Below are 288,358 nucleotides of genomic sequence, written 5' to 3'. Positions count from 1 at the left end.
CTTGGAAGTTATCAGAGGTAATCAGAAGCACAGGCTCACAAGCACTGTTAGTGAAGTCTCTCCGTGGCTAGATACAATTTTACTTTAGACCTGAAGATCAAAGCACATCTAAAATGTGTGTTTTACTTATATCTTTAACAAGTGTTGAACAGCAGCACATGATATGGTGTATGCACTGAACTAAGAAATGGCAGTTGCACAGGACACAGATCTTAAGAGAAAAGGAGGAGATCACACAGGCTATGCCCAGCTGTGTCTGTAGAGTTGTTCCAAGTTATGTGCCACACAGGGAAGCATATGACATATTTAGACAATTAGCTGAAGATTGGACACCTGGATGAATCTGGGCAGTATTTTCTTTGTAAATGTGAACACAAAGATACTATTTTGTTTTAAAAGCTGGCCTTATAGATGAGCTTTCCTTTACTTCTTCCCTTTTGGAGTGTGTAGGTAAACCTGTTCCCTTATTGGGGAATAAATCCTTTTTCCTGACTTCATGAGAAAGAGTAATCGTAACGGTGATTTTTCATTAGTGGGTGACAACAACTCAAAAACTAGTATAAGCTTAATAAGCCCTCGACTTTCTGAAAATCTCCACATTTTTTCCAAGAGTATTGTTTTAACCAATCCTGGATCTCAGGATCATGGGAGAGATAGAAAGCATGTGTGCAAACATGAATTTCTCAACAGCATTGGAATCCATCAGCTTGTACTCAATGCCTTACATATTCAAAGCCACTTCTATGCCAATTATGCAAATTACTGCTTAGAAGGCTGAGAGCTTCATAATTGTTGCTTAGTTTTTAAAAGAAATTGCCAGGTTTTTCATTTTGTGTTTTTCTTTTGAAAAAGAAACAAAAAGGAAGAAAATATTATTTCTACCCTGATTTCTTTATTTCAGTTAATGATTCAAAGATACACGATTGCAAATTACTAACCAGAATTGAGGTAAGATTGATATCTGTTAATTGGCAAAAGTTAACCCTCCAAACACAAATGTCTAGTTTATATAAATAGCAAGTTAAAAGGATTCTTTTAATGAGAAATATTTGGCAGTGTGAAGCATAAGAGTACGACATAACTAATAGAGCTGGTAACAATTCAGGGCTGTTTTCACAATATTTTGTCAAAAGTTACCATTTTATTTTTCAGCACATACTAATTTAATCTGAATTTATTGTTGGCATGTCAGTGGACATAAGTTGCAGGTTTTAGGTCTGAGTGATGTAGTGACATATGTGAGGAGACCATGAACTACACTGTGATGTTCACAGCTTCTTCCAGCTGACTCTGAAAGAAGTGTTGTCAACAGTGGTAAAACCCATCCATGATCAAAACTTTAGTTTAACTCAGAAGCCCTCAGGTGCTGCCTGAAATATTTTAAGAAATATTTTAGAAGGACAACAGCAGCTCGTGGGGACCAGAGATGCACTCTTGGATCAGGAGATATTCCGTGCTGAAGGGGGTATGGACACTGTGGATCCTGTGAGCAGCTCAGACTGGTGCAGGTACCTGTGAGGGACTGTGGCTCATCATCTCACTGGATGGACTTAATATAATCCAGAGCATAAGGAAGGAAAATACAGACTAGGAACACATTGGGTTGGAGGTTTTAGGAAGGATTTTTTTTTGTGTGTGTTGTTCTTTTTTTCAACACCAGATTTGGTAAGCAGTGATTTGGATTAATTGGCACTCCAGCAACAGTCACCAAATTTGTACTTTGCCCATAACCATGTAGGTTGAAATAGACTGGTAGAGTTGATAGGCCTGAGGTCCCAATTTTGCAAGCAAAATTCTTTTTTCTGTGTGTATTTATTTTGCAATATTTCTGAAAACTATTTGTCAAATTTGTTGAGTTCTCGTGGGAAAAGCTGAAGGCAGCCTACAAAGAAAACTTAGCACCCATCAGATGAAAAGTGATTCATAAACCTCTGGCTTGTGGAGTTGTGTCAGCCTGAGAGAGTTCTCAGGACTGGTCCTGATGTGCATGGTCTCTTATCTAGGATCAAAGAAACAGAAATATATATCCAAAAGTTTGAAGCAGCAGAAAAAAGGCATGTTGAGCTAACATATGATGCTATAGAGAATAGTGGCAGACTGTTTTAGTCATATTTCAAATGAGCACAGCTGCAGTTTTAATTTTAAAAATCTCCATACCATCAGATGCTTGACATGACAAATTGTACCAAGCTGAGGGAACTGCTGACAACACTCAGATCAGAGAAGTAAAGAAAAGGTCCTAAACAGATTAAGACTTAAGACAAGACAAAATTTTTTTTCCCACCCTGGAAAAAACTAAAAAGCTACCTTCATAAGGAGGTAGTAAAGGAAATTAACTGTGTTGGTTTTGTTGGCAGCTTAACATTTATTTTGGTTCTTTGCTTCCTTGAAATGTTATCTGAGGTTGTGTGAAAGTATTTCCAGGTCATTTATTGTCTAAAAGGATGCATTTGGCAAGAGCGTTGCAGAAACCAGTGAGCTCAAATCTTTGATTAGAATTGCAAAAACAGCATTTAGAAAGTAAATAATGAATCTACTTTTAATAAGGAACTTAGTGTTTCCCTTTGTCTATCTCAAAATTATAGTTATATTTATATATAACTATATATATATATATATAGTTATATATATTAGTTATATTTTTTTGCAGAGTTTAATGGCAACCTAGAACAGAAACAGATGCTTCATTTCACAAAAATTGGAGTTTTTAAATGCTTCCGTGTTTCAGGATCTCTGATGATACCTTTCTGCCTCTTTGGTAAGATTCAATTCAAATCCATTTAAGTATAAATCTGTTTTTAAGGGTGTCTTGGCTGAACATGCTGTTCTTGAGGCACATGCCTTAGCAGAGCCAGTGCAAACCATGGCTCCCACAGTCTGCAGCACAGAAGACATGAGGTGATGCTGCAGGTCTGCTGGCTCAGCAAGGAGGAATTAGTGTAACTTGTCACAGCTGTGTGGTATTGCAGTGTTAATCCTCCTCTCAAGAATCCCTCACTCAGGTGAGTGTTGAGTCCACAGTGTTCTGCAAGGAAATGTGTTTGCACAGAGCTGGATTTCTACCCACGGGTCTGTGCTGGAAAGCAGTCAGATAGAGATGTGTTGGAAGAGGGAAATGTATGAGGGAAAGTGGCTTTCCCATCAAGAAGATTTTCATGTTTGCCTTTCTTCCTCAGATCTGTGGGTCAGATTTTGGAAGAAAAAAAAATAGCCTAAAGACTCATGTATCTGTGTCCCAAGCACTCTTCTCTAGCACTCTTCTTGCTCACTAGACATCTGTGTCTTGAACACTTTGACTAGATGAGATTATTCTGATAAAAAATAGTGATAAGAGAGGAATTTCTCTTCTTGATGTCAAGAAATAGTGACATCACTTAACTAATGGTGTAGCCATTCTGCTACTTTCTGCTATTTTTTTTCTGGGAGCCCTCTGGAGATCCTGAGCCTTTGAGGGAGAGACACATGTTCAGCTCCAGCTGGAGAATTGTCAGAGAGTGCCATATCAACATAACACTTTTTTGTCATGAACTTAAAAAGATAAAGGAATTTTTCCCCAAGGCAAAAAAACTTAAAGGGTTAATGGCAGAAATACCTTCATGAAAAAAAGTCAAAAGCTCTAGTCATGCTGCTTCTGCCCAGACACCAATAAATGGGAGTTCATCCATCCATGTCTGTGAGGAGGATGTGGGTGGTCACTGAAGTGTCACAGACAGTATACTTTCCATAACTGAACCTCTAAGGCTCTCATCCAGAAGATCTGGAGATCTGGGAAGATCAAGACTTACCAAGGCAACTAGGCCAGTGTAAGCAGCTGCAGTTTGAGCATCACTGCTGTGCACGCTGTGAAGGAGGAGTTTGGCCACCCTGAAAGTGCTCTGTTCTCTTCACTTTTGCACAACACACAAAACTGTGCCCTTCTGGTTATCAGCTGTCTGCTGCAATTTAGAAAAGCTGTGATCTTTACTTAAGATTAATGCTACATATTTAAGTAGCTGTGAAATTTGAAGAATTTAACATTTTCAAAATCTTCATTTTCTGCATGAAATCTTCAGTCATGGCTCATCGTGCTTGCTCTCCTGCATTTTCCCTGACTTGCTATCTATTATAAAGTTCTCCTACCCCTGTCCTTTAATTCAGGCTCTCTGCACAAAATTAGTGGAAATATTCAGACATTGCACAACAAAAATGTTTATAATAGTGGAAGATACCAAGACTTTAACTAAAACAATAGGAAAGATGTATTAGCTCAAAGATGCATTAATAAATATAATATTAAATAAAGCTGAACCTTCAAGAGGTAAATATTTAAATCAAGTCAGCGATGGCTCAAATTGTATAAAGCTTTGAGGAAGTATGGAGTGTTTTGTTGAACAGAGTTCTGCAATGTGAATGGTAAAATTTGCATTAAACTTTACGCAGATTTCTCCGTATCATAAAACTGAATAGAAATAAAATAAGAGATGTTTTGCTTTGTTGTGTAAACTGGAAGACAACACAGCATTCATAGGGCTTGACTGACTCTTGTTTGCCCTCCATGCCTGTAACAAGTGCTGCCAAGAGAATAGCAGCACTTCATTTCTTTCTAGTCTGTCCAGACCCTTCTGGATAAGACACTTGTGAAAAAAAGCCACCCAGAGGAGAGAGAGGACAGCAACATTCCAAAACTCTGAGCAGAAACATTCTCATCCCTGTTAACATGAAAACTATGCCCAGCACGTTCTTCAGCTTATTATCACCATTTCCCTTAGAAACTACAGAACTACAGTCCATGTGAAAAGGAAAGCTCTTATCCAGAGAAGGCCTGGCAGGTCCTCAAAGAAAACTGAGAAGGGAACACAGGCTTCAACTCCATCCCTGCAGAAGGCCACGGGCTGTTTAGGTACTTCTGTGGAGCATATTATTGGAGAGGGGCATGATGCAGATAGAGCAGCAGCAAAGAGCTGTGTTGGAGCCCCTTCTGTTGCAGATGTCAAATATTGCCTTCAAAAAGTGTGGAAATTATTCCTTTTGAATAAATGTCTTTTCCACAACATCCTCTCTTATTGCCTTCAAGAGATGGAGATAGGGAATATTTCGAGGATATCACCTCCTAGGACTTCCTGAATACCCCTTTGTCTGACCATGCCTCTGTTCTCCTGATTTTAATTTCTATGATTTGTTTAATTGTCACTCTTTTGTTTCAAGAGTAATATGCCAGTTTTCTATTAATGCAATAGAATTCTATTTCTGAAAGAGTTGTTTGAAAAGATCAATATTTTACTATTATTTTTCAGTTTGAACAAGTAGATTCCCATTCAGCCATTTTTGTTCAGGTAGGAATAAAAATCCTTAGAATTTGTTTGGTTGTCTGGGATTTCTTCTTCCTTAGTCTCAAGTCTTATGACAAAATACTGCTGCATTAATCTATCACACAAGGCTCTTAATTAGAAATGTATTAAATTTTAGTAATGTTATAATCTACACAATAATGAAGATACAATGGTTAACTCTCTTCTGCACACTGTGGGAGGGAGCTTGGTGAGGGACATAACTTACCAAACTTTCTTATTCTGGCATATCATCAAGGTTGCCTAAAGTTTCTGGTCTGTGGTTTGTGAAGCCTTTGGACTCTAAATAGCTCTGATTTGCTCTTGAGATGCCCCACTATTAGATATAGCCCTGACCAGTTAATTTTCTGTTACCAGACATGTTTTTCTAAATACTTCATCATACACTTTTCTGGATCAGCTGCCGTCCAGCTTCACTACACTAATTTGCTGTAATTTTCCACAGGAAGACATCAGGACTCCCAGCACTCTGGAGGAAGATTACTGCTATTCTTTCATGGTCACTCAAAAGGAGTCTTCATCTTCATCCCCACTGTAGTCTCTAAACAGCCTGTCACTGTTCAGTGGGGCATAATAAAATATTATTATCTAACAGGAACTATGTTCAGGTATGACTTCTTGCTAATGGCTGAATAGTTTTGCATTAGAAGTTTAACAGATCAATTTTCACTAACAACCTACACCACACAAACCTTCAAAAGATCTCCTTAAAGGAACAAGATCAAAATAAACACTTTCCAAATAAGGCAGTTGATCAAAATTGACCACTGCTTCTTTTGAGAGTAATCAAATAAAAATTTGTAGGTAAAAGGCATCCTCTGGAGGCAGCAAGATTGTTTGATATTATAAGTGAAAAATCTATCTATTAATAAAGAATTCAAAGTACTTTTTTCTGCTTAAATTCGTGTTAAAAAAAGCCCTTCCTTTGCAAGTAATAATGAGGAAAGAAGACTTTTCCCTTGTTCATCACTTTATAAAAATATGGTAAAGACATCAGTTCACATGCCAAAGGTGGTTTGGACTTCAGAATTTTTGTGAATTCAGATTCAGTTAATGCACAAAATAAAACACATTTTCTATTTCCCTCATGTTAAACATTACCTGGAAAATTAAGTATTATTTGATTGAAGAAAAATTGTCTACATCTTAAATAGAGATGAGTGGTTTTGCTGTCACAGATTTTAGTAAAAAAAACAGTGTCTCGTTTACAAAACCACTCCGACACAGAAGAAAGAGTCAGATGGGTTAAATCCAGAAAAATTCTCAAAGAAATCTTACCAGATTTGGGGTTTTTGCATGAATAGACTACATACATACAAACATATATACATTTACAAACATAAAATGTAAAAAACAAACAAACAAAAAAACCTAGGAAAGTTTATCCAAGGAATTCTTTCCAAGAAACTCAAATGCATAATAATGTGCTAATTTCTGCCCCCTCATCCCCACCCCTGCGGATTAGAGTAAGAGCATTTTTAATAAAAAGAAGAGTGACCCTTCAAATTTATCTCTGAACAAAATCATAACAGTAATATTTGTGTGTGCATGCAAGTTTATTTTAATATTCTTATGCAGAATTAGAAATTCTGATTTACTGTGGGAAGCCGTTCTCTTGGCACTTCCATCTCTGCCAGAGCCAAGCACAAGAGTTACCGCATAGATATTGCGCAGTTCTTTTGTTTTCCATTAGTTTTCCGGGGATAGTTCTAAGAAACACGCAGATTTGAAAACAGGATTACTTTCTGATGGGAAATGGCCCTGCAGGGTGGGAATGACAGAGACGCAAATCCCGGGAGCGCCCGGCGGCGGAGCGCGAGCGCCGCCCCGAGGCCACGGGAGAGCCCCGAGCCTGCGGCTGCTGCTGCTCCTGGGCATGGTGCTGCTCCTGTGCCTGCTGCTGCTCCTGTGCATGCTGCTGCTCCTGTGCATGCTGCTGCTCCTGTGCATGCTGCTGAGTGTGCTCCTGCTGCTGTGCCTGCTGCTCCTGAGCCTGCTGCTGAGCCTGAGCCTGCTGCTGCTCCTGTGCATGGTGCTGCTGCACCTGCTCTTGACTCTAAAGCTGCTCCTGCTGCTGTTCCTGCTGCAGGTCCTGGTCCTGCCACCGCAGGCGCATTCCCGCAGCACGCCGAGCTATCCTATTGTGCACATTTCCCAAGAGAAGCACAGGTTTATGGAAGCCTTTCCACCTCTTAGGACCCTTGTGTTTGCATTATGTGAGTGATGCAAAAAGGTTGTGGCTTTTAAACTTTACACATCTCTCCATCCTATCAGGCACAGAGGAAAACAGTCCTGCAATTTTGTGCTTCTGCAGGGTGGGGAAAAAGGGCCTTTACAGTGGTTTAAGGCAATGTACATAACATACACAGGTACATAATCTTTTATGAAATACGAAATACTTCACATCAGAAGAAAAAGATATATCCTCCAAAAACTGGCTCCCTGATTTTCAAACTCTTGCTTCCAAATTTAGCAGCACAACAGAAACATGAAAGTGACAAAACATCTGCTGTAGGTTCCTCACAATCCACATTTACAAGTGTATCTGTGCGCCTCACCTAAGTTAATCAAAATTTAATATGTTAGATATTGAAACTTATTTCTAAATTATATTTCATTTCATAGTTGAATAATGTAAAATCTGTGTGCAAATACTTCTACAAAACTGATGATAAATAGCTGACAATACACAGCTATAAGAAAATATAAATCATAAAACTATTTAAGCTGGAGAATGCCTTTAATATTATTGAGTTTAACCATATACCTGACACTGCAAAGTCCACCATTAAATCATGTCCCTAAATGCCTCATCTGCACTCTAAGCCAGGTCCCTAAAAGTTGCATCTACATGTGGTTATTTACAAAGGAAGAATGTAATCCTGAAAGGATGTTATATTTCACATGAGGAAATTTTTCATACTCTGTGTGATTCATATTTTTATATCCCTGCAGAAAAACCTAGGAAATCTTCATTGAGCAATATTTCTCCAATGAAACTATTGAAACATTTTTTTGTTTTCTATGTCTGAATGGAGGCATATATTCTCCTACATTATAATACCTATTTTGTGGAGACTGTGGATTCTTTTAATTGAAAAAGTAATCAGATCAGTATATAGATTTAATTATTTTAAAAAAATAGACATTTAGACTTGAAGATTCTTATAGGTTTCTCCCAGCTAAAATATTCTATTCTATTCTATTCTATTCTATTCTATTCTATTCTATTCTATTCTATTCTATTCTATTCTATTCTATTCCATTCCATTCCATTCCATTCCATTCCATTCCATTCCATTCCATTCTAATTGAACTGAGCTGAATATTCTTTGCAACATAATCTGGTTTAATGTTAAGGAATATGATACTTAATATGCTATTCTTAAATTTCAGTTAAGATTAGATTTAAGAAGATCCTGAACCAATTCTAACTTGGATTTTTTTTTTCACCACTTAATATTTTATTGCCTGGTCTACGTTGTGGGAAAGAAAGCCCTACACCTAAAAGCAATATGTTTGCAAAAGTCAAATATAAATTAAATATAGCATAATTTCCTTTCTTTAACTGCCTTTAGTTCAGCTATGAGGGTTTAGCATAAGTTGCCATCATGTGTTCCTAAATAAATATTGCTTATACTTCTTCCAGGGTACCCAGGATCTCACATTTGCCAGATATGTATTTAAAGAAGAGAAGCATAATATCCCAGTTAGAAATGTTGGTGAGAACATTTACTTTACAGTTCTACCTTTTTTCTCACTAGTTACTCTCAGCTGACCATGAATTTTAATTTTGTGAGAGTATTAGAAATCTTTTACATTTCCAAGATTAAAATGGACTGAAAGATTTAAAATTTTCCTTTGCAAAAGCAGGGACATAGACTTATAAACAGAACCACAGAACCAAGGAATAGTTGAGGTTGGAAGAGATCTCTGGAGATCCTCCAATACAGCCACCAGCTTAAAACATGATCAGTTAGACCAGAGTGCCCAAAACTGTGTCCAGTCAGGTTTTGATTATTTCCAAACATTAAGAATCTACAATATCTCTATTGGAACAGGTTCTTAAAAATGTTCAAACACATTTGCAATTAAAAAAACCAAACCAAACCAAACCAAACCAAACCAAACCAAACCAAACCAAACCAAACCAAACCAAACCAACTCTACGCTTTTTCTAAGACTAAATTGAATTTCTTTATTTCTGTTTGTTCCCACTGCTGCTTGTCCTTTCACTACACACCACTCAAGATTCTGACTGTGTCATTTTTATTCTCTCTCATTGGATATTTACTTATATTTACAAGACCCTTCTGAGCCTTCTCTTCTACAGGTTAAACAGCACAAGCTCTCTCAGCCTATCCTTGGGCAACAGATGTTTTGGTCCCTTAGTCATAGAATCATAGAATATCTTGAGCTGGAAGAGACACAAAAAGATATCAAGACCAACCCCTGGCCTACACAGACAACCCCCAAAATCACACATTTATATTCCTATAAGTGTCCTTTCACTGGACTCACACCTATGTGTTCATTTTCTCCTTTGCATGCCTCATGAGTGCTGGGTAGAGCGGCACAGTCACCTCTGGCAATCTGTTGTTGGTTCTTTTCCTGAGGTACAACATGATGCTGTTGACATCCTTGGGTACAAAGGCATGTTACTGACTCATGTTCAACAAGTTTACCACTCTAATAAAGTCAAGACAAACAACATCCATTACTATCCTCTTGCCCATAGAACCACTTGTTGTGGAAAGGTGTCAGGTTGGTCAAGAATGATTTTCACTTCATAAACCCATGTTAACTTCTTCCCTTTATGTCCTTAAAATGTTTGGGAGGAGTTATAGGGTTTATTTTCTCCATCACCTTCACAGTAATTGAGGTAAGTCTGAATAAGTCCCCAGATATATTCTCACTGTTAAGAGAGGTCTTTCTTCTGGTCCTCAGGATCCTCTCCCAGTTTTATCTATTGGTGCATCCCATCACATCCTATGGACTTGCATATGCCATTTGATCAAATGTTGCTTAACCTGATCCTTCTCCGTGGGTAAGTTTTGCTTGCTCCAGGCTTTCCCATGTACCTCAAGGGTCTGGATTCCTGAAGGCTGGGCTTACCAGTGTAGTCCAAGGCAAATAAGGTATTAGGCAACTTGATCCCATACCCTTTGTCACCAGGACCCCTATTCCATTCAGAAGTATGTCTATCCTAATCATATCTTCATTTTGCTAACGATTGGTAGAAGCCTTTCTCCCTGCTCTTTACATAGCTCACCAGATTTAACTCTAGAAGTGCTTGTCTTGCCCATCTCTGCATGCTCAGACTGTTTTTATATTCCTCTTGTTTCACCTGTTCTTGCTTCTAACCTCCTCTAAGATTGCCTTTATACTTGTTTTTTGTCAGGATGTTCTTGTTCACCCATGAAGGACTTCTGCAAACTGCCTTTGCTTTATTTCCTACAGGATGATCTATCCTTGAGCTTGGAAGAGGTGATTCTCAAAAATCAACCAGCTCTCCTGGACTGCTCTTCTCTCTGGGACAATGTCACATGATATTTCTCCAAGCAGATCCCTGAAGAGGCCAAAGTCTGCTCTCCTGAAGTCAAGGGTTGTGATCATACTATATTACATTGTGTAACCCTGCTCTCTACCTTGATCTTTCTCCTATGAAAACAAAAATACTTGGAACAGAGTGGAGATGTATCTCATGCTGGTTACTGCCTATATATATGGCAACAAAATAATAATATTTCCTATTTTTTGGTCAGATTCTTCTGTTTGAAAACCTTTGATTCATCTACAATCCAACTACCTTAGTACTAGCTAATACTTAGTTAGTATTAATTAGTACTACTAATAAGACTTCTATACTCCTTTATTTAGGAAAAAATTACATCCATGGTAAATCATGGATGAAGGAAAAACCTTTTATATCATTTTAAATCCCTCTTACTTAAATCTCAATTCCATTTCAAAACTCAAAACCTAAACACATATATAAATCAAGAAAGATTGCCTTTCTCCTTAAAGTGATGAATGTATTTTTGGCAGCCTGACACTGAGAACTGTCTACAGAAAGCTGAAGCTGATATTTTTCCTTGCTTTCTGTCCTCTTAGCTTTTGCCACAATTTTGTTCATTCTGGTAACAGAGGGTGAGTGCACAGGTTACATATATGTATGTCAGAAAAAGTTGTCTTCTGAGTTTAGACCAGATTGGACTAAGGGACACTGACTGTTCTTAGTTAACAATAATTGTGCCATTAAAGATACCCCGGTCGGTAAAAGGAAAAATGAAATTTTCGTGTAGAAATATTCTTGAAGAAATAGAAAAGAGCCAGAGGAAAGTTAAATACCTTTCTTTCCTCTCCCCTTTTCAATGTCAAGGACATATGAAAGTCAACAGGGAGAAAAAGGTTTAGCATCAAACAATGAAAAAAAGCTTTGTTTAAGGATGCTTCTTTCGTATTTTCTCTTTCAAAAATGCTAGACAAAACTGAGGAGAAAATGTCATTCCTTCCATCTCATGCCAGAAATAATCAAAAGCCAGAACCCAGGGAGATCAGGAGTCTCAGAGCAGCTTGCCAAGGAAATTGTAAAGATAGTCACAGACAATCAAGAAGTTTTCCAGAGCTATAGAAATTTCCTACAGAGGTGTGAAACAGCAAAAGAGATGGGAAGCAGCAGGCCAGTAACAATGAGAGAAGAAACAGAAAATCTGGTTCTAAGCAAGAGAAAAGCCTTGGCAGAGAAGGGAAGCAAACTTAAATGTCATGACTTAAGGACAAATCAAATATTCAAAATGCCCTGTTTACTTCAGGGACAAGCTTAGATGTGACCTAGTGAGAGGATACTGCTCAAATTCGGAAATCCTTACAGCTATACAGTTCATGGATAGCAATGTTTCCAGAGAGAAACAATTGGTAGATGGATAGCACCAAGATGTAAAATCAAAGGACGTTTGTTATCCCTCTTTTCATCACAAGAGAAAGCACTCTGAAAGGTGGAAGGTCTGTTTTCTGCATATTTTGCCCACATCTCATGTCAAACCAAAATCTGTAGATATCCTGGCCAGCATCATCTCAAGGAACGGAACTAAGTCAGAACAGAGCCTTTAACCCATCTCTCCATTAGAAAGTACAGCTATTACTGTTTCTTCACCCTTTTTATAATTCCCTTTAGATTGAGAGGAGATATGCTTCCTAGCTCAGCTGGAAGTGTGGCTGGCAGATGAGGGGTAAGTTAAACTCTAAAGTAATAGCTTTCCATTAGTTAGTGGCAGGTGAGAGTCAGAGCACTGAGCCTGCAGGAAGACATGCATTGCAGGAATCAGACAGGGTCTTTTTTTCCCATGACACTGTTGGGAATACAAGGGACAAACTTCATGGTAGCCAGGGGAAATGCAATCTGACTGTAACTGGTGGAGAAAAAGTAAGTGTCCTGCAGACTCTTTGTACAAAAGGCTAAACTTTAGTCCCAGATCGTCAGAGAAGGGAATCAAAAATCCGAAGCTCCTATTACACACCAGAATTATTGTATGACCCAAGTGAGCCAACTCTCTCTTGCAAACTGGTCATAAAAACATTGACAGGTTTGTAGACCACTGGGGATTGTGTTTCACCCTCCCTTGCACAGACAGTTCTCTGAATGCAGTTCCAGGAATCACTGCAGGGATGTCCCAGGAGAGGCAGGTGCCTGGGACAAGGAAACCTTTCCCTGCTGCAGGGAGCATCCCTGCTGCATTCCTTCATTCCTCTGCCAGAGCTCCCCACGGCACTGTGTGCTGTCCCACTTGGACAAACACGTGCTGGGGACGAAAGAACACACTGCTGGAAGGCACCAGGAGAAAGACAAGTCGTATGATGAAACTAGGATTATTTAAGGTCCTTGCAACAGGAACATGAGCAAACTGCAGAGCACAGATGGCTAGAGAGCCTTCACAAAACCAGGGAAGGAAGGCACTGCTGCAGGCACAGCCTGGGTGACAGCTTGAAGACAAGTGCTTTGAAAAAATTACCTCATTGCTAGAATACAGCTACTGCTGATGTGTACTCTGCTGGTATTAGCAATTATACTGGCAAATATTTTCTCAATGAGGCAGCTACATGCAGAGGTGACAGCATCCCAGCCAAAGGCAGCTGAAGCAACCTCCACTTGTTTCGTTTAATTTTGTCTTCAATGATTTCAATCAGCTTTGCATTTTATTGCTTTCATGTTAAAAGTGCATCTGGTCTCACAAAACATTATCAAGCTGAGCTTTTCTTTTTTAATAGAAAAATCAAGATAAGAAATAAAATCTCAGAATAATTTGTAAGAATAGTAGAATTGTATTTTAAACACAAAGTAATGAAAATTGCGTTGTGCTTAATAATAATAATGATGAAATAGAGTTAAAATGTTTTAGTTTGAGTTTTATTACTGCAATCACATCAGCTGTAAAGACAGAGATAATTAAAGACACCTGTAGGTTTGAGGTAGATAATTAGTATCTGCCAGAAATAACTATATGAGAAATGAAACACTATATACTACATCTTAGCTGTGGTTGCATTAAATTGGTTTGTACATTTGCAATAAATCTTCCACAAAGTCTTCAAGGAATAACTTGTTGCTTCTTTCTTTCTTTAAAAAATAATCTGGTTTCATTTGTAACATAAAAGTGATATGAATACTTTTAATTTCAACTAATCTGGCAGCTGGCTCTAATTTTTGTGTTTATAGGAGTAAATGAGAAAAAACACAAAATATGCTCTTCAATAGCCCTTCATCATATTAAGTGGTACTCTACTTACATCCTGAGATTAGCTCAGTTGTTTAGAGCATGGTGCCAGTAATATCAAGGCTGTGGGTTGGTTCTCTGCATGAGCCATTCATTTAAGAGCTGGATTTGATGATTCTTGTGGGTCTCTTCCAACTCAGACTGTTCTGTGAATCTACATCAGAATACTTGTTAGAGAAACTAATTCTTACATAAACAATATTGTACTTACAATATAACTGGAGAATTGGTGATATTAGAGTGAACACCAAATGAACGAAAGCATAAAGTGACACTTTTAGTGTTCCAGCCTCAGTGTAAAGGCTGTTGATTTAATATAGCTCTTGCATGGCTGGTGTAAGATCCGCTTCCAGCAGTGTGCTCTGACTGCTCCACATGAGGATATTTGTGAGTCCTTGTTGGTGTGTTGACTTTCAGAACTCATATCTCTTGCTGGTCTACTGGGGTCTGGCTCTGGATTTGAGATTTTCTTCAGCTCTGGTAATTTTTTTTAATCTTTTGCTCATTTGTAAAAGCCAGCAGAACTTTTTAAGAACATCTCATTTTAATGAGATATTACTCATAGGAAATCTTTTTTTCCTTGGTAATTTGTTCAAGAGTGGAAAAAGCTGGAAATATCACCATGTTAAGTGGAAAGCATTTGACTTTCTACACATTGGTTAAAGGAAGAGTTACACAATTGTTCCTCCTACTTATTCTTGTTAGTTTTAGGAGAAAATATAAAAAAGATGCTATTATTTTGCTACAAAGGGTTTCTTTGCTGAGTTCTGTGAAAGACTTAATACCCAAATGGGAAAAGGCACATGGTTCAGACTCCACAAACATTGGCAGTTATAGCATTTGAAACATGAATTTGATGTGAAAATGTAATGATCTTCCCCATTACATTAAAAAATTATTTTTTAAGAAGCAAAACCATTGTTCTTCTCGAGCATAATACGGAACACTAGAAAGGAGTCCCCAGTTCCAAAACTTGTTATCCTACAATTCAAACTCATTGTCAGAATTTCATACCAGACAACAAAGAAAATTAAATAAAGCTGTTGTCATTTCTCAACTTGCCATGGAGTTAGAGCTTAAGTAGATTTTTGATGTTTCTATATAGAGATTTCTGTTGGAAAAAGAATCTATCTATTCATCCATCCACTCGTTCATCTATCTTTTCATCCATCCCAGGATGAGATTTAACAATTTGGAGGAGGAAGTCCACTGGTGAATGCTGGCTGAAATTTCTGTTAATTCCCTTTTTCCCTCAATCTGATACTAAGAGAAAAAATGCTGAAGATTCTGTTATGCTCTGGTCTCTCCTTCTCATGCAGGTCCCTCTATCTTCCCCTTTCCTACTGGGTCTTTGGAAATAGGGTGGTGATGCAGATGTTCAGATTTAGGAAACAGCAAAAATTTTTCCAGATTGGACCATGTTTTGAAGCTACAGTTGTTGGAGTTGTTTTGGAAGTTTCCTTGCTCCCTAAGCAACAGCTAATTCTTGTTGTTCCAAGCGCAGATTTACTATTGAAGTGAATAGAAATTTTTAATTAGGAAATGAAACTTTCTCCTTTTCTTACATTACAGTTTTAAAATTCCTAGGGAAAATATAAAAACAAATTGTTATGCAAATGAAGAATTAAAGGGATTAGAATATTCGTCACCTTTTAAAACTTCTTTAATCATAGATAGCTGATTACCAGCTGTATGTCTTACAAAATCCTTTAACCACTATTAATCTTACAAAAAGTACAAAGAGTTGGGAAACAAGGGGGAATATAACACTTATATGCAACACTGACAACTGTGAATAGCAAGAATTGTTAAACCTCAAGTAACCAGATCATGCAGTCAACTCCAGCATCCCTAGGCTCTTTTAATTCCTTTCATGAAGCAAACATATGCATTCTTTTTAATGCAATGCTGTGTGAACAAGGCTATCATTTCTCCACATGGTCTCATAAAAAATGACTGATTAAAGAGATCCCAGATGTACAGAATAAACTGGAGCATGCAAATATTCATTTAAAACCCTTACAGAATTTTTAGTAAAGTGTATTTTAAAGGTAACTAGTCCCCAGAAGAAAAAGAATACAGTGTAGAATATATTTTACATTGACACAGGGGAAAAATCTCTATTAGTGGTGCTTTTTCAACCATATATATTCTTTAAATATCCTTCATGTAATAATAGTAAAAATAAATATAGAATTAAAGAAACAAAACACAGCAAAAATGGTATGATTATTAATAAAATCACTGAAATGGTGTCATTGCTTAAGCATGTCAGTTTTCAGAGTATCATCTGTCAGCAGTTGGCTCGGGAACCCCAGTGTAGGTACTTTATAGTAGGTACTTGAAAGAGTGAGGTCAACCCTTTTGGGCCTGTATTGGTGCACCCTTAAAACTTACTTGGATGCTGAACAATGTAGCATCTAAGCACATTCAGGGTCTTCTTATGTTCCCCCATAATGTCAATAAACTTTCACAGAGAGGCAGACACACATGAATGCATCCACCCTTTTGGGTTCTTAGACATGTTTTCCAGATTAGTGTATTCTGAATTTGTAACAGTGCATGAGCAAGAAATGCGCTTGGAGGCATTTCCCCTCTCTTACAACTTTCCAACTTTTGAATAATTAAGTTTCATAGGGGCCTGCCTAAATAGATTAGATTTGTACAGCTATATGAATATTTCTGCAAATAAAGATGTTCAGGATTTTCTGTATTCCTGGTCATTGAATCAGCCACTCACAGGTGTTAAAGATTTTGTTAATTAACATTGTGACCTCAGCTGACTTACCAGTAGGTCGTTCAAAGTGTTGTTCTCTTTCTTCTGTTTGAAGAACAGCAGAAAAAGATTTTGATTTACCATCACTTTTCAGTGATGATCACTTTTCAGGACCCAGGACTTTTGCTGACAAAAGGAGTGCAAATGCAAAATACTTTGGCAATTTTTCAGCCTAACTTGCTGTTCTACTCTCACAGGGGCTTGTTCAATAGGAGAGTCAGTGATCTCGTCAGACACTTCAGGAAAAGTATTGTAAAGAGGACTCACAAATGAAAAAGAAAACTATCAAGTAATGCTGTCAAGATATGCCTGTTTTATGTTACTGATGAAAATAAATATTTGCTCTTTTACAAATTAAGGGAACTGGGGGTGGAAAAGCCACTAGGTTTACCACAGTTTTACTAATTAGTTTTACTAATACTGGTAATTAGTGTAATTGATATATATAATTCATTGTATCTGTTTGATTCCTTGTTGGCTAGAACTCTGCGAATAAATGTCATGTTCATGTTTGGGGGCAATATATGACAATTTTGAGACGCACTAAGTTCAACTGTAAATGGATGTAAAAGTTTAATTTGAAGACTCAGTACTTTGGGAAAAAAAATCATGGGGTTTTTCAACAGTTAAAGCCATTTTGGACAGTAAAAAAAAAAAAAAAAGAGGAAAACCAAGGCATTTATTAAAAAATGAATTAATTTTTGAAGCACTTTCCCTTCAGTTTCTGTATGAGACAAATAATTCTTCTTGTTGGCAGGAAATCTATGAAATAAAAACTCATCTAGTTCTACTGCTAATGGCTATTCCATATTGGTGTTCACCAGCAGGGGAAATGATCAAGAGGAAGGCATTTGTTTCAGGAACTATAAACATGTCCAGAGTGGATGGTGCAGCAAGATACCAGCGTCTGGTTCAGAAACCTTCTCCCACTGCCTCTAGACTCAGACATGCCAGGAGGACTGGCTCCCCAAACTTAAGAGACCACTGGAAGTTGGTTAATGGCTCAGGAAATGACTGTGGCCAACACAGGACGAGGTGGTGATGAATTCACAGTGTATTGTACCTGTATCACATTCAGTTTGATATGTCCAGCATAATCACATTGCAATATTTAATATAAGTTTTGTGTAAACTAGGTGTAATATCCTTACTTTCAATGAAGTAATAGAATCCCAGTCACCAGGCTTTGGAACAGAAAGCAAGTGTGAAATCACCTACAGTTTTTTTCTGATGTGCATCATGCCAACATATTCTTTGTGATTTACAAGTCCAAAGAGAGTTTTCTTTATTTATGGGTTTTTTTTCAGTTTGTTCTGACATAAGAGAGGAGTTAGGCTGTCACATTACAGGAACAGAAAAAAGCCCCACATGATTTACAAAACAATCCAAATAAAACAGTATGCCCATTAATCACAGCTCTTAAATATGTTGTTCTGTACTTCAAAGACTGTTGAAAAAATAAATTAACTTAATAAAATATTTTAAATTTTTGTGACAAATTGTTGGGGAACATCTGTTTTAACATCTTCTAAGAGTAATACTTTGCATATTTTCCAGTAGTTACTCCAAAGATTTCAACATGTTTTGCAAATAGCTGCTTAAGTAGTTAATGAGTGTATATTGCTTAGATTTTCTTTCTGTCTTAGTAATTTTTTACAAGTTTCATGATATTTAAAAAAAATCAGCTTCCTTTTGCTCAGCATGGAATGATTTCAGGGCCCAAACTTTCATTTGTTAAAAACCGAGAAGGTTTAGGGATTTTGCTGTTAAGTAGAGCACATGAGATTTAAATCTATAAATTTTATTGATTTCATTATTTTTGTCTCAATACCTATGAACAAACTTTTCAGATGGCATTTTTCCAGGTCAATTTAACATGTGTGTCCTTCTCAGTCTCACAACTTGTTTCTGATCAGGAAATAAAACATTTCTGATGCTTATTTTCCATGTATTTCTTATTACATTAATACAAAATTCCAAAATAAATTTATTGACTCTCAACAGAAATAGCAACTCTGTTCAGTTAGTAGCAATAAAAGAGAGATTCCCTTCACATGAACTTCATCTTGCCAATTACCCTTAAATACCAGATTTTTCTCCTGCTTATTACAGGAGTGGATGCTGTAATGGCTCTTTCAGCTAAATGGACTTTATTATGAAGGGGAGAAAATAATAAATAAAATCATAAATAAAACTCGAAACTTAGTCTTGGATTTACATCCTCTGTACAAAAGGCCTTTAAAGTATAGGCTCTTGTGTATAGTATTCAACATAGGCTGAGTTTGTGCATGTCTCTGGGTTTAAATTTAGTGATCAGAGATGAAATCTAGACAAGCTTTCAGATGGTTCATAAGATAAGTAGATAGACAAACTGCATTGGAATATTGTGTCTTTTTTTCTGTGTATCTATCTGAAGTCTTTCTTATATTCCTCCATAGTATGTGAATGAGATGAAAAATAGGAAATGGAAAGTAACATTAAAGACCTGACATACTATAAAATTTCATAGAATTGGTGAGCAGAATATTGGAAGTCTTTCTTATTTGATCCATCCCCAGTCTCATCAGTGAAGGACTAGAATATTCTTCAAGATGACGAGATACCTTTTTTTGGTAGTTCAGTATTCAAATATGCTAGAAGAAAGATGCTGGTTGAATATTCCCTTTTTGATTGCCTTTTTACCCTTTATATCTGTAGTTTTAATATCAAAACCTTTAGTGAATGTTTGTAAATAGATGCTGCTTGGAGACAGAGCTGAATGGAAATTGTAAAATAAGTCATACTTTGTGGAACTACAACAGAAAAACAGAACTAATGTAAATTTAAAAATTTCTTAAGAGTTTTTAGCATTAAAGCCTACCTCAATGAGAAATTAGTTTAATTTAGAGTTTAAGAATAATCTGAATTTAAAGCAAAACTAATTATTTTCACAGTAAAATGATAGTGCTAAAGTTGTCTTTTAATATCCCATTTCAATAAATCAGTGCATTGCCTGTAAGAACTAGGTCTTCATTAAATAAGTCCATGTACTTCCTGGTAGTTTTAGTTTAGAGGATTCTTTAATAATTATAATTCCTTATAATTTCTTATGTACTTTTAAATGCTTAGAACTTTTCATTCTGAAATTGAACTGTTCATTCAAAACAGTTATTTTTTTATCTGCAAAATGAAAGCCAAAGTTCTTGTTGACAAGAACTCTTTCCTATTGCCATTAAAACATTAATTTTTCTAGTCTCTGTGTCCAAATGTTCCATAGCAGGCCCTGGTTTGGAGGGCCAGATGGAATGCTGAGGCCATCCAGCAGTTTATAAATGAACATTTAGTGTATAATGGTACTTACTTTTATCTTGAATTCCTGGAATTTTCTATTACTTCAATTCAAACACTTCAGTACCCTAGTGAACTTAACTAATGCAGTTTGTAAATAAAGAAAGATTGTCACCAGCTATATACAGTGAGGAAGACGATGTTGAGTGTTAAGTCATGTTGAAAATAAACTTGTTCAATGGGAACTACTTAAACTATTTGTAGCATTCCCCTCTTTCAGAGGGAAGGAGCTGATAAAATATACAGCAGTAACGTGCTTGGGGATTCTCAGCTGTTCCTCAATATAGACAATTTTATTATCAGCTCTAAAACAGAAAAAGCCTTTAATTATCCTCCTAAAACAAACAGCTTTTGTATGTCTCTGTACATCATTTCATTACAGCAGTGATTGTTCTGTCTGTAATAAGTTTGTGGTCTGAATGATTCTCTCCTTCTGCAAGAACAGCATCCACACTCCTCAGATGAAATGCACAGCCTGTGTCGGTTAATCTTTCGGCACTCATCTTATTTTCGTGTAGATGCCATGAACTTGTCATCATGAGTGAAATAAATACACATTCTTTGGCTCTTAACTAAAGTTTTGTTGAGGAATTTCATCTCCTGTGCCTTTGACAACTTCCCTAGCTAGCTGCGTGGTTTCGGTATTATCAGTCTTTTCTGTATTCCTGCATTTTATTTCTTGACTTCCATGTATATGTTTAGCTCGTTTATACTTTCCACTTTTTTTTTAAAATTAATTCAGTGTGTCTGGCAATGTCAGTATGAACCTTTCTGTTGGCTGCAGTGGGCACTGCACTGGCACCTTTCTGATGTTCATATGGTGTAACTAGTTTGCCATGGCACTTTCTGTTGGTGTAGTATCCTCAGAATTTTTGACTAGGTTTTTCTAAGTCCTAAGGACAGTCATGGATAAAGTATAAATAGAGCTTAAAAGACAGTCAATCAGGTTTTCCTCCTTTTTGTATGGGTAAATAGTTTGCATGATGACAAAGTATATCCATGAAAGAAACCAAGAGTCTAAGAGTCAATTCAAAAGGACATTAGTGAATATGTCATGCCACAATTTATATCCAAGTAGCTAAATGTTTCTTTTCCTATATGTTATACTCTTCTAAAACTGTTCTCAGATGTTGCCTGAGAGAGTGCTTTTTTACATGAAAACAACTGCCAGGAGAATTTCCACTAAATAAACAATGTGAGGAGTTGTATGTTTGGTCCATAATGACAGCTCTCAAACAAAGAAGGTAAATTCATTCATAGAATATCCTGAGTTGGAAGGGACACAGAATCCTTCAGATTTTTCCAATAGCCTGAATAAAACCCAGAGATACCACCACTTCCAATAAACAAGAACTTCTCTATATTCCAAGACCTGTCTGTATTTCATGTTTTTGTAAGTGACAAGTGCAATTCAGACAAGATTTAACCACATTGAAATTTTATTGTATTAGACTACAAGTGTATAAATGAAAAAACATTCATTTTTGCACTGTGAGTTGCTTAAGCAATTGTTGTGTATAGCTGTAGCTATTTGCTCCTTTGAGTTTGCCATAATACAGAACTGGGCTGTGTGTTGAAGAGTCCTGGATCCCAGTGTTACACATGTCAGACTTTTTGCCTTTGCTTTCTAAATAAATCACACAATGAAATAAGAAGAGTTTCCATGTGCCCTTCCTGTTCAGTCTGTCATCAAATAAGGATGGGTGAACTCATTTCAGAAAGGCAGCTTTTGAAGATGTTTAGAAAAGAAAGAGGGAGGTTAAGATCAAAGGACCCCAGAACCTGTTCTGTGTAGTCAGTAAGTATTGTTCTTGCACATCTGGGTCAGTTCAGAATATTTTTTTAGAGGCAATGAGAGCTTTTTACATACTACATTCTCTTGAATTTATGATGTGAATTCAATGTTATATTGAAGTTAATTGGTAGTGACCTTAAACATACACAGTCTTAGACAAAAACTATGCTAAGCTCAAGTAAAGGTCACAAGATGTAGCTATAATTTGAAGTAATAAAGATATCCAAAGGGCATGCAGAGCAAATACAAGAAAAAGAGCTGTGTAAGAAACCTAAATGAGTCTGATGAAGAAAATGCACAAGAGAAACATTCAAACCTTCTCCTGGCCCCTGTTTTTTGTAGTGATGCCATGTGGCAATAATTTGATTTTTTCATAGCAGCCCAAATATAATTAAACTCTTTTAAAGAAACATGTTTCCTTTAGTTATTTCATCCAGCAGACCTGAATCACCCCAAATCATCCCGTTTTTTCCCCACTGGTGCGTTATTGCCAATGAACACTAAGCCTTTTCTTGTTCCTTTCTTGCTGAATGAAAAACAACCTTTGACAGGTTTATGTTTTCACGGATGAAAGAAACAAACAATATAATCAGCAAGTCAGCATGTCCAGATAAAACACTCAAAAAATCCAGCATTGCATTCTCCTGTGAGCATTACTGAATACAAAACCTCCTCCATTTGGGACCTTCTTCTGCCCAGAAGGAAGACACTGAAGCATGTTCTGAATGTCCACAGTCACTGTGCTGGGCCAGCAAATGCATCTGTCCCACATCTGGCAGCCTCTGAAAACCAATGGACCTCCATACCTTCCTGTTCTAGTTAAGCAGAGCCCATCCAGCCTCTCTTCTTCATTCTCGACCAAATAAATTTGATTTTGCCTTGGTCGCAATATTAAAGATCAGTTGATTCTTTGGACAAGTATAAAACCTCTCAGAATAAATCGCTGACTTTTGATGAGGCTCAAGAAGCACCTGGGTTTACTTGAGTTCAATTATTTAGGTAGCACAGCCCTTGGATTTTACAAATTTATACATATTGGACCAAATTATAGTACACCTATAAAGTAGACGTAAAAGAAGTGAAGTCAGTGTTTCTTGCTACATTCTCAGGTCAAATGCTTCAAGCTAGGAATTTCATCTGAGTGGTCAAACTGTTAAGAATTAGATTTGTAGCATTGACTTTTATGGGAAATTGTTTTACAACTGCAGGATTTGTTCCTATAGCTGATGATTCTCCAGGAAAAGAAAAAAAATTGCAATCACAGAAATAAAGTTACATTTATTAACTTTCTACATTTTCTACTTCATGAACCCTTCAGAGAGTATCTATTCCTTTTAAAATGGATGGACTTTATATAAAGGTACAAATTCTTTGTGCAAGTTTAATTTTTTCCTGAAATAGTCCCAGATCTACCTCCCTCCACCAAACTGCTTTTTACGGCTCTGTAAAACTTGCCTTGTCTTTTTAACCTTAAACAGCAGAGGGCAACCTGAGAATGACTATTCCAACTGTTCCTACAGCTTAAGATGCAGAAAATACGGTGGTCTAAAAGTTGTTACCGCTTAATAGTATGTTAAATACATGTCAAATAACTACAGTATTCAGTATTGATTGTGAATATGCCTAATTTGTACATTTTTTAGAGCAAACTGACATTTCATTCTACATCAACTGACTATGTAGCCTCAATAAGTCATGCCCATTCTCAGCATAGTCCGTCATTTGCAGAATAAATTTTTCAAGTAGATGGAAGAACTGTGCAAAAGAGATGGGGAAATGCTACCATGGAAAGCACAAAACCTTACTGAAATATTCTTAAGTTAAATAAAGAATAAACCAGTGTAATTTATAGAGCTATTATAGATTTTAGTAAACATTTAATGACTTCTAATACTATGTTTAGTTCTACAGACCTGAGTAAAAATTCTGTATTTCTTTCTAATTAAAGTTCTTGAAATACCATCCTTGGTTTAAGGGACTTGCACAACCTTTGTCTAAACTTACTTGAAAGTATTATTTCGCTAGATTAAATTAAGTGGAGGAAGTAAGAACATAATTTAGAGACAGTGAGACACCAGAAGACATGAAAAAAGAGCCCAGGAGAAAAGAACCTATGTAATATTAAATATCATGAGTGCTTGACAGCAGTGGTTGCCTTGCTGCTCACAGCCTGATCAAAATGCTCCAGCAAATTTACTTCAGAGCTATCCTTTAGATCTTGGATATTATCTTCTTACCACTGTATTATAGCTTATTTATAGTCAGCTGTGTTTCATTGCATTTTCTTAAGGAAGGCAATGAGTTTTCAAATATGTTACAACAATATGTGCAAAGAGCATTTGCTGCTCCTGTTTCTCTTGGGACCCTGCATGCCTTCCTGCCAGGCTCCCTCACAGGGCTCATCCCTTAATCCTACGTCTATTTTCCCCTCCTGTGGATCTTCTTAGTGAAAGAACTCCAGCTAGGAGATTATGCCAATGACTCACAGGTTTAGTCCTTCACTCAAAGGACTGAGTGTAAATTTAATTTGAATTAAATTCAAATTCTTTTCCAGCATTCTCAGTACTACTCGGTACCAGAGCAAGTTCAGAATACCCAAAACAATTCTTAACCTCCTTCAGTTTTCTTTGTTACATTTGCATGATGTCATCACTGTCCTTCCTGGGCTTGATGCCTGCAAGATGGAGGTTGTATTAATCTCAACCTTCTTTTTAGAGCTTCAGGTTCCATTTCTGTGAATAATCTTCTGTTTTCATCCATGTGAAAACAAATCTCCAGTTTTAACTCTCATAGCTTTGAAACATTTGATTTATACCCATTTAAGATGCTGTTGATGTGCAGAACTTGTTCCCTAATACATTCCACGCCTTCATATTTTAGAGCTTCTTTTTTCTGCCTGTCTTCCATTGCAGGGAATGTTTTGCAGCCCTTACTATCTCTTCAATAATGCTGAGCTTCTGAACTCATGTCTTTTCTGCAAGTGTCTCCCTTCATCAATTCATTGCTACATATTTTTAAGCCAATAATTTTTTATGCCATTTGCTCAAAATATTAGAAGTTAACTCTCCACTTAGAATCATTTGTGGCTGTTAGTGCTCATAAAAGTCTTGTAGAAGGTATTAAACCTCAAACTTCACATTTTAACCCTGTTTTTTCTTTTCATCAGAATTGGCTCCATCATAAAAATCAATTCATTATACCCAGGTACTCTGTCCTGAGCGAGGAGTTGGTAGAACATGGGCAAGAGCTGGATGAAGCCCTTCCATTTCTTTGCCTTGGTTTTGAGGCTGAGCCTTTGCAGTTTCAAGGGGTCTGCATCTCCCAAGCTCTGCCATTCAGCTCGGCTTGCAGACCAAGCCCCTGTTTTTTTTCATGGAGAAATTGAAATTCTGGGATTCACTCTGAATCAGAATTGCCCTACATTTTAGCTCTTTGCTGACTCTCATTGCCTCTCCCAGCATATTTCTGAGAACATCATAAGTGTTTATGTGTAAGAGTCTTTCTGTGGAAAAAACACTTAAGAACATACCAGTTCTAAGTTAGTACACAGTCATGCAACCAACAAGAGAGTAAAGGGAAAGAAAAAGTGATGAACTCACTAAATATGTTTTCTCGTAGATATGAATTCTCATAGAATTCAGTGTCATCACCCTTTTTTTCCCCTTCCTTTACTTTTTTTTTCTGTATGTTCATGTCTCTTTACCTGCCTTGTAGACTGCTAGGGCTTCATGATAAGGACATCATGAAGAGATTATGTGAGCATAATTGGGTGACTGAGAACAAATAATGATGTTTTGTATTCATTATTTCACAGGACAAAAAGTGAGCCTCTTTGTCATATGAAATCTGAATGTACTCCAGAGGTATATTTCTTGGTTTGTTTTCTTTTTTTATCCAGTGATATGAGATACTGGACAGACATCACTTTTCATAAAAGTCTACTAAATGTTTGCATTTTTTAGATGTCCTTCTTAATATAATATTGGCAAAACCTATCAACATTTTGTGAAAATATTGGCAAGGTTTCCATTGGCACAAGTGTTAAAACAATATTACTTAGAAAAAAAGCAAAACTTACTGAGAGATTAACATGAGAGATTAAAATAACTTTTTGCTTTCATTTGTTGAAGGTGCAGTCATTATGACCACCAAGAATTTTTCCATCCACTTTAAAAGAGTATTTAAAATGAGCTATTCCAGAGCTTTTTGGCATAGAGCTACAGAGCATCATGGATTTTGAGTTGGTGTAAACCAGCGAAGCTGGTCTGACCACAGCTAATCTGTTGTTGGGCCACTTTGTTTATTCTAGCTGTGGCTCTGGCACTCTTGTCTATATTGTGTATTATTGTCACCAATTTTTTGATGGGAAATCACTGGCTTCTGTGTCTGGCTGACTTTAGCACAACTTATTTAAGTTCAGCCTGCCTTGTTTGCTGTCAGCTGTGGATGCAGGTCTTGTTTCTACACATGCTTCTACACCTTTTTTGCTCAATTTCTGAGCCATATATCTTAGCGGTGACTGCTTTGACTTGCGATTCCACTGTGATGTAAAAAGGCATCATGTTCAGTAATAACTTTTTATACAATCAGTTTCTGCTCCTTACTCCTAACCCAACCCCCAGTGTTAACAGGGATCTGACAGACTGTCCTTTCCCCCAGCTGCTCCCTCTATCTTGCCTTGAATGTCCATGAGGGCTACTCTGGCTGTAGCCCTGAGAACCATGGCTGGTGGTGACAGAGTTTAGCTAGTCTGCAATCTAAGCTGGAGCCTGGGGCTTCTCATGCTGTACAGTTCTGGTTTCACCAAAATTATGCCCTTACCTATAAAAATTTCTGTTTCAGGCTTACTATTTGTAACCCTATTATTATTAAAAAGCGACTTTGAAATTAAGTTTCACTATTCTTTAAGATGTGTTTTGAAGGAAATAATGTATTTTCAGTACGTTTTCAGTACAAGCATTTAAAAGTTTCAAAATTTTCAAAAAGCAATGACTGCAGCATTATGTCAGAGACACAAAGAGTACTGTTAAAGACAGACTTGGATGGATGATACATTGCATTCTTATTCAGAATGATCACATTATGCCCAGTTGAAGAAAAGCTTATTTATTTTTATAGGAAAGGAAAAACACAAAAAAATTAATGAAAATCTGTGTGTAGTCTTAATTCACTGGCACCTTCTTGTAAATATTTAGTTTTCTAGGAATATTACAATATAAAAATTTAATAAAATACAATAATAGAAACAGACTAATGCCAAAAACTAGGGTTGAATAAGTTCTTTCTGAAATTCTAGTAGTTTAGGATATATTAAAAATACTGTTTCCTTCTATGTTTATATATTCATATACTAAAATGCTTGAATATTTTTTTACTTTGTATTCATGTATGTTCAAGGCCCAGATACAATGTGGGTGGGCATAATGTGATCACTAACTTATTGCTTGCTACTTGAAAATGTGCCTTGCATGCAGTTTGGGAGGCTGGACTACTATCGACTCAATTCAGGTTTTATGCTTAATTTGTCCTGTATCTTTTATTAACTACAACTGCTTCTCACATCGTATTGTGCATCCACTTTTTCAACAAAAGCTGACCTAACAGCATTGGTTCATGGCCTTAGATCAAACCAGACTGCAGACAGAGGGGTGAGTGGTCAGTATGGAGAAATCCATATTAACCAGCCAGATGATTACAAGACAACAAGAGCGGAAGTGAACCAAAAAGTAATCCCTTGTACCATCAGCTTACAATGTCAGAAAAGCTGGCATGTTGTAGCATGCATTACAGTGATCACATTTAAGTACATTTGTCTGTGCTTACTATGCCTTCTGTTTTGTAGCTTTTCCAGATTTAAAGATTTCAGTTTGTGTATTGGCTCTGGACTATGGGTTGATAAAGTTTTATGTTGCCTGATGTTTCACAACACTTTCTTGTACAGTTAAAAAGTGAAAAGGTCCTGCAGATGAGAGAGGCAGTCATATATCTCTGAATCTAAGCCTCAGGACATCAGAACATTAATTTACCAAGCTTGATGTACCCAGATGTGTGCTGTACACCTTGTCTGCCCCATACACCCTTGTTTCTGCAACAGAAAGCTCAAGCTGATTATTGGAAAGAAGATGCATTTTTCTCTGTCCAGATCCTTGGTACAGATGTTTAGAAATCCACAACCCTTGTGTGCCTGTTGCCTAATCTAGGCATGCCTTTTGTAACTTTCTCTAGTCACAGTCCACAGCCTACATTTGCTACCTACTGGAGCATCAGCAGTGTTCCTCTCACCACAGTATTCGTAAAAAATTTCAAAGAGTCCTTCACCAAGAGCTCATATTCATGGTATAGGAGTCCATCAGCAGAAAATAGTCCAATGCAGAATGTCTATTCTGCATGCATGACTGTTTATATGATAACCCCAGAATCTTTGGTTATATTTCATGGGATGTGTTTAGAACTGAAAATTTATTAGATCAGTGCATTGCTTAACTTTTCTTTTTCCAGGTCCTAGGGTTTCTGTGGGCTTCATTACTTCTGAGGGATTTGCTGTGGACAAATTCACAGTAGGATGATTCTCTAGTTAAGTCTACATATCTCTACTGAACATTTTTCACATAGTGTCCCAAATAAAATTAAAAAAAGACTAAATGCCATTGGACTAGATAAAAATGCGTGTTCTGCACTCTTCTCTTACTGCAACATAACAAAGTAACATCAACGTGTTGCTGTGTATTGTCAAAATTGTGACAAAGTTGGAGAAGTGCCTGACTTGTGCACGTGCATCATCTGGATCCATGCATGTTGTTGTCATTCCTCCAGCTGAAGAAACTGACTGTCTGAATCATCTCTTCTCTGGAGAACAAAACACTGCAGGTCTAACTTGCCTACCATGATCACACTGGTGAAGTCTTCACATTGGCATCAATGAACACGCTTGCAGGAAAATGTGGATGTTGAATAAGAGAAGACCTTAACCACATCAATGGAAAGATCTTCCACTTGGCCACTAGCCTAAAACCATGAGGAGCCTTTCTGATAATTTCAAAGGGTGTGGAAACACACCTGCTGTGTGTATAGTCTTCAATTTAGTAAAACAGGTTTAACTAGAAGTCAGTTCTGAGGTGTCTCTGCATGAAACAGAGTTTGGTCAAATTCTATTAGAAATTATATATTGATTTCATTGTCTGTGAATAAAATCTCTTTTCCTAGTCTATGTAACTTGAAATCTTGTGGAAAAAAAAATATTTTAATTAGCATTGTTCTTACTAATCATCTGGATCAAGTCCAGATGCTGATGATAATGATTACTAATACTATCACTACTACTACTACTACCACCACTATTAGTTATTTTTAACTAGCTGAATTTCTTGCACTGTGCTTTGAGATAAAAGCTGTAAACTTCCCACTGTACATAATAAGGACATAATTTCAGGTTGAAGTGGCACAGTGGGCTCTGCACTGGTCTTTGATGTCTGGAGAATGGAACTCACATTCTGCCTTTGATCTCAAGTGAAAATAACTTTAGTGAGTCTCATTTTAGCCTCTTCTCTACAGTATAAGTGCTCCCACAGTTCAGTACAATTGGCATTCTCTGTGTAAGAGAGGTCCTAGAAATGGGGTGTTGTGGGGTCAGTGCTGATATTTGCTGGAGAAGCTGAATGGAGGTGCTTGCATAACAGTTTGTGTGGTGCCTGGTTTATATTTAGCATTGCAGTACAAAATACATTCATGTTGTTAATATAAAATAATACCGTTCCAAAGTAGCTTGCAGATGGACATCTTAGTTCATCCATATAAAATATTTTATTATATTATCTTATTTAAAAGACTTCTTTCTTTGCTCTTGACATGCAGGTTTTTAAAATCTCTCCATCATATGCTCACTCTAACAGTAACCCTTTGGTAAACCCCTCGAAGCTTGCCAAGACCACACACACTCCATAGATCTACCTAAAGACAAATGCTGTGAAACATGATTAATTCTGAATATTCAGTCATTATTTTAGCTTTTCTTTTACCTCATTCTTTTCAATCAATTCTTCAGAAGTCCTACTCTGCCGCAGTCCAGCCTCTGAACCTAGTTATTCTTCAGCAGGTCACTCAAGATCTCATACGTATCCAAGCAATCCCCAGATTTAGGAATTGGGATAAACGAGATTTATTGCTTATCTGTATAAAAGCATCTGGTATAATTTGAAACTGTTTTTAGGAGCTATGGTGGTATATATAGAAAAAAAAAAAGACAAAAAAAAAGACAAATACCTACGTTCAATATAGCACAGTTAAAATGTAGCAATGCCTTGAGACTCTCATTGGAGAGCTTACTTGGCAATGCAGAAACTTTAATATGGGGAGGAGTTTTGTGTGTGCATATTTCACAGTTCATTTTGCTATTTGCTGTGATTCAAAGGAATTAACCAAAAAATAAAGGAAAGAAGCAATAATGAAGACCTTATTTATTGTTTAACATGCCAAAATCCATTTTAACTCCAATTTGTGTATGACTTCCCTCTCATGAAATAAAATCTGTGTGTCGCTGTTGCCTTTGTAATCCTTTGTATTGTTCAAAAAAATGTTGAATACTTCAGAATGTGTTATGAATAAAGACATTAACCACAACTTCAAACTGTGCTTCCTGTAATATACTGCTGAGTTTCTTGTCATGCTATTTTATCTTTTTTTTAATAAACTGATAAAGTAGATAAAATTGAGGAACTTCCAGAAAATACCCTTGAAGTTAATCTTCCCCATTTTCTTATTTTAAATAGGTGCCTATTAATAGTTGCTTATATGGATTAAGGAATAGGGGCTAAAGGGTAAGGTGAATACGTTCAGACAACCAGCAGCTGGAGACTTCTTGAGCTAGAGGACATGTCTCCCATGTTGGCCATGTTGGCCATGTTGGCCATGTCAGCCATGTGGGCCATGTGGGCCATGTGGGCCATGTTGATGGCTGCTTAAAGACCCTTCTTGAAGTCTGCCTGAATTCTTGGCTCACAGCATCATGGTGTTGACTCAGCCACTTTGGAGGAGAAAATACTGTGAGCTTTTTATAACTTCGATGATATTTTTTTCTGTTGTGGACGCAGCAGGATTCCAAGAACAGGGAATTGGTGTTTTGCTAACCTCACAAGATCAGGAAGCAGATCCCAGCAAGCTTTCTCAGAACCATGATATCATTACATTTGTGTCTGATACCTTTTTCTCCCATTCTCACTGAGGGCTCCTTGCCTTACTTTTATAGACATACAGGTCTTCACAAAAGAACATCCAATGATTCTTCTAAACTCACTCATCCCTCGTATTACTTGGGCTTTGTGCCATGAGGTTTTCTTCTAGTGGGGCGCCCAATTTTTTCATCTAGTTCTAGATTGCACCACAGCTGTTCCTCCCATGGCCAGATGAAATGCAAATGAAAGTCAGCAATTTTATTAATTATAATCAATTTTAACCTGAACCTGTAGTATTTGGAACAGTCTATTTCTCACTTGTGCTTAAAATATTATTTGTTTGCACAGAGTAAAGCAGCAGGAAAATAAACAGCCATGCCTCATCCCTTCATATTAACACACAAGCAGCATGTCAAATGAAGATAAAAATCTGAGAGTTTAAGTCTGTCAATAACAGTTTCTGTAAAATTCTTTCCAGGCAGGAACTTTTCCATTCATTATAAACATCTGCTGAGGAAACCACATTAATTTCCTAAGGAAAAAGATGTGCAAGCATTCACCTTTTACACTTGCTAATGTTTACATAACTTTCAACCAAAGGGCTATTTATATTAATAAAAGATTTTTTTAAATTTATCATAAAACTAAATATCATGCTAATTTCATAACACATGTTTAGAGCAATGTAAATGTTTAAGTAATTTAATTAAACCTTTCCAAATCATGTAGTTACCTATTAGCAGTAAATTATAAACCACTCTATGCTTTATAATGTCATTAAAACAAATTTCAAGGAGTTATTCTTGTAGAACGGGGAAGGCACTTATTGAAGTTTAAAGGTTAATCAGCTGTTTGACATATTTTAGAAATAAAATCTCTGTCTCTGAATGTCTTGGACAGGAAAAGTACGAACAAATACTCACCAAACCAATACCTGGACTCCACAAAGTGCTTCTTCTTCAAATAGGTTCAAACCTTTCTCACCTTTGCTGTGTAGATATGCCTGAAGTCTGTACAATTTGTCATTGACACGGAGTCTGGATTTTGGCAATTATTTCTTCCTGAGAAACTAAAGCTTCTCTTGTCCACATAAAGGAGTGTGAGACAGTTTAATAGATCCTTTGCCTCTCTCGTGACCTACTGGCTTTGTGAACCCCAGTGTGAGCACCAGGAAGAATGGCTGAGCCTTCTCTTCCCCTGAATTTTTGGGATTTGTTGGACCTGAACCCTCATATCCCTTCAGCTCTGCAGGACATCAGGCAGTTAAACTGCCACAAAGGGAAGACTAGCCCATGGACAGACATGTTATTGGTGGGTATGGGTAAATGCAGGAAAACTTATCTGTCATGCCAAATCATGCACAAACAAGCTGTTTCAGGTTGTGTGAAGCTATGCCAACATCACACCATCTTGGAGCCATCAGAAGGTGTACATATTTGTCTGTTGAACTATCAGAGCTGTTCAGTTTCTATACCAGACCTGTCTCATCTGATGGACCATTTGTATCAATCTTGGATCAGGATGAGAACTGAGGGCTATGGTTAATCCTCAATTCCCTGCTCTTTCCTCAGAGCAGATAACAGGCTGGCAATAGTATGAGTGTGAGGTTTGGGAATAATCGATGTATTTATCAGTTGTATCTCTGAACAAGGGGTTTTTTTTGGTTGTTTTTTTTTTTTTGTTTTATTTTTTTTAGTTTTTTTTTTGTTTGTTTGTTTTGTTTTGTTTTGTTTTGTTTTTTTAAATTTTCCCCACTTTGAAATTTACCTGAATGGCTCTTGTCTCAGGGTTTTTAGCTGTGGAGTTGACATCCCAATATGCTCATGAGTGTTGATCCTTACAGACTGTCTGAATTCAGCAAGGAATGGTGCCAGGGAAGAAAAGACTAGGAAACAAAGGAGAACCTGTCAGCCTGCTGGAAGGAGACTCTACTAATCCTCTTTGGGGATATTCATGCTGTTTTTCAGATAACTTGTTTGTGGTAAGAGTGATTTTGTTAAAGATAATATATAAAGCTTTTTCTCATAAGCAGTGGGTCCACTGAGACATGGAGACATAGGAACTAGCCAAATAAATATTAAAGAAGGAGCATTAGCTAGACAAAGCTGAGAGATAATGTAGAGGACAGATGACCTGGTAGCTTTAGTGTTGATATAAATTTGCAAAAGTCACTTCCCTGCTCTGTCAAAAATTTCCTGTGTGACCACATGCAAACCGCTAAAGCCAGGTATTACAAGGAGATTATGGTTTACAGCTTAACCTTAGGAAAACACTGTCTGTCTGCAAATTTCACTAGAAATTAGGTACCTAATTAAGAGCAGTTGTCTAAATACCTTTGTGAACATTGCCTCCAGCATATTTGTGCTCTACTGCTGAATGCACTTCTATTTTTCTCAGAAACATTACAGGAATGAAGACCTTAGAGTAGGCTGACAGGGAAGCATGTTTTGAGCACACCTGTCTCAAGATGAAAGGATGTACTAGATGTGCTTATTTTTCTCCGTGGACTATAATGACAGACTGTAGATGTCACACAACCACGTGTATTAAACACATGCCAATGTTATGGCACATAAATACTGCTTTTCGTGGTTCAAAAGCTCCTAGAGGTTAGTATTATGACATTACTTTCAGAAAAATGGTAGTGAATAAAGCCTAGTGGCATATACCCACTGAAGTAATCTCTGTGGAGTCCAAAGATGTAGCTCACAGAAGTCACAAAGAACTTTGTAGAACATCCTTATTTTAACAGTATTTCACTCTCCCTTTTTGTTGCTTGAGCATTAACCCTAAGTGCATATGATTATTTAAGGAGAATCCTACCTGCCTTTTTCTGTCATCATAAGTTGGATTTTTTTATTACCTGTTGTTACAAGCAGTGGGTGGCAAAATGTGCAGGCTGCAGTTCAATCCAAGTGTTGATGAGACTGAGCTGGTGCTTTACTCCATTTTTTTTAGCTTCTTGTGTAGAATTCGTCTTGTTTTCTATATGCTATACACTGTCCTGACATAAAATGCACACGGTTCACTTCATGATGAGCCTGATAAGTTAAATTAAGATGGGAGTGTGTGGCTGTGCCAAGGCTGTTATTAGAATATTTATGTTGCCAGAGTGCAGTCTCATTCAAATTTAATACCCAGCAGACCTATCTCTGACAGACCTAATTTTAGTGGTGTTTTAGATTGGTTTGTACAGTTGTCCTCATCATCAGGCCAGGTCATAGTTCATTAACATAAATATACACTAAACTTTGAGAAAAAAACACTCATTATCTATGAAAGGAATGTGAAGAGCCAGAGCAATAGAATGAACAATATTTAAAATATAACAATAATAAAAAGTACTTTTTCTGGGTTTACATGTTTTTAAGTTGCCTAGTGGGCATGCACTCATTCATTAGACATGGATGGTTGCACTCTGACAGGCACATACATAGATTGTGTGTGTATATCTATATGAAAGATGGTAGATTAAATTTGCAAACTCACTGTTTCCCATTTCAATGGCCACATACAACTTTCTTAGGGGAACAGTCAACCTTTAGTTAGCTGACTGACAGGCTTGTAAATTCAGCCCTGGCTTTGGTAATGAAAGTAATCCCTGCTTAGTCCACATTACCAGGTTCTAGGTTTCAGATTGCCAACATTTCCTTAGAGTTGCATCAAATACAGAAGATCTGCTTACAGGTTTGGCACTGCAATGACCTACAGCTCCAGGGCTTATAGACCAAAGTCTGCTAAAAACAAGCATACAGAAAGGCCTAATTGAGAAAGGGAAAAGATATGGTAAACAACTAGATGCTGATTAAGTCCAAATCACAATGGCACTTCTAAATGAACAGTTCATTCTGAAATTTGGGCTAAAAATCCTAGAGCCTCAAGGTGTTTTGACAACCCAAGAATGTTTTATCTTTCTATATTTTGTTCTGTACCTTACAGTATTAAAAATATTTAGATTTGGAGCCCAAAGCCATCACTAAGGTTTCCTTGTGGTAACTGTTAAAGTATATCAATATGGCCTCATATGTATAATTTAAAATGTGTCTTGGGACAGTCAGCTGACCATTCTCTGCTTATTCTAAGGAGTGAGCAGATACTAAAACATCTTGAACTCTTTTCATTTTCACACGTAAAACTGAGCAGAGTCAGTCACCTGCTAAAAAATTTGGTTAGTAGTAAAATTGAAGATGAAAAAGGTCTGGGAAGGCAAGGATAAATACTGAAATAGCTTAAGTGAAAGATATAAAGAAATGTACATCAGAAAAGCAATGTAAAAAGCAAAGTTATCAATCAGTTTTTCAACATTTTGGAACCACAGTGCACCCTAAATTTCAGATAAGCATTAAAGCAACATTAAGGTACTTGACTAATCAACTTGGTCACTACATAAGGGGAAAAGTAATACATCTGAGTACTAACAATTCCTACTTATTTTTAGCCAAGTTTCTGGGTTTTTTTTGTGAAGTAAATCCTGCTTCTAGACACACACGCACACAAAGTATACCTTATACTAATAATCAGGACATATTGGCAAAAAATTCAGGTCTATGAAAGCAGTTATGAGAGAATTCATTATACTTTCTTTTCCCTTGTAAACCTTTGTGGTCAGAGAGGATCTTTGTAGAAACCAGAGGAATTTTACAAAAAACAGACACTTCTATTTCCCTAGTGTCTCACTCTTCAACATGCCAAGAGGTTTTAAAAACATGTATATATTCTTTGCTTAAAATAACAGTGTTTATTTCACCCTGACAAATATGTGCCAACTGTTTTATCCTCTAAAAAGACTAGTGAAATCTTTAAGTTTGAACCAGTAGAGGTGTGTAGAAACTCACTTGAATTAAATACTGAGGGGTTCTTTTACTTTCTTCTCCCCACTTTTTCTCTCCTGCTGTCTTTCAGAAAGGTGATTCTGCACACAAACGTTACTAAGAAAAGTCTATATTAGCAGAAGTGAGAGGCAGTTACTGTGGCATGTTCTTCTACTGATTGTACTAGTGATATATTTGCTGTCAGTGTATTTTGGCTAATGATCTGCCATAGCTGGAATCATTCAGATCCTGAACACTTGACACATTGCAGTAACAAAATATACACATATGTACAACATACACAGTGTACACGCACTCACATATGAATATTCATGCATATATACTCATATGTATGCACACTGTAATGTGTTTAGGACCAGGGCTCCTAAATTCTGTAAGATCTTTGTACAGATCGTAAATCAACTTATTATGAGCTTTTCTGCTTCAATGTTATGAAATGGAGCCAAAAGCTTTTGACATAATATGATGTGACTTATGCCAAACATGAAAAAGCATAAAAGAATGTTCAGCTGGGAGAGAATTCATGAGGACCAAACAAGAAGTGCTTTCACAAATCTGCTTGAATATGTTAAGATGAATACAACAAATTAAAGGTCTGTTCAAGTGTAAGAAGGCAATGTTTTGCACATGTAAACATGACATAACTTCATTGTTTAATGATGATATTAAGGAGAAGAAGTAAACAGTGCAAATAATAAAGGTCCCAGAGGTGGTGAATGCAATCACAGCAGACTAGAAACAAGCACGGAATAATGCACAGTCTGCTGGACTCTATCATGAAGTGTGCAGTGCTTGCTTCTGTTAGCTGGAGGAAGCTGCAAAAGGAAGGGTTTGTGAAGGCTCTGCCGTGAGCAGAGGCAGATAAAGAGCAGCAGCAGAGAGGTGCCAAGTGTGAGCAAAACAAGCCACCCTTTCCTGCATTACCAAAAGCATTTGCCTCAAAGCAGGGGATTTTGATAGATAAGTACTTTAAATCTTCAATGAAAAAAAAAAGTGGAAGTTTAAAGAACTGATTTCTTCAAGTCTGACAATAAATCAAGTGGAAGAACCTGGAACTCCTTACTGCTAAACTTACATTTACACTTCTCAAAGATAATACAGAAAACATCTGGATGCTTACATTCAAAGTGACTCAAAACTCAGGTTATTCAATGTCAAATTTCTTGCATACTATGTCTGAATTTGGACATGCAAGGATAGCTCACAGCTAAGCTCATGGCTTATTCTTTCCTTTTTTGCATTTGTTCAACTTTAAACAGGTATTTTCTTCAACTTTAAGAGAAAATTTTCTAGTAAGTGAAAGGCATATTAAAGTACATTTTCAGTGAAGCAATAGATATAGAAGAGAAAATACTGTGTGAAATTCTGAAAATTTTGTAACAAATAATCTGAGAAAGTCAGGATCAAATAGCTCTAGAACATTTTCCAGAAATGCTTTCTCATGGTGTGAAAATGCAAAAAGTTGCTGAAATATATTTATTTTATTGAAGCGTTTATTACTTGGAGGAAAATGTTAACAGTAGTGAAAAATAGTAAGTTTGTTTAGAGACAAGAGTGAGTGGAAGATTATGGTACTTAAGGAGGAAAGACTGTCTTTAGATCAGTGCCTTCTCTTACCTTTTGGATATCAAAGTTCACTCTTGAACTCTCCACAAGATGCAGAAGGATCTCTCTGCATCTTTACGTCTTGTGGTAAGTGCAGCCAGCTCTGTCACAGTGCAGAGGGAAAAGGAAAAGCAGCTGATGTGGGGTACATACCTGTGTGCTGAAATATGGTACAGACACCACTGCTTAAGGTCATCCTGGATAACAGGCTGCTACTTCAAGATATTATGGAGAATTTTGGAAAAGCTCAAAGGGGCAGATGTTTTACTGACAAAATAATGATAATGAAGAATAGTGTTTGGGCAAAGGGGCACTGACTTTAAACTAAAAGGGGGTAGATTTAGTGTAGATATTAGAAGAAATTCTTTACTGTGATGGTGGTGAGGCACAGGAACAGGTTGCCCAGAGAAGTTGTGGATGCCCCATCCCTGGAAGTGATCAAGGACAGATTGGATGGAACATGGAGAAACCTGGTTTAATGCAAGATGTCACTGCCCACGGCAGGGGATTTGGAGCAAAGTGATCTTTAAGATCCTTTCCAACCCAAACTATTCTATGATTCTTAAGAACAGAGAAAGCAACTTACATGAAACTTTTAGGAGTGCATTGAAAGATTAAGTTCAAAAATGGGTTCTTGTAACAACTAGAAGTTTGAGAATGTTTGACTGATTTTCGTTGTGTAGATTATATTTTTTTATTAGACTTTTAATGTTCACTTGAGGCTAAAAAATGTTAAACGGATTATCATTATTTACTGGTTGAGAGTCTACGGATTCCAATAAATTAAATCCACTGGTTTTAGGAAAAACATACACAGCATGCCTCATTTATGGGCAGAAGGCTAAGACACAACATTTTAAAATGGCTTAACTCACACTTAAGGAGTAGGCACAGAATTATTTCTAAGAACCTGGTTTAGAAGGCAGAGAGTCTCCTTTTCGTGTGCTCATGTCAAAGTCCTCTCAGCTTATTTTGTCAGTTCTCAAGGTAGATCTTCTACAGAGAAAATGAAAAGATAGCTCTGTAAAAAACGAAAAGATTATTCATGAGCTTTTATGTTTCAAACTATCTGTAATGGATGGTGACAGCTTTTCTTGTGGTTCTGTGCAATAGGAACAGGATTCACTTAAAAAAATTAAAAGACTTTGTAGTGGATTCAGTCAACATGTTTTCCTGTTGAGGTCTTTCAGGTGTTCTGGGTTTAATTGTGATATAACATAGATTTTTTAAAAAATCATATTTGCCACAGCAAACTAGAGGAGAGTACAAATAACCTGAAAAATGCTCCTCCTGTCTTTAGAATTTAGAAATGAGTAAAAATATACTCCCTGTCTCCTATGCTTCCGTGTTCAACAGTCCTATCTACATTCTCACACATGTTATCAATCACTCCACATCCATCTTAATAGAGTCAAACTTCACTCTCTTGCCTTTCAGCACTGTGCATACTCCACATATTCCTCTAGGTCATCAACTTTCCTAACTATCTTACAACTTAAACCTTCAGCTGAAATCCACTTAATTGAACAATGGCCCTAACAACCAAAACCAGGCACAATATGTTAATGTGTTTCTCTTTTCAGTAGAAAACAATAAATGATATCATGGTTGGACATACTTTTTGAAATGACCAGTAGATATTATACTTTCCAGGGTCCAGAGGAGCTTTATAACAGTAGTTTTCTTGCTCATTTCTTCATTATGTCTGACCAGATTTAAATGTAACGTTGTGCCTGAAATATTTCAGAAACTTAAGGCCTCTTGTGTAAAATGCTGTTCTTTTTATTTCATTGTTCATATCACATTACAAGTAACAGTGGCAGATGCCATGCTTGAAAGGAAAATCTTTTTAAAAAGAGATTTGAGAGAGACCAAACAACTGAAAATATCCTTTTTGTTGTTTGTTTTTAACTGTGAGTTGCCATCAGAATATCCCCAAGACCCTACCAATGCTCTGCTGCTTATGCTACAAGAAGTGCATCTTCTAGTGCATCCTTTTTGGTACTATTGCTTGGATGAACTATTCCAGACAGACTTGGTTTCAAATTACTGAACTTCCCTTTAAAGAAATAGTATCAGATATGTGATGTGCAGGCACACACACAAGCTTGATGCCAAGATGTGACTTGCTGTAATTCCAAGATTATACTTGCCTTAAAAATTAAAACCTTAGATCCAGAACAAACTCTTTGCTTTATAACTGCACCAGCTGTCTGTTCACACCTTTCATGGGCTGCTTGGGCCACCCAGATGAAACAGTCACAAATCAAAATGGAACTCCCATCATGTTGTTAAACACTCCCCAAAGATAAGAGCAACAGGCCTGTAACATCGATTATCTCACCCACAAGACAGAGCAGGGGGGTTTCAGAGTATCTTATTCTTCTGACAGTTCATGTTAAAATAAAACAGATTGAGGGAAAAAGAAGTTCAGATGTAAAAAATTAGTCAAATCTGTGGCTGTTGTACATGAAACCAGAGTTGTACATGTGACATAGCAAACTCTAACAGAACTGTTTTTATGACTGGTTAATGACATGGCAAATGCATTTAGCATTGGTGACGGGCCTCTTCTTCAATAGTAAGGGAAACCACTGAATTGTTTTGGGGAGATTTGGGCTACATATGAGTTTGTCTTATATTCCCATGACTGGCTTTGGAAAAAGGAGAACACCTCTACTCTTTTGCTGTGAGTTAAAAGTACCTCTCCCAGTCCTATTCTTTGGAATTTTGTAAGTTAAATCAATCAATTTAATTTACTTGAGAGCCAAGCAGGAATGTCAGAAAGTGACATTGGTCAAGGATGTGATTCTACCTACTTCTCTTGCTATGCATCATGACTAGTATTCCAAAACTCCAAATGAGTCTCAGCTGGAGATTTAAATTACAGTCATCTTAACCTGTGTTTCCCAGAACAAAAGGCTGGACATTGGCAAAAGTTTCATAAGGCTGCTGTGAACAATCTACTCTACCTTTCAGGTTTACTTAAAAACATTTAATGACAGAAAGTACTAAGTGAGGGAATACTCAATGGGTCTGTCTTTTCTGGCTTTTTTCCATCACTTGTACTGTCTACATCAGCTTAGGTGATGAGAACTGACGTATTCACTGTGCTGGTGGTAATAGATCATATTGCCATTGTAGGGCACAATGAGCAAATTTCAGATCATTTGGCAGCTCTATTCCTAAACTCACTGCTTTACACATGCATTTTTACATACAGTGGTGCCAATGATATTTTTTTATTTACTGTGCATATTGCTACTTTTAAACTATGTTTTATAATCTTTATTGCAGTAGAAACATTGTTATCCAGTAGTAACAGAAGTAACCTGTAGCGTAAAGTAGTAGTAATAGCTAATACTGGGTATGAAAGAAGTAATAAATACACCAGTGTTGCAAGAAAAATTATTAAGAGGCTACTTGTTTCCTTTCTGCTTTTTCCAGATGAGCATAAACCCATGATGAAGAAAAGTTAGAAAATCAGTATTGCGTGTTCTATTTTAGCTTTTCTTTAACAAAACCCAAATGACAAATGAAGCAGAAGTAATTTCTAGTTTTTATCACTAGTACTTTTGTTATGCCTAAGGCTCAGAGAACAGAAAGAAAATTAAAAAATAAAAAAACCCAAAAACCCTAGACATTTTAATTAGAGGAAAGATTTCCAATTTGGAATTTTTTGAATTCTCAACATTTCCAGTGATTCTTCAGAATAGTAATTAACACCAAAACACTAGTTTTAACTGCAATTTGAAGAATTTATTGTACATGACCTAATGCCTTAATTGCAAGGTTCTGTGATACCTGGAAGAGTTTACTTTTTCTTTAGCAGGGTAAAAAATCCTTTGCATGATAATTTCATACAATGTGTTAGCTTAATCTATTAATATGAGAATAATAAATATGTCAAAACAAATGTAACATTTCTTGCAAAAACTGTTAATTCTTCATTTTTTCCTCATTAACATTTGAAAGATTTTAATCTCAAATAATTACAACGTTTTGTAGCTTGTTCTGTCTGTGGCTGAAAGTGACAACTTTGACTGGTTTTTGCTGTCATTCAGCCTTTTCTAACTGGTGTGCTTTCCCTTTCCACTCTTATGTAGCAGTAGTAACATTTCTTTTAAAAGAAGACAACTTGACACTGCAGATCTGGCTAGAAGCCTGCTGCACAGACCCTCTCTGCATTTGTTCTCACTTGTCAGGGTGACTTTTACCATCCACATTCAAAGCCTTTGCAATCTACATGGCCTCCCATGTCACAGGCTGGTGTTCCCAGGCATGGTTATAAGAATCATACATAAAGAACCATAACAACCTTCCTTAGTTTTATTGAATAATATGATAGCAGCAGAATCCTGTTTCTTTTTTTTTTTTCCTCTGGGGAGGATTTAATAAACTTCCTATCAGTGTTTCTAAGTCTGTATAACACTAGACAGCCGTGTGGCTCTCCACTTTCAATGTGATTTTGAAGGCAGGCTCTGGAAAGTTGATAACATGTTTCATGACCTTCGTGTCTGGAAGCAGTTTCCCTTGATTGAAGTCATATAAGTTCAGCTAAGTTGGAGTGTGTTGTAAATATTTATCTGGCAGTCTGACATATAAAGTTGTTCTGAAATTACAAAGTACATTCCTGTCTTTCATGTATTATTGCCACTTTTTTCAATACACTTGTGAGTGATAGTATTTAGAGAACTTTCTATAAGTGACTTATCATTGCTTGTTAAAGTTCTCACACTGTTGTACGGTCATTTCTTAGGATGGTAGCTCTTGAGTTGTATTACTTCCCTATCTTCTAAAACATAGATGTGTGATTATTCCAGAAGTGCAACAAGAATTTGTGCAATGAGGTAAGCATGGTTTGGACATTTGATTTTGAAATCTGGTTTTGTGGCACTTATTTCCATGTAGGGATACAGATGTTTCCTATCGCTGGCAAATGGATGGCGATGACAAGTTTCTAATCATTAGGTCATTTGTCATTACCTATCAAATAATTATATGTAAAATAATGCTTCTGGGTAGAAATTCTTTCCCAGAAACAGAATCAATTCAACTCCAACTTCTGTGTTTTCTTAGGGTTTTTTCACTTATATTTGAAAATGAATTTTGTAATCTACAATATGCTGTGTCTGAATAGTACAGATTTTCCTTACAGAGGTATACAGAGGTATAAGACAGGATCAATAATGTTAGGATAAGTGCCATTAGGATGAACAGTGCAGTGCTGCTAAGCTCTTCTTTGGAGTCCTTTGAAGTCCAAACATAGTTTTGTCGTGAAGCATATTTTGCAATTTCTTAGTGGGCTTAAATGTGAACTTTTTCTGAGTTTGTGAACAGCTTTTATGGAAAGAAGGAGGAAGGGAATTGAGGAGACAAATCAGCTAATTCAACAAACATTTATAACATTTTTACCCATTTCAGTTGAAATTGATAGGTTGAAATAGCTGCAGAAAGCTTCCCTAAAACCTTGTTTTCCCAGGCCAGAAACCATTACTGCCCCTCAAACTTGTCATTCCCAAAGCCTTCTCACTGAGAGCTATTAGGATGGAGTTGCTGACTGGGATGTGAAGCTCCCCTGAATTTTAGAACTGGGGATAGTTTATCCTTGTAATAATTAATGTCAGGAGCACTCAGGTTACATACATAGGAAAAGTTTTGACTTATAATACTGGGTTAAGATTTGTTCTAGTTTTGGTGTTTCAGGACTTTTTAAACTTTTTTTTTTTTAAATTAAAATATTTAAATGACATAAAAGCCAGTAATTATTCTTAGAGGCCTACCTCAGGATGAATTTAAAGCATTTCTGCTTCTTTGTCTTCTTCAATCCTGACTGGCAGCAAAATAAAAAATAATCTGGAAATGTTAGGAGAGAATATTAACAACTAAATACCCCTCACTTCAAAGCATTAAATTTAGTCATTAAGGCAGATGTACCTTCAAGAAACCTAATGCACAAGGAAAACTTTTGTTATTAATTTGCAAAAATTAATCGCAATCTGACAATAATTCTGTGCAAATAGAGTACAAGTTCTCACATGACACTTTAAAAAAAACCCATTAAAATATGGTTAAATAGATCTTACCATTTAAGACCCATGTTCCTCATGAAAACAAGCTAGTTGTAGCATGGTAACTCTGTGTGCAGAAAAATGATGACTTTCCTTTGTTCCTTTAGTATTTGGCTAAGAGGCAGCTGAATAGATGCAGAAATAAACTAGTTTGATAACAATTATTTGGACCAGCCAAAGAAAAAATAGTTTTCTGCAGCTTGTGATAGCTGGTCAGACAATTGACTGATCCCTCAACCTAGAGAAACTATGAAAACAGTAGTAGGGACAAAAAGAAGTTAAATTCTTTTCTTGTTCTATTTAACAGCAGCAAAATAGGCACTTCTGAGACAATATAATGGTGTTCATTATTCTGTGATGTGTAATAATGTCATTTGATGTTTTACACTCTGTGTCACAGGGTGTGTGTTTCTGTTTTTGGAGCACGCAAAAAAAGCCCTTAAAGAAACCACTTGCTGATACGTATGTAAACAGATAGGTTTTGACCATTTGCAAGACATTGCTATGGAGAGAATACAAAGTTCCATAAAGGCTATGCTGTCTCCCTAGCTAACCGCAGTCTTTGTAAATATACAAGAAAATAATGTTTTCATTAAAAGATGTCTGCATTTAATTAAAAAACTTAAATTAAAATCGCTGTTTTCTCAACATTTGAACAATTTTTTATTTTGTATTTTGGGTCTGAGTACAGTAAACCACTTGAGTCTTTATAAAAACATGATTTCAGGAATGTCACTACTAAAATCCTTAAACTCTTAAAAAAAAGTGTAATTATCTGCTGCTATGGCTTTATAAAACTTGTGCACTGTCAGGTTGGTAGCTCGCTGATATCTGATTCTGCAAATAGAATCCCTATTGTGACATGTTTCTTCACGCAGGAATTTTTAAAATTCTGTGAAGCAAAGCACAGTTGATCACTTATTTGCATTGGAAGAAACCGTGTGTGTGTGAGAGTGTGTGTGTAACAGACTGCCATTTGATCCAAACCACCAGGATGACCCAGCTAAACATGTGGTCTCATATGAGTGAGAGTTGAAAACTAATCCTCCAACATATATCTGACAGCAATTCAACAAGATATGGATTCAGTATGTTATGGCAGTTTCACTTTCCGTGAAGGTATCGCTCAATGACCTGAATATAATCACATTAGCAAGACCACAAACTGCTTAAAGCAGAATGAATCATATTGACTTTATACCCAACAGAGTTGTGATATAGCTAAAGGTATGTTTAAGGAAGACTTCTCAGAAAGTAGTTATATGTTAAAACAGAAAATTTAAAGCGAGGACCTGTTTTTGGCACTGTCAGAGTGTTGATGTGAGGTGTTTGGCCAGATACTAAACCTCCCTGTGTTTTTTCTGCACCTTTCATTTTCAAGTTAGACTGATGTTTCATTTTTTCTCATTGTGTTTATGAAGTACTTTGCAACTCTTAAGAGGGAAAATGAGCATTACAAGTCTAAAGGTCATTATTGTATTTAAGTAATTCTACCAATTTATTTCAATCAATAAAGGCCTTAGAAGGTAGCAATGTATTTCTTTTAGCTGAGCTAGTAGATACAGTGTGACAGGGAGGGCTTGCATGTTACTGTGGTTCACATCCAGTTCACCAAAATTATCGGATCTTGTTTTTTGTCAAAAGCAGATTATGGAAAAGATAGAGCCATTTTAATTCAAATGGCTGATTTCTGTATTCCAAAACCTAAGATTTTCACACAAATTGGTAGCAAAGACCAATGCAATTGTTGGCTATGTTGGCAGCTGTTTTGCCACACTACTGTATTTGCAGTATTTTAGCTTGAACACTTTGCAGAGATGTAACACAGAAGGTACATCCAATAAGCCTCCAGTTTGTATTGACATTACTATGAAATTATTTTATTTATTTCAAGTAATAATTGAACTGCAAATATTTTTCTAGAGAGAGTAAGATTTATATATGTGTCTTTACACAATGAACGTTTAAAAGTAAAGCATCTTTTTTTCCGTCACTTAAGTCTCTGCACTTCGGCTGGTGCTAAGATTTCAAGCCTTCAGGATCCTCTTTGATGTGAGTTAAATACTTCTCTCCTCTAAAAATTAGATAATTCACTGGTTTATTCAGGTGTTCTACCGGTTAAAGGAAAATGTTATCATTTTTGTACTATCATTTTTGCTCCTGCTAATCTTTTAGTAGAATAATTATGCTGCTAAAGCTGAGGTTATGGATATCGCTTGAACAAAGACATTGGGTTGAGTGCTGAAGAAAGAATAAAGCCAAAGTTTTGCCTACATTTCACATGTGTTAAATACTTGAATACCTATCTCTCTGTTCCAGGAGAGTTCTTGTACACTACAGACTTCTAGAAGCAAATATTTTCTTACTGTGGGTTTTCCTATTTTGCTGTTTTCCACTCACATTTACTCTTGTTGGTATTGCTTTAGCTTGCTGTGGTTTAACACCCTTGTCATTCAGGGGTGGTGATACACTCCATTCCTGTTGCATGCAACACAAAGCTGACTTATTCCTAAATGGCAAAAGAAAAAAAAAAAAAAGGAAAAAATAGACATTCAATGATTTATTAAGTTAAAATGTAGTAAAACATCTTTTCATTAGTAAGAGGAGAGGTTTAAACATACCTCAGAGATGAGACTGGTGTTTTTAAATGTGTGATCTAGTGATTCTTTATGGCAGTAGCACTCTTGTCAACTGAAGGCTCCACTTGCCCAGAGAAAACTTATTTTATCTTGCACACAAATTTAGCAAGCAATATGTTAAATAAATACAGCAATATATTTATATTACTCAAATAAAAACCTCTTGATATAAAACATGCTTCACAGAGATTTAGTAAAACTGAATATACACCTTCACGATTTTATGTAAGTTCTGTAATATTTTGTTTGTGTCTCTGGTCCTCAACACTAGAGAGGTGCTAAGTTAAGAAGAGGGACTGTATGGTGCTCTTCATTTCCCTTAAATCTTTCAAAACATATTCCACCTTAAAATCAAGTCTTGTTACAGTTTGAAATGCCAGAGATGTGAGATTTGTGGTATTGTAGGTGAGAGACTTAATTTTAGTAGAAGAAAACATAATCTATCTTCCCTCTGTACTTTTGAGAACCTGTCCCAGCTGGATCTTGGCAGCGTTAGAGATATCCATCACTACTAACTGTGCTTGTCTGGAAGCAGCACACCAATCTGCCTGTTTTAGAAGCCCTGATTTAAACATTCCCAGTTCATCACCACACGAGTATCCATACATGAAGTCACAAATGCTCTCCCAGAGATGGATTTTGTAATCTCGTTAGTGCTGGTGGAGTGGACATGGCTGTGTGCCTCTCCCTGAGCATCTCTGGAGGGCTGGCCTGAGCAGGTTTTGCCAGACACAAAGAATGTTGCTGTGAACTTCACAACTATTAGTCCAAAAATTAAAGACTCTGTCTGTCATCCAAAGTACAGCAATTTACTTCTGATGACTAATGTTCTGGTAGCAAACTGCATATAATCTATTTTGATTTACTGTGATTGTGGTATGTCCCCTCCAATGGCTTTTTTTCTCATTTGCAATGAACTTAGAGGTGTGCTTCTCCCTAGATCCCAGAAATGCAACTCTGAGCTGGAGAGATATATGCATGTCATTAATCAGATGATGATGAGAAATCAGTACACTGCATTCATTATTTTATGGTGATTAAAATTTCCTAGTTATTAAAGATGCAAAGAATGGCTTTGAGGTGTGTAGAAAATTTAACATCTGGATAACAGTGAGCATAGCTGAGTGGGGATGAGGCTTTCCATGGGAAATTTTTAAGTCTTCCTTGCACGGAAAAAGAAAGTTGGGACTGTCATTTACAACAACAGAGGGCTGTGGGATCAGACTTCATCACAATGGGCAGTTCTGTCAGCTCAGCCAAAAATAACTTGGAGGAGTAAAAGAATTAAAATGTTAGGTTACCCAGAGAAAGAAAAATAATCTGCTATTTCTACAAACAGCCTTTCACTGTCTCTCTGCAGCTGCCTCAGCAGTACTCAGTAGGATAAGAAATAGATTTTAGTTGCTATTAAAGACCATATGAAAATATATGTGGAACCATCCTCTGAAATGTGACGTTGATTGATTTTATTTTGCTTTAAAAACATAGATGAATTATAAATTATTGCACAGCTTTTGAAGGATTCAATGGTGTTTTTCACAGATTTTTAATTATCTGACAAACACATGACATACATAAAGAATTTTTTTCTTTTGAAATGTTTAAAGCTGGAGACGAAGATTTAAATCCTAAATGTTGACATGCTGCTTATCTAATAAAATGTAATGATCTATATGTTTTAATGTTACTGTGTTGGTAATATTTGAACAAGACCAAAATATGGGTTCCTTCTCTTTTGTGAGATGCATATTACTTACTTGCAGCTTGTGTTTGTACATATGCACTTGGAGGTATGAATGAATGGGACTTGGAACCTGACACGAAGTGAGGAAGATATATGGCAAAAGTTAAACCTGCAATTAGCAGTGTTACTTCTGCTCTCCTATAATACAGATAGGCAATGTTTGGGTGAAATGTATGGACATGACTATCCAGTTTTCAGATAGAGACTGAGATTACTGGAATTTAGCAAATGTTATTTCAAATGGTTGTTGCATTTTATTTCCAAAAGTTAACTGTCTTACTGAAATAAATATATGATAGACCGTGACACTCCATCTGTGAATCTGTCTGTGTCCGGAGTGTTTCCCAGGACCTCTTTAAAAGAAGGCTTTTTTATGTCAAGGATTTCTCTCTCATTACATAGCTTTAAATTTTGAGCTATGTATTTTGAGCTATCCATTCATCAAATGGCTATGTGTCATGGCATCCCATCATTATTATCTAAGAGATGGTTTAGTGAAAATCTGGCTCATTTCTTTCCATCAAATCAAATTATGAGCAACAGCTAATGAAAACTAAGTCTTGAGAGGTCTCAAGAATATGATTTTCTAATTAGATTGATGTTTATATAAAATTATACTGAGGTGGCCAAATATTTTGATGGGGATGAGTAGGGGCTACATAGCTAATGCACCAAAGTTGGGAGCTCACTTCTCTCTCTTCCTCTTTTAGTGGAGCAGCGGAACCTCTTTAACCCACACTGGTGACAGAAAAATTTGTATGACCATATTCTTGTGATTTGGAAATTATGGCAGACTGAAAATCTTCCAAGAAGACTGCTGCAGAGAAACAGTGCTGAACTGATATGAAGGGACGAGGCCTCCAGGGCAGTAAGTGCAGGAGGAAAAAATTGAGAGCTTTGATAACAATGGTTAACAACAAGTGATGCTTTTTGTCTAGTAAGAAAATAAGGTGCAGGCGTAAAAGATGACATAGTGCAGGATGCCACCTCCACACAGCCTGGTTCTATCATGGCAGTTGATGCTCTGTTTTGCTGTAAATAATAATCTAGACTAGCATGAAAAGCTTCTACAAACACACTAAAAGAAGCCACAAAGATATTTTAATAATTCTGCACTCCCTGACCAGTGAGATGGGCTGCACTGACCTCTCTCCCTATGGATCAGGGTTTGCTGCAGTCCAATAGCTATAGTTTTAATGGCTTTTTCAAGATATTCCTCAAATCTATATTTTCTTCTCACGAAGACCTGAAATATCTGTTCAATTGTTGCACATACAAATCACCAGGATATAGTATCTATGGAATCAGCTTGTATAGCATAGTGAATCTGGAGATTAAGGAGGCACAGAACCATTTCTCCACTGTTCTTAAGCACTATTTTTAGATATCTTTAGTGTTTTAAACTCTGCGTTTGGACCCACATCATACTTGAGTTATTCCTGTTCTTTTAAAAATCCTGCAGATTGGACAATCTTGAAAGGTTTTAACCTGTTGGATGTGGCTGGCTTCCAGGAAATTATGGCAAGGTATGCTTTCGAGCATGAAAAAATATCTTCTGAGGAAGAAATAAATGCTTCAGGGGAAAGAGAGTGTCACTAGCTTGTAAAGGAGTCATCACTCTTTCCCAGACTTTGTAAGGGGCTCTGGAAAACAGGATATTGTATCTAGACCGCTGCACTCAGAATTGGCACAATTTGCAGCAGGGTTTATGGCACCAGAGAGGCATGGAAGGCTTCATTCAAACCAGGACACCAGGTTTAAATGATTCTTCTCAGGGCTTTGATGTGGTAAATAAATGACAAATGTGCATCTTTATGAGCACAAGAGAGAAAAGAGGAACCTAACAGCACTCCAACTTTATTGACCTAAAGGCAAAAAAGGTGTTGGGAAGTGGTGCAGCTCAGCAGCCTTACTTTCAAAGTCATGATAGTTACTCTAGTGACCACAGGCTTAAAATTAACAAAGTTCAGTGTTTCTGCTACAGCTGAGCATGCAGTTGTCTCTGACAATGCCTTTCTCAAAATTTCTTACACCCTAAGGTAAATTATACATCCCAGCATTTCAGTTATTTAAAAAAAAAAAAAATTACAGCAGGCTACTCAGAACCTTTACTGTATTTTAAATTTAGCTCATGGGGTCTGCAGCTGGAAAAGGGATACAGTACTTTTCCAAATATGTGTAAAAATCAAATCTTGATTAAGTGTTTCAAATGAAAGAATAATTTACTTTTTGAAAAGTCACTTTCATAATTATTGTCATAGAAGGTTTCACACTATTATTATATATTTTATAAAAATATCAGAATAGTTATCTAAATGCTAATAAACCCCAAATTCCTATAAATGTAATTTAATAATTCAAGGATTTTCTTTTAAAAATGTACAGTTCAAAATGAAATATAGATATTTTTATTCTTAAAATTAAACACAAATCAGAATTTTCTTCCTATTTTATTTCCATTTTTTTAAACAAACAAGTTGAGTAACCAAAGAAATAAATTTGGTCATAAAAAGTCTTGGACAAAAACACCATTATGTGCTTCAAATCCACGACTGCATCTCTAGCTATCTGGGTTTTAAAGATATAAAATTAAATTTTCACGTAGGCTGGAGAATGGGACTTGTACTTTTCAAATCAGGATAGGTAGAGAGCATTTCTGAGGACAGATGGGATATCAGACCTTTGCAGTTTACACTTTCTGGCTACAGTTGTACCTGTGCATCTGTACAGAAATTTCATGACAGATGCTAAGTGCTCATATGGAAAAAAAGTCCTCATAATTAAATACATGATAAGTTTTTAATTAACATGCATAATGTTCTTGTGAAGACCTTCAGTTTATAAAACATTTCAGTTATTTTACAGTTAGTTCTTGATGGTTCACTAATCTATCTAGTGTTTCAGAGTTGGTTCATTTCACTCTTATTCAATCTGCTTCTTATGTACTTCTTTCTAAAAGTACTTTGCAAATCGTAACAATAAATCCCAAAAGAATGAAGCACACAGAAGTGGAGTCTTGGTAGCAGACATACACTGTATGTTTGAAATACACTGTAGACTGAAATAGAAAGCATCTTAATTGATATCTGAAAAGACTGTCTCCTTGGTTTTGAGACTGCCAAAGAAAATACATTCTCACAGTGCAGTTAAAAAAATCTTTTGGTGCTTGCAAACAGAAATGGGATAAGGCAGAAAAATCCATTGCTAGGGGGTTTGACATTTGCTTCTATTTGAATTTGAAAGGAAATCTAAAAATTCCAGAGGTCCCTGTGGCAAAACGATTTTATTATGAATTAAATTTCAGACTAACCAAAATATTTATTTCAAAAAATTGTAAATTTTATTTGGAATCCCTGTCAAAATGCAAATTTTAATAATTAAGAAATAATTTAATACTTAAAAAACTGGTTTTATTCTTATTTTGTTATTCTTATGTACTCAATTTGTGATTTTATATTAGGCTTTATTTTAAATTAGTTTTCCGAATTACTCTCATTTTTTACTTTTTGGAATCCTATTGTAAGAAAAAATGTTCTGACATGACAAACTTTATGTTATTTTTCTCCTCAGAGTGCCTTTTCTGTAGAAGTTTCATGGAAAGCTTTAAAACTTTGAACTAGAAAATTAGATGAGTCTACATCACACTTTATATAGACATCTGTTTTGTTATGGCAGCTTGGTTGCATTTTTCTGCAGTAATGAAACAGCTGTTACTGTAACCTACTGTGAGGTAGTGAATGACCACCTTACTTTCTTGTTCCAAGCATTTTTTCTCTTATGTGATATTAAAATGGAACAGTTTAGCACATTGATTCAAGATGTCAAAATTTATTTCAACAGAGGAGATACTTCAAAGAAATTAAAATGGAACATTTAAAATGTTGTTCAGAGCTTCTGTTCAGACTTTTCAAGACACATTTTAAAATGTAAAAAATAAAATATACAAGAGCTATGACTTAGAAACCATTGAAACCCAGAGGAACTCGTTCCTGGAGCAGTGTGAAGCATATTAAGGGCTATGAACTGGAAAGCCCAACCATGTCAGGGAGCTGAGATTCCTGTGGCACTCAGCTTTCCAAGGAGGTGGCTTATGATTCCTGAATTCAAGCAGTCCAGCTGCTTCAGGAGCTGGGGCAATTGCACAGAAGGTCTATAAGCTGTCACAAAACAGGTTTTCTCTCCGAGGGGAAGATAATGGAATGGATGCATTCCTACATTTACATGTCATTCTAACAATTCAGTATTTTTTCATGGGAAAACATTGTGTTCCTAAGCAGGTCTCGCAGGGACATAGCTGTCTAATCTCTGTAACACACAGCAAACTTGTTTCTCTATTCACTGTAGTGTAAAGGTCACCTGTAACTTCTACATGCTCATGCTATGATTTAATGTGTCTCTTTACAGCTCATTAGTGTGGACCATCACTAAGACTGAAGTCCACACCACTGGCTATCCCACAACACAACAAGACTGATTCTAAAATTTATAAAAAAACCATTCCTGTTTAAAACAAGTTTTCAAATTATTTTCTCCAAAGTAAAGTCATACTGTCATTCCTCTTTAAAAATTAAAATATTGGGGACTTAGTCTAAATTTTTGGCTTGCAGAAATCATACTAGCTCTGTGGTGCTCACTAAGAAAGGATTTCTGATATGCAATGTAAAATATCTGAATTTCAACTGAAATTTAATAACAAGCTTCAATACCTTGCTCTCAAACCACAGTGAATTCAACTGTTTCCTTCCAGATGCAGATCAGTTACAGCTCTGACTTTCAGTGTTCAGTTCTTTCGGTCAGGTCTACACTATTATAAATCTGGAGATCACTTTTGGTTCTTGGTGTCAACTGACAAATCAACTGTCACATAAATATTAACCAAAAGTTCAGTTTCAATTATTTTATTGTTAGGACTTAGCATTAACTATTCCTAAATGTCACTATTGTGGCTTCTAGTGCTTATAAAAAATATGTATTTTATTAAAAGACAGTATTAATGTGTAGCCAAAAGTCTAGATTTTGTAGGCAAAAGGCACTGCTGGTTTTATCACTACATTTGCAACTAACAAACTGCCAATTACCAGCATGTCAAAAAAATTAATGAATAAATTGACCAAAAGCCTCACATTGTTGATTTCTTGGTGCCCTGATTCTTCAAAGCAAGAAAGTTCTTTAAGATGTGACTAGAATGACAGTGACCCAAAACATGATATTTCAAGGAGTGAATAAATGGCAGTCTCTGAAAATCTGGAGGAGGAGGAGGATAGAGTGACTTAATTGGAGAGAATGACTGCCTATAAAAAGAAGTTTTACTCCTAAATTACCTTTAATGAGAGGTTGAAAGAGCAATGAAGTCACAAAAGAATATCTACTCTTCATTGTGGCACTTCAGGGAAACGTATAACACACTTTCTTCCCAGCAGCCAGCCAATTCTCCAGGCAGCACTACATAATGCAACAGAACTCAGCTGTGACAAGAGGATGGTAATATGATTTCATTAGAACTTAGTGAATGAGTCAGGTTAGGACCCTATAAATAAAGATGCTCTTTAAAATATCATACATATATGTCGGCATAGACAGAACCTCTGCACATGTTATTTATAGCGTGTTGCACTAGTACTGTGAAGCTGACCTCAACTTGTGGGGGACTACCTTGTACTGGGCAGTGAACCAAAATACTGTGACGTCCTGTGCCCTATCTAAATAGTTTTCTAAACCTTGTGTGTTTGAAGATCTGCCTCTTTTCAGTCAGAGAGAGCTAACAGGCACTGCTGGTTTATTTCAGATAACTTACTGCTATCATGAACAATTTTCATGCCAACGTTGAACTAATACACTATGCTCTACGTTTAGTATTCTGCAGTGTGCTAAAAAAAAAACTAAAAAACCCTAAACTTATTAAGCTGAGGGTTATTTTTCTATGAATGAACTCAACCATTACTATGTGATCTTTTAAAATTTATCTTGTTTGACAGCTGCATTGAGGTAGCTGTTGTGGACTACAAATAGGGGATCAGATCTAGAGTCAAAGACTCACAGAATGGTTGAGATTGAGGAAGAAAACTCATCTGGTCCAACAGACCTGCTCAGGCAGGGACACTTAGACAAAGTTTTCCATAATTAAACCCAGACAGCTTTTAAATATCCCCAAGGAGGGAGATTCCATAGACCTCTGAGTGGCTTGTGCCAGTGTTTAGTCACTGTCACAGTAAAGAAGTGCTTCTTGTGTTCAGAGGGAACCTTTTATGATTCAGTGTGTGCCCATTGCCTCTGGTCCATACACAGGCACCAACGGAGAGAGCCTGCTTCTGTCCTCCATATTTTCCCTTCAGACACATGGATGAGATCCCCCTTGAGTCTTCTCTAGGCCAAACAGTCCTGGCTCTCTCAGCCTTATGTCACAGAAAATATGTTTCTGTCTCTTTATCACCTCTGTGGCCCTTCTTGGACTTCATGAGATTCTTTCAGCCCATGTCTCCTTCTAGCTGAGGTCGCTCTGGACAGCAGCAGGACCCACTGGCATATCAGCCACTCTTGCTAATTTTGTGTCATCAGCAAACTTGCTGAGAATACACTCTGCCCCAGAATGCTGACCACTAATGAAGGTGTTAAACAGGACTGGACCCAGTATTCACAGCTGGGGTACACCAATTACTAGTGTAAACTAGACTTGGTGCCCCTGATCCCAATCGTCTGAGCCTGGCTGGTTTACAGTCCACCTCTCTCTCTTTCCATCTTGTCCATTCTTCTTTATGATCCTGTAGTTTCCCAGATCCTCTTTCTTGCCCTTCTTGATGACATGAGTGGTGCTTGTTATCTGCCAGTCCTCAGGCTCTTCTAATCATGATTGTTTCCTCTAAGTTTCTTAGACCTGTGTTTCCTAAAGACTAGTCCTACTAGCAAAGACTGAAGTGAAGAAAGTGTTCAGTACCTTGGCCTTTTCTTCAGCAATACCCACATTTTTCCTAGTCTTTCTTTTGTCACCTACATACTTTTAGAAGCCCTTTTGGCTGCCTTTGACAATCCCAGCCAAATTCAATTCCATTTGGGCTTTGGCTCATCTCCTTCCTACATGCCCAGACAGAGTGTCTGCATTCCTCCCAAGTCCTACATTCCTCACAAAACCTGTATTTATGTTGCTAAATAGAAAACAGTGAGACACACAAATAAACTGTCAGCTATCTGTATTCCTTGTTGTCATGCTTCTACATACTGTCTAGTCACTAATGATAACTAATTTTCTCTGAGGCACAGTCTTGGCATGATTTGTGGACAAAGTAGGAGCCCAGGACCATCCCCAACAGGCAGCATTTTCAAGACTGCAGGAGATATTGAACTTTTACCCATATTTCCTTGCTTCTTCCCAAAGCTTTTCGATCTCAAATGCCCTCATATACTTTCATACCTTCCCCCTTGCAATGTAACACACACTTCCAATATTGTGCCGTGAAAAATACCCCACTGTAGTAGGCTTCAACACTGCATTTTGAATTTAAAAAAACCCAACACATAAAACATAACATCATTTGCTACTTGGAAACAGCACAGGATTAAGAACAGACATAGGGCCAAGTGCTGGGAGATGTCAATGTGGGAGGTCTGTGCTACTTGGCCTCAAATCTGAAAACAAACCCACAGACTGGAGGTATTTAACTATGTAAGTGTAGCTTAACAGATCTCAGGTCCCTTCATGACAAATTTTGGTCAGCAGATGAGACTGAAGTGAAATTCCTTATTCAACAATACATAAATTGCTTGACAGATCATTTTCCATTTGGTCTTCACAACTTCTTGCCTCGAGGGTCTGTAGAATCCACAGCTTTTCTTCTGTCAGAACATTTTACAAGATTGTCTCTTCTGTTTAGCTGATCAGAAAAAAAATTTTTGCTTGTGTTGGGCAGTGTACAGTATTACTCTAATGAAGACCATATGTAAAGGTAGGTTATTTTTCATTATATTTGATGTAATCTGGAATTGTGGCAGATATATTTACCGTTAATATTGCATAAAAGATCTCTGTTCTGTTTAACCAACCATTCAAGAGATGCCTAATGGAGTTGACATCTTCCAAAGACGGGAATGGAATTACTTTATATATTTTGAGATATTTTGGCATATTGTCCTAAAAAAGAGAGACTGCCAATAAGAGAATTTTATCAGGCAGAATTTTCATTATATTGATTTGATTTTTTACCATGGTTACCTTCTTTGAAGGCTGGAGTTGTAAAAATAGTGTTGTGACTTTCTCCTTTCTTTTTCTTTCTGTGTTTCATGTAAAAGATATTTCTTCTTGCCTAAAGAAAAGGTCCCAGCCCTGAACTGACAGCACTAGATCAGAGTGGATCTCAATTCCACTCATTTTATCCTATTTTAGCAGCTAATAGGTTCAAAACTCCATATCCCCCACTTGCAACATCTAAGCCATTGCTTCTGAAAGTGGCATGTGTCAAAAGCTCTGCGAAGAACAAGCACCAGATGACAATTTATATTGATGCACATAACTGAGAAGTACATAATGACATTCCTGACTGCCTGTACTAACAATCAACAGAGGGAAGGAAATTACAAGGATGGACTCTGATGGACTCTGACTTCCTTGCTTTTGAACTGTCAGAATGCCAAAAATCATTTCCCACTGGTCAAGCTGAAACTATGAAAGAGTGAAATGATACTGACCAGAAAAGGAAAAATTTTTGAATATCTGGTAAAAAGAATGGCTTCCACTTTTTACTGAAGAAATACAACTGCCATTCATAAAAATGGAGCAAAGCCTCTGAGCTCTGTTTGACTCCTCACGGGCACTGGATGAGCAGGTAATATCAGTTTCCAAAAATGTCTTTTTTGTCTCTCCAGCTGGCTGATAAAATTAATTCCCTTCTCTCTAATGAGAATTTTACTGAGGTAGTCTGAAGTTCTATCTGTGTGGTTAGAAACTGAATGTGGTTGCCATAAGCAGGTTCCAGCAGAGATGAAATATGCCATTCTACCTTCCTTCTGGCTCCAGTCACTGATGAAAAAAAAGAACTTTGTACAGAAGTCTATCATGGTAAGTGACTTCCTCTTAGAGTTTAAGGTCTTCTTTCTAATCTTGAAAATCTTGAAGACAATTACCAAAGAGAACAGGATTTGAGTCAGCAAATTCCATAACCACACAGAAAATAACAAGCTAAAGCTGGGGACAAGAGTTATTTGTCAAAGAAGACAATGCCAAAGTGAGGGTCTGAAGACTTGAAGTAGGTGTCAAGTCTGTCTGTCAACAGCTTTCCTTTTCTAGACACATTCTCCAATATTTGTAACCTCACGAAATATTTTTTTCCCAGGCTTCTTATAATGGCTTTCTCTTTTCTACTAATTCCCAAATGAAATCTTATTTCAAGAGGCTTTTTCTTTCTGAAGAAGAAAGTATTGAAGTATTTTAGAAGTTCACTAATTTCTGCATTATTGTCATTGGTTTTATAGGGAAGGTGAAGAGATGCTGAGATAAAGTAGAAAATATTTGGTAGAAAGAAATACAACTGTAGATGAGAAGGATTTTGTTAAGTCAGGCAGAGGACTGTAAAAAAATTCAGGGCTTGATAAAGTATTGGAGTAAATGAAGTCAGTGCCATTGCAGTTGGATTTAAATGCTGATAAATATATAACAATACTATAGGGAAAAACTGGAGCACTTTAGAAGAGTCTAAAATGAACAGCACCAGGAATGTTTAGAGAATCTGATGTCACTGCAAATATGTTAGTGAGGACCTTTGTTCAAGACAGTTAGACAGGAATCAGATGAAGGATAACCCAAGTCATTAGAGATTGTGAGAACTAGGAAATTTTATAAAAAAGTTACTGCCATTACACAATTCACTGCTATGTTTATTATTGCCATTATATAATTCATTTATAGGTTTATCTGGGATACTTTATGTGAAATTGGCCACCCCATCTTGAAAAAAAAAAAGAATAATGCAGAACAAAAAGCGAACCAGAAATTATCAAACATACAGCTATAAAAGCCATTTATAAAAAGAGAAAGTCAAAAGCATTTTTGCTTATCATAGAAGACAGCCTGTTATGGCAATATATAAAAGAATACAAAGAATTAAGCAGAAACTAAGTGTTTGCAGCTTCTGTTCTCGTAATTCTTAAAAATGTGAAAAATGTAAAGAAAATGAAGTCTAAGGAATCTAAAATTCGTGAAAGTTAATACTTTTCTACATAGTGCATTGCACACCTTTTTAACATAGGATGCCTTTAGCATCCTCACAGGAAAAGATGAGAGAAGAAAATAGGATATTTGGCTTGGAAGGATTAATTGGATTTGAAAAATCAGCTCCAGAGTAAGTAATATATATTGTACTTCAGTGGTTACGGTGGTTTCTACTACTAGACTCCTGTTTACTCATATGTTTTCTTTTAATATTAATGTGAATTATCAGACATAGTCATTATTAGAAATATATCTGTTATAATTTTGAAATGCCTATCTTGTATATCATCGATACCAGCGCATAATTATTGGTACAGATGGCAAAAACACTTAGAACTTGCTTTAACACTGATGATGGATCAAATCGTCTTTAATACAAATCCATCTGTTAGATACATCTTAATGATTCATATGCAGTTGATAGCTAAAAGAAAGAAGAAAAATTTGACACAATAGTTTAATTTGATTATTTGGTACAATATTCCGAATTTTACCACTTATTTTGTATTCACACATCAATTATATCTTGCCCTAAATGAGATGGCAGATGCAGTGGGATGTCTGCATACAACACCTAGAATGATAATTGGTCTTGATTGTCAAAATATAAACAAGCATAGTGAATTACTTTAGTTCTACTAAAGTAGAGCTGAGCATATCTGAATAACAATATTGACTTTGTCTCATGTTATTGTGTGTTAAAAGCAAACCTGAACTTTATGTATAAGAATACTATGATCAGATAAGGAATTTCCCTAGGTGCCTTAGCCATATCTGCAGATCCCATTGAGAGGGCAAGAAGAAAATACCTCTAAACTATTTTTCACTGTTTAATAAAACCGCGGTCCAAATCTCATGTAGGTTTCCAGGGGATACGAGGCTGCCAAATCTTTTTACTTAAGTAAATGATCTCGAAATGCTGGGTCTGTAAATAATCAAAGATGCTATATTCTTGTCTGTCACTCAGTGAAACAAATGGAGCATTTTAATTACTACTCATAACATTTTTGTAACAGCAAATTCCCTCATCTCTGCCTACTCTGAGATTTTTCCAACCAGTTCAAATGAAAAATGAGATTTCTTACATACTTTATTTTAAAGAAATAAGGGACATCAATCCAGTAAACCATTTATATTCCATTCCAGATGTGAAGCATTTAAGGCACAATGGGATTGTGTAATGCAATTAAGGGAATTTGATCAAGAGGCTAGACAAACAAAACATTCAGTGGTAATAAATTGGCCATACTCTTCTGCCTCCAAGCCCTGTGAGATTATCTACCTTAAAGAAGCCAGCTAAATAAGATGAGTATCCCAGGATAGCTATCCTAGGAATGCAGTGTCGAGAAGTTCCTGACCTTTCTTGGTCAGGAAAAAAAAAATCTCTTCTAGAATTTTTAGGGGTAGGCAGTGTTTGCTCCAGAATCAGAAAGAAAAAAATGAAGACTAAAGAACCACCTATAGTCATGAAATATTCTTCTGAAGATACCTAAGAGGCATCACTTAGTGTTAACATGTAAGAATTTGTTTCAATATTTATCCTGTTACCACAGGAAAAGAGCCTGTGTCCCAGAATACACCAGATGATGGTAGTATATACAACAGAGTTTCCTGAGATTCTGCTGCAATTTGGTTGTAAGTAAACTGACAAAATTTAATATTTACACAAAGCCATATTTCTACCTAATGGTTATAAAAATGACCAGTATGTCATTGGGGCCAAATTCCATTTGAATTGCTCTGGCCATTAACTTTTTTGAAGTCATTTGAACTAACAGTGTAGGTAAGGTAGCTGGGATTTGTTGTCTTTATTACCTCAACAATGTCGTCAATTATTACTTTGAAGAAGAAAGAGACCATAGCTGTTTTAAACTCCCATGGGCAGAAATAAAAGGCATTATTTATTGTAGGAGACACTAATGGCTTTTCATAGGCCGATTAATCTTTTTTATGGAAGGATTACACTAAAGTCAAACTACTGAGGAGACCTAAACATAATGTAATTCCTGAAGGCGATTCAAAATGTCTCTTAAGAGTTGAAGAGACAGTAAACAAAGTAAAACGCACTAAAACATGTGTGAAGTGATTGTAAAGCAAAAGCATGATACATAACAAGTTATTTCTTATGGCAGAAATTGGCCTATTGAAAGAGATGACAAACTAAACAGAAAATAAGATAAGAAGCTACAAAGAGAACTGAATAAATCTCATTCCAGGATGAGGGCTATGTCTTTAACCAGAAAGTAACGAGCAAGTTGGCTATTTTTGGAAATGTAAGGGTTCATCTGGATGGCTGTGCCCAGCTGCTTGCCATAGTACTAGGAACATAGAGATCAACATGGAGGAATTGAAAGAGAAAAAACAAGCATGAAAAGAGGTTTTAAAATAATTAACTGATAGAAAAGGTCAAAAGAATTGAGGCTTTTTTAATCCAGGAAACTAAGCATTTAGGGAAGGAATGTAAGCAATTTTCAGTAGAAAAAAGTTTGTAAAAGAACAGTGATCAATTTATTCTCCTCCATCACAGGAACTGGAAAAATAGGAACAGATATTTGATTCTAATAAAGGAAATTTCAAATGAAATACTGTGTCATATTGTACTGGAGGTTTTTCTGGATCAGTTCATGCAAACACCTACTGGGAATGGTATTTTGTGAATTTTTCCAAGTAACAGGTTTAACAGATACTTTTTAACATCTTCTCTTTTTATTTTTTTAGTTATACAATGGTACTCTGTAATAAAAAGTCCCATTGACACGATTTTAATGTAAGAACATGATGACAAGCATGAAATTGAAATTTTAAAAACTCAAGCACCTGTACATTTCTGCAGATACCACTCTCTTTAATTCAGCAAAGTATGTGGGGTCTTGTTAATGTCTATCTTAATCAAATGTTTCACTGAAAAAATTAACCACTTGCCTACTGATTTGTGTTATTTTAATGAAACTAATTTTTCTTTCAATCAGTATTTCAAAAAGGTATGGGCCTTTTGAGTTCATATTTTTCATAATTTCTTCAATTGTGTTTTTTGGATATTTGGTTTTCAACCTTACTTAGAGGAATGAAAACTATATTATTTGATAAATTTATCCAAAACTCTTTATAAGATCAATTTTCACAGTTCTATATTAAAGGTAAACCTACAACATTTTCAGTTTTCCTGAGAAGATATGCAACTGTGTCTAACACAGAAATAATTTAGAAGTGGTAAAAAAGCTGTTTGATTGAGTGTATGATCATAGAATGGTTTGGTTTGGAAGGGACAATAAAGATTATCTACTAATCTCCTGACCTCATGTTTGTTGAATTCACTTATTATAAATATTTTGTGAATACTTTTCATCATCCATAATTCTTATAGGCTGTTATGTCCCAAATATACCTAAAGGTATGTCCAGTTGTGTGAAGCTGATGGCATATTCTACATTAATCTTGTCCTTTTAGAATCTTTTTTGTATTTATATTTCTGGATGGAAGTTTAAAGGAGACGTAACATTCTGCTGAAAACAAATGTTTACTGCCTATATAGGAAGACTTGAAATACTGAGAACTGCAAGCTGGTCTATTACCTTTGGCAGAAATCTCAATTTTTTGTGTTAAATTTCTTATACTAAATTCAGTGTTACAATTTTTTATTTTAATTAATAATTTTAAAAAGAGATTTTTCATTTCACAGTAACAAATTTATTTTTTTTTTACAATTCCTTTTCATTGAGAATGCATATTTGTTTAGTGGGATTAATTTTGATTTATTATAAAATTCTGAACATATAGGCATTTGTGCTTCAGGGTATTTAAAAGATACTAATGAAAGATAATTTTGATTCTGACTCACACTTAAGTTTTCTATACTGTGATAAAACGGATTCTTCATACCTTGAAATAATCAGTCCGTTTATTATTGTGTAGCTGATAGCTGACTTTAGTAAATTTTGCATTTGCTAAAAGCTCATGCATCTTTGCTGGAGGAGAAATTCATTGCTGGAAGAGGAATAATACAGCATTGTCAGAGGAAACTGAGCTTTGCAGCTGAAAGTTCCTCCTACGGCTGGGGTGGCAATGTGGGAGAAAAAAATGTCTCATAAATCCCGGCACTCAGGTGAGGAGCACAGACACAGTGCAGACACGAGCACACAGATGTGTCCCTTCACAGCAGAATCTCTCACTAACTCACACCCAGTGAGTTTTTGGTGGCCTTACATTTTCAAAACTAAGACCCTTTTTGAAACAAGGATTGAAAATTCACAGCTCAGGAAGATGTCTGTAGTCTCCTTGTACAATTCAACCGTAAAGTGTGAGGGAGTGTATGAAAGCTGCAGAATATTTGGGCAAAGGAACAAGGCTGTGTAATGAGCTCCCAAAGGAAAACCACACTCTCATTATATGTGATGCACAACATCACAGGTAGTACTAATGAATTTCTTTCTCCCTAGCATGAAAAATCTCTTTCAGTTTCTACATTTCCTTGTAGTTCTGCACCATAGAAAGCAGAGTATCAATGAAGTTCTGTGTACAGCATCAGGAAGGAGGATCTGTTTACATCGGTCGGTGGAAGTTTACATAGTTTTAATTGTTTTGTCTTTGTTAATTTATTTTTACTTTGTCTTCACCTGCTAATTTTAAGTTAACACGACTGCTTTGAGTCAATTTCAGTATTAAAATCAAGATTTTTAAAGGGAAATTATTTGCTCAAGTAAGGGCATTTTAGTAGAACTGGAGCAGTGCTCATATCAGCTCAGGCAATTTGTAATAAAGACAAGCGTGATGCCTGGATAGACCCACACTGGGAAAAACAGTAATATATTCTTTTGTTAATACTTTTACTCCATTTCCAGTGTAAATTTAAAATTCCATCATGGATTTGAGATAGGGGTGGACTATAAATTGTCAGAGAAAATAATTTAGATAAAGTGCCAATTTTTTATATGTTTGTTGGAAGCTTGTTTGGCCTGCTTCATTTTTAGAAGTCCCAATGGTAATCTTGCAACTGCAGGTATTCTCCTGGGTCTCTTGATTAAAACAGTCTGTCTTTGTTTCTCTGGCTCTTCAGCTTCTAATCCCAAAAAGAAACGAAGGGAGGAGATTGAAAAGATACACAAGTCTTTCTCAGTTCAGTTGTGTGAGGACATTAGAGTCAGGTCTGTCCTTGCTTTGTCTTCATTTGCTGCACATCTGTTTTGACCTTTCTGAGACAAAAAGGATTTATTTTGTGGTAAGCTTATGGCGACTGAAGTGGGTAAAAGAAAACTCTTTAAAAGGCAATATACTGTTGCTATTTCAGACAGGTCCCAATCAGGATCCCTTTCTCTCCTCATTTTGACAGTGCTTGCATTGTCTGTCATATCAATAAAAGCTGGCTGAATCAATCCTAACTGTTGCCAAGGAAGGCTGTTGCAAAACAATGTGAAGTCTCCATGAAGGCAAACCTAAACAGGCTCTTGCCCAGAGTGGACTAAACTGAAATGCACAAAGGAGCTCTTGTGAGGAACAAGGTTTTGCATTTTCTTAATTCCCAGCTATTGCCTTGCAGTCTGCCTGCATGGCTTGCCCCTGCTGTTTTCACTATCAAAGATCTGAATCATCTCTATCTGGCTGCCCTGCAAAATCTTTGTGGATTTATGAAAAGATATGTTTTGATTCCAGCCAAATACACAAACATTAATGACTTCTGCCCACCATTATTAAGCTGCCCTGAGAGTTTTAAGGTGAATTGCTAAAATAATTCCTTGAGATATCATTCAAATGTACATTGAGCAATAATTAATTAGGCATATTCTTTTAATAGCTCTCATTTGTCCATTAGTTCCCAATTATTGTGATGTAAAGCTGGATTCTCATACACTTGTTCCTTTTAGATTTTCTAAAAGGAAAGACTATATTTTTATGTGACAATAAAAAACTTTTTGGCATTTCTGAATTCTTCAGGTATGAGAGAAAAATAATTTTTAGAAAGTATATTTTTTAGGGCCAGCTGGCTCTAAATCACCTTGGCAGCAAAGGACCTGAGGGACCTGTGGACAACATACTGAACATTACAGTGAAGGTTAAGGGATCCTGAGCTGCACGAGGAGAAATGTTTCTAACAGGTTGAGCAAGGTTAAACTTTCCTTCAGCACCACCAAGGCCACACCTGGAGTCCTGAATCTGGTTCTGCAATCCCCAGTACAGGAGAGACATGGAGCTGCTGGAGAGAGCCCAGTGAAGTGCCACAAACATAAGGGCCTGAAACTCCTATGAAGAAAGGCAGAGAAAGCTGGCACTGTTATGTCTGGAGAAGAGAAAGTTCAGGAAAGATCCCATAAATGTGTGCAAACCTGAGGGGAGGGTGTAAAGAGGATGGAACCAGGCTCTTTTCAGAAGTGTACAGTGACAGGGCTAGAGGCACAAACTGAGGCAGAAGTTCCCTATGAAAATCAGGAGACACTTTCCACTGTGAAGGTGACTGAGCACAGATAAAGATTGCCCAGAGACCAGTGGAGTCTCCCTCCTTGGAGATATTCAAAAGCTGTCTGGATATGATCCCAGACAAGTATATCTAGGTGTAGGCTTGGCACCAAGGGGTGTTGCAGCAGATGACCTCCAGCTTCCTTCCCACCCCAACCATTTTGTTGATCTGTTATATATATTAGAATGTCATTTACAAAGGAGTTGTGAAGGTTTACATAGGCCATGATGAAAAGCTTCATGTAGAGAAGGAGAAATTATTGTTTTGAGAATCTTGATTATTGCCAATTCAGTTTATATAAATATATATATATGAGACTAGATATTTTGTGAAATTTTATTTGAACCAATAATATTATGAAAGACTTCACTCACTTTGTTACAATTCATGTCTGAAAAAGATGAGCTAGATACCTGAAAAGAAAAAAAATATTCTGATTGTAGTTTGTAGCTTTTAATGATTGGCATGATTTGGTTAGATTTAGAAGGTTCTGTTTTACTCTGAAACTCACTCTATGGCCTGTCTATGCTTCACAGCATATGAAAACAATAACTCACCATATGGTAGAACTTTATTTTATAACTATTGTTGACCTTCCTTTCAACTCCCAGTGTTTGCTGCAGGACAAGCCCATTACTCTTCACCAAGAGAGCGAGTACTGCAAGTTGGACCTGCTTAGTGCACTGGGGATGTTTCACCTTAGTGTGCATAAACTATTTACAGTGTGTTTATATGGAGATTATGGAAGCTCTGTGATACAGACCATTCACACATTATGAGCAGATTCTGATGCATTTCAACCCCAGCAGTTCCTCAGTAGAAACTCTCACTGAAATTGATGGGGTTCCTCTCAGTGTGATTAAGTGTGACTCGACATGAGGAAAGGCATTTGGGGCTGACCTTGTGGTTTTTTTATGCTGAAGCTAATTATTATCTCTGCAGAATCTTCAGTTCTTTTCTTCTTTTTATTTGGAAATGATAGTGATCTTAGTACAACCACAACTGTAGTATATTGAACAAGTACTATAGGTACCATAGTGCAGCAAAGGTACTTTTCTTTCTGATACTGCCCTTCTACTACCCCCAGCACAAAGTGGCTTTTATTTATTTCAGTGGAAAACATTTCACTGCTTTAACAGAAACAGAAAACTCTGTGGGATCAAAATCTTAAGCATGTTCACAGATATACATGTTGAATTTTGATGAAAGTTTTTACAATTAAAAAAATCAATCAATCAATCAATGAATCACATAATTTCAATTCCCTTCTACATCAGCATCTTAGAAAATTATTTTCCTTCCTTTCAAATTAAATTCTGAGCAAAGCAATGAATGCTTTAACTACATCAGAACTACTTGATGTCGTGTCTTTCCTTCTGAATATTTATTTCATTTATATTTTTGCTGGAAAGTGATTACTATTGATACCTATCACTACAGCATGTCTATGATGTGCTCCCAGCCTTCAAGGGGATTTGAGGAGCATATAACCTGGAGGGCTTCCCACTTAAAGTGTGCTCATTTATCATTCTGCTGTCTCATGGAGACAGAGATTTTGCACATTATCCAATTTAAACATCCATTTAGAAGCAATCTAATTTTTATTCCATGCTGACATCAGCACAGAGACCGTGATGAACTCCAGTAAGATGGCTGAAACTAAGAAGGGATATTCAACAGAAGAGAGACAAAAATGTAACTGGATACCATGGCAGCAATGATTGTAGCAAATTTTAAACACAAATTTACTTCTTTTTGTTGCCTTGACACAAAATTTTATTGTAATGAGTTAAGGATATCAATATTGCATTTTAATGCAGTTTTGGCAATTTAAAAAATTGCAAGGCTATGCACTAGTTTGTCATTTTAATTTGCCAATAGGAATAAAATTTAGTAAACAAATATAATATGAAAAGTAGTCATATTAGAACAAAATTGTATTTCTAACCAATGTTGTTTTGCCATAAAATTAGAAAAAATGCTGCCCTTCAATGTCAAAATAACATTTTGTCACTTGGTGTAACTAAGCTTTGATGTCAAACTAATATGTTGTTCTCATAGAGGAAAAATGAAATATTGTCATGGTCATACTTAGATTGTTGTAGGAATAGAGCTAGAACGACAATTAAATATGTTGAGTTTTTAAAACATGTAACACTCTCTTGAAAGGATGTGCTTTATTCTGAAGTAACTTTATGGTAACTACTCTAGAGACATTAAATACAAAAGTGGCTTTTGTATCAGTTTAGGACTTCTTGTTTCAGGTTTTTTAGGGAAATAGTGAGGTTTGGACTTTAGTGGTTAATTTCTTGCCATTTAATGTGCTGAATAAATTATCAGGAAAGTAATTCGAAAAAGGACGAAAGACACTGTCAGGAGTCATTTAGGAATCTTGGCATTTTTCAACAGGTCTAGAAAACCCAATTTTAGATTTAATTCCATAAATTGAATTCTCAATGTACCCAAATGTCAGACTTCATAGAAGATCTTGGAATTATTTTTTTAATGCAAAGGCATTTGTGAGAGCTTTTTCAATTAATCCTTTTTATTAAATTCTACCTTTTAAAATTAACATTCTCTGCATTCCCACAGTTACCAGAAAAGCCCTTCAGATTTATTTTTTTCCTCAGTTTAGTCTGTCTTCAGTTTCTGAAGTTCTCCCTAGAGAAACCTGAAACTTTCAGAAGGTTTCTGTTTCATTGAGACAAGCCTGCAATAACTTACATTCATGTTCAAACACGCACACTGTGAGGCAGTGCATTTATTAATCACATTGATTTTGAAGGCACTAATCCTAACACACAAAGCCCAAAACAAGTACAAGTCTCTGCAGGACTGTGGCCATAGCAGTCTTCCATAATGATTTTCTATTCATCAGAGCTCAGTATTTTCCTTTTGAGAAATACACCACTCTTGACAACACTTCTGGAGATGAAGAAGTTGAGCCTTCCCAGAGACATCTCTAAAAGAAGCTTTTATTTGTTTATGAGAAATTTATACCGATGTTGATTATTGAGAAAATGTAAACTGTTATTTGCCATCCAATCTTCCACAAGTATTTCTGGTCAAAGGCAAAGAAATAGAAGAGAGAAATAAATGTGTCCACACGACACAGAATAGTGCCATGAATGGGAATTCAAGATATTCATGGAGCAGCTCTGAATTCCTCTTGCTCTTTTCTGGAATATCTGTAGAAGAGACCTGCAGAATGATCATTTCAGCTCTCTGCTGGAAAGATAGACACAATTTTTAAATATCAAACAATAGACTGTGTTGTGAAGGTCTTTTACTTGGTGATTAGTGTTGAACAAGATGATAGAAATTGGGTAGTGAAAATGAAGCAAGTTAGGCCCTTCATGAGGATTTTATGTTCCTAATTTCAGGCAGTCAGATGTAAGAATATCTCAAATGGGTGCCTCATTTACCCAGCCTGTGTAGACACAGATGGCTTTACATGAAAAGTGATCAAAAATTTGTTTCAAACATGAAAAGTACTGCTAAGTATGACATAGTTGGTAAATCCATTTATTAGTCTCTAATATATTGAAATAATAAAACACATAAAAATTCATGTAAGTATATACCGTTTTCTTTTAAAATTTATGTTTTTAAATAACACATTGTTAACAAAAATAGAAGAACTTGGCAAATTCTGGCATTTTACAGAACGTGTACTTTATAAAGTTCAGGAATTTTAACACACTGAAGGTAGGTTTTGTGAGGGGTTTTCTGGTTTGTTTGGATTTTTTTAATATGCAATCATAAATGGGAGGACAAATTGACATACATACAAAGAGCAAGATTAGAGCAGCTTCACCTTAAGGGGATACTAGAGTTTCCTCAGTTGCGTGAATTGTATGTGTTAATGGCATTTTTTAGACAGGGTTATACATTAAGTAATAGTGAACTGTATCTTTTTAGAGTTAAGTGGAATTTAATCACTCAACCTTTGGATTTTTGTGGGAGTTAAGCACTTAAATTCTATGCAGCTCTGAAAATCTAGGGTTAAAAGGGTCTGGCAGACATAAAAATAAGGAAATTCATAATGATGGGTGACCCCAAAAGACTTGGAATTTGGGTAAGCCATGGACAAGTGTCTGAAAGTTCAGATGTTTATCTGATCCTCTGGAGCTTACAGAGTTGGGCTGCAAAGGCTTGCAGGAAGATGATTACTTTTAAGATTTCTAACACTTCTGCTTCTGGTCATAGCTGAGTACAGACCCTAAATAGGCTTTGTTTCTTAGAACATTCTTTTTATTTGCTTAAGGAAAAGCAATTTGGAGTGAAAGTATTTTACAGTAGTGGACATCTTTTCTAATTTAATCAGATTTACTTAGGTGAGACTGCAGTAAATAGACCTTAAGATATAATTTAAAGTCATTATTAAATCCAAGGAAAGTGAGAAATAATATAATATTAATACCTTGCCTTCTGTCTTCCCAAAAAACAAACTTCAGGATATTGGGCTGAACAGGGACTTTGGTTGAGCTCTTAAAGGACTAACTTGAGATTAATAATTTTAAATATTTCATTTACTTACCTGAACACAATGGGTAGAAGTTTAGTAGTGAAAATTATTCATATCACAGAACTGGCATTACTGGTATGATGAAGAATGAAAGAAGAAAATTTCACTGTGATGTAAAATAATAGATTGAGATGGAAGATATATCCACAAATCTAGTGTGCTATTTGACTAAAGGACAAAGCAGGAACAAGTGAAAAGTAAGCATATCAATAAATATAGGAAGGAAATGAGAAAAATATCTTTAAGCATTGGAACAACAAGACTGTAACAAATCTTCTGGAAGAGCAGAGGAAAGAAATACAACTGCTTTCAAGATGGGGCCAGAATAAATATTACAGGGAATTATCAACTGTGATTACTTGTGATTGTAAACAGGAATCAATGATCCAGAAAATGGAATTACTTGCAATTTTTTTTTAAATCCTGTTAATTCATATAACACACACATGCGTCTTAGTATTTGAAAACTGTTGCTAGTATTGTAGAGATATAGTGGAGCATTCAAAGTAGACAAATAATTAAACACACTGACCCTGTCTCCCTGATGTGTATCTTAACAAAGAAAGAAAATGTAACTGATATTAACTATAATATGTCACTGTACTGAAAATTCATTAATAATTAAATAATATAAAAAATAAAAACTGCCTCAGCTTGCATGTCTTCTGTTTTTCTCATTTGATAATTGCTAAAATTCTTCAGATGTCCTGTGGGACCTGATTTGCCTCCTCAGAGCTCCAGCCCTAGGAAATGCAGAATATAACATAGACATAATCTAAGAGAGCATTTAAATTCAATTTTCAGAATATGAATTAATCCCTAGAAACCACACTGAGTCTGGAACAAAGACTGTGCATTAGGCCTATACATTACTTGGGCCTATACACTTCCCTGGCATGGGGAAATTCAGGTTGTGATCTTTTTTTTTTTATTTTTTTTTTTTTTTTCCAGATAGATATATTTTCCAGCACTTCTCAACACAGGATCTGAGGACTGGCATGAAAGACAGTCCAAAGCATTGTCAGTCTCAGGTAGGATAAATATCCTTTGTGTGAATATTTGTGTTTGTTATTTGACACTAAATTTTTTCACTTTGCTATCTGAATAAGCTATTTTTAAAGGCAGGCTATCAAACATTATGTTATTTATAGTATTGCTACCTGCTTGAAGAAAAACATACAGAGCCAACAGTTGCAAAAAGTACTAAAATTCTTCCTGTATTAATTAGTACTATCACGTAAAAAGAAGACACACTAGAGAAAACCGAATTAATTTTTTTTCAATTTTTAGTGCTTTGAATCATCAACATCCACAGAGAAAACAATGATATATGATTGAAGGTGGAACAGTCTCTTCTTTCCTGCATATCTTACTTTTCCCTTGGGATAAAAATGCACTGTCTGCTTTACAACACTCTGAATTTGATATACTAAAGCTCTTTCAAAGGCAAAAATGATTCATATTGTCTGTGGATCTTATAACTTTACAATATCAAATATTACTTAAATTCTTAAGGCAGATCCAGATAATTATACCTATCTTTATTTGTTTATGGTGTAATTTTAAGAAATTCATCACCCTTTATGTTCTTAGATGGGAAGCATAATGTGGCAGGAGTAAATTGTACCTGTAGAGATATCAAGTCCTTGAAAATAACACTTCTTTAAAAGTGGCATCTCTTTCTCTCGTTTATTTTGGACTTTGTGCAATGCCTCTAAAACATACTAAGTGGTCTCAAATGTTTAGGTCTTTTAGATTTTAACTTTACATTCCTGCATTACTACAGACAATTTTGGCTGAGAGAATGTTACTGTCTTTTAGAAAAGATGAAAGAAAGCCTGAGGCAAGAAAAATTAATCTAGAAGAATATTGATTACTTATATTTATCGTCTTGTGCTTCATGAAATTATCTTTCAAGGACCCAGAATAGTATGCACAATGGAAAAAAAGATGGAAAAAGTGATATTGAAGTAGAAATTTTATATTTTAAAAGACAAATTGGAATATTTTCCTGATTATTTGCAGAATACAGGTTTTTGGATGTAGTTCAAGCATCTGATCATTTATGTTAAAGTATAGCTGAGTATTATGTGACAGTTACATTGCTGAAACACATAATATTACTTAGATTTTTGACTGCACCCCTCTTCACAACAAGAACTGTATGTGGTTAAAGTTCAAAGCTTTAAAAAATTTTATTTTGATGAGAATTATAGTGTAATATTTATTTAACATTTTAATTAATTCACAAAAGTAAGCATTCATGTACAGATGAACACTGAAAATAGTAAATAGTCATTAGAGACAAAATAATATGCAACTTCTAATGCACAATTTCTGATAGAAAGCATATGTCATTTAATCACAAATTATATCATAAATATAATATTTTTTAAACTAATGCAACTTAGTTTAGAGCCACTAAGACCAAGAACTGGTATCTTAACTAAGAATTTCATTTATAGGCTAAATGTCAAGAAAAATATTCTATTTAGAGAAATACTTTGATTCAATTATTTTTTTAGATGATAATTTATTATTGCTATTAGTGCAATTGCTGTTAGTCCCTTTATCAGTTATTAACTCATGTGGAAGAAATACAATTATTTTCCGTCTGCATAAGGATAGGGTGAACCACCATGCAGATTTCAATATTTGTTTAAAATTAGAGCTGTTTTTATTTTTCAGCAACAAATAGTACAATCTTAATAAAATGTTCGTGAGTCGCCTTTTATTCCTTTTCTCTCTGTACATGGCCTTGTCTGTATGACTTACAGGTAGGAAGACTGAATATTGTGAGGTTGTCTGAAAAGTCTAATATTTGCTAATACTGAGCAGATATTAGAAAACTCAAAAGAAAAGTCATCGTTCCTTCATCAGTGTTTTAAGGGTCATCTTAAGGGTCAGATGAGCCTTACAAATACAAATTCTTCCTCTGGGACACTTTTTGCATTTCACTGGTGAATAATCTGTACACGAGACTATGGGATGTAGGGTTTGGTAGTTGACAGAACCCAATTGAATTGAGTTAATTTTTGAGGCTGTCAGAAAAATGTCTTCTCCATATGGGCTTTACATTCTGGAAGATGAGAACATAGAATCTCTTGGCAATCTTTTGTTGCAATTGTGCCAGACATACAATATTTACATTAAATTGATGTTTATATGTTTTTTCCTTCCTTGGTATCACAGCACTCTCTCTCAGACGGCAACCAGGGAAGGTTTAAACACATGATTAAATTAATGCATTTTTGCCTACTCACAATGAATTAATGGCAAAATGTGCTGGGTTATTGCCTCTTAACCTGGAGTCTTTACAATTTTGTGGCCTTAAGTATTTTATGCAGCTTCAGTGGTTCTATCAAAATATTTCAATTTTATAAGAAAAAAAAATAAAACCAAAATTGAACTTGGAAACCTCAAGAAAAAGAGATTTTTTTGTGAGCTAATGACTATCTTATGTATCAGAAAGTTGTATAAAATTAATCTCAAGATGATACAATATAGTGTTTGATTTAGGCTGTTCCCTTACAAACTGAAACTGATTGGATTGGAAGGCACACATTTTCTGCCCCCACTGATATTTGTATTTTTCATTTTTTCTGCATTCAACACCTTAATTAAAAAAAAAAAATCTTTCAATGGTTAGTGAAAAAATATTAATTTACTCAGAATATATGCTTATTCATCAAATGCATGATTTTTGTTATCTCTGATTCTATTTGAAAAAACAATGTACTCTGGACTTCAGACAAGATTCTATCAAATACTATCAAAAGTGATGCAATTTAACAAAATATTTCGCTTTTGGCAAAACAACATATTTTAGAAAGACACATTTTGTCATTTCGCCCACCAACTTTACTGGTGAAAAACATCTGTTTAAAAATTATTTCTGGAAATGTCATATCTTTTCAAAGGGCTCGGGATTTTTTTCAGTTTTGTGTGCACTGCCCCTCCATTTGCAGCTAAAAGGATGTAGAAATAGATAGGCTGTGTTACAAATATATCAGTTATATCAATCTTGGAGCATGAAGTGCTGGAATTATTGTGAGATAGATAATTCTCAAGATTTCCAGTTTAATTTGCAAGCCCAAAGGGGAATTTTATTTGTTTAGATACGCCGTTTAAGGTTTGCCCAAAGCCAGCCTTGGGTCACTTAAGAGTTCAGGAGAAAACTTCTGTTACATGAGCAATTATTGTTGCACTCCTGCAATCTTATCTTCCACACAGAGACTTAGCTAGAGCGCCCAAAGATTAAAAATTAAAAAATCAAATGATAACATTTTTACCATGGCTGCACACAGTCTCTACCCTAAAGTACCCATTCAAAAACCCCGTGAGCCTACAGGACAGAAAGGGGCTAAAACTTGCTGCTATATGATAAATAAACAAAATCAGTCACTACGAAAGCCTAGCTGTTAATTTGCTTTCAGAAGTATCTGTACAACGCCTGATATATCCTCCTATTTATGCAGATACTTTTTGAATGTTGCATACTTTAGGGCAGTGTGGCTGACCCTTTAAGGCAGAAAGTAGGCATCAGTGAAATACACTCTCTTTATCTTTTGGGAAATGTGGAGGGGTGATTAGGAAATACTTCTGGAATGGCTTATATTTTGATCAGGTGCATTTGCAGACACATCTCTTATCCTTCCCCAAAATTACAGAAGGATTTACAAGTCTTACTGTGAAAGTGGTGTCAAAGACATCTCTAAGTCAAGACAGACATTCTTCAGAGCTTCAATCCATATGTTGAGAGCTTTCTTGGCAGGCAGCTCTCATCACAACAAGGTGTTCAAAGAGAGGGATTTGCTCTGAACTGGCAAGCTGCAATGACGCTTCACAGGCATCCTATGAATTATATTTAAGTGTGCTGGGATTTAAAGGAAACTGCATTGCCTTTCCATGTAGCTGGCAAATTTAGGGAATATGCTGTTTTTAAAATACAACAATATAAATATCCACAAAGGAGACTTTTGTACACTACAGTGAATATAATAAGTTTTTGTATTGACTCAAACTTACTAAAGAAGAGATTATTTTAACCTACCTGTTTGCTTTGTTATTTTATCATGGTGTCATGACGTTCATGGATAGAACATATATATAACAGATTTTTTGCTTCTCTTACTGCTACTGGTACGTAATATAGAAATATGAGAACTAGAACTGGATTATTCACAGTTTATGTTCAACTCTGTCCTTTCTTGTGGTGTTGGGTATAGGAGGGGATATGTCTGTGAGATTTACACTGGGAATTGTCACAGTGATCTACATCATCATAGAATGATCCAAAATGCAGGAATCCTGCTCCTGATCAGCTTTTGAAAGTGGTGGAAAAAACCCCAGTTTTATCTGGGTAAAACAAGAGTATCTGGGTAAAACAGAGGACATTGTAGTTTCAGCAGTTGATTTAGTCCTAAACCCACACAGTCCTCCATCCTACAAGAATACTAAGATGAAAAAGTAAAAGATACTCAAAAGTCATGCTAGGCAGGAGTCAGGATGAATAATGTTTGTCCTCAAAGAGTCAGAATTATCCAGGTTTAAAATTGCCCTTGGGTTATTGCAACCCAGGACAAAATGAAGAGCACATGGCACTGCCATTCCCAGCACGGTGGTTGAGAGTATTTGCACTGTTGGCAAGGAAATGAGGTTGGCCTGCCAGCAGGAAACAGATCCAAATTTGGATGAGAGCTACAAAAACATGTCATTAATTGGAGATGAAGAGAAGTAACAGATGCCTTGAATTATTGAACCACTCCCCAGACTTTTCAAGACAAATTTGCATAATTCAGGACCACTGTATTTCACCACCCACAGCTATTGCATATGTCCAAAAGATTTTGCTTCAGCTTTTAAGATTAGTCCCTGATACATCAATTTTTTATGATATATACATGGTGAATTTTACTGATATATTTTGTCCCATTGAATTTGGGGCTGTTTCTCACTAGTCTAATATTTAGGAGAAATAATTTTGTCTTAATTTTGGTGATCTAGAGGTATAAGGAAAAAAATGATGTTGGGAGAGTGCCAGCTAACAACAATTTAATTTGCAGATCCATTTTTATCTTGATTTCTTAAGTTAGATGTATACACTGAAGTACTGAAGAGATGGTGTAGGATTAATAGATCTTTAAAATCTTAAAGATTGCATCATTTAGAAGATTTTTTGAATTCTTCTGAATTCTGAGGGAATTATTTTCTGGTAGTTTTATAAATGTTTTTGACTTTTTAACACCTAAAGCTGTATAAAACAGCTTATTGATTAACTGTAGTTTAAAGAAGTAGGTTTTTGATAAAAATGTTGAAAAGGTTATATGTAATTATTTTTAATTGTCAGTACAAATCACTTTTTAATAGAGCTTTTCAGTTATACTTACATGTTACCGTTGAATTTACTTAGGTTGTATTTAGACTAACATTTTCTAGGTGCAACAGACCAGAATTTATTCTTTACAGATGAAAATCATGGAGGCAGTCCAATTATTCAAAGGTACATTTTCATATAATTTACACAGTAAGAGTTCTTATCTTGCCCCTCTCAAAACAGCCCTTTCCCCTCTGTTGGCATGTCATGACAAAATGTTCATCAAAGTATAAATGTTTAACAGTAAAATACCATGTCTTGTTCCAATGAATGAAAAAAACAAATCCCTGTACAGAGGTGAAGCTGTCTCTCCTTACTTTAGCTCAGTTGTTGATGGAAAAGTCTTGGAAAGGATAAGGTTATCAGAAAATAGTTAGAATTTTTTTTTTTATTATTATTTAAAAAAAGCTCTGCTATTGAATCCAAAACACATTGAATAATGTATCAGTTTAAAAAAGTTTCAGCATGGGTAGATCTTTAAGTCCAACTTTTTTTTTCAGGAAACAGAAGTTTAAAAATGCTAATTTATATACTAAGGCACTGCTTACAAATGTGTCTTACAGGCTTTGTTTTCATACAAGTGCAAAGCAAAACCATATTTCAGAGCCTTGAAGTTCATCATGAAAGGCTTAACATTTTGTCCATCTGTGAAGGAAAACTTACTTAATGGGTATCTGCAAAGAGGATAGTCTCCAAATTCCTTGCCTCTTCCTAGGACATACTGGGATTCCTTACCTTTTTAGTAAATATTTTATTAGTAATGTAGAGACAAATTAAAGACTTGTATCTCTCTGTAGAGAATAATTTATCAGATGGGCAAAAATTGACATGAAGCATAAGAGTGTTGTTCAAAACCCTCAGCTGCTCTGTTGCTAAAGATCCCTGACACATTTTTCTCTACTTTTCCCATAAAAAGTGCATGGCCAACTTATATAGATACAGTTCTACAATACACACTGTAATTATGTGGTGCTAAGATATGCACTGTAATTATAGTGTTATGGCAAATCCCTTTCTTATGCATAACATGCAGGGAAGGTTTTCTATAGGCTTTTGAATTTCTATGCTGATTAACCAATTAGGATTTTTTTTTCCTTTGCAAACTGCAGTATATAAATTTTTATGACTACAGATATTCTACACTGACTGATAAATTCCAGTTAACAGTTTTTCACATCACTGAGAAAATCTTAAAAGTTATGCTGCTTTGTTATTCTGCTACTTTTCCTGTAAAATTCCTTGATGTGTTCCATTGTAGGTCATCACTGTTTTCCATAGTTCCCTGCCTTCATTCAACATTCTTTTTTAATAGTTTTAATCTCAGTTTAGGGGTTTTACATTTATTTTCGTTCCAAGTAGTCTGTTTACTTAAAGTAAGGGGAGAAGTAGAATCCTGTTTTCAGCTTTAAAAATGGAAAGAAACCTACAGGTCCAGTGGAGGTCTAAAGTCACACAAACTATTGTACAAAGGACTTTCTCCCGGTTGGGGAATCTGTTTTCTGCATTCTTAGTTTTCACCACACCTGTAAACTGACTTTTTAGTACTACTACCAGATACAGTATCTGTCTATCAATCACTGTTTGCTTTTGTTAATTAAAAGCAGATGGCAAGTGCTTAAAAAAAAAAGTAAAGTAAAAAGTATGTGGCTGTTGAGGAAGTGGAAAGGAAATCTTGAACAAGTCACATCAAATACACACAAATTCATGGGCTAGAGCTTTTTGGAAAATACTCAATTCTATTTACTAAGAGTTAATGAAATTTCTGTGTCCACAGAACATTCAACTTTGTGTAAAAAAGGCCCAAATATATATTATTTGTGGTTGAAAATTGAACGACTTCATTAAGTCAACTGAAAAAATTTTTTGATTTGGAGTAACCCTGAGCTGATCTTTGTAAGATGAATCAGCCCAGATGAACTTGACAGAGTCTATCAGTACCAGGTCAGGCCTCCTGGTCAAATAAGACCTTTCACATTCTCTGTTTGCTCTGCTGCCTGCAGAGGGCAAGTCTGGGGCTTGTGGTGCACTTGGCTGATAATCTCTGATCTTTCAGATATTAGGGAATTTTCTGCAACAAGTTTCAGATGACATTGGACATAATCAGAATAAAATACTCAGGTAGCAATAGGTGTTCCAAACTCTGGATCAAGAGAGACAATTCCTTTAACTGCAGTGGCAGTGCTTCTACAAGCAAGCATGCAGGTTCCTCATTGCATTGTGAATGTTTTCATATGTAAAGATCACTCTTTCAGCAGCCAGACTAGGAATCAAATCAGAGTCATCCCTGCTCAAAGAAGGACTCTGTATCAACATCCAAATGCAAAATGACTTTGCTCAATCTAGATTCTTAGCCATGCAGATCAAACATTATCTCAACTTTCAGATCACATTTGTCTCTTTTTCTGGTGGGCTTTGAGCTTGAAATGCCTTTGGAAGCAACTGGAAATTCTGATTTTCAGTTGGCATCAGAGCTGAGTCATCCACATTTTAAAGTATATTCTCAAGAGTTTCTCCAAGCTTTGAAATTAAAAGTATTTCAGGCTGTTTGTATGAAGGTTAATAATTACCTAAAACTTTCTCTTACTTCAGTGCAAGCTCTAAAAACATGGTAATTGCTCTTATGTAAATTTTTCTGCATGAGCGACATCAACTTAGTTTTAAATTTTTTTTTAAGAGGGGATTTTCAGATTTTTTTTGTACTGTACTCTTTTGTTATCCTGATTTAAAAGGAAAGGTCTATAACAATAATCTATTCTGTAGAAAAGAAAACTTTTCTAGGAATGTCATTGTCATATTACACCTTTTAAAAGTTTAAATATGTTAATATAAGCTGGAAAATAAAAGATTGTAAAGATTAAGGAACAAGATAGAATTTCAGGAATGAGAGGAAGGTAGGAAGAACAGTCTCTGTGCCTCATCTTATTTCATATTACTCCTGAGTGAAATTTGAAAGTGTACTGGTATCATTTAAAAAGCCTTAAAGGTATGAGAAAAAAAGTCTTAAATGAACATGGCCTTACTATAGATGAGCTTAACATTGGGGTCACATTTAACATATGACTGGTGAGCTTGGGACATTGTAACTTCTTTTATCTTCTGCCTAATGCATAAAATATACATGAAGAGATACCGAAAAAAAGTACAGAAAATGCTCTCCTTTGAGAATAGTATCTCCTACTGGAAGTGTTAGCCACTTAGAAAACTTCAGGTATTTCATTTATATAAGTTGTTGTCCCTACAGTAGTTCTTGCAGGGCAAAAAATAAAACAAGGGGGGAAAAAATCCATCGGTTTACCTTTCTCTATGCAGTTACTTTGGGCAGATAAGAAATACAAATAATCCTATGTGCTGCCTGACTTGGTAATACCAATTCAAGAGCCAAGTGTCCATTTTGTTTCTCTTGTGCACAATCACACAGGCATAGCACAGATACACACATATGCACTTTATTTTCCTGCTAGTTGTACTTTTTAGTGAAATAATTTATCCAGATTGAAAAATTTCTCTTCTTCTCTCAGTGTGGGAAAACTCAAAAAACCCTCACAAAACACTTTTGAAACACTGGCAGCCACGGATATAAGCCAGAATAGTCAGCTGGGCTTTATTTTTCTTTGTAGCACCCTTCAAAGATGTGTACAAACTACTGCATTGCCTCTTCTCATGCAGGCACTGAGTCTCACAGAGGGCTCATCAGTATCTGAATCGTCTCGTTGACCCTTACCCTCAATAATTCTGTGACTTGGTATTGATTACTCTCCAAAGAGGGAGTGGGAGTACAGCTGGATTTTGAAGCAAACTCTTTTTCCCCCATGATCTTGATGTAGAGATACCAGTGAACTTTCTGGGAAGAAGTACATTGCTTCTGACAGCAAGTGCTCAAGATGAGGTTGGAGTATTCCTCTGTGCAGGTTGGCCCTGGACCAAAATATCACAGTTTGGACCCTGTGTCTGAAGCCACCAGCCATTCACAGGCAAATGACAAGAACACTGGGATCAGTGGTTTTTGTCTCTCTGCCTGATGCTATTGCAAGTTTCTTCCCAGTAGAAAGTGAAAAGCTTTTATGAAACCTCAGTGTTTTCTGAGATGAGAAAAATATTTCCTCCCTCATTGCAGGCTGAAGGTCTTCATGTGGCTTCCTAAAGTACATCTTAAGGAACTGTGTACTTCGAGGCTTGGGTTTGGAGCCATGCACACATTGCTTCAGGCAACTAGTAGCTCAGAGACTTTTTCAGTTATTTGGCCATTGTGGAGTGTATGATAATGTAACAAAATGTTAAGTGGTAGTTTGAAAACATTTAGGTATTAACAATAAGTAGAAGGTACTTGAAGACAAACTGCTTTGATTTATTTCCCACGTGATATATATTTCCTTTGTGCATATATGATATGAGACAAATGCTCTGTTAGATGCACAAAATTCAAAGCTTGTCTCTGAGTGAAAAAGATAAAATATAGTTCTTTAAGCTGTCCTCCATCTACAAGGGAAAAAAAATCTACTTCTCTTCCAAGATGAATTTCATGCTTCATTGCAGGCCCTGCAGGAATACACACTCAATATTTCATATCCAAGTCTTCCAATTCCAAAGTGTGCAGGAGTTAAAAAGGTGTCTATAATAAAAAAGCTGACTAGATTTTGTTCATGTGAAAGACAATTAGTTAGCTAATTAAAAGCTACTATTTTCCAGTTTCTCAAAACCCATGTGTTGAGGTGCTTGTGGAATAACACTTTCTCCTTATAAAAATCCTGTAAACTTAAGCCACTCAGGGCCATCAGGGAAAAAATGTTTCTGCATATAATGTGATTTCACACCACATTAATCAGTGTATAACAGATTTTTCCTTAGGAATTGCTCTTCTGTATATCCTTGGTGGCTTCCAAGAGTTGACCAGGAAGACTCAAGTCTTCTGTAGAAGCACAAAAGGTAAGGAATTGTATTATTAATCTTAGGCTGCCATATGGCATTCTTGCAGGCCTACTGGAAATAGAATGCAAGGTTTAAAAAGAAAAAAAGTGGTATGGTCTCATTTCTAAGAAAAAGTTAAATACTTTAAGGCTGGGCTGTATAGACATGACCTGTGCTTGAAGACTCTGAGACTTATCTCCTATAGGGAAGAAAAACCACATATTGCTCTCACTTTTGTGGAAACATGAAACAGTGGAACTATGTGAAAGCCATAGACACTGGGAAAGAGTATATGAAAACATGCTTCTAAATATAGATTTATGTTAAACTGAGCACTAAATCTATTATTTTATAGGTGACATTCAGTTGTTTTCTGCTTTCAGGGAAAATTGATGTGGGTTTTATGCTGATTTTTCTAGAATTTGACTGTTCAAATATATTGTTTTCAGCAAACCAAACTTATAAAAATGAATATTTATTTCTGGAAGGTTAGGGTGTTGTTTTCTACTAAGTGTTCTTTTCACACTGTTAGATGATCACTGTTTTACTCCTCTCGACCCAAGCATCCTCTTGCAGAGGAAAACACTGTCTCTTCAGTCATTTGGTGGAAGGATGTACTTGTGTATCTTTGCTTCACTGGGGCCCGTGACTCAAAGTATCACACAACTCTGTAAGATTGACTGAAAAAGATGAACCAAGGCGCCAACTCCTGATTTCTGGCTAAGGTTAAAAGTGGATGTTTTTAGGAATAAATTGTTCATAGCAGAATTATCAGGGAATAGTCAGACCCATGCTAGGTTACTGAGAGGTGGCTCAGAGGCCGTGGATCTATTGGACACTTGGGCTCTTGAATGGGTAAGCAAACCCCTCAGCCTGTGCAGTGCTGGGTGGGCTCAGCTCAAATCCCCCTCAGGATTTCACTGCTCAGTGGGAGCTATGGCTGTGATCCTTGTCAGCAGCACAGAGGTACCTGCCAAATTCACAGCACTGTTCACTTCACCGGGCTGCAGGCAATTGTGTGCTTTTTATCGGGCTAACACACACACCCCGCTGGTGGTGACACTTAATGTCTTCAGCACTTTGGAAGTTTTGTGTAGTTTGCAATGCACATGGCTTTCTATGAGAGGAGATCCTTGATTATTTTCCATTGCCCATGAAATGAGGCATACCCACACTTCTGACTATAATTATGCCTCTGGTAAGAGCTGTTCACTCCTGGTAGGAGTAAGCACATTTTGCTGACTGTAGGCTATGCAGGATTTAATAACAAAGGTGAGTCTATGATATTTCATAGCTCACTTAATTTTAACACTTGTCAAATACTTCTAGATTTACTCTGAAATAAACATTATTCCTGTTGTAAGATATTTCCCATACTTATGGCATTTCAGAGTGATTGATCCACATTGGGGAGAGCAGGAAGCTTGGAACTGGACATTGCCAATCTGTAGCATTTTTATTAGAATTATGTAGAATTATGTAGGAAAAGCAAATTTCTGACAGTAGCCACACACATTTTATCAGAATTTTGGGAAGCCATCTTCAAGGGGATAATACTGCTGCTCAGGAGACTGCAGTGGTAAAATAAGGGCCCTTCATTTAATGTGAAATTCAAGCAGCAGATGAGCTTTTTTTTTTTTCAAAAAAGGTAACTGAAATAACAGTAACCACTTAGAGGACACAAATCATATTCAAGGTGGATGAAATCTTGTCAGTGAGTAGTGAATAAGACCTCCAGAAGGTGCAACAGAAAAGCAGAGGCTGCTCAATCAGAACACAGAATGCCTTCTGAAGGCAGGCTGTGCCTATTCAAGCTCAGCAGGAAGGAGAAAAAAATAAGCAGCAGATGAAGTGTGGCTGCAGGATACTTATTTCTTTCCCTTCTTTCCAAAATGTTGTCTTTGACAAAAAAATCAAAGAATGCAACATTATTCTTTTGTAGGCTGCACATAACTTATCTTTTTTCCTTTTAGGTTCTTTGATGCATTGTCTTTGTCATTAATGAGACAAACAAAGCTCAATCTGTTTAAAGTCTTTCTCCAATAATCTATCAGTCATTTTAATTGCTTTTTGATCTCATCTTAATCCTGACTCTGGCTCCATTTTGTGTGTATGCATGTGCATGCTTGAGCACAGGTGGGACCCTAGAAAATCAGTGCTGACTTCCCCTTTACCTGGGGTTAGAGCAAGGACCTGAGAGCATGACCTGAAAACAAGACTGCTCTAGCCCAGTGCAGGCTCTGTAGACTTTACAAGACGTGTACAGAAGAAAAACCTGAAGCATCACATTACTGCAGCTCTCAGCACTTAATTCCTCTGCACTATTTTCACTCATCTGTTCCAGTCACCTTTGCCTGAAATTCAACTCTTTCTACTATATATATCCCAGGCACTTTATTTCTAACACTTGAAATATGTATTGTTCAGGATATTAAAAATAAATATTATTATAGAAAATGTACAGATTTCCAATACCTCATTGCAAACCTCAGTCATTTTTGGCTATGCACAGTGTGGATGATTGATTATATTTGCCTACAATAAGTCAGAAATCAACAAATTTTAAGTAAGGAGTATACCTCAAATGTATTTATTTTTTAAAATTATATTTTTTATCCAAATTAATAACTTAAATATTTAAAAACAAATATTTGCTGCTTTTACATAAGATGCTGAAAGATAATCTTGGAAGTTTTTGTAAGCATGAACTTTTTATGAAAAATAGTGGCTGATGTTTGCTGTATAAGGCGGAAATAATATCATCAGTGATTGATATAAAATGATATGGTAAATGGGATATCAACATCAACTGATAGAGATAAAACCCACCAAACTGTTCAGCTTTTAAACCCCTCTTCTAACTTCAGTCCAATAAGGGGCCTTGGAGCACCTTTGCTGAAATGATGGACTTATAATTTAGTTCACTTTATTATATGAAAAACACGCAGATGAGTAAACTGGTAAATTTTACTTATAACCCATAAAAGTAAATCTGACATAAAAATGGTGAAAAGTGCAACATTAAAAACAGTCTAGGGAATGGGAGAATGATGAAGGCTGTGGCTGTGTGTGTTTGGGTCAAGGCAGACTTGGCTACATGGCTCAATCACTAGGGAGGATTTTGTCCAGACACATATGCTGCTGTGAAAATCACAGCTGTTCAAGAGTTGAGACCAGAGGGCAATAACAGTATTTTCTGGTGTAGAAATACTGATGTCCTTTCCTTAAGGATAGAGGTGCAGGGAGATGGGAAAGAAGAATCAGCTGTAAGTGGGAGATCACAGTGAGGTTTCCAGGGCTGGATTGAAGCCTTTAACCAACACAATAATGTGTAAATGTGGTTTTCAGCTAAATATGTATGTAGAGGCCTGAGTTAAAGCATGAAGTTGTAGTCTTAATGTCCCAGTCATGTTTAAAGCCTTCAATTTGGTATGTCTTTGACTCCTTTGAAGAATAACATGCCTCCCTGTGAGAAGGTTTTGAGCTTAGCCTAAATCATCCATTCTTCATTTCATCTTCTGACTCCCTAATCAGTTTCTTTTTCACTGTCCATGCCCTTACTTGACAATTGTATGTGGACTGCTATGAGGCCTCATTCCTATTTGTTCCCTTTCCAAGATAAATAAATTTAGACCTAGTATTTTAACTCCTATGCAAGCCATGTTTATTTTTCTTTTCAACACGTTTAGTTGCCATAAAGTTCCAGATGCTTTGCTGCATCCCAGATGTCTACAAAAGGCCTGTCCCATCTTTGGTACCTTTTCACAGCTACCATACAAAAAATGCTTTTTCTTTTAGTCATTTATTCAGCTTCAAAAACACTGTAAAATATTTTGTAGGATCATGTCTTTGTTGCTGTCAACATACTAATATGCTGCAATAATTTTCACTGATTTCTTATTTCTTCTATACAGTATGAAATTAATAATTTTTCCCCTGGGATTTAGAGTTTTTCAAAGAAAAAAATTCCTGCTTCTATTCCATCACTTTCCAGATAGTACTGATTCCTTTTCCAATTCAGTGCTGTCTCAGAATTTCATCCATGCTCCCTTTACTACAATTTCCAGATGGAGACATCCCATAAGGCCAATTGTCAATCATATTACATGCTGTCTCTCCCAATGTGATATTATTTCTGCATTATAATCCTTTATTTTCTTCTTCAGCCATAAATCAGTTATTCAGTTATAAATCTACATTTATATCTCTATTAATTCATATCGTTTTGGATAAATATGTCAAACCAAATTTTTAGACATAGAATATCAAATGTTTAATTAAAATTTAGTTCTAAAACACTACATATCATTCTGTGGACTTTTAATATCTGATAATCAGTTTATGGTGGAAAGGGTCCTTTTTCTTCATAGCTAATTATTTCTTATCCATTCTCCTTTATATTTTTTTCCCACTGAAGCATACATTATTTTATTCCTTTTTAATTTATTAGTTTATAAGAACTGCTTTTATTTCCTGTTGTAAATCAGTATACTTTACTTACCTTTCTCAGTATTTTTGAAACCTACGTAAGTTGCAGTATCATTTGAAAAGGAAGTCGATAGCTCAGTTTGTTTGTTTATTATTTGCTTTTTAAAATAACATAGACAATAAATCAGCAATAAATGATCTTACAAAATTATATGAGAGTTGTGCATATATTCATACTCAGCAACACTTTATTAAAAGAGGGCCCCTTGCAGATGTGAGGGAGAAGGAAAGGATATAGTGGCTGTGCCTGGTGATGCAAAGGAAACAAGATCCATGAGCTTGTGATTATCCCATTTGCTCCATCCAGACCATGCTGAGATTATCTTGAGAACACTATAGCCAAAGTTAATGATCTCTGAGATATGATGTAGTGACAGATTGAGGTATCTAAATATCTTGTGTTCTTACAGTAGACTTTGCGTCTGTGTCTCAGGGTCTTTGCAACATGATTGATTAAATGGTGTCAGCATGTCCAAAATATGCTGCTTTCATTACAGTTCTCTGCAAAGATTTAGAAAGATTTGGAAAGGCCTGAAGACAAGAAAGTGAGGAAAGAAAAGAGCATATGAAAAGTATAAAATTATTCAGAAGTGTAGTTGTTCATTTAATTTAGTCAATTAATTTTATCAATTTCTGGTTTCTACTAGAAAAAAACTAAACATAGCCCTTTAAGTTTTTAACAGATTGAGACACACTTGGTGGAACTGCCCATTTTGAAAACAGAAGATCTCATTATATTCACTCACGAAAATGTTTAATATTTCAATACAAAAAAACCCAAACAAACAAAAAATAACCCTGAAGCATAGGAAGGAAAACAGAATGGAACATATTGGAAAATCTTCTACTCTAAGTTTTTTTAAATCAGACTTGGACTAGGAACTGGCTGTGACAGATAGCCAGTTGCTGCCACTTAGAGCTGCCACAGTAAAGTGTATTAGGCTGACTGCAGGGACAATGAATGAATCCCTGCAAGCAAACACTGCCAATGCAGCCATCCCAAATCAGTTCAGCATTTCAGAGACAGTCTGTGTGAAGAACACATGCTTTCATGAGAGAAGATAATGATGGGAAACAATGGCCATTTAAGGGCCTGCAACTCTATGTGTACCTTTAAACATGTGGAGTCCTGCCTACCATATCTTTGTAGGAGTTAGTTGAAAGTTGCAATGATAACTGTTTCACATCTCCAGTCTTCTTCCAGACTGGAATCAAATTTGGATAATAAAGCAATAGTAGTTTACATTGGATAAAGGAAGTGGAACATGAATAACACCATAGTAAAAAAATAGTAGATCTATTAGTAGAGCTATATTGCATGCAAAGATATCTGGAGGACAAAGACAGTTTTCAGTGAATTTAAAAAAGTTTGATTCAATTTTGGAAAAAATACTCCAAACCTTTGGAAAATTTTTCAAAATATAATTATGGAAAAATATGTGGTTTTGAGTCAAAAGCAGAAATGGTTTTATATGAGAGAGTTCTTTTTACTTCAGTATGTATGTGTTTCTCTTGTAATCTGGGATAGATATTTTACTGTTTGAATTATAGTAAGAATTTGAAGCTCTTTCTTTGATGTCCCAACATCTGAACTAATGCAATGTGAAGATTAATCTTAATATTTCTCCTATTTGCTGCCTGGAATAGACAGAAGAGCTTGGATGTTCAAAAGTGTTGCTGAAACAGATACATTTCTGGAAGACATTTGGTTCAACAAAATTTCACTTCTTCAAAAACATTTGTTCAGCTTTTTTCTTTTCTACTACTATGGCTATCTGCCATTTACTAGAAGATGTCAGGACTTAATTGTTCAAATGCCATTACAATGTTGTGGGAACTAACCATCTAACTTTTTCAGAGTTTTGAAAATGACAGACATCCTTTCTTTATGAATTGAGTTTTTAGTGTCCTCTAACTGACAGCTTCCTGCTATTTGCCTACATGTTTACCTTGTCTGTATACATGCCATAATCATATTATTATTGAATTATTATGCACATAAATAATTAGTGGGTAGAACCTAATTTCTGCAGGCAAAACTGTGCCCAGAGAAAGAACAGCTTGACTTCAGACTGTCATGTAATTTCATCAACTCCTTGAGTTCTGTTCTTTGTTTTACATATACTTACTGCTATAACCACCTGCTGTGTGCAACAGATCAGAACAGAACTGAACAAAGCAGAGCAGAACAGCATAAAAAAGACTAGAATAGAGTAGAATATTTCAGTTAGAAGAGAACTAAAATGATAATTTAGTTCAACTGCCTGACCAATGCAGGACCAAAAGTTAAACAATATTAGTAATGGTATTGTTCAAGTGCCTTTTAAACACTGACAGGCTTGGAGCATCAACCAGCCCTCTAGGAAGCCTTATCCATTGTTTTGCCACCCTCTTGGTAAAGAAATGCTTCCAAATATCTAGTCTGAACCTCCTCTGATGCAGTTTTAAAGCATTCCCATCCATCCTCTCACTGAATCCCATGGAGAAGACATCAGCAACTCCTTCCCCACCTCCCTAAGTGGTTTATGTTGCAAAGGAAGGTGATCTTCATCACAGAGATGACAGAAAGCTGTATTTTCTGAAACAAGAGGGCTATTGACATAACAGGAAGAAAAGGAGAATGAAATATAAGAAAGAATAATCCAATGAGCATGCTTCTCCCAAAAGCAATACATATATTTGGTGCTATTTACCTTGACCCAGGTACTTTCTGAATCAAGGAAAGACAAGAGGAAAAAAGGTAATTTCTGAGATATGGGAACATTTGCTCAAAGTCTCTAAAATGTCTGCACTTTATTAGGACTGTCCATGGAAGAGTAAAGAGAAACATTTGAAAACCAGTGGTAAAGACTTTAACTTCACCCATTAAATAGTAGGAGCACAGAACGAGACTCTTATCCCAAGGGTAACAAGTCTAGACTGTCTTTGGTCTCTAGTCTGTCTAGTGGCTTTCTTAAGAATGAGTTGTATTCACCTCTTCTTGCCCAAAGAGAGGTTTGTCTTGGTTCAGGAATTTCATGGAATAAAATTTGGAAGAAAACATGTGCTTTTGTTACTTGACACAGAAATGTCCTAGGTCTTTGTAAGGCTGCTTTATAGGGAGGTTCACATGGCTTGGTTTACATACAGTTAGTCACATAATACAACATGACACGATCTTTCAAACTGTACCTGTGTTTCTGAAAGCTCCCCAATATGCTGTGCATGATGTACAGTGTGACCCTTGAACCCACAACCTTGGATAGAAATAGCTTAGAGAGAACTACGAGAAACATAATGAATCCTCATGTATAAGAGGTTGTGACCAGTATTTTTTGAAGTCCTAGTGGGAGTTATTTTTCAGATGGGAGTAGATATATGGTTTTGTCCCCACAGAGTGACAAAAAAACCCCCCTTTTCTTCCCTTTATTGATATTAGTGATATCACAAGAGTTGTCAGCATTAAGGTTAAAATTTTGTTTCCATTATAAATCTTATTTGTAGAGGTTTTCACATCTGGCTTATTTCAAATCACATCAAGCTTCAAGAAATTTGGTGTCTAAACTGTCAGCAGAGTGTGATTTTTTTAAAGCAAAAATGTTTAAATCCATTAAAATATTAGAGCTATGGAGTGGGAAAGTATAGCATGTGTTCCCATGGGATCAATGAGAGTTTTGCCTTTGACTTCAATGGAAACAGGAAGTGGGCTATAATGCATAATCAGTCTGAGAATTCCCCAGCCCCATCCCATGCCCCAAACTTTAGCTAATATTTAAAAGAGAATTCTGAGGGGCATAGGTGATATGTCTTTTCCCTTTGTCAATCTTTTAAGGATATTTTGTGGTGTTTTAACCTGAATTCATGTCTGGTCACAGAGTCAGTACACCTCTACTGAAATAACATAGTCAGAACAATGGCAAACAAGCCACACAGAAATCCCCAAAGCCTTCAATGTGAGAGACTGGTATTTTCTTTTGAGTCCCCTGAAATGTGAAGTCACAGAGTGAGAGTAACTAGAGATGAAAAGCTGAGTATTAGGTTGCATGTTACTCTCCCTTGCCAGTGTAAAATTTTTCCCTGCAGCTTGCAATCTAGTTTTAAATGACCTGAGTATTAAGGGGCAGCTCCATCTTTTCTCAGGAGTATTTGTCACTTTAATAGGCCTTGCTTTAGGAAACATATCCAGATAGCTACTAGATACTCCCTGAACTCAGTCTAAGGGTAACCTCTCTGACCACACAAAATAATCATGTTGTCTTTGACTCCTGCCCCTTTCACTTCTTGCAGACAATTAGGTCTATTACTTCCCACCTCCTTCTTTCCTTTTCCTAGCTATTAACATGGGGGTCTTTTCATATGACCTTTTACTATTGTCCTTTTATTTTTTTTATTTAACAAGGAAGTATTTTATTTTCAGCAATCATAGATAGTACAGGTATTTCAAAAGGTATGTGTGTGTGTGTGTATGCTGCAGATTGCAGTACAGCAGAAATATCCTCTTTCTGAAATACATAATATTTCACAGCCCACAAGTATTTGTCTTCTGTTTTCTATTTGCTCTTGCACAAGCATTGGCTATAAAACTTACTGTCCAAAAATATGTCTGGCAGCTGAAATAACATTCAGCTTTCCCTGTATTTGGGAATGTTGCATTATATCATTTCAGGCTACCTCATGCAGTATCTGATACATGCTACCTGAAATAATGTAGCTCAAACAACAAGAGAGCTTTGTGCTGACTTTCGTCTTTAGCATATGATATCTCAACTGATTATAAGATAAAATAATTTACCAGAAACATGTGGTTTTGAGTAAGCTTGTTGCTCATGATAATGTACTGCTTCTCTGAATAATAAATCTTAAAAATAAATGCCCATGATGTATGTCCCGGCTCATCCATTCCCAGATTTTTAAACATTCAGCTGTGTATCTGAGAGTCAGTGAAGACTGGTAGCAAACAAAATGCAGTAAAGTGAACAATCCAAATTTACATAATCCACGGGGAACTTGTTGGATACGTCCTGCAATAAAGAACAGACTATTTCACTTGGAAGTCACTTGCAGTGATCATTTAGTCCAACTGGCTGAACAATTCAGGGCTGACCAGTGTTAAAGCACCTTAGTAAGGACATTGTCCAAACACCTCTTAAATACTGAGAGGCTTGGGGCATCAACTACCTCTCTGTGAAATCTGCTCCAGTGTTTGAGCACCCTCATGGTAAATAAAGGTGTCCTGCTGTCCAGTCTGAAACCCTCCTTGTGCAGTTTTGAACCATTTCCATGCTTCTTGTCACAGGATACAAGGGAAAAAAGATCAGCAAGAGATCAATGAGCTGGGTGAAGCCAGGGACCCACCATGATCAACGAAATTTCTCCCCTGATGTCAATGAAATTAAGATTTCAATATTTCAGTACAAAATCTGTGTTTAGTTGTTACTGTGAAAGATGAAAATGGATCCGAAGTGCCTAAGCTTATTTACAATAAAGTCAACTGCAGAACAAAAAATTAGTATAAAGGAACAGTTCCAAAAAATTCCCTCAAGAGCAGTACAGAAAATAGACAATAATTTAGACTAGTTTACAGTTATTCCCATTCATACTGGACTGATTGACAGCTCACATATTACTCTGTGAGCATCTTTATTTCCACAGCTCTGGTCCAAACGTATTTGTTCTTCCAGCCCTCAGCATTCCAGGCCTGTCACCAGTAGAGAGAGTAAAGGAGTATTAAATTGAACTGGGAACTATGCATTTATCAGCTTTGCCTCTGCCGTGAAGAGGCCTGATCTGGCACCTCTGTAAGCCTCCTCTTTTTATGTTGTGAAAGCTGAAGTGGCCCATATAACACACAGCCAAATTCTCAGTCTTTTAGTTACTTTTAAACTAAGTTTTAACAGGACTGTCAAGCACCACATGCAGTATGTCAGTTAACACTGTAGAGTAAAATTGACAAAGAGCACTTTATGCACCTTCAGAGCAAGTATATCTTTACCAACACTTTTGAACTATTTTAGGTTTGTAAGCTGCAAGTATCTCCTGCTCTCAGATTTGATAACAGGAGAAACAAGACTAGAGATGAGTAGCACCTGGCAATTAATAATCTAGCTAGTCTGCAGTCTTTAATAAGCAGAATGATAAGAGTTTAAATTGTCCTGACTGTGGCAATCCCTTCTCCAAATACTAAGAAGTATTTATTTCACAATCACAGGCAGGCTTGCCCTTCTCCTTTTTTATATGTAAAGATCTCTTAGAAGCATGTTAAAAATCAGAGAAGTGTTAATCCTGAGATCAAATACATAAAAGTAACAGAATTCTTTGTGTCAGTTGCCAAAAATGAAAATTCTCCCATAATTTTGTGGAAGTAAATGACTTTCAAAGTATTTTAATTGTTCATTTCAACATCACTTTCTTCTCATCGTGTCCCAGAACAGCTAAACCTCTGAATATGCTGCAGTTAGCTTTTAAGAACCAGTCACTGAAATCAAAGTGAAATGAGAAAAGGGGCATTCTAAGAATTTTCTAGCTTGTCTTTTAGTGTTTCCATTTAATAACATCTGCTAGTCATAAATCATGAAAGAAACCCCTACCAGCTTGTAATACCAATACATGTTCGAAAGCAAGAGTCTTTCACCTTGCAGGTAGGCAAATACTGTCATCTTAAAGCAATAAAAATAGAATATTTGTCTCTTCCTGCCCGTTTGGTAATGCAGTCTGCCCTCACTGCTCCTGTCCCCGGGGTCTGTCAGGTGGCTCACCCTGACCCGTGAGTCCTCACCACGTCCAGGCTCAGCCCGCGGCACCTCCCGCACCAATGCCAGCCTGTGCTCGCCCTGCTCCCCTGGCAGCTCTGGGCCAGTGCACCGGCTGCTGGGCTGGGGCCTCTCAATTGCTTTCCACAAGACTTAAAAAAAATGTGCTCTTTTCGGAGCAGCACATGGGAAAGTTCTGCTCATCACCTTTTGTTTGTGGCTGAGCAACTTGCCTTAGCACACAGATCTGTTAGGTAGAAGATGATTTTGTTTCACTCCCCAGCCTGGTGATTCCATCAGATCTGTCTATATAGGAATAAATAAATATAAATATAAATATAAATATAAATATAAATATAAATATAAATAGAAATAGAAATAGAAATAGAAATAGAAATAGAAATAGAAATAGAAATAGAAATAGATTGTAGATAGATATAGATAGATAGAGTTAGATATAGATATATAGATATAGAGATACATATAGATATACATATACATATGGATATACATATAGATATACATATAGATATACATGAAGAATGTGAGAGTTGTGAATTTTAGAGCTTGTTATAACCTTACAGTGACCCTAATAATTTATTATATAATAGATTCAGATGTAGACAGGCAAGACTGCATATCACCTCAAAAACGATCTTAGACTTTGGGGTATCATCAGAAATAAAAGTGCATGAGAGGTCATGAAACATGAAAGGGAAGTCATGTCCATGAAAATCAAAAAAGATGAATACAGATAAAGTAGTAAGAATGACTTGATTTTTCATGGTAGCCTCCTTGAAATTTTTCCTGAAATCTTTTTTTAACCAATGCACTAAGTTTCTCAATAATTTGACTCAGTTTTGATACATAAATTCGGGAGAAGCATTATTAGAAATTCTGTGACAAACATAGCAGTAGTAGAGAAACCAGTTCCAGTGTCCCATACAGGCAAGTTACATAACAGCAGCTGCTGGCAGGGCTGGTTTCCAGCTGCCCCTCCATGATTTGCACCCCTGGGCTGCTCTGTGGGCTCACCCCATCTTGGGTCCAAAACTGTCAGGCTGCAGCATGGGGCACAGGGCAGCAAGGGCACTGGGGACTGCAGGGACAGAGTCCTGCAGCCTGGGACTGTCCCACCCCCAGCAGAAGCAGGGTAGCCTGGGGGCACGGGGACAGCCTCAGCCCTGACTATCAGGCACCTCTCTGGGGACAGGGGCAGGTGAAAGCTGGGACAGAACCCCAGCCCACATTTACAGGTCAATATGAACACTTTGTATTTGTTTGTCTTGAACTTCATGTATTTTCTCTTGGCCTCAAGTTCTTAATAGAGTGAGTTGAAGCTGTATTGATTGGCATATAATTTTGTCACCTAATTTCAATAAAACCCACAACATTGCTGAGGACGTATTTTAACTCCTCATCCCAAAGATGAAGATACTGAACAACATCAGCACAGGCATTGACTTCTGGAATACAGCACTCCTGACCAGCCACAACGTGGATGTGGAGATTGTTGTCTTCTGAGCACAGATGCAGCCAGTTTTCAACACCGCCAACAATGCATCCATCCAGCCCTTAACTATTCAACTTCCATATGAGAATGCTATGGGAGGTGGTGTCAGAGGCCATATTGAAGTAAAATTATGATACATCCATGTACGTACCATGAATAGATGCTTTCCATCTGTTTTCACATATGGTCACTTCATCACAGAAGATTATCAAGCTGATCAGACATGATTTATCCCTGATGGATTGACACTAACTGGTCCTAACCACTTTGCCATCCATGTTGACATTGAATTACTAAGGGCTTGTTCTATAATCTCTCCAGGAACAGAGGCAAAGCTGACAGACACATTCATCCCAAATTCATGCTCTGGTCTGTCCTAAGACAGGAGTAACACTACTCTTTTCCCAGTTATTAATAATTTTACCATGCATCATGAATTTCATCAATGATTCAGAACAGACTAAATATCACATCAACTAATCAACTCAGCATCTGGGTGAATCTTACTCATTTGGGGCTGACTGTATCCAAACCATATGACATTATTCTGAAAACCTTTGAGGCTCAGAGATTGGTATCACCCAGGCCAGAGCACTGCAGGTTTTCATTTTGAATGGAGGTACCTGTCCTCCCCATTTGGAGATATACTTAGACTTCACTGAGTTTTATTTAGAGGTCACTGAGGCCACTAGGCATTTTTTTTTTATTCTTGAACTAAAATTCCATTCTGACAGTAATTTTATTTCAGTATTTTCAATAAGATTTTCCTTGTTGTTTACTATTTGTCTATATATTTTTCTTCCTCTGAAATTTCATTTGTTGAAGTAGTCTCTAGAACAGTTGAGATTTTTGTAATATAAGAAATGCCTTTTTTAAAACACCAGTAGCCTTGGAAGAAGAACCTAGGTTGGTTTTCAGAAGAGCATGAAGTTCCCTTGCTAGGATCCAAAAATGCTAATTTACTCTAAGACACTAAAATTCCTAAGCAAGATGATCAAATTTCTGTTTTCATTAGAAATTTGATTGATCAAAGTCCACTTTAAAAACTGTGACTTCCCATAAGAGAAATAGTTTTTTATATCAATTACATATAAAGGGTTTAATTGAAGAGAAGCTGGTTGATTTTATTGAAATTCTAGTTTTGGTAAAGTTCTAATCTTTCAAAAGTGTTCCTTAATATTATTCTCCTGGTATTTAGAAAGACATAACTGCTGCTTCTTTCCTTCAATAGTTGTATAAGGCACAAAAGAGTGTTTAAAAAGAGTTTATTCAGCAAGAAAAGCCAAAAAGATAAAATGTTATGCTTGTTTCTCATACCACAAATAAATTTAAATCAGCCCTTTCACAATCCTATAGCCATATACTTGTGAAATGTTCTGTTGATGGAAAAAATAATTTATTTTATATCTTATGCATCTTTTTTTTCCTTTGAGACTCTGAAATCCACGTCTACCTACATTCCTATAATACAATTTTCCTCATTAGTCTGCAACTGTTAACAAACCATACACTGAGATTCTCAATTCTGCAGGAATCCATATAATAATATATTTTGCCAAGGGACACTATAATATTAATAATATTGGATGCAGAGATGGGTCCTGCAAAACTTTTGGAGACAGAGTGAATAGACTTGGTATCACTGACCATGGGGCCACAGGCTGCTGGGTGCTAGTCAGTATGAGCTGTGACCTTGGAACTTCCAATCCTATAGTCAAGACTATAATAACAGAGAATTCTAAAAGTTTTAAAGTTCCTCTTTGTAGAGGTATTCTTTCTGTGTTAGCTGCATGAGAAACTTCTCCATTAGTAAAACAAAGGTGACCAATGTCTGGGCTCAGGCAGAGGCCTGGGGCTGTTTATGCTGTTTAGTTGTTGGCAAATAGCATCTGTCTGGACTGGCCCTGGGCCTGGCAACAATCTCTCCAAAAAACCCTTGACTTTGACCTCTAAGACTGGACAGAAACTCTTCTGAGGGAAATTTGGATGCAACTATCCTGTTGTTAAGGGTGAGAGAGTTTAGCTCTAAGTATATAAAATGCTATGCTAGATGACCTTGAGGTCTTAGCTGAGTCTTTTTACTAGCATATGATCTTTCATAACGATTTTACCCAAAGTAGGTTTGTTAGAGAAATCTCCACCATGAAGACTCTTTCTAGAGCTGTCATTGATGTCCATGGTGAAGGCCACTGGCACAATACAGCACCCTCATAACATGCCAGCCCTTAACACTGAGAACACACTTGGGCACTCCACTTGTATCACAAGCCAGAGAAATATGACCAGTAAGGTCTTTTTTACTTTCCTCCTAGAGGCTACTTGTCTGCAGCCCACCACAACTAGCCATGCTCCTTTGCTGTCCAAACTGGGCAGTTCATCAATGTGTAGTAAAAGTTTGGTGTTTTTCACATTCAAGAACAACAGATTGACTGAATCATTTTTAATTACTGCCAACTTGATGGAAGTCTGCAAATAGTCTGACATGTCTTATCACATATCACAGCCATTGTAGGATCAAATTGCTGTCCATATGAGGGCAGTTAACTTCCAGATGTTAAAGGAGCAACTCAGACTTTCATGATTATATTGGAAATTTTTCCATATTAAAAGTGACCTTTTTTTGTGTGCAGATAGCAGCAAATGATCAGTTGGAGTGAATGCGTGAAGCTCCCTTTAATTTGGTGATCCTGTGCCAAATTACACTAGCAAAGATTATGGCTTCAGGAGAGACAGAATAATTTTAAAGCAATCTCTACAGTTATAATTTGTTTGTTTTGAAAAGGAAAGCATTACTTCGTATTTGGTAGGGATCATTTGACATGATTACATTTTAACAGTCATGTTTTTCACTGTGACAAGCAGAGATAATTGGAACTATCTTAAATATCCAGCTTGAAATGTCTTCTTGTTTTCCTTTTATGGGAAAAAGGAACATTTTAGAAGAGAAATAGATAAACAGCTCTTCTTCTTTATAGGGGCATAGAATGAAATAACCCTGTAAGTAAACTAGTTAGATAATCTTTTAGAGCTTAATGAGAATATGGAATCAACTACTATTCTTACAAGCCAAGTAATGTAAAACATATGACTTCCCTAATTAATAACATAGGGCAATAGAGCTATGACTAAAAAAATTAAAGGTAGAAAATTCAGTAAGAGTTTTTGTGGAAGTTTAGATGAAAAAACTATTTTAAGTCACTTGAAAATAGTGCTATATACCCTAAAATGTAGTCTATATAATATAAAAAATTATATAAGACTATTATAAATGCTTTCATTTATTATTGATAAATGCCGTATTATAAAATATAAAAGTGTGATTTTTACTTGATTTTATAGAGTTTTCAGTTTCTTGAGCACTGCTGTTTTATCCCATTTCTATCTTTTTTTTTTTTTTTTTTTGTACATGAAGTCATAACTTGTGCTTTTAAAACCAGGCATGCCACCAAAGTGGTCTTTAAGCTGGCAGATAATCTCTTTATTTGAAAAATAGCACCAAAGATAATCTCTTATCTGCTGCCGGCAGAATTGGATTTTCACTTCACTAGACCTAAAAACCGCCTAAAAATACAAAAATGGCCATACTGGGTTTCATTAAAGCTCCAAGTAGCCCAGCATTCAGCCCATAAGTGGACATCAGGGAAAAAAAAGATACAAACAAGCCTCATGTATATTTTTTCCCTCTCAGTTTTTTTCAGCCTCTTCCTACTTCCACTTCAGGGAATTTTTTTGTTTGTCTATTTTGTTGATTTCTACATGGACAATTTTACTTCACTGTGGACCAGTCAGAGCTCCACAGAGCGAAATATATTTTAAAAAGCATGTTTATTTGATCTTCTGATTATGAAGTTTTGCATGAGTTTGTCAAGACAGTATCTGTCTGTCATGCCCGTTAAATTCCTGTCATGTTGCATCAGATACAGCAAACCTGTCAATATCCCTGACTACTGTGGTCCATAAAAAAGTCACAACTGAAACTCATGTTCTTTGAGCATGGAAGTAGATAATATAATTTGCAACACAGATAAAAGTGACATTATTTCCAATTTTTTTTTAACTTATACACATATGTCAATGCACAGTAACAAAGACAGTCTCAATGATACCATATCTTCCCTTAGCATTCGTGCATTACAGTTGTGGTGAAAAAGGCAGGTCCTTCACAGTCATGATAAGAAACATCATCTCCGAGGGAGAAAAAAATTGCAGATTTCCTTGCTGTGTTTTTTGTGATTGTTCTTTTCAGGGCATTTCACAGAATAAAACTAAATAAAAACTTTGACGATCTCAGGGAGGGGAGAAAATTATGCTGATGTTAGAGCAATTGACACACTTCAGAACTAGAAGAAAGTTATATGACTTAATTTTTATAATTTTCAACTCTCTTAACCAGCTCCTCTAGTTCTTTTACACTTCATTTCCATGAGCTGAAGTATTGCCACACTCCAAGGCAGTGTGCAAGGGTGAAGGTGGGGTATGGATTGTGTGAGTCTGTAGAACTCACAACATGCCTTGGGCAATTTAAGATTCATAACATCTTCTTAGGGCACTCAGCCTGCAAAGAAAGTGAATCTTAAGGCTAGGCAACAGGAAATACAAAACAGTTCCTACACTCTGTTAAAACCTAGTTTCACTTGTGATCCAGAACTTAGAATCCTGAGCATAAATCCTTGATAGAAGAAGAAGAGAGAAGTTTTGGGGGAAGCTTGGGGATGGTGGTGACCTGAAGCCAGGGTAGAGTTTTCCTCAGTCTCCTGTCTCTCTTTGGCCCTGGTTGTGCAGATCCAAGTTGGCTGCCAGGGAGCATGTCAGGCTTGTCAGGCTCCACTCTGGCAGAGTCACTATTGCAGAACAACACCGTGGTGAAGAGTGGCCACTTGTTCAACCTCTGCAGGCTGGATTTGCACTGTAAGTTATAACTATAGATTGGGGCTCTACCCTACAGGTATCAACACTAATTCCCAAATGAAATTAAAAGTGATAAGGAGTAACAAAACTGTTGAATCCATAGACAAAAGTGGCCAGTTATTTCAAATTGATTGGACAGCAGTTCAAAGGTAGATACTTTTTTATTTATGTTAAAGCTGGCTTTAACATTTGCAAACTATTTTGCTCAGATACTGCACTGTCATTTCCACAAGCGCTTTGTAAGATGATAAATTAGAATTCAGCTCTACAATAGGGTAATTTACTGAATCCTGGGATATATCAGGCTTAAAAAGCAAATTTCAAAAACTGTTTCTCACCCAACTGCATATGTCAAGAAGCAGACCTCATCTGGGTATTAACTACAAGGAAATATGAAAGTGAAATAAATTCTGGATTTATTTTCATCTTCACTAGCTCATTAATAAAGTGGAGCTATATGGATACAATTAGATAGGACTAAAAGAAAAGTTGGTCAAAAAAAGAAGAGATCTTTGATGAGAAAATCATGACAGCAATATTTTACTCTGAATGCTGGGAAAATTGTAACTTGCATGAGATTTTTATCCTTGATTAACAAGTATTCTGGCCCAGCCCCTCTGAATTTTCCTGGATACTCACTGTATTTCTGTTTTTGCTGTCAAAACTATTCAGGATGCTAAAAGGAAGATGAAGCAGGCATTTACCTTCTTTCATTCAATTTCAGACAGAAGTATTACTAAGATGGTAAAACTATGCCTAACAATGAGCTGTAAAATTGCACATTTTTTTTGAAGATAACAATAATGAAGAATAAGAGAGGCATTCATAACATTGACCAGATATTTTCTCCTTTTCCTTCCTCCTCTCACATCTCATCCCATAATAAACTGCTCTAAAAGAAGAGCAAGTCTGATATGACCTGGTTTTCTCAGTAATATATAGTAAAGACATTTTTAAAAGATTTTTACTTTTTGTTGATATTAAAAAATTTCATCTGGATTCTTGGCACATTTCTGTACAAAAATTGTATTCAGTTCCTTCTTCAACTTCTGAAGAAATATTCCAGATTTACACTCAGCAGATGCAAGATGAGAATCTGGCTGAGTATGTCAACACATTAGGGAAAAGAAACATCTGGACTCGAAGCCGATCTATAAGATCTTTTTCACAATGCCCAAGAAAGCGAGGAAACACTAGTAGCAGACACCCCCAGCCTGCCAAGATTCTGCAAAAAATGATGGAGTATTTGTTTCTTGGTGAAAAAGATTATGCAGTGGCTGTCGTGCAAAGTACATATTTTATTATCTAAATATGCATTTTCACATTTAAGGAAGAAAAAGGAACGTGAAAACTGGCGTGCTTAATCTTGCAGAGGAACAGATTGCTGTTCTGGCTGACTGCAAATTTAGCATTACAAATCACATTAAAGGCAAATTCATTAGCAGATGATTTGTGTACATAAAAACAAGAGCAACCATACTTTGCTGCAGGCATTTTTTACAACTTTTAAACTAGATGCAACCATGGATATGGCCGCATATCTTCATTTTCTATGTTGAAATTTAGAAATTGCAACCTTTTTCCTCCTTTAAAATGAAACAGACCTCCTGCAGCTCTCTTTTTGACAAAAGACGGAAAACACCAGCAATTTGTCTGAATAAAACATTTAATAATTTTTAAAATCAGAGTTGATCGAAAACGTTCACTCAGTAATTGCTAAAAGAACATTGACTTCTTGAAGATGTTCCATGCCTGTCAAGAGAACTGAATTAGCTGCAATTTGAAGGAGTCAGACTAAAAAAGGAGGCATTTATGCAGACAATTCTGGCAGCAGAATTTTTCCTGAGTCCTGGTGAAATGCTTCATATTTTGTATGAAATTGCCAACCTTGCTTGACTAGGAGTTTTGTCTAATACCAGCATCACATCCTATTGGGCTTTATGTAACCGAATCAGGGATGATCAAATATATTCTATCAAATTTGGGTTTAGCAGAAAATTGAATTTTATAAGAAGCATTTACATACATACTGCAATTGTGTTTTCAGTGGAAAACCTGACCCTCTGCCAAAGCTACTACACCAAAACCTTTGTTAACAACCCCCATTTTTTTTTTCTCAGCTGATAGCTGTCTGAGTTTTAAGTTCTGACAAAAAGCTGACATTTTCCAGAGATATATTTTGCTTTTTCTTATGAGACTGACTATATTAAAATAATTCCATTTCATGTTTTTGTCATGTCTCCTCTTATCTACCTCTTTTCTAAGCAACTCCAGACTTTTCAGTCTCCCTTCACAGAAGCTTTTCATGGCCCCAGTCTTTCTCAGGATGGTGAGGGTATGAGCAGCACAGCACACCTCATTGGCAAGGCAAACCAGCCAACTTCTGAAAGTTGGAATAACTTTTCTTTAGTGCTCTCCAAAGTTGCCTCTTTATCAGCTGTCTGTATAAATTTTTTTCCACAGAGAGGTATCTCCTGAACACCTACATTCATCTCCTGAATTGACAGGAATTCAGTAACATGTGCTGCAAGTGATTTTCCTTCAGTGTGCATTGTTGCACCTGTCAGCACTGAATTGTTGTACATGTCAACATGCTCATTCACAAAGCGTGGTTAAGACCCAAGGAGAGTCAAGATTTTTGCTTGGTCTGAGTTTAATTATCTCCCTCACAACGTTTTAATATGTGCCTGCATGTATTCAGTGTAAATCTTCTTTAGTTTAGATGTTCTTCTCTATGCTAGGATTTCTTGCCTGTCTTTCCAGACTGTAGTCTGTATCCAGGACTATGCCTGTGTAACACTTTCAGTGCAAAAGAGCAATCATACCAAAAGCTTATTTTAAGAAATGTGGAAAGAAATACAGAAGCAGCAACAGAAACTTTGTAAAGGAAAAAAATATTATTTTAACAATAGGTAATAATTTTTGACAGATTGGATAGGGAATTTTTTTCAGGAGTCCTAAACAATGGATAGCCATTACTGGATATGTAATACTTCAGCCATTAATAATTTAGTTGTTATTTATTTATTAATTATTTCTACAACTAAAACTTACTTCAAGCTAGGAGTTGTATAGAAAGAAATATAGTTTCTGGATTAAAGAATAAACTATAAAAATAAGGTTTTGAGGGTTTTGTGGCAAGAAAAGAGTGTAAGGCTATTGGTAATTCATCAAATGGACCCAAGAATGTTTGCAGTACTGTTCCATATCAATCAAAATACTTAAAATTACAGAGAATAATTTGCAGATTATTTGTAGCATTTTAATTAATACAATGATAAAAAGAAACCTTGTCTTAGTTCCAGATATCAAAATGTAAGATATTTTGTGATATCTTTGGTGTTTTATGCATCTTGTTTCATTTACAAAAGAGTCTGTTTAATAAAATGTGAATTGACATCTATACGAAAGATATTTATAAGTTCTCCAAACATGTGTTATTAAACTCTCCAGACTACTGATCTTCTCTATATCACATCTTTTGGTATTCAGTTCTGTTGTTAGCAGCCACTATTCTTTTTTTAATACTGAGATGCAAAGTTTTACCATTCAGTTGTAGATGTTTGTATAAACAAATTATGCTGAACTGTTGTAATATGAATTTGAAATTAAAATCGTTATTTCTTTTCTTCCTGTTCCATGGATAATATTTTATCCAAAACCCCTCTGATATTCATGGCACAGAAGATATGCTAAAGTCTGCTTTTTCCTTTTTGACTTCAGAAATGGCTCTTTTGGTTCAATTGTTATAAAGGAGAAGGAAATATCAAAAAGCTTGGATTCCAGAAGGATCTGGATTATTCAATTTTGATTAACAACAGGAAGTTTACAAGATTAATTCTAGCATAATACATGTATACTTTCATATTTAAAGGTATAAAATGGGACTTGATTATCAAAGGTATTGCCAACATACATTTCAGTTCAATGGAAATTCCAGGCTTTTGGGCTAAATTCACACAACACTGCTACCTCGTGACCAGGATACATTTGTACTGCACATTGCAGTTGGGCTGCCACGAGCAATCCAGCTGCTGAAGAATTGGGCAAATTAGCCTGTATGGGACACCCCACTAATGCAGCAATCATGTGTCTGACCATCTGTAACACACAGCAGCGTGAGGTGCAATGTTTATGTTCCCTGGCACTGCAGTGTACAGGTTTTAAGCTCCTGCCATCTCTTGGGACATTACAAGGCATGAATTAGATATAGATTGTCAATGGAGCATATGGAAAGAGAGCAGTGCCAGCACTCTGCACAGATAATAAATAACCTAGGCCAGCCAACAGGAAACATTACACAAAATCCCCTGCTAAGATTTAGACATTTTGGCTTTGCAACAGTGAGAGATTTCACTTCATATATGATTCATGGACATTTCTGCTGTTGAGACCCTTTGTTTAAGGAATGAGTGGAGGATCAAGGTCAAAGGAAAAGTGCAATTATAACTGACTGTTTCCATGTAGCCTGTATTATAACATTCACTTACCATCAGGAGACTTAGCTACAGGTTCATATTCTCCCTAAATTGATTTAAACCCACATCACCTGCTTCATGGGAGAGAGTTTATCCTATTGCTAGAGGGTACACAGGACAGGTGGGGACTGTTCATGCCTTGCCAGGACTTACAAACACCAGCGATGACACTTGGCCCATGTGGTTCAGTAGCTGACAGAAGTTGAAAGCAAAAATCTAGATATGAAGTATAAAAGTTTTTAATGAAAAAGCTCCCAGTTTTCAACGTTTTTAACTGCTCAGGATATTTGTGAGCAGACAAGATATCTACTGAAGCTACTTCTCTTTCTGGGAGTAATTAAGTCCTCATCAGGATGGGGCAGAAAAAAATGCACATATCTTCAGGGCTTTCTTAACCCACATTTCCTCTTTCTCAGCAAAGTGAGATTGCAGAGTATGAAAGACTGAGCTTCTTGTGTGACTGCTAGTGTGTAAGGAATAAGTCCTTGTTCCCTGGGGGTAAATTAATTTGTTTGCTTATCTGTTGAGTAATGGTTTGTTTGATTGCAGTTTGTCAGATTTGTGGTTTGGCTGCAGTGTTGGGTTTGCAGAGTCTGTTTGGGGCTATCTGTTGAGGGAAGGAAAAACATCTTGACGCTTGAGAGGTGAAAAAGCTTTTCTGCTTTTAATCACTGCCAACAGTGTTAATATTTTGTTAGCTGCCAAAGCTCTGTGATAGGGTAAGGCTGACTAAGGTAGATGTTCTAGAAGCCAGAACTAGCAGCAATGAAGGGTGACTTGCACTGGAAGAGCATTGTCCTATGTGTATTACAGATGAGGGGAAAAGCAAAGAAGACAAGGCTGAAAAAGCAGCACAGAAACAAAAAGTGTGAATAGAGTTTATATTCTTGTAGATAGATTTTGAAAATGAAAAGCGTGTAACTATTTTTTCCCTTGTTTAAAAAATTGTCATGGTACATACGTGTGGAGTCACATAATAGAATTTCACTCCCAGAGGCTATTGTATTTTCTGAAAGCATGTGGTTTGCATGTATCACAGTATGTTTTGGAACACAGATGTGATCCAGTTGAAGGCACAGCAATGCACATATCATTTAGGGAGCTCACATAACAGTGATTTGTGTTAAGAAGAGACCAGGGTTTTACGTCTGAGAATCACAACACGTGGTGCATCCACTTGGCCATTTTATGAACCGTGGAATGTGAATCTCAGTACAATGTAGTAAGTTCATGGGCAGTTCTCTGGGGCAACTCAGCTTTTCTTTTCAAAAACAGGCACCATTTTTGGGGATGATCTTACTTGAGAGTCTTGCTGAACCAGGCTGCAGTTACCCCTCTCCTTGCATGACTAAGGTAACACCTCAGTGACCTTCCTAGGCTGCTGGCAAAGCAGTTGAAATTTTGGGCGCTGAACTCATGCCTCAGTCCTGGTCTTGCAGACTTAGATCCTTTCAGTGCACTTTCCATTGGATATGTGATGGTCATCCATCCTGTGTACACACCAATGCATTCTGGGTGGACTTTTGAGATGAACTAGCTAGGCCCTCTGTGGTTTGGCTCTGAGGAAAGATCCCTTCAGAAACTCATCCCAATAGGCAGTATGTAAGATAGGATATCAGGTTTGCTTCTTTACTTCAGCCTTATTGTTGCAGGATCTTTTCATGTATGTACATGCTCTTGTGTAGCAGCTCAGTATCATGACATGGAAACAGCCCCACAGCTCTCTGTCAATAATGAGACACAATGATACAACTTCCTTTTCACTTTTATTTTCTTTTTAGTTTGTCCCTATGGTCCCCTTTGTCCTGCAGATTCTACCAGTATAGGTCTCACTGCCACCTTTTTAAGCCCAAATGAACAGGCTTCTCCATCCCAGCCCTGATAAGACTCTGGGATGCTGACTATAGAAATAACAATAAAGTTTAGGGTTTGTTGAGGGAAACAGCAGAATAATTTTAAAACAAAGGATTTTGGAAAACAGATGCTAGAAACAATATGTAACAGGAACCATGCAAAATTTAGAGTATATTTAGTCACCAGGATCACAGACTCAGACTTGATCCCAGTAGGCATTGCCTGCAACCTGCTTTTTTCCTACTGGGTTTTGGTTTCTGGAAGCGAATGGAAGTGGACTGGAAGTGGACTGTTTGCTCAGGAAAGTGTATTAGGCATAGACTGAGGGAACTGTGTTTATGAAATAGGTAACTGAGTATTCAGTGTGTGATGTGTTTCAGTAAGAACCAGGAACCAGTCAAGATCTCCCACACAGTGTGCTAGGTCTCATAGCCTACCTCTGCTGTCTTCTATCTTTTGTCCTGTTCAGAGCTAGTATGAAAGTATATTTGAGTACAGCTGCAGCTGTTACTTGGCTGTGGCCCAGGACAATAGCAGAGCAGTACACCTCCTCTGAGCCAAACCATGTCTGCTTGAGTACTCTCTTCACAGCTCCCATACTTTTAATTTCATAAATTACCCATCCACTTGGCCAAAGAACAGGCTCATGTTCCCAGGCAGCTGACTTTGACTGCAGATGCCCAACCTGTTCAAATAGAAAATAGAAATGGTCACTGTAGATACCCCAGATAAATGAACAACCTTTGCCCTAGGCTGTTGTGGATCCCAGCTGATATATCCTCTGTCTACATCAGGCCTGGTAATGATAGGCTCTGTCAGTGTGATCTGGTGTCCCAGTGAGAATAGAGAAGGGAAGAGCTAGTAACTGCTGCATGTTCTCTCCAGACTCTTCCACAACTGGGTCCAGTACATGGAGGACAAAGAAAGGCTTCACCAGACCCATGGTGAATCGTGGGGACCATCACATGCAGATGTTACCTCTGGCAGACAATCCTCCCTGCTTCATTATGGTAATCACCCATGTGACTGCAGGGGTATGCAAATATTTTTTCAGCAACATGCAACTTTCCTATATAGCACAAAATGGTCCAAAATATGGAAAGCGTTGTGAAGGAAAAAAATGTGGCCTATGGAGAAGCCTATTATCCCAGGAAACATATGGCTATACTTACTATCTCAGGGTTAAGTATAGCTCTATAACTGCTGACACATTAGCTGGAGGAAGAATAGTAAGTGATGATGATGATATTGGGCAGAAGTGACATCAGTCCAATCTCTTTTCTCTTCTCCAGGTACTGTTGCTGAGCAGGAAAAATCATCATTCTTGCTTTCATGTATGTATGTATGTATTTACAGTTTGAATACAATATGTCTTCCTATGCAACTCCAGTAAAATAAGCCAGTGAGGGCTTTTTGTGGAAAGAAACAGGTATGGGGCTGTAATTCACATTTTCCCTGGGTGAAACAAATATAGATAGGAGTCAAAGCCTCCAAACGTGGCAGACACTAGGTTCTGGAGTAGGAAAGCTTTTTCTGAGATTGGAAGGGTTCAGGTAGCATAAGGCCAGCTCCCAGTCACTGACAGAAGAGCAGGGACAGAATTGCCAGCAACATTAGACTGTTCTATTGGCAAAATGCCTAGGAGCTGGCTATATACTTAGAAAATGATAGGAAAAAAGAAAGAGGTCTCAAAGGCCTTAAAAATGATACAGAGTTTGTCCTCAGATGCTTTCTTGTTTCCTCAAAGAGGGCAGCACACAGGAGGCTCGATATCTCAAACCTCTGCATCTGAGTACATTGCAGTTGCCAAGCTTTTGATAATTGCAGAATGTCTTCCTATCATCCATGCAGCCATTATTATCCTCAGACCATATTAGTCCTTCTTTGAACCTTTGGCTTAATCGAACACTGCTCATTGTTTAGTTCTATACCAATAAATAAAACAAAGCCAGGGCCTCTCTCGTGGCCCAGAACACAGGAGGTTCAGATGGCTAAAATTTTCCCTTCTCTACAGGAGAAAAAGGATGGCCTCAAGTGTGGTTCTGGACCAGTCCCTGGCCAACAGTATTTTCACCAGTGGAAGAAATTCAGCTGGCTCAGGCCAAATGCACGTCAAGGAGAGTGTGAACTGTTGAACAGAGGGCAGGACTCAGTGGAATGCTATGGTCCTGCAGGAGGCCAAGTAAACAATGTACAGCCACAGCACAACACACAACCCCTTTGCATGTACTGGCAAGAGCAGACCTGAGAAGAGTCTCCCTCTAGAGATCTAGCAGCTGTTTTAGATCTACCCACCTTCATTCCCGATTGGGATCAACATAATGGTGGGATTTGAGTTAGTGCACGTGAGGCACACATGGCCTTGATCTGGCTTAGATCCTGTCCCTGTCTCTGTGATGATAACCATGGTGTAGCTAACATGCAGTCATGTGGCAGTGGCAAAGTCCAAGGCAGTGAGCCAGCAGAGATCCACAATGTGTGGCAGATCTGCAGCTGGGGCTGTGACCATAGATGGAAACCAAAGACAAAGAGAAATAAAGGGCCCTGTGCCTGCATGTAAAACATGCAAGGCTGCTTCCAAGGACAATGACTGTGGGCAAGTAGGCAGAAACAAAGCAAGCAGGGGCTGTGAGAAGGCTTGCAGCCTATCTGTAGGAGGTTCACTAGCTGTGGGAGATCTGGCATGGTCAGACAGCCCTGACTTAGCAGAAAGTTTGCTGGCACAAAGTCCTCTCATCAACATTTTTGAAGTACTATAAACTTGCTTCGCTGGCTCAAGTGTAAGTTTATCAGCACTCTGCATCATGTAGGGGGAGTGTTCTTATTCCAATGGAGTCTGGATTTAATCTACAGCCAAACCATAGAAATAGCCAGTGAGAGCTGTAACAGAACGAGAAAATGGATACTTGTAGTAATGGTAAAAATTTGAGGGGAAAAGTCATTACAACATGGGGGAGCAAACTGGCAAATATAAGTGCTGAGAGGAGAAATGAAAAGTGTCCAAAATACCAAGTGATTATAGAGGCATGATGCTATACTAGGCATATACAATTCCTATGGATATCAAGTGCAGAGCATGCTGTGACAAATGTTTTGCAAATGGCCCTGAGGAAGTTGAAATATACAGTCTTCACAGTAGGAAAGACAAGTGAAAAACACAGTGAACGAGCCTGTGATATGCTCCCTGTGATCCTTAATGTTCATGTATCACACCAACAATTTCCTGCAGGCCACAGAAATTTCAGTGTTTCTAATTTTACTGGAATTCTCTCCTGCTTTCTTTCACTGTTGCTTCTTTATTACTACTGGGCCATGCAGCTAAGCAGGGGACCTACTTTGGTGCCATCAGAATCTTCTCAAAGGTATTCTGGACACTAAAGTGTATGAAAAATTGCCCCATTTCCCAGTTCATATCTTCAGTTATTTCTGTAGGTAAGAAACATTTTATTTTTATTCAGATGTCTTAGACCATGTTGAAGTCAAAACAGGCAAAGCCAAGTAGAAATTGCCAGTATTCATAGTTTCCCATTCAGACAATGCAGTTGTTAGTGTTTATATAAAGTTTTATGTGAAAGAAAAAAAAGGGAAAAAAGGAAAAGAACTATTACATTTACTCTTACTACATTTATGTCAGAAAGGTCTCTGCCTTATGCAGGTGATTCCTGGTTCTGAAAAAGTTCCAGCCTCTGGATACCTGTTACACGTCACTTGGAGAGGCAATTTCAGGAGGTTCCCTACAGAAACATCCATCACCTCAGGCCCACCCTGCAGGATTTATCGTCAGATAAATCACTGACTACACCATGTTTTTTGATGTGTGGAGGATCCTAATGCTAGCAAACTTCCTTTAAATTCCTGGAGTGACTGGGACAAGTTTTTCACTCTAATATTTGTTCTGTTCTTTTCTTAATTCTGAAGTATGTTGATTGTACCTATCTGTTAAATAGAGCATTGTTTCATATTCTTGGACTACTGGACTATTGGTAATCTGGAAAGCAAAGTGGTCTAAACTTTCATCCTGGTACATCTTGTCCTTGCTTGGTGACTCTCTTACAGGTTTCAATGTGAAATGGGCCTTACACTGGATCTTCTATATCAATTTCCCATAAACATCTAACATACCATAAACATCTAATTAATGTAAACATATCTTGGAAGATGTTGGCTTGAATGGGAAATTGTACTTATGTAATATGGAAGAAAATAAAGTAGTTACAAAGCATATCATACTATACTTTCTCAGTAAAGAAAGAACAACTAGAAATTTATAATCTCCACAATCCTTTTGTATTGGCTGACCTTTCTTCATATCTTAGACAATTCCCCTACAAGCAGCCCAGCTGTCATAAAAATTTCAGATCATCTGAAAAAAACAAACTTCATAAAATTATTTGGAAAACATTCTGGACTCAGAATATTTGTCCCAAGCTATAGTCTCAAACTAGGGCATACTGCAGACGACACAGTTGTCTGGAGAAGGTTTTCACCTTCCAGGGATTGAAAGTTCTGACTGCACAAAGTCAATGAGCATTGAGAAGCATATTGGACAGGAAGAGTAACGTGATCTCAAGGACAAGAGTACTGGAATTGTATTAACAGCTATAACACCATGTTCAAAAATCAATGACACTTTAGCAAAATGACACTTTAGCAAAGGTTGAAGACAAAGTTTCAATGAGGTGACTATCTTGAAAAAATCAGTTAAGACTTCTTAAAAAGTAAAATATGGTTCTACAGAAGACTACGCAGTACTAAATTCAGCTTTCTAGTTGTTAGATTATAACTAATTAAAGTTTTTAGATTGTTTAAATATTTTTATTGTGCTTTATTTTATTTTTTTTTCCTAGGATATAATGTTACCTGAAATAGTACCAATTTGGATATTCTAATGAAGACAGGTGTTAGTTTCATAGCTGTCATGATTTAAAAAGATAAGTAATGCAAAGTTTGGAGAGAAATGTAATACCAGCTGCCAGATCAACTAGCAGAACTGGGGGAAAAAAGTAAATCTTTGGATAGACTGCTTTTCTTCCGCCATAAGAAATGTTTGTTTACCTGAAAACCTGTGAATTTTCTGTACTATTTAAGTTTGTTTAAAGGTATATAATTGAATGACTGATAAATAAGCCAAAATAGAAGACTAAGAATAGGGTACCAGATAGATTGCTGAATATATGGAAAGAAAGAGAAAACAACTGAGATAAAAATAAAGAATCCCTGTAGAAACATGTATTTTTATGGTGCTTTATTTAAGGGAGAGTTATAAGTGAAATAAAATACTTGTCAATAAGCATTTTTAATGGCTTATTTTCATGATATTCCATGCAAAATATCTATACTAAGCCACATTGTTGTATAATGTGACTTATAAAAAATAAATAATTATTTGAAGACAAAAGAGTTTCAGTTAGGAAAGGTAGTAAGAGTTATTAAGTTCATTAGAGAAATTTGATTCAGATTTCATTATATGAAAGTAAAACACTAAAGGGGTGAAATTAGGCACCGGAAAAACAATATTTACTTTTTCCTGTCATGGAAACAGCTATGAAAATCACCTGCTGTTGCAGGACTCAGTGAGCTAATAGATGAACCTTTTCACAATTATTTTCAGTTGTGATGTCAATCCTCAAGAGTACACTGATGTTTTTCCTGATAAAATTGCCTTACAAACAATACTAAATTTAATTGAGTTATTGGCATGTTTATTTACACAAGCATTAAATGACTTTGTCTGCATGAATTATCAGCTGGTCCAAACATTCCCAACATGTCTGTTTCCCTGAGTGAAAATCAAACACAATTTATCTCGTGTCTAACCTCCACAGTGTTGGATAAAAGTGACAAGAGCCATGATGCTTACAATAATATGTAGATGGCAATGGTATGACAGCAGTGGTTTAGTTTGCTCCCAACTCCTGGCTACAAAGGCCATGGACATGGAGGCCAGCAGCTGACCTGGGTCTTCCAGCAGGACAGCAGCAGGCAGGGCACTGAGTTGCAGATGACCAGAGTTAAGACCTGGGAGACTAACAGTGCCTGCTCGCTGCTGCCAAATAATTTTAAATCTCGAGTGGATATACTGGGAGGAAAGGAGGGAAGTGCTGGTCACCACTCATGACTGTTGGAGAGGCTGAGATGTCCTCTATACATCTGTCCAGTCAACACCCCAACTGCTTCCAGACTGATAAACACATATAAAAAACCTTGTCATAACGTAAATAATTCATGTGTGTGGATTAAACTACCTGTAGAGGTATGGTGAAGTTAAAACTGGATGAAATAGACTTGAGCTGTGTGATACCTCCAGAAAAAAACAATATATTTATCAACATTGAGGTGAGAGAAAGACTGGAAAAAAACTCCAGCAATGTCCAGGGCTGAATGAGAGCCACCACTTTTTGTGCAACTTACTAAACGCCCTCATCTCTGAACGCCCTATCCTTGTCCCTCAATTTACATGGGAAAGATCTTGGGAAATGTTCCTTACAACAAAACCTGGAGGTAGACTTTGCATTATCTCTGTACGAAGCTGTTATGGAACTATGCAGGCGAGCTGCAAATCTACCTGTGATACTATTTAAAACCAGTTTCATTTACTGATTTGTGAGAAATCTATCTTCCTATGACCCTGTGATTATTATTTGATCCCCAACTTGCTTGGTGTTTATTAATGTGAAAACAACACCTATGAATACACTCTTGAAAGAAATAGAAAAATTATTACTGAAGCAGAGTGTATTATCTGAGAATAAATAAGGATGTTATTGTTATTGTTTGTTATTGTTGTTGTTATTGTGATTGTGATTGTTATTGTTATTGTGATATTTTTGTTATTATTTTGCATCCTGACTAGCCAATACATTAATTTTAGGCATACACTGACCTCAGTTTAGTTATATCCTTAAACTGAGGTCATACAGGGAAGTAGAGACCCTTTGTCTTCAGAATTCAGGTAGTATATAACTGCTAATATTAGGGCAGATATATGCACACACAGTCGTACATATCTACATTCATAATTCAAATTTGTACACAAATCCATGCTTCATTGTATATAATTTCCTTCTGTAGCTGAATTTAACTGAAATCATAAATATGTCCTCTAGCACAATCCAAACTCCATGTATCCCTTCAGGAGAGATGGGTTAGGGCTGTTTTATATATATATGTTTATATTATTTTTATTAGACAGATGTTATTTAAAGATTTGAAAATATATTTTTAACGGAAATATTGCTAGCTAGTGTATTTTCCTGATTTTGCAAAATAATGGAAAAATGTACTCATTCTAAAGGCTGCATAATAGCTACTTTTCCACCAGGAAATTAATTCTTTGTTCCCTTGACTCTCCTAGAAGAAATGAAGGCACAAGGCCATAGATAATACATAAATTTCTAAACACTTTCAATTTCTAAGCTTTAAATTACCATAAAGCCATTTGATCCATCTGTATTTCAAACACTTATAATTATAGAGATTTATATTTACATTTGGCACTATGACAGAGTTGTAACTAGCCTCTTTTGGATCCTATTGCCTAGACCCCATCACATCTGACTGCACTGGTAATGTAAAGAGAGGACTGGAGAATGCCATTAGTGACCCTACTACAGAGACAGACAGCTATAAATGGTACTTAGTATCAGAGTTTAGAAAATACTTGTGCTATGTACTTAACAGATTTCCCAGGACTATGTGGAAACAAAAGCCATACATCTGTTGAAGAAAATAGTTTTCCATTAGGAAAGGTTTACTCTGTATATGTAGTTCCTACACTGTGTGTCAGAACAGTTTGAACAGGATTGAAATATTTTTGCATTATCACAATGCAAAATATATAAAGTAATAATTTTAAATATCCCCACATGGTTTTCTGATTTTACTAGAGTTCTAAACTCATAAAATAACACTTTTAGTATTATACGTAATAGCTGCAGTCTAGAATGTTAGGAAGCAAACCTTATCAATTCTTGAGGTGCAGCTGTGTGTTTCCTGAACAGTGTTTGGGCAGGGGAAAAGAGGCTGGGGTCAGCCTTGTCAGGTTAAGAATACACCTTGCATTACAACTGATTTTTCATTCTCCCTCTACTATAGGCAAATAGAAATGGAAAAATTGTTACAGTGACTTTGAGTTCTTATCTAGAGTTACCTGTAGGGAACAGCTGTACAGCACTCAAAAGTGTACATAAGTCTCACATAGCTTACAGAAGATGGAGAGTTATCCACGTGCACCTGTAAGCAGTTGGCTCATGCTGAATTCAGGTGCAATTTGAAAAAAAAAATTCTTTTTCTTTTTCTTTTTTTTTTTTTAATAGTTGGCATTTGTTCAGAGAAGCAACCCTGGAAGATTGGCATGCTTTGTGATATAACACAAGAACACTGCTGGAAAAAATCCCCAGGATTTCTGGAATAATCTGAAGTGAAACTGCAGTGCTTTTAATGTTTTCTTGAAGTTCTTTTGAAAGACAGCAGGAAGATCCAAGGGACTGACTCAACCAGTAAAGAACTGAATTTGAAGAAAAGCCTAGGAGGGTGGAAGAATGAAATATCAAAGATTGGCTGATATGAGACAAGGTGTTATATTTTATACTTGAAATCTCTGTATGGTAATATAGTCAATTGAAATTCTGACGCTGATTGAAGTAAGTATTTTTAAGTACTTACTGAACAAGAACTGATGCTCATTGAATTATCTAAGGAAAATGAGGTCTTCATCTTACACTAAAGATTCATCCAAATGAAAGGTCCAAAAATTTACAAATGCATGATTGGAGAAAACACTGCTTTACTCTGTGGAGAGAAATATTGCAGGCATGTTAGACACAAAAGAGTTTTCTTTAAGAAATGCTTTGTTCTCATGCACTTGATTGTTTTCAGCTGCTGTAGTCAGGGAAGGGTGGCTGTAAAATTGCATTACAAAAATGCCGAAGATGTTGCACTCCACATTAATACTATTGTGAAAAAACAGAAATTTTAAAGGGTAAGATGAATGGGCTGTCAGTCTGAAAGCACAGAGAAAGCTACATTTAAAGTTTGATATAGTTGTGCAAGACAGTATTACGCCAGAAACTGTAATATTAGCACTGAAAGGAGAGCCACAGGCAGCAGAGGGTAAGGTGGTAAACTTCAGCCTTATGATAGGGAACTTATCCCCGCTAAGGGAGTTTGTGAACTAAATTCATAGGGAAAAAACCAACTGGAAAGGATTCAATTTGTAATTGGACCAGAGGAAAATGTATCCATTATAGGATTAGAGAGAGGTCGTGCTATGGCGTCGCTGTGCTGGTTCTCTCACTCTGCTCTGGGGTCCCTCTTATGATAACCTCAGAAGCTGGCGAAAGCTGCAGGACAGGGATGGGCAATTGTGCTCTTCTCTCACATAGGATAGTTGCTCTTTTCCTGTGCTTGAGGCTAAATGAAGGGGTAGATAGGATTTGTGTATGGGTGTGGGTGTGAGGAGGAATAGCAATTTCCCAAATGTCTTTGGCTGTACACATGAGAACTAATTCAGGATGGTTTCTCTCTCAGCGTGAGCAGACTCCTGAGAGTGATTTGGAATGAGATAAAGAGGCATAATGTGCACTTTGATAATCATCACACAGTAGGATTTTTGTCCTTTTTGCTACTTATTTTGCAGAAGTAAATACGTAAGCAGCAGATATTGTTTGTGATTATCTTCCCTGGTTTACCAGCATTTGAAGGGCACACTTCTCATCCTGGTAAATCCACACTTGATTTTAGATTGCTTGTGAAATTCAGAATGTGAGAAGTCTTGTCTTTATTTGTGCTGATACAGTATATCTAGTCCTTAAAACTTAATTCCTCTCTGGAACGGCCACACAGAAAAATTTCTCTATTCAGTGCAGCCCCCCAAATCCTCCTTTCTGGAGACCTGGAGCAGCACCTGGTTTAAGAAGGACAGACATTATAACTCTGTGTTCCTATGCACAAGTTAAAAAATAAACTTGTGGGTTTTTTACTTCAAAATTTTCATGTCTTTGTTTCAAGACTAAAAGCCTTTAAGCACTTAATGGCATGGAAAGAGAAATTGCATGTAGCTATTTTGTCCTGCTCAAGTTCTTGCTAAGACTTATGTCTCCTATTAGCTACACAGTTATAGTAAAGTTTGTTTCTTAAAGTATATATATATTATCTATTCTAAACTGTTCTCCTTGGTTTATTAGAGAGTTTATTGTTTTCTTCTAATAGGTAACATTGAGGAAACATGAAGAAAAACCTCCAGATTATTTACTTTCTTGAGGCCCTGGCAGAAAAGGCACAGGGTCCGTATTGCAGCTATAATCATAGAATGGCCAGAAGATCATAATAATGTGTCACAAGTAAATGTTTTCAGTGAGACATTAGGCTGAGGTCTGGTATATTTCTAAACTGTATGTCAGGCCTTGAAAGTTTTCAATTAATCGACTTTAGGTTTAGTAAAGCGAAAATCTCCGTGGTAAGGGGTTATCACAAATGTAGCCAGGCTCTGTAACCCAGAAGAGCAATACTCACACTGAGCACTTACATGTAGACCTCAAAGAGCTTTTAATCACTGGATGCTTAACCAATTTGCAGCAGATATCTTAGCTAACAATTATAGCCTCCCTCAAACTCCAAAGTATTTGAGGGCAGACTGTAACTCTCTCAAACCATTCAGTCACTCAAAATTTTACAGAAGTATCCCTTTAAGGAAGACTTTCAAACTGCTACATATCAGTCCTTAAAAATAATTCAGTTTATGCATTTATTTTAATATATATAACTAATATAGTAAGTATTTAGCACTAGTTGTGCTATTTAAAAATGTAACACACATGCACGATATATATAACGCCATTGAAAATTGTATTTATTATACACTGTAGTGTTCACTAAAATAATATACTGGTAATTGTATAGAAAAAGTTCAATTTTTAATGTAATTATCTGAGATAATGCTATAGGTCTTTGATATTATATCTTAAGATGTCGTTGTAACTGCTCCTATTAGCAATGGAAAAACAGATATGTCTCCATTGACTTTGCATACAATATATCTATAACAATTTAAGCAAATTAAAATACTAAAATAAATTGCTCTTTATGTGAAAATATATTTCTGCCCTCAGTGTATTAAATATTAGTTCTGGAATTCCAACACCAGAAATATCCTTCTTTTACCAAGAGCCTCAATAAAGATAGAAAACAAGAGAAAGCTGAACTGTTGGCTTCTAATGGAACTGTGAAAAGGAAAAAGAGCATTTGCAGATTGTTCCAAAATGAAGCAATTGCATGCTCCAGTTGGGTGCTAGCTCATTCAGGGTGCACAGCCTGCAGGTGTTACCAGGCAAACTGAGGGGCTGGGGGGCACAGGGGTTCTGTAGTTCCACTTGAGATTTGGTCTTCACTGAAGGCTGCTTTTGAAATGCATGTGAAACTGTCCCCTGCCTCCGAGAGAGGGGTTCAGGAAGGAGCTGCAGAAATCCCAAGCAACAGGCAAAGCCACAGAGATGTAAAACCAAAGCATTTAAATCTATACCTCCATTGTACTAGGTGTGTAACTATAAATATAAAACACCATTATATATCTTGCCCTATTTTATTTTGATACATATGTTTGCATACGTATCTGTATGTGTTTGAATATATTTATGTTTGCATAAATGATAGATACAGACACACATATATATATAACCAGACTGTGTACTAGTTGCTTCTCAGATCAAATGTGTTTGAAAGTATTTAATTGACAAAGAGAGTTTTGATGTTTGGTTTTGGATCTTTTAAAAAATACATATGGTACTTGCCTCCCTTCCCTCAAATAAAGACATTTCTGTGATGATCCTGGTGATCAGTTCTACCTCCCTAATAGAGAAACCAAGAAACAAAGTAACTATAGCCGCATGTAAATAATCAAAGCTTTTTCTTTAGTAATTCAATAATTCATTTTACAAAATATTCCTGACTTTAACGTAAGGGTGAAAATGAAAGCAGAATTATCACTGATTTTTTTGTTTTGTTTTGTTCACGTAGTTTCTTAGGGCTACTTTCTATATTAATAGGGATATTTCACAGAAGTCTATTTGTCTGTGGTCGTCTGCCAGTGTTGCATGCAAACACTCTAAGTGTTAGGAAAACATGAAAAGTGGAAATTTACAATTTAAATATTTAACCACTTTATATAATATTTCCTTCTTTTTTAGAAAACGCAGTTTTACAGAGAACTTAGATACTCAAAATTCTGGTTTCCTATAAATAGTTTTCAGATAGCACTATTAAAGAATCAACTTTTAAAGTATGCTAGTATGTGAAACGAGTTGTATGCTAGCATGTTAAACAATATGTAATGTAGTCTAGCCTTCATAAAAATATAAATAGTAAGATTTAATGTGTAGTGAAAGTAGTAAATATTTATATTTGCAATTTTCAAGGCTTATATTTAATGAGAAGAAGACATATATTTTTTAAACCACTATATAATTTATTTTGGTGTGACAGCTGTGTCCTACACACACAATGACCATGAGGGAATCCACTCTTGCATTGTCATATACAATAGATCTATTTGACATAACTTAAACATGGTAATATTGAGGATTCGAGACATCTTATAAAAATTAGGTGGAATTGAATAAAAATGTATAAATAATTCCTTATCTCCTTTGCACTTTTTCTTTCTCTATTTCATGCTTATGCTTTGGAGCTTTTTAATAGGTTCCATTATTTCTTGAACTTCTAAAAGTAGATTTGGTCATGTTTGTCACATATGGGGGACTGTGCTATTTTAGACTGCATGAAATAAACACACATTTAAATTATGATTATCTTCTGGTTCTGCTTTTTAAACTCTCTATATGCTGACTGTATCATTAAAGTTGAGCAAATGCCCTGGAGTGGCCTCACCTTGCATCCCGTGTGCAGTTTTGGGCACCACAATACAAGAAAGACATTAAACTATTAGGGAGCATCCAAAGGAAGGCAACAAAGATGCTGAAGGGCTTTGAGGGGAAGGTCTATGAGGAGGAGCTGAGGTCACTTGGTCTGTTCAGCCTGGAAAAGAGGAGACTGGGGGGAGAACGTCATTGCAGTTACAATTTCCTCATGGGGGAAGAGGTACCAATCTCTTTACTCTTAAGACCAGCGACAGGACTCGAGGAAATGGCAGGAAGGTCTATGATAAATGCACAGAACTAAGTCAGAAGAGCTGTAGCCTACACTGTAGAAGTAGAGCTTTATTCTTCCTTATGAGCTCCTTATGAGCAAATTGTTGTTTACTTTCTCTTCTAAAATACTATGAAAGATTTTAAATCACTTACCATGCAAGTGGACCTTGCATGTGGTTCTCCACACTATTAAGAAGCAGCTAATTTGGTATTTAGTATGCTTTGCATAGCAAATTATACTGGCATTGATGCCTGGAAAGGCTCACCTGGAACAGAGACTAGGTAGAGCAAAAGGAATAAAATAGGTATGTATTGAAAGGATATACCTTGGGCAATGCAAGAGCCTGGCCAGGGCTACACCCAAATCCATCCCAGTCACGAGTTTTTACGCTTTTGTAAGTTTTGGTTCATCTACATATTGGGGTCAATTGTCCAACCACAGCCCCAGGCTATGAAGTATCAGCCCCCTGGCTTGTCCCCTTTCCCTTGCCTTTGTTTGTACTTTTTGGGTACCAGCTGTCCTTGATTCTCTAGCTAGAAAGAGACTGTTTTGTCCAACGACCCTCTGAAGAGAACTTATTAACACCTAATACGAGGTTTCAGAATTACACACCAAGCAGCAGAGAATCTAAAAAATATAAAAGCTAAAACCCAAGCCACCGGCATGTATTGATTCATACCCGTACCCTTCAGACACACACTTTTTGTCTCACTTGTATTTGTGAAGCTTTTGGTGGTGTAAATTTACACTGGCACCCCACATCATTACTTACTCGAGCATTTCAGTTAGTATTAAAGCTACCAGGTCATAAATATATAAATATCATTTACCCTGTTACTGCTTTTGCTCTCGGTGACTAATTTAGTTTCATTTTGCACCTGATAGAAAATATAAACCATTGTAGTAAAAAAAAAAAAAAAATTGAATCTTTATGTAAGTTACAAGAATAAAGAAGCCATAGCAGAATGCTGTACAAACGTGCATGAATGCTGCCATTGTACAACTGTAAGGGTGTTAAGAGTTCTCTGGTTGTTGCTCAACTCCTTTCAGCCAGTCTGAAGCAATCTGTCCCATTGGGCCAGTTCTTGTTCACAAAGATCCTGCACCCCGTGTGCCTTCACTGGTGACCTGTGTAGGCGTGTGCTGCCTCAGAACTGGAGCTTGAGACCTTTCTTTCTTTAGGAAGGAGGGGACTGCATGTCCCACTTGTCACACACCACGCACAGCAGTATGGGCTCTGAGTTTTGAGCACTCTGAAATGCTAATGTCACTGCATAGGTTTAAGATTGCATATAGGTCAGCGTTATGTGTAAAGGGGAGAATGACATTTCTCCAAGGACAGATAATATTATTTATAACAGATTTCTTGCACTTTTCAGTGATGGTATCAATTGTTTACAGCTGACTGAAACAAGTAGAATTAGTCTGATAAGGGACTGAGGCTTGGTTCCAAGCCCAGATCCTTTTACCAAGGCTGCAGTAGAGTGTGTTGTAAGATTGTACAGTCAGAGAGTTACCGAAAATGTAGCATAAATATTTTTAGGCAAAATCCTGGTTCCATGGAAAAATTTTCATTAACTTTAATGACTTCAAGATTTCCTCCCTGCTGTGAAGCCGATTTATCATTTGTACAGGGCACTTTTAACACAAAAGCCTTTGCTAATGCCAGAAATATGACATTGCCTGGACTAAGTGAGAGGCTTGTTGTTTGCTTTTTTTTCCCCCCTTCATTTATGAAGAATATGTCTGTTAAGATAGTCTCTAATAATGAAATCACATTCTGGTATAATGATTAATTTGAACCTTCAGAAAATTTTCTCCTTTAAATATTGGAGGGAACAATATTTGAAATACTTTTGATTATGAAATATGTAGTAATGTGAAAACAACCGAAGTGGGAAACTTTATTTTACAGAATTTCACAGAATCACAGAATGTGTTAAGAAGATACCTTAAAAATCTTCTAGTTCTAACCTCTCTTCCATGGTCAATAACACCTTCCACTAGACCAGGCTACTCAAAGACCCATCCATCCTGATCTTGAACAACTTCAGTGTTGGGGCATCTACAGGTTCTCTGGGTGTAACCACTTCAATCAGTAGCATCTCTCAGTTGGCAATTACATGTAGAAAACTTCAGTGAGCTGCAAGTCAACAGTGGAAACCTGAATATAATCTCTATTCCTTTTTAAAACTTTCTTTAGAAAATGACAGAAAATTAGGGGAAAATATGCAGCAAAAGAAAGGAATAATTTCCTATGCACTCTGCAGGTCATTAAAAGGATATGTTGTTACTAGCGATCTGCTAGTGATAATTGCAGCTAGTCAGAAATTGGCGTCGGGGACCCTAGGGTACATTTGCTACATTTACTAAAGGAAGGGTTAAGCACGGGTTAAGCACCGCTGCCTCCTTGCCCCGCGCCCAGACTGGCCCGTGCCCCGGCTTCTCACTCTTCTGCCGTTGCAGTTGCACTGGGGACGTGCTTAGCCGGACTACACAGAAACTGCGGATTCTGCGGAGCATCCCAAAGCACTGTCAGTAAGCCCATTGTATTCGAACGCAGCGGCGAGGAAGATTTTGCCCTGGTTGCCGCCGCCGAGCCCGGCCCGCTCGCACGGTCCCGTCCGCTCGCTCCGGCAGTGCGGGGCGCGGCCGGCAGGGGGCGCCGGCGATCCGCGCTCAGCGCCGGCCCGGGGCTGACGGGGCCGTGCCCAGGGACAGGACTCCGGCAGCGCAGGGGCAGGGAACGGCCTCAGCCTCAGCACAGGGAATAGTCTGAGCCTCAGCACAGGGAGCAGCCTCAGCCTCAGCACAGGGAGCAGCCTCAGCCTCAACACAGGGAGCAGCCTCAGCCTCAGCACAGGGAACAGCTTCAGCACAGGGAACAGCCTCAGCCTCAGCACAGGGAATAGTCTGAGCCTCAGCACAGGGAACAGCCTCAGCCTCAGCACAGGGAACAGCCTCAGCCTCAGCACAGGGAATAGCCTCAGCCTCAACACAGGGAATAGTCTCAGCCTCAGCACAGGGAACGGCCTCAGCACAGGTAACAGCCTTAGCACAGATAACAGCCTTAGCACAAGTAACCAGTCTTATTAGCAGGTAACCTGCCTCAGCAGCAGCTAACCAGCCTGTCAGCTAACCAGCCTTAGCACAGGTTACCCGCCTCAGCAGCAGCTAACCAGCCTCAGCAGCACCTAACCAGCCTTAGCACAGGTATCCAGCCTTAGCACAGGTATCCAGCCTTAGGAGCTGCTCACACCTCAGGAGCTTCCCTCACTGTGGGAAGGAGTCGCTTTGTCACTGTCCTTCTGGCATCTCTAAATAAACAACTAACACCCCCACCTTCTTGGATCAGGGTGTAACAGGAATTTCAAACATCTATTTCAGGACTCAAGGCGAGTGGCTGAGGGAGCTGGAGATGTTTAGTCTGGAGGAAAGCAGATTCAAAAAGGATCTTATTGCTGTCTACAACTACCTGAGCAGAGCTTGTAGAGAGGTGGGGCTCAGTTTCTTCTCCCAGGTAACAAGAAATAGGATGCGAGGAAATGGTTTCATGTTGCACCAGTGGAAGTTTAGATTGAATGTTAGGTAAACTTTCTTCACTGAAACTACGGTCAATCATTGGAACAGGCTGTCCTGGGAAGTGGCTAAGTCACCGTCCCTGGATATGTACAAAAGACTTGTGGACAGGGCACTCAGGGATGTGATATAGTGGTAGACTTGACAGTGCGGGGATAATTTTATGTTCCAAGAGGTTTTTTTTTCCAACCTAACGATTCTATGTTTTAAATATACAGCAAAAACACACTAGAGACAGTGTTGTAGAGATCAAACTAACTTCTGTCAATCTAGACTTTGCTTTGCTGCAGTGACTGGGACTTCCTTTGTTTTGAAACATATTCCAAAAGTCTGTATAGATAAGTGCATGGGAACTGAAATTAATGTGTTTTGAAGTAGCCTCTCCTGCAAGGTTGGATATTTTACAGGCGATTTAGTTTCGAGTTATCTTTTTCAGGAGTAAAATCATATATATGCCTCCACTGCATCATTTAAATCTTACATGAACATGAATGATATTGTATGAGTATCTTGTTCAATTTTATATCTGCTTTAAAGCAGATTACCTACCTTTCTCTTTTTTTAACTACTTAATGGCTTTTTTCACTAGTAGTAGAATCTGTGTAAGAGGTCCCATCATGGGTGATCTTTGTCCTTTTCTTTGATTAGTAGCAGAGCAAAATCACTCTTATTAAATCAGAGCACTCTTATTAAATACAGCAGAAGCATAAAGCAGAAGAGATAAACAATGGACTGCAGATTTCTGTTGTTGGACTTTTCTTTTTGTTTGGATTCTAATGATGATTTTCCCATCATATTCAATTTAGCTCAAAACTTCTATGTTTATTGCTTAAAAAAGAGTTAAGGTAGACTCTTGTATGACAAAACACATGTTTTTTTCCTAGGCCAAACTATCCACAAGCATCATAATGTCACTTCGGTTTTCTTTTACCCTTTTGAAGAAAAAAGGTGGTAGTGATTTAACATTAATGAGAACTACTTTTCTATAAGATTGATCTGCATATAGAGATGCTGATATGCACAGGCAACATACTTCCAAATATCCTCTTCTCCTGTTACAAACTCTCACCAGTAGAAGTCTCCCACCAATGGGAGATTTGACTTGAATATCACCCCAACTTCCCAGTAGCTTCCTGACCTCCAATTTCATCTAACACTTCTATATTTCCCTCATCTGAGGAAATATTTGTGTATGAAAATACACTAGTTGATTATAACAGAACCTATCGCAAAAATCACAGCCTAGTTTTATTTTCTTTCTCTTAGTTGCTTCTTTCTCGTTTCTTAAGGCATGTTCCACATCATTAGAGTGTTGTTTGGACTGGGGAATTATAATACTTTTCTCCTGCCTTTGTGACATATAAGTAGCTTTAAAACATAATAAACAAACAAAAAATGCCCCAAACCAACAAACAAAAAATCTACATCCCAATGAAAAAAAAACTAAAGGAAAAAGAAAAAAAAAAGAAAAAGAAAAAAAAAAGAAAAGAAAAAAAGAAAAAGGCATGTATTTATCTTGCTTAAATGCTTTGTAGAGAAAAGTGCCTTGCATCTGGAATTAGAAACTTGTAAGGTACTTTCCATCTAAACACAAGCAACCGGTTTCGTTACCTGAAAAGATGGTCTTTTTCTTTTGAGCTCCCTTACACTTGAATACATTTATCACCCATGATCTTTAGTAGATCAATTTGATATCTTGGGCAATGTTCATAAAACACATAAGTTAAATGGCCCAAGATCTTGAACTTGTCATGAAATTTTGTCAGTGTGCAGAGGAAGATCCAATATTTGCAGCAGACTGTGTTGCCAAGGCATTCTAAACCATTTAGTACAGGCAGCTTCAAATTTGCTGCTCAAGCACCTTGGATCACTATGGTTTGACTGAAAAGTGGTGCAGAGCAGATCGATAGCTGTCTGGATACCACATGGTTGTCTTCCTGTAAATTATGTGGATCACAGTCTGAAACGAGTGTTTTACATGTGTCAATAAAGAAGACTGCACTTTGCAGCTGAAATCTTCCCATTAGTACTGATCTGCCTACCGAGTTCAAATATTCTTTGTTTTGTCTAATCTGTGATGCAACAGTCAAGCCACTTCTCATCTTTGCATGATATTTTCAGCTAAACGTTTCAATCATGTACTAATTGAAAATACATGATAAAAAGTATTAGAGGAAGAATTTGTCTGTTAAGAATCTATAAGCAAATATTCCTGTGCTTCTTCAGGTTTTAGATTCCCCCTTTCTTCTGACGTCCTGTACTTTTAAGAATGATATACTTCGGAGGATCTAATCTGGTAAATGCTATGGCAGAAAGATACACTGAGAAAGGCTGAGGAAAAGAAGTTTAAACTTTGAAAAGTTGGCAGAATACAGAGAGAACGGGATAATCTTGTTTCCTTCACATTTTATTAATTGAGGGATTGCCTTGCTTTAAAGTATTTAGTATCAATTCTGCTCTGAGTTATATTTGCTTATGTTCCTATTCAAATCTTCAAGACCTTTCTTATGCTGTTGAAAATAGAAAATCTCACCTGTCACAGGTAGGATGAAAACAGAAAGCACAGAACAACTTTCAAAATATAAATATCTGATAGTGCCTGATACAGAAATTTTGGAAGAATGATATGGGTTCCCTTTCTCTCATGAACAGCACAGGGTAGAAAAAGTGGTACCTTCCAATGCTTATACCTCACACATTGACAGGCCCCAGCAGAACGTAAATGGTACGTGTAATTTATTACAAAAAAGCAAGAAAAACAGTATGATGGCAACATAATAATGACATTAAAACTTCCCCAGCGTTCTTCAGTTCCTATAGACCTTTCTGTCTGCTTCTACTGTACTAGACAAAGCCTGACAGCCTCCCTGCCTCCAGAGGGGTGCACAGAGAATGCCTTCAGATCCACACCCTTGCTTTGCATATCCAACTACTTTAAAATATATTTTAAGAATGGTGAGTTTATACTTGCTTATTGCCAATGGCAGCATTCAGAGTGATGGTTCCATATTTATAAAAATAAATCACTTAAAAATACCAAATGACCAATAGAGAACTTGCAGAAGCAGATAAATTAAGGGTGGAGTAGGCAGAGCCACATCAGATGCCACTGCACTCTGCACTTCATCCCTTATTAGTGGTTCCAGCCACTTATATAGTGTCAAGTAGGGTAAGGAATGAAGGGAACCTGAGTTCATGGCACTTCAGACTTGGATGTGTGTGTAGCTACGGCAGATGAAAAGTCTGTGTACAAGATATTCTTTTTAAGCACTTGAGAATCTAAAAAGCAAGATTGTATCATGCAAAAAAAAAAAAAAAAATCCACAGAGCCTGGCTGGCTTGGATTTGGTTTACATCTTCAAAGCTGTACTTAGGAATTTGATGGTTAAATTTGTCCTCATTTAGCCACTTGTTTTAAAATAAAGATTTTCTATATAAAATATATTATTGGCCAGATGGTACTTTTTATAAAGTACAATAACAGTGTTGTACAAATTACTGAAAAGCCATGACATTATATAAACACCTGATTTTTTTATCTTTTATACAACGGATGTAAAGTACTTTACCAACAGCTATACTTGGATACAGACCTATCTTCTCTCCTGCTTACTGTGCTTCTTCTTTCCCTCCTGCTCTCTTGTTCCAGCATTACAACTCAAATTAACTCAGTGCTACAAACTTGACTCTTGCTCTGGGACCTACATGGTCATGCATGGCTGATAAATGTCCAGTGAGCATCTGCTAAACACAGTCTCCAAACAGGAGAGGGATGGTCATCCTTTTACCTGGAAAAAATGTGAATTTCCTCAAGTCATATCCTACTCAGTCTTCATCATTCCACCAAAATTATTTCTACCTGATCCAAAGGATGGGGTTTCATTATTTCACAGGAAATATGTAGAGAAAGTTGCAGTTAGAAAACTCCAGATTCTGAGTAAGAAGGTTACATCAAGGATGCTAAAAATAGAATAGTGGTTTTGACATTCTTTTTTCTTCTAAGAATTATACAACATCTCAATGGCAAAACCCTAAACTACCAAGAGTGATCCTCTTCCAGGTCATAAGCCCAACACTCCCTAAGAGCCAAGGTTAATATTTATCTATGCCCTGTGGCAGTAATTTCGAAGGTGTTGATCTTGGGGATTAATTACTGCTTTAAACAGGCAGTTAACAGTTTAAACAACATTTTTATTGGCATACAGTAGTTAAATGTCTAGTAATGTGCTGATGGGTTTATGATGACCAAAGTGAATTAAGAGTTCATCTTTGAGTTGCATCCTATTGAAGCACTGGGTCATTTGAGTACCCTGGGTTAATGTATATGAGATGTACAGTAAGTGCTGTACACAGAGAAAAAAACCCATTAATTTAAAAATATTGTACTTCAAACCATTTCATGTTCTATTCATATAATATGAGCTGCAATGAAGCTCTCAGGCTACTGGTGCTCCAGTGACCTGTGCCTAGGCACAGTGTGTCCTGAGGACACAGTCCATGCTCTGGTGCTTATTTTTCAGAGCTGGTTTTCCAAGGGATACAGCAACAGAAGAAGTATTGCTAGAGTGTCACAGGTCCTACAGTGTGCTATGTTCACAGAAGTGGCTGAAGAACTGGCTGCAAATCTCATTGTACCTATAAACATCTTTGGATTCAATACTGTTGCTACAGCATTTATATGACAATTTTCTTAGAGGAAACCAAAGATATTTGTAATTCCATTAGCTTCATTTTTATGGTTATAGTGATTGGGCATTTTGAGATCTTCTGTGTCGGGTAGAAGCTTGGAATCTATATTCTTTCCGCCTGTTATAGGTGCCAATCTCAAAGAGTGTGGCTCTGCCTGCTTTCTGCAGGGAACCACACTCCTACAGCAACCTGTGGAGTGAGTTTTACACCCAACATTGGGCACATTGGGCCACATCAGGTTGTAAAAAAAGGGCTAGAGAGAATCTGAAGGGAAGGTAGCACTCCTTCCTGTGACTGCAGTGTGACATGGGGACATCTGCACCATGGGGCTGGTTAGAGATATGCAGTACAATGCCTGTGCCTCGCTACTAGGAATATTCTAGTCCCTAGGACATGGATTCCTGTCTCTGTTTCCCAGCTCTGCTCAAAAATACTGTCTCTGACTTCTATTAATGACTTGAGTCTAGCAGGCCAATTAATCAGAGCCAATTTTTGATAAACGTTTCTCCCACATAAAATTATAACAGCTCGCTGTCTAAGTATAGGATGAGTGCATCCTATATTTCATCCAAGACGTGTGACACGTGGATGGAGTGAGACTATTTAGTGCAGTGCAGCTGGCGTGACGTGCTGGTGCAATTCCGCAGAAAGCTGCTCACAAACCATAGCTAGCCTCTTGCCTCACTGCTATTTATTTGTGTTGTCTGGCCTCTTGTTTCCTAATTAAAAATGACATGTACAGTTGGGAAGAAGCTGATTGGTCTCTTAAAATAATTTTGACCAGTTGATTGCAGTTTCTAATTAGTTAATGATGAATTTTGGTATTATGGGGATGCTGCCAGAATGTCGCACAGAAAGCCAAGTCTCTGCCTCATATACACATATGGAATGTGAAACCAGAAGCTGTTTGCAAAAATAAATAATAGGTGTGGGGAGAAAAGTACACTATAAAATATAAGAGATATTTTATTTATAAATCACCTTCTTAAATAAGAAATACTTGCAATTCCTAATTCCAGACTGTCTCTCTGTGCCTCTCCCTTTCCATGGCTGCACTGCTGTTCATTTACCTCCTATACCTCAGATTCCTGATAGTTTATTCCTGCCTTGTTCTCTGCTATATCTGTCACCCAGTACCTAACTCTTTGCTGCTGGGAATGAGTGAATAAATAGACTGTAAGGAAGCTGCCATGGTTTTAGGGACTGCAAGGACCTAGATAGGTGGAAGTCCAATATGGCAGCCTTGTTATCAAAGTATTCCATCAGTATTTGACTTAATTCCTGAAAATGCATGTAGTAATACACATATATAATCTACTGGTCCTGTAGGAGAAAGAACTCTACATTCTGACTCTCAGAGAAAACAGTAAGATTTTAAGGATTTATTTTTTGCAAAATCGGAGCTTGTCAGACCTGTGATAGGTTGATATAGTCATGGTGAGCTTATATTTCCTTATAATTTCAACTGAAATACAACTTTATGTTGTCTTTCACCAGATTTTAGAAGAATGTTGTCAGTGTGTTTGGGTTTGTTCCATTTACTGCCTTTAAAGTGTTTCCTCTCAGCTGGAAATTCTGTAGCGTCCAAGCTAGGTTGCCTATGCTATAAATCTTGCTATTGTCCGTGTCAAAAGTATCTGTATTGTTCATGTTCTGCTCTCTGCTTCCTTTCATACTATTATCCTCTCCAGAACAAGTACCAGTGAGGTGATCCTGAATGCTGGAAAACTCGGCTGCTTGCATTGGGTAATATCATTACTACTGGCCTTTCCTTCTCCTGTTAGAGTCAAACTCTGGCCAAAAAGTTACGCTAATTTGGATGAATGCTAAAAGAACACATGGAGTTGAATGTTGCCATTCATGAAAAATAAAACACGGGTGAGAATCCAAAAAGCTGCAAAACTGAGATTGCTCACTCTTGGGACTCAATTTCTCATTTAAAATGAAATATGTTTTGGAAACGTCATTGCATATGCCACATTCTTATTTTAAATAGACATCTGAAACAACTGTTTTAAAGTTGAACTCAAACAAGAATAGCAATCCAAGCTCTTAAACCTGTTTTTCCCAGTTTATAGCTAAATCAAAAGATAGGCATTTCACCAACATAATTAACTATTGGCTTTTTGAAGGATCAGTTTCATCCTTCTTTTGACTGAATGCAGAAGATGTAGTGTGATTGTTCTAGGAAAGTGATAATACCAGACTTTTCACAGAAACTTGTAAAATGAAGACTTGGTGCATTCTCTGCAGCTTTTTTCTCTTTGCCTCTTGTTGTATAGACTACATTTCTTCCAGGCCATTTTTTTCTAGTCCCTTTGATTTGCAGGCCTTTTTCAAAAAGTATGTAGAAGTTAATCAGAGCTCCACAAAATCTCAAGAGAAAAAGTTGATGTTCATAGCTTCTACCACAGCATTATGTCCAATGAAATTAATTTCATGTGGATTATTTTATCTAAGTCTATTGTAGGTAAAAATTTTAGGAAAATATGTCTTAATCAAAAAAACTTATCTATGTTTCAAGTAGTAGGTCTATAGTCCTTCTACAAGTACTTTAGCCAAATAGTTAAATTCTTGTAGAACATAAATACTGAGAACGGACCTGGATTTACATCCTTTTCTATGTGAAGGAGAATGTTTTGCATTTTCATTTTAAACATGTCATAGAACAGCAAAGACTGACTTTTGCAGTTGGTGGCTCTGGGTGTAATTAAAGTTCATAGGGAGTCAGGCTGATGTGTCTCAACCAGAAGAAGAAATCAGAATATGAACTCATGTTTTGCTATGAATATACAAACTCAAAAGGACCAAAGTCTGATTCCTACCTCTCTCCATATCAGGCAGTAGAAGGATTTATATCTGGGACTCACCTCCAAATGCTCTAACCATCTTTGTCAGTGGTGTCATTATCCTCTTTGCTGCAGTTGCTGAGTTGAAAGATCTGAGCTATGGAGAGGCCTGTGAGGAAAAGACTTCCTGATAGGACAGAAAGATTGAGCTCACAGGAGCATCCTGCTCAGGAAGGGTGGGTGGATCTCCTATTTCTTCTATGGAAAATGTAAGAGATTTTGCAAACAATATTTTGTCCTCTGTCTCTAACAATTATGTATCTAGTTCTCCTCAGAAACAAGGCTTTTTAAGCACCAAAAGCAGAATATTGGTTCTTAAGAATTTGAGTTAAGACTCCAAAGGAAAGATGTTAATTTGCTAGTTCATATAGTCTGAAGAAACCTCAGTGGTTTTCTATTTTGTTATTAAGTGTTCAACTTTTACCAATATTTGGAATAATCTTTTTCATTTACACTCGACTAGGGGACTGCAATTATTCTTTTCTTAGGCAAATCACACGATTGTGGTTCCTGCTTTGTTACCTCAAGAACAGATGCACACGTAGCAGTGCACTTGAGGCTACATGTTAAATTGAGTCAGGAACTGTAGGTAACGCACCAATGGATTGCTGTTCATTCCCTGTATTCTCCCTGGTGAGCATTAAGACATAGAGATAATTCACAGAATAAGTAAATCATTCAACCAAACAACACTGCTGATAAATAATTTCCACCAAACTGCACTTTCAATTAATTTACAACAGAAGGCACATTCACATGATAGGGCTGAAATGCCTGTAGGCATGCAAAATATCTTTCTTATAAAACCAGGCAGTTTTTTAGTTTTGTCCAGGCTTTACAGGGGAAGATCACTGCTGGTCTTTTCATCAGGCATTTTAATTAGGGTATGTATTTTTATCCTTTTGAAACAGAAACATCATACCTGCTGCCTTCCATTACTGTGTATCCTCCTCTTTGATAGTCTTGGGGGTTGGTCTTTGAAAATAACTCAGCTATCCAGAAATTTTGAAAATAAGGGACAAAACTTACCCTAAACAGATAACAAGAGGATGCTTGTAACATGCCCTCCTTCCCCAGGGAATGAGAGCAAATTCTACAGAAGTAATATGTGCTTTGTCTCCACATGCATAGGCTCAGATTGCTTATGAATATAAGAACAATTTGAATTTCCCACATCATGAAAATAAATTTTTAGGAAACATCTTACCTTTCTCATCTGCCATCATATTGGAAAGAATCCAGTAAAGCTTCTGTGTGAAACAACATTCAGACTGGTTGTACAGCATAAACAATAGATCACCATCTTCTTCTAAAAGCTGCTTTTTGCCACTCTGTTAATGCTCACAGCTGTTTACTTGTTCTCAGGTGTGAAATCAAGTGCTGGGAGAGCTGGGCTGGGCTGCATCGTGACTGAGCACCCATCACTGTGTTCCTTTGAAGGAACAAGCCAGCAGCATTATGTGGGGTCATGCCTTAAGTATGCACATGTGAGTATACAAACTTCAGTCCTGAGGAGAAATTTATCTGTGGTGATTATTTGCTTTTTCCCTGTAGAGCAAGGAAAGAAAGCATACAGGCATTGTATGCTATGAATAAGTGGGGCCATCTCCACTGAAGTAACTGGAGAAGAACTAGCACATAACCAGTCAGGGTTGTGAGACTTATGATCCCATTTTATTTGCTAGAATTTATGTATGTAGAATGAGGTTCTTTGGAATGTGCTGCACTGAGAATAAATACTCTGTACTCTACTATTGGTTTACTGAGAGAGAAAAATCTTGCTCATTATTCCTATACTCAGAAGCCATTCTGCACTGATTTCCCATATACACCAACGAAGCTGAGTTGGAGTAATTCCAGGTACTGTGTGTGACATGATGCAACCTTATTGCAACTCATCTGCAGCAATAAGACATATTGCAGCAGAAATGTAAAAAAGAGAAATAGATTTTGGTTACCCAGAATTTCTAATTGAACTCTGAGTATGCATATGTATTGGTAAAAGCCACTAAATTGCATTAATTCTAGATATGTAGGAACTAATATCATGTGAATGTAACCTTTCTCTGGATGTTGAGTTCCCATTTATTTTGCCTTGTAGGATTGATTACATAGTGAGCTACAGTATTCTGCATAGTCATTAAATAAACGATGGATTTGAGACTTTGCATAGTCTGGGAAGGAAGCCTCTGAATCCATCCCTTCCCTGTCACACAGAAGGAAAAGTTTAAGGAATATGAAACTAATCATTGTGATGGAGGAAGTGGTCTTAGGAAAATAAAGAAGCTTTTAAACACATCCCTACTTAGTTTCTGGTTGAGCAACTGTGCAATCCTGGGCAAATCATTTAGATTTTATCTGTAGGATATAATGTAAGATCCTGCAGAAATACCCACAGTGACTTTGACTGAACTGTGAGAACTATTTTTTCCTCATCTCACTGACATTTTCAGTTCTTGCAAAGCTGGGACATGTCACATAGATCACATGGTACTGGAATAATAAACTGTACATTTATCAAATCAGGTATAAGACATCAAACCACTGAAACTCTTGAGCAAGATGTTTTGCTTGGCTGGTTGGTTGGTTGGTTTGTTTTTGAAAGGAAGAAGAAAACACTTTAATAGGCTAGTGAACTTTATAAAATGAAAACTCTTATTATTTCTGAATCTGTTATACATAGATAAAATGGATTTCCTGATAAAATTGCAATGTGGAATTAAATGGAATAATCTGTAGATCTGGAAAAAAGATTTTTTCTGTATTGATTGTTATACTTCTGCCTGTGTATGCAGGGAACCATGAGTGTGTCAGGGAGGAGTGTACACTGAACCTGGCCTGGTTTTTTCAGTGTGTTTATCAACACGACTTTGCTGTGTGTTTGGGGAAACAGCTAGCTGACCTTGCTGGTCCCTGTGTTACAGGACTGAGAAGTCTGTATTTCTAGTTAGGGACCCTGGTGATTAGCTACAACTCTGGGGTCAGCCAGAGTAGCCCTAAAGCTTTTTGAGTTTCTGTGTAGCCAACAGAGCTGCTGCCATTTCAAGGAGCCCTTGAAAATATTTAAGTGCATCCCATCACAATTCATGAGTCCCTTTCTGTGCTTCCCACTAGGCTAGAAAAGCTGCAAGCTAGAAGTGACAGAATGGTTCCTGAGCTTCCACCAGACTCCTTCCTTATCTCTGCATGAGACCCCACGTGTTTGGACACACAGGATGTCTCAGAGGCACTTCTCCTACAGCTCAGATGTGGACATTGCATGAGTAGGGGAGTTGATTCTCTTCAGTAAGGAAGCCTTAGTGCAGTGTGCTGGTAGGAGATGCTCTGGCTGCTGCATGGCTCAGCCACATCTCCCTGCTGTGATACCTGACACACACATTGCACGTTGTCCCTGATCCATCTATCTGGGGCCTGGGCTAGGGGGTCTGAGAGGCAGATGCTGTGGTAGGGAAGTAAGGCAGAGACAAACCAACAAATGTCAAAGATGCCTGGTAATTCTGCACCGTTCTTGAAGGTCTTGATGGCTGCTATCCCTCTGGAAGAAGGGGACAGAAGGGGAAGGAGAAGCCACCTCAAGCCAGCAGGAAGGGCCCATGTAACAGCAACAAAGTGAACCAGCTCTTCTGTGAAATCCTCATCTGAAAAACATCAATTGTAAATTTGCAATCTCACTTTTCCATATTTGCATGTGAATAAATCTGATGCTAAATGCTCTGGAGAAAATGAATGAAGCATTTGTGTAAATGTGTGTTCATATTTGAAAATATCAACTAAAAATCTGGGAAGCCTTTGTACACCCACCTTTGCTATCCCTCTTTCAGCTGCTCTGAGGCCCTTTCATAAAGTACTCTTTTTTACTTACAAGAAAAGCATGTATTGTTGCCATGTTTGTGCTCTGGTATTTTTGCTTTGCCTCAGAGGGAATAGCTGCTTTTTTGCTAACCCTTCAGCTCAGTGTCTGATCCTACAGTTTTGTTCCCTTTTCATCTCTGATCTTAGATGTGCAAATATCTTAGAAATACATTTCACAATAATTGCAAAGACTGTAATAAACCACAGCAGCATTAGTTCTGGTGGTGGTGGTGAGTTATGGGAAGTCCTGTATGTAAGGAAAAAAATAAACTAAGAAATTGCTTTTCAGAAGCAGAAAATCAAGTGTTAAGTTGGCCTGAACAGTTCAGAGGTAGAATGATATTCTGATTTTCCTCAAAGCAACATTAGCATTGATGCTTTGCTTTTTGCTTTGCATTATTCCCTTTTCTCTCTCTCTCTCTCTCTCTCTCTCTCTATATATATATATATATACTGGATATAATAAAAATTTAGATCAACATATGAATGTCTCTTTTTTTTTCTATTTTATTGTATGGAATATTACTTATTGGTTCAAATGCAGTGGTTTCTTTCCAGATGCAAAATGTTTTGCAGTTTGAGTAGGAATAGCTTGCACATGAACAGATCAGATGCCTGGTTAAATATTCCAGGCAGTTCATTTAGAATGACATCGTAGTTGTGATACAGGTCACAATTACATGAGCACCGAAGTGGTTTGCACTCAGTATTTGTGCAAGTGGGTCTCCTTGATGATTTTTTTTTTCAGTGATGCACTATTGCTATTTAGAAGACTACTTAATTTCATGGGAAATATTGTGCAAAGTGCTCCACATTAGTTTTGGCTGATATTTATTTAACAACAACAAATAATAGTGCAGGAACTCAGATCCAAATTCCTCTGAATTTCATGAATATTACAGTCCTGTTTATAATCTGTGTACTTTTTATTTGTCTGAAGCGAATATCAAAGGCATTATTTAAGGTAGCTAATGTCCTGGGCTGATTTTATGATGCTCGTACCCCAATTGTCTGTTGTGCCAGACCAGTGAATCCACACAGTCCAAAACCCACGGTTTTTGGACAGTTTAAGCAGTTACCACAGTCTTATTCTGAGGAAGTTTCCCCAGAGGAAGTTTCCACATGTAACAAGGAGTGCCTGTATAGCCCATACAGACTTGCAAATTGGTGTTATGCCTGTGATAACTATGCAGTGGTACAGAAGATAATCTGGAATAGTTCAGTCATCATCTTTCACTGGTTTTTAATTAGTTAGCTTAGTTTAGATACCAAACACAGAAAATTATTATCCTTCTGAGCTACCTTCTGTGATTACTATTTGGCTGCTCTAATTTCAATATGTGATGTAAAACAGCTCTCTGAAAACTGTTAAAGAAACTCAACTGTCTTAGAAAATGAGATACACTTAGTTAGGGTTAAACGGAACTCTTTTTTTTCCTGTAAGTGTCATTTGCCCGACCTAGAATTCTTTAATAGATACAGAGCAGAGCAGAACTGAAAGTATTTTTAATTTCAGTGCTTTGTATATTTACAGAGGGATTACAACAAACTTCTACACTTTATCTACATTTTAATAGGTCAGTGCGAACATATGAAGTGTATTAAGGTGGACTGACTTCCTTATTAAACCTACGTGAATTCGCCCGAAGCCCCCAGCAGTTGTATGCAGCAGGGGCTGGGCAGACATGCACGATTGAGGTCATGCATCCAGCCAGTTTGTAAGATGATCCCTCTGCACTGAGCCATCAGCCATCCTTAGCATAGGGGCGCACTCATACACGCATTCCTGTCAAGTCATCTTGTGAAAGGCTGCTTGCTTCCAGCTTGGCTTGAAAGTGCAACCTTAATAAAACTCACTGAAGCCTGAGAGAAAATAGCAGTTCTGCAGCAGATAGTGTAGGGGAAAGAGACTGGGATATGCATATGCAGCTGACTAAAGCAGGCTACATGCTGGACTGTAACAGAGAGGAAACAATAAATCTTAGCTACTATGCAATAAATATTCCCAATTTTAACTAAGGAAGCTATCCTCACAGTGAAATTAAAAAAAAAATAACAGTTTATCCAGACTTGATTGTTAAACTGTGCTGCTCTGCTCCTTTTTCCAAAGACTTTAAGAACAAATTAAGAACAAATTTAAAGAAAGAGGAAGAAAAAGTTTTTCTTAAAGCAGGAAAGGAAAGTAATAATAACATGTCAGTTTTCTTTTCCTTTGCTTTCCTGGCAGTGATTCTTGCTCTCGTAGGCTGTAACCAGCGTCGGGGTCCAGAAGGCAGTGGGAGAAGATTTAACCGGGTTCAGCACGGGCAGTGCACCTATACTTTCATTCTGCCAGAACAGGACGGGAACTGTCGTGAAAGCACGACAGACCAGTACAACACAAATGCTCTTCAGAGAGATGCTCCTCACGTGGAACAGGATTTCTCTTCCCAGAAGCTGCAACATCTGGAGCATGTGATGGAAAATTACACTCAGTGGCTGCAAAAAGTAAGTGTTTCTTTTTTTGTTTCTCGCTAAATGATTTTTTGGGGGGGATGTTTATGCTGTTCAAAGTTTTCATTCGTTTCTATGAGAACAGAGGTAATAAGGCTTGATATAGCTCTTGGCTGTGTAGGAGAGAAATGTTTTAGCCAGAGTGCACCCTTCCTGGTGACATTGCTTTTGGGAGCTGAACTTTCTTCACTTTACTGAAAGATGTGACTACTTAAGGCTTTTCTTCAAGAAACTATGTATGCGTGTGAGTTGGAGAACACAAAAACCCTCCAGAGACTCTACTGACAGAACTTACTAAGTTCTTATAAGCTTTACTTATAGCTCACAGACTCAGCTCAGATGTCATGCAGGATACCTGCTACTGTGACAGCAAAAGGGAGCATTTAAAAAAATCAGCATTTAAGGGCACTGGGTTAAGAATATCATTGTTCCTCCATAAACAGATCCTGTAATACTATTCTACCCAGCTGATTGCTGGAAAGAAATAGAAAAATATATAGACATTCACACTTCTAAAACTTCACAGTAAACATTTTTAACCATGTTGAACACACTGGTCTTGAAACAGCCTGCTTCAACTTGAGTTTATATATGTTCATTCTTTCCTAGAAAGGGTAAAATGGGTTTCAAGGTGTTGCAGTAACTTAGTAGAAGTAATTATTTTTATGAAGTTTGGGTCTGAAAGGCTTAAATATATGAAAAATTTTACTCATATGAGCAGTCTCAGTCACCTTAGCATGATTACTCACGTGTATAAAATTGCATACCTTGCACAGATATTGTTCATACCTTGATAAAGAAAATACTCTGGGGTAGCTGACCAGTTAAAATAAATAAACAATCTATGTATAGCTATTCGTGATATCCTCGTTCACATGCTGCCATTTTGATCTGGCAAAACTTAGAAAATTACACAATTGAGTGATGCAACTAGTCATGTAATCTGATACAAGAAAACTGCTGTATGTACCCATTTGAGAGATACATGATTTAACTCCAACACAAGTTCATACTAAGAATGAACATCAATAAAGACTCTACTAGCTGGGCTGAAACTTCATATTAGCATAGTTGCTGCTAAACTATCTCAGTTATAAGTTTTATTTCATCCAGACAGTATATGAGACATAAATATGTTAAAAAGCATGTACAGACCCCTCACCCCCCCAATTCTAGTAGAATTTTTAGACAGGATTTCTTGATTTTTTGGTAAATTATTTGTTCTCTTGCATATCTGGTCATAGCATGAGAAAAGATTCTGTGTAAAAAATATAGCCAAGCATTTAATTTTTAGACTACTTCACTACTTCCCTCATTTTTTAATGTCTTGATCTGCCTTGGGGAATATAGGGCTGGAAATAAGAGGATGTTTTACATAGAGGAAAATAAATTATTTTACTGTGCCTTGGCAGGCTGAGACAAACACTAAAAAGAGGAAAGTTGTTTTCTGTTTTTATACCCATATGATTTTACTTGAGGAAATTGTCTGCTGAATCATGCTTCTAAGACTCAACTTATTCTGTGTTTGTCCACTAGAGACTGAACTAAGATCACTATTTCACTGAACATGAGGAAATATGAGTCTCTGGAGTGTGAGTGTCTGAGGGTTAGTCCTCTCACACTTCGGAGGGAAGTGATTAAACAGGTAGGAAGCCTGGTGAAAGGGGTTTATATTAGGACTGTTACTTCAGCAATGATTGTAAAACTGGCTGAGGGCAGAACTATTCCCCCCTCCTTTCCCTCCCAGCCCCCAACGTCCTGCTCCCAGGGGTGAGCATAAAACTGGGATTATGCATGTATCCCCATGTGTCAGTTTTCCTTGGAATGAAAGGACCTGTTTCTCTGTGTGAAGGACCATGTCTCACTCTGAACAAATGAGGCTGATGCAGCTCCTTTATAGCATCTCTGAATACTGAATTTGCTTTGTTGCTGTTGCCACTACAAAGCATCTCAGCCATTTCCTTTCAAAACATGCATAATGCTCAAGTATCATGAATATATTACGTAGCTATCTCACATCTCATTTTTATACTCTGCATTTATTTTTTCCCCCTAAACTTTCTACACTAGACAGCATTTTATAATGCACCTGCTGTGAATGAATGAAAGAATAATTGACAGTTGCAGGTCTTTTACTGGAAGAGAATACTTATAATCAGAAATAATGTTTAAGGATTTTTAAAATAGTCTGACTTACATAAAGGATTTACGTTTATTACTTCAGGTAATATATACAACTTTCAATAAAAATTTACATAGCCGATGTTTCAGAAAGTGAAATATTTTCTCAGCATAAATGCTCCCCTGTGATATTTAAAAAATACTTACTGTGAAATTTTTTAAGAATCATGGTTTGCTTAAATTTTAATTTAAAATTATTATTTAATATCCAAACTATATTTTTAGAAGCAAAATAAGTATACTTTTCTGTAAAAAAATATTTTTTTTTTCTCAATGCAAAATTGCTTCTTTGATGATCTACAAGCTTGATTGTAGATAAAAATGCCCTTGCTTGGGGAGCCAATTATAGGCAATTAAGGCCCAGCTTTGTCCATTATAATTTGCATATCTATAATCAGTGTAACTGGGATTGGTTGACAAGCCAGGGACATGGCAAAATGCTCTGCACAGAAACTATGCAGAGGAAGATACTTGGTAAACATTTTTAGAGATTTTCCTAGAACTGTTTATTTTAATACCGGATAACTTTCCCCATTGTTTAAGCTTGGTTTTCATTTCTGCAATATGTTTATACTGATAGTTCAAAACAAACAGTTCATCACATTTTCTTTCTTGCAGTAACTGCCTGGCTCACGTGACACTGTTTGGTATTTAGTTGCAGTGTCTAAGTATTGCCAAAGAGGAGTTAGATGAAATGTTATCATCATGTCTTGCTTAGGAAGTTGCTGCTGGCTTGCTGAATCACAGTATTGATGGACACAGTGTACATGCAGGATTGCTCTATAGATGAGTGTTCCACATGCCCTTCCTCACATCTAAATGGTAGTAATAATTGTTATAATGGTAAAAAGTGAGTTTTACATGATCCACTCTTTCTTTTCTTCTTGCTCATTATTTAAGCAGAGTACCATAAAAGTTTTAAAATATTCTTTAATGATAGGAAACTATTAGAAACTAACACATACAAGTATTACAAGAAGGTAGCTACCCTTAAACAAAAAAAAAAAAAAGCAGCTTCGACTCACTTCCTCTCCCTTCAAAGTGCCTGTGCTGTTATTTACCAGCTACAACTGGGGAAGTATGAAATTATGGTCTTTATCTAATCACTAAAGAAAGAAATTATGAGCAGTTTTTCTGGTATATCTGTAACCATTTCATAGTCTAAAGTTTATTCTTAGAATAATTGTACTAAATTATTTTTTGTGGTCTTTATTGACTTATTTTGCAACAGTAACAACACAAGTGCTCACCTAGGTTTTAAACAGGTAAGAGATCTAGATTTTGAGTAGGCCAGTCATTATGTGGAAACTAATTACTTTTGAAAAGACCAGTGTCTGTCACTGTGTGCTGTGGCTCCACTGAAGGTCTGACCATTTGTGCTGTCTTTACCACCAGGGCTTAACTGCTGTTTTCTGCAATGAAATACAATATGATTATATGTGTGGAGTGGCTGATTTTTGCCTTGGATTTTATATGGTTTAGTGAAGATGAGAAAATCTCTTACATGTCACTCTTGCTATGAAGCTGAGTGGAAACATGACACAGCAAGCTGAGTGAAAATGTGACAGAGCCTGGCCTGAGCAGGACAGATCTAAAGAGCTGTAATAATGTCCTATCAGGCAAATTTATATTGATACAAAGATGGAGATGGTCACTGTATGTGTAAAAATTTTTTCATATTAAGAAACCAATTTTCACTAGTTGAACTATCACAAAAAATAGTAAAAGCTCCATTTTATTTATAATTATGTTTCATTGGGCATTTTGCAATGTAACATGTTACCTAAAAGTTCACATGCTGTTTGGATATTAAGTGCAACCAGGAGATTCATTATGAACTCCTGATGACTCTCACAAACAAAAGGTGGTCAATGGATTTGGAATCTGCTATTCTGCATGTATGAGCTTTACTAACAGAGCTGTGTGAAGAATGACTTTCCAGTAAATCTTTCCTTTTTCAAGGTCTAAAAGACAACCGTGAGAAAATTTCATCCAAAACTGGGCACTAGCTTCCTATTTGGCATCCAGCTCAAACCTGTATTTATTTTTTAGACACAGAGACTGCTTACTAATCTGTGTGCTACTTTCTGCTTTGGAGTCAATGAATTCTCATATCCAAAGCAGAGCCTCATCCTAGTGATAGGTGAAGTGCAGTTCCTATAAACGTGTTGTGAAACAAAAGATGGAATACAAATTAGTGGGATTTCCTAGTGTACTACTCAATGAGCAATGATATATGCATATATAAAGGCAAGTATGTATATATATAGCAAGTATATGCAAAATCCAAATTTAAGGAGTGAAAAATAACTTAATGGAAATAAAATGGCTCCAAGAAAATTCATGTTTGAGTGTAAATCCAAAATTGCTTATATACCCCCAAAAATGTATTGGCCAAAAACATGCCTGCTTTTCAAAGCTTTATTAGTCAAATTTCTCAAGTTCTTGGAATATTCTGGTACATCCACAAGAAAGAGGCAAGACTTGATATGTGGAAATGCCTTAAAGTTTTACATTATTGGGGAATAATTTTCTTGGCAATTAATTTTTTTTAAGAAGCAGAAGAATCAGGGAATTAGACTGAAAGATTGTTTCTCATGTTGCCACATTTGGTAGAAAATTACTTGAAAAAAATTTCCCATGCTTGGAGGGAAGGCTTTATCATAATATTCAGTAGGACCTGAATGTGTTTATTTACAGTGATGACAGCCATAATTAGGCAATTTCTGGTAACAATAAAATATTACATTTATTAGTCATCAGAATTGTCCAACCAACATGCCCAGTGGGAGATCTCATTTGGAGCACTGAGCTTTGCTAAAGGAAACTGATATACAGTAAATGGTATGTCATTTTGAGGGTGCTGAGAACTCACTGTTCCCATTCAAGTAAGCAACCTATTCCACAGTGCTGTGTGCCCTGGAAAAAATAAAAAGACTGCCACTGGGGGAAAAGTAATAAGGTTGGGTATATTAGGCCTGCATCATCCCACTCAGACTTAGAATTGTAGAATCACAGGATCACTGAGGTTGAAAAATACTTCGAAGATCAAGTCCAACCTTTGACCAAACATCACCACATCAACTAAATCATTGCACTAAGTGCTACATCCAGTTATTTCTTGAACACCTTCCTAGACAGTGACTCCACTAACTCCTGGGCAGCCTGTTCCCATGCTTAAACGCCCTTCCAGTGAAGAATGTTTTCCTGACATCCAACCTGAACCTCCCCTGGCACAACTTGAGGCCATTTCCTCATGTTCTGTCACTTGCTGCTCGGGAGAAGAGGCCAACCCCCACCTCACTACAACCTCCTTTAGTAGTTGTAGAGAATGATAAGGTCCCCTTTAGCCTTCTTTTCTCCAGGCTAAAACCTCAGCTCCTTCAGCTGCTCCTCATACAACTTACTTTTAAACTCTTTACCAGCTTTGCTGCCCTTCTCTGGACCTGCTCCAGCCTTCCACATGCTGTCCTTGAATTGAGTGGCCTGAAACTGGACACAGCACTCGAGGTGTGGCTTCACCAGTGTCCACTACAGGGCAATCACTTTCCTAATCCTGCTGGCCACACTGTTTGTGATACAGGCCAGGATGCCATTGGCCTTCTTGGCCACCTGGGCATGCACTGGTTCACATTCAGCTGCTGTCAACCAGCACCCCCAGGTCCTTTGCTGCTGGGCAGTTTTCCAGCCACTGTTCCCACTGCAGGGGATTGTTGTGACCCAAGGGCAGAACCCAGCCCTTGGCCTTGTTTAACCTCCTACAGTTGGCTTTGGTTCATAGATCCAGCCTGTTCAGATCCCTCTGCAGAAACTTCCTACCCTCCAGCAGATCAACATTCCCACTCAACTTAGTGCATTCTGTGAATTTATTAGGGATGTACTTGATCTCCTCATCCAATTCGTTGAAAAAGTCATCGAATAGCACTGGCCCCAGTACTGAACCTTGGGGGCCACTGGCCACCAGCTGGAAGTACACCATTCACTATCACACTCTGGGCCAATCTTAGAGCCAGTTTTTAACCCAGCAAAGAGTACACCTGTCCAAACCACTGGCTCCCAGCTTCTCCAGGGAAATGTTGGTTACCCAAATAGTTTTTCTCTGCTGTAGGGAATCGCTTAGTGCTGTGTCGTGAGACAGTAGCATGCCCAGAGGAAGACTAAGCTGTCTGAACTGTTCTGTGGAAGTCCCTGTTTCTCTTCACTGACCCCAGGAAAATTCTGAGCAGCTCACTTCCTGATTTAAATGCCTCAGTTAAGTGTGATGGATTTAAGCTTTACTTCTGTCCATGCCTGTAGTATGGACTTTGCTTGTGACTGCTAGGAAATTGTAAACTTTAAGTATTCTGGTTTCCATTTTCTAATACAGATATAGCACTACTACTCAATTTCATAAGGCTGTTGGGAAGCTTATTATGTTATTTTTGTGTTGCTTTTGGAGTCTTTCTTGTGGAAGGTATTTTGTGCTCTTAACAGTGTATGTATTATGATAATGTTTCCAATATTTACAGAAAATCATGAGATTAAAAATCTTTTGGAAGGAAATTGCTTTTAATATAAGTAACTAAAATAGTTCCTAAATAAGCAGATAAATACAATGAATATACATCTATAAAGCCAAGAATATCTTGAAGGTTGCAGTTGGCTAAACAGGTTTTTTGTGTCCTGCTCACAGTCAGAATAGTCCTCATTCTTGCAGGGTTTTCAAAACCCATCAAGCAGCTGCTCCAACCTGTATCCATCTGCAAGGGACTGAGTCTTGTACAGATTCTCATGAAGACCAGTGAGGAATGCCTTGTTATTCAGAGCTACCATTAGCAAAAAAAATTAGATAAACTTGTTGTTATCAAAACTGGTCATTTGCATGACCTATTGCAAGCAAACTCTTAAAGGTGAGGATACTTAACCACGTACTTGTATTCATCTCAATTTACAGTTCAGCTTAGTTCAGTCTTATTGTCTCTATTTGCAACAATTGCAGAAGGAAGAGGCAGTAAATGAGGACCTTCTAGAATCAATATCATGTAAGTTTTCTGCAAACTCATCTTTAACACCAGCAGCTCAAGTGTCTTGAATAAACAGCCCTGGTGTAAAAATCCTCCCAGTAGCATAAGAATTTCCTCTCTTATTAAGGGGTTGAAGTTTGATCAGGAAAAGGAAATTGAAATAGTTTCATATTTCAGAGAAAAAAATCTTTGTCTTATGAAACAAGCTGTTCTTTAACACAAGGTTATTTTTATGCAACCACATGTACATATTTTAGACAGTGTTATGAAACACCAGAGTGTGAATATTCACTTGGAAGGGTAACTTAGAAATGCCATAAATTGTTGCACATTTGCACTACATTCTCATTAATATTTCTGGACAAAGATCAAGATTCACTTTTCATTGCCTTAGTTAGGAATCAGGTTAATCTAAGTGTAAGTCACTACTCAACTGGGATAAGAATTTTAATCAGGGACTTGCACCAGTTTAATTATCCCTGTTTAAAACTGATGCAAATCAAACTAGCATAACTTTTTGTCTAAACAAGACCTAACAGTGAGTTATACATAACATTGAATAAGTATATGGTGCAATGGTCAAAGCAAGACAGGTACAGCTGGAAAGATTCTCAAGTTACACTATATAAATGGTTTGCTTTCAAATTTAAACCAAATCAACCCAACAAAAAAATTGTTTAAGATAATGCCGTAATTACTCAGAGGAAGCCATACAGAAAATCTGTATTCAAGGTCACAAAGCTACCTGATTGAAGGAAAATTTTTATACTTCCTTGACTAGCTTCTAAGAGGAGAAATGGAAAAAAAAAAGTAAGAAAAGGGTGAGAGTAAGACAACTATCCTAATGTCATGGTGGAATAGGTGTGTCTTTAGGAGAGGTACTTAAAGGTCTGTTATGTGATAGTATGTGATCAATCATATAATCTGCATTACTAATCCTTTCTTAAAGGAGAAAAGCTGAAAATCCACGCAAAATGTTGTAGTTGGAAAATCTTCGAAGGAGATCTATGAATAAAAAGTGGCTGATGAAAAACTCTCTAAGAAGTTTGCAGAATTTCTCTCTCTTCAACACCTCACTCTGGTGCATGAGTGTGGGCACACATATATGCATTTTGATCTTTGGAGTGTTTGGTGTTAAGATGCTTGCAAATCTGTTTTTAAGTGCTGTGTCTTAAATCCATTCACATGTTTTATACCAATGTAGCTGCTGTCATTCTGTTGCTCTCCTCAAACTGACCTGTTGGCTTAAAAAAAAATTGGTAGCAAGATGAAACCTTGTTTGTTGAACATGCATTAATTCTGTGTGATCAATTCCCCAATTGTTTTGCTGAAAAAACATTTTACAAAAGCGCATCTACTTTTGTCCCTTCCAGAATGCATATGAAGCAGGAATTCTCATATATTCTGGAAAAAGTATTGGACTTCAGTTCTCCCCATCCCAGGCACGTTTCTGTCCTTACGTGTGCATATGTTGCAAGACAAACCTGTTTGTGCTCTGAGCATGCATGACATCTGTTTCTTTAATAGGAAATGGCAGAGGGGTACAGCTATAACTTGTCATCACTTCTGGGGATTTTTATTTGTAAATTCTTGCCATTTGTCATGTTTTCTCTAGTTGTGTTGTTGCAAATAGAGGTACCAGGCATTTCTTCTGACATAAGAATGTATGGAAACAACAAAAATTCTCTTCTTCCTGTTAGCAGACTTCTGATTCTGTTCTGCCTGAGAATTTGATACTGGTATTCTTTCTCCTCCTCTTCTAACAAGGAGGCTTGAGAGATTGCAATAGAGATAGGATAAACTCTGAGCATTCCTGCCAGGATGAAATTAAGGCAACACTAGAGAACTGTGGCAGAAAATTGGGAGTATAAGAAGACAACCTCAGAACGTAATTTGTCTGTTTTTGACAGCATGGATTCCTTCACACTACAACACAGACGATCAGATTGGTGCTAATCCGTTTTGAATCTAAAAATGATTTTTGCTGAAGGCTGATGTGCCGTTTATAGACTGATCCTGCTTTCTTTCACATCTGAACTTCCCTTAAAAATGCTTTCTGTAGATTTTTCTTGAAAGATACTATTTGAAACTTAAATCTCAAGGATAAAAACTTAAATCTTAAGGATTTAAAACTTAAGTCTTAAGGATAACACTGTTAGCAGGTCAGACTTTTAGTTTCCTGATCTGTGATCCACCAATCTAAAACTGCAGAGGGAACTTGCAAGGTTTCAAAGAGAAAAGCACTGAGTTTAAGGCAGGTGAGTGCTCCTGCACTCACTATTTTTAGTTTTGCAGCAAACTTCGATTCATTACCAAAGGCTATTCATTCTTTAAAGTGAGATTCTTATGTCCTGATTGTAGGTGGGAAAAAAAAACCTGATTCTTTATATACAAATTTAATATTTTGAGATGTATTTTAATTTTTCACCTTTAACATACTCCAAACCACAGAACATATTTTAAACATTCAAAAAAATCAAAGGAGAAGTCCTAATGCAATCTCTAGGGATGCTTTTACACTTATATTCAGGATTATTGTGGACTTGATTGCCCTCTGGATCATATTATTTATGAATGTTTTAAAGTTGTCAGCCCATGTTTATAAAAGCCTATTTTTCTTTTGGAATCTCTTGCCTGCAAATATGGACTTGCACAGTGGAGATTTAGGAAAAAATAATTTACTTGTAGTTAAGTGATCATATTTTTGTTTCCTTTTTCTAGGCAGTCTATTGAATGAACGTTTGAATTTATATTAAACCACCCATGGTTCTATTTAAAAGTGCTAATTTTCACTTTCATACATTCAGCTTTGAGTTGCTTTAGTGATATTTATTTTCTGGGAATTTTAGTTCTCATGCAGAAGTCTTTTGAAGGAAAGAAAACTGTAGTAAATAAATCTTTTCTTTAAAACTCTGCCATCAGTTCAGTGTGTGGGTAACAGTGAGGGTGAATAATAGGGCGAATAATAGGGTCACTTACGTGTCTTTCTTGTCTCACTTGTGAGTCATACATTTGTGTCTCAAAAAGGCAAGGATTTTCAAATAATTATATCACTATCATTATCAGAGCGCTATTCCTAAAAAAATGTTGGTTTTTTGAAAATTGAAAATCCTGTGTAGAAATTACTCGATATTTCTAAAATCTCAGAGAAATGCTTCATATAAAACCTGTTTCCCTGAAGTCTCCTTCAACACCAAAGAACTCAAAGAAGATCCTGCAGCTTTTCAAAAATTGGGCAATCATATGCAGATAAAAGTAACAGAAATGAGGATTTAAGATAACTTCCTTTATCATTTAAGTATATTCATTTGTGTCATAGTTAAATATTTACCCTTCCCAGTCTTAATTCTTCAGGAAATTCCTGTAGACTTCTCGGCCACGTCAGCAAGTCAACACAGCAATGGGAAGCCCCCAAACCACGATGCTTTTGGTGCTGTGCCTGGAATTTAGAGGATCTACTTAGAAGGAAAATTGCTCAAAGAGATGATCTAATCTCTTCCTGAATGAACTATTCCCCTTTGTTCCTTGGCTAAAACTTCATACTTCACTCTGTGTGTGACTTACCATAGTAGAGATAAATGGTCAAGGGCCACCTATCTTTCCTGCGCCACTTCTATCCTGTCAATGGGAAAGGCCATCAATGCTCTGCTAGAAGGTTTTTCTGTGTTGCTATTTTTGTGTGGAGGAGATATGGACTGCAAAATTCTTTATCACTTTAGCCTGTGAAATACAGAGGCGATGATTAAGGTTGTTTCTCTTCACATTTTTCTTGAATGATCCTGTTTGATCTCTTGGCTTTTCTAAGAATTCTGGCAGATGCAATAAATATTCTTTTGTATATTCCTCTGACATCATTGACCTCCCTAACATCCCACAGCTCAACCACTAGAGCCTCTGCCTTCATGTCACTTGTTAAAAGAACTATTTGTACCTGTTACAATACCAAAGTTTTATGCAGGGAAACATAAGCAAGACAACTGTATTTGCAGAGGCACACAAGGGAAGATGAGTTTGCCACTTACTCTAAGGTTACTGCTAAAGGTAAAGGATGATAACAGCAGAATTAGTTCAATAATAATTGGAAAAAAAAAAAAGTCTTGATCTACTTGATGACCCAACAATTTCTAACAGTGGACTATCAGTCTACAGAGGGTCAGCTCAGGGAAAGTGTAAGGGACCCAGAGAGATATTGAAAAAGCTAAATATAGGTGGGAGATGAGGGTGGTGGTTCAGAGCAAAATGTCTGTCGATTTGAGGCTGATAGAAGATTTGATTAAAAATTCCTAGGAAGGGTAAATAATACAATCACAGATTTACACACCTTGTTCTGATGTGAAAGAAAAGACGGAGAAATTACTTTGATATACAGCACTGTGTTCAGTAAAATGTCCTGATACAATGCAGATGTAAACTGTTTACTGGTGTGTGGGCCTACAAATGTTATAATACTGCATATTTCAGTGGAAGTACAGCCTGCTGAAGAAAAACTCATCCTAGTTAAAATAAGATCTTCAAAAAAAAAAAAAAAAAAAAGGGAAAATTATTTTTCTATATTTAAGAAAACAAGAGTAAGAGAAGACGCTCAGCAGCATGTTTTAATGAGAAAACCAGAAATTCTCCAAATTTTTCTGGTTATCAAAGTATATCTAAAATGCAGATGATCCCAGGCTGAAATGCTGAATGGAACCCAAATGCCATGTGGGACATTACAGTTGTAACTAATGTGCCACTTTGTCACCAGGAATGCCCTTGCAGCTATCAATGATGGCTCATAAGTAGTGCTTGTGTTTGGTGTTTATGACCATTAAGTGAAGAAACAATTTACTAGCATCAAGCAAGCACCTTGGAGAGTTTGTGATGATGAGCTGGAGGTCAAGAATACGAGAAAGGCATTTGCCCAAATTTGCCAACTTTAAATTTTGCAAGATCTAAGACCCCAAGTGCATCAAGGGTCCTATTTTGTCTTGATGTGCTCAAATGTTTCATGAGGCAAGCTTTAACCTAGTTAAAATAAATGGTTTTAATTTCATCATTGGAGTGTTAGCACAAGAACTTTTCATAGCTACTTTTTGCAGACTTCAACAGGAGGTAGAACTGAGTTGGAATTCATCTGTTACACTGAACAAGCACATGTATATTTTATTCTTTTGGATAAGTGGTTGAGAATGAGAAGTCTAGAGACTTTTTATAGAGAACATTGACACAAAAGTTCAAAAAATAGGAGAATTATAATTCCTTGCAGAATTATAATTCCTTGCACAATTTACCAAAAGAAACATTTGCCATTAATTACCTTTCTTTTGCCAATGGATGATATAATGTAGAAGCCACTATACAGAACAGGAATAAATTTAGTATTTAATTGTTTATTCAGCATATTTATATATTGACTTTTAAAGTGACATGGATGAAACAACATTAAAAATAGTTATAAAATTAAACACTGACTGAAATAAAAGAACTTGTCAAGAATTCAGTTTTTAAAGCTAGGATTAGTGATTGTATTTATTTACTGCTAAACCAGTAAGACAATCAAAGCATTTGTTATGTTCTACTTTAACATCTCCCACAAAAAAACCTGCCTTACAAACCGTAGAAACAGGGGGAAAAAATGAAAAAGGAAAAAGTTTCCTTGACCCAGGATTTAGTACTCCTACGCATCTTGGAAACATCTAGTAATTTGGCCACTCACCCCCTGGGGTATTTCCTAGAAACAGAATTGAGCAAGACTGAAAATGTTTTTATTGCACTCTTATGGGCATGAAAATACGACATGAATTCTTGATCCATAAAATATGTACCAAGTGTGACATCTTTTTTCATGTGAATTTTTAAAGACTGCTTTAACATTTTTAATCATTATTTTCCTACCAAAATCTTACAAAGCTCCCGAAATCATGATCAAAACTCTGGCTGTTCATCACTAGAATTAGTACTGTTTGTTTTTGTCTTTGTTTTTGTTTATTTTTTCTCTGGGCTATAACTCACCATGATGGGACACTGAAAATGTGTTTTAGGGTAAATTTCCCATTTTCATTTTTCTTGTTTCAAGGTGACACCTCAGTGTCAGTTCTACCAGTATAGTTTTGAATACTGCCATGTTTTCACTTCCACAGTAAAATCCTTCTAAATGGCTATAAGAAAGCTGAATCGAGACAATTTTTAGAATACTACTCATAATGCAATACAAGCTTTATATTTTGAGACATCCTAAGTCAGAGTTGATCAGTGTTTTTTCTATCATAACAAATATTAATTTTGGTTTTGCTTCTCTTAGGCTTATCCTGGCATTGCTATTATATTTTCCAGGTGTTATCATGAGATCTTACCAAAAAGTCAACTAGAAAAACTAGTAATTTTCTATGGGAACATAAACTCAAAGGAGGATTTCAATACAGTCCACAAACCCAAACTATTATCATTAAAAAGTCTCGAGAGGATTAGAAACTGAAAAAAGGCTTTTGACTGTTACTTGGAATGTGATGTTAGTGAATTTGTATGGAGCTTGACCTGATGCTGCTCACAGTGAATCAGCAGGAAAAAACTAAGCTTAATTTCTCTTCAGAAAAGGGGTTTTCCCAACCTCAGGCCACCCAGCTTAAGCTGACTCCTTCCTTTCTCCTTCTCCTGTCACTTTCAGAAGTGGCAGAAGTTCTAGGTTACCTTTTGGTACCAGCTGTCTGGGTTCACCTACATCAAAATATTTCTGCCCTGACATAGGGGGATATCTCTCTAGTAAGAGACAAGCAGACCTCAGCACGATGCAGGCAAACCTATTTGGCAGAACAGGAAATTCCCACATGGTCAGGAGGAATTTTAAAGGGTTGGAGTGGTATGTTGCAAAACACTAGCCTGGCACACATGGAGGCTGAAGGCTGTTATTTATAGAAAATCAGAGGCAAAATTGGATGACATGCTTTCCTCACAATATATGCTACAAGCATTGCATTGTGTCAACATGAATTTGTAGGGTACCACATCAAGATATGAAATTATACCATCGTCTCTATCCTCAGCCAGTTCTTGTATGAGCAGTAGTAGTTTTATAATAAGGGAGAAAGAAAAGAAAACCCAAACAAAAACAAGAAGAAAAACCCCACAAAGAAAAAAAAAAACCAAAAACAACAACAACAACAACAAAAATTAAAAACAAACAACCCAAAATTGTTAGAAAGATCTGGAACAACAGTATAAGTCAGAAATCATGTGATCACTGGCATCAGTTGAACAATCCAATATCAATCTGCTGTAGTTTAAAGACGAGGACTCAAGTTCAGCCTGTGAGAAGCAGACAAGCTCAGATTTTTTTGTTCATTTGAGGATAAGATTCACTGTACGGCTTTTATTATGCATACAGCCTACTCCAAGCATTCTCTAGGCCTGAAAGGGGGGGGAATCATGAGGGACATTTCATGAGAATTATTTTATAGAGATATTTTCAGTATTTCCTTTTTATTTCATGTCAAAAAGAACATAAAAGCAACTTTGCATACCTTTTTTTCACTATTCTTTTCATTCCTTTAAAACACCAAAGAGGAGCTGAGATGATTGTTGAAACAGAAGCACTCAAAATAATCAGGCAGAGTATCTTAATTTAAACCTAGTCTTAGATTCTATTTGGCATCTAGTTTTCAGTGGACATTTGAGTAATTTTTTCTGTTTCTGCTGCTGAAGCCAACCAGGAAATGGTTTAGGGAATTTTTTTTCCAAAATACCCCATAATAGAAAACTCTCAAAACTCTTAAAATAGAGTCTCTCCAATCTGAGGTCTTGAGAGCTCAGGTAACAACAGCCACATGGCACAGAGCAACTGTATACCAAAATGCTGTCATTTCCAGCCAAGAGGTAAGAATTCTTAGTTGAATAATGTAATCCTTCTCTTTTTTATCTATTTATTTATAAATTTATCTTCATTTTATTTTAAAAATTTGATTTTTTTCAAGAACTGAAAGAAATGTCATTGGAAAACATTTTCCTGCTGATAAGATCAGCAGATTGATTTTTTTTTTCCTTTCACATGAGGAAATTAGCCAGCTAAAAGTTATTTTTCTTAATTAAACCAAAACCCAGGGCATTGGAAGGAAAGTTACAAATAGTTGTCTTTGAACTCATATGCCTCTAGTTCAGTGGGGACAATTTGCATGATCTTTTCTACATCAACAACATTCCACATGCATATTCTTTCTATCTTCTTCAAGAAAAAAAGGAACTGCAGAAGCAACTGTTTCCAGATAAACGGAAGGACACCAAAACAGTGCATCCCTTTTCTTGCTAGAAAATATATCCATGTACTGTGGCTGACACAAATATTACATTTAGGCTTCTCCTTCATACACCAAGATAATACCAGAACCTGATGCTACTCTCACCCCATTTAGCCCTAAGGCAGTCACTTTGTAGAAGTCTGCCAATTTTATCAATTGAACACATGATAATATTCCAGTGTTTTGCTTCGTGATTTACTAGAAATGCATATTTGGATATTAGAATCATGGCATTTTTGATGTTGGAAAGGACCTTAAAGACTTACTTCCAACCCCATAGCCACAGTCAGGTACATCTTCCACTAGACCAGTTGGTACAAAGCCCCATCCAACCTGGCCTTCAACACTTCCAGGGATGGGGCAGCCACAGCTTCTGTGGGCAGAGATGCCCTGAAAACCAGGGTGCTTTTCTTCTTGAATGTGCTCGAGCCTACGTGTCTTGTTTGATAAGGTTTTATGTCATCCCTCTGGCCTCTTATGACAAAGATGTCCTTCATTCCATATGCCCAGTCACCAAGCCCACACACACTTCAGTTTTCTGCTTCTACACTGCAGCACACTGAGAAAAAATATCTTTCTGTGAAGGTCATCAGATAAAATTTACAAATAATCATAAGGGCTGCTTGAGTCTCCATCCCCATAAATGACCTCTCTGCTTGAATTTTTAACCTGCTTGTATTTTTCAGCTTGATCCATCTTTGAAAACAACTGGGGAAATTAATGTCTGTGATTCTTTTGTGTAGTGCTTTTTGAAAAATTGTTCATTAACTAAAGTCGTGGTTTCCAAACAAAATTTGACTGTTATTGCCATTGTTTGGGATACCTTCCGTGCATGGAATAGTTTGCCCAGCTCTTAAATCCAGAAATTGTTCTATAGTATTGCTACATGGAAGCAAGTCATGAAGTTTTTCAGCATTTCCTTTCATTACAGAATGTAGATAAAAATCATTTGTCCTTCACAATTTAGGACAGCTGAATAATATGCATTAAATGCAACATAGTGGAGCAGGAACATCTCTTCTTTTTTAGCACAAATGAAATTCCATTGCAGTAAACATTCATAGGATTTTTAGCTTAAAACAAAGTGTACAAAATTATAGACAAACTTGAGAAGAAAATATTGTAATGATAATATTTTAAATTACTGGAAATGGTTTACTTACATTTTCTGATATAAATAAAGATTCTAGCTACAGAAATACCAACTGTAGTGATGTCAAAGGTTGAACTCAATTAATTTCAGTGCCATCAAGACTGCTTATCTAACTCGTCTGGTTAAATTTCTGGCCCTATGAAACAAGCAGTGCTACTTCTGTAAGTTCCATGCATATATCTGTTATGGGTCTCTTCAATATTGACAGAGATTCCATGGTTGCTTTGCAGTCTTGAATTCCTTTTTTAAAGAATGGCAACAATTGATCATACTTCTACAACCTTTTGTGTTCAGGATCCCAAGGCATTTTAGAAATGTCGGTGAATAAAGCTTCATAACACCCAGAAAGCTTAAAGATGGCAGTAATTTTCTTATTATTACTCATTGGAAAACCCAAGGTACACAACCTACAAGCTGATATACCTTTAGGCACTTCAGAAACCTAAGTACAGCAAACAATAAACCAAGACTTGAGGTAGCTCCAGTTTTTATATGATAGCTGTCAAAATATTCTCCACTAATACAGATAGGTAAATATCCAACTTCTCTCAGATTTCTCCTCCTACTTCTGTCCAAAAAATTTGGGCTTTATGGGCTAATTTAATAGCTGGTGTAAATCGACACTGCTCAAGGTTAGTGGAGTGGTGTTGATTTAAATCACATAGGCTTCTGTATGCTCATGCTTGCACTAAAACCTCATTTTGAATGCATCTTGATGGCTCCTTGATGAATTTGACTACTTTATTGGAATGAAAACTAAACTGGTCAGAGCTCCTGCACACATCCATGCTATTTCTTTTTCTCACCTGGGGGAGGGCAGAATCACAGAGGTTTTTCTCCATGGGAACTTCCTCTGAGTTGATGGTACCAATTAGAGGCTGGTTTGGTTATTGACAGCCTGAGAAACCAGTAGTGAAAACACATTTTGAAGGAGGTAACCCGGAAAAAAGCTCTCTTTCTATTCCGGCAGCAGTGCAGGTAACAGGGCCTGGGCCTGGCTCCATTGCAGGCCTGCAGGCCTGGCAGGGGACAGGGCCGGGCCCCTCTGTCTGGGGAGCTGGCATGGCCCAGCAGGGAGAGCGGTGGCCATGGACAGGGCCAGGCCCCTCTGTCTGGGGAGCTGGCATGGCCCAGCAGGGAGAGTGGTGGCCACCAACAGTGGGTGCTGTAGCTGAGACCCAGGGAGGCTGACTGAGATCCTAGCCATTCCCCCTTCTGCCCCTTTCCAGTGCCACCGCTGCCATTTCTAGCTTGGGCCAGCCCCTTCCAGGGCAGCCAGAGTGTTCTGAGATCCTGGCACAGCTCCAGCATTGGCCACAGCTTTGTATTGCCCATGTGAAATCTTAAGTCTTTCAATACTCAGATAAGACTTGCAGACTTTCAAACCTCCCCTAAGTGAGATGGAAAAAGAATAGAAAAGCTAAGTTTCTGTAGATGGAAGGAGAAAGAAGATGCTATGAAGGTTGGCTGAAAATCCTTTTGTAAGCTGTAGGGATGAACTATATTGCACTGAAAATTCCTATAAACCATGGAAAAAACCATGGGGGGGTTGGAATGTTCCATTTGATGTATTGTTGACCAAAAGCACTTGTGTTGAGAATCCTTCGCTCCAAAGAGAAAAGGGGATCTCTGTTTCTGGAGATGAAGCATGAACAGAGAAAGAGAGATGAAGAGAATTTTTGTTTTGGAACAGTTAATTCTTAAAAGTAAATACCCCATGAGTTTAACATGGCCCATAAGCACAGCTTTGGGAAAGCTGTGAAGATGGGAGGAGCTTCACGATTTGCATATTTTCCCCAGGCAGATGCTGTTCGTGAGGAAAGTGAAGCCATGAGAGAACTGGTTTTTTTCCTCCTTGTGGAGAAGTCCCTAAGGCCTGACAAAAGGAAATTTCTCTCTCTGAAGTGAATTGAAAAGGACTATTTAAGTTGGAAACTGACTGAAGTAGTGGGGTTTTTTTTGTATGTTGTTTTGTTGTTAAGAAGGTTGGGAGAGGAAGGAGTGGTCTGAAGATCTTATTCTGAATTTGTTTAGTTTTTTTTTCCCCCTTTCTTTGTGTTGTTAATAAAGTTTTTCTTTCATATCCTTTTAAGTTTTAGGCCTGCCTTGCTTTTACTCCTAATTCTACCTCACAACAGAAAATTAGTATATTGAAATTAGCAAACCTAAACTATAACACTCATTCAATTTCTAAAATGGCTGTTTTTTGTATTTCGGAAGAGATTAGCCCTGGTCACAGTCACACAACCTGATGTGCAAAGGAGCAGGCTTGTGGTGCAGCAAAAAATCCTCAGCAACACCCATGCATGGAAATACCAAATTATTTGACATCTGTTTCTGTTTGTCAAATGACATATGCAGAAAGATGAGCCAGTGGGTAAAGCAGGCATGGCTGAAAAGAGAGATTTGACTGGAGCTGAGGAAAGAGAGATTCTGACCTATGGAAGAAGGGCCAGGGCACTCAGGAGCGCTACAACGATGTCATGAGGTTTTGTAGGGAGAAAACTAGAAGAGCCAAAGCACAACTAGAACTTAATCTGGCTACTGCTGTAAAAAAACAATAAAAATATTACTTTAATACTACTTTAGTAGTTAGAACAGTTGGATTTGGGAAGTGATTGAGTCACCATCCCTGGAGGTATTTCAAAAGTGTAGATGTGGTGCTTAGGGACATGGTTCAGTGGTGGACTTGGCAGTGTTGGGTTAATCATTGGACTTAACTTGATTGTCTTAAAGTTTTTTCCAGCCTAAATGATTCTGTGGTCCTATTACTATGAATAGGAGAGATGAGTTTGCTGCAAAATGTTTACACAATATGAACATCTTTAAAGGGGTTTGTCTCTACACAAAGGTTTGGAACAAATTTTTCAACACTCTTCTACTGTTTTATGATACATCTTTTTTATCACAATGTCCTTCATTGCAGAACAAATAACTATGGAAATATGGATATTTACTGATTTTTTTAAATTAGTAACTCCATGTTGTCACTTATTTGCCCAAGCCCACATGGTGTGAATTTTCAGACACACCAAGCAAAGCAATGTGTTTTTATATATTGTTATTATGTGTATATTTCCAAATTTACAATTCTGTGTACTATTTTATCTGATTCTTCATATATGTCCACATATGTTCACATATTCTACTGAAGATCTTAGAAAAGCTATGTTCATAGAAATATTTAGAATAGCATACTTTGGTTTGATTTACAGTTTTTCAAATGTCTTCTAGGTTAGAAGTTTTAGCTTGTTAGGTCAAGCCACTGTCATCTCTGTTGCATAGCATGTAAGAGAACAATTTATTAAAATACATAAAATTGTATAAGAACAAGCAGGTTTGGTAAAAATGTAACGAATGTCAGCAGTGAAGACATTACTGAACTGTTCAGTAGAAAACACATCAAATTTTTCATAGGAAGAAGGAATGATAACAAAATTTCTAGGAACAATGTTATCTCTGAAAAATTGTAGACTACATTTCAACTAAAGAAAATTAACAGGTCTGCTATCAATACCTCAAATATTCCTTGCAACAGAAAAAGCCGCTTTTATTGGACTTCAGGGATTATCTATACTTTTATAACCTTCTTTATGTTAGCAGAGCTATGGAATATTAATATTAGTTTTATTTTTGTTAATTTCACTCTTTCTAGTTCTGCTTACTGGAATATTCACTGCTCTTGTTCTGTTTCTGTTTATTGTAGAATAGTACAGCATCGCTGAGTTCAACAAAATGTAACTAGAAGCAGAACAGGCATTGTTTTCTTTTGCATATGTACACATAATTTTGAACATATGGTTCCAAGCATATTTTCGAATTAAATTGTCACTAACTTCAATGAATGCTTGTTTTAATTTTTTTTTCTGCTTTTATGTTTTGCATTTGTTGCCCAAGAGATTCATAGCCAGCTGCAAGACCCCTTCTTTGGGCAACACCCTAAAGGAAGTAAAAGAAAGCAGCTAGGAATGAGGACATCCAAACATAATTAGGTTCCTTGGTACAAAGGACTATGCAGAGAAACGAACCTGGGAGAGGTAAATACACTTCAAATTAGCACTGCTACTAGCAAAGGAGATTTTGAGAGTTACCAAAGATCAGCTTTCATCTGGAGGTAGTCTAACTTCTGGTGATGTCGCTTTTTCTTTCAGATACCATAGCTGTGAGAGGCCAAAAAATTTACATTTACTCTTATTTCCACACATGATCCAAAGAAAGTTTGGCATCATTAAGTACCCCTTTGGCACAAGATAATCCTTTAAATGTATATTTTTAATCTTCAGTTATGATCAAGAAATATCGAAATTGTATTAGTTGAGCACATTGTCTTGGGGAATATGATGAAAAAAGGATTTTGTACCATCTAGGAATTCACATGTTCTGTGTAAGAAGGATATTGAATGAAACTGAAAACATCTGCAACTTTGACAGACTTAAAATATATTTTGGAAGAATCATTTTACCACATTTTGTTTATTATTTATTGTCACAGAATCTCCTTATACTGACTTCAGAAAGAATATTAGCTAATTGCATTACAAATGTGAAAGGAAATCTGTCTTCAACAAGGTTGGCTTGGTTGAAAGTGGGTATGATGTTAAAATAATTAGAAATAATATGTCAGAGTGTGCTGTTCAACTGTCCTGTTAGAAAACATATTACCCAGTGATAGTAAAAATTGAGATATAACAATAATTCTGATGAAAGCAGTGACAATTTACATGTATTCATCTTACTAATACTAACCTCTTTTGCTTTGAGGGCAAAGTACAACTCTTATTAACAAAACTTTAACGGGATTTTCTTTTGACATTAAATACTATTCTCAGTCTATCAGATTTGGTGGAATGAATAGAGTGATTTAAATCTTTAATTTCCTAATTTACATATCAAAAGTTTATATAGCAGTAAGAAATGAAGACACACTGAGCCTAAACACCTCAGCTGAATATCCTGAAAATTGGTGGGTGAAGAGGAAACTAGATTTTAAAGATAAGAGGTCATTTAATATTGAAAAATCTTTTTTTTTTTCTATTTCTATTTTCAAAGTAAAATAAGCTGGTCACTTTTAGTTAGTTGTCCGTTTAGTACTCTGTACTTTCAATCATTGCAATAGCACGTTCTGCACTTGTTTATATAGAATGAGAGGAGAATTTTACAGAGTTCCATCTCTATTATTCATAGTTATCTGTGAAAGGAAATGCAATCCTGGTTCAGAAACAACCAGTCTGATGAGCTGGCTTTGTGCTGCAGGTCTTGGATTCCCTGAGATCCCAGGGTGTGGAGGACAGTTCCTAGGAATCAAAGCCGACCCAGAAACTTTGGCGTCTGGATGTTATGGCTCCCACGAGCTTTGAAACTCCTGGCTTTATGGCTGTCCAGGATGAAATTCAGCCAAGAGCGTTCTAACCTTGGAGGACCTGGGAATCTGGGCCTTTGCAGCTGGCAATTCCAGAACTTTCTGGGTCACAGATCCCTGCTAATCTGTTCAGTGGCTCTTTGCAGAGATGGGAGCATGGAACTTGCTTTATGTTGGGCCACATAGGAGCCTGGTAGTGAAAGTGACAAATTCTGCCTAAAAAGCAGGTTTCCACTGCAATTTTTGCATTTGAACTCCTATCATGAAATATTCTTACAACAATAATTTGTAATTCTTTAAAGAGGAAACAGTTTTGGAGCAGTATTAAACACATTAGCCTGAAGAGCCTCTGTTTCTTAATGTTTTGCTCTTGGAAACACTAATATACAGAATAAGAGCATCTGACGTATCTTGCAATAGCTCCAGAATTGATTTCAAGTCTTGTTCCAGATTTGCCATGGATGGGAAGACGAGTCCTACATTATTGATGACCTCAAGGTTATTTCACATAAGGGTATATGCATTTCACATAAGAGTGTGCATAGTATGTGTTTATGTTGGAATTGTACAATGGTCATAATTCTACTTGCCCTAAAATCATCTGAATTTGGCAACAAATTTCAGTAAAAACAAATTAGATGTTCGTTCTGAAATAAACAGACTCTTTTGGTATGTTGAGTTTGTGTCTTCTCATAATGGTTGTGAAGCTTGTTGCTTTTAAGAATTGGAATGGGTTTTGTGTAATTTATGGACGGAAACTGAATCGAAAAAGAATTCCACACAAAGTGACAAGGTTGCTCGGGTTCCAGTAATGTGGATACTTACTGGTTTTAGTTAATTATCTTTTTTCTAACGGATGTACATTTCCCAAAGGAAATACATCTTTAGTTTCAGGCTAGAGATGCAGATTATTACTCTTCCCAGTACTCTGGATTACCAGAACTGTTTGTGGATCAAAGTAATTTTTAGTTACAAAATCAGAATTCAAGATCACTTAGGATCAACCTCCAAGCATTCAGATGCTTACTGTATCTAAACATTTCACTGCCTATGGGTTAAGAAATGTATCAAATTCTTTATTATTTTAAAAACTGGGCTAAGAATTCCATAGGAAAATATTTTGTTTTTAAGATTTCCAATACTTTTTGCTAAGGAGCCACAAACTTTGTGAAACAGTCCTTATCTTAGACTTCGGTTTTGTTTTACTCGGCTCTGAATTTTCTGAAATATTGAGTGCATGATCTATTATGAGGGGGAAAAAGGCTGGATATTGTCCTGCGTAGTCCAGTCTGTTAGGACTCCTGGGTTTTTTTATCAGCAGTTGTTGTTTGCCTAAAACCACATATCTTTACTTTGTATGGCTGTCCTAGCACACAGAGGTCTCCCAGAAAGTTTTGGCTCTGCCACCCATTACCTAGGAAGAGCTCACTCATCAACCCATTCTTCTGTTTGCTCTACCAGTCCTGGACTGGGAGAAAAGCTACAGCCTTAGTCCCTCAAACCATCCTCTGTTAAGCAGGAAAAGCTCTTGGAGACGAAGTCTGTATGACCAGAGGGTCCTGCTCTTCAAAAGCATCAACTCCTGCAGTTGGACTGGGCTCTGCTTTGTTTGCTTATGTCAGTTAACTCTTGTTAACTGAACTAATGCTTTTGGACAGGACAGTGCAGTGGAAAACAGCCTCTGAAACAAAGGTTTAGAATTACAGTATTTATTTTCAGGCATATGTTTTGGTTTAAGAATGGTATTCTCCAATTTAGTACTCCTACTAAAGCTGCTTGCTTCCCCTTCCCCTGTGGCAGGATGGAGGGGAGAATTGGAGGCAGGAAAGGCAAAGATCACAGGTTGAGATAAGAACAATTTACTGGTACCACCAATGAGATAAGAAACTGAACAGTAACAGCAACAATACTAATGACAGAGGGTACAAGAAAAGGAAGGAGTCACACATTCAGTGAGCAGTAAAATCGTTAAAAAAGGTGTAAATCACAGAAACATATTCAAAGACACTACCTGATGCTTAATACAAAGGTAGAAGAATACTTTGAGTTTCTATTGCAAACTTTTTGGCTGTCAAAATAAGCAATATAGACCATTTTGGTATACCAAGGATAGAGATATATTTACTGCTTAATATAGATCTCCAGAACTGAAAGTCACATGATGCAATTACTAAGATGAATATGAGAAGAAAGCATCAAAATAATATTTTTTGCATAAGAGAGGGTATTAGAAATAGTCAAATGAACTGTCTCAGAAAAAGCAGAAACTATTATTATTATTATAGTTATTATTATTATTTCTTTTCCTCAGTCAAGATTCTGTTTGGCAACATTAAAGTTTAATGCTAAAAATATGCTTGGGACTCATTGTGGTTATCTCTTAAACAAAAGTGCCTATGGAAGTTAGCTATTAGCTTTAAAATCACTTGTGATTATAGGACATCATAAACTACAGATTAACATCTAGGGCTTGTTACATGGAACCCGCAACTGTCCCTACAGTGATTGTAGTGGATTCAGGATTATATACAAGAGTAAAAGGAAGGACCAGTAATGATAGGAAGATCCTCTTCCTTTTAAACTTATTCTTGATGTTCTGAGTGCGTTTCTCTTTTCTTCTCATTAACAAAAAAATACTCCTTAACAGGGGTAACATGTCATATTTCAGTATTTACTAATTTACTTTGCAATCTTTCTAATAATTTAAAAAGGCCTATTCAAGAACTGCTTAGTCTGACACTATGCTGATAAGGTTAAAGGGAGAAGATGCAGGACCAAATGCTCTCCTGCTGAGAAGGTACTCATAGTATGTTAGAGAGCTGTATTATTTTAGCTAATTTCTACAGATCAAAAAGGTGTCAATAAGGCTCTGATATATAACAGAACATATAAAGCTAATCACAGCTTTTTAAGAATGTTTCTGTATGTCTTTGTGAAAATAATATATTTGGTCTCCTAACACTGATAATATAAAGATGCATCTTTTCAACTCATGATTCAGACTGTGTAAACACCCCAAAGGAGTGAAATACTGTGTTGTACTGTTTCCTGATAAACAATAAGTACCTTGTCTCAAGGGCTAGAACACAGCCTCAGACTCTGACTTTAAACATTACTCACAAGGTTATACCTTCATTCCCCCACTGCTTAGGATGCAGATGCCTAAGTGTCTTCTTAGATATGAATCTAAATTAACAGCATGCTTCATGTTTATGTATTAATCGAGAAGTTAGAGAAAAAAGAAACAAATAATGAGTGGAAAACAAAAAAAAAGGAAATGATAGGCAGCTTCAGGTAAAGACTTGAAAAAATAATTAATGGTACCACTTTTAAAATATTTTTTTTTAAAAACTCCGTTCATTTGTTCTCCCTTACAAAAATGTTATTTTATTCAATTCAGATCTCACTTCTGTCACTTCTGCCTGATTTATAGAGCATATAATCAGCAAAAGTTATACAAACAAAATAACAATTCAAATTTTCCTAAAAGTTTATTTTGTGCTGAATGCCTGCATTAATAGATGTCAAACAATTCAATTATCATTAAATGGATTTTAGAAAAGTTTACAATTTTAGAGGACCTGACTCAGAATTGTTCACATTATTGACAAAGTTTGTATTCTGCTTTCTGTCAATTGAAATAAACAGCTAGAAAATGTGGTTCTCTGCAGCCATTTTCTGTTTTATGTTAAAGAAGATTAAAGGGTGATCATTAATTTGAGGTGATTTCTTTATAAACTTTTGTCAATAAATCACTGAAGTCAGATAGTTAAATTTGATTTTTTTATTCTATTAGTAAAAAAGAATTCTCTGAAAAATATAATTTTCGTATCATGCTGATACAAATGGGAAGTGAGATTATTTGATGTAGATACATGAACAACTAAGTCAAATAAGGACATGAGTAACCATGAACAGATATGATTGCTAAGGAAAACAAATGCAGAGAATTGAGTAAAGCTGTTTGTAGGATTGTATATAAATAAACAGCAATAATAAACATCTATTTTTCGGAATGACTTAGATAAAAAAATATTTCCCTTTCAACCAGCGGGAAATATTGTGTTACAAAGAACTAGACACCAGCTGAATCTTTCTTAGAAGCTAATAGATGTCCATGTTTTTATTAAATGGACTATTTTTAATCTTAAACATGTTCTTATAAAAGGTTTTGTCTTTTAAAATTTATTTTGCATCGCTCTTGATGGATTTGAACACAGAAATCACATGTTAAATGATATACTGGAAGAATATACCAGTTTAGGTCACACAGCTGATTGGCTGATACTAATTTACAGGGCACTAGTCATGACCTGTCACTTAAGGAGTTACAATATTTTCCAATATAAACCCTATAAACCCCCCTTTGAAGTTTCTCTTTCCTCTTTCCTTTTTTTTTTTTTTTTTTATTTTTGGTAACTCACAAGAACATTCACATGAATCACAGATGTTTATGCATTTTTATGCACATTTTAAAAAAAATATGTTTTATTTTAGATGACACTCAATCCCCAGTGGGGAGCACGTTGGGCACAGCGTGGCAGCATGTAGGGTGCTATCTCTGGGCAGGGCAATCTGTGTTCACGAGATTGGTGCAGCTATTTTGTGTCTTCTGGTTCTTCATTTGTTGCTGCTGTGATATGACAAAAGTGACAGGCACAAACCACAGACGATGAGTTAGTTCAAGAAATAAAATGGTTCCAACAACTGACTTGCTCTGGCAGGCTAATTGAGTCAAATTCTAAAAAATTCTTTTTCTAAAAAGACTTAAAATCAATATACCATTATAGTGGCCCTGAAGGGATTGGCTTTGTTTGCTTGTTTCTGCCAAATTAGCAAAATAAATATAAAGAATACTATAATGCAGTTGCAAACGATTATACTGTCACTTGTAAATTCAGAAACAAGATTCATTGACCAGGAATCCACCTTACATTGATAATGTAAAGATTTATAGAAGATGGTGAATTTTGGAGATGATTGTTCAACACTGACTCAGAGAAAATAATGGAAAAGGATACTTTTGCCCTGAAAACAGAGAATTAAAAGTCAATATTCCTTGATTTATAACTAACAGTGGCATAGGCACTCATGTGACTCATTCCCAGAAAATAAAGGAAAAAAGTGAAATGAAATTAATTAATCCCTATAAAATTATAGATCTAAGTCTCAAAAATATCAAAGAAGTATGAAGTACTAATTCCTTTCATGTCATATTATTGTATACACCACTTGAGTTGGGTCAGAGCACACGTCCTCTTTTTGTAGCCAGAAAAAAAAAATGTTGTCAGTTTAGGCCAAAAAGTGGAAAATTCTAGTTATGAAATAACAAATCCATGAATACTTGTGAGACTAATAGTTATATTTCATCTATGAAATTTTAAAACGTATGCACTGGACTGATTTTCCTTCTCACCTAAGGGGTACCCCAGGCTTTTACATAAGCTTTGGATAACACAGAAATAATAGAAATTCTTCTCACTGCTATCTAAAACTCAAATTCATATGAATTTAATGAAACCTGGAAGTAATAATTAATCCTGTACCATTTATGCTACCTGCTTAGAATAGGGATTCAATATTTTATCAGCTAAAAATAAAAAATTGCTTATATGTTAACATGTAAGTCTGAATCACTTATCTCCTGTTGCATTAAATATTATATTAAATCCTTAATTTTGGCCAATAACCCAAAATTGATTCCCCTTGAAAATATCTAGGGCACACCCATTTGCAAACTTCCACAGGATGTTATCCATAATATGTCATATTCAACTGTGCATTTCATTTTTTGAAAAGTAGAAGTATGAATCAGTACTTAAAATCATTTTAGTTGAAATTACAAACTGTATTCACTATCTCAAATTATTTCATTATATGAATTTTCCAAAATAAATGAGTGCAAAACTATAAAAAATCCATGTACTGTTGCTGATCTAAATACAATCAAGTAATACCATTCATATTATGATTTTAATTAATGATCCACAGCAAAGCTGGCTTTTTAAGGAATAAAAAAATCCATTATATAAAATAAATACTCTTTTGGATGAGAAAGATGCAATCAAATTCTAATGTCTTTGAATTCTGAACAGAGATGAATAAAAAGATAATTATTATTCTTTATTTTCATAGATCAAGGTATCAAAAATATTATTTCAAAAATCTCTGTCACAAGGATGAAAAAAAATTAGTAAGATTTGATAACAAATATGTCCAGATTTGCAATCAGACTTGTTAGAATAGAAAGCATTAAATTTGTCCATACAAATTTAAGGAGTTTTACAAGAATTTAGGAGTCTTTAACAGCAGAGGGCATTCTAATTTTCTGGGATAGTAGTAAAAGGACATTTTAATTTATATAATTATTATGAAAGCATATATAGAGCACATAAAAATATAAAAAATAAGAAAAATATAAATACAAGGAAAAGTCTCACGGTGAAATACTAAAACCTGCATACATTTTAAGAAGATTGTCTTGACTGTATTATGTATTTTGGAATTAAAGGATATCCACTAATATTTCATTTTTTTAGGCTCCAAGTATTTCTTCATATGGAATCTGGTTTGGAAATATGTGTGAGCGTATGTACACATTCATGCGTGTGTTTATATATAAACACGTTATGTCATAAACACATTTCTTTTATGTTTCAATCCATTGTTTGTACAGATAAAACTCTGAAGAACTTGTTAAGATAAATGCAAATCTATTCATGTGATGTTGAAAGGAAATATATAAATATATACAGTTAATATAAATATATTTCCCTCCAACTTCACAGTTATGAGATGCACAAGTGGCTACACCATTTTGAACTACCTCCCTAAATGACTTGCTAAGTGTCTAAACCTTTTCTTCTATGGAGATAGAAGCCATCCTCTTTCAGGCAAAGTTCCCACTGAAATGAGGAGTTTAATCTGAGCAAGTGTTTTAGGTTTAAGCTTTTTAGCAAGAAATAGCTGCCAATAAACCCAATTTCAAAGAACATCTGCGCTCTGACAGAATTGTGTTCTAACAATGTTTTTTAAACTTGCATTTAAAAAACATTTATGAGCACATGATTTAGAATTAACATCTGGAAGCTCAGAACAGATGCATTTTGAGAATAGAGTCGCTGCAGAAATGCTTCCCATCTACTGGTGCTCAGGGTTATATGGAATTTGCTTCCTGGAGCAGGAATGTGAGGCAGTGCAATGGCTTTCATATGTTTACAAATGGTGCATGACAAGCATCACCGTTCAGCATTGTTTGGGTAAGTTAGACCCACAGGTTGTATACTCAGCATGGATTTTTCCTGTCACGAGAGAGGATAAGCTCATCAGGTCCATTAGGTCAGAGGTTGAATAGGAAAGGCAAGAGACCATGCAAGAGTTCCCACCACTATGCCCGACTTGTAAATAAATAGAAGACTTCAGTCTCCACCACTATCAAGTCTTCTCTTTTCACAACACTTAATTCAGCAGCACAAATAGACTTTTTCTTTTTTTTTTCCCCTTAAGAGATAAAAAGACACCTACAGATCTTATTCTGTTTGCCTGGTCCTGTCTGCCTTTCTTAACCATTTGTGTTGATTGATTGCTTCTGTGTTTCATCAATTAAAAATGTTTTAGAGTACAAAGTCTTCAGCATGTTTAATAGAGTCTGGTTAAGTAAACATCCTCCACCAAAGCAGCACAAGTAGAGCTTAAAATAAATATTGCTACTGTGCCAAGTTCATAATTGCTTGCACATTTAGCACTTTACCATATCCTAATCATAGCCATAAAAAAAGAAAAAAGCTTTGTGTACTTACTGTAGTTGTCATGAAACTGTAGCCATTTAAATACTGTGGGATACTTACATTTTTGAAATATTTGCTTTTTGAGATTATTTTATATACAGGATTTGTTTCAAAGAACAAAAAGCTGAGCCTGAAGGGGAGAGGTCGTCAGGTTTAGTCAATTTTAGCCGTATAAGTGCATTCATACTAATTTCTTTATGTCAACAGGATAAATTTTCAAGGATACAACATGAAAGGATCCCATGCCTCTGTCACTCCTACTGTTAATCACTTTATTGGAAAGGCAAACTTTCATTTGTTATTTTTACTGCAAGACAGATAAAGCCTACTATAATTGGGTGACAGATACCTGTTACAACCAAGAAAACGGATCTTAACAACTGGATTATGCAGAACAATTTATACATTAAAATCAATGTAAATTAAAAAAATAGGCAAACTAAAACAAAATATTTGTATTAGAAAAATATATAAAATGTTAATGTTAAATAAATTTAATTTCCAGCAAATTTAAGACATTTTAAACTGCTCAGGTGATACACAAAATCTTTATGGCATGTTTGTATGAAGACATACATATAGGAAATATAATTTTTGTAAAAGAAGTTAATAATGAGCCTTGAAAAATAATAAGGGAACAGGATATAAATCTGATTCATTGTAATTAACACACTGTTGGAAAAAAATATAGTGTGTAAAATATTAAAATTACAAGTCCTGTTTTCTTATAACTGCTGACTCTAAGAGTAAATGCTGGTTAAGATTTTGAAAAGCCATTAATGTTTTGTTTGTATCTACTGCTGATAACGATTAATTCAGGCATGTTGAGGAGAGCAGGTTTTCAGAGCAGAGATACTCAAGTTTTCCAGATAATCAAGCTTTAACAGGAAAGATATGCTCAGACAGAATCTGCATTAGCCTCTACAGGAATCCAAGGTAAACTTGCTGCTGATCATGAAGTGAATCTTACATATGTAGTCTTAAAATGTGGTCTCTAGATCATATCCTCAATAACTTTTCTAGGGGATGTGTTTGACAACTGGATTATATTTTATGCCTCCATGGTATCTGGTTGAGTTGCATTAGGTCCAAAAATCCAGGTTTGTCTATCTCTAAACCTCCAGGAAAACTGAGGTTGGAAATAGGCATATAGAAATGAAATAGCTGTATTTACATGTTTGTGGAATATCTGCCAGGATAGTGCAGCATTTATCTTTCATCTGTCACTAACTTATTTTTTCCTTAAAATTTTTCACGTACTGTCTTCTCTGTCACTTCTCAAAACCTCATTTTCAATCTCATTGTCTAGAGTGAGGATATATTTTTTATGCAATTGCTGACAAATTTGGTATAAAGTAAGAATTTCTGAAGAAAAAAGTTGAAGTGCTTCACTTCTAAATTTAGCTTCATCTTAAATTCCAGTTTCCCTGATTACAGATTGTTCTATCTTCCACGTTTCTTTCATTTTCCCTTCAGGACTCCTCTGGGCCCATTATTTTTGACCATATTAATTTATTTAATAAGTGATGTACACTGGAATTCAAAACACAAGATAGCTCTACATGTATGATTGAGAAACCAACTATTTAAAATACAAACTATTTTTAGAATTTCTACTGATTATATTCATGCCATGTTTGACCAAATCACTGGCAATCAGTGCCCTTATTTGAATTCCAAACAAAAAGTTTGCTATATAAGGAGATGTTCTTTAATATACCTGAAATGCTAAATTTTAGATTTGTTCAAGCATGCAATAACCATTCATTAAACTTAAAACTAGGTCAGGAAAAGTTTTCATATTCCATGAGTCTTTTAAATTTGTTTGAAATAATGACACAACATTTCCAGGGAATTCTTGCAATTTGTATTGAATAAGTTAACAGAGTGTTTGTCTTGCTAAGAAAAAGTGAATATTTTAATTGACTACTTCAATTAAGAAAACACATTAGATGTTGCAATTTCATAGCTGTGCACTGATACAATGGTTTTGCTTGAGGACACCATAGCACTACAACTACCCCAAAAATGATTATCCCGACACACTGCACTCCTCATCCAACAGGAGAAACTGAAGCATTACAGAGAAAGAAAACTGACAAACAGGTTTGCATCACTTAGTTCAAGTACTCAACGTGTTTTGATAGGAGACTGAAAAGTGTATTGAATTACATGCCATTTATAGCTCAGGAACATGAGAATGAATATCTGCTCAAGAAGGGGAGATTTTTGAAGAAAATGTTATCCTTCTGTGAGAGGATTGATTGAAGAGCATTTAGACTTATCCAAGTTAAGAAAGCAATCTCTTAGTGGATTTTTTTCTCTCTGTATTTTTTTTGTTTCTTTGTTTAGTATTCTTTTTATTTCCTATTTCCTTCCACTCCAAAATATGTGAATGTATGTTGTAGAATATCTATTAGGCACTCAAAGATGTTTTAGAAATTGTACTATAATGTATGGATCCAAAATGGAGTATGTAGCTAAACTGTAGAAACAGGAAAAAGTTAGATTGCAACATTGAAGACATCTTGAATTCAAAGGTATATTATTAGAAGAATTTCAATTATTTTGTGTAGATGGCTTGATTACAGCCTTTTTTCTGCTGCCATGTGTCTTCTGGAAGGTAACTGCTCTAGTCTGCCTATGGCTTTCTTGTATTGGGGAGCCTAAACTGAGATGAGGGTTCCAGGTATGGTCTTGTGAGTTTTAAGTAGTTCAGGGCTGTTTTCAGGAAGGTGCCAAGCAGGGAGGGAACCTCTCAGCCCGCAGACTGTGATCCTTTATTGTGTGTGTGGCTGGCCTTCTCTACTGCAAGGACACCTCTCATGTGGCTGCTCTGGGATCCCCAGGGCCCCCTCTGCAGAGCAGCTCCACTTGTCCCCACTCTGCACTGATGTCCTGGGCTGTGCCCACCAATGCTGCACTTGGTCAGGTTTCTGCCAGCCCGTTTCTCTGACCTGCTGGAGTCACCCTGGACAGCAGCCCTGCCCTCACACACCAACTGCTCCCTGCAGTTTGAGGTCATCTGAGTATTTGCTAATTGAAATGTTTGGATGGTATCTGTTGCACACTTTACCAATACTCAGATTTAGGAAACAGTGGTCTGCACACCAACCATCTGCAACATGCCACTGATATAATTTTGCTTCATTCAAACACTTCCTTGGAGTTTGATAAAGTTCGTGGTCAAGATCCTCCTACTTTTAGGTCACTTCAGTCACTAATTCTGAAAATCCAACAGCTCTTCTTGATACTAAATCTGTTCTGCTTTATTTATTTGTCTGACAATCTATGTGTTAAAATCAGGGGAGTGAGTAGAAATTAGGACTTTATTTATTTATTTAAGTGAAACTGCAGTAATCAGAGGAATCTTGGGAGACGGGAATGTAACATTCAAAGGGTGTCAGGCCAGAACTTGTGTGTCCTGCCATCTGACATCTTTCTCAGTTCCAGTATTTTTTTTAGGCACAAAACATGACAGATTATGATGAAGCAGTGAGGCAAAGCAGCCTTAAAAACCACTTTCACAACTAAAGTAATTGAGTTAATGGCTGAAGGGTACTTACAGATTTGTTTTAACTTTCCACAGATAATGGCACACACAGATTTGCAACTGTGTTGTATTTCTATTAGGGATTTATTCTGTGTAGAAGGAAGTATTCAGGACTTTTAATGTTAACATTAAAAATATAAATAATAAATAACACTAAAAACAACATAAAAAGCTGACATAAAAATAAATCCACATAAAAATTAATTCTAAATAATTTAATCTCCTTCATGAGCAGACAAAATGGTCCTTTCTGTCCTTTACATATGACTTTATGTTACAATGAATGACCCAACTTTATCACTGAGTTTAAAAGGCTCCATTTTTCTGCCTATCTAAATGCCACAGTACCATACATTCTCCCCTGAGAGGGAGCAGAATTGTCCCTCGGTGCCCTTGCTCAGGAAGAACAGCATCGTTTTCTCTGCGGTATTGAGGGAATAGTAGATTAAGTGACTTTCTCAAGGACACAGGAAATCTGTGGTAAAGCAGAAAAAAGAATCCCAGTATCATGGAACTCTAGACAGCAGTGTTAATCACCAGACCACCAAAGCTCAGGCCTGAGGCACACTCTGCTGAGGGAAAAAACAGTCAAACTAAATGTTTCAAACTGAAACTGGTGGGACTTCCAATCCCTTCCTTTACTTTCCAGCAGAGTTGCATGAGATCTCGTGAATTGTCTGACTGCAAAAACAAAAGCTCTAAAAGACACACAGTAAGGGGTGTTACAGGGCACAGCAAGGAGAAGACTTGGTGGACAGCACTGCACAGTGTGCCAGCTTTCACGTGTGCTGTCAGCACAGTTCCTGACTCAGTGAGGGAGCATGTGAAAAATAAAACCAACCAGCTGCAAACCCCTCTAATTGGGCTTGCCCTTCACATTGGCAGAGCACACCAGGGGAAACAAAGACAAAAAGATGAACCTGAAAGTCTAAGATGGCTTTATTTACTATTCTGTGTGGTCTGTGGTTGTGGAGCAGGTGGCAGAGGAGACACCTGGACTTTTGTGCAGTTTCCAGCAGTGACAAGAGAGGCTGTCACGGAGTCACCTGAGTACAGAGTGGACCAGGGGCTGTGCCTGCATGTCACACCTCCCATCACACCTGGGTGCCTGGGTAGGATGGACAAAGCCCACGTTATCTTGGATAGTACCCTGAACTCAGGATAATGTCGAGACAAAAACGTAGAGACTGTTCAGACACACTAAGTTGACACAGGACAAGTGAGAAACTGCAAGAGGCTGTACAAAATTTCTTTGGTTGTGCAAGATTAGTCCATTTTTAAGCAGTTATGTATTGAATGTGGATTTTGGGAAAGGTCATAATAGAAACTGGGAAAATATGCCCTCATTAGGGCTCCAGTTTCTTCTTTCCTGGAAGACTCGTTCCCTATATATGGAGCATCATTATGCAGCATCATGCTGGAATTAATTTGGCTAACTGACATTTCAGTGCAAGAACATTTACAGACAGACCCTGATTAGGATTTCACAACCCCATACACCATAAACACACACACACACACACACACACACACACACACACAAAACTCCAGCTCTGCCCCCATTCTATTTTCTTTGAAAATAAACTTCTAAAGTGGAGACTCTGATTCAGCAGGACAATCAGTGGTTAAATTGGACATACTCTTTGGAAAGAGAGGATTATACCCATGGGTGGTCAAGCTGATTTATTTTAGGGTGAAATTCAACAGTCCTGTTGGAAATATAGATAAAAAAATAAAACAACGCTGAAACACTTAAATTTCATTTTGACAGTGTTTTTACTCCCTTACAAGAAAACAAATTAGACACTAATCCAAATCCCAACAAGATAGATAATACTATACCTTTCTCACCAAAATTTTTGATGACATCATACTGAGAGATATGGTAAAAAGGTTTACTGAAATTCATGTCACTCCTGTAACACTGTTACCTGGAAAATGAAACAGTTTTTGTGAAGTGCAACTGCTAAAAGGTAATAGAATAAAATCCCAGAATTACTCATTTCAATTTCAGTCACAAGACACAATATGAAGTAACAGATTTACCTGTGCTTCAGTATTAAGCTGTGGTAGGCAAAAGCCAAGGGAAAAAAATGCTTTGGTGTCAACATGGGCAAATACCTTGAAGAAAGAGTTTGACATTCAATTCCAGATCAAATTTTGTAGTTATATCTTTCTTTTGGTCCTTCTGGTCCTATATGTAGGGATAAAAGATCTCAAACTCCATGGATTTATTTGAATTTTTAGGCTTGGCATGGTTTCTGACAGTCACCAGCACCAGATGTTCCTGAAGACAGTGTTATTTATTTTTAACTTTGTTGATAGGAGCCATCTGCTTCCCAAATATCTCATCTAAAGAATGACTGTAATGTATATTTAATAATTAACTACTAATGAGCTGATCTGAGCAACTTTATAGTTGAGTAAGCATTTATAAATCCTTTCTTTTCTTTTGCTCACCTAACAGGATTTTAAACTTTTGGGGTTTGCAAACCAGAGTTTTCTGGTGTGATACGAGTCCCTTTTTGATATGAAGTAAACTTACTCTTTGACACTTTTCACCAATCCTTAGAGACAGATTATGAACCAAAAAATCAGTTGAATATACCTTAAAATACTGCCATAAGTATATTCTGAACCAAAAGTATATTCAGTACAGAAAAAATGGCAACTAAATCTCGTAAAAGACAAAAGTGGAGCAGAGAGAAAAAGAATCATGTTATACTTTGGTAAATTTACTTTCTAAGTTTCCTGCTCATTCATACATTTTTGAGTTTCACTTATTTTATTAATAATTAAATAAGCCACTCCTAATAACAAATGCTCCTGCTCAAAATAATAATGAAAGTTTGTGAAATGTCTCATACAAATTTTAAACAGGCCTCCTGATCCAAATTTTCCCTCTGCTGATTATGAAGACCCTTTTGCCTTTGACACCTTTGATTCTTAGGGATTTTGACCAGTACATCTCACTGTTAAGAATCACTGATGATCTGTGATTTATAGTTGAGTGTCAGCAACAACTTTGAAAGCATGAATGCTCTTTTCTTCAGACTTGCTCTGAAAATCCCTTGAGAAGAGAAGAACTGTCTGGCCCTTCCATTTCCAGTCTGAGCAGGAAGTTCAGGGGAACAAGAAAGCTAGAATAATACCAGAATATTTTTGCAAAGTTAAGACAGAATCTGGAGTGAAATCAATTGTATGCTGTCTTCTTTTTCTTTTTTTAATTAGGCGTGTAATGCTCATGAGCAGATGATTTTATCCCCGTGCTTTGGTCACATCTTAAGGTTTCCACAAAGACCTCCTCTGTGATGAGAAAATGACTCAATCTTTTCTGTCTTTATGGTTTGCACAGCACAGAAATGTCATGTGGATTTATTGTACCCTGAGAAGACCACCGAGAAGCTGGGTTTTGGGAGACACAGCCAATGTCTGAACTCCCAAGTGTTCTGGATTAGCCACCCAAGCCACAGCACACACACTGACCCATGTCAGCTCTCCTCCTTCTGTGCCCATCCTGGTCTCTTGTCCACAGTCCTGCTGCTTTTAGCCATGGGAAGGGTATAGATTTTGCTAGCTATGAAATACAGGGGCAGAAAGGCACTTTGTATGTCACAATTATTTTTAAACACCATACTGTCTCATATTTAGCTGTGTATAACCATAAGATATCTAAAGAAAAACACAAGTGAAACTACTAGGATGCATAGCATCCCTCTTTTATCTCTACAGTAGTCAATGTCTAAGAGCACTGGTTTGTTGTTTTTTTATTATTTTTACTCAGAAACACCTTTCCATTACCTTTTGGCTCACCTCAGATTTAATTTTCTAACTAAATATTTTGAGCTTTGTAACTTCAATCTTAAACAAGGGCAAAACCACTCAAACTCCAGTGTTGTCTTTGAATTGTGTATGTTGACAGGTTTTAAGGCTGTTTTCCTGCCTCAGCATGAAGGAAAACAGGGAGGGTGAGTGAGAATGAAAAATGGTGAGATTGAATTTTGGTGGTGGGGGGAGCAGACCACAACTTAGCAGCTTGATTAATGTGGCTCATTACAAAATTACAGTCCACAAACAGAGCAAGACACACACTGAATAAAGATCTCTACAAGCATGGAGTTGCAGGGGAAAACAGGTTGCTTTGTTACAATCCGATGGTTCCGTAATCTCGGTAGTATTCATGTGAGCTTCAATAGCACAATGGAGGCCTCAGGACTGTCTACAGATGAATCAACTCTGCAGACTCATCAAAAACCTCATCAGTCCAAATATTCACTCCTTCTCCACCCTGTTGCCTCAGTATGGCTAAGCATTTTGCTCTCTTCTTTTTTTACATGAAAGGGCACGTGAGGCCATTTGCACATGATATTATTTGCGATTTTTTTGCAAAGAAACAGGGAGGATTTTTTAACTCATACCTTGACAGTAGAACACTAAAATTTTCTAAAGCTAACATATTTTAAGATCTGAGAAGAACAGCTAGCCAGAACTCTTTCAAAATAGATCATCTACAAACTCATCGTCTGCACTTGATCTGGACCATATTTCCTAGAAGGTAATCAAAGGAGAAATCTTGATTCTGTGTTCTCATAGACATAAACAGCTAGCAGGGAGGGAGAACTGAGTTCCATAATTTTTTAGTCTGATTTTCTTTAATTCAATGCAACATCTATCCTTAATTATACTTTATGAACATGAATGTGCACAATAAAACACTAAATGCTCTACAACACTCTTATTTTAAAAAATAACATTTCCTTACTATTAACATAAAACAGTTGCTCGAGAAAGTCCAGTGCTGTCCTCCCTTCTGCTGTCCTGCTGTCCTCCTTTTTCAGGCAGAAATCCCCCTTCCTTAGCTTCATCTGGATTTTATCTGAGTAAAGAGCAGCAATATCTGCTCCTGTGGACTGTGGATGAAATAAATTCAACAGGATAACTCATTAAGAAAACAAGTCAAAAGGGATTTTTCTGTCTGTAGTGTGAGAGATGTTGACAGCAGCTAACCTTACAGGCAAGCTTGTTGCTTCTATGTAAACCTGTTCTCTTTCAGTTTTCTGGGACATGTTGCCAAAGAATTTTGGCAATGTCTACATTTGCCACTGCTGATCCCTTTTAATGAGGTTTGTGGGTCATTTGAAAGCTGCAAAGCAAAGTGAGACTTTGCTTTTTGTGATTTGCCAATTTCATTATGCTTTGGCTGGTAGTTAAGGGTCACTTCCAAAAGCCCAATAGACATTTTTATTAGGTTTCTACAGGGGTACAGCTAATATTGTTTTCCTGGCAGATTTCCATATTCTCTGTGACTAATGCAACCTCTATTGTTTTTTGACAAGAGTAAAAATAGACAATTTTTTATTCTCCAAGGAGAGAAGCTGTCAGCTACCAGAAGAATAAAGACTTCCAGTATTTACCTTTCCACTCAGTCCAATGACTACATAGAGGCAACACAGACTTTTAATTGCTAGAATGAAAGAATATGCAAAATGGCATGCATGGACTGAAAACTAAACAATTTGCATATTTATTCTTGTCAGTACACCTTTTCTTCAGTGGCATTTCACCATGGAAACAAATAAAGATCACTTTAACATGGCTATTAGCATGTTAGCCAAACAGTCACCTTTTGGCTACTACTTGAAAAGTTGCTATGTTGTCTGAATATACCTAAAGTGACTAAAGAATCCAAAAGAATCCAAAGGGATTCAGAGAGCCTTGAGTGCCTGGCTATTGCTTTTAGGACTGACCTTATCTATGTATGTAGACAGAATTGCCAGTAGAACCAAAAGGGCCTTTTGGATGAGTACAGAATGAGGGCTGGTGTTGCTTGGAGCCAGTCATTGCTCAATGCCTGGTCTGAGGAACTGGCTTGAATGTCAGACAGAGGTATTTGAGTGGGAAACCCCAGCTCCTTAATCCCAAAATAGCCCTCCCAGGAGATGCTTTGTCCCTTTCACAGAAATGGAGAGGGGGGATTTTCAGGATACTGGGATACTTATTTACACTAAAGATTTTTTTTGCCTGGAACTCTCTCAGGAGAGGTGCAGAGAGCAATAATTTCTTGTTTATCTCTGTCCATCTCACACCTATCCTCAGACTGTCTCTCACTTTGGCAACAGCACACGCAATGATCCTACTGTGCAGGATAGGATACTCGGACTTACCACTCAACTGGACTAGCATTTTGCTTTTCTTGAAATTAATTGTGTTTTTGCTATGTGTGTCTTTAGGGGACCAGATGCATTATTCATGAGATGAAGCAGGGCAGGGAGAGTGTGATATTCTTTATTCACATTCCAGTGAGAGTAGAATTATTGTAAGGATTTGACCCTAGCAATTGCTGAATATGCACAGAAAATGGAGGGTCAGAGGCTTTCCCTTCCCATTGTTTCCCTACCATAGTAGCACAGATTTGGCATTTACAGTTCCTTCAAGCATCCATAATGTGGCCCAACCACTTTCTTCTCATTTGGATGGATTGTTGCTTGAAAGGATCGTGTGGTACATACCAAGTCATGCTATTACAGACAGACTTTCTGCATGCTCTGGGCCTCCTGTGTATTGGTGGCTCCTGTTCCTTCTGCCAGCCTCTGCAGTGATCTATCTCCACCACTCAAAGGTCAGTTCCACAGGAAGCAGAACTTTTCAGCAGTTGTTGTCATCTTCAGAGAGGTTTTCCTCAATGAAGATTTTAACAATTCTCAAAGATGTTCTACTATCCTTCAGCTGGAAGGAGGAGAACACTCCTTGTGCTCCTTACACCTTCAGCATCAGGTACACGATCGCTGTGAGCAGCCACAGACCAGGACTGGGCCAGCTGGGGAATTTTTTGTGTAAATATAGAGGGATGGGAACGATGGAGTTGCCTCAAAACAAGTAACTTTTAATGTAAAAATAACAAACGGAGAAACTGCATGGTACAAAGGCAACCTCCAAAGACCCTGAAACCTGAAAGCACAGAGGTGTATAGATGAGGCAGAGGGTACAGGATCCAATCAATAACGAGGATAAGGAACAGAACCACATATATCGAAACCAAGAACAACACCTTATTTGTAACAAACTGGTTAACACATTATTTCCCATGAGACCACTCCCTATTCTCTCACCATGATGTCCTTCCTCCCAGCTAAGTGTCTCCCAGGCTTTGAAGCTGAAACTCTCTGCATCTGCAGGTGAAGCCAGCTACCTGTCCACCCCAATTTTCACAGAGATATTTTTCCAACATCGATAGTTGGTTGTACCAACTTTGTAGCATTGTTCTCTTGGTCTTGATGACTTTAAATGGATTCTTCTCCTACGAGCCCCAGGATATCATCTCTGTTCCTTAGGAGCACATTGGTAGCAAGCGGAAGGATCTTCCTTCTGCTCTGAGCAGAGACAAGAGCACAGGCTCCCTTGTGAATCAGCCAAGCCTGTCAGCTCAGGGTTGGATGCTAAATGAACATCCATGTCCAAGGCCTTAGGGCAGGACTGCTGCTTTTCATCTGTCAGTGTGCAATGCTATGCATCAGTGTCTGCTCAGATTCCTGGACAGCACGCTGCTTGATGAACTCTTCACCAGATTTCTAGGTACCAATCTGCCTTCAGAGGCAGCCCCATGAGCGCTGCATGGGCAGTTTGTCTGAGCAAACCCTGACAGGTCCAGCCTGCCATGAATGAGTGCTGCTGCCAGAACTGCTGCCCTGCATCACTGCCTACAGCTCTGAGCCCCCACAGCTCACTAGGAGAGGGTGCTCTGTCTTCCTCAGGCACTGAGAGAATAAAGTTGGAGCACATTTAAAGTTTCCAAGGGTCCTAACATAGATTTCCTGGTGGTTCTTCTAAGTGTTACATTCCTATACATATTCTCATATATGCTTCACATTTGCTGAGCTTCAGAAATACAGTTTAATAACAAAACCTTGCTATTCCACCTTTCATTTAAATACCTTTAGAATATGTCTTGATTTTTCAGTTAATAATGGTTTTTTCTCAGTGTCAGAAGCTAATATGTGCACCTTTCGATGCTCAAATTAACCGCTTTTTAAGACATAAATATTATTGAACGTATTATTTTAGATCAATAGATCATGTAAAATAGGCCTGTAAAATAATTTATCTAATTTTTCATACAAATTTATCCAAAACTTGTGTGTAAATTATGAAACTAGTATTGAATTAAAATGAAAGCTATTTCATGCATCGTCTTAATGTTAATATTGTTACAACATCTAATATGTTGCAGAAACATGGTTAAAATTTTCTTAAATGGGTTGACTTACTAAGTTTAGGGTCTCTCTATGTCTACCTCAAGATATTTCAACACTCCAGGAGCTCCAGTACACTGGAAGTGAGAAGCAAAACTCTCCTGAGCATAGTGGCCTCCTGTGGGGATTAGAAATATCTTGGTTTGTCACCTCTTTTTTACTTCTGACTACTCAGCTCTCTGCAACATAATTATAGTATTAAGCTATGACTCTCCCTTGGAGAGTTTGTTGTTTTAATAGAACCAAAAAGTGGTGAAAGAATGCATTTCATTAACTCAGTGCAACAGTCAGATTTCCCTGCCAGGTGTTGTGTTAATATTCCATACTTTCTGTTTAAAATCATATTTGTATTGGTACATTATTAGTGCACTCTCATCACTACTGGACCATTAACTTACTGCTGTCATCTCTGCAGGATGGACCTGTCTTAGCTGCATGTGATGAATCAGATAGGGTCCTGTATGAACTTCAGACCTCATGATTCAGTTTTCTCCTCTGGAAAATTAGAAAAATTACATGTTTTGCTTTTAAATGGTGTTGCATGGCTGAATACTTTATGGGATGAGAGATCAGAAAATAATGCAGCCATAATTAGAAAGGGATAAGCCGATGGCATAGGAATGGATCTAGGAGATCCACTTGGCTCTAAACAGATATGAGAGAGTTTAAATACATTTTAATTCAATAATACAGTAGAACTTGACTGAAACTTTTTGAAAAAAATATTAAATAAAAGATTTTTAAAGCAATTCAATTTGCTTCAACTTTCCAAAAAAGAACCACAGGTATTTCAGAGTGGTTGGTTTCACAAAGACATTTATGCACTCACCCTAATACTAGCACAGCATCCCAGTGTCTTCCAAGAATGTATAGATAAAACCACTTATATATGGAAGGCTTTTATTAAAAAATCAGCTTTGTCTGCATTAATGAAGGATTTTATGCTACCTAAGAGTATGGTCCAGCATTCAGAATATTGAGTAGCTAAACCCTCTAACACTCTACCACTAAAACACTTATTTTAGTTTGTTAACTGTAAAAAGAAACAAAACAAATTTTAAGTTAATTAATTTCCCAAAATTAAAAATCAGTTTTCTGCATCAATACCTGTAGAAGTAACTTTTAAAATTTATTACTGTAATATTGCTCTGGTAGTGAGTTTCTGCTGAGAATGAAAACCACATCCAGCCCAAAGTTTTTGCAGCATATAAATCAGAGAAGTAAAGAGTTCTCAGGATCATCACTGTAGATCTGATGACTTACTAATGTCAGGGGTTTAAGTGATTACATTATTAACAGTGTTTACATGTGGGCCCTGCCTCTGAACTGTGCTGTGCTCAGTACACTACAGCAATATGTCTTTTTACTTTTCTGAGTAGGAGAAATTTTATTGTGTGGTCAGGCAGAGTTACAACACTGGACTGTCAGCTCACAAGGTCTGTAATTTAGATATGAAATTACTCCCGTCTGAATGAGAAAATAAAAATAATTTTCTGGTACAAAAAGCAGAGATGTGTTTACTTCAAGAACCTCTGCTCCTTTCATGGCTGTAACACCTAAGTGTCTCTGGACCATTGGCACAATTTCTGATTGATTTTATTTGTTAATTTGTGCTCTTAATGGACTAAATCTAAATGTTTTAGAAAATACAGGAAGAAAGGCACTGAAAGATCTGAAATAAAAATTGGGTTAAAGTTGATCTTGCCAGCCTTCACTAGCTGGAAAAATGAAATGTTATTGCTTTAAGTTGAAACACACCCCATTGGTTTTAGAACATTTTTATGAATGACCACAACTGTAGTTCGAGCTTTTTATGAGAACAGATGACTCATTTATAAGCCTTTTTTGTTTTCTAGATCTATTGAGTTTTTGAGAGCTTGTTCTGTAACGATTATTTTTACAGACTTTTTCTACTAGATGCTTACTTCATTGCCCTTGGTTGTTAGAAATGTTTTAAGAAGAGAGATGAATAAAAAAACCACAACCTATTGGGAACACTCAAAGCTCACAATTTATTTTATTCACAAGTAAATGTGAGATAATCCCTTTTTTGCAAAGAAAACTAAAACACGGGGATGGCAAATGAAGATAGTGGCACAGTAAGATCTAGACCACAGGAGTTTCTAATTTGTACTGTGTCTATTCAGCTTGGCACTGTAAAACGAACTTTTCCATTATGCCTGTTTATCTCAGAAAATCACATGCTATTTTTCAGTTTCCTTTCAAGGATCAGTGTGTCATGCAGCGATTGCTATTGACATGGGCAGCCCCATGTCAATGTTAACACCACAGGATCACATTTTCTAACAGCTTAAATTAGAAGCTAGTTAAAATCACATCTATTTAAAATGGGAAAGGGGCTAGAAAAGCAAGCCAAAAATAAGCTCTGACTACCTCAGCTCTGTTATTATTTGATGGGACATACAGAATAGGAAAGGGAACCATACTATGTTTACTGTTCAGCTCCAAGCACTTAAGCTGCTTGAGTATATGAGGAGTATAGAAAATTTACATAAGCAGTAAAGAAAGGAGGGATCTGTGAAGAGTAAGGCAGATCAGCAATACTGTGAATCAACCTTCACAAACACCAGTGTGTGCTGCCTCAGGCAGGTAATCTGAGTAATACCAACATTTGTGCTCTTTGAGCCTGTCACATATGCCATGAGCCCCTTTTGGCCTTAATGTTCACACATATTTACCAATATCCTACTGCATGCTAATAACTTGAAACTGAAGCTGAGATGCCATCTATTATTCTTCAAATACATTTGAAGGAATACTGCAGAGATAGGGAAGTTAAAAGGTGTCCCATTTCCTACATTTATATATTTTCCATACCACCTAAAGAGATTTCTGTTATCCAGTTACCTTAAAATAATACTTTAAATCAGCTTAAGGTGACAGTTAAATAAAGTCATTGTGTTCAAAATAGATAATACATTTACAGGGGCTGGTTGAATAAGTGAATTGAAAAGAAAGGACAGTAAACTGTGTTTTGTGAGGCTGTACTGGTTGGTGCTTCTTCCCTGTGACTAGCTAATGTATCTTCAGGAAGGTGGTAATCATGACACAAGTTTTTAAGCAGGAGACATAACCTGGAGCAATGCCAGCTGGAAGGCTCAGTTGGAACCCCCTGAGAACTTCTCATTAGGGGGCCCCTTCAGGATTATGTCCGCTGACTGCAGACTGTGCAGAGGTGATGGAAGTTAACTTTGCAGCATTGGCCCCTTGAAGTCTTCTGTGAAGCCCAAGTTTTAAAACCTCATCTTCAAAGAGATCTCTTGCCTTTCTAACTGAAAAAATTACACTCAGTATGCTCTCAGCTGAAATAAGGATCCCTCGCTGAGGGTGTCTTTTTTGTTTGATTAGCTGCTATAAATTGGTCTAGGCTAAGTAATAAATATCTCCTCACATGTTTAAGGAATAAACTTTCTTCTTTTCTTTTTTTCTTCACACCAGCATATTGGCATTTTTTGGCATATTTTAATTTGAAAGTTTTGTCTTTCATTGGACTTTATGTTTACTTAGCCGCACTAATGAATTACCTTTTTGAATTAAGTGAGATAAAAATGTTCTCTTCACTTTCATGCATCATATTTAATTCACTAAGCACTGTCACCAAACAGGTTTTGGTGTATATATATATGTACATAGATACATAGCAAAATAATAGCCTATTTAAAGACAGTATAGAATAATAGAATAAGGAGTAAAAAAAATTCAGTTAAGTAGCTTTTATCATTCGTACCTTTCTTGGGGTATAATATATTGAAATTTGATGCAATTCAGTTTCTTCCATATATTTCTCTGAATTCCTTTCTGCAGTGAATAAGATCTCACTCTGATTTGACAAGCAATTTATTTGAAATGTTGCTATCATTATTATATTCTAGTTCATAAAACATTAACAAGCAAAGACAGATACACTACCAACTCCAAGTGAACACCTTTGTTTGTTACTCTATTCCCCCTTTTGCCACCACTAACTATTTTGTTCAGGGTATGCCTGGTAATACTTGCTTTTAAGGCAAGGTAAGACACTGGAATCCAAAGGTGGTCTGAGCTACTTGAAATACTGCAAAATATCAAAGAATGACAAAGTGCAACTGGCTAATGCATATTCCTAGACACCAAAGACCTTCAGCTGCACTTATTTAAAACTATTTCATGCTTTCCAGGTGTTCAGTTTCCTAAAATTACTCAAAGCAGTAGCCATTCATTGGAAACTTCCTTGCTCAATCAATTAATTTCAGTACCCTTATCTATTACTTACTGGAAACTTGACATGCAGCCAAAAGCTGCAAAGCCAGTACTTTTCACCTCATACCACATATTGTAGTCCTCCTTCCCAAGCCTGAGAAAAGCCTCAAGAATCTCAGCCCCCAGACTTGCTAGGTAATTTAGCAAACACCATTTACTTTTAAAGAAAAATCATGCTTTTAGATTATAGCTTTTATTTGAAAAGTGCTTCCAGTGCCTTCAGTCCTTAGTTAGTGAAGTCCTCAGCTGTGAAGCAATACTTTCTGTCTAAAAACACAGAATACTTTCCAGTTAAGCAATAACAATTTTCAAACTCTGTAATTAGCAGTTTTATAGTGTGACATTTTATTCATTTGTGCATTGAAAAAGTAAGTACAATACATTTGCTTTGTATTTGATAAACAGAAGAAATGTGGGAATAAGCTGAGAAGTGTTGGGTTTTTGCTTTCTGACTCTAGAAAAAGGGTAGTGTAAGGGTGTCAGGCTGTAACAGTCCATTAAGTAAGTCACACTCTCCAAAGTGGAAATTCACTACCAGCAGACTTACATGCATGTTTACCATCTAAACGTGGATATTTTCAGCTCATTACAAGACCACTTCAAAAGGAGAAACCACAGCATATGAAAACATGCAGCTCGCCACACCGCAGGCTGTACTCTGGGCTGCCCCCAGGATCCATACAATTTCCTGTTCGTGTATTTCTATAGCAGGCTGGGGCTGTTCAGTGGAGTGTACAGGAGCTGAAATCTTATTTTCAGTCACTTACATTTCTCACTAGTTATATACAGATAAACATCTGGCATTGGTTTGTGGCACACAGATATCCAGGACTCAAAAGAGCATTGACAAAATGAAAAACTCTGATGACACACTACAAGCAAGGACTTCTCTGTTTCTCCTACTGCAAAATTTCAGCTCAGTCTTTGGACTGTGCTGTGGCTGCCCCTTGCTCTCCTGCCTGCAGAGCCTTGGTCATAACCAGCACCTTCCTGTGCAGCTCTGCAAATATGTGCAAGCATTACTGGTTACTGGGTAAAGACAGCCCCTTTTCATTTGTCCCAAGGGACAAACAAACAAATGGAAGAGTACTTTTTCTCATGATGCATAATAAAATTGTGGAACTCTGCCACAGGATGTTGTGGAGACCAAAATTAGAAATGTTTTCTTTAAGTTATATTAGATAAATGCATGAGGATAGAGTCCAGCAGTGACCATAAAGTACAATTGTCTACATAAGAATTTACCTCACAAAGTTCCTAAGATGAGGGTATCTTGGAGAATATACTGCCCTGGGCTTCTAGTATTGATTGTTGTCAGAAACAGAATTCTGAACTAGATAAACCTTTGACATAAATCTGTATAGCCATTTTATGTCTTTCTCCTTCTGTCATTTTTAATTTCTTAAGAAAATACTTAATGCCAGTGTTAAAGTACCTACAGTCTCTCAGTATGTTTCTTATTTACCTTCTCCTTTAACCCACAAACTTATTTCCCAAGGTAATGAAGCAATAGAAAATGTTACTAAAATGTCAACTTGTTTCATAAAATTATTCTCAGATTACCACAGTGGATTGTTTTAGTCTAACAGAAGATGGAAGCCATTTTGATGAAGCAGAACAGTTTCACAGGTTGTGTAACAAGAGCACAGCTTGCAACACATTTTAAGCAAAATAAATACTCCATTATTCTTTAGGAAAAATCATAGCTTTAAAAAATTACTAAATATTGAACTTGTTTATATTTACACCACTGCATTCCATCAAGAATCTACAGGAACTGATTTGGGACCTGTTTGCATAGAGTGCCCAGGGAAGGTTGTCCATCATGCAATTGGCTAAAGACTTATGAATATGAACTGCTGTTAAAAATGTAGATCCTTATTCAAGCACTAATCAACTTCACTATCTCTAGCTGAGTCAGACAGTTGAAGATGAGATCTGAAATTTAAATGAAAACAGAAACATTGAAGTTATATATTTTAAAAGCTTCTTCTTTGTCAGTTGCTTGGTTTCAAAGGTCATATTTTTCCCTCTTAAATAGACTACTGCTCTTAATCTTGGAAAATCTGAGTAACTTAACTGCTTGTGAAGTAAGTTGGAATGAAGTCAAACAAATCCAAATTATTGTAATGAAAGCAGGATCAGGCCTGTATCTTCATTCTCATGTTGTATTTGAATATTTCATTTCTTCCCACTCTCTCTAAATACCATGCACTAGTCTTTTTCCATACAAATACAGTGTTCCCTCTAACATCAGTAGAAATTGTGCATGTGACTTATGAATGTTAACTAAGTAATTTCAGCTGGCAGTAATGGTATTTGCACAGTAGACCTGTATTGACAGATGGGAAAATAGTTCTTTTGTTAAGTATTTAATTCAGCTAGAAAACACCTAATCCAAATCACCCCCAGGAGGCACATACAGTAAAGACCATATACTCTGTGACCATACATTTCAATAAAAGCTTCTCAACATTTCAATAAAAGCTTCTCAACATAAAATCATTCTTCCATTAAATACAATTTGTCTCAATTTCACAGCATTAATGTAAACTGGTTTTGAAGGAAATAAGGTAGAGTTTTACTAAGACAAGGCTAAGAGATTTCTATGTAAAAAGATAATGATGTGCTGAAAGATACATAGTCAGATGGCCACAGAGAAAATAAAAGCTGTAAACCAAGTGTGAGAAGGAAAGAAAATTCTGTGATGTAAATAAGGGAATGCAAACTATGCAGGATTAGTTTCTTCAGAGAGATTGCAAAATAGACCTGGAATCTATGAGGGTGGGTGTATTTTTCAGGCAAATCTTCATAATCCTGTAAATTGCCATCATCACTTGTTAACAAAATGCCTTGGTAGCCAATAGCAGAGCAGAAACAATCTCCATCTTATCCATGCTTAACACCTCTTTCAAATAAATAGTTGTTGAAGATATCTTAATGTCTTGAGTTGAACCACACTACCTCAAGCCAAAGTCTGCCAATGTTATATTAAATAAAGTGTTTGAGCTCTCTAAATCCTCCTGCAGGTAAAACCAGGAAGGTATATTTGCAGTCACAGTCTGAGGGCAGGGTTATAAATTCTCCTAAATTTCCTAAGAAGCTAAATACTAGCTAAGTACCAGCTAAAAGTCTAAGTACCATCACTGTACAGCATCCCATGTCCTTTAAACTTCTGGAAAATTCTGAAAATTCTGAAATTTTGGTAAGTGAAGTCAGAAATTTACTGTATTTGGGATCATGTCTTCATAAAAGAAATAAAAGGAATGAATAAGCTCCTAAGTTGAATGCTATAAATTTCACAATAAAAAACAGATAATGATGACAGTAGATAAAACTTTAGTGTTAAATATGAAGACTGTAAAGACAAGGGAAATGAATGACACATTTCAATTTCTGAGTTATTCTTGCAGCAATTCAGTTGCTGTCAACTTGAGGGATCAGATATGATCGTGGCAGCCCTACATTTTCAATATTCTTTTTCTGTAGCCTAATAAATATCGTGCCAGTGGCTTTTGGTTTTTCAAATTATGCTTGCACTAAAGAAAGAGACCAATCAACATGTTTACATACTGCTCTGAGAGCTGGAAGAAGTTGATAGTCCTGGGAGTTCCTTTTCACCTGGCATGAAAAACAGAAGAAATGTCTAGCCCTGCCTTATATTGTGAAGAGAAGGATAAAGCCAGAAAAGAATAAGAGGAGGGGAAGGGGAAAGGAGAAAAATAAAGGGAGTGGAAAGGGGAATGAAAATTTCTAAAGTTGCTTTAATGACAGATGATTATCTGACATTTATAAATTACCTCATCTCGTGTTTTAGAAGGAGGTGATTATATATTTATGAGTTCTTTTGGAACCTGGAGATCCTCAACTTTTTAATAATTCCCCTGATCCTTGACAGCAAATTCACAGAGCTTTGTGGTGCTGTATAACACTTGAGGATGTGGTCCTCTGTCACCAAATCCTAACAGCCATGCTTTAAAGCCTAGATGAGCACATTCAGTGGTAATCAAGCTGTCACTACTGAAGGTGAAGTCATTAATTGCATTCTTGAAATGCGATAGTTTGATATTCCTATGTCCCTTGTCCTTATCTGAATCACGGGAAACAAAAATCCCGTTACACAATGAACAGGAACCATTAGAAAGAACTAAATGGGTTCTCTGTGAAAAAAATATTTTGCACGTGAAATGTAGACTCTGGTCAGTTTTGCTTCCACAATCATAACTCATGTAGGGAGTCACAAACTGATAATAGTACTTTCAAGTGGACATTATATCAGAAACCACATTATTTGGGAAAAAAGAAAGCCAGAAGCTCTATTTCATTTAAGTGATGACTGATAAAAAGCAGTACATTTGAAACCTGTTTTTATTGGCTGTGTCATGCTATTTCTTTCAATGCCACTTTCGTCTGAAAAAAATATTTTCTTAAAAATAGCTGCTGGCTGTCTTGTAAGTATTAAACATGTCCATAGCACAAAGTTGAATGGTTTTGATGAACATTTTAGGGTTGTTGTGTGTAGACATCCATATGTAAACAAAGAAAGAAATCTTGTGGGGTCCAAGTCCCATTAAATCCTTAATTTTTGTAAGGATAATTATTTCTGTCTCTAAAAAGCATCCCAGGCTGGATGTCAGTGTGTGTATAGCTGTCAATTCTGATTTCTCTGAAGAGTACTGTCAGAGTTGAATGCAGTGCAGTGCAGTATTTTGCATGTGAGGTGTGACAGCTCCTGGAATCAAAACATTTGAAGCCAAAGGTTTTTCTATGCAGAAAATTTGTAGAGCAATTATCTGAATACTTTTCAAACAAGAAATCAGTAGTAATCATTTACAGTAGTACAGTATGGGACTGAGCCCCAATTTAAAAAAATCTGTTACCTACAGCAAAATTTTAATAATATGGAGGGACATAAATTTAAGCATTTTACTAATTTGCAATGGATTTGGCTGGGATCACTCAACATGGGAACCCTCAGGCCAGTATGTTTTCACAAGTATATTCAAACACTGTCTTCAGAAACTGTGCAGACCTATTGCATACCTGAAATCTTAAACTCACCATGAAGTACAATGCCATCCTTTCTATAATTTAACAGCTCAATAATTAAAGAGAAGTTAAGTTGTATATTTATTTAATAATCTCTGCAAAATTAAGAAACAATATTTATAAGAGACAAGTTCTTAGACATGACACATGGATTGATGGGCTGCCAGAGTACAATCGTACTTGAGCATTATGAACCTTGTGCTCTTCATGGCATAATGGTCCTGCTTTAGCCATTATGGAGAATAGAAAACACATTTGACCCATCCTAGCCAATCTTTCTGTGGACTAAACTCCTACTTTGAAGAGGATTTGTAGGCCAGTAATCCCACAGAGAAGGGAATAGAAGCCCTTTTTTCTAGTCTCTCATATGATGGTGTTTCAAGGAAAATTAAACCCAGGTAAATCAGTTTGCTGTAACTGTGTAAGTGACAGCTAATTCACTAGGACAGACTAAGACACACCTGAACTGCTTGCTGCGTTTGTGCCCACGAATCATGTTCTTTAGGGTTTAATCTTTTGTTGTATGAAAAATTCAGGTATTTATCTTTGTTCCAAGCCTCTCTTTATAGATTTAACTTTGGCATCTTTGAGATTCTTGTCCTGAAAGACTATTCTTAAAAATGCTCCTATACGTCTTCATTTATATAAGAGATACAATCTTGAGACATAATGAATAGCTTTTATAGTATAGAGGAGTATCTTGCAGGAATAAGACTGAACTTCTTGTACCGTGACAAATACAATCTATAGGAAGGCAAGGTGAATATTCTGTAGTCAATGTTATGTATACAGTTTAGTTTGGCACTGTGAGCTCTCTGTGCAATTGGCAACATTTGGCTGAAAAGCACATTTTTTTTTGTTTTAGGTTGGCTACTTTAACAGTAGTTAGGTTTTCAACTATCATCTCTAAAACCATTAATCATATAACAACCCCTGCCATGGCCTATTGGGAAGTATTAGGGAAATGACAGAATTAATGCCATTAATGCAGAATTGTTCTAGTGCCCAGGGTAAAGGAAATAGTAAACCACATTAGTAAAGCTGTACCCTCAATTTGTAAACCTAAAGGAATATCCTTGTAAAAGAGGTGAACTGAGAGGGCTAATTCTGGCAAATTTATTTGAGTGACTCACACTGTTTCCTTGTTCAGAAAAGTAAAGAAATAGGGAAAAAAATTTACCTTTCATAAATGCATTAAAACATAGTTTAGAGCTGCTCCTCCATCTCTCCCATGGTACTAAGGTATACAATGAACCATCTATGAGATATCTTAAAAGCAGAAATTCCTTCAAGTTAGCAATACTTTTTCTGTTTTCCCAGAGTATAAAAGTAAAGAGCTGAATTATGCCAAATAACACAGAATGTAATTATTTTTAGCTCTGATTCAACAGAAGATTTACAGACAGATTAGTGGTCACCAAAGAAGTATTTGCATCTGTTGTTTATGTTATGACATCTGAGATCAAAGTTAGGCTTTAAACTTTAACTTTCTGTTTTGCAAGTGGATAATGAAATCGGAAAAAAAAGCTGAAGATGTGAGGAGGGGAAAGTGATGGAGTATTAAAAACACTGAAGACAGTTTTGAAATGAAGGAGATGTGTGGGATGAAGCCCAGAGGTTGGATCCACCAGACTTCTGAACACTCTGCTCCTCATTCCGCAGATTAAGTGCACATCGTGTGTGTGCCTGTGAATCATCCCAGCCATTGTGGAAACACTCCATGTTTAAACTGAGGCCTGGACTGGCCTCAGGCTTTACTGAATGTCCAGCCTTTGCAGCACCATGTCCAGTGTGCTTAATTCTGTGTAGCCATGGTGATAAAACATTTCTGTGGCTGAACCTAACAAAGTTATTACTGAGTTGCAGTGGCAGAAACAAGTCCAGTGAAAACCCAGCAGTGGAAATTAAGCCAAAATAAGGATTCTTTCTGAGGAGATGCTAAGATTTTTTAAGTAAATATAAACCTTTGAATAGCTGATTTTAACTAACTTGAGGGTCTTTTGAAGAGATAATTGATGTGCATTCCTACAGTCAAAGAAAGAACTACTACCTACCTTGTATAAGAGGAGATCACCAACAGGCAGAAAACCACCACAAAACTCCTACTTGAGCCACTGACTTTAGTGAGATCATTATTAGGCCTTTTATGCAGATAGCTAAGAATGAAAAAGAAGAAAGACTCCTATGGTTTAACTGCACAACTCAGAAAATTATTAATGGTTAGGGCATCCTGTCACAATCTGCTCGCTTGTAAAATACCTAACAGGTCAGTGCAGACAAAGGCATTTCCATTTATCAGATTTCGGAGAGTCTGATGACATAATTTACTGGCTTCTCTTCAGTTCATATGGCCTGATCCTGTACTGAGATCCCTGTGAGAGCAGACCATGTAATGGTCACAAATGCTCACAATTTCACCCATTATACAAATGTTCCAGTACAGTCATACATGCACTGGGTAATATTGGTCTATACATGTGTGCAAAGGCTGGAACTGAGAAGTCCTTCAGTCCTTCCTGTTTTTCAAAGAGCAGAAGTCATAAATTATATCAATTTATCTCTGCCTGAAGTTGCCTGGCTATGGTAAGTGCTGGGCTTATGTGTAGACTGACATTGTCATCTTGACATTATTTATGGCCCTTCTTGGGCACAGTTAAGTGAGTAGAAATTGAACAGAGACAAAATGTCATTAACTATGAAACCTAAAGAAACTTACCAGAAATACTTTCTTTCTCTCAGCACTCATTTACATATTACTGTTGGTATTACTGTTGGTATTACTTGGAAAGAGTGTAAATAAGGTAAAAAAGGTCTAAAGAGAAGGTTGACTTTAAGTTGGCATTGTCTTATAAAAATATTTCTAGTCACTGCATGGACTTAGATTATTACGGAATGTTCTGTTCTCTTAACTGAACATCGCATTAGATTTGTCTGGATAAAAATATTTGGATTATTTATTTATGTTGGAAAAACTGTATAAATTTAAATTTAATTTAATGAGCTAACTAACTTGTCCTTTAATGGTATTAAAGTTTCATTAAATCTGAAAAACAAATGCAATTTTAAACAAAATAAGGGGGACAGTTAAAATATCTAATTTAATGTAATTTTGCAAGTTAGCATAAATAAAGTATAGCTGTCATGTTGTGTCATCAGTTCTGATGTTCTGTTACAGGTTTTTCCTTTCTAAGTCAAATGGCCTATTTCTAGCAGAAGCTGGCCTGCACTTTGAAATTCAATGTATTTATCTCACACAATTTTCTGAGTAGAAACCATACTGTCTTATTTTTAAATAACTCATAACTTCAAAATAATTTAAAATCATTCAAGAGAAAGTAAAACATATTTTTGTGTTTATATCTTATTTTGCATAAAACTATTCTGAAAGGATATTTATAGCAATTTAAATTTACTCTCATTTTTATTAAATTATCATAAATAATAAATCCTTCCAGTACCTGAAGGTGGTCTACAAGGGAGCTGGAGAGAGGCTCTTCATCAGGAACTGTAGTGATAGGATGAGGAATGGCTTTAAATTGGAAAAGGGGATGGATTAGATTGGATATTAGGAAGAAATTCTTTATTGTGAGGGTAGTGAAACACTGGAACACGTTGCCCAGAGAAGCTGTGGATTCCCCATCTGTCTAAGTGTTCAAGGACAAGAATGGATGGAGCTCTGAGTAACCTGGTCTAGTGTGAGGTGTTCCTGCCTGTGGCAGTGGGGTTGGAACTAGATGGTCTTTTAGGTCCGTTCAAACCCAAAACATTCTATGTTTCTATGATTTGTTATTAAGCAATCATTTTGCTGAGTTACCAAAGGGCAACTATTCACAGCATCCCAGGAATTATAAATTGAATAAAACTATTTGGTCATCTATTTCCTTCCTTGAAAGCTCAGGATTATTTCCTAAAGTATATCCCTCCAACTACTAAATCTGCCATAGCTAATTATATACTGTATGTGCCATTTTTAGCATTCAGCTCACTCTTCTCAATAAAAGCTTTACAGTTCGTGCACAAGTAGAATAGGCTTTAAGCATAAAAGAAATAAAATTAAATACCAATCTGATTAACTTTTCAGGTCTCAGAAAGCCAGTTTATATTAAAAATCCTTCTTTCCACTCTGGCTTTGTGAACCATGTGCTAAAAGATGGGGATTATGAAGATCCATTACAGCAAAGGATTCAAACATTCTTCAGCTGGTTTGGCTGATGTCCAGTGCAGTCTGTGTCAAGACTGCCATTTGTAAACATGTCAATGAAACACATCCACCACTGAGCTCTTCTTCATATTTGTGACTGGTCATTTCAGTCTTTTACATGTCACTAATTTTTCTGAAGCATCTTGACAATAAAAGGGAAAATGGGGCAGGCATTATGTTTTAATCAGGCATGGAAGAGTTCCATTCACATTTATGATGATATTTGTTTATTAACCAATAAAAAATAGCACTGAAGTAAAAAACAACTGGTATAAAACCTTTCTTTTCTATCAGCAATTATGTGACATATAAGTGCAGCTTTCTGATTTTAATAGTTCAAACAGTGCTGCCTTCAGAAATATGGTGTTAACAGATTATTTTTAAAAAGCAATTAGAACTGCCTTATGAAGGAAAATTACTGGGACAGCCCATGTTTATTGTTTCACAGGTGTTCTTGTCAGACAAGTTAGCAACCTTGTGGAAAGCTCACAGAAGCCAGGAAGGTGTAAGTTCAAACATCACTTGTTTTTTAGCCACTCCTTGTATTTCAATGTGCTTTATAGTTAGTTACTAAACAGGAACTCACACTCTTAATTTTAGCAGTGGATGAGTTATCAGTGTGAGCCTCCTTTTTACCTGATAAATTCATGGACCCATCTGTTGAACACAATCTTTTCTGGCAGGATGGAAACTGAAGCTACTTCTTATTACAGAGTTAACTGTCACATACATGAGTACACTGTCACCACCAGGAAAGTGGGGAATGCATTAAACCTTGTTTCAAGCTGTCTCAGGAATAATCAGCTCCAACCACCAGAGTCTACATCCCTTCTGCATAACATAAATAGAAGCAGGATTATGAGTGCATCACATTTGTATATAACTAGGTGAATTCCTGATCTGCACTGAGTATCTGGGAAGTGACAGATTAAAAGGACTACTTTTCTCTTACATTTTTGTAATATTGAAAAATAAATATTTTGGGAATTTTTGTAGTCCAATTAAAGAGATTTCTTTATACTTCCTGCAAAAGTCTACTTTCAGTCTTGAAGGCAGGTGGTTCACCAGTGAAAAGCTGTGCAACCATCTTAGGTAAAGGGAGACCTTGAAGTAACAGAGACTAACATAGATGTTAACAAGAGTGTTAAGGAAAGGAAATGGAATCACATTTTCTAAACACTCAGCTGCATGTTTGGATAAGGGATTTTCATCTAAAGCAGAGTTTTGTAGTACATTTGAGATTTTTTTTATCTATTTCTTTTTGGCAAGTAGAAGAAGTCCTATCTGGAAAAGTCATTCAGATCAGTCAAGCTATTGCAGTGTTCCAGCTGAGCCTCTACTCACACATGCCACACATTTGGGGATGACAATGAAGAAGATGCTTTTATGCCATGACCTTCTCTCATGTGGCAGCAGTGGACTGCAGGTCTGCTTGGAATGTCCCCTTTTTTGGGATGCCATGAAAGCAGAGATCTTGCTTCTGCCCAGCTGTGAAAGATCTGCTCTTGAATGGCAAAGAGGCAAAAAGATAAACTTCAAACAAACCCCCAACACCTGACCTTTCAGGAAGTTCAGTTCTCAACTGGAACTCTGCAGCTCATTTTACATAATCCTTTCTGTATTCTTCCTTTTAAGAAAAACATCCTTGTGGTGGCCTTGCAGACTACTTGCAAAGAAAGAAGTGAAGTCCTGTTTTTCTACTTTTTGTCTTTACACTGACAAAAGAAAGTGACACTATTTCCACTGTTATCAACACAGAAATCCATTAAACATTCTACACTTTCTGTAGACATTTACACCTCCCCTTCCCTTTTCCTGCTGGGAATTTCTGGTAGAATGGTAATTTATTTCAAGTGGAACAGAAGCATTTCTGTTTTAGTTTTCTTTTCAAGTCTAGAAGTCAGAAGTTTAGTCCAAATATAATAATGGCTAATAATCTCCATGTCCACACCTGCACTAATGTCAGCAGCATACTTTTCAGAAGAAAATAATCTTAAATAGCATGTTAATAGGTTTACAGTAAGGAAAAGCCCCAATGTTTGGTTTTAGAGCAGATTAGAATTGTAGCCAGCTAATAAAAATTAAAATAAAAGCATTCATATTGGCTTTGGGAAGACATTTTTACCTGTTCTAGAGTTGAACACCAAAAAGGAAAGCCTTAGGAATGAAATCCTGGCCAGATTGTGGGCACCTGAAAAACCTCGCTTGACTTTAATATGTCAAAATTCCAGACTTTCTGTGCCATCCCCTCCCCCTAAAAAATCTATCTCCTAAGCCCATATTATTTGACCTAATGGAAATTGAAAACATAGCATTAGCTGAATGCAATGAATTGGATCCAAATGAGACAGGGATGCATTGGGGAATCAGGAGTTTACTGACCTGCTGCCCACAGGTTTCTGGTATGGTTCAGTTGGCATTGGCACTCTTGGCCCCCTCTCATCAAATTAAATCTTCAGGCATGGCACAGAGTTAACCTGTTTCTGTCAGCCTCAATACCAGGCATGGAAAACCTTTGTCCTGAAAAGAGAATACCTTCTTCAAAACATTTATTTTTCAGTGTTTTAACGGCTTATATTTAGATTTTCTGTGCTCTGGGCGCAGGAGTTTTCAGGTGATGTTGGAGTTCAAATGTACCCTATAGTAACCAATACAGTTTCTGTGGGTCTTCCAGAAGCAGCAGATATTGACTTTGCTAGAGTCATTACAGCATTTATTTAGTACCTGACAGGATTTTTTGTATCTTTCCAGTACTGGAGGATTTGCTGTGCTGTAAAGTTTTGACTAAAGGGCACAAACACTATTGCCAGCTATTGGGCAGGATGTATAATTATTACCATGATTGCAACCTACAGCTCAGTGAAACAGCTGCCAAACTTTCCTTGGGATTCATGAACACTTTGTTCTCTACTATTACAGTACAAAGTGTGATAGATATGAGCATTATTGATGTCAATTCTCCTTTCAATCAAATAGCTGTAGTCATGGGAAATGTTATCCTAATTCCTGTATGTTCTGCACATGTGGTTAAAATAATGACTTGAAAGCCTGCATTTATATACAGCAACTACACAGCCAGTAGAACAGATATTTTCCCTTATCCATGAGGGAGAAGAACAGTACCACATGGCTATCATTATGAAAATGAGATTGAAGTAAAATCCTGACTTGGAATACTTGAAAGTTTAAGAATATCTATATTTGATTTTGAGCCCTGGTCATTTCTGATTCTGAAGAGTTACAGCATATTTGAAAGGCCGAGGATATTTTCCTTTTATTTAATAGTCCTGTTATTCTGATATGTTGGTTTATCCAATGTATTTTTTATTACATTGTAAATGCTTCTGAGTTATTACTAAACCACCCTTCTGACTGTGGTTTCACTTGGCAAGAAAACATTAGTCTTATTGTTATGCATGACCTACTTGGGATTTATTGTAAAATTAAAAGTATTGTAGAAGGAAGAACAAGAAACCAAAACCAGTGATAAATGCTAAGAATTCATGTAATATCTGAGTGAATTATAGACTTGCAATAACTGGTGTGTCTCATCTTTGACTCATGGCTCTGTGTTTTCACTACATTAATCATGCCAGAAGGGTTGTAACTTCATATTTGTGAACTGTGAAGGTCTGTCAGGGCAAGGGCCTGTACATGTTCCTGGATTACAAATCGGAAATGACCGTGATCGTTATCACTTTGGGCACAGAGACACTGTGTAGAAATTTGCAAACGAAAGTAGCAACTTAATCAGTGACAGAGTGAGCCTGACAGCTACCCTGCCACTTCACTGGGAATGCAGGAGCAGCATGGGTGCCAGGACTCCTGGACCAACAGAAATATATTCATATTTAGATTATCTGAAGGACATATCAAAGATATGTGAAGAGTTTCTTGCTACTAAAAAAAAAAAAAAAATAAAACCATTCCTCTTCACTATTATTATAATGATTTGAATTGTATTGAACTACCATGAGTCTTAAACAATTAATGTCTAATTGTGGCCATTAAGTATAATATTTGCAAATATATGTTTGATGACTTCTGTTTTCCCTTGTAAAACCAGGAGTATTTTCAAATTTCTTCATCCAAACTGCCCATCTCTTTGTCTGACACTCCATTTCTAATATATATTAATGTACCTCTATCATTTGTCATGTTTGTACCCTATGAGTGCTCAGGACAGTTAATCTATGAATTTAGCTGTCCTATCTTTGTTAAGAACAGCAATAGAAACTACGTCAGCCATAGAAGGAGAAACTACTGACAGTGAGTTAGCAGACATGTATTGAAGGCTGAAAGCTTCCCCATTCAGCTCATGATTCCATGACTTACAAAGGAATGCATCACAATAACATTGTCTTCCAGGAAGAGCTGTGATTATGATAAACTGAAGTGGGAGGTAATATTCTTGCCAGGTTCTAGAAAAAGCACGGGGAGAAAATGCTTCTCCTAAAGTAAGGCTTTAGGACAGACTCTTCCATCATTCCTTTTCATTTGTCTCCTCTTTACAGTGACTTAAGTGCAGGAATATCTCCAAAAGATTTTTATTTTCAGATTTTCCCTAAATTTAAACATTTGAAATGGCTTTTATTTATCAGAGTTACATTAAAATAGAGATTTTCAGTCCAGTTTACTTGTTATTACTACTGAGTTTGTGCTCAGTGCTAAGCACAGAGCTGCCCAATTCTGCTATTCGTTATTTCAATTCCAGTATGGTTATTCCTTTAGCAGTTAATAGAAATAAAAATGCTTATTTCCACTATATGAGCTCTCTGGAGAAACCCACAGTTCTACATTTTTCATTGAGAGATTGTGGCATTCAAGAAGTAAACTCAGGGCAAGGATTTGATCCCTATAATCATACCCTGAATCTCACTCCAACAACTGGGGATGAAGGAAATTGTATTAATAAACGTTTACTAAAAGGAAAAGTGATTGCTCTCTTTCAAAATCTCAAGAGGAATGTAATGAAGAGGGACCAGAATTGTCTTTGTATGCTTTGGCTGCTCTCATATTTCCTATTAGAAAAAAAGGTCTTATCTTTCTATACAATTATTAAAGCCATAAAAGGATATATATCTCAAACTATGTAATTTCAGATAAACCAAGGCACTTTTATCTTATTAAGTTTCCTAGTCTTTTCTACAGGCTAATTTAAATACATGATATTTCATTATATTGTTTAGTGACTTTCAGTTATTTCCGGCTACTTGTAAAACACTTTTTATAATCTCTTTGGTGGAATTAACTCATCCTTATTTTATGTATACATACATGTATGTGCATATGTAAATATAGACACGTGTACTGAATTTGAGATCGTTTCACTCAGATTTTTATGTAGTTTTCTTATTTTAATTGGAAAGAAGTATTTGGCAAGACTTCTATTTATGACTTTTAATGCACTGTTTGACATATATGAAGGCAATCAGACCCATCAGCATGGGAAGAAACTAAATTTTTGAGGGCTGCACATATTTTGGCAGGTCCATCCCCCTGGTATGCAGTTACACATTCATTATAATGCTGATAATTATAGGTATGTCTGGAGGCACTTACAGATTAATGGGTGTATATAGAATTTCAAGAATGGGAAGAAAAGGTGTTAGAGTTCATACTAGCAGTTAACTTTTTAATAGTGCTGTGGGAAATTGAGGCTCTTAGTTTACTACTACAGATATTTCTGGAAATTTCATTTATTTGAATTTCTTAAATGTATTTCTTAAAATTATAAACTGATTACAGCAGAGATGTATCAATGTATCAATTTTTTAATGTCTTTATTAAAACTAAGGTAAAATTGCCACATATCCAGAACATCTATCATTAAATTGCTTTTACCCAGATTACTGTAATAAAAGTTCAGAACCATAAATATAGCCAAAATTTATAGGAAACAAATGAACATTGCTGCCTACATAGATTAAACCCCATAATTTAAGGTATATTATGTATATACTCATGTAAATCTGTGCACATAAATACTGTGCATGAGAATATGTAAACTCTTGTCTAGATATTAATTCCTTAGTGACTGAAGAAGTTCAGTAGATTTCAGGTTTCAGCCTCCCTGGGCTCTGCAGGGGAATGGATTTTACAGCACATAGAGGTTTTGCTCTTTGCTATATTAAGTACCAATGGACAAGATCATCTTTCTTCAATATTCACTAGAATCATGGTGTTGAAGCCAAATGCTGAATGCAAGACAATAAAGCACAACAAAATAATACTTGCCATTATTAGGCAAGGGAAGGCAGAAGAAAAGGACAGGATTCTTCATTAAAATATTAATATTATTTGTAGTCTAGATAGGATTTTTATAAGCATTTTTTGCTAAATAAGATATGTCGAGGTGAGGATTCTCATTTTCTTACAAATACCTTGTCCACTCAGCTGCTCTAGCTTGTCAGAGATTTCATCGAGTCAGAAGTTGGTAGCAGGATTCTCTGCTCTCAAGCAGACCACGAACCATTTTGTCCAGGCAGATTTGTTCTGTTTCTATTTTTCTGTGTGTTTTGAGGTAAAGTTAGCTGCATGAATGCTAATTGTGGACACACGGTGTTCCTGCACTTTTTCCGTTTTTTTGAACAAAGCAAAACCCTACCATGATTCAGTCCTTACCAGGTGCCAATGAGATCATAGGACAGGAATGCACAGTGAGATTTACATTTCCCATAACAATCAAACTTGAGGAAGCTTTCATGACTCCCTATCACCTAGGAAAAGATCTGACACAGGTTTCAGTTCTCCTCACCAGTAGGTGATTTATCACAGGAGCACACACCCAGAGGGTGTGAACATGTAGTGTGTAGATCGTGAGTTCTGGTTAGTGCTATAAGATTGATGAGATGCCTAGAGTGGATGTTTTGTAGATCTCTCTGGGATGAAGCTAAGAATAATTTAGAAAAAATTACCTGGAAGAGTGAGGAAGTTTATTGATGGACCCAGAGATGCCCTTGAATTCCTGCAGGCCCAAGTACTGAAATTGCAGTTTATTCAGTGCATCTAAACTTATGATTTATGCCATCTAAACTTCCAATTTAAGCTTTCAAAAAGGATTTAAAATTGAGACTTTGTTGACAGTTGATATAATGTACGGGGTCTTTAGCTGACTTTGAGACTTCCTATCAGCTTAATGTAAGACACAATGGTAATCTGCAACCTGCACAGGAAAGAGAGAAAAATGGTAATAAAAAAGAATTTGTGATGTTTTCATCAGGAAGATCCTAAGAACTGAACAGCTGAAGGCAGAGCACATGGCAATGAATAAAGAGATTCAGCTTCTGTCAGAGATATATATATATATAAAATACAAAATAAAGAAACTTGCTGAAAGACTAGAACATAAAAACCATTTAGTCTTAATTTCACAACCTTTCTCAGAAAAGTGTGCCCATATGGCATGAGTGTCAGAAACCAAGCAGAATTAAAAATATATTAAGTAGTATAATGTTAAATCATTATACTATCTATCTCCCATAACACATAGAGATTCCAAACTATATTCCAGCTTCTCAGGTTCATTGAAAGTTTAGATATAACCTGGCACAGCAATAAAACAATCAGAACTATTTATGCAGTTTGAGATTACATTTTTCAAGAACTATATTCAATGCAGTAAGGAGATATTTCAGTAGAACTAATTTAGATTGTCATATGCACATAAGCTAGGAATGAGCCAAAGGTGTTTAAATATTCTTCTACACAGAAATTGTTCCAAAATTAGTATTTCTGAAAAGTAGACCTCACCAAAAGTATATTTTCTAAAGAAAACTAATTAGTTCCACACTTTAATAAAAAATTATTTTTTTTAAATCCCCACAGATGTTAGTGTATTTAGGGTGATATGACAGATGTTGCATTTTTCATAACTATGTCTTCTCTTTCAGTGTATATTGAGGATGGTTCATATTTTCAGTCAACTGTAAAACCAAATGAATTTAGTCTCTAGAAATAAGTGGTTTATAAAATAATCAAGAAAGAAAAAATATCATTCACACAGTAATAAAATTTATAAATATTACCATTCAACAAGAAAATTCTTTGAACCAGAAATATTACTAATCAGTAGAAAATGAGAACATATTATTATGATTAAATGTTATTAGATGCTTCCTTGTGATGTTATCAGAAGTTTCCTTGTGGGACCCATTTAATCATGTTTGATATGATTCTCAGTTATGCTGCTTATTGACTTTATTAAGCCTCAAGGTTAAAAAAAACGTTGTATGAACTAATATTCATACAAAAGTAATTGAAATTTACTCCTAAATGTTTTGTATGCTTTTGTAGAAGAGGTAATTAATGGCATTTCAAGTGACAAATTTCTTTCATATAGATTTTTGGGTTTTAGGTCTAGAAATGGCTAAGCTTTTAGAATTACATAAAGCTTCAAAACCATATTGGAAATATTTGTTGCCACATATTTAATAAGAAACTGAAATTCATATTTGAATGTTATGCTATTGGGTAAACCTAGCTGGGAATGTCTCTAAATACCTTGAAACAAAAAACCATGTATTGCCCATATCTTGTATTTCTATTCATGATAAAATAAAGTAATTAATAAAAAAAATACTTCCCCTTCCAGTTTCCTAAGATTTTATTGGGATTCCATACAGCATATTCTTCCACCATCATTCTCTGTTACTGCCTGTTACATTTTATGTACTTCACTGAATAACATAAAATGGTACAAAGATGCCAAGACACTACTGAGACAAGCTTGGATATCCAGAAATTGATTGATTTTTTAGAGATTACAGTTTTGAAAGTAGTCTAATAAAAGTAACTTGAGTTTAAGAAATTTCTGCCAGTTTATAATTGCAGAGCTAGGTCATGAAATAATTTCTCAGATGGTTTTGGAGAGTGCCACCCTATGGAGGAATATTAATACATTCAGAAACTTCCTCAATGAATGTCCTAATTTGATTGATTTGGTCTATCCAGAACAGTTCCTTTTATTGATATCATTATGCATGGCTTCCTTTTCTTGATTTTGTGTTTTATTTTGTTTTGTTTTGTTTCTTGTTGTTGTTGTTTTGTTTGCTTTTTTAAAAATATTTGTGGTTTTAATTCAAGACACTCCTCTTTTTTCTTGACTTCCTTCAAAAAGTCTCTTGCAAAGGAGATGAGTCTTCCAAAACTCTTCTCAGTTCAGTGGAGCTTTTACAATAGAGCTTGATTCAAAATATTGAGCCTGATAGCTTAGGTCTGAAGCATAGTAATAAAAATCCCTATGAATAATGAAATCAATATAAGTAGAAAGAACTATAAAATGATATAGATGGTCTGATCTTTACCTGAAGTATTCTCCACAGCAATTGGCTTTTCACAGTTTGCTCACAGAACAATCCCTACCAGTATTTTATTACCTGTACTGTTAGAAAACTTTTCACCTAATGTGTAAAAACTTAACTGATACTGAAGCTTAATGAATGTGGAAAACGGGTTATTCACTTTCCCTTTGCATTTTTGAGTTAGTCCAGTAAATTTTTTTCTTGCTAGCCTTCCAATCAAGCTAATAATTTCTAAGTCTTTCAATTTTTTATATTTGGTCTTCTGTACAAATGTGCTTTTTCAAATAATGTACATCTTGCTTGAATTGCAACACACAGAACTGAAATAAAAAATGCTGCAGACGCTATACTGATGCTGAATGCAGCAGAAATATTACTTCATGGGTTTTGGAATAATCTCATACATGTGTTATCCCTGATTTCTTCTGAAAAAATTATGTCTGGAGAGAAAAACCTGTTTGATTTGGGGTTTTGGTTTGTTTGTTTTTTTTAGATAACTGAAAGATTCTTCTACACTTATAGCACACATTTATTTCACTGAAGGTTTCTATAAACCCAAGCTCAACCTCCATGAAGACAAGTGCCATTAGCGTACTGGAAATCAACCAGACAAGAAATCTCAGTATCACTCAGCTGGGGCTGAATGAAACAGTGTTCAGTCATTGTGTGAGGAGAATGCAGCTGTGGTTTCACTGGTCACAGTGGAATTGCATCTATTGAATTATGACTTATAGCCAGACTGTAAACATATGATATGCCAAAGATTCAGACATTCAAGGAATCAAGGATTTAAGGAAAAGTATCATTTATATGTTTGGAACATTTGGTTTGGAAAAAAACAGTCCAATGTTTCAGTTCCCTGCAAGTCATTGTTTGTTTCTCTGTCAGGAACAGAATCTGGAAAACAACATTGTTGTGATTGGGTGTTGTGATATAAAAAATATCTGAGCAAGTCAAAATGATGAGTTGCAATATTACAGAAACATGAAAATGCGAAACCAAGTACAGAATAATTGTGCAAGCATCATGCTAATATTTACTTTTATTAATGTGCAACTGAAAAACTAACAGGTTTATTTTCTTGTTGCTTTAAGGCTAGAAATCTGGGTACATTGAATTTAAAGAAAAAAAAGGAAATACATTTTTTACAGCCACCTTTCCTCATAAATGTTTGTTTGACTATATATGGAGTTGGTGGATTTGTTTTTTTGGTTCCTCTTAGAATTGAAATCCAAAAATAAATTTCATAACCAATGTATTTCATAACCAGTATATTTCATAACCAATGCTTTTGTGAAAGCCTTATATACCACATATCCCAACATGACTTTCTACGAATCCAATTTGTGCAGCAGTCACTTAAATCTTTCACTTCAGCTTGCAAGGTTGTTTTCATAAATTTACTGAAGTTATCCATATGATCCTATATCATCTTAATGTAGGTCATCAGGTAAGGTTGTTTCAAGAGTGGTACAGATTAGAGTTTTAACATTTATGAATTATGCATTGCCTTTATGTTCCATCCATGTTCTTTGTCCTTGATTCTCAGTAATCATATACTGACAGAAATTATGCAAGGATTGTTGTTTTCTACTGATTGGAATTGTAATGCATGAAGGTTGTATCACTGCAAATCTACCATTTTATCAATTTTTTCTCATTGACAAATAGCCTATAGAATATATTTTTAAATAAATGCAATATTGACATTTTCAATATTATGAATAACTTTTCTCAGTGATAAAGTCTTTCCTAACTCCTTTCTGCTTCTTCAAAACTCAAAGAAATTCTAAAATATTATATATATTTCTATATATAGGCTGTTTGTGTATTTATAAAACACAAATCACATCAAATGTAATTTTTCTGTTTCACTCCTCGAGACAGTTTGTCACTGTGGGGAGGTATGACCTTCCCCCAAACAAAAAAATAAAGAAACAAGAATTGAACTTTCATTGTTTGGGTCGTGGTGTAGCATTACTAGTACTTATTCATGTTTGCAAAGCATGACAGCACAAAACCATTCTTACAAAATAACACTGGTCATTGTCTTTCTATATTTCCAAACGATGTGCAGTCTATGGTAGGAGAGCAGTCTGTTGTTACTTTACTTTACTACTTTTTTTGTAGTCTTGTAAAGCACTGTATGAAAACATCTTCTGGATATCATACCAGTTCTTAACATATAGTTGTTACTTAGGACCAACATTATTTGATGAAAGTAAAAGGAAAAGCTCTTTTTTTATTTAAAACCCATCTGCCACAAACACTTATCATTACATAGACCCTAAATTACAGTTTCCATTTTAATAGTTCTATTAGTGTTTGGGTGGTTTCTATGAAGGTTGTTCAATAGACATTTTCCAGAAAAGGCTAGATACTTTTAATATATAATCCTCTGGAATGTTTATTAACCAATAACACTGAACTTCTGACAGTTTTATTTCTGAGAATGTTACAAGGTTCTTATGCATCCCACTGGTAATTCAGCATTACCCACAACTCCTTCAATGTAATGAGTCTTACTGAAAGCAGATGCAGCCAAATTAATAACAAGGACATCAATTTAATGTGGAAACCCATATAGTTGGAGGGGTGGGATGAGGGGAAAAGAATGCCGAATATCATTCTGTTTCGCTTTTGCAAAGAAAGTAGCTGAAATAAGTAGATATAGTAATTTAAGGACTTGTTAATTCAGAGTCTCTGGAGGAATTGAATTTAACTTGATTATAGGATGAAGGAGTTCTAGAAAATTGCTTAAACCCTAAATGTTCTTTAATTTGTTTCTGTGAGTAGGTTTCCATGTGTCAAATCTTCTGTGAGGCCACCCTGCAAGGATCCTTTTATCACCTAGTAAATAGATGATCTTGCTCTTAACTAACCACAAAGAAAGCTCAGTTCAGATGCTTAATACAAGGCCTCCAGAGAAGGGAGAACTTCAGATGAAATTCCATGCTTGGTCATAATGAACCTAGTAAATTGTTGGCTTCCTGCAATAAAAATAATAGGTGAAATCTTGGCCTATTGAAGCCAATGGGAATTTTGGCATTGAATTTAGCAAGGCCAGTAATGCAACCAATAAATTTACTGAGCAAACTAAAAGAAGTAGGTGAATGGAGGAAGGAAGGGGAATTAATGTAACAAAGCCCCTATATTATTTCAGTCCTTGTTCAACCCTCCTTTGCCTGAGTGAACAGCTCTTGATACTCCAGAGATGTGCTCACAGAAACTATTGTGGTGGTATTCTGAACACCAAATATTTACAAAAGCATTTAATGAGTAATTCTGAAACAGGAAAGCCAGCTTTGTTGTTATAATGAGTCAGTCTTAGATCAGATCTGAGGCTGTCTTAGGGGTGAGTAACCAAGGCCAATTACCAAAGACTGGAGACCATGGGGACACTGTTACACGGGAATAATTAAAAGTATGAGTTATACAATATGCCTCAATCTATGGTTGTGTTCCTGCTAGTCAAAACTGTTGTAGCTCCACACAGATGCAATCACAATCACAATGCACTCTGTAATGTGACTAAAGTAACAGGCAAAGAAAACGACTTAAAAATATTCATTTCTTTATCTATATCCCCATCTGTGGGCATTTTATTTATATGTGAAAACATCTGATTTCTGATGTGTAATAAATGCAGTTACCGTTTTTGCAGGGGTTTTCAGAGGCACCCATTGCACATATGCACTACATTCCTCATGTACAGCAAGACAGTTTCAGAAAGCTCCAGGCCAGCAAATCAAGCACTGGACAGCTACAGCACAAACATGCTAAGTTCCTATCTGCAAATGAAAGACATTGCATGTGAGGAAATGTGTGTGTTGGCAACCTGTCATGAGCAGTACCATGACTGGAGAATCCTGTGTTTCATTAGGAAGCTAAATTTATCAGAGAAATTGAACTTCTTGTTCACATGTTCCAGAATCAGTCTCCATATTCTGGACCTGAAAATGGAAAAGGACAATCACTCAGTTTATGGGGCTCATTCACAAGGACTATTTGCAATCAAGAGATAGTTTGGGGGAAAAGAACAAAACTATTTAGAAAAATGAGAAGCAAAGGTTGACTAAAAATATACTGTCTTATGAGAAAGAGTTATGCAGGCAAAATGCTTCTGAAAATAAAATAATGTTATAGAAATGCAATGGATCAATAAACTCTCATTTGAACCAGCTTAATATCTGTAAAAAGTCTCAGAGTAATAAACTAAATCAAAGCATTAAACTTACACTGGGAGTGCAAAATGGTGACATCCACTGTACTTTGCAATACACAGTTTTCTTTAGCTGTTAAATCTCATTTAAATACTTATCAAAGTATTCAAAAATCAATTTTAGCAACCCCTTAAAACACTGGCTTTCAACTCAGAGTGGTTGCCTGGCAATTCAAGCAAACTTCTTTTTTCTGATATTGTAGGACATCCACTTTAGTTTTGACCATGATGGTTATTGTTTCTTCAGACTGAGATAAAAAAACAACAATAAAAAAAATCAACAACTGTCTTATGCAGAAAATATTTTACATGGTGGCAGTATCCTATTTCTGTAATAATGTTCATAAAACTAGTAGGTGCACATAAATGATCAAACTTGTAATAAGTATTTTGTGAGCTCAACTGAAATGACTCATTAGAATATCCAACAGTTGTGGCCCCTAGGCACAGGTATACCTACAGAAAAAATGAAAGCAGCCATTCTTATTAATCACACTCTATATCTGATACTGCTCCTTTATGCAGTATTTAAATCAGCTCCATCTGATTCTTGCTATTTAGTTGTGCAACTTATCTGTCACAGTGAAATATGCTTACTGCTACAGAAGCTGATCCACTGTGATTAACAGTATTACGTTAAACAGTTGTTGCTTAGGTCTGAAATCAGCGAACCATAAAGAACATCAGTTGCAAAACAAAACTAAGGACTAAACCAGCTGGACTCCAACTGGTTATTTCAGTGGACAGGATTGAAAACTATGTTCCAGGCCATCAGTCATTATGTTAAAGCTTTATGGAGGACATCAAGCCAGAGCATTGCTTATATGAGAAAGAAACAATCTCATCATAGTGTAGACTAGCCCTGGGTTTATAGTCTGCTGTGGCCGGACAAGGACAGTATTAGCTAGAAGGGAATGATTCTGCCTACACAGACTAAAACAAACAGTAAGGAAAAGCATCCCTCCTTAGGGTACTCAATTTATTTATAGGGTCCTAGTTCAGATTCTGTTAAACAATTTGCCAAGTCAAACCAAATATCAAGACCAAAAAAGCAAAGGAGCAAACCAGCTTTCTGTGCTTTTTTTGGCCAACAACTTCTTTTATTGCCATGACAGTGTCACCATTCCTTTACAAATTCTTGATCTCAATTACACTAAGATGTGATTATTCTTGAGTTTGTGAAAAATCTTTCTGGGGATTCAACCAAATAAAAAAATCATATTTCTGTCTGAGTGAATGACAGACATAAACCAAGGGATGTAGGATATGGTAGGATCTCTTCCATGAAAGACTCACATGTAAGTTATGATATACAGGGCTTGATGTTTTCCTCTGGTGTGCCTTGCTCTTTCAGGGTTTCATTTTGAAACTGCTGTAATATCTCCATAACAAATGCTCATTGCAACCTTCACACAGATAAAGGCAGGGCCTGCTCCAGCTCATGCCGACAGACCATGATACTTGGAAAAATCTTAGGACTCTGACTGAAAGGGAAGATATTCAGATCCCTACCCCAATAGTCATATGATCAACTGAGACTTGGGATCCCCCTGGAAATATTAAAATTTCTGCTTTTGACAAGAATGCCAGCTATGAATCCTTTATGACATCAGAATGCCTCACCAGGTAAAATACCACACCTACAACCTTTTCTCTTTTACAGCTTGAGAACTACATTGTGGAAAACATGAAATCAGAGATGGTGCAGCTGCAGCAGAATGCTGTGCAGAATCACACTGCCACCATGCTCGAGATAGGGACCAGCCTCCTCAGCCAGACAGCAGAGCAGACAAGAAAACTCACGGATGTTGAAACCCAGGTATGTTCCCAGCGTGGTTTTCAAAAAGCTGTTAATTGCAGAGAACATTTCTCAAACTCTTTCCTTACTAATGGATTACCACACAAAACATTTCAACACAGGGGTCCTGGAAACACACTTTGTTTCGTGGTAATAACAGCACTGATGATTGACTCTTGTTATGTGTCTTTCTTTTTATTTCATTTGTTAGTATATTTATCTCTGTGTGTGTAACAAAGGTAGGACTGCCCAGGAAGCTAGATCAGCATTTGACTTTCAATGAACAGCTACCTATTGTCAATGATGCAAGTGTCAGGCTAAATAATGAGTAACAGGCTAAATCATAGCTTTTGATCTTTGTTGTTGTTGTATACCAATCATTTCCCAATTTTTTAAGCTCAGTAGGACAACAAAAAAGGATAATTTAGATTGCTCTGCAAATGTCAATGATTTCAAACAAAAATAAGCCACTGAACTGCCAACACCACAAAAGAGAATGCAGGGGAAAGCTAAAGTAGGAGCTCTATTTACAAATTAGCAGATGCAACACTTTGACTTCATTCCAAGTACTCTTACACTTTTCTGGTTTAAGCATGGTTTGTAGGAATGCATGTTTGAGGCATGTCTCTTGTTCTTTCCATTGAAATGAAGCTTATTTGGCAGTCACCTTGCCTTTTTCTGCTGATCTACTACTATTCTACAGTAAACAGAGTGCCAGAATATCAGCTGGTACATATCAGTGTAGCTTGATTGAGTTCATCTGCACCAGCTGAGCAGCCGAGGTTAAAAAAGGATTTAGAAACAATTTTTGATAAATCATCAAATCAGAATGAAATTATTATATTTTACTGCTAAAACAAAATATCCAGGACAATATAAACATTAATGTTTTAAATTTATCGTTAAGGTACTAAATCAAACATCCAGACTCGAAATTCAGCTACTGGAAAATTCCCTATCAACGTACAAACTAGAAAAACAGCTGCTACAACAGACACACGAAATCCTAAAAATTCACGAGAAAAACAGGTAAGAGTGAGTAGCTGGTCTCTTTCTCTGTTCATTGCAAAGTGGTCTGTGTGCACTTTGTTTTAAACCACTGATGAAAGGAGCAAATTTGGTAAGTGGACAGCATAGGTAATATTTATGTTCTCACTAAAATACCCGGGGTGTGAACTTTGTTATAACTATGTTATGTCCTGTATGATAAATGTAAACCGATTTTTACCCCTTTTCATGTTCATTGTAAATTTACATCTTACTCTGTTTCATGACAACTTAGTCATATGACCACAGTTCCTGCAACCTAGAAGCACAGGGATAACTTTTGAGTGTTTTCAAGAAGAAAAATATTAATATTAAATTATGAAATTTTTCAACAACCTTAAAGTGCATCAGAAACAGAAAATCTTAATTATTTCATCTTTCTAATTTGAATGGATTCAAAGGTAAGGTATATAGTAGGATCTCTCCCTCCTTTTGTACTCAATAATCTATAGCATACTTGTAGCCATGCTCCATTTTAAGAAGTCAATGATAAACATTTTGAGTATATGTTTAAGCTGATGAAAAAAACATTTAGCAATACAACTTTCTAAGCAGTAAATTGAGTTAGGAAGCAGTTCTAGCATTCCCTTTCTGTGGCAGAGGAACTCAGCACCTGAAGTCACTGGGCTTAGCAATTTAGTATGTCAGAAAGCATGTGTGGTGAGCTGACCTTGTCTGGGATGCCAGACGCCCACCCAGACACTCTCTCACTCCCCCTCGTCATCAAAACAGGGAGAAAATATGAGGAAAAACTAGTGGTTGAGATAAAGACAGGGAGATCACTCATCAGTTACTGTCATGGGCAAAACAGCCTTATTTACTACCAATTAATAACAGTGTAGGATGGTGAGAAACAGAAACAAACCCAAAAAGACCTTTCACCTCCATCTCCCCTTCTTCCCATGGTCAGCTTCACTCCTGGTTCTTCTATACGCCCCCTAAGCAGTACAGGGGGATGAGGAATTGGAGATGTTGACAGTGCACAACACTTTGCTTGCCTTCTTCCTCATGTTTTTTCCATTCCCCAGCTTGGTTCTTTCCCACAGGTTTGGGTACTTCAGGGTAAGAATGCTCCACATGGGCTCTCCACAGGTGTCACCTTCCTTCCAGACACAGCTGCTCCAGTATAGCAGATATGTCCTCCATGGGAAATATCTGCTGCACCGTGGTCTCTGCCACAGGCTGCAGGGCTGTGTCTGCTCCAGTGCCTCCTTCCTTCCCCTGCTCTGACCCTGGTGTCTGCAGCACTTTTCTCTCCCTTTTCCCCTCCCTGCTCACACTGCACAGCTGGCTGGAGCCAGCACGGGGCAGCTCTGGCCTTTCTTCACAGCAGCTGCACCTGGGAACTGGCACCAGGACACTGGGAAAAGCTGCTCCCCTTCCCGAGTGCTCTTTGTACCAGACACTGTGCCTCTGTCGTGGCCAGGTGTGAGCAGGGAGTGCTCTCACTCCTCAGCCTCACTCTCAGCTCCCTTCTAGAAAGAGCAGCAGTCAGGTCAGTCTGGCTAGGACTAAGGTTTCTATTTCCTCTGTCAACATTTGATATTGAAGTGAGGCAAAGCTTTTAAGAGGAGGCAGACACTGAAGCATGTGATACAAGCTGTAGAGGACTGTTTTAACTGAGATCAGCCAGTCTTCCAAAGACAGCAGTGTGACCCCATGCTGCTGGACAGGAATCATCAGCTGAGGCAGAAAAACCTTGCCCAGGGTTATGCATAAGAGAGAGTAGCACCATGGTGGGCAAGAGACTGCAGGGTAAAGAAGGCAAAATACAAGTAATGATGAAAAAGAGGAAATATTGTTATGCAGAAATGTGTCTGTTAAATGTATCTAGTTGCATAATATAATTTTAGGTTGTATAATAGATCATTATTGCTACTGTTTATGAAAAACCAATTTAATATGTTTTATCTAAAAACTGTTTGTAAGCAGTAGTTCCAGCAAATGTTATTCTGAAGAAATTCTATTACATTGAAAACTTGAACTCCACAGATGTCCCTTAACCAAATAGAAATGTGAATAAATTAGTATGGGATTAACTTTGTCTTCAGCAATCTCAAAAATAGGTAATTCAACTAAACTGCTTGTGTGGGGTCTCCCAGTAATCCACAGATAGGTTGGGTATGGGTAGGGGGCAGTTCATTCTACATATTTTACAAATTTATTTCAAAATGGACTTAATTCAAGTATTAGTTAAGTATATAAATACTTGTACTTTTATCTGCTACGATATGGTTAGCAACAAAATTTTGTTAGCTGCTGAAGAGACTGCATTTTGTATGCTTAATCATTTGGATTTGTTTATTTACCTTAGGAATGAATCAGAGTAAAAAGCCTTCATGTCAGTAAACAAATAAGCCCTACTTGAATTGACCTTTGACTTGGCTGACATTATGATAAAATGGTTTTTGAAAAGTCAGAAGAAAAGGAGGGCTTTTTAAAAGCACATTTTTTGTTGTTTGTCTCAGAGGTATAGGTATTTGTGGATAGATGGAAAGGCATGCAGAATTTCATCTTGTAGCAAAGCAAGGACCTGGCATGCATTGTGTGGGTTCTTTTAAAGTCTCCTTGGGCCTGATAAAAATAGGGAGAAGGCAGTGGTATAATTAAACTAAAATATGGATCATTCACTTTTGTATCATCATCTACTTATCACAAAAAATGTATAGTCTTGGCCTTGCAGGTTCAAAGCTTGAAACCAATCATGTGTGTGTGTCAGGTTGACTGTGGGACAAATCTTGGTGATCTCACCAGGCTTCTGGACATGGCAACGATTTTACTTGCTTAAATTTAAACAATATCTGCAGATTACTCATCAGGTGGTGTTTAGTAGCTATTTGCACTTAGGTACTCATAATCCCTCTCCGTATCACTTTCACATCAATAAACAGAGAAAATTTATTTTATCCACATTATGTACGTGGATTAAGTTTTTTTTAGAAAAGATCTTTCTTTTGCAGTAGGTTTACAGCACAGTGGGAACTAGTGTAGGAGCTATTGTCTTGCAAAAACAATCAAAAGAGATAGTGTAGTGTGGGCTGATAAATGCTTTCTTTGTTCTAAAATTTCCTCTATATAAAATAAAAATTAAGATATTAATTACATTCAGAGAACTGAATTTTGGATGAAAGTAATGCAAAATCTTATAGTAACAATAACTGATCATTGATGTACTACAGTAACTCGCATATCATCCTTAAATAAAACTAACACTGCATATCAACGAGAGAGCAGTACATGTTCTTTAGACTAGAAATATGTCTATTCTTGGCCTTTCTCTTTACTGCCTGTCTCTGCTCAGAAGAGGGGCCAATTTTTTTTCTTTTATTCCACTGAAATAGAAGATATTCCATGGTGTAAATAGAGTCACATTTGCCTTAGAATCATGTGTCTATTGAGTGTTCTCATGCCATAAATAATTTGGTTTTGTGGGTTCCCACCCACTATAATGTAAATGGTGGTTTCTTCCATTGCTATTTTTTTCCCACAAGAGCTTTCTAAATGCTATTTTGATTTATTCTTGAAAGATTTCCCTTCTTAAGTGCCTTATGAATCCCCCTTTTTTTTTCCCCAGAGTGTACCAGCTGCATTTAATTTATAGTGTGCCATTTGTTTCAATATGCAAGTGTAAAAGAACTTTCTATTTGCTAAAATGAAATAATTGAGGTAAAATACAATGGAATTCTGGATCTTCCATCAACAAATAGTGGAAGCGAAATTTAAACATAAAATCTTGCTTGAATTTGCAGAAAATAATACTGGATTAACACGTTCAATGCAAGAATTGTTGTATGCTATAAAAAGCAGGGACTCAAGAATGATTCTTGAGTGTCTGTCTGACTGTGAAAGATGAGGAAACACAATATGTCTGACAAGTTTTATTTGAAGGTTGTGCATATACTAAAAAGATAAACCCCAATTTTACAGTTCACTTATGTGATTTCAATGGAATTATCTTGTCACTGTTATAAAAAGTAGGCTTACTGCTGCTAAGTGACTGGTTACTTTACTGGCCCTGAGAAATATGCAGACATATTTTCTTATTTCCTTAAACTGATCAGACAGTATCAGATTCCCAAGGTGGTATGAGTGGTCAGCACCTAACAACATAGGGAAAATTTCACTCACCTAAAAGGAAGAACAAAGAATCTGTCTCACACTTCCTTTAATAAAATAATGTTCTTGCACTCAAAAGTAAGCATGGGAACTCTCTACCCATTGGTCTTCCTGTACATATATAATAAAAGAAACCTATAGATATATGGCCAAACAACTTTTTTCCAATGTGACATTACTTGTCTTTAATTACTGAATAGCTCAACAAATTATATGTTTTATCTGTATATTTAATATATATAAAAATATATATTTAAAGATTAATTTTATGCAAAAGATGTCTATCTCCAAGGTCTGGTCCAGATCTTGTTCTCACAGAATATCCTGTTCTAAAGTGAGGATTCTGAAAACAAAGATTAAAAAAAAAAAACTCTTAAACTTCTGTGGTCTGGAGTGGATTAGTGATTAAACTACCTTACAAGTCAGTTTGTCTAAAGCAGATTTTCCTTCCTCCTTGGACAGCTACCAGAGCGTTCCTACATGTTCTACTTCATCACCTTTCAAAATGACAACAGCTTTCACCAGAAGTCATTCTTTGACCTCTGTATGGGTATTCTACCCTCTCCAGCACTAGTAGAGGCTTTTTCCTGAATCAGCTGGACGTAGCACAATTGTACTGAGGCGTTGCACCAAGTCATTCCACAGATTTGTATCCTGACAAAATCAAGACATCGTTTGTACCATTGAAAGCAGATTCCTAGCCTCACCAAAACTACATTAGACATTGAGACATAGCTAGCCTTTAGAAAAATTGAATTTGTCTGGGTTTGGGATCTGCATGTGTGTGGTTTTAAATTAATATTCTCCTAGATAATGACTCCAAAGTGTCCAATGGGTAATATTGGTATTTATTCATGTTAACAACACTTTTTTATTCACAACTTTATTCTGTTCCCCAAATGTCTGTTTATTTGCCCAAAATGAAGGCTCCAATTATAAAAAAACCCCACATATATATGTGCTTATATGCGGATCTTTATAAAGAAATATATATATATTTATATGATACTTCTGGTGAATGGTGATTTATTTTTATTGTGTTCTACTTCCCATGAATTTTTCATATGTCTAGATTAGTAATATCTTCAAAAATTTAGAAATTTCAAACATGTAGGAATTGTGTAGGAATTGTATAGGAATTTAAAATGCATAGAAAATTAATACAGGAAACTTACTGCAATAAAGAGCCATAACATTTTACTGGGAAGTGTTATAAAAGAGTGTTTCAGTCAGCTTTTTGAGGATGTTGGACAGATTTGCATAGAGATAGCCTTCTTTCCATTTTTCTTAGTATTTTGTGTCGGCAATATCCGTTAATGAAAATTATTAAAAATATTTTAATTTTAACTGTCTTCACAGTGCTTCTTTAAAAATTTGAGAAAATTTCTTTACCAAGCACTCAGCAAAGTTATTTCTTAATAGTATTTGTCTGTTAGAGGTTGTCTGATGTTACAAAAGAGAGGCAATGGAGTGATCTTGCCGCAGTTAAAGAAACCCTAAATATCTTTTAAATTATTTTCAATCTGCTTCAAGATTATTTTGGACTTCCCAGCACTTCTTTTATTTTTTTATTTAAGTGATCTATAACAAATATTAATATAACAATACAAATGAATTATTCTGACCATATTGGAGTCAAAAGCCATAAGAGCAGATTTTCTCACGCTATTGAAGTATTTCTTCCTTTTGGAACAGATCAGTTCAGAAATCCCCAATCTGTGTGAAGACTTTGCTTTTGTTCATTTGGAGATTTGACCAAAGTTTTCTCATTGTTTCATAGTAAAACAAAATTGAATGTTTTGGACTTCTCCCAGGAATACCGGGAGTTGTCCTATCCTCAGGACTTACTTTTATCTGATACAGATTTATGGATATAGAAAGATGTATAAATGCATAAATATATATGCATTCCTGAAAATAGCATAGTTTTGCAGTTTATAATTACAGGACTTTTAATCTATGTAGAAAACAAAAGGAAGCAAGCACTATGACACTTCCATCTTTCCACCACATGTTGACACACCACAAAGAAATATTAGCATATATTATTATTAAAGCCATAAAACATCTGCTTCCTGTCTGCCTCTGTAGATGCCAAACTCTGAAGCTCTAAACATTCTTCTCTTTTCTTCCTCGATATGGCCAGTGCTGCCACAAATAACACTGTGGATGTCAAAGACTCTTTGACATGAAATCATTCAGATATGGAAATTATTTGTTGTGGACATGCAGATAGGATACTGTGGAATTAAGGAAATACATAGGACTGTAGTATATGGATAAAGATAAAGGGAACTTTTTTTTCTTTATTTACTATATAACTGTAAAGCTATATTCTATCTTCCTGAATGCCATCTTCACTTGCACTTTCACTATGTGAAAATACACGACATTTTGGGGGACTGTAAGATGTCAGAGTGGGATGTGGCCCCACGTAGCACCCATTCTATTCTAGACTGACCAGGCCACATTTTTCCTATCCCAAGTGCATTGATGTAACTAGTCCATCAGAAAAGTTAAAATCTAGAGTCACAATCAAGACTTCAATAATTTCTGTGAAAAATTATCAGTGAATAGAATTATTCTGTGGATAGAATTGATAAATTTCAAAAGGAAGTGGGTTTGTTTGACAATATTTTATGACTAGAACTAAATCCATCTGAGGATTTTTCAACTGCTTCTGCCAAACTAAACTACATCTGACTTTCTGCACAAGAAAGTTCAATAGCTACCACATAAATATTCTCAAAAAAATCTATGTGAATTTAGACCATGATGTTTAATGTTAGTGTTCAAGTGATGAAAAATCAGCCGCAGGTCTGATAAGGTGCTAAAATAATTTATAGTCTTTAGCTTCAAAATCCATATTTTTTTTTTCAGGGTGTAACCTTCTACCGTCTTATTTCAGTCCACTAAATCTTGTTATTTTGTTTCTAATTAATGAGCTTTTTAAAATGAGTTATATTCTCCTTTGAGTTTGGGACCCCATGAAAATGTATTTTCCATCACATATTTACTTTTTTGTTCCCTTTACCCAGATGATTTTGATTTTCACAGAACTAGACATATTGATATTACGAAGTATGTTTTCTTCAGGATCTTTGCAAATTCCACATTTATAATATTTCAGAAAAGAATTTGCTGCTTAAAAAAAAAAAAAGTTGATCTCACTCTAGCTTGCACAGCAACTTTTGGTGCCTGAATTTAATCTTTGCATTGTTATCATCTCTAACAGCTCATATTAAGGCTCCATGATATAGAGTAGAAGCTATTCCATATGGATTTTATTACATTCCTCTGTTAGGTTAAATGACCTAAAATTATGCAGGCATTTTGCCACTGATCTATTATCCAGAAGTAAAAACAAAGGTAGAGGGAGAGTACAAATAAATAAAACCTAAGACTGACTTGAGCGGGAAGCAGTTTTTTGGCAAGTTTTTAACCACCACTTGGTTTGTGGGCATGAGAAACACAACTTTTGGTGTATACAACAGAAACCCCAAAGAGAAAGTAGCAATGAGATTGAATTAATTTTTTTATCTAATACTAATATATTCTTCCTGCTAAATTCCCAGCACAAAGCATCAAAGCACTGTCCTGGAAAAGCTTCTTGTTCACAGCTGACAGATATTAGCTGTCATTTAAGTCTACAACATCACTATTTTTCTAGATGTAATCTGATATGCCTTTGACCTTAGTAAATGGAAGACTTCCAGCACAAGACAGAAAGGGTACTAGAAAAAGAATATTAATCCAGAGAAAGTGTTTCTATACATGTGCAAAATTCTTTATAAAAATTGATGTAAGCAGGTCACATAGCATGATGCCCAGCAGTTTTCTGCCTGAGGAGCCTTCTGTGGAACAACCAAACATGTCTGGGGGAGTGTTAGTGGGATATGAGTGTAGACTTGAGAAAAACATGGGAATCCTACATTGAAATGCAATTTGCTGATTTACCTTTTGGGAAAACAGTATTAGTCTTAATGTGAAACCAGGTACTTCTTGTCTGGTGTGAGATTCTTATCCCAGCTTCACAGACCACATCAAAATTTACATTTATTGTACATTTTGTACATTTTATTTGTACTTTTATTTGATGTTCCTCCATAACTTATAATGCTTATCTTCCACTCAGTGGCAAGGCCATTCACAAGCTCTTCTGCAGTTTGACCTGATTTTTGTCTCATCATATTGACCCATTTGTATCACCAACCATGTCCTCTTCAATGCCCTGCTCTTCTCCCTCCTCTGCTTACCTCAGGCTTTTCTGCCTGAGCTTTTACATTCAAAAGTTTTACTGGTCCTGTGCTTGTACATAGGGATACTTGTAGATCATAGTGACAACTACATATGCAGTTCCAGCCCTTTAAGCATTACAATATGCAAACATCATAAAATGCAATCTTAGAGATCAGTTATGGTTGACTACTTGACAGAGAGATTCAGTGGGCTGAATTACTAGATGTGACATATTTTAGAATTATTGATTTAGATAGTGTTTCATACACTGAAAAAAATGTTCTGGTTTCTGTATTATAAGCTGTGTTGTCATTAAATAATATCTACTAATTGTTTTATTTCATTTTAGTTTACTTGAGCACAGAATTCTAGAAATGGAAGAAAGGCACAAAGAGGAGCTGGCCACTTTGAAGGAGGAAAAAGAGAACCTACAAAGCTTAGTCACACGACAAAGCTACATAATCCAGGAGCTAGAGAAGCAGTTAAACAAGGCAACAAGCAACAACAGTGTCCTGCAGAAACAGCAGCTTGAATTGATGGATACAGTTCACACCCTGATCACCCTCTGCTCCAAGGAAGGAGGTGAGAAAGTGACATTATAAAGCATTAGAAATACTAGGAAATTTCTTGTGAATTAAGGCCTGAATTTTTGGAAAAGCAAAACTTAATTGTGTTATTCTAAGAAAGAAAAAGACATTATAATTGAGGAGAAAAGAGCTGATGAGAACCCATAAATCAAGTAAAGTTCAGACAGTGCTGAGGCTGACCCTTGTACCAACAGTCATATTTGATTCTTTGAATTTAATACAATTGAGTTTTTATATCTTGACCATATCAGATATAGGCCAAATTGCATTGCCTTTGCACTAGCAGTACTGATTTGTTCCTCTGAGTATCTGTCTCCTTCTGCTGGAAGTAAGCCAACCAACCATGGATCTTAACTTTACAAATGTCTGTACCTCATCTACTCTTGACTTCCTTTTCAGTTAATGGAGAGAAGAGACTACTAACCAAAGGAAAGCAATTCAGAATTTTTTTACATGTGTATGAGTTATAATATTGATTACTTTTGCATATAGGCTCTTATGGTGCTATAGGTAGACATCCAAAAGATTAATCTCTTCCCTTTAATTAGATTTTATTTGTAATAAGGGATCATTTTTATTGTATCTTGCTGTGTTTTGTTTGTTTCTGCATGCTCCAAACAAAACAAGGTAGAAATAGCATGCTTTGAAAGAAGGGCTCAGCAAAGACTCTATAGGACAATTTTCCTCAAGTATGTCTTTCTTAGTAAACAGTTTTCTTATTGAAACAGAGACTGAAATTCAGATAGAATTTCAATTTCAAATGCCAAAGACACTGCAGAATGTCTTAAGAAAGAAATTCCTTTCACCAGAACTGGTCGAGGAAGATGGGAGGAGACCACTGTGAAAAATAGAAATGGTACACTTGGAAGAATATATTAGTAACTATGAAAAACAAGGCAAAGTCATACAGAAATGAAAACATAAAAATTCTTCTGAGGAAGGTACAGGATAAACACAGAGAGAAACTATAGATGTGTGAGTTGTGATAGTCCTTTAGCAACTTGGAAGCATGGATCAAAGAGTTCTCTGGGAGGTACCAGGAGTCTGAAGAACCCATCATAATAGACTATAGTCATTCTAGAGCTCTAAGTGAGTGCCATAAACTGAAAAATAAAAAGCAAAATATCAAAATGAAACCACACAACTACCCAATCCCCCCAACGGAAAATTTGTCACCTGCATCATTATTCAGTGCTCTCTCTAAGAAGCAGAAGACATATTAGATCAAACTATTCAGCTCAAGGCAATGTGGGTTTTCTCTCTGCTATATATTCCCATGCAACTTGTGTGGCTTAAATATAAACTGATCCAGTCATGAGGATTACATCTCTTACTTTGGAAGTGTTGCATGCTTGGGTCAGAGTTGATAGAGTACTTTTTGAAAAAAATTCTTTCCCCCTCTCATGTTCATTCTAAATGTTCCCTTCTGCTCATTCTGTTATATAGTTCCCTAGCATTTTGAATTAAATAACATGTTTCATAGTAGGCTGTTCTCATATCAATAGAGAAACATTGTGATGCAATGCAAATCCTTTATTATGTTTTATGGCCTTTTGGCAAAGAAATCTGGCAAGGCTGTGTCCAGAGTGTTCTAATAAAGCTCAGGAGTATTTTAAAATCAATATCAAAATGAAAGATATATTATTCTCATACAGAGATATATGACAAGTTCCTTTAAGCTTAAAAAGATTTTCTAACAGTCTTGAATATGATTCAAAGAAAAAAACCAACAAACAAACCAACATTTTCCCTAAACTTAGTTTCCTCAGCTGCTTCTTATAAAAACTTTGAATGAGGAATACAGAAGTGAGTGTTTCAAATTGGACTCCAGGGTACAAATTCAGGTGCCTGAAAACCTGAGTTTTCAATGGTCTTTTTAAGTTCTGAGGAACTGTGGAAGTAAATGATTCTTAGCACAATTAAATGCCTAAATATAACTTTAATAGCCTACCTAAGCCGTTGATTTTGGACTGTATTACCTTTTGTGTATTATCATGTTCAGAATTTTCCTTGGATACATTTGTTCTTTGAGGAGAATAACTTAACAAGAAATGTTAAAGGAAAGAAATTCTTTCTTATTGTCTGATTAAGTCTAACTGACCAACATTTTTGGTAGGTACATTCACAGCTAAAGAAGTAGCCAGATAGTTTAAGTTAAAAAAATATTTTCCTGGACCACAAGACCAGTCTAATGAAAACTAAGTACTAAAGGCTGTGCCAAAAATTAATGCCAGCTTCAGCCTGTGCAAATATATGTTGAAGGTGGAAATGTATTCATGTTGGGAAGTACCACCGGAGATACTCTAAATTCACACTACAATATGAAGCCTTATACAAATCTTGATGTGTGCACTAATGATCAAAACAATAAATACTCTGTGAGAACTGGTGTTTCTTGGGAAATGGAGAATAACAAAAAGTGATACATAAATCAGAGGCACCTCTTCTGTCTTATACTTCGGTAAATCTCAGTCATCAGGGATATAGCAGAAATGGAAATGGTCCAGAAAAGAACAGGACAATGGAAACATTAGAGTCCTGAAACAATTTTCATATGAGGAGCTAGAGCTGTAATGTACAGAACTATTAGGTGGAAAAGAAGATATGTGGAATGCTGTTATGGAAATGCACAAAATAATTAATGATAAGGAGAAAAGGAACAGCCAGTAACACTGAGAAATATTTTCCATCGATAAAAGAGAGGACTTGAGTAATTTAGGTAAAGGTTACTAGATATCATTGAGATTGATAAATATTTTTTAATTGTTAGAAAGCTGTAGAGACAGAAAAAGATGGGTCCTCTTAAGAACTTTTGGTCTTTAATAGGGACACTCATCTTTGACAGAAAGCCCAAACCTAAATGAGGCATCAAGTCTGGAAAGCCAGATTGTCAAAGATGAGTAACATAAGCATAAACAACAGTTGAGAGGAATTGCTAAGTATGTCTAACTCCTGTGGTATTTTGAGAATGGCTTTAAGTATCTTTGTCGGATTTTCCTTATTAAAAATTGTCAGTATATTTTATATTACATTTATGCTGTGATATTTTTAAAATTGTTCTTCTATCATCTATCTATCTATCTATCTATCTATCTATCTATCTATCTATCTATCTATCTATCCATCCATCCATCCTTGTGTGAATTCTCTCCCAGGATAAGTCACAAAAAGGAAAATTATTTTCTTTCTCTCAGAAGTCATAGTATTGAAGAGTTTCCCATTTGTGAAAGTAGAAAATATAATGTAGCTAAACCAATCAATTTGAAACCAATCTGGAGATAATAAACGTTTTTTGATTACAGAACTTAAGATACATTTATTCCAGTAGTGATAATTATATCAAGTCTTATTTTAAATTAATTTAAATAAATTGGGACACTATATGGATCTTTCCTTATAGGAACCTATGAATAATATAGCTGGGTAGTATAGAGATACAGGTCTGAACAGAAACTGGTTTTGTTCAGTTAAACAGTCTAAGGAGCTAATAAAGTCCCTGGAACTGGTTGAAAACCCTAAGAAATCTGCTTTGATGCTTCCACTGTGCCTAGGCATATATTAGGAGAATTTCTGAAGAATATAAAGGCAAATAAGAAAGAGAAAAAATAAATCAAACCAACCAGACCAAAGCAACCAAACAAAAAAAACCTCAAAATACCAACTGAAAAAGTAAAAGCAAGACAAATGAAAAATAATTAAAATATATATAAAATATATATGTACTATATATATATATATAAATTTATATCTACAGAAAATCCAGTTCCCATTTTCACTGTCAGTTTTGGTACAAACCAGTTTTGGGATGAGGGCCACCTGTAAAACTTGGAATTGTTGTTGAGTGTTGGAGTTCAGTTTCCAAAATACCACCCACCTCTCTCCCAGTGTGAGCAATTCTAGAGTTTCAGTTGCATGTAATCCTTCAAATAGACACTCTAATAGGTCACAAAACCTACAGAGAGTCAAATAAATGCAGGGTACCATGGAGACTCACACGTCTCTATTTATGTGTCTGTGGCTAAACACACTTGTCACATTGTCTGTGTATATTTGTATATTTTAGGCAGGGACAAAAACCTTGGCAACATCTGCCAGTAAATTTCTACAGAAGAATTTCTAAAATAGATGCACCTTCAGACATTAGCCTTCCAAAGGAAATTGTTGTTCATTATGGTGAATATAAAAATAATTATTTAAAGATGAAGTAATCTCCAAATTAAAATGTAGATAAATGCATGAAACTTTTGCCTTTCCCCCCCAAAAAAATCAACCAAACAAAAAAACCCCAAACAAAAACAAAAACAACAAACAAACAAACCAAACCAAACCAAAAAACCAAAAAAACAAACCCAAAAAAATCCCCAAACCAACCAACCAACCAACCAACCAACCAACCAACCAACCAACCAACAAAAAACTAAAACAAGACAAACAAACAACAACAACAAACAAACAAACAAACAAAACCTTTCTAAATACTTCACAATTGTACTTGCCACATCAGAAAAATTTTTTATGGAGAAGATATGTAGTGCTAAAGTAGACACCACATGAATATCACTCAAAAAAACTGCTCAACCCCAAAACAAGTCATATGCTACAAATTATGTTAAGCAATAGATAATACAATCAAAGATGTGCATGCAAGTTCAAACCAATTACTTTAGAAAGTATATTGGTCCACTGAGAAATTATGTTTCAAGCCAAAAGTCACAAAAGGTGCCCAGTCAAAAATACAAGACACAGTATAAGAAAATTTATTGAATTTTTATTGTGTTAAAAAAAATTTGCATGACTTGTGATAACTGCCTAGTCAATCCTACCCACAGGATAAAGGAAAGTTAAATTCAGTGGGAAAGCATATTTGCCCATAAATTTATTTTTGTTTTCCTATTAGATTTTTCTTTGGCTATCTTCTAGACTGCATAATAATGAACCTTGCTAAAATATTTGGCCTAAACTTACTTACCTCAGAAAACTGATGGAACAGAAGAGAAAGTTTTCTCATGAATATTTGCTTTTGTGACCTCTTAGTAAAAGGGAAATGAAGAACTACCTTCCTCTTGAATGCTAACAAGATGTTAAGCCTAATTCTCAAAATAATACATGTATATGCTAAGAATTTACCTCCCCAGAAATGCCTATTGACTTCATGAAGTAAGTAAATAACAAGTCTCCTAGTAGGAAAAGTGGGTAGGAAAAGTAAATACATCCAGAAGTTTATTTGAATGGAATTAATGTATTTTTAAAGGCATAGCAATTAATTTTTTTTTTCACAAAATCATATAGTAATCAATCTATTCCACTCCTTAGTCCAAAGTTGATGTGATGTAAAAATTTCTTCTGAAGTGAAAAGAGTGAGAATAGACTGAGAACTTCAAAGAAATGACCTGAAGGTTACAGGCTCAGGGAAAACTCCATTGACAGAAGCAGAATTGCCTCAGCAGTGATGCTGGCCTTCTTCATTAGACAGACTTCAAAGACACCTTTTATTATATGGGCTGGTATTTAAAAAAAAAACCAACAACTCAAAATTTTAAAAAAACCCCACAAAAAAAAAAATCATAACCACAAAAAGCCAAAATCAAACCAAATCTAAAATCCAGGTGTGAAAACAGGACAGAATAAGAGAACAGTAGTTTTAAATATTAGTGTTTTGACAATTTTCTTTATTATATATATTATATTGATTCGGCCATACATTGGAATGCAATAATGAGGATATTTAAATCCACTAGATTTTAGCAGTGTAAAAGAGCACGGTCTTCTGATACAGGCCTTAAACATTTTTCTTCTGTTCATGGAAAAAATAATATTGGTACTCATCCGAGACATATTTTGAGGTGACAACTTGTTTTTTCTGATACCATTTGCCTATAAATATTTCATTCCTTAGGCCCATGCCTCCTTTTGGTACCTCATCCTTGACATTATTAGAGTTTTTTTCAACATGATGAGACATAACTGGTGAGGCAGAAACTTAGAGTGTGTCACATCAATCACTTCATTATTTTTCTTTCAAAACATAGAAGAATTTTTTGTGCCAAGTGCACAGAAGAATCTGACCAGCTTTTGGCTGGAACGCTGTAGCTTTGAGGTAGATCAGGATTGTGCTTGAAACTTTGTTTAAGAAACAAGCTCATGAATGAAGTGACAGACATGTTTTCCTTATACTAGAAATTGAATTTTAATTATCAATGTGTTCTAATATACTGCAGTGTAATGACAAAGCATGATGCTTTCAATATACTAATTAATTTTTAAATGTTTTTTGGTTAAGAATAAATTGAAAACCTCAGACTTGAAAAAGTTAGAATGCCTGCACCAAAGCTTTAAACAAAGTCCAGTTTAATGCACTGGCCTTCCACACTTTTTAACTTCCCCAAAGACGTCAAAGCAGATAACTTAGGCTAAGGTTGACTTTTTGTTCAAGATTATGGAAAACATCAGTTTTCTCAGTTTCTCTCTACTTCCTTCATCTTTAGAGATTTTATGACTGTGTGGTTTTCATTTTTCATTAAGATATCTTAAAGCATAACAGAAATACTTTTAGTTTAAAAAGAGATCAGAAGATCAGAAAATGTTCACTGGCAATTCACAAAGCTCACTATTACTAAGATGCATCCCCTTATGTGATCTGCTCTTTTTTATATTTTGAAAGCTGGAGAAAAACTGAATCTTTCTTTTGCACTCAGGGAAGAGGGGTCCCCTTACTCTTACTGTGGAAATTGAGCAAATGAACTGCAAAGTGCTGCAGGGCTGCAATCAGAGGCTGCTCTGACTTTGTGCAGTCGTGTAGATGGTCAGTTAAACACACACCTCAGCACCGGCTTTTGTGTTTCTTGTTTTTTCTGTTCAGGTGCTATACAATTCCTGTTTTCCTTGAAGACTCTCTTTAATGATATGCAGTTTTCAGAGCTGCTCAGAAAGCTCTGTTGAAGAGTTTTTTGGGGTCAGTCTTATCTGACTCACCTAACATTTTTTTGGAGTTCGGGTCTGGACTTCTTTTAGATCAACAGTTACTTCTGTCCAAGTGAGTTGTTTCATGATGAGGTGATTTACAACTACAAGTAACCTTTTTCTCAGTATTGTCTGTTAAAAGGTAATGATGTTAGTGCTGAACTAAAAAAAGTCAATTCCAAATCATCATATTTTAAAAATAGAAATATTTTCATACCCTGCTTAGGCAAGAATATCTAAACTTCAAAGTTATGCTTTATTATAAAAGTACAACAAATTCTATTAGGTACTAGCAATTTAGGCTGTAGTTTAATAGAGATTCAATTCTGAAATAAGTAAATTTGAATATGCAGCATTTGAAATTTATGTCAGTGGAAAAAAATATTTAAATTCTTCAAAACAGAATTGTGGATTCTGATATTTTATCCCTATTAACTTGTTGATGATCACAGAAGAAGATCAATATTTATTTGTACTGAAAACTTAATACTGGAAGTGTATATAAATTCTTGATTGCTGATATTAAAATCAATTACTCACTCTCATTTCTCCAGTATAGGTCCATGCCAAATCCCTCTTCACTCAGTTTTGTGAAACTGGCATTATTCACTCACACCAAAAATATTACAGTATCAGCATGTATAAACCAAGTAACAGCACTGTCGGTGTCAAGCCAAATGGCTTGTTAGTAAAAAATTTCTTTGTATGTATCCTATTGTTCAGATGGAAACATCAAATGCACATTAGGGTGTCTGTGTGGAAAAATATAAATCAATTAAAGAAATATGGACACTAGAAATATTAAACAATGCCAGCAACTTAATCTCCTTGTACAGTTAGTGAAAGACTTCTTTAGTTCTTCTCTCAGTGAATAGCTAGTTACTCACAAAATTGCTGTCTCAAGCAGAAACTCTTAAGGAATTATATTGCAGCTGGATAATTAAGTGTCTTTATCTCTTTGTAAATGGGCCATAAGACATTCTATTGCAGCTCACTAATGAGGACCATTTTATGGTATTCTTAAGTGATTTCTTTCAAATGCACAGTGATTTGAAGTATTATTGTTCTTGCCAGTCACTAAGGCTGGATTTATTGGGAAACAAACTTGATAACTGTAGATAATTTATTAGGTATTAAATAATTATGCCCTGGAGAGGGTGAAAGCTCTCTACGTTAATGTCATTTTCCAAGACCGAGTTAATTCCTGCAGCCCTACAGGAGGGAAATTCTGCTTTAAATGATTTATTTAATAAGTAGTTGGATAGCTTGAGAGCTCTCACTATGCAGTTGTTTGCCTTTCTTAGTTCAGAATCTTAGAAACTGTGTGGGAGGGCAAAGTAATGTTCTATTAGCTGCTAAAACATTTCTGTAAATGTTAACCTGAGACATCTAATTGACTAGGTACACCTTTTCTCTTTCCTCCCCATGTTAAAATATCGATCTCAAATTCTTCGATGTAATGAACCTTAGTGCTCCTAACAAATCTGATACTTGGGCTAATGCCTGCACTGGTGGAATCATTGTAGCCCTGCTAATTGCATTTCAGCATGGCCCGGTAGTTACTCTGGATTGTGCTTTAGAGTTTCACACACCTCTTTGGGCCTCCCACATGCACTGAGGGCAATGCACGTAGACATTAAGGGCTAGAGGCTGAGAGCAAAGGGACTATTTTTTCTTTTGTCATTTTTCCTTGGAAACAAAGTCCTTCCACTTCTCCATCCAGTTCAGGGACTGTCACGTGGTGAATCAAGATCATTGAGCTGCTCCAGCAGAATAAACTAATATAACCAACAAAGAAACAACACAACAAAACAACCAAGCAACCAAACAAAATCCCTAAATTTGCCTCCCCCTTTTGCCCCTACAACAAATCCAAACACTTTTTGCAAGATCTCCTATTAGCTGATTCATTCTGTGGCTATGGAACCAGTCCACAGCCAACAGATACAGCCAGAGCAGCACTGCTCCTGTAAGTGACATTCTGTGACTGCACCACATTTGGGGTTGGGACTAAGTGCACGTTCAAAATGTGGATTATACACAGGCTTATACTGTCATAGAGTCTGAACATTGTAATGAAGGCCAGCATTTTCTGTTGTCATCATTCAGCAAATGAATGTGCCTAAAGAAGAAATTCAAGTTTTATTTTCTTTCACCTTCTAAAACACCCACATGAATTCAAGGTAAGCTCCCAGGGAGATCTTGAATGAAAGACTCTGGAGGTGTTACTTGCCAGTTAATGGCCCAAATGAAAATATTATTATTAAAATTTTTATGAAAGAATAGACAGGAAATAAAAAAAATTGTACTATATAACCCATGTGTGTTCAAATACTGTATAAAGTATTGGAACCCACATTGCACAAAAAAAAAAAAAAAACTCTACAAAGACAAAAGACTGAGTACATGAAATACCATTAATTAAATTTATGACAGATGCTTCAGGAGGTGAAAAAGATAATAGGAGATTGCAGTAGAAATTGTAGGTGGCTTGTAGAGCATGAATGCAAACTTACTGACACTTTCAGCTAAGAATGCAGCATTACCATTCTGTCACCAGCTGGAACACTCTTGTAAAAGCTAACAATGGGAAATTGTCCTTCACTTGGAGTTCCTGGGTATGGGGCACAGAATGATGAAAATTAACGTGCCTTCAAAAACATTAACTGGAGAAGTTAATGGTAAAGAATTCTTTCAAAACCTATTAAAGATGCAGATAATACATCTGGTAGAGGAAGAACTTAATACTGTAAATTCCTGGATATGCTTTCCTGTACTTATGCTGTTCTCCAGTTGTCTGCTTTGAACATCTGTTTGCACTGAAGACTCTTTTTTTCAGGCCAGGTGTTAGCCAAGCTCTTGCAAAATCTTAGGGCCCTCCTGAGGAGAAAAGTCCTAAAGGAAATGAAAATAAGAAGAAAATAAGCAATTATGAAAGTAAAAGAAGGAAAAACGGAAGGTGATGGTTGAAAGATCAAGTCTAATGAGGAAGCCCCATGACTTCTAGGGCCCTGATGCTGGAGATGGGACACTGGAGAGGCTGGAGCAGCAATGTAACCAGGGATATCTAGTCTTATAACTTCATTTGGGAATAGTAGGGACCTTGAAAATACCCTTTTACATACCAGAATCTGCAAATCTATAATCTATAAACTTGAGTATGGAGCAATAGTTCCCAGAACAGAAATATTTTATTCCAGTATGTCAAAATAAACTTTCCAAGTTGCCAATGGCCTGCTCTTTTTGTCAGATTCAGAGAAATGTCACAAAGAAATATTAGCTTTAAAAGCATTTTGGTGAATGTGTATTTTGTTCAAAGGAAAATGCATGTCCAAACTCCAATCCTAAACTTCCTTTCACCTCCCTAGTAAACAAACATGAGTACACCAGCATGCACAATCTGAGAAGACTGCTGGATTCCAAGACATGCAGAAGCAGCTTTCATTCTAATATCCCCCTGTTTTGTTTTGTTTTTTTAAGATTTTAGACTTTATGGAGATGAAAATGAAATATAGATTTAATAAAGTAGGAAATTAAGTTGACATTGGAGGAAGTTTTGAATCAGGTGGTGATAGTTTGTCTTTATAACAATTAGATTTGGGTAGTAACTACGTATAAATTCACATTTAAAACTTTTAGTTGACTATCTAGATGCATAAAAATTCCTGATATTTTATCAAGAATAAGTAACTGCAATATATTTTTTTTTATTTCATACATCTCAATAGACAGTGATTTTCTAATTATTTTTTCTATTGGTTATATTTAGTGATAGTGGTAGCTTTAATAATCCAGAAACATGTTTTTGGAAGAAAAACAGGGAGTGTAATATGTACTTGAGTGAAAATGTGTTTTCAAGTCCATTTTAAGAGGGACCCAAGTGTGCTTTTGCATAGCTATCGTTTCAGTTTGCAGTAGTCTCAAGTAGAGGTTGGTATATGCAAGACAAGGACACTGAAACAGGAGCTATACCTCTGGCTGTAAGTCAGCAAAAACTGTATGTCTTCGCATATTTTTTCCTCCTCAAAACAATAAAAATCTTCACCTTATTCTGTCAGATCTGTTTGTGGTTGCTGCTGCTGAGTCGGGGAACATATATATGTGTGTATATATATGTGTGGGCAGTGTTCCAGGCCTCCTCACTGGGAAACAGTTTGAGTAACATCCTTTGGATAACATTAACAAACTGCTCTGGATTTGATTCTTCACAAGCCAGGCACTGTTTGCCATTGTAACTGGAGTTTTGTTGGTGCACAGCAGCTGCACCCAAATGGCTGGGAAAGAGGTCAGAGACACAGGGTCCCTACAGAAATGCAGGACTCCCCACAATATGTCTGGAACAATGACAAGATCAAGGCAAAATTTATTGCAGTCAGGATCTAGACAGAAACCATCATTTGGCAGTCCTTGTATGACCCTGTCCTTGAATGTACCAGCTTTAGGTAAAAACTATCAATTTACAACCTTCTCCTTTTTGAATTTTTAGGAGCTGCTCAACAGGGGACATAAATTTTTACCTCTGATGATCTGATAGTGCAGCTAAAATTTAGGTCAATTGTATATGCCAATAAGATATGGAGAAAGAGTTTTCCTTTCTGACTTCAAAAGCATGAATGATTTTTTAAAGTGTTTTTTTGGTACTTCTATAAGAAAATTAGATTTATGTAAATTGAACATTGAAATAATGAAAATATAATAATTCACTCAGACACTAAAGAAATCTCTGCATATCTGTCCAAATAATTCACTATCATGCAGAAAAACTAACAGCTGTTTTTCATTTGTTGTTTGTATCACTAAAGGACATAAGAGTCTAGTGATTAACTCAGTCTCAACTGATTTCACAAACATAGAAGTTCAGATCTCAAATAATTTAGGAAGTATGATTGTGATTTATTGATTCAGTCAACTTAATGAACTGAATTTTAACATTCTTTATTGCTTATAGCCAAGCTATGCTATTCACCAGATATATAATGGAGACCTGAAAAGCAGTGAGACAATTTTCTCAAAAACAACCAGAAATCTCAGTTAAAAAAAGAGTAGATTTTAAAAATTTCTTTACCTAGTTGAGATGAAATTAGATATTTTTCATACAGCTAGGAATGAGAGCTATTGTATGTTTTCAATTTCATATTCCTAGATGAGAATAGTAGATTACTAGATATTTCAGAAGCTACTTATTCTTAGTAGACAGTTGCTTTTCTTTAAACCTGAGCAGAAAAGCAAACATCCTCCATTTGTGATAGCTATTAGGAAATAAACTAACTATTGTTTTAATTTTACAACTGATAGCAGAAAAATAGTCTCACTCTACACAGGCCACACATAACTCTCAGCCAGTTAAATTTCTCTGACTATGGATTTGGGAAAAAACCCTGCATATCTGAGCTCTCTCACTTGCAAGTACAGGTAAGCCATCCCAATAAAACTGGAGGGGTGACAGCCTCAGGTGTGACCCCAGATTTCTGCTGAGGGTTCCTATCCTGGGAGCAGCTCAGCCTTGGTTCTGCACAGCCCATGGGTAACAGAGACCTCCTTGATTTGGGTCCCTGCTCATCCACAGTTATGGATGTCCCCTTCCTGTAGTGTCTGGGCTCCAGTCATCATCCAGAGCAGTGAGGAAAAGGAACAGCTGAAGGAGTGATAACTTAAATTAATAATTCCCATCAAGTAGGGAAAAACAGATAGCATAGCCCAGGGAGAAAGTTATTGGGCTAAAAATAACCCAGAAGGCTTTTGGAAGTGCAGTGAAAAAATTATTGTTGGTTGTCCTTCTGTTCAGAAATACAGGACTTTCCACACAGGCATCATTGCCTGAAAGGAGCATGACTTCCTTACCAGTTTATTCATCCAGAGAAGGCCATCAGGAAACTCTCCAGGGTTCCAAATCTTGGCTAAGAATTCAGGTTTAAAAAATGATAGTATTATTTTGCTTAATATAGTGTTACCTTTCTTCAGGTACATAAAACTCTGTCATAAACATTGTATTTGAAAATAGCTAAACTAACATTAGAAGTTTGTGTAAAGTCAATAACTTGAAGCTGACAAAGGAATTTAATGGTTACATATTTGGTTTTAGAAGTAATTTATTTGAACTTTCTTACTTAAAAAAAAAATTACTTACACATCTACCATATGTGAGCCAATATATCATTCAGGGACTTTACTTAATGTATAAAGGATTCAAGGTCTATGTAATGTTGTAGAAAAAAGTAGTCTAGAGCTATAGTACATAGAAGCAGTTTGGAAACTGTATGACTGTATGGAATATTAAGTTAGAAAAACAACAGCAAACCTTAGAGAAAATATATTCTAAGCTAAAAACACATTACCAGTAACATTCCTGAGTATTAATTTTCTGTCACGTTTGGGCTGTTCTTGCAAATTACAGTGTGATGTATTAAGAAATCTTAAACTTTAGCTAGTCACGCTTAATATACTGTGCTGCAATCAGTAATAGCACAGGTCCTTGTGATGGAGCTGGGCTTTTCCTCCCGTGGGAGCCCCAGCTCCTGAGAGAGGGGTGAGAGGCACCCAAGGAAAGCCATCTTCTCCTGGCTGCAGTGGAATAAAAGCCCTGGTGCAAAAACTCCAAATGGGTATTGGATTGCTTAGTTTTTGAGAAATTATACATTTGTTCTCTGTGTAATCTCAGCTGCTTCAGCTGTCTGGTTCTAAGAGGAAAGATGGCCATATCTATGATATTTATCTGTATTTTTCAACTTCTTCTCTCACACAAACATCCCTTTTATTGTGTTTCTTTTAGTTTTTAAGCATGAGAAGACAATTTATTTCTAAGGATGATTCCTGGAGATCCATCTCTTTAGAAAATTACCAAAGCCATTTGCTCTGATATTAAAATCTTACCTTGTTTAAAATTTTAATGATATAAACTTTAGAACATACTCATGATTTCTTTTGTCTAAGTTTCAGTTACAAAGGACCCAAATTCAAATTTCTTTTATTGAATCTTAGTAGCTATTTCCAAGTGGTTTTCAATGTGTGTATAACACTTAAGTGAAGGTAAGATAATCTCGCTGCATACAGCTAATAAAATATAAGTGTTTTAAGACTGAAGGAAATGAACAGTGCCTTTGCACCACTAAATATAATTTTTAGACAGGAGAGACCGATGTCTCCAGTTGAAACAACAGCATCAGAGAAATTCAGGCCAGAGAGAATGGATCTATTCTAAAGCCCTCTGAAATCAATGAGGGGCTTTGCTTTAACTCCTCTAGGCTTTGGCTCCAGCCCCAAGTAATTATTCACGTTGGACTTTGGCCACAGATGCTAACACCATCTGCTTACAGAAAGTGCCATGAAGTCTTTGATTAACAAAAATCACAAGACCCTCAGTTCTATGTCTTATCTAAAAAGTGTCATTTTTGAGAGAGTGCACAATTGATGTGCACCTTGCTAAGGACCTCACTCCCTGCCATCTCAAAGGGAAGTGTGTAATCTACAGCATTGCAAGCATTGCCTTTTCCAAATATGGCTTAGTTTCAAAGCCATTGATTTCCTAATCGAATTTCATATGCAAATATATAAATTAGGTTTTATTTTTGTTGATGGTGTTGAATGAAAATAATAAATATTAAGCAAATACATGAAAGAGGAGAAGTAAGGGATTTTTGTTTCTTAAAATAGAATTTTAAAATAATAGTATGAAACACATAAAAGGGAAAGAATAATATCACTTTTGTGCAAAATGCCTACCTAGACAACAGTATAGTCTTATAGTCAGGATTGGATTTCTCACTGTTTTTCTATTTTTACCTTTTCACAGAATGACTGAGATAAAATGTTTAACCTTTTTTACCTCAATTTCCCCATCTGTGAAATGGTATTAATAAAAAGTTCTCTGGGATTTGCCATCCTAAAACAGTGCTTTGAGGTGTTCAAAGGGAAGATGGTATTTCCAGCTGCACACCCTTGGCATTATTCTCACCATCTATGCCTAGCCACACATGCTGTGCAAGGCCATTGCCTTGTTGCACATCGGCATCAGTTTTGCAGCAGAGACACCTCCACTCTGAGTGAATGAGACATAGTCCCTTTTGTATCTATAACTCACACTTTCAAGCCAAAAATGAAAAAGAAGCATCTGTCACCAGAGGATGAGTGTGTCTGGAAGACTTAAATATTGTATCCTTATTGTAGGGATTAATGAAGTGCTGGCTCGAACCCTGCACATCACTTAAGGACATGTTTAAGAATCTGAGTAGATGGATGGATTTCCATGGGAATACTGATGGGCTTAAAATATGTGTTGTTGGAATGAAATAATATCCTTCACTATTGTGTGGGGTCATGCTACTTTTGTTTGTGAAAGTGAAGAACACTCTCAGATGTTACTCCTTCTACAGGGAATTTCCCGGTTGCTCAAGACTGAGATTCTCAACATTTTGCACTCCTGATTTCTCAGCCCAGACTCACATATATATGGTCTGTCTGTAATATACAGGACCAAGATCTGCACTGGTGTTATAACATTAACTTTTTCCCTGTGCTGAGCCAAAATGAATTCTATAAATATTGCCTCTAGACACCTGACTTCAGTAGCATTGTTTTTCTTTTATTGTATTTAGCAACCATTACGAATGTAAATATGAAAATAAATTATTCTCTTCTAAAAAATAAATTTAAGCAAGCAGCTGCCTTTCCCCAAGCTCCTACGTTGCTCAAAGTCATTACTTCATGAACAGCACAAACTCTCTCCTTCCAGAACTGTCTTAAGCGAGCATCTGTGTGAGATCACAGCACTGAACACTTTTTTCACCTTCATGTGCCATCTCTGGGGCACTCCTTGGCAGCCTCCCAGGCAGGGCTTTAGTTGGAGGCAGCAGCTGCAGTGGCACAGACCTCTGCACTCGGAGCATGCTGTGTTACCTCCCAGCACACAGGGTGCTCTGTTCAGCTATTTGTATCATGACTTCTTCTGGTGCCTACTCTGCCATCTGTCCAAAAGCTTTGTACTAGTTCTTTACTAGAATATGCCAAATGCATGACAAGTATAATTATTATTATTACGAATATAATTATTAATTTATTAATTATTAATTATTAATTTTTGAAAGATATGCAGTTTGCAAAAGTGGACTTCCTAGATACAGAAATGCTTAAGGCTGTTGTTGTGACTTATATTATCATGTTTTTTGTTTTGCAGTTTTACTAAAGAATGCAAAAAAGGAGGAAGAAAAGCCATTCAGAGACTGTGCAGATGTATACCAATCTGGTTTTAACAAAAGTGGGGTCTACACTATTTATATTAACAATGTGTCAGATCCTAAAAAGGTAAAGACTGGGTTTATTTTCCTGTTTGTTAATACGATATTGCTCTGAACTGAAAGGAGTGAGTTGAGCCTGTATTGAAGTTATCATTCCACAAAATATTTTACTGGTATAAAAAGCTTGTTTTATATTTAGTCTTTAAAAGTATAATAGATTGAGAAAATGATTAACTGTATTATTCCAGACATTCTTCTTTCCCGCTGACAGAAAATCCTTCCTAAGTTCCAATGTACACTCAATAGTTGACTCACTTCCTCCCACTTGGCAAGTTCAGTTGAATCAGAATAGGGCTGCAAATAAATCTACAATAAAATTTAGAAGTGAATTTGTAAAGTGTGATAATGAGGAAGCTGATCTAGGGGATTATCTGGTAGCATGAGGAAAGAAATAGCAGAATGAGTAGTTTTTAAAGATAAGGATTTTTTTTTAATTGTGCTTCTCTTGTAGGCACAGTGAAAAGTGGTTTTGGCTGTAAAGAACACAACATGCTGAGTGCTAGCCCTGCTTGAAATTATGAAGTGTGTATAATCCCATCCTTCTCAGAAAAGAAGCTTGGGAGGGGGTGTTTTTTATGCAAATGAAACATTAGTCTGTATAAGGGACTATTTTTTTACAAGGCTTTTGTTGCTAAGGTAGCTGAGTCAGCTGAGCCTAGGAACATGAGAGGATAACCTAAACCTAATTTATCCTGGGAGGAATGTTGGCTGTCCCTCTGACAGGGCACTGCTGGGAGCAGCCACTAAGACTGAGGTCTCATTACCCGGGAAATACAGTGGTGGCCATAAAAAGTGGGCCAGACAGAAGGGAAGGAACCACTCCTGTCTGGTGAATTTCTTCTTACTGCAGTAAAATGGTGACCCTGCAAACAGAAAAATACTGTAAAAATATTACCAATATTATTGTTTATAATAATATTATGATCATATTAAGATATGCCAACATTATTCCTAAATGGAGTTTGGTATTACAAAATGCCTTTGGAAGCCTGTAAACATCAAGATGTTATAGTTTAGCAAGAAATTAGTGTTCATTAAGCCATGAATAGAATTGGGGTGGGAGAGTTTTATGGGCCAAGGTCAACATAATTCTGGTGAATACGAATGGGAAAATAATTGACATGACATAAAAGGCAGATATCCCTGAAAGCATTACTGAGCAGACAAGAATAATAAAAGAAATTCTGTAGGTGCTGTTCCACTCAAAAAGAGATGTAACATCTATGTCCAACTCACATGTACCAACTGACAGTAATTTTCTTAGCCTTACCGAAGTTCATAAACCACGGCCAGAAGCTGGACTGCAATTACAATGGTTACCTCAAAACACTCTGACACTGATGCTTCTGTTATATTCACCTCAAACCCACTGCACAGTCAGTATAAGGACAGTGACACAATGGAAGCCTTCCTGTGTTTCCACTGTATCCCTGATTACAGATGCTGCTACCAATGAACACAGGTATCACAACTCAGCTGAGATCATTGCATTCTATTTTCCTGGAGGGATCCTGTTTCAGCAAGGAAAGGCAGGAATATGCGTTTCTGTGTGTTGAGGGCATTTCCAATACACCCACTTCTGTCTTGCCCTAGCAATAACACAGCAGGAGCTGATACCAGGAGTGTTCGTTAGTCAAGTGAGGAGTGTGATTGCTTTAACAGGTGGTTTTTAGACATGAAGGTCATTTAAACAAGCTTCAAGGTAGAGCTGTGCAGATAGCTGAACTAACTCCAGCTGAGATAGCTTCAAAATCCCATCCTTGCAGCTCTGTGCCAGGCCACCACTAAATATTAGCCCAGGGGTAGCACCATATAGACACATTCAGATTGTTCTAATATCCTGATAGGAGACAGACTTGCTTGTTAAGAGCCAGCTTAGTTATCTGGATTACCACAATGCAATGCACATTTATGACATGTTTTAGGAGCCCTAATATATTATTATCTTCTGTATTACTCACAGGCAACTATCTCATTCATAAGAATTTGATACATCAGGTTGCAAAACATACCTTCATTTCATTTTATAATTTCTAAGGGACATTTATTAGAATCCTGATATTAATGGAAAATAACTTTGTCATAGACACAAATGTCTCAGTTTTAGTGTTTTGTTGGTTTCACATTCATATATTCATAAAAAATTATCCTTCATGCTTACAGCTCCACACCATTTATATGCCTCATTTTTATATGCTGACATATGCTTTAGACTGCAATTTTTGTTTCTTGCTCCTAGCTTCAACAGTTCATTAATACAGTTCATTAGTCCTCAAGCCCTTCATCAAAAAATAGTTTAATATCTGTTTAAAAGGATCTTAAGAATATTCCATATTTTTAGATAGAGAAAAAGATTTAAGAATTTTTAAATTCTTAAAAAGAATTAAACTATTGCATTTAATAGTTTAATAATAAATAAAATATATTACTAAATAATTAAATTAATCATTAAATCATTAAATTATTATTAAATTGTAATAAAACTATTTAAAAAAGAATAAAACAATTGAGCTAATTAATTGGGTTACTGTGATGCGTGCATGTGCAGTGTCTGATAATGTGGACAAATGATTGTTCTGAGTGAAAAAAAAGTCAGGAATAATCCTCTCAGTCCCCTGCAAAGTCAGGGTGAAGTACAGGGGAGCAAGGCTTATGATGAACAAGGGGCAGGGAAAGTGAGGTTGTCCCCATTTTGGCATTGAAAGAGCCAAGTCACCTGTGGGAGCCAAAGCAGGCCAGGTGTGATTGGTCTGACTGCAAACAGGAATTCTGCACGTGCCCATGGATCAGGGTACTCACTCACCCACTGTGGGTGAATCTCCTGCAGTGCCCTCTCAAATGAGTGTAACCAGCCTCCGGGTGCACTACACTGAAAATGTGATGTTACCCACGGCTGCTGGGCTCTGTGTGTCTCTATGGTTCTGCAAAAGCAGCTGCTGTGGCTCTGCTCTTCACTCTTCCCCCTCTACTTTCTTCTGGTGGACTTCCCACCAAATTGGTGCTGATGAGCATATCTGGAGGAATTTTAACCCATTGAATGTAGGTTATCCCTCTCTACTGTGCAAACTGTCCTCCAACGTGGTAGTCATCAGGTTTTTTTTGTTTCTGCATAGCAGAGACACATTCCCTGAATCTCAAAGGTCTCGAGCTTGTTGCTCCATGCCAATGAGGTAGACTTGTGAGGTCTTAGTGTGCATGCACTTAAAATGCAATTTGTAGAAATTTCACATCTTCTATTTACTTTAAAATTGAGCTTATTTCTGAATGCTGATTATAAAATTTCTAATAATTTAGTCCATAAAACTAAAATAAGTAGAAATAATCCCATATTTGCATTTTAGGAGCTTGAGAATTTTTACCCATGCATTTAAGCAAGAAGGCAATATTTTGAAGAGTCTTTTCTTCTAAGTCAGATTATTTTATTAATTATAAAATCAGAATCTATCATGCATACAAATTCAGTCACTTTTTTTTTCATCCTTTTCTTTTCTAATAGAGGGGTAAGTATCAGAACACATTAAGTGATGTTAAATGGCTGAGTGCCTTGATCTTTTCTGAGGCAGACAAGGCTGGAGCTATTCACAGTAACATGCACAATCACCTTGGAACTCCTGTAACATGGGCAGGTGTTTGTGTCTACCACTATGGAAAATGCCAGACCACACAATGATGACAAGTGAAAAACATGCTGCTGGCAAATCTTTTCTTCACTGTGCAGTTTTCTCTTTCAATTTGATATATTATTCAGAAAACTTCAATCTTTTTATAGGTATTTCACTATATTGTAGTATGCAAATCCCAAAATTTGTGTGCATCTTTGAAATGAGTAGTCTTAATACAGTCGAGGATTTAATGCTTTAAAAATTGGCAGTGGATTCATGGGAGCTTATAAAGAAAGTAAATCCATCTTTTAGAAATTCTCACCGTAAATCAGACTAAAGACATTAAATCCTGTAGATAAATGTTTTGACTCACAGTGGCTTCCCTAAAGAAGGAATAGGGCCAAAATATTTGTCTAGAAAATTGTGGGTTTTCTTGTGGTTACCCTGAATCAAGTTCATATTTGTCCTGATATTCTATTTCCTTCCTATACTTTCACAGGGACTTCACTTGGCATGCCTGGTGCAAATTAGAACAAAAACACTTGCATATTGTTACTATGACAGTTCTTATTAATAGAATGGCTTTTCCTGAGGGTAGAATATGGTCCCCATGTCAACTGCAGCACAAATTTTTATTTAACTGTGCTGGATAGTAATCTCCAATTTGTCAAAGCAATATAAAGCTTTAAATTGCCAACCAGTGTTTAGTGGATTGACTCTTGCTGATGTGAGTGCCAAAAGCTAAACCTCTTCAACACTCTTACATACTTACTTTTTACTTAAAGGGGAGAATTCAGCTTTTAAAAGCACAGACAAATGGAATTTAGGATAGTTGCAGTGTCAATATGGCATTGATGAGTACAGGGGAATGAAATCAAGAAAATTTCGTTGAATGAGTAGTCCTAAGAAACTTAGATCTTAAAATCAAGTGTCCTACAAAAACAGGAACAAAAATTATTATCGCTTGTCACATACCAAGAAAAGCAAATGCACATGCAGTATTTTAATTTTTTCATTGTTTATCTTCTATATTTTTGGAAGGATAATTAAAAAGACTGAACTGAATAAAAATTAATATCCATTTTTATCATTATATAGATTATTAAAGGGTGGTAACAGATTTCAGTTTACACAATATTCTAACATCAAGGGTCAACAAAATTGTCAAATTTTTTCATTATCCTTTATACACAGAACCTTTAGTATCTAGGTTATAATTTTCTTCGTGCAAAGGTGACAAGGTATGATCTTACATATTCAGTATAGATATGAACATCTGAACTTGTCTCACAGACTTCATCTCTTGAGCCTGTTTCTTCCTGTGTTCTCTGTCAGCTTGCTCTGAGGTCCCCTGTCTCATTTTGGGACACTGCCTGGAACACTGCAGGTAATATTACAGTTCAAAGCAAAAGAGAATAACCTCATCTGTGCTACATTTTAGACTCCTAGGATGAGTGTTTCTGTAAGAATTCTCAAGAATCTCTCAGAGACCAAATGACACTGCTACAAGATATATGAAGCGTTTTTATCACTGAAGGAATTACTCGTTTATTAAGAGGAAGGGAGTAGTTTCAGGGGCACTGCAGAGAAAACAGAAAAAAAGAGCATGGAGGGAATGTGAAGAGGAAAGCTGAAGAAGCAGAGGGGGATGATGGGGAGATGTTCTTGTGATGTACTGAAAGGAGACATTGCTGGGAAAATTGCACTAAACATAAAGAGAGAATTGGTTGTCATCCAATGTCTGAGGATGTCACTGAGGGAACAGGGCATGAGTGCACAGGAAAACACACTTCCTTAATACTGTTATTCACAAATACTTCCCCCCTCCCTCCACCAAGATGTCAGAATTCCAATGCAAACTTGTTTTATATTTTTTGTTTGGGTTTTCAAATTTTTCTTTTTTTTAATTTACTTTGTAGGTCTTTTGCAATATGGAAATTGCTGGAGGAGGATGGACAGTTATACAACACCGAGAAGATGGAAGTTTGGATTTTCAGAAGAGCTGGAAAGAATACAAAATGGTAAAGTGAAAAATGTGCAATAGCTGTACAATTTATATGACAGTCAGATTTCAAATGATACTTCCAATTGACCTAAATAGATAATTCTTCCTATGGTGATGTAGTATGGTCCTGCAGTCTTTTATGAACTACCTTTTGCTGTGCCTGTTACTTTTGAAAATACTTTTACTCAACTGGTTGAGTATTATTTCCCCTTATTTAGAATTTCTTTCAGATCAGTTACTGAGATTGAAATGAGGCCAGAACGCTGCTGTCTGTCTCTCTGAGGTTTTGACTTGATGTGATGTGAAGAGGGAATAGGCATGTGATGATGATTCTAAGGCAGGAATGTTTTCAGCTCAGAGGAACTCATTCAGAATTTGGAGCACCTCAGATAGGAGTAAAAATTTTTCTGCTGGGGTTTATCCCAAGTCATATAGCATCTCTGCCAATCAAGTTAATGTTGATACTTCAAATTGGATTACAAGAAAATAAATAACTTACCAAATTAAAGATGACATTACATCAAGCGGGCTATTTTCCCTTTGCCAATTCAAAAAAACTTTACTCCGATGTAAATAACTTCTCATTTTTTTTTCTTTCTGTGCCTGATCAAACTTTCTGATGGAGTTCCTTTCTCTGAGTCCCTGAGGACTGGCTTGGATTTCAGTGACATTCCTAGGGAAGTTTTCAGCACTGTGTTATCAGCCTGACATAAGAAAGGATTTTTACAGTTTTTGAAAAACACTAATGAAAAGAGAATTTTAAATGTTTAAAAATAAAAGTAAGTTTTGTTCAGTAAAAATTTCTAGGGGAAAAAGTTCTGTTGTAGAATTTACAATTTCAGAAATAAACACAAAACCATATTATTGAACAAGGATCTAATTTTGGATTCTATTGATGCTTTATTTTCAATACATTTATATTGCTTGAAAATATAAAAAATCATTTGGGTCAGACTCCTGCTCCTATGCATAATCAGAGGATGTAATTGATTTTGAAATATATATTAACTAAGGTGATATTAAAATGACAGGGGGTTTTTTTATAAAGTTACAAAATTGCAAATTTCTTTTAGAATTCATATCGTTTTAATTTAGCAGAAAACTTGAAAACAGTTTTTCTTGATTTAATTTCAGAATGAAATAAAATATAAATCATCAAATTATTTTGGGGAACCAAAATTTGAAGATTCTACCTGTATTACTAGTGAGGAAATTAGAATTTGTATGTGCAACATACATATGGACTTTTAAAAATTTATACACATCACATTAATGATTTTCTCAGTTTTTATCTCCTGAGATTTTCTTAGGCAGCATAATAAATAAAGCCTTTTGTAAAGTTTTCCCATGTGGCCTTTTTTATATATATACACTTTCACTTAGTCATTTTCCTTCACAATAATGTGAATCTGTACAGGATTAGATTCTGTAGGTTTTGTCTAATTCAAGCAGTCTGAATTAATTTTGCTTCTCTTTAGGAATGATATAGTATTCTAAGGGATCATTTACTTCTACCATATAAAAAAGTTCCCTTTTGGACTTTTATTGACAGATTATCCTATATGTCATGAAACAAAATGGGATTCAGGCTTTCTCTGCTTCTATTAACCATTTCACCAAAGTAGAAATTTTCTGTTGTTATCATATAACACCAAGTGTTGAATGTAGAATGGTAGAGGTTGGTGAACTCTCTGTGTATTACTGGGATATCTGAAAGCATCTGAGCTTCAAGCCAATAGCACCACTAACTTAATTCTTGGGTTGTTCAGAGAGTGTGTGGTGTCTGTTGGACCACACTCCCTCTCCTTCCTGACATCTACCTGGTGTATCTTCCAGTGGAATCTGGGTAGTGAGGTGGGGGAACGATGGCACTTAGGCTTACTTGTAGCAGTTGAAGTTAAAGTGTGTGTTTTCTCAGCCCATAGTTCACATAGAGATTTCCAGTTTTGTTAAGATATTCTTCGTATGCTTGTATCTCATTGGGGTCCTAAAGCTAGCAGAAATTATATCATAATATAATAACAGCAACCATAGGTCTCTGGGGCTTCATTTATCTTCAGTGCATTTAGTTCTTATTGGAAAGAAATTTGGAAAACTCTTGGAGTTTTCCAAACTTGCACTATAAGCAAGTACTTATTGCCAGCTTCTGAGCTGGACAGGAATTCAGGCCACCAGCCTGCACTACTGCTAAAGCCCTCACAAGTTATTGGCTGTTAGAGTGTTAGGAGGCCACTGCACATATGCTGTGACTCTAAACAGACCCTTACAGCAGCTTACTTGGGAAGGGAGCACACGGAGCAGTCTCTGCAAGGGTGACAGCACTGCTGGGCTACAGGAGTCACCCGGCAGCAATGAGCCACTCATTGGCTTTGATGCAGTTTCACACTGCTGCCTTCAGCTTCTATGGAAGCACCTCAGTTCTGTTCTAGACACCAATACAGTAAACAAATTGAGTGAGAGATAGGGTAGCCATGAATCTTTTGAGTAGGAAGTATACAACTCCATTCATACATAAATTGCCCCATAGTGCAATAGTGGTACTAACTTTTCCTCCTGGTATTTTTTTCTCCATTTCCGCTTGCATTCAGCCTCCACTCTGTAAAATAAAACAACACTTTCTTTAGTATCTAAGACAACAGCTGAGTGCAAAACCTTTTCTGCAGATTCACTGCTATGCAAGATTGGTTATGTCTCTTCTTGCTTAGGGGCATAAGTTCCCAGTATCCTTCAATTTTCTTGTTAGTCTTATGGTGTGCAGTGTAATTTGTACCTTTGCTTCTAAGAACTCATTTCTGACTAAGAAATCTCTTGGGCCATTTGAGTTTTGTGCATTCAACAGTAATTGGAATAAATTCAGAGAAAACCCCACATGCTCATCCTTCCATCCTTTCCTTATCAGTATCTACTACATCTGTTCTTTCACATTTTTCAATGGATTTTCTGTTATGCTTTTTGTTGCTTATCAGAAAAAACTGAAGTGGAATAACAAATAATATATTTAAGCAGGTGAGATCACCCCGAAGCAAGTTTCAAGCATTTTTCATATTTTCTTGCCTGAGTAAATATAAAACACTATTAAGAGTTTTCATCTCCAGAGAAGAATATAACTTAAAACTTATAACTTTGCCATCTGCAAACCCAAGACACTTTAGAAGGGGGGTTTCTGCAAGCTTACTGTCCAAGACAGAGTTTCTGGCATTTATTAAGCAGTTATTAGCAATAATCAAATCTGAGTAAATGGTTAGCTCATGTACTAACTTGGCTGTGGAGACTTCTTGATCATTTTCCAGTGTTCAGTTCTTGGATGAATGCACCTTTCCCAGTGACTGTCTCAATTTTTGCCAAATTAGGTGATGGAGTATTGGATTCCCTATTCTCTAGCCTTTTAGCATGTCTAGTTTAATAATTCCCATGAAATTCTCTGAATTTGTTCCACACTTGATAGCCCAACATTCACTATGAGTCTCCTAGGGGCCTTTTTTGGGGTCAAGTCTGTTGGGAGCTTCCTCAGACATTTAAAATAATTTTTCTTGCTTTCATTTGAGAAAAACTCTCAATAGGTATTTGAAATTGCATGCCTTATCCAGCTCACAGCAATCTTTTTCCTAGCCAGTTTTTTTTGCTGCATGTCAGTATTTAATTGTTCTCTCTGCCTTAATTGCTACTTTCAACTCTCTGATGAAAAAGACCACTATCACTTTTATAATCATTCAAAATGTCATGAACTAGATTAGGATCACTTGTACATAGTACACTCAAAGATGAATTTCTAAGCTTTATGGCAACCACTTCCTACCTTCCTGACCAGCAGCTGTTTTTTCTTTTGGCTTCTTTGAGGCAAGAATGATGCTCAGCTCTAAATTCCACATTCCTTTAATTTCATGTTCCTGATTAATATCTAAGAGTCCAACAACAGTTCAGTGCTTAAAACAAGTCTGCTGCCAATTGTTTCAGAACTCAGTAGCATTTGTGTGGGCCTGAAGAGCACATCTACAGAACCACTTCCATTTCTGTTGCAGTTTCTTCTTTTTCTTTTCTCCTTATAGTTGTTGGGCTATCTCCATAGTGCCGATATGGTATGACACCAGAGCAGGATAATTTATGTTCTTCTCTTGCTTAAATTCTTCACACACTGAGAGCCAGACCATGGAGTTAGTCACCAGAAGTTTCTCAGGAAGCATTTTTGAATGCAATTCTAGTTGGAGTTTACATTGTGTTATCTGAAATAGCCTGACTTTTCTCTGAGCCTCTATAAATTTAAGCTATTATAACAAGTCTGGAGATCTGTGTCTTCTGCTTACTTAAAAAACAGCTGAACCCACCTTTGTAGTCTAAGTCTCTGATTTCCTTCTAGACACGATGGTTTTTACACATGTTTATATACTCCTTACAGTTCACCTCTGTGAGCAAGCTCTAGTTTGGACAGAGGTCCTACCTATTTCCTGGAAGACCTTCTTTGTGACAGTAAGGCTGCTGGTCACCTTGTGTTTTCATCTCGCTAGTCTTTGCAAGTCCGACAAGCCTGAATTATACTTAAGAGCTACCATTCCAATAAAGACTTTATTTTTCAGTGCCTTCGTTCAGTTAATTCTGAAAACTTCCAGATGTTACTTACATTTGATTTTTTTATTTGCAAACTGTTCAGCTCCTGTTTTAGAATATGGCCTCCTAACTCCTTTTATGGTCTCCACCTGTTGTAAGCCTTTAAGCCTGAAAATTTTAATTTCTCCTGTGAAAGTTTCAGTTCAAATTTCAAGTTCTGTTATAATTCTCCCTGCCCACCTCTCGTCTTTAAACTCTGACATTTCTTTTTTTTTCCATATTAGTTCAGTAGCAATGTTAACTTGCACATTTTTCTCATTCAAAATATGTATTCACCACCATTTATATTGTATTTGTCTTGAACAAAGAGACAAAAACTCAAGCTGATGTAGTTTCCTCTTGGAGCATTAACTGATGATAGATAATTCTCTGTTGTAGTTGTATCCATTTACAAATAGTGTTCAGGTTGTATTTTATCCCCATATACTTGAAGAATCAAACAAATACAGACAGAGCTCCAACACCTTTCAATAATTAGAATATTATGTTCATTATTTTCTTTTTCAAGTGGGACAATGACTACATAAAAATGCATAAAGCACCTTTTTCAGAATTGTTTGTGTAAGCTTATTGATTCTGGTTCCACTATCTTAGCACAAAATAGCTTCAGATGTGGGTGGGATTTTAAACAAAAAATACATAAACCATATGACTTGGCTGAGGAGAAGGTTCTTGACATAAAAATAAATGCTCATAATTTGAAAGCCCATACTGTGGGAACAATATCTTTCATAATTCTCAGTTTTTTAAAGCTAGATATTATGAATGAACTTTCATTCCTTTTCTAGGATTATAACGATTCAAGGTAGGCAATGCATTGTTATGGTCGTGAAATCTTCCCACTTCTTGCATTTATAGATGTACCCCTGTGTCCTTTAAACGAGGACTCAAAAATGTCTTGTGACAAAAGATTCTCATCACTAAATTTTAGAGTAGTTTTGATCTGACTCAAATAACATGTACAGATAATTCCCAAGCAGTGACAGGTAACAGGCCATTCTCAAATGACAGCTGGCGTAGGGCTACTTTGGTGTTAGATCTGAGACAGTATCACTGTTAGCACAGGGAATTTTCAGAGCACTTTTCACAGATTCTTCTTCCCCCTGTGTCTTAGTGAAACACTTGTGAGGGAAACAATTACTGGTTCAAAGAACCTGGGCAAGCATTTTTGTAGATAACCTTGGAATAGGAAAGTAAGAAAAGAAATTTCTGGAAGGAGGAGAGCCTTCATAAAACTATCTGTACATCTTTCCATCTAGCTACTAGCTGGAGATTAATCCCATAATTTCTTTAGCAGAGATAGCCTTGTGTTTTTCCCCTATCAGTAGCATGGAGCAGTTTATAAAGAGCCTTGTAATACCAGCATGGTCCCTTCTGCAAAATGAAGGATTTGAGAACAGGATGGACCTGTGAGAAAAGCAAAACCTAGAGAATGCATGACCTTGGAAAAGATAAAAGTTATGTTTCTGTATTGTAAACAAACCAGACAGGTTGGGAGTAGTGGTGGTCTTGAATTAATATGTTGAATGAATGACTTATAGGAGACAGTTATGATTACAGGGGGATAAAAATGGCCCACTCAAGATGTGAATAATTTTGTAACATAGTGACAAATTCATTACTTATGATAGTATGCTTCAAAGTTGTAAGTTTCTTACATCTGAAAATAAACAATTTTCTTCAAAACTGGGACTGGGATAGATGACATGGAAGTAATTTGTTTCTTTCACGCATTTACCAAGTAAGTTGGATATAAGGAAATGATTTTTGGTGACTGGAATGTGTATTAAGATATTATGTGAGTAACGCCTTTCACAGAGACCCACCCTTCAGTGATAAAGAATGGCATGTCATGCTGTTTTAATAAAAAGTCCCTTCTGACTGTAACAATTACTCAGATAATTGTTACTTTCATCACTGCTATGAAAAGAGACAGCATTTTCTCTGCTTCTCCTGAGATCTAAACCCAGTATGTCCAGTAGAGATAGACATGATATTGAAGTGGGGAGAGACCATATTTCATTCTATGAAAACATGCTCATGAAACTCTTCTGGTCCTGACCAAGGCTTAATCTACAGTGTAATCTTCAACAGTGTTATGTAAGGGAGCAAGAATGAAACAATATTTGTCTCAGAGGTGGTTGGATCACTATATTGGGCACCAGAGATGTTACTACAAAGGAAGCATCCTCTTTGTTTTGGAGAATATTTTTGGATGTGAAATTAAACACAGTTTTGTGTTGGAGCACAGTTGTGTTTTAAATGTGTTATACTCATCATAGTCTTTCCTAAGCAAACATTACTGGATAACATCAGTTTCAAGAGCTGTGTTGACACATGGATATGTATTTGTGCCTCCTTTGCCACCAGTGCTTCAATTTAACAGCATTAATTTATACTGATAAGACTCATGTGGTATCCCAAAGACTTTTACTTAATAAATTGTACACAATGATATCAAGATTTAGCTTAATTATGCTAACAGCCTCTAGTAGAGCTCCATGAGAAAGATTAAAGTCATTAAAAACTGTTCTAACCACAAGATGAAAATGTTATATGAGAAGAGCCAGGTGAGATTCTGTGAGGTTGCTTTTAAAATCTGTTATGAAAATACAGTAGAATTGTAGCAGAGGTTTTCCCAAATAACAGTTGTGTGCTCTCATCATGGAACAGCATTTCTCTTCAGGGAGGAGCATCTTCTGTGTGATCTGCTCCGTTTGGAACTTACTGGAGCAGCTCTTCACTTTGGGGCTCGTGTCAAATTAGAAGTATAACTTTCAGACTCTGATGTCAGTCAACTTCTATACTTGTTCAACTGTTTAGACTACCAGCTAAACCCAAGCATGAAATTTAAAAACAGACCATAAATTCAATGCTTGTTCTATTTAGATAGATTATGGGACTGAAACTCAAGTCCCTTCTCAAACTCACAAACTTTTGGTCTTTGCTGTAGCAACTATGCTCCTAGTCATGCTCATTTTTGCTACTTGGAATTAATCAGGGTATTTGGAGAAGTCCTACATCCCAAAAGTTTTTGGTTTTGCCTGAAATGACAAAAAATACCTTTTCTAGATTTTTTTTCTTACATTTTGTATGTTTAGCCCTAAAACTTACCATTTATTTCTTTGAAAACAATGAATCAGAAAGTTATTACAAAGTTATCAGAAAGGTCAAAATTATTTTTTCTTAGAGCACAAAAAATGAGTTTTCTTTTCTTTAATACATATCCATGTCCCTGGGATGCTCCTACTAGGAAGCACACTGTGTCTGTGCGTTCCTAGGATCTACTTGTCCTAGAGTGAAACACACGGCTGGGGATAGAGGCTCTCAACAAAATTGGCCTCAATGAGAAACACTCTCCTATTTTCAGTTACATAGTAAGGAAGTTAGATTCAAATCCAGGCCTGAGGAAGATGTAGTGGTTGTTTATTGGAAATGTATGTAGGCAACTGAGCTGTTTTGGGCCCCTTGCCCAGCCAGAGGTAACCTTTGTGTAAGGTTTGCACTTCATTCTGTCATTGTGATTTTTATTCATTGGGAATTTTGCTGCTACTGATATTGTGTGTGTTTGATAAGGAAAAAGTAAAAAGTGAACCTAAGTTCTGTATGCCTACTAATATATTTAGTCTAGAATGAAGTGCGACAGAATGAGTTGCTGCAGATTGTGAACAAGATTTTCAGGCAGATTATACAGATATTTAGTTCTTTATTTAATCTGACAATAGTTTTGTTTTCCTTTGTCTTTTGAGAAGGTTTCTCTGGCTTCAATCCAAGTATATTCTTAAAACTTGCCAAAAAAAATATGTGTTAGTATTTCCTAGGAAAAAAATCTGAATATTTACAATTGTTTTCCAATATTCTTTTAAGTTAGCATTAATTAACACATAGGTTTTCTGAAGCAACTGAAGTAATTTCTATAAACCAATTCTTTATTTCAATTAACAGAATGAATAATATAATGTGATAGGAATTAAAATATACAAGTATACAAAAAAAAGTACACAAATATTATTTAGAAATTATCCTCTTAAACAATATCCGTTCCACATTCACAGCTAAGGGAAAAGGAGATAAATATTCTTTATGGCTTCTGGGAAGCCACTGCTGCTGTAAAACACTGAATTATTTTCTGCTTTATTCACTGAATTGTCTGACAGAAGATGAACCCATAGGATATATTGGCTGTGTCTGGTTTCAATTTGTTTTGTCTATAAAAAGTCAAAGCTTCCTGTGAGCATTATCAGACAAAATAAATAAAGTAAGAGAGATAATTGTTTAATGAACTTGGAGCAACATGATTCAGGCAGAATACCCTCACAGATTTTGCCAAAGCTAATAAAATTCTTTTGCACCCTACTTATTATTTTTGAATAAGTATCAAATTTGTAAATTCTTAGGGGGATTTTAAAAACCAGTACTGAATTCTATTTCTTTGTACTTATGACTGCTTTAGTAGTTTGGACTCTGTTAATAACCAAATTGAAATTGGAAATGAGCTGATATAGAACCCAGATGTGATCTAGAAAAAATATTATACAATCATATGCTTTTGTCTTTGATTCCTTGTTCTAAGAACTTTAATCCATACAAAAGAACAATAAAATCTTTTTTTTTGCATAGTGGTTGGGCATTATGTGAGAATTTACAGAATTTACAATATAGTTATATAGAAACAGCAAACACCTTTGCTTCATCCAACTCAAAATCGAATTAGCAATTGTCAGTAAAGTTCTGTATTGTGTTGTTTTTTTCTCTGAAAACAAATTCTATCATGTTGACAAGAACAATCTACTCTAATTTAGTATAAAACATTACTATTCCTCAACGACAAAACCTGGAAAAAAGAATTTACTCATTGTTTGTGATTTTTATGTCTTATTTCAGATCAGCCTTTGCCAAAATACAATCTTAATGCAATATTCAGCAGCAAAAATACAATTTTATTCTCTTTGTGAAGAATAAAATGAAAGATAATAATAATCTATTCTGAGTCAGTGCATACATTTGTGTATCCTTTTGGTGACTAATAGTGGAGAGATAAGAAAGCATCTAATGAAAATGTAAGCATATTTCCCTGCTACATTCTCCCACCTTCCACAGAATGCTAGTGAGGAAAATGAAGGAGAACTCTGAGAACTTTTGGAAATTACCCTTTTTTCTATTACATTAAACACTACTTTGGGAACTTAAAGCCTCTGATTTGCCAGCCATCCCAAAATATTATGCAAATTTCTAGGGAAAAGCAAATTTGAGTATTTTTTGGAATAAAATGTAGGGTTTAAAGAATTAATCTCTTTATTTGGAAACGTGTCATGAACAAAATATAGAAATATAATGACAAAATAGTGTCTCTTAATAACTTTAAATGCAATTTTGGAACTGTTTAAGACCCACTGGGTTTCAGAGAGCCTTAAAATGTAGTTAACTGCAAACACATTCATGAAATACAGATGTTCCTTTTCCTAGTGGATTGATAGCTGAGGATGACTTGGATCACCTCATGTAATTCCTTGAGTTTAGGCACAAAACTTGAACACAGATAATTCTGGAAGCCTTTGCTATAACTATTTGAATGCAAAACCCAAAGTGTTTGTTGACAGTGTATATATGCACTGGGAAACAAATATATTTAATAGCAACTATGGGCCTGAAATTGATCACTCCTAATGTTTTAACACTGCCCTAAGGCATTCTCAAACCTAAATTTCTTGTCCTAAATCTTAGGCATCAGTCCATAAATGACAAGCATGGTCTTAGGCAAGGCTTTAGGCATCTTATCACTTGGGACCCCACAGATTTGAGCAGCAGTATAAAATCAAATGGTCTGCTAACTAAAATGCTTATTTTTAATTACCGAAGTTTAATTACTGAACAATTAATGAATTCTCTCATGAACATCAAAATTAATGAAGTCTTTCCTGTGGAATTTTGTCCTGTGTCCCACATAGAAGCCCCATTCTTATTACTGATAATCTTCTGAAACCCTATTATTTTCTAGGATTCTCTGTGGTAAAAGCTTGAGTTCCCCTTTTATGTCCCTCAATCTCTCCCAGATGTCTGAGAACCTCTGAGGCAATATTTGCTCAGCATCTGCACTTGGCTGGCTGCTCTGTGTCTGCTTGTAGCAATTGGAATAGGCAACTGCTGAGCTTCTGCTTCAGCATTTCTCCCAGCAGCAGCTCATCACAGAGACACCACTCCTCTGAAACCTTGTTGAACTTCAAGTTTCTGTGATTTCTAACCAAACCTCAAAAGTGTTAAAAAAGTTTTTCACAAATATAAAGGAGAGCTGGGCATAACAATTACAGAAGTTTGTTTTCCTACTTTTTCTGAGACAATTTTAAAAATTTGTATTTGAAGTTAAAATTCTGAAACGTTCTTTGAAAGCTAAGGGTTCTGAAGGTAAATCAAAAGAACCAGGCACAACCATTTTCTTTACCAGCCTCAGGGCTGGGAATGGAAACACAGAATTAAATCATGTTTTTCAGGCTTTTTATTTTTGGCTTTTTCATGTTTTGTTTTTTTGGGGTTTTTTTTAATGTCATTTTCTTCTACACACAAGTTTACATATCCCATCAAAGTAGGAGTGTTCTTGTAGTAGAGACAGTCTAAGTAAGATATAAACAAGGAGAGCTGTGTAGTTATTAAGTCAGCCGAAGTATCTGGGAAAACCAGTATGCACGCAAGTCTTTCTTCAGCTCTGAAATATAGGCAGTAAACTGCAGACTAAATACAGGTTGGAAACAGTTGAGTTTGGCATAATAAAATTATACTTGAAGAAATCGCTGCCAACTCTGTGTTTAACAGAAATGTACTGCTCTTCTCTGGTTTACGTCTATGAAAGCTTTGAGCGTCTGTTTGTTTGTTTATATCTTTCTAGCCATATTGGGTGTTTAATAAAGTACACTGCTTCTCCTTTGGAACATTTCTTGCTTCAGAGAGATGTTTTATATCCCAATTACTTCCTTGGGTTTTTTTTTCATAAAAGCAAGTAGTTTGTTTAAAAAGAAGTTACTTCTGTTAAGGAAAAAGAGTCTTATTCTAGGCATTTCTAATCTGAGTTTCAGTATTGTAACCCCTGATAGTAGGATTCCCTTTTTCATAACTAATGTGGTGGATTTCCATATAATTTTTATTATTACTTTTTATATTTCTTTTGTTCCCAGTTGCTGCAGCTTCATTTCCGGTGGCCAAGAGAGCAAAGCACTTTAGTGATAGATTTTCATCTTAGTACAATAACAAATGTGAAAAGGGAGAAGGAGGTGAAAATTTGAGGAATAAAAATCATTACTTCAGAATCATTATATATGGTGTCTGTAGTTTCTATAAAATGCATAAGGGATCATATAATGTTAAAACACTACATATATTACATCCTGAATAAGCTGTAATCTAAATGAGATAAGATATATATATATATATATATATATATATAATTCAATAGACAACAGTTCAAAGGGGAGTCCCCTCAGCTTTTCTGCACTGGGAAAAAGGGAGAAAGAATTTCCTGATAATCTTCTATTAAAGAAGATAATAATATCTTTTGAAGATGATGATGATGATGATGATAGTATAGTAATAGTAATTAATAGCAAGAGTAACAATAATAGTAATAGTAATAATAGCTCTGTGAATAAGAAACCATGTAAACTCCAAGAAAATCTAATTTGACTGATATCTGAACAACTATGCTCCTCTTCTTCTTTCTGGATTTTAGGGAGAGAAACTTCCTGGTAGGTAGTATATGTGGAGCATATTTTGCTTTATTCCAAAATGAGTGACAGTGACCAGTGGTGAAAGATGTCAGAGACAAACCAGTAACTGCTCTGGTGTGACACTGCCAAAGCTACTACAATATGAGACACCAGGTGGGTCAGTCAAGGGTAGAAAGACAAGGCAAGAGGATGGAAAGAATCAAAGGCACACAGAGAAAACAGTGATAACTACAGAAGAGTGTGCCAGCTGTAGAGAGGGTTCATACCGTGAGGAACAAGTATTTTTGTGTTTTAGGAGCAATGTATGAAGCTAAATATGAAGGTGAATGCCATCAAAGCAGTGAGAAATAACAGAAAGCATCATAATGGAAAACTTGAGGAGCAGGAGCTCACACTGGAAGACAGATGGGTTCAAAGCAGGGTATAACCAGTATTACCTACAACCAGTATTTACAGAGACTTCTATAGGAAATAGTCTACTGGAGAAAGAGGCTTTAATGCAACAACATGCAGGAAAGGAAAAGCCAGCTAATAGTATGCTCCCACATTTCAATCTGAGACTTCTTAGAGACTTGCCACAGTCTACTGAATTTCAGTTCTTGCAGTTGAAACACTTTGTCCATGAGTATCTCTTGATGGTCTCTGAGCCAAAAGGCAGACATGCTTATTCAAAATATAAGTTAGTGTACTCAGTTCAGCATACCCAAATGTGGCATGCATTCTCAGCCTCTAATATCACTGAGTCACCAAATATATGCTCAGGTAGGGTCATGTAAACAAAAATGCGTCCTGAGTAAAGTACTTTCTACTGTAGTTCTCTCTAGGAACAACAACAAAAAATTCCTCCAGTTTTATTTTTTGGACCAGTCAAACTTTTAAACGTCTAAACTTTTGAAACTAATTTTCTGTATAAGTTTGCAGCTGATATACCTATGCAATGCCTGAGTAAGTATTACCTGTGCTGCCCCATGGCCTCTGGGAAGGCAGGATTTCATCCTCCAGAGAGGCAACTAATCAGGGCTGGAGCCACAGCAATACAATAAAGAACAAAAAGAGAGAGAGCTCTACTTTCAATGTTTTCATCTCATGTTAGGAGTGACTGAAACATTAAATAGAGAAGGTTGATGTCTTGCCAATGTGTCTCACAGACACATTTCTCCTTATCTAACCTTTAGTCCCAAGGAAGTCTCTTGATTTTAACCCCTTTAAAAAATATGTGCTTTCTGGAAATAATCCAATCTTTCATTTGATTAGACTAGGAAATTTTCACAGGACCTTTTAAAACACTCTCAGTACACCATTGCAAGCAAATCAGGTTACCATTTTTCCTATCTTAAGAAATATGAATAAGCAAAGTCATGTTGGAGTAGTTCTTCACAAGTAAATATTATAGTTGAAAATAATTTTTACTGTTTAAAGAGAAAAAAAAGAAAAATGTAACATGGAGTGAAGAGTTCTCAGGTATGAACTAATAGTTTAAATAGAACAATTATTCTAATATATAGTAAATAAGTTAATGTCATTAAATAAAACCTTAAATTTAATGTGGTAAAATATTATCTACAATTTAAAAGTGTTTTAAACCTAGAAGATGCATAAAAACATATGTCTAGGAATTGGTTTTGAAAATTACTTTTTCTTTCATTATTATTTTTCCGTTTGAAAATTATATTGTTTGTTTAACTGGAAATAAAATCATCTGAAGATATGACTAGCAGAAGAGCTAGATAACAGGGTTTAACACCATATTAAATGCATTATACAATATTACTATGTCAAGTATTCCCACTGAATGATGTGCAAATACAGCATCATGCTGTTAATATAATGAACTTGCAAAATTATTTTTGGCTGATAACCTCAGCTGCCCTTTCAAACTCCAGTTGAAGTGCATGACATTCCTACATCATACATATTAGTAGAATCATTTTAGAGACAGTCAAGCTGCAGCAAAGAAAGCTATGACCAGTAATTAGAATGTACAGGTAAAATATAATGATGGTTTTATTATTGTATAAAGGCTCTACAAATTACAATAATTACATCTAGTTATTTTGCCAATTTTTTCTAGGGTTTTGGTAGCCCATCAGGTGAACATTGGCTGGGAAATGAATTTATCTTTGCAATAACAAGTCAGAGGCAATATTCTCTAAGAATTGAATTAATGGACTGGGAAGGAAACCGGGCATATTCACAATATGACAGATTTCACATAGGAAATGAAAAACAGAATTACAGGTAAGAATCTATTGAAATTCTTATGACTCTGCTGAGTGATAAATATTGTTCATTGTTCACTTGTCAAATATGAGAAAGGACAATAATATGTTGCTGATTTTTCATCAAAAGTGGATAAAGATTGTAAAAATAAAACAGAAATCAGATTTCTCAGTAGCATAAGGATAGAGTAAACCTAACATATCTGAGAACAAGGGATCTATTAATCGTGTTGTTTGGTAGAATCTCTAAAAGATGTATAACTTTATATTCAGAACCCAAAATTGAATAGAAAAAAATTTGGATTCTTCATTAAAATCTAAAGGATATCTACCTCAGAAGCAGAAGACTGAAACAATGGACATGGGAATAAAAGACCAAAAATGCTGTTAAACCATGTGATATTTCCAAACTAAAAATTTATTGTAAATGAAGAGGAAAAATAGAATGCTGAAAATTATTTTGAGGAAATGAAACACAAAAATAATTTCTTAATAATATTTTTCTCCCATACTTTGTTTTAAGATAAAAGCTTATTAAAAATAAAAGGAGAAACTATTTGAAGACACAAGAAATTTGGATAACCTTAGTTATTTACACTATTTTTTTTGAATCATTGCTTCATCTGAGCAGAACAAGAAAATAAAACCCATAAAAATATCCAATTATTTATTACAGCACATCTAATTAGCATAAGACTCGATAGAGAAACAGATATATTGTAAACTCAAGCATTCAAGGCATGTGAAACTAGGCTGGTATTCAGATCTTTAAATTCAAGTAACATGATTCTCAAAAATGCTGACTGCCTCCCTCCCCCAGGTCCCCAGCGAAATGGAGGTGAGAGCAATTTGCTCTTTGTGCTGACAGGGCTGTGCCCAGGTGGGACACAGAGCAGTGCCCCTGCCCTCTGGGCTTTGTGGGGGGCAGAAGTGAATGATGTGCAAGTGCAGAGGATTCCTTCAGAGGCAATCAGAACGAGCTTAGCTCCTGCATAAAGCAAAGACTGTCCCTCTGCACACCAAGGATGGCTCTATCCCCTACTGCCTCCAGCCCGGCTCTGCCCATGGAAAGCCATTTCCCCAAATCAGGAAAGTGGAGCGCCTATTCCGAGGTAGTTTTAGGCAAAGAATAAATATAAATAAAGGAAATTTCTCAAAAGAGAGGCTAGAAAGATTTATACAAAACATAAAAACAGCAGCCTCAAAGTGACATCTTAAACATTACTAGAAGATTTTCAAAAGGAAAAATGAGACAAATCCTTGTCAAATGAAGAAAAATGTTGAAGGCCAGCTATACATAGCCCAAACATTCATGATGAATCACAGGAAAGGCGTATTACTCAGGGGATGAATTAAAATGAATTTTATAACAAAAGCCGGGTCTTTTTTGCTCAACTTAATTCTGAACTAAGGACAATGTATTGCTGAGGAATTGAAAGGCTGTTGAAAATTTAACATGTTAAAGCTCATGCTTAGAGAGGATTTCTTTTTCAGAATTCCTCCGTGTTCATTCATGACAACAGAAAGAGAATGTTATGTTTCTAATGTTATGTTTGGTACATAATTGGTAATTTTCTGCAGAAATCAGAGCTTTGTTGGGTTTGCATATTTTTTTAAATTAAAATTACATACATATACGTAGGGGAAGAAAAGCAGGGCGAGTGGGGGAAGGGAAGGGAAGGGAAGGGAAGGGAAGGGAAGGGAAGGGAAGGGAAGGGAAGGGAAGGGAAGGGAAGGGAAGGGAAGGGAAGGGAAGGGAAGGGAAGGGAAGGGAAGGGAAGGGAAGGGAAGGGAAGGGAAGGGAAGGGAAGGGAAGGGAAGGGAAGGGAAGGGAAGGGAAGGGAAGGGGAAACCTGCTTTCATTATGAAAAAGGGAAATCTTTTGCAATATAAATAACATTTTCTGAACATGGAAAAAAATTTAAAACTGTAAATTCTTCTTTCTCTTCAATAAAACTGAAAGACGTATAATTCAAACCTGTAGAAATTAAATCAGAGAGGGCATACAGGCCTCATACAGTATAATGTGGAGTAACAGGCATAAATTCTGCCACCCGTGTCCGAGTCACTTTTCCACAAAAATCAAAGGGAATTTTACTGGAGGCTATCGACTGCACTTTTGGTTCCTGTCCTATTCCATAGTATAAATGAAGGCTAGAATGAGATCTGCTCACAGTCTGTGGTCTCCCTATGGTGCAACTGAAGCTCTTCTGGAAATGGGGAATCAGTTTCACTCATATGTTTCTGGAATAAGCAAAGGTGAAAACATAAAGAAGTAAAAATGTCCATCTCTACTGGGTTTCAAAATAATTCCTCTATTATTTTTACTCAAGTATAATTGAATATTTATAGAAAAAAGCTGAGTAACATGGAATTCTGGAAATAATGATGTATAAGCCATGTGCAAAACTAAACTGTTTTTCATGTCAGACAAATCTGCTTGTGTCCAGTCCAGACAAAGTATATGCCCAACAGATATTTTGTAAACCAAAATTATGTTGTGCTATTTTATAAATTTTTACAGGAATGCATCCTATGACATAAAAACTCTTTATTTTGCTTGCCAACATCACTATCTGTGATAGCAGCAATTCCAGAAGGCTGGCTGAATAAAAACCTAATTATTGAGTACTAAACAGCTGGCCCCCCTTCAGAGAATGCTGTTTTCTCTTTATCTGAGGAGCTGCCATTAAGGATTAAATGATTCTTCTGAAGCTGAAAACCACAATTCCCAAACTTCTGCTCTCAGTGCCTTTCCTTCACAACTTTCAGGCTTTTGCCATGTTTGCTTTCAATACCTCAAACACAGAACAGCACACCTTTTCAAAACTTTTGTTACTGTTATTTGAAATAGTTTTGCCAAACAAAACAGATGCTGTCTTATTTTGGAAGCTTGTTTCTTATAATGACCCACATTAAATGTTGTTTCTGTTAGCAGAAATATGTAATTTTACACTGGCTAGATTCACATTGGTTTCAAATAACATAAATTCATTAAGTAATAGTAACAGTAAAGAGACAAATTTCTAAGCTGGTCTGGGAAGTCGATGAAGAAAATCTGAAAGAGAAAAATGGTATTGAAATGAAAAGACAAACTCAAGAAGTGGAATATTTTTAATTTTGTTATGGCAGTCCCTTGTATATTTGGAAGACATGAAAAAAAGTTCCCGATCTTATGCTCAAATACAGTTAAAGAAAAGAAAAGAAAGGAAAAGAAAAGAAAAGAAAAGAAAAGAAAAGAAAAGAAAAGAAAAGAAAAGAAAAGAAAAGAGAAAAAAGAAAAAAGAAAAGGACCATGAAGTGATAAAATCTGCTTGAGAAAATATAAAAAATTATTTTCATGTTGTTCTTCCAAAATCCAGCCTCAACATTACACAAAGTTCAATTCAGTCTGGATAACTCCCAGTTGGTGATTTCAGAAGGGTCTGGTTTTTCTCTGGGCTTTTTGTATTCTCTTTACTACTTTTTATTAGTCTAAAGAATCTATTATTAAAAAGAGTAATGCTGAACACATGTAAGTTCAAATATACTTGTTTCTCTTTCAAAATGAGACAGCTCCAAGAGGTTTTCTGGGAAATAAGAATAAAACCTATTTATCCCAGATGATGACTGGGAAGAAGGTTGAGATGAGAAGGTGGTTACTGAATCAGTAAATGTATAATGATAAATAACTGAAACAGAAAATCAAATGTTGCACCACATGTGAAATTTTTAATAACAGTATCTAAGTGATTTATATCTTTTAGAACATCCTTAGGTTTCTTATCTACACAAGATGATTACACAGAGACTGTAAATGTGATGAAAATATCTCTGTCAGATTCTTTGTGACTGACACTGTGGCAAGTAAAATCTCCATGCAGTAAGAAGAGCCAGATCTTGCAGATTTCCCATTTAGTGCAGTGTTTCTTAATATAATTAGGAATTATTTATAGAACTATAAAACATGAGCTGAAAGAGAATCCTAAAAGACACACAACCTCTCCTCTTTCCCTGTGACTCTGCCAGGCCACTTGACATTGTTTGATGTTCTTAGGAGCTGTACAGCTATACACTGCTGCTCTGACCCATGTCCTCAGATCCTCCAAAACTGAACAGGAAAAGTAACCATGTGTTGGGATTTCAGGCACCACAATTCATAATCCTACATATTAGCTTATGAAAACAGATATATTGATGCTGAATTTTGAACAGTAGTAATTTTAGCCTGCAGATACATCTGTTTTTTCTAGTCATGGTACAGAAGAAGCTCTTCCAAGAAAAGCAAGGGGTGAAGAATGGGGGAATTACACTTTTTAATTGGCTGAGCTATTTTTACTTCAGAACCATTAGAAAGGTTTAATAGACTCTCATCTCCCTATGATAATATACTCTGGTATTTAATCATTCTTTTAGTTACAAAAGTTTGCTATTGCTGCAATGAATCACTAACTTTGGTCCTATCCATGGAGAAAAATGATTAAATTATCAGACAGGACTGCCCAGGTGAGCAAGGCTTTGGTGTAGGCATAGGTGAAAACTGATGGTGGACAGAGAACATCCTAATTTCCCTGAGTCAGTTTGGGCTTAAGGTGGTGGTTGACCTTTGGTAGTTAAAATGATGAAGAGATTTTATATTGGAATGAGCATGGGAAAGTGATTACAAAATCTCATGGGAAAGTGAAAGAGAGCATAGATCCATTAGGAGCACAAGAGACCCATTGACAGAGCAGTAATAGTCATGTAGGGAAGAGTCAGGTGTGTGGCTCCTCAGAGACAACAAATTGATGAAATTTGTTGAAAACAGGAGAGGTAGTCATCAAAATTTTCAGATAACTTCAAACTGCTGATATGATCTTCCAAGCCCCACAAATTTTGGTGACAGTTTCCAGGCTCTCCAAAATCCTGTGTCTCTCCAGGCTTTGCTTTAGGAAACAAGATCAGCTGTTGAAAGTAAACCAAGAACTGGTAAACTTTATGAGACCTGGTAGCAGAGTTTTCAACTCACTGAGTAGAATATTAGGCTTTTAGCTCTTGTTTGATTAAAAGTTTGTATATTTAGTTTCAGCAATACTATTATTTCTCTCCATTTTTTTAGACAAATCAGGTAGGTAATCTGCTGCCAGACGCCTTGATATAGTGTTCATTTTAGATTTTTTTTAAGGTCTAGACTATTTATATTTATATAATATTTATATAATATTTATAATTTTATATTTATTATATTATATTTGTATTTTTATATAGTGTTGAACTAATGGTGGAATTTCTTGCAAAAATCCTCATTTATCTTTCTGTAAAATAGAGAAAAATATATTTATCTGTACAGCCTTTTAAATTTTACTGCTGAAAATTCTGTAATAGATAGTGAAATAAGTATCATTTGAGAGTACAAATTTTATGGGGACAGATGGTTTTATGTATCTTTAATTAAAAAACATATTCCATGTAGTATTGCTGTTTCAGAAACAGGACACAAATAGGCCATCGTCACTTCCTTGGTGTACAAAATCTCATTTTAAAATATTGGTGTGGTTCTTGTTATTACCCAGGCTTTTCAGTGATGCAATTGTATAAGTGACATTTTCTTCTTGTGTCCCTTGAGATTTTTTAGGTAAAATAGGGAATCACTCTGACTTGAGGTATTTTGAGCCATCTGCTTAGCTTCTTCTGCATGATTTGTGTCACGGTAAACCTTTGAAGGATCTATTCAGTCTTTTCTCAAATGGGGAAGGAAAAATATAGTGGAAGATACATAGGAAATCTGTAGCAAAGTGAAAAAATAAACACAGATCCTCTTGGGAACCAGTTCTGTGCTCAGAACCTAGTACTTTTCTTGCCAAATAAGAAAACTACAGAATAACTTTTAAAAATAGTCATGGTGCAAAAATGCAAAAAGCCTGTAGGTATTCACTTTTCTTTGGAAGCTGAAATTCAATTTCCAAGTTTACTTCAGAGGAAATATCCATGTAAAATCATATTAACAGACAGAATGGTATCTGTGATATGCATAATTTCTATGATTTGAAAATATTTTCACCAAACAGTGGGTTAAAATGAATAACATGGCTAAAAATATTTAACATCTTTATGTATATATAAATATCTAGCTTAAATAATTTTGTTTTATTTAGCAATACTGTCAATCCAATTATATTTCATGAAGCCTAAATAGTGGAAGTGCAAGGAATCAATCCAATGCCCATTAACCAGAGGTCTTTCTGGAAACACGCCAGTGTTGCTATATCATATCAGTGACTAAAACTCACTGGCAGTTCATGCAGTATCTCCAAATGTAAGCAGAAATTAAATATAGCAATTTCTCTGACTGAAAGTTGATGTAAATATACTCATGGAATTTATGAGTTTTTAAAAATTAACTTAATCCACATGAATCCAAATATACACTATCCATCCACAGCTAATCATTTCCCACTTTTAACTTTATTAAAGTCATTTACAGTTCAATATACAATAGCTGTGACTACTGTGGCTCAGGAACAGAGGTTTCCTTCTTCTTTGTTATGGAATCCAATGAGAATGCATTGAGACATGCTGGCTACACTGCAGTGCAGTTGAAGTTTCCAGAAGATGAGCCAAGGGCTCCTGAGGTAACAGAAGCCAAGAGAGAAACACCACTGAAATATCCCAGAAGGTGGCACAGCTGACAGCCCAGTGCACACAGCGTGGAAGGAGCTGGAAGCCACTGTGCCACTGGGGAACCAAGACCTACTTGCCATCACTGAAACTCGGTGGGATGAGTCCTCTGACTAGAGTGTGGCTATCAGTGGCCACAGGCTGTTCAGAAGGGACAGGCAAGGAAGGAGGGGTGAAGGCATTGGCCTCTACATCAATAAATGGATAGACTGCAAAGAGCTGTTTCTGAAGAACAGCCACAAACAGGTTGAAAGCTTACAGAAAAGAATTGGAGAGTGAGGCAACAAAGGGAGCCTGGTTGTTGGTGTCTGCTCCAGGCCACTTGGTCAAAGAGAACTATTGGCAAAGCCTTCTTGCTCTAGCTATGGGAAGCATTGCACTTGCAGAGTCTTGTCCAGCTGGAGGACTTCAATCACTCCAACATCTGTTAAAAAATGATCATAGTGAGCTGTAGCCTATCCAGGAAAGTCCTGGAGTGCATAGAGGATAACTTTTTAAGTCAGGTAATAAGCAGCCCTACGAGAGAGGATGGAACACTGGATCTGATGATCACCAACAAAAGTGAGTTAGCTAACCCTGACATCAAGATTGAAAGCAGCCTGCACTTCAGTGGTCATAGAATACATAGAATCATAGAGTCATAGAGTCATAGAATCATGGAATAGTTTGGGTTGAAAGAAACATTAAAGATATCTAGTTCCAACCTCCTGTCAAAGACAGAGAAACTTCCCACTAAACAAGGTTGCTCATGCATTGGTGGAGTTCACAGTCCTAAGGGATATGGGTCAGGCAAAGAGTAAATTCGGGACCCTGAATTTTAGGAAAACAAACCTCCAGTCAAGGAATTAATTAATAGGAGCCCCTGGGAATGTGTCCTCAGGGACAAGGAAGCAGAACAGACTGATACTTCTTTCAGGACACTTCCCATAAAATTCAAGATCTAGCAATCCAGAAGTACAAGAAATCAGTAAAGAAAGTCAAGAGAGCACCATTGCTGAGTTGAGATCTGCTGGTCAAACTAAAAGGCAAGAAGGAAATTCACAGGCAGTGGAAGCACACCCAGGTATCCTGGAAAACGTGTAGGTACACTGCCTGGTAATGCAGGGATGAAATCAGGAAAGCTTTTCAGCCACTTAACTGGAGGGAAGCTTGTTTTTCAATATGTTCCACCACAGCTATCACTATGGAACATAGTGGGCATGATATTATCTCCTCCTCCAGACTCTTAAACTTGTTTTGTAAGAAATGGAAAATATATGAGCAAGAACAAAACTATCTTATTTTCCCCTAAAGCTTATCTACAATAAAATAAACATCTATTCAAACTTGAGGCAATGAATAAAAAAAATATTTTGTAACAATTTTTGTCTTAGACATCATCCTAGATTTAATGAATTTAAGTGATTATTCACATGTTTTCCTACAGGTAGGTGAGACAAAGATTTTTCAGTGCTAACATTAAAGCTGTTGAGCCCTAGGAACAGACTGCAGGACCCTATCTGAGACACTCGATTCTCTGTGCATGCCTGGGGAGAGATAAGCTCCATAGACAGAAGCCAAATCAGGCAACATGCAAAGCAGAAAGCTGCCTAGAGTTAACCATTAGGAAATTCTGAAAATAGCAAGGCATCCATTTATATCCCCTGACAGTTCACAGCCCACAGCCTGAAGGTAGGAGACAATATCTTGTCTTACTTACAAAAGAAATGAAAGGCCTTGGGTTAATGCATTCATTTGCCAGAGGGTATCCAGACCATAGCTACTGCTTCCCAAGAGAAAGCAGCAGTCCGTGCTGCCAGGGAACAGGCTCCTCCATGAATTTGTGACACTGTGCAGGGATGAATTCACTGCTCAGTGAATGAATAGGTACCAGGTCACTTGTCAATGAAGTGGGAGAGGGATTTCTAAGATTATGCTCCCTGTTCCATGTCTTATTTTGAATTAAATAGGTCTTTATTAAATTATGTAATTGTGTTATGAAGCAGTGGATTCTATTCTGCTACACACTTATGTTTGTACTCCCTTTGAGCCTCTGAGAATCTTTGCAGCAGGATGCATGTTACTGGTTATGGCATACTGAGGGAAGTTTTGTGGTTTTAAACCTTTCTCTTGGTGAGTCCATAAAAATCTTAACTCCTATGTGGTGGGTATAGTCACTCAGGTCAATAAATTGTTGCGTGAAAAATTGAGAGGAACAGCCACTAGTATCACAACCACTTACTACCTAGTGAATAAAAATAAGAAAAAATAGATTTATATGAGAATAATGTAATTCTAGACAGAACAGTGTTATGAAATCGTTGCTGAGGGCTACTGCACAGGTACACAAGTCTGAGGTCTGAGAGAATTCTTTAATAAATGGAAGTATTGGCAGAAAAATTATCAATGAAAACTTGGTAGTGATCTTGCTTGTTACATGTCTAGTTTAGTGGAGATTTCACAAGGTCTGTCCCAGCTGATGGGTAGACTGAGTTTGTTGTGGCACCTAAAAGAAAGCTGCACAGACTTTAATATAATATTGACTGGTTTTTTGCTTTTCAAATTTAAAATTACTACTTTCCTTTTGTTTTTATTATCTTCACTATCTACATTGTCAGTCTTCTTGCACAGTGTTACTCTCTTTTAAGCCTTTGTGACTTTATGCCACCTCTACATTGACATTATGAAAGAATTTCAAACAAGTATTTTAACAAAATTTATCAAGTCTTGAATGGACTTCAGTGTCCCCAAGGTAAGAGCTCCCAATTCTACCAGTAATAACACCAGAAAGAGCTACATTTCTTTAAACTACTTCCATCAAAGCATCTACAAAGAGTTAAAAAGTAATGGGTTTATTAGCATAGATTTTGATCTAGAAATCAGTAACATTGTCTCTTCATCTCCACTGGGCTTTGACATGAAACAGCACCTGAATAAAATGATCTTGTGTAGCTGAGGCACTTCTGGATATTTGCCACACATGAGGAACTTTTTAATGTCAAAACTGCTATTTGTAGAATATTCAGACATCTCCAAGATCATGTGGTTTTTAAATTCAGACTATTCATCACAGGGACATAAGTGATGTGATATTTCCCTCAATTTCTATAAAAAGTTAATAGTATTATAATTTATTTTTATTGTTACAATAATTTTCTTAATTAGAAGTCGTGTGCTCTTGTAACTTTTTCACTGTTTTAATTCATTTAATGCTTGTATAACGTAAGTGTTAAAACTCTGCAGCTTATAATAATTTTCAGAATGTAGATTAACGTAGCAAAAATTTATATACAAAGTGTAATGGATATATGTAAGGACGTCAAATGTTACAGATAGACACAGAATCACAATGTGAAAATTTAGTTTCATTATTGTTTGCTAATCACTGATATGCAGAAAATGTAGTATTGCAGCATAATGCATCTAAAGTGTGCAAGCAGAAAAAAAACTAAAGCAAAAGTAAAATGCAGAATGAGGAAAAAAATCTCACAGTAAAATTCTCAATTAGAAAACATGTATGTATTGGACAAGTTTCTTTACTGAAGATTCCCTGGTTGCATCATTCTCTTCACTATAATCTGTGCAAGTACAAAGGGCAGTACATTTTCAGGATCAAATTCAGGTCCAGCTCAAAATATTACCCTGAACATTATTCTTCCCATAACTTTGATCAAAACTGAAAAATATGACACTTCCAAATGTCAGTCTTGAAAAGGTAGAAAATTTGAGTACAAAAACTGGGATGTATCTCTGATTTCAATGAGAAAAATTATATTCTTCCTGGGGATGACCAAGATTCAAGATCTCCATCAAAACGAAGTTCACCACTAAGCACTTACAAGATTATAATGAATTTATTTAGTATTAGTGACAATATCTCTAGATTTAAAAAAATAAGTAAATAAATACTGCTTGCAAAATTTTCTGAACTGTCCACAGTTTTCACCATGAGCCAAACATTCAAACTTAGATCTCCATAATGCAGAAGCAAAGAAGAATGGGACCTGAAGGCCCCCCCAGAGAGCATAGGCTGTATGTGCCCCATAGCTGCTGACTCTCTGTCCACTCTCTGAGCTAAACTGAAGCTTGGTAGACCTGTCACTGTGGCATTGAGCCCAAGCTAAAATATCCTGCCTGTGAGTAGGCTCAGTGTCGCGCTTACTGCGACAGTTCAGCTTCCAGCCAGGATGGAGTGTGGGCAGAATGAGCTCATGTCTGCCCAGAGAACTGACAGAGCAAGCTTTCATCTGCTTGAAAAACACAGGCAGAAAGTCTTAGAGTGACCCCTATTTAATCTAGAATGTACATGGTTAAAGTCTCTGAAATCTGTTACCAGCTTCCCAGCCAGCCAATGCCAGCGGTTTTTCCCTATCCTTTTATCATTAACAGCTCTACTGGCAAGGTTTCTAGAGCCCGATCCTGAGAACACTTTCTGCACTGATTCACTATTTTCAGCAAATACCAGCAAAGTGGTGTGGTATTTTTTGTGGCTCTCCTTCTTTCATGAGTCAAAGATTAAAGTGTACCTGTAGAGCCTGAAGAGAATCTGGCAAGGGGATCATCCCAGATTTTTCAGTAGTCATTTATTGAACCAATCTTTAAGAGTTTCTTGTTCTCTTGAGTTTGAGTTTTGAGACTTTTTTCCTGTCAAATGGGTACTTGATTTAGCTGTCTCTGTCTCTAAGGTAATGATAATAAAAAGTGATATTATTCATTATTTGGTCCACAGCAGCAATACAGTGGCTGAGTTAAATCAAAAAGCAGAGCAGAGGTATACACAATGTCTAAAGAACTGCTAATTTACATAAACCTTCAAACAGATAACAACTTTGGATGTCAGATCACAAACTTATTGTGATATCCAATACAGTGAAACTTTTATTGTTTGGTTGGTCTGTAAAGATCTGCAAGAAGGATGTACTCAATAATAATGAAAGCCTAATCAGAGAAAGAAAGAAAAGTGCCTGGTACCATACAGAGTTTGGTCTCTAGACTTCTGTTTCAACAGATCCTAGAGGCTGGAGTGTTTTCAATTTTAAATCAGTGCTGGAACAGCTCAACATACTTGACCCAAGTGCATGCTCACTGTTCCTGTTTTGTTTTCTTTTATTTAGAATTATTATTCAGTTGCACTGAAGTAAAACCTTTTTGCACCTACCTCAAAGCCATTTGAACCAAAGGAGTCATTCTTGTGAATAACAGCTCTTATTAGGTCATGACCTGGGTTTTTAGGGGGGAAAAGGCATGTAAAACATGCTGATCTCTGTTAGCCTGGTCAGTGTGGCACCAGGAAAGGACTTGGATCATAAATGGGTGACAGTCAGTTAACCTTTCACTCATAGATGACTGTTTGTTGGCCACAAATGACGCCAAGGGAGTTGAAATATGTTTTAATAGTCTGTTTATATTTTTCTACCAAGGTCTTAGTGCCACATAACTCATTTTGGCATTTTTTAAACTTAATTTTGCATTAAGAAAACCAAGGAAACAGTGAACCAAATATTTATTTTTCAAATAGCTATAAACATTTCGCAGAAACTCTCTATGCATCAGTCACTTATAAAATTTGTTACCTTTTCCTAGATACTTGCCTTTATAATCAAAGCCTAATCTTAGTGTGATAATGGAGATAAAAGCCAGAGGATAAGTGTAGCATGTTGTACAATACAGTCACTAATGAGTGAAGGGATCAAGCCTGGCCTGTTGCACACTATTCAGACTGAAGGTGGGACGTGCTTGTGTGTATAAGTACATTTTCTTCTAAGTCCTTTTTCCAGTGTAATAAATCTTTAATCAAAAAATTAATAATGCTGGCGTGAATGATACTATAAGACAAGCCTTGGCTTTCTCTTCCCCACCTTTTTTTCTCCTTCTCCTTCTCCTTCTCCTTCTCCTTCTCCTTCTCCTTCTCCTTCTCCTTCTCCTTCTCCTTCTCCTTCTCCTTCTCCTTCTCCTTCTCCTTCTCCTTCTCCTTCTCCTTCTCCTTCATTTTAATTTTATTTTTACACAGGCTTAGGCCCTCATTCTGAAATGTACTCAAGTAGTTTTTTTTCTTTTAAGCACACAGTAAGTACTTGTTGATGCAGGACCACGAGAGCTCTCACTGAAGGTCAAGTCACTCTTGTTTCACTATGATTGCACACTCTTTAAGATGACACAAAACCATAAAAAAGTTTTAAAATATAAGAGTCAGGAAGAGATCGTGACAATTATGTTGTAATTTATGCTACCTTATTTGATAGTATAAATTCCATATTTGGAAATTATTGCTTCTCCTGTCACCTCCACAAAGTGATTCTTCAATATCTCTTGCTGTTTACTGATGTCATGAGTCTGAGTACATAGCCACCAGATAAAGCCCTTTATCTGATTTGAGGAAATTCATAAACTGTGAACTGGTTTATCCATCAGGATTGAACAAGTTCAAACACAGGTAAGAGAAAGAAAATTCTGATTGACATTTTGCTTTGAAAATAATATCCTCCAAAACATCTTTGCATTTTCCTCTGGGATTCATGCACTGGGAAGCACACATTTCTTGTCATGAATCCCAGCATAAATCTTGAAAATCTCATGCAGAACCCAAAATATTTTTTCTAATGTGTTATTCATTAAGTTATTTCTTTACATTGTAGTTTGTTGGCAGCTGTAAATTCATTCCATTCTATCCACATTAAAATAATGCTGTAGTAAGATTCGATGAGGTTATTAGGTCATGAACAACTGGAAAAATTTCTAAAACAGAATCTACAAATGTCCAAAGAGGCACAATTGTAAAAGGACATTGCATTGCTAGTACAAAATAAAGAATAAATAATCAAAACAAATTGATGAAAAATTAATTGCAGACTATTTCTTCCTTTATCAATAGTGGTTCATTTCCTTATATCCAAGCTCTTTACAAGGGGGAAAAAAAAAACCTAACAAACAACCCAGAGATTTCTAAAGCATGTCCTGACAAAGGCAACAGAGCTGGGGAAGTGTGTGGAGCACAAGTCTGATGGGGAGTAGCTGAGGTAGCTGGGGGTGTTTAGTCTGGGGAAAAGGAGGCTCAGGAGGGAACCTTTTCACTCTACAACTATCTGAGAAGAGGTTGTCATCAGGTGGGGTCAGCCTCTTCTCCCAGGTACAAATGACAAGAGGAAACAGCCTCAAGCTGCATGAGGGGACTTTTAGACTGGAAATTAGGAAAAAAATTTTCTCATAAAGAGCTGTCAAGCATTAGAACAGGCTGCCCAGGGAGGTGCTTGAGTCAGCATCCCTGGAGATATAACCTGTGGAGATGCAGTGCTTAGCAACATGGTTTAGTGTGGACTTGGCAGTGCTAGATTAATGATTGAACTCAATGATCGTAAAGGTCTTTTCCAACATAAATTTTTCCTATCATTCTATGATATTTGAAAGATACCTTTCACAGGTTCAGTTAGCTGTTGTGCCAGTGGAAACATGAGGAAAAAGTGTTATTCAACCTAGATATTTTGTCCAATTCAGTTTTTAAATAATTCAACATCCAACTTGATTGAAAAGAAATAAGCTCAATAGTCATATTTTAGTCAGGAATTCTGTTAGCTAGTGTGCCTCTCTTTGCTGTTTTAGCCAACAGCTTGTATTCTACACACAGCTTCACCAATATAAGCCTGTGTGAAGGGGACATGACTCTTGAACAGAATGACAACATCTTACTTTCACTGTATAGAAGAATAAATATTTCCCTCTAGTGAAATGACAACTAATTCATTACAGGAGATACTTGAACCTCTGATATTTTTGGAACAGGTTTTTTCAAAGACACTGCCTCGTTTTGGTTTATGCAAAATATTTGGAATCTAAAGACATCATCTAAGTGCCAGTCCTTAGGTTTTTTCTTATTTTTCGGCTCCTCACTTACCTGATTCTTACCACTTGCTCTCATAGAAAACTCAGTATTTTGTGCCACTAGATGCAGGTCTTGTTCTGTTTCTCCTGCAGGACAGGGGTTCTTAAGGCTTAATTTCCTCACTGCCTGGGTTTTGACCTGAGATATTATCATGACCATGGAACTTCAGGGAAATAGTCTAATATTAAGGAGGGGCAAATATCAATTAAAGTACCACTTCAATTTCTTCCCTGAAATGTACTCTGAATAACTGGGATAGTGGCTTGTTGCAGGTAGACTGCAGCTTTCTGCTGAGCTGTATAAACATTTAATTGAACCTCCACAATAAAGAAAGGATTGAGGATTCGATATCCAGGTAAAATAAAAAACCATGGCCATCCAAAAAGTTATTAATTTTTTTTGGTTTTTTTTTTTTAATTAAAGAAATATAAAACCTATGAAACATCAACAACTCAGCATGTACATATGTACAAATTCTTTTGTATGTCTGCAAATAGAAATGACACATTTAATGTCATCTTCATAGATGTTTTTTCGAATTGCAAACAACAACATAGCAAAGTTTTAATTAACATAATTGATCAGTGAAGATGTATTTAGGGTACTTAATGTTCTTATACCACAACTACAAATAATTTCAGGCATAATTCCAGCACACTCTTTACAAAGAAAAAAATAGCAACGAAAAATTCCACAAGAAACCCAAATCAAAACCCTAGCATCCCTCCCCCCAACCTAGATTGACTATTTATTCTTTAGACACATTAATTTCCAAACACCAACTTATCTCAGTAAGATTAATATAAATTTTTAACTTAAGTCTATCTATGATATTAGTAACTTTTGTAGTTACTTATGATTAATGACTTTCAATTAAATGAACTTTGTGATAAATATTTTACTGTGGCCTGTAAATGATATTTCTCAATGACACTGTCTGGTAAGAAAAACCCAGTATCTCTACAGTAGCCATCAGGGTAAAAGTAAGCATGAACATGCTGATACATTAAGTTTTCTATTTCTGTTTTATCTAAAACAGTTAATTAGGATAATGTATAACCTACATGGATGACAGTGTATAATTAATGTCACCCTCAGTACAACTAAAGAATAGATTTATGAAATCCACTATTACAATATATCTGCATGGATTTCAACAAACTATATTTATGAGACTTTTTGGAACTTCCAAGCATATTTTGGAAGAAGTATTAAGTTTAAATTTTACTGTAGTTGTGTGGGTCTCTTTTACTGGATTTTCAAACATGATTAATCAATTTAAAGATAAATCAAATTTCCAACAAATGTTCACTGAACTTTTCCACTAACTTCAATGTCTGTAAAACAGATCTTTAAATAAAGATATACAAACACCACAAGCTTCAGCAATTCAGTAAAGATAAGCATCAGAAGGTCTGATTATTTATATAAAACCTTAAAAACTTTTAAAATATTACTTTCTCTGTAGACTCCCTGTATTTCTGTGCTGAAAAAAAATCCCATAAGAATCACTTCTGGCATTTCTGCTGTTGGCTTCAGCCAAACCCAGGAAGTATGTTTGAGTAGGGAGAAAAATATTTTTTTATTTTAGGATACAGTTTGAATTAAGCAAATTTCTCTAACCATGGCTTTGTCCATGTCCTGGGAAAAAGTTCAGATAACTTCTAATTTTGCATTTTATTTTTTAAGAAGTTCATTAATCTTCAATGATATAAAAATAATTTGCATTATCATTTAGCATAGTTGTGTTTATATGTCCATTTAAAACATTGATCATCTCTAGTTATTTCAAGCTTGAAATCAGCTCCTACATTTTATAAATTAATGTTATATTTTTGTAGAGCCATGAATCAGGACAAAAGCGGTAGTTTCTCCAGCAACAGGAAATCTTAGCATTTATATAGCTGGTGAGAGAGTGAAATTATTTTCTGTAGCAAGAATTTAACTTTCATTTAATAAAAAATGTAATAAATCTAATAACTGAAGAGTCTAATTTCAGATTTCTTCAAGAAAAAGCATTGGTGGGTGATTTTGTTTTAATAAGTATTGTGTTGAAAAACAGTTTTAACAGAAAATGGTAGTAGCAGATTAATGTATCTCTTCTGTGCTGTGTTTGGTGAGAGATTAGAGTAGAGGGAATTATTTCTGTTCAACACATCATTGTGATAGTAGCCTTAAATATGTTTCTGTTTCTGTTAGCAGTAAAACCCAGCGTTACCGTATGTTTCCTCTCCATCACCACTGTGCTACTGACATCAGCTGCAAACCTAGCAGCTCACACTGCCACAGTGACTTTCTGTGGCTTCTGTAGCATGCATTTCAAGTAATAGAAACATATGTTTGCCTGTTCACTGTCCAGAATAAACATATTTTTAAGCAGTTGTTGTAAACCGTGGCAAAGCACCATTTGTCTGCACACTGCAGTATGACAGGCTGTGTGCTGTATGTTAGGAAAAATTTCTCTGACAGTAGATCCTGATGTCTTTTAATTATCCCTACCCAGCATACTTTTACTCAATAAGTACAGTACTTTACTCAATTATTAATCAAATTTAATATAGAAAAATCAAATGTGTTGCATTATACGTAAAAACTCACAGTCAGTACAACATCTAGGCTTACTAGACTATTTTATATTTTACTGTAATGTGTAGATGTGTCTCTTATTCATGGCTGGGTTCTTTGCTTGTTCACTGTCCAGAATAAACATATTTTTCCTCTTTTGACCTGTCAGGTCTGAAGTTCAAACACAAGCTAAAATTACCATGGGCTCTTAAAAGAAAACTAGTTTTTCTGTTAACATTGTGCAGCTCCAGGGAAGGATTTCTCTACTATAAAGCATTTGTTGTCCCTTAGACAGGTTGAACCAAAACAATTCCAAAAGAAAACTGATCATATTATTTTATAGCCGTATTTTATATTAACATTTTATCTTTAAAAGTGGCAGATATATGTTCTTACTCTGGGTATATTGAATTAATATTTTGTTGGCTGGCACCTTTCACTTGTCTCAACAGGAGAATGGGCAAGGAGCTGCAGTAATGTCAGACAATAATTACAGCAGTGAGTCATTGCTACAGAGCGACCGAGGAGAAATACAGAGGTTATTTTGTCTTGCACTTTTCCAGAGGAAATGCAGAAGGAAATTATTTTCATGTGCAGGCAGCAAGAATATTAAGGGCCAAATTAAAAATATGTTCAAGTTGCCAGAGTTACTTACTGCGTTGTTCAGATTTTCAACATTTTGCAGAGCCATGTCTACTGTTTGCAGTTACAAACTCTATTAAGAATATCATAAATTTAAATAAAAAGTCCATTAATTTACCAAGTGCACTGTTTCTCAAGTTTATACTAAAGATAGGAGTGTGAAAAATTTAGTATTCTTATTCAGTATTCTTATTTATTGTTGCTATTTCTGGTTTTCTCCAATCAGACACCAACTGTGATATTCCCTTTCTGCTTCCCTTTGTTACTTTTACATCAGTTATTCATTCCAAGACAGGCAGCAATCAAGGTGGTGAATTGTTCTTGCAACTCGATTAAATGAGTTAGCAAGAGTTCAATATTTTGTGAGTAGTGCTGACTAAGTTTTTGTCATCTCATTTCTTCAATTTCTCAAAGTATTTTCCTTTCTTTTAGGGTAGCTTTTAGTTTACTTCTAATAATTATTTACCTCATCTGGTGTTACATTCTTGTTATCTAGTTAATCTTGATTCATGAAAAAAAGAATTCTGGGTCTATTTAATTTAGTTTGTTTTCATAAGGAGAGTGTACGCTGCCCTAATGAAATCTAAATACTTCCTCCTCCCCCTTTGAAATAAAAAGAGAAATGTTATGTTTAAGAAGAAGTTTTATTTGCTAAAAAATAAAAATAATCCAAATGGATGCCCAGGCAATCTATCTGTAATCTGGACAAGGGCACTGACTACGATGGCTTTTACTCTATAGTCTGGCAGGGTTCAAACTCACAGGGTCCTCCCTGGTCACCACAGATGGCTCGTGCCCTGTCTCTAGAGAGGAGATGATCTTTCCACTGATTTTAAAAACTGGCAGACACAAGAGATGTTTCCCTTTATCATTTAGTGGAAGTATTAAATGATGAATAAGTTAGGGTATATAGGTAAAATACTGGGGTTGGGATTCAGAGATAGTTACCACATTATTTTTAGTTCTGTGTTTAGCCAGCTTTTGGCAGACATTTTAGTTTCAACCTCAGTGACAGCAGTATTTCTCTAGTGTGATTATTTATACTTTTTTCTCCTGTTCACAACATGTTATCTATCACTGAATATTTTTAAGATATCTTTTTTATAGGGGTGACTTAGCTATTCATGGACAACTGCTACCATTGGGAGTCTTGGTGAGATTTTGCAATATGTTCAAGAAAAAGCATATTGGCAAGAATTCTAAGAAACTAACAATATTTAATGTAGGCATTATAAAAAAGGAGTTTGATTCCCAAATAATTAATCAAAGCATTTTTGAGGGAAAACAACCCCCAAATCTGAACTTAAAATGAAGTTGCTCTCTGGTTTTGTTTTCTTTTATTTCTTACTAGCATTATTACAATTAATGTCTAGACTTAAGAGTATCCTAACTATAATCTCATAGTGGGTCCACCTAAGTGGTTGCAGTCCAGTGGGCTTTGGTTCACAAGGGGACTTAATCCCCTAAATTCCATTATGAATGGAATTATTTGACTAACACAGCATTTCATGAAACTCTACCAATCTCAGCATCTTTACAACTGGGTTTCATTTCAGAAACTGAATCTTTCTAAAATTTAGATGCAGCTGTGAGCCAGATGGAAGATGCAAGTTAAATCCTTCCTCAACCTCAAACATTTCTAAACTAGAGGGCAAAGTAATGTCAGTCACATGGATTTTAAAAACAAAGATGTCTTTCACATGCCTGACATGCAGGACATGCCTAAGTGGTGACCAGTAGGTTAGAAGGACTGAAATGTAGGTGCCCTCCGTTCCTGTCAAAGTTAGGAACAAATAAAAGCCCAGTGAGGAAAGAGCTCAGAAAAGGAAACTCTGGGTACAGGATTCCGATCCCCATGCAACTGTTTTGTTTTTTTCCATGATCATTTCCATCAAAATTAACTACTCCTCCTCTGAGAAGCGATCAGAATCTGGGATTCCCTCCTGCCATGTGTAATGAGCAGGCTGGAGAAAGGACATTTTAGGCTACAGAGACAAAACTGTGGCGGGAATTTGGAGGCATCCCTTTAAAGTATTTCCCAAAGACAAGCTTTTATGTGTTCCTCTCCTTTCATCGTGCTGAATCTTTTAAATCCTACTTCAAGACTCCTGGTTCTCTCTATTTTGTTGTTAAGGATATTAGGCCATGACTCATGTTTATGAATTCCAACCATGGAGATCTCTGCTGAAATTTTTAGTACTATGGCAATGGTGAAATTTGCTCTTAACTCAGGATATTGAAGAGATTCACGCTGAAGTAGTTGAGATGGTTCTTTACATCTCTTAATGATAGTTGTTCATGTTTGCAGTAAACTATTGTCTTGTTTGTTTGTTTACAGACAAAGTAATTATCACTCACCAACAAAGCTGGATATGACTTCTTAGCTGTTGCATTGAGAGACTGCTATAAATTAAAGGACTGAGGGATCTCTAGCAACTCTAACAGAAAAAAAAAAAAGCTTAGAGAAAAACTAGCTAATATTAAATTCTGGGAGTTCTGCTGAACTCTCACTCGTTCAAATATAAATAAATAAATAAATACAAAGTCTAAGCTTAGATGCTTGATATGTAATGCACTGCAACAGAAACGACTTCCTACATTTTTAGTGATATTTAGCGTACAACTTTTTCACATGGATTTATGATTTTATTTATTTTTTTAGAATTTTCTATATCTCATACTGTATGCTGCAATTTTTACAGCTGTATGTTGCAGAACTATACCATTTTAATATTTTTTTGTTATTTATTTAGAATTATCCCGAGTTTATCTGTTAAACTTTTTAAATATGGTATGAATAGAGTTAAGCTGTATATATTTGAAAGAATTTGAGGTCATCTAATCACTGCAAAAGCAAACATTTCTGATGTAAATTTAAGATTACTTTTCAGGCTGCCCTGCAGTTGATGTAATATTTTTAAATCTACTCTTTGCACACAATATACCTTACTTTTATTTCAAGGGACTGCAGATAGTCAAGTTGTGCCACACAGTAAGAATGATGGAAAGCAAAACACTCTTAAGGTTCTCCCTCACCATCTCAGAAGTGAGATCCCAAGCTGACATTGCTATAGCACCATAAAAAAATGCTGAATGTTTCTAACATCCATCCTAGATAAGATATAACAGTTGCAACATTTTTAAAAATTCTTCTTAAGTACATCAACTATGAATTTTTCTAGTTTCTAAATGAGTGCTGCTCTGTTCCTCATATTGAACTTAGAGTTTCATACAAAATTGATCAGAAGTCATCAAAATTTAATATATATATACAAATGCAGTATTTCTTTTCTTCCGCTTTACTCATGATTTAATTGCTATTGCTTATTTGTTGCTTTTTCAATTTCACTGTATGCAGATAAAGTTTTGGTTTTCTTATATGACCACGAATTTATTTTCATGCCTATTGTGTAAATCAGAGCAGCATTTCCCCTTCTTTCCTTGGTGAGAATTTCCTGGCAGTGAGCAAGTGAAAGACTGGAGATGTACTCCTAAAAATGTTCTTTGAATTTTAATAAATAATGAGTTGCCTTTTATTCTTAACTTCATTTCCTTTGTCTCCAAGAACAACCAAGAGGAACTATATCCTGAACTGCCATTTTTTCTGAGGGAGAGAAATTGTGTACTAGCAGTTATTTGAAGTTTGTTTTAAAGGTTCCATTTTACCAATCTGAATCCGAGAATAGTGAATAACTTATTAAGCCAAGTAGGAAGATGTCTATTGCTCCTGGGAGCTGAGGAGCTCACCAGCTGCCCTACTGCTGTGCAGACTTACTGTCTCAAGCCAGACTGGTTTGGACTTTTATGGCTTGAACTGAAGCTCCTGATTGCTTCTGGGCTTTGACTGAGATCTGATTTTGGTGTAAAGTAGTGCCAACTTTGCAGTGTCATTTTTTCCTAACTGTTGGGCAATGCCAATTCAGGGAGAAAAGCCCAAACAGAATTACTGTTTCAGCCTGTGGTTCATCTGCACATGGCTGCAGTGTGATAAGTACTCTAGGGTTCAGAGCCAAGTTAAGCTTTATTCTTTTAAAGTCGCTGGAGACCTACTAGACAAATTGTGCTGAGGAACAGTCAAACGTAACTGGCAAGATCTAAATCTGTGATGAGTGGAATGTTTGTAAAATATATGGGAAAGTAAAGAGCTTGTAAATAATCCTAATGCCCTCACCCTTTGGGGAAAACACTGAACACCAAGTAATATTTATTTCTTTGTGTTTTATGTTTTCTTAGATTACACTTTTTTTTTTACTGGACTAAGTGGGTTTTATAGTGTTGATTGCTAATAAAAAGGTCTGGCTAACCTTGTCTTTCTTATTTAAGTAAACAGCATTTGCTTTTTATACGGACTTTATGAGACTTCTGTGAGCTTTGGTGTGGCTGATATAATGAGAATGTACGAACATTTAAACTCAGATCATAGATATCATGTGACAAAATAATTTTTCTATCAACACAACCTCAGTGAAGTTTATTTTGTTCTGCAAAATATTAAGCACAGCCCGAAAAATAAGGCAAAAGTCCAGTGAATGAAGATGGGATCAATTCCAGCTTTTCATTTCGATGAAACAAAGAAATGGACATGTGCAAAGACAGATCTTAGATTAATCTTGTCTAAAACAAACATCCTTTGATAGATTAACAAGGTCATTACAGGCTAATTTCCACCATGATTGGGCAAAAGCAAAATGCAATGACCTTCCTGAATTCCTGTTCCTAAGCTGTTTCTTGTTAAATTATAAAGGATTTTCACAGTCTTTTAGTGAGTCTTACACTTGGCCTTATCTATCTTTTATCTATCAGAAGGTATTTGACTATGCATGATATTTGTATTTAATCCAAAAAATTTTGTATGTTTATGTGTGTGTAGTTATCTATCTATATATAGAAAATTTGCTCTAAGGATTGAGTCCAAAGGTATTTAATCATCAGCCTTAGCCATGTAACATTCAAAATTAAAATCAAATTAAGGTAGGCAGTGTAACTGCTTTAAAAGGATAAACCTGACCATCCTTTTTTATTTTTTATTTAAATATTAATTCTTAGCACCTACTGTCTCCATTTTTAGAGTTGAACAAAGGACACACAGGAAGAAAATAACTGAAAATTAGGTGAAGTTCACATCAGTCTGCAAGTGTTGAAACTCTATAGGTTGCTAAGTTCAGGTTCTATGCCTTCACATTTTGAGTAACCTCATGGAATATCCTGCAAAGCTTTTCTGTTATGAGTTTCTGTGAAAAGTTTAATCCAACTGGTTTTCTTTGGACCTAATATCCACCCAGAGATGCACACAAAACAAACAAAAAAAAAACCAAACTAAACCAATAAAAACCAGCAGCCATGCGCTTGATTAAGGAAAGCTGTCATATGGTGCCCTTGCTCTCATAAGCAGAATTCAGCTCCAAAGTTCAGTAGGAGAATTGGGTTATATTTAAATCTCATTCTTAGGACAGATTCTCCTCATTTCAGAAAACTGACAGTGGCTTAACTACTGCTACTGCTGTAGGCTAGAAAGGTTAGGGATGTTCTCTATTTCTTCTGTTAATACTGTGAACACTGCAGCAAAGTATGTCTCCTATCTAAACAAATGGATACTCTGGTAAAGGCATTTACTCTTTTATTCATGCAAAGTAACTGGATAAAAATACAACAAGAGAGAGGCAGTGACAGTCAGTGACTCCCATCTGCTCTCCTTGTTCACTCTGTCTGCGGGAAAAGTTGTGAAAACATTTTCTAAAATAGCACTCCCAGGTAAATCACAGAGAGAAAAAGACCTCTCTCCTGCTTATGCCTTGCCTCTGTGCTTGTAAGCCCTTATGCATTTTATATTTGATATTTAAAAGATATATTTGCCCCTCTTCAATAACCCTAGAAGAAACAGAAAGATGTCTCTCACTTCAGCGGAGAAGTCTATCCCACTACTTACCAAATCATATTCTTAGTTAGCCCTGAGCCTGGCTTATTCCTAACCTGGAGATTCAGTGACACAGGGGAGGGATGTGTCCTCCCCTCTTATTTGCTCCAGTGGCTAGAGCTTGCTCCTGAGTGTAAGGATTGTGGCTTCAAACTTCTCCAGTGACACTGACATCCTGTCTCTTCATTCTTGCATATGAAGCTATTATGACAAAGGATACCTTCCTCTCCTCTCCTCTCCTCTCATCTCCTCTCCTCTCCTCTCCTCTCCTCTCCTCTCCTCTCCTCTCCTCTCCTCTCCTCTCCTCTCCTCTCCTCTCCTCTCCTCTCCTCTCCTCTCCTCTCCTCTCCTCTCCTCTCCTCTCCTCTCCTCTCCTCTCCTCTCCTCTCCTCTCCTCTCCTCTCCTCTCCTCTCCTCTCCTCTCCTCTCCTCTCCTCTCCTCTCCTCTCCTCTCCTCTCCTCTCCTCTCCTCTCCTCTCCTTTCCTCTCCTCTCCTCTCCTCTCCTCTCCAGCATTTTCTTGAGCATGTCAGGTCAGATGTGCCCAGGTACTCAGTGTTTCCTTGCTGGTATGGGAGTGTTCCATTCATCATTCCTGCAGCTGGCACATCTGGCTGCTGGCAGCTAAGCTCCAGCTCCTAGCTCATGATTGTGGTTTCAATTAGTCAAAAGACTCCTTAAAAAAAAGATGCTTTGCATTGCAAATTATGAAGACTTTTGTGGCTTGAACTCTAAGTAATTCTCCATTTGTCACTCAGAGACAGATTTGGCAGGGTTGTTGGCTTGTGCTGTAAATGGTGGAATTAAAAATTCTAAGGCTACTAAAATCCTCTTCCAAGCCCAGGCATTAATTACATGACTCCTGTTAACTGGGGTTGCTGTTTCTGTGCCACAGTAAAGCAACAGTAGAGAAACCAGCTACTCGAGTACTCAGTTATTCTGTCAATGTATTCCAGATATCTGGGCATGTCTTCTCACTCCTCCTCTCTCACCCCCTCTACTTTGTTGTATTTCCAGTTCCAATTCCTTGAGCTCAGTTTTACTCTGGAAGAAGGACTATGTGCTACTACAGATACACTGAAAAACCCTAAATGTCTCTTTTTCAAAACTGAAACAGAGATTGAGCCAAAGCACAAAAGATTCACAAATTTTCTCAGTGCACTTCATACAATGCCAACCTGATGTGGAAAAAAATCGGAATCTCTTCTTTTTCTTTTCTGTTTGGTGACCCTGATTGTTTTTTCTTGTTGTTTCAGGCTTTATTTAAAAGGTCACAGTGGAACTGCTGGAAAACAGAGTAGCCTGATCTTGCATGGTGCTGAATTCAGTACAAAAGATGCTGACAACGACAACTGCATGTGTAAATGTGCTCTCATGTTGACTGGAGGTGAGTACTACTGACTCAGAAAATATGGTACATTAACAGGAACCTACTGTGTTTTCCTAAAGCAACCATGGATGAAGTTATATCATGGATATATAAGACCTGAGTGAAAACTTCTTTTATTATTGTTACTACTTCTTTTCTCTATACATATATTGTCATGATGCCAATACTTAGATTTCTATCAGCAGAGAAAGGATTATTCAAAGATGCAGTCAGTATAATTCTGCGCTGAAACTGTTGCAACACTGTCAAAGGGGAAAGCATAAGTTAGTGTAATTGTTTAGGCAAGAAAGGCAAAATAAAACAAAAGTAAAAGAAAATATAAAATATTAAAAAGGTGGAAAGAAATTTGTGAGAAGTTGGGCAATCAACCAGCAAAAGAAGAGAGAAATGGCCAGGTACTAGATATTAGATGGTATAGCTTAGAACCAATCAAAGTCTAGACTTGTAATACATGATCTATTTAACTTAGGGATGTGATTCTGTTATTAAGATATTTATAATGGTTAAACTCTCTCTGTTAGGTCAGCATAATGCATAAAGATACTAAATGACTAATTCATTCACCTATGAAAGACTAGACCTGCAACCACCTGTTTAAATCTGGAAGGTTTAAGCTGATATCCTTTGTGAGCTGAGTCAAACTACAGAAGGAAGGAGAGTTGAGGTGGGGACGAGCACAGACAAGTTACACTGGGACAGTTTAAAGCTCCAAGTCAATCTGACTGCCAGCAAGTATAGTGTATGTGATTGGTACCCTCCAGCGCAGAGAATGAATATCTAAGATCATCTCTCCATTCAGACTCCTAATGCTCCTAAGAGTGAGAATTTTCTCTGGAAAATGATAGTTATTCCTAGTCCCTATATGGGCAAGCTCATTTTTATCTCTAGAATGCCACATTATAGCAGAAAGCTCAAAATGGGATTCTTTGGTTCGCTGACTGTACAGCCAAGAAAGGCTCTCTCTTATCTGCACATCTGATCTTGTTTGAAGACTCTCTCTCAGTGATTTCTAACTTTCCTGGAAAATAGACTATAGCATGTACATTTTTCAGTATTTTGGATCAGACTGTTAAACCTGTATTATTTGTGGTTACTGGCACTCTGGTTGAATTCAGCTCAGGCCACATCCAGGCACAAATGAGTCTCCAAAGCAATCATCTGCTAACAGAAGATGGTTTCCCATCACTGAGAATTTATATCAGATGCACAACCCAACTTCTCATTCTCTTTTGCCAGTTGGAAGTGACCCAGTTGGCAAAGTCTTTAAGGAGCCAATTTTTCAAGCTCCCCTAACTTCCTCTAGGGATATCATATTAGAAGTTATCATGGGAAATTTCTTCCAGTAGACAGGTGATCAGACTACCTGTTCATTTCTATAAAAAGAGAAGCTAACCAGATAGATCTGGAGACAGATAGTGGATAAGAAGTTCATTTAATTAAACTGTTGACTTTTCCCTTCAGAGAATACTCTAAATTTAAGTGTGTTACTTCCAGGGCAGGTCAGAGCCTAGTGAGAAGCTCCTGAGTGTGAGTTGTGTCTGTGCTGATGTGCAGGCTCATTCATGTGTCTGAGCTGCCTGGAAACACCTCTGCTCCCTGCCAGCTCATTCTGGGAGCTGAGGGCTTTGTTTATTTTCCTGCTCTGAGCTCTCTGTTGGGTCAACGCCCTGCTAAGGTCAGTCTGCTGTTGAACAACCACTCCACCAGGTTCACATCTATGGCTACAGCATTCCTGTAAATCAACAGCATAACCACATTTTGGAATTTACTGGTACTAAATGAAATTAATAGGAAGGAAGGGAGAGAATTACCAAAGGCTGAGGAAACCACAAGATTAGCAAATCGCCACACAGTAAAAGGAGGTGCAATTAGCCCTTAGAGACAGATGAGTCTACTCCTATGGACTGCACTCAGTACTGTTCCTTTGGAGACAGGTTGGACAGCACTGTAATTTGTAGCTCCTCAAGAAAGACTTTAATCATGCTAGAGTTCTCCTCAAACATTCTGTTATGCTTTTTTCCTTGAAACTACTTTCTCATTCCATGAGAAATATCAGAATTTAATTAAATACCGAAACATCTTTTTAGGGAGTATATTTCAGTTTTGTACCAGACAAAGAAAAGAAAAGTAGCAATGATAACAGGTTTTGGAAAGGCTCTTTTTTTTTTCTTCCTCAAAAAGATATTAGACTGTTAGTTTTGGCAACATCACAGAGAGCTCTTTAATGATGAATGGTATGAAATCTGGAGGCAAGTTTCTAGCTATCTTGACAGTTTGGGTGAGCCTGTTATCTCTATGAGGTGAACTGAATATATTTATGTCAGGAATAAAGGCTGAGATAAGCCGAAGCTCAAGACTGTGATATGGCTATAATCAAGGCTGAAAACAAAAATGTAAGGGAAACACACATTTCTCTCTGTGGTCTTGCTAGTTGTCAGTTTTATTTGGTCTATATCATAACTATTATTCTCTCTCCTTCTGTATCTCATCTCTCTTCCCTAGAATGAGAAACTGGGAGCATAATACAGAAGCACCAACAGTGTATAGTGTGTATGTGTCTTTCTTTTCATGACCCATGCTATGCTACTTGGCTCTATCTCTATGTGGAGTTTAGGGAAAGTCTTCAAAATTATGTGCCTGAATTGGATTCTTAACCCCTCTAGTAAACAAAAAAAAAAAAAAAAAAAAAAAAAAAAAAAAAAACCAAAAAAAAAAGTGTGTTTTATATATATATATATATATATATATATATATATATATATATATATATTTAAAACATATATAAATCCCTATATTATTTCAAGCCTTAACCTGAAGAATGCCCCAAAGAGTTTTGTACACAGCTTTTTTGCAAGAAACAGTGCTAAAAATGCAACAAACTGTCACCAGAATGAGCCTATGAGTAGAAGTTAAAAATGCTTGGATTTCCAATACAGCCCTTAGCATTTAACATATCTGGATCGGATTCCTGGGCCAAATTCCCATCTCTTCTGCCAGATACCACCTGTCAGCTGAGCCCCAAACTGTTTGTGAATTTTTTTTCAGTCACTGGAAAGTGATTTATGGTATCTTGGCTTACCGAGAAAGATTTTTGAGATGATTTTCTTTGTCTGGCATTGGCTGCAGTCTGAGGTGTTCACAACAGCATTTACCCTGCTTCAAGTGAGAAGTGAGAATATTGCTAAACTTCTGATCCCTAAAATAATTTGACAAAGACAGGGAGACTTTCTAGATGTCTTGCCAGGTTTGAAGCAGCATAGATGACTGAAATAAATTGTTTGTTTTCTTTTACTGGAAGCAGAGGTCCATCCAGCTGGAGTCTGCTGTCTCTGACAGCAGTCAATACAGGCAAATAAATTATTCCTCCCTTGAGTATGTTCTCAGTATCTTTTGAATCTCAGGGGCTTCCTGAGTCAGACAATATGTATTTATTAAACACATATTTATTAAGTCTCAATAGATGTGTCTTCTATCAAGTCAAAGACTGTTCAGTGACTCCCAAAGAGTGTTGCATTGCCTTTTGTTTCACTGCTTTTTTCTCCAAGTGGTCAATTTTATGAATCTGTGGCTAGAAGGATATGGAGGATTCATGCCATGGCTTGGAGGGAAGTTCTTGGCTGAATAGAAATCTGCTCATACACTCCAATCAGAAAAGCCACAGCTTTTCTTATATTTTCCTTGAAAGAAAATATTTGAAAGAAACAACGGCAACACACTTAAAAGTATCCAACCTGAACCCCTGAATATACACTTATTTACATTAAAAAGCACCAGTTTTTAAGTTTTATGCATATTTCTGCTTTCATAAAAGAAATTGCTCAGAGAACGCCATTAATGAAGTACCATTTATATTGCCAAATATTTTTATGAAAAAAATATATTCACCATGAAAATAAAAGTGGTTAGAATATTTTTTTGCTTTATTTTTTTTTGCTAGAATATATTTGGGTTTTTGCTAGAAATATCCAAAATATTTAAGTAGACATATGACTGTGCAGCACTTTTAGCAAAAGCATTACTAAATTGGTATGTTTATCAGGGTTAAATATGGACAACTGTAATACAGTCTTAGGAGACCTTCAGGAAGTGACTAACTTTTGATATATTAGAATGTAGTCACCAGTCTGCAAGTTTCATGTTATTTTTACCTCGTAAAAAGATCTCTATGAAAGGGACTGCATTATCTAGTTGATATGAAAAGCTAATGCCTTTTCATCTTATATTCTGACAGCTAAGTTCTAATGTAATCTTCAGATTGTCAAATGGTAGTCTGGTCAATCCAATACTCTAAGGAATGAAAGAGCGTAGAAATCACTTCCAGAGGTCATTTAGTCCTTTTCCAAGACAGACTCTTCTCTATCTATTCGTTTCTGTCTTTCTATTCATCTTCAAGATTTCTATTTATGTTCATTTTCATGTTAAAAACTATTTCTGAGTTTGTCTACACTTAATATAAGAAAGTTTTGCATGTTGACTTACTAATTCTATAATAATTTAAATGCATTCCATCCTGTCATATCCTTCACCATTGGAAAGAATCGACACCATTCCTTTCCATTCCTTTGAAAATTTGTTGTTTGTGGGTTTTAAATTTTTTTTTTTAATTTAAAATTGTTGGCAATTTTTCTTTTTTTCTTTCAAATTGTGACTAAACAATCCTAAGTCTTTCCTGTTACATTCACTCTTTTGGACTCTGTCCTGTGACTCCTCTGATAGTTTGATGTGTCATCCAAAACTTCATCCAGAGAAATTACCAATGCAAAATTAAGCAGATCCTAAGTATTGCTATCTAACTTCTTTAAAGTACAGAATATCAGAAACATTGAAATCTTTCCTAAAAAAATTTTCTATTTCTTTTGAACATCAAGGACTATTTCAATATTTTTAGGATTTTCTTATTAGTTTTGTTGCCAAATGCACTAAATTTTATGGGCAAATCAAGAGGGCTAGAAATAAATATTGGCTTTCCATAGGATCCATTTAATCCATATATCCACACAAATGTACTGTTCAGACATACTTTAGATCTTATTGAGTGGCCTGTACTGATCCTGCTGCATTTGGAGACATTCAGTGTCCTCAGGAGGGAGAAGAGAGATGTGTGAGGAAAAGGTCTGCCATCAACCATGCTGTATTTAGACTTCTATTATTTTAGAATGTGAAAGTCAAAGAGTGAACTTCCCATCAAACCTGGGCTGTCATTACTGTTCCCAGGGCACACCAGCCTTACAGTGCATTCATGAATTGATGAGCATTAGGTCACTGGATGAGAATTTTACGTGCATACATGCTTAATTGCAATTTATACAAGCCAAAAAAGCAAATCTGTTAGCTTTGGCACACAAAAGCACTTTTTAGATATTGCTTTTGACAAAGAAGATTCTATCATGCAAAAATTATACTTGTCACTTCAGAAAACCATTATAAAACATCCTTGTGGGTTTTTTTCCTGTTAATATTGTTACTCATTTGAGCAATGCCCCTTTATTGTTTTTTTTTTTTTTGCAAGAATTTGTGGAAATTATTTCAATATACATTTATATTCAGTCAAACAAAATACCGTATAGATATAGAATAGTCTGGAGCTCAAGTATCTGGGATATGTAGCTTAAGCATAAGAAAATATTTATTAATGAAAAGAGCTGACGTGAAATTTAACAACTTCCCATTGGTCATAGCAACATGAATTAAAGACCAAAGCACAACCATGCACAATATGTGAACCTACTTTAATTGTTCCAGAAGAACAACGATCTACATTGAGCATTCGTTTCTGTATCCGTAGCTGAACTTTCAAACAACTTATCTATGCATAATTTAATTTATATTTTGTCTGGAAAATATATTTTATGACCTAGGGATTTTTATTACAGAGATGGTAATGCTGCTTGTACTATACAAAATATTAGACTTAAAAAATTTAATTGGCCTTCAGTTCAAATACATAATTAGTGACTTTGTGATCACAACACCTTGAAACTACCTCTCTGAATAAAAACTCACTTAAACTTCTCATGAAAGCCTTATTTTTACCACTTCACTTTAAAATCTTACTTCTTTTATTATTTCTTACAATGTTTACTCTTTATCATTCTCTTGTCTGATTTAAATATCCCACGGAAATTGTTGCCAAAAGTTATCTCCAAAGTTAAAATCTTACTGTGGTCCAAAGAGGACTTTATACTTATTTGGGAAAGCCATTTCCTTGCAGAGAAAAATAAATAATAATATTCATAAGAAAATCCTGTGAACTCCAGGTAAAAAGCCAACATCTGGCTACTGAGTGTCTTTCTGTGGGTCAGACTGTCTCACAGCTCTGGAGCTGCTCTATTTGGTGTTTTCTGCAATGGCATGCTGCAGGTAAATCTTTCAGAAACCTCTTGGTTATGTTCCTCCACTTCCTTATAGCTACCAAGAAGGTCACTGCTTGCATTCCTCTTTCCCTCAACATGCAAAGAATTTTTAAAAAACGTTTCCTTTGCATCCATTCAAAGATGTGAGTTTCAGTATTGAGCCATTCAGTAGGAAGTCTTGTGATAATCTGAGGTCCTATGGGAGAAAAGCCTTTCAGAGGACTGCACGGGAGCATGGAGAGAAATAACCATTTGGAAAAAAAAAAAAAAAACCAACAAAATTTTTAATGCAATATTAGGATACATCTTTAAAACGTTAATTCATTCATTCTCACTAACAAGAAGATTACAATAGGAAAAAAGTTAAGATTATTAAAACACATTTTGAAAGAAGTCTTTATTTAGAAGAAATCTATGATAAGAGCAAGTCCTCACAAATGTTTTATAGAATTATATGTTCCTTTGGTTTATTCCAGTTTTTATATTTTTTTTTTATGGCATCACTGAAACCTTCACCCCAAAAAAGACCATTTATGCATCTATTCCTGTTCCTTTAAGGTGAAATGGTAACTAGGTCAGCTTGCCATGTCTTCATCCCAGCACCATAAACAGAACCCAGCTGCATCTGAGTTCTAGCTCTGAAAAATGAGGATTAGGATTTCTCTGTTTAACTTCATCTCAAATTTCTACAAGATTATACTCTACTCTGGTTACAGTAAAACATCAGCTGCACAGCTTTCCCTTTCTTTGGTTATTGCCCCCTTAGGCATAACATTGAAATCAAAGGAAGGTCAGCTGTACCAAAATAGAAGATTGTCAGAATTTATCTGGCATAAATTCATCCCTCAAGATTTCATTATGAAGTGCTACTTCTTAAAAAAAGAACCAAAACACTAAGTACTTTCCAAAATCTTAGGAATTACAAGCCTAGAAGCATAAATTATGTGGATCTGAATATAAAGAACAGAGTAAGCCCTGGTTCTGAGGGCTGAACACAATCAATATCATATTGGTGGTAGTAGTAAACCGTAGATTAAAATACTTTCATATAATGCATTCATTATAGGTAGATAAAAATCTAAACATTAAATATGATGTAATTGGAGGATTTCCTGGGACAGTGAACAATGTCTAAAAGGAGTTTGTCACAGTTTAATTCCTTTTTCAGAGGTCAAACTGGAAAACACACTGAAATTTTTAAATTCTGCCTTCTAGTCCACAGTGACACCTGCAGAATTCAGTATGCACTCACTGGATGATCAGTTTGCCACTACCAGTACTATTAGAAAATGCTTGGCAAGGGGTCCTGGGAAGATTTCAATGCTGTGATGTGCAGGCTGAAATACCTTTTTTTAAAATTAAAATAGTGTTTAACTATCAAAAACAAAAGTCACTATCAGATGATTATGATCTTATTTGTCTCATGACACAAATGTTCAGTACAACCATATTCCATGGAAAGATGCATAAAAGCTGTGCTAAAGATGTATGAAATTATAGGTATCACTATGAAAAAAAGCCCCAACAGAAGTCTTTCTGTCAAATAGGACTCCTAGCCACAGAAATTAATACATTTTTGACATTGAGGATATTTGCTTTTTGCAGTCTGGGAATTCATTCTGCCTTTCTCAGTCTGAACTAAGCATCTTTCTGTTACTATACATAGATACTCTGCAAGGTGTTGGAGAGAAAATTCTATTCCCATCAAGATATCCAGAAAAACTCCCACTACTTTCAGTAAAGTTAACATCACCTAGTTTATCTTTGTCAGTTTGTGTTCTGTAGTCTTGGTGTTGCCAAGTTTCATGTTATTTGGAACTTTTCTTAAAACTCTAGCTCCCATGGCAATCTAAAATTCACCTTAACAAGAAAAGATCTTGGAGAGATAAACAAGAGAGTTCACTGATTAATTTCATCTTAAAGCAACAATTTAAAATAGGGCAATGCAGCACCACAATTCTCATAATCCAGTTGCTAAAAACATCTATTCTGGGAGCAAAAGCAACTGAGCGGCTGAAGAGTCACAGTTAAAGCAATAGCAAAGGGCAGGTAAATAAAATCAAATCATGCTTATGCTCAAAATAACAAGTGAAATTATGCAAAATTCTTTTGAATTATAGTTTTTTACTGAGGTTTAAATGAAAAATACAATACTGTCTAAATATGAAAACCAGTTCATTTGTCTTTCATGTTCTTGCTTTTACTTCACATACTGCATATAAAACTAGAATGGGTTGGGACATAATAACTTTTGCAATTCTGTATGTACACATGTGTGTTCTCCAGCACTGCTGACTATAGAATAGCACAAAAGAGCAAAAGAGGAAAGTATGAAAATACCACATCTGCAATATTTACCAGAATTTCCTAATCAGCTAAACCTAATATAACAAAATAAAATATTTAGTGCGCTTGCAGTTTCAGATTTTGTCTTAATGGTTTCAGGGTGGTGGTTTGATGCCTGTGGCCCCTCCAATCTCAATGGGATGTTCTACACAGCTGGACAAAACCACGGAAAGCTCAATGGCATCAAATGGCATTACTTCAAAGGCCCCAGCTACTCCTTGCGCTCCACCACCATGATGATTCGGCCTTTGGACTTCTAAAGGAATTCCACAGTGGGTCCCAGGAGAAGCCAGGCTGGCACTGCCCTCAGCAGCAACACACTCCCAGTCTGAAGGTAAAAGGCGAAGGGCTTCGAAGCGACACGCAGGGATGACGGCGCAAAGTCGCTTCGCTATCACTCCATAACCTGCAAACACTTCCCAAAAGTCACCCCACACTTTGATCACTCCAGGAACCTTGGTTTAGAAGAAGGTGGCTGAAATGGTTTTCCAAAGAACTGGATTTGGCTATTCTGCCCAAACCTGGTGCTTGCCAGTGGATGTCTTTTTTTTGTTTGTTTGTTTTTTGTTTGTTTTTTTTGTTTGTTTGTTTTAATTCAGCAACAGGAGAAGAATTTGAAGAACTGAAACATATCAACCATGGTCTATTGAGTAGAATGTTATTCAGCAGTGAAATGCCAACATTATACTCATGAAAAAGGATTACAGAGACACTTTTATTAAAACTTGTCTTAAAACATCCAAGGTGACCACTCCAAATATATTTTTTTCCTTAAATGAGCTGAATTTGAATAATGGATGGATTTATGTTAATCACAGAATCAAATTATTTGTGCGAACATTATTTTTCATTAAATACTTTAAGGGCAGGTTTCTAATAAATAAACTGAGTCAAACATATGAAAAATGATAAGGATAATAAGCATAAATTCCTCAGTTGCTCTGTAGAGGTAAATCAGGTAATTGGCATAATCCCTGAGCCAGGATTTATAGTGTGATAACAAAAGTAGCTGTGTTTTTAGGTTTTTCCTTTCTTTCATTAAAGGCAGTCTGAATGTCATGTACAATAATTAATAGAAGGTTTAAAGAATGTGAAATATTATCCAAGAGAAAATACAGGATTTTGCATGGAATTTTTCCATCAAAAAAACACAGGAAGGCAAACTGTTAGGGTACAAAAAAATGCATAAATGCATAGCTTAAGGCAGGATTAATTTTACAGTATCCTTGCATGTGCGCAATTAATCCTTAATTATTTTACTTTTTTATTACATTTTTGTGAATATCAGAAGCATGCCAGTTCTACGCAGTGCTTAGGCTACAACTATAAAAAATACTCATCAGAGCTGTATAAAAAATAAAGAATTGTGAACTTGTAAATATCATGTTTATATTTCCTGCAACAGTCATTTATTTTATACAGGCAGCCCTGAACCCATGCAAAGGGTGAAAAGGATATAAATATTAAAGAACTTTAGATGACTGCTTACAGGTTGCTAACAATACTTTTGTTCTATTAAAATGCTGCAGATGTGTGAGACTATTGAAAAAGATAAAAGTCTTCTAATAACAAGCAATAAATAAGGGGTGGCCTATGGGGTATAGAGACAACTGTTTCCATTTAAAGCCCTTTTGATGAAGTCATGAAGACTTAGATGGACATAGAGTCCATTTGGGAAAGTAGTTTGCAGTCATTCTACTTCTGCTAGAAATGAAATGAAAAATTTTACCCTGCTCCCACTGAAATTACAATACCCTCATCAATTAAATTGGGACCAACATGGCACACAGAATCTGCACGTGGTAAATTGTTTGCTCATCTCGATCTTACTTTGTTCCATTTATTAAACTGTTCCTGAAATGAGGTGCAACAATAATCTGATTTTTTTTTTGAAAGGATAATGACAGCTTTTTCCCCGTTACTTTTTCACTCTTTTTTTTGTTATTATTTTTTTTTATTTATCAGTTTATTTCTATGGAATAGAGGAAAAAATACTTGGCTATTTTTAAACACCTCTTCCTAAAGATCACAAGGTTATAGTACCACTGAGGACTATTGCAACCCCTAAGGGTTCTCTGATTTTGTTACAATTTGATTTTTTTTTTCATTTTAAGTGGGAAGATTTTTTTTTGTGTAGTTGTATATATTTATATATATATTTGAAATAATCTTGACTAAGGGTTGATTTGAAGTTTTCTGCTGAATAAGTTACCAAACTACTCTTTACACAGCACTTTCTTCACAGACAGGTTTTCTCCCAGTTTCCAGTGGGTTTTTTCAATGGTCTTCATTAATGTGGAAAATATGCAGTCTGACTTCCACCATACTCTCAAAAGATAGAATTTTGCAGGTCTCCAAGTGAAGCATGCTGTTTTTGCAGATCCTATTGCAAAAGGTAAAACACATTCAAAATTAAAAGCATGATATTTACTGTTTATTTATCTGGGTTTGAAAAAAATGTGGATTTGGATTCCTATCCTTTATAATAAAATGTTTTAAAAAATTGTAGAGTCTGTGATTTGCTTTGCTCTAAGTATAATTCTCTGTGACAAGCTGATAACATTTCAAAAGACACTATCTCTCCATATAAGAAATAGTAATAAGCTTAGACACTCCTTAGAGTCTAGAAAGGGAGGAACTCCAATTCAAGTTTATCCAGTAATTATTATTTCTAACTTTTCATATCCATATTTCAGTATTCTTTATTGAATTTCCTTAATTAAAATCATGGGAATATATTTCTTATCTCTGGTTCAAATCATACAACTCTCTATCAACCTTTAAAATACAAGATTTCTTTAATTCAACAGGC

At 36.3% G+C, this 288,358-nt stretch overlaps 1 protein-coding gene across 1 annotated transcript; it reads left to right on the top strand.

Moving 5' to 3' along the window:
• Positions 1-134,445: 134,445 nt before the first annotated feature.
• Positions 134,446-288,051, top strand: ANGPT1 (angiopoietin 1). Its single transcript, XM_014879369.2, has 9 exons — positions 134,446-135,077; positions 205,330-205,485; positions 206,372-206,493; positions 215,216-215,448; positions 231,583-231,710; positions 237,225-237,326; positions 251,699-251,865; positions 276,714-276,844; positions 285,646-288,051. Exons 1-9 carry the CDS (start codon positions 134,784-134,786, stop codon positions 285,804-285,806), a joined length of 1,494 nt encoding a protein of 497 aa, XP_014734855.1. The 5' UTR covers positions 134,446-134,783; the 3' UTR covers positions 285,807-288,051.
• Positions 288,052-288,358: the final 307 nt, after the last annotated feature.

Source organism: Sturnus vulgaris, chromosome 1 (genome assembly GCF_052056855.1).
Source record: "Sturnus vulgaris isolate bStuVul1 chromosome 1, bStuVul1.hap1, whole genome shotgun sequence".
Classification (NCBI taxonomy): domain Eukaryota; kingdom Metazoa; phylum Chordata; class Aves; order Passeriformes; family Sturnidae; genus Sturnus; species Sturnus vulgaris.
Note: the sequence above shows the minus strand (reverse complement) of the source record. Positions and strands in the feature narration are given on the sequence as shown.

Bases quoted from the DNA above. Each gene is read 5' to 3' on its own strand.
- ANGPT1 (XM_014879369.2), top strand. From the start codon at position 134,784: ATGTCAGTTTTCTTTTCCTTTGCTTTCCTGGCAGTGATTCTTGCTCTC. The intron at 206,494-215,215 runs GTAAGAGTGAGT...ATTTCATTTTAG, and splicing joins AAAATTCACGAGAAAAACAG to TTTACTTGAGCACAGAATTC. The intron at 251,866-276,713 runs GTAAGAATCTAT...TTGTTGTTTCAG, and splicing joins AATGAAAAACAGAATTACAG to GCTTTATTTAAAAGGTCACA.